The following is a 229,473-nucleotide window of genomic DNA, read 5'->3' on the forward strand; positions in this document are numbered from 1 at the left end:
TGACTGACTGAGCCACCCAGGTGCTCCTAGAGAGAAATTTTAACAAGGCTTCATAGTAAAAATGCCTCGCCCACCAGGTGATAGTGGACTTTTTTTTAATGTCAGTGATTTAGGATGCGTGCTAATACAAGGGACTGTCAGACAATTATCACACCACAGTCACCTGTGTCCCGTAAAGTCCCACTTTTTCACGTGTGGAACTGGCCTGGCATACATGCTTCTTAAATTTCACTCAAACCCAGAACCCACGTTTGCAAACTTAAATCGTGACTGCCAGTTAATGATTTTAAAGCATTCTAGACATTCTAGAGAGACCCCTTTTAGCAGAAGGAAAATAGGCTGTTAAAATGAGAAAGTAGTTGATCTTATCAACGAACCTGATTCCCAAAAAAAAAAAAAAAAAAAAAAAAAAAAGCCATATTAGACATTGATAACATGATACGGCATTCTGATAACAATGTATGGTGTTGTAGTTGGGAAATGTTTCATATCCTTTTAGGAGTTATTCTCACCTACAATAGTCAACCTTGCTTAATTATTAAACTTTAAAGTGCCCAAATTAAAAAAAAAACCCTCTGATCTAAGTATCTTTTGCTGGCTCGAGACTTAAAAAATCCAAGCGCTGCTGTCAATGTTTGAAGGTCAACCAAGAGGTACCGGAGATGAGAGCGCTTGGTCAATGGCTCCTGATAGGTCCAAACATGAGCTTCCTCTCTGTGGCATGCGGTGGTTTTGTGCTGCTTTGAACAGATAAAAGATTCCTGTAGTAAAGTCGTAAACAATTTTTTTTTGGGGGGGGGGTTGTAAACCCCATCCTGGCACTACGTCCTGTGTTTGCTGTTCTCTGACCGCCCGTGGCCAAGTCTCTCTGGTCGCGGCAAGTGGTTTTCCAGTAACAGCTTCACCAGCGCTTTTCATACTCCTGTCTGGATGCGCCCCGGATCCCTTCTGTGTGAGCCCTAGACCCATGTCTGTCAACCAACACTGTGTTATTAACCAGCGGGATGCTGTTAGCAGCATGAAATACAACTCTGTATGATAATTCTAGAGCTGCTGTTACTCTGTGAAGTACACGAGAACCAAATGTAAACTGTGTGCCTATATTTTGCTACTTTGGGCATCACTGTGGAGCCATGTACAATGGGAAGCAATGCAAGACTTGTAAACTCTCACCACTGGATACTGAGGAATATAAAATGTTCCCCCCGCCCCCCCCTCAGGTTATTTTGCTAATGGTACACACGAGTAGCCTCTCGCTGTTCACACATACTTTGTTCCAATATGTTCCTTTGGCCGTTTGGGGCTGCGAATAGTCAAGGGCTGGAGAGTTTAGCTTTCAGCGTAAGCTTCAAGCATAGCAGTTTCCTTTTAACCTGAGACAATATTTGCAAACTTCCTAGTTCTGTTCGGAGGCAAGTTTTCATTGATCGAAATAAAATGCAACCTAATTAAATGCCATGGATTTTCTTTCTGTAATGTCACCTGAATTCAGGTTTGATTGCTTTTATCTACTGTTGTGATAGTCATCACACGTTTCTTTTAATTACTTACCCATCTTTTACAACATTTTCCACAGAGTCTCATGGGAGTTTGGGACGTATCTGGGGCATGTGTCCGTGCATGAAAAACTAACAGTGATTCTTAACCTTTTGGGGTCAGAGGCCCCTTTAATTAGAATCTCATTAAGCCTCTGGCTTAAACAGTCCCTCCCCCCACCCCCACCCCCACCCCCAATACAGTTTTTGGATAGTCACACAGACCTCCTTTGAAATCTTGGCCAGAAACTAGAACCAGAGTTAGAAACCCCTTATTCAACGCTACAAGAAAGGAAATGGACACAAACTAAGGAATCCCAGGTGGTAAAGAGGGTGGAAGTTGAATGCACAGTGTCCTGTAACTTCGTCGACACTACTGTGCATTTTTTTTTTTTTTTCAACGTTTATTTATTTTTGGGACAGAGAGAGACAGCGCATGAACGGGGGAGGGGCAGAGAGAGAGGGAGACACAGAATCGGAAACAGGCTCCAGGCTCTGAGCCATCAGCCCAGAGCCCGACGCGGGGCTCGAACTCCCGGACCGCGAGATCGTGACCTGGCTGAAGTCGGACGCTTAACCGACTGCGCCACCCAGGCGCCCCACGACTGTGCATTTCTAACGTGGTTCTGGAAATGGATCTGTTAGACATCCTGGCACAATTCTCGTGTGAATGCAGGTTTCTCTGCCCCGCCAATTCCTTCCCATCTCCCGCCTGGGTCGCTGGGAATGATCTGGGTCCTAATTTTACATGTGAGAAAGCTGAGATTTAGACTACGAGCTTTTAAGTGACTTAAGGTTTTCTCGTTTCTCACTTTTAAGGTTTTGGCTAAGGGGACCAGAACTTGGGGATGGCACGATGGTGAAGATAGTCGTGACTTTTTAAAAATGCTATATCACAGCTTAGAATCCGTTCTTTTTTGATGTCTAACTGTAAAAGACGTTGTTACTGTGCCCTACCTCCAGTTATGAGTAAGGTAATCTAACTGCATGCTCTTCCATTGTGAAGTATTACATTAGCCTTTTTTTTTTTTTTTAATGTTTATTTTGAAAGAGCACGAGCGGGGGTGGGGGGAGGGCAGAGAGAGGGTGACAGAGGATCTGAAGTGGGCTCCATGCTGACAGCAGAGAGCTCGATATGGGCTTAAACCCATGAACCGAGCTGTGAGATCATGACCTAAGTCAGACGCTCAGAACTGACTGGGCCACCCAGGTGCCCCTAAACCTCTTTTTTTTTTTTTTTTTTTTTGTATGTTTATTCATTTTGAGGGAGAGAGAGAGAGTGTGAGCTGGGGTCGGGGCAGAGAGGGGAGAGACAGATTTCCCAAGGAGGCTCTGTGCTGTTAGTGCCGAGCCTGACATGGGGCTCAGTCTCAGGATCCGTGAGATCATGACCTGAGCTGAAATCAAGAGTCAGACACTTAACCAACCGAGCCACCCAGGCAACCCTACGTTAACGTCTTAAGAGCAACTTTACTGTAACACTCGTATTTTGGAGACCAGAGGCAGAATAACATTTCCTACACGAAGAAATTGGGACCCAATGTGTTGTTTTCCCATGGCAGGATATTGAGTAGTAAAGTCTAGCTCTCAGTTCTCTGTTTTACCTTCTATTTTTTTTTTTAATTTTTAAAAATATTTTTGAGATCGAGGAAGACAGAGTGTGAGCAGGGGAGGGGCAGAGAGAGAGGGAGGCACAGAATCTGAAGCAGGCTCCAGGCTCTGAGCCATCTGCCCAGGGCCCGATGCCGGGCTCGAACTCATGGACCGCGAGATCGTGACCTGAGCCGAAGTCGGACGCTTAACCGACTGAGCCACCCAGGTGCCCCTGCCTTCTATTTGTTCTAATTCGAAATACCTTGGTATAATTAATAAGCACAGAGGCAATACTATAAAGTAAGCCAATTTCAAGACCACACTGCTTGATTCTACTCAAACCTGTTAGCCTCAGGAGCTCACCTGATACCTGGAAAAGCAGGTAAGTTTTCTCTAGAACTTGAAACCTGGACACAGTTTGTGTTCTTTTGAAAGATTTTCCAGAAATGATACTGCAGAGTTGGTCAGTGGGCCATTTTAGGGAGTGAGATTTATCCTAAGAAATCGTTAAACTAATTTAGCAGGGAAGTGAAGTGATCCTTGCGTTAGTGATTCCCAAGGAAGTGTTTGGGCTTGTGCTACTGCCCTATCTATTCCCCCGTAGAGTTTTTGGTTTCAGTGGTACGGGTGTTACTGGAATTCAATGTGTTGGGGTTGTAGAGGCTTATCATCTTGCAAGGTCCAGGACAGCCCTTAATAAGAAAGGAGTTTCCACCTAAAATGCAATGCATCTGGAGAATTGCTTCCAGCTTCTAGAGAATTAAAGACCGGAGGTTGGAAGGAGACTAGCAACCACGTGGGTGTAATTATCCAGGCAAGGGTTGATAATGGCTGATTCCAACATGGCAGTTTGGAGAGCCTCGAATGAGATCAAGAGAGATTAGGAGATAGAATCAGTAGCCGTGACACCTCATTCCCTGTCAGGGGACCTATGTAGGATGAAGAATGAAGTTTCTGGGTTACCGGCCTGGATAGGAAGCCAAGTCCTGAGATGGGTGGGGCCAGGAGATAATAATCAGTTTGGGAAATGTTTCATTAGAGAGGCCCAGGAGCTATCCAAGGGTAAATACAGGATCGCCTGCTGCATGTGTGGGTCTCAAGAAAGAGTTGAGGACAGTGAGCCGTCAATGGCTCCTCTATAGCCTTGGGGACACAGAGGGGGGAAGTAACCTACATAACCCTGCAACATTTCTTCAAATCTCACGCATAAACTTTGGTTGGGAGACTGCGAAAGACGAGGCTTTCCTCACCTTGTCACAGCAGTCTCATTTTAGAACGTAGGACCTCGCACTTCGCGAGAGTTTCCTGCTGTGAATGTGCTGTAGAAACTAGAAAGCAAAATGCACCGCGTTAATATTAGTAATTAGAAGCGAAAGACAGTCTATAAAACTGTCCTCCAGAGGCAACGTTGTGACTTCTGATGACTACTGTCTCCTTGAACATTTTGGTAGATTCAGAATAATGACACTGATCTTCCTAAAATGTTATGAATATACATCGTATTCAGACCTGCTCTTTTTTACTTTTTTTTTTTAGTTTTTTTTTTTTTTTTAAATTTTTTTTTTCCAACGTTTATTTATTTTTGGGACAGAGAGAGACAGAGCATGAACGGGGGAGGGGCAGAGAGAGAGGGAGACACAGAATCGGAAACAGGCTCCAGGCTCTGAGCCATCAGCCCAGAGCCCGACGCGGGGCTCGAACTCACGGACCGCGAGATCGTGACCTGGCTGAAGTCGGACGCCCAACCGACTGCGCCACCCAGGCGCCCCTTATTTTAGTTTTTAAGTTTGTTTATTTTGAGAGAGAGAGAGAGAGTGCAAGCAGGAGAGAGGTAGAGCGCGATGGAGAGAGAGAATCCCAAGCAGACTCCAGAGCTTGAACTCACAAACCATGAGATCGTGACCTGAGCTGAAACCAAGAGTTGGTAGCTTAGCTGACTGAGCCACCAGGCGCCTCCAGACATGCTCTTTTTTGGAGATGAAACATCCACTTGTCTGTCATCGACATTTCTTTTCTTTCCTCCCTGCTGCCTTTTCAGCATTTGTGGCCTGCTGCACACCTCCCCCAGGGAGACTTGATGGCAGGGACGAGACCCCCAGCATCCTCAGACATCCCCAGGTTCTCCAGACCCTTCTATCATGCAGGCTCCCCGTTCTCTTTCCCCCGCCTGTGTCCCCATCTTTGCTTATGGGTGTCGCTAATTAACTGCAAAGATAAGATTCTTTAGTCCCTTTCCTTTTGCTGACAAGAAATTACAGAAATACATTGAAACGACTAAGAACCAGGAAGGGTTTCCCAGGCAGTGTGGGGGTGGTGGAAGGGCCCCGGCTTAGACCTGGGCTGCGTGCTTCCCCCTACATGGTTGTGTGGCCTTAGCCAACGACCTAATGCCATTTTGTTTCCTCATCCGGATCCCTGCCTCTGTTGCTAAGGAGGATGGCTAGGTGGCCTCTTCAAAAACTACTTAAGGTATTTGATGACTTTGGCTTCTTCTCTGTGCTCACAAGTTACAGGGGCATTTAGAATGAGAACAGGAAGGTTTAGAATAAAGCCCAGGGCCTCTCAAGCACACATTTCTTCTAAGCTCCCGTACCAATCTGTGGAGTGTACATGTTTCATTAAGGAGCGCTTTGCTTCAAGGAAAGAAGAATGTTAGAAATGTCCCAGATCCCTGTCTGGCCCTTTCTTAGCTCCCCTGGGTTTTTATAATTCCGAGAACCAAGTAGAACTAAGAAAGGACAGTAATCTAGCAGAAATGACACAAGATGCTGTGGTTCTCAAAGTGGCTTCTGGTACCATCATCATCAACATCATCTCATCTGGGAACCTGCTAGAGATGCAGATTCTTGGGCCTGACTCTAAATGGACTGAAGCAGATACTGTCTGTAAGCAGTCTCTTTTACCAAGCCCTCCAGGAGATTCTGATGTGTGGCTCTGAAGTTCTGGTTTTCGGACCAGGGCAGTGAAATAAGGCTATAGGATGGATTTAAGTGAATTGCCTCAACAGCAGAACAAATAGGTTAACAGGTGAAAAAGCTTTCCCCTCCCTGTTCCTGGCACTTCTCCCCCACCAGTTGCTTCCAGCCCATAGAAATGTTTGCACATTTGGGAAAATATCTCCCCCCCCCTCCCCCGCCCTGGCCTCATAATATAATTTGGACAAACTTAGGTCTGGAACCAAATGCAACAAAGTAGGTCAGGTGAGCAAGAAAAACCATGCTTTGTATTTCTTGCTTTTTGCTGAATCAAAGGCTTGTCAATTACAATACAGGACTTGTCAATTGCTAAAGGCTGGCTGGTCAGAGGTGCATGTTAGGTGTAGAACATCTCTAGGGTAGAAGAAAGAGCATTTTGCTTTTTGAGTGAGCCACATGGGGTTTGGAATCGGAATCCTGGTTGTGTCTATTGGACTGGATAACCTCAGAGAGGTTAATTTCTTTGGAACTCAATTTCCTCATCTATAAAAACAGGACACATGCCTGCCAGGAAGGTTGGGAGTAAATGAGAGCATCTAGTACACACCCAGCTCAGGATCTCACTCTCCGTGGCTCCGCCCTTTCATGGATATTGTGTTCTTCACAAGGAGTGATCTTCATAACCATTAGGGAATTTAGGCAGGACAGGTCATTATGTATTTTCCAGAGAATAGCAAAAGCTTGAGTCAAGAGTAACCGTGTTTTAGGGGCACCTGGGTGGCTCAGTTGGTTAAGCATCTGACTTTGGCTCAGGTCATGATATCACAGTCCGTGGGTTCGAGTCCCACATCGGGTTCTGTGCTGACAGCTCAGAGCCTGGAGCCTGCTTCGGATTCTGTGTCTCCCTCTCTCTCTCTGCCCCTCCCTTGCTCGTGCTTTCTGTCTCAGAAAAAAAAGAATAACCATGTTTTATGTTTGGAAGTATTTCGACCTGAGACTTGAAACACAGAATTATCATTTCACCCTGGTCCATTTTTTTCCCCATTAAATATTCTGAGTCTCCTTTTATTTTGCTTTGAGGGCTATTAACAGTTTAGTTGATATTCTTCCAGCTGTGTTTAAGGAGCTAGTTCTGGAAAACGCAGATTAATTGATGTGCAATAATTTGTTCCAGACCAAAATGAAGACCTAAAGCAAAGCAAAATGCAAAGTATTTTGAGGATTCTGAAAATTGTCCTAAAAATGCTGTCAACCTCAAGAACAATTTCCATTCCAATAAACTACAAGTTTGTCTCGACATTCATCACTAATGAATGAGTGAAGAGGGCTCCCCTGCTCCCACTGTAATTTGCAGCCAAGTCTTAGGAAGTACCCTGCATGCACCATTCTCCCCAACCTTCCTCTTAAATGCCTTGATCTTTTTTTTTTTTTTTTTAATTTTTTTTTCAACGTTTATTCATTTTTGGGACAGAGAGAGACAGAGCATGAACGGGGGAGGGGCAGAGAGAGAGGGAGACACAGAATCGGAAACGGGCTCCAGGCTCTGAGCCATCAGCCCAGAGCCTGACGCGGGGCTCGAACTCACGGACCGCGAGATCGTGACCTGGCTGAAGTCGGACGCCTAACCGACTGCGCCACCCAGGCGCCCCGCCTTGATCTTTTTAATAGCAGTTCAGTGGTTTACCTTTTGAAATGAAGGGCTCGTTTTGCATGCCTCAACTCTTGCCCTTTCTTGTAAGAGATTATAAATGACAATAGTGTCTGGTTCCTATGACTTATTTTTTTTTAATGTTTATTCATTTTTGAGAGAGAGACAGAGTGTAAGTGGGGGAGGAGCAGAGAGAGAGGGAGACACGGACTCTGAGGCAGGTCCCAGGCTCTGAGCTGTCACCACAGAGTCTGATGTGGGGCCCGAACCCATGAACTTTGAGATCATGACCTGAACCGAAGTCAGATGCCCAAATGACTGAGCCACTCAGGAGCCCCTAACATTTTTAAAAAAATATTTTATTTTTAAGTAACCTCTACACCCAACACAGGGCTCGAACTTACAACCCCAAGATGAAGAGTCATATGCTCCTACTAGGAATTTACCCAGGGGATACAGGAATGCTGATGCATAGGGGCACATGTACCCCAATGTTTATAGCAGCACTTTCAACAATAGCCAAATTATGGAAAGAGCCCAAATGTCCATCCACTGATGAATGGATAAAGAAGATGTGGTTTATAAATAGAACAGAATACTATTTGGCAATGAAAAAGAATGAAATCTTGCCATTTGCAACAATGTGGATCGAACTGGAAGCTATTATGCTAAGTGAAATAAGTCAGAGAAAGATACCATATGATTTCACTCGTGTGGAATTTGAGAAACTTAGACTATGGGGAAGGGAAGGGAAAAATAGTTACAAACAGAGAGGGAAGGAAACCATAAGAGACTCTTAAACACAAAGAACAAACTGAGGGTTGATGGGGGGGGGGGTAGGGGGAGGGGAAAATGGGTGATGGGCATTGAGGAGGGCACTTGGGATGAGCACTGGGTGTTGCATGTAAGTGATGAATCATGGGAATCTACTCCCGAAGCCAAGAGCACACTGTATATACTGTATGTTAGCTAACTTGACATTATAAAAAAATTTAAAAAGTCATATGCTCTACTGACTGAGCCAGCCAGGTGTCCCCCTATGACTTTAAAAAGAAGGTTTGGAGTCCACTCCACTCTCCATTCTTAGGTCATTATCCAAAGTCGCTTTAAATATGTATGTATATATTTCCAGTTTTATTGGAGAATATATATTTTTTTTTGAGAGAGAGAGCACACGTGCGCAGGGAAGGGGCAGAGGGAGAGGGCGAGAGGCAATCTTAAGCAGCCTTCACACCCAGCGTGGAACTCCATGTGGGACTCCATCTCATGACCTCAAGATCATGACCTGAGCCAAAATCAAAAGTCGCTTAACCAACTGAGGCACCCAGGTGCCCCAACAAATACCTTTGAATGGCAACGTTTTCTTCCCATTACAGCCGTATTTCTCATGGTAAAGTGAAATCCTACAATAATTTACAAATTTATTATTTAGCTCAATTTGTTGAATGAGTTTTTGTTTGAATGAATTTGAATGAATTTGTTTTCCCCATGAAAAGAAAAGTAATAGAACCAGGAGTGTTAATAGGGGCTAGAACGTGGAGAGTGACAGCTCAAGTTACTTCTGAAGCTTAAGGGGCTCAGACTGATTACATCATCGACTGAAATTTGCAAAGCTTGTTTAAATTAGTACCATCAAAAATTAAGAATAAATTGTTAAATTTATAACCTCTTGGGATTCAACAGCCATGGAACATTCTAGGGTATGGAGGGAACTGACAGGTCTGTCCCAGGGGAGGTGGCCACAGACTAACGCTTAAGAGCCCTGCACCCCACCCATAATGAATAGCTGAACACAGGTCCTGCCCTTCCCCCCTCCACCAACTTGCGGGAAGTGAGCTGGGCTGGCTGGCGCCTTACCCTCTCTCATCACCCACCAGATCCCTCGTGATTCCCATGACTTTCTGCTGTTTAAGAGCCTCCGGCCACATCCCATGTCTCTTTGAGGCTGCCTGGAGTGCTGTGGAGGCGAGGCATGCCTCGATTTCCCCTTCCACAGAATTTCAGAGAAGTTAACTTGGCTCAAGACTTTCATTTAAATTGGGAGATGTGAATATAGTTTCAACAGAGGAAATCAGTGGAAACCTCTCAATATTTAAGAACCGAGGTTTACACAGCATGAACGTGTGTCACTTTTAGGTAAACACCTCTTGGTGTCTCTTTCTTCCTTGGTAAAGTTGGACTTTCAGATCCATTCCTGGCCAAGGTTGGACTGTCCATAGCATTTTCGGATACAGTTGACTTATTTGATTCCCACAATATGACGATCCACAACTGCCACTGTCTTCATTTTACAGATGTCGAAAATGCTGCTCGTTAGGGGACCCGCCCACGGTTCTGCAGATGGACAGAGAGAGGCAGCAAAGGGAGGCCTTGGTCTCTACTTCTCCTGTTTTTTGGGCAGACGAACTGATACACAGATAAAATAAAATACTCACTTAATTAAATGTTTATTCCATGAAAGTATGTATAAAAACTTACAAATCTGCGAACTCAACTATACATGAAACAGGATGACGGGATATTCAGTTTTTAACATATACGTACAGCACAGCTATGAACTGTTTTTCCCTTTCCCCTTCGGTCCTTATTTCTGGCTCCTGTTTAGTTCTGTGAGACCATTCTGTCATTGGCGTAAGGAAAGATTCGTGGACACAGTTTACTGCTTTCAGGCCAATGGAGGAAATTTCAGGTGTTTAAAAAAAAAAAAAAAGTGGAGACTAACATCAAAATCAAGTTGTTGTTTTTTTTTTGTTTTTTTTGTTTTTTCCAATCAGCAATTAGGCGTTTTTGTCCTGATTTTTCTTTGCCATTTTTGATGCTTCAACAAATGTTGCCAGTAAACTATTAGCATTAACTTTTAAAGTCATTAAAGTCACCACATGCTTTGCTCACAACTTCCCCTCTAGGATTCACGTTCCTACGTGCACACACTGATTTGAAGCAGCTGGTTGGTGCTAAAACAGATTTAACACTGGCAACTGCTGGAATAGCGTGTCATTTTCTATTCTGAAAGACAATCTACTGCACAGGACTTTCAAATCTGATTTTTAAAACAACCGACAGATTTGTCAGAAACTGAAACAGAGAGTTTTGATACTGTTCAACTTTGAAAGAAGCCAGCAATTAGCTAAGGCATGTGCATTAATTCACCTGTTTATAGCGAATACCCACACATTTTCTCTTACAAACACACACAACTCACAGCTTTGTCATGTTCTATCCAAAAATTAAGATTGCCATCACATTATTACTTTTTCTCTCTTGTGTTCTGTTCAAGTAGATTTCTTAACTAATGATTTTTCTCGACTGGACATAATCTCAAAGGATGCATTCTGAAATAAGACACCTGGAGAATAAATACTGAGAGTGTTTTCTTGGGTTAAAAGTTTCCCCCACACCTAGATTTTGCATAGTACACAGCCCAGCTGTATCTCTAAGAAGCATGCTGTATTTTCCAACACTTTCTGAGAAGGAAGACTTCTTACCCAGGGAGAGTCATAATTCTAGCTTACCAAATTGCATTCTAGTTGTTGTGTTTTGTTAACAGACCCTTCATTAGTTCCAAGTTTGCTTTTAAATCATCTAAAACGTCTCAAAATCTATTTGAGTTTATAAGTACTACTGACCATTATCTTTCCAATATCCCCTGAATTAAAGTAAACATGTTCCAGGTTTATAATGCACAAAGCCTTTACGGAGGAAGGGCTGGGGTTGGGGAGGAGGGGGTGAGGTGGACAAAGGGACCAGGGACCTGTTTGTATCATGCCATGGAGAACTACAGTTCTGAATTGGGGCAAGGGAAAGGAGACAGTCTCTGTAAAAACGACAGTTTTTAAAAAGATAGGTAACATTCAGTCTAACAACACTGTTTCCTGTTCCTTTTTGATGGAAGCTAACACTGGGTGGTCAGGTTCCGTTACTTCTGCGTCCCCACTGCCCAGCAGAATGGACCGCCCCTCGTCCAGGGCGAAGACGTCCGAGTTCTGGTTTTGGCACGAATGTTTAACAACCTCATTGGGAGTGGAGAACGTTTTGTCACACAAGTTGCATTTGTAGGGTTTGTTGGTCTGTACCAACATGTTGTCCATCTGACTCCCTTCCTCAAACGTGCAGAGTTCCAGAGTCTGTTTGTCCACCATGGTGTACGTGTCGATGCTCTGATTGAGGCATACGTGCCGGGCGGCCTGGTTGGCCCTGCAAAAACTCTTGTCACAAGTGCTGCATTTGAAAGGCTTCCCGGTGTGTATGTACATGTGCTCCCTCCAGTGGCTCTTCTGGATAAACTTTCGGCCGCATATCGTGCACTCATACTTGCGTCTCTTTACCTCCCTCTCTTGGTCCGCCTGCTCCAAGTTGTCAATGTCCGCGATGTCCGAGGGCGGGGGCGTCTCCGAGTGCTGCTGCCCGTCGATGATGGGAGAGTCGGAGATGTGCTGCAGCTCACTGTCACTTATCATCCCAGCCTCAGGCACTTCCATGGTGTCTTTGCCCAGGTCGGCTGTGTTGCTACAAAGAGACAGGGGCACGCGGCTTTCTCCCGGCTGGCTGGACGTGAAAGGTACGCCGGTGTGAATCTGGAGGTGTTCCCGCAAACTGCTGCGGAGGGTGAAGCGCCGGCCGCACAGGTGGCAGGCGTAGTACTTGGGAAAGCTTCCGTTCCTCTTCATGATGCTCGGCTTGACGTGGGCTATGGTGAGGGATGCGGGCTGTTCGTCGGACGAAGAGGCTTCCAGATTGGTCTCCTCCCCAGGGGGAGGGGGGGGCACGGGAGTGGAAACGAGTTCTGGAGACAGCGAGGTCTGCAGGGGGTCCGAGGGAGTCAGATGTGTCCGATTCACCTGGGCCAGATTGGACGTCAGCTGAGACAGCGGTGGGGCCTCGGGCACCTGCTCCTGGCTCATCCTGGAGGTCTGCGGCCGTGGGTCTCGCCCGAGTTTCTCGGGTGCCGAAGCGATCTTGGTGGCTTGTCTCAGCTGATGGTCTGCAATCTGAATGCCGTACAGGGAAGAGGCCAGCGGGAAAACTTGGTCGGGATGAGAAAAGGCTCCTTGGCTGGCCAGGCTAGCTTCTTGGATCAGTGGGTAAGCGTGCAGAAACTTGATCCCCTGTTCTAACCGAACGGGATCAATCAGCTGAGGCGCCATCTTTCCTGTGTACATCAGATGTAAGAGATAGCTGAAAATATCTGGCTGTATGTCAGTTGGTTTCAAACGGACACACTCACTGAAAGAAACAAGTGAACAATTTGTAAGGAAATGTCAACTCGTGTCTCCAATGATAACATGAACTCTGGAGAAAAAAAAAAAGGCAAATGAAACGAGAACATTCCCCATTTCTTACTGTTAGTGTTTCGTGAAATGGAATACTCAAGGGAGATAACTGGCACCTATGTAATTTAATTATATTAAGAACAGAGAGAAATACAATAAATAGATTTTTGAGGACTGGGAACCAAAAAGTTCACGTTCAAGAAATATGACATCTTAGCTCCTAGACTCTTGAAGTTTTTCTCCTCATAATCTATGTACATTTCTATCATATCACACTATATTTTTATGTAGGACTCTAGGAGATCTTTGGCTAAAAGTCTGGGCATCTTCTATTGACCCAGTGCCATCCAGAGCTCAGCAGGTGATCTTTCAAAGTAAATCAAGCAATCTACCCGATAAGAAAGTTTCTTCATTTGTAAAATGACATGGGGGATGGGGGGGTGTGCGGACCTGGGCTAGAATGAACCAGTGCGTGAGAGCAACGCAACAAAAGTGAAAGAAAAAGAAAACCTGACTCTGTGCTCTGCAGCTCCCTGATCTCCCTCCAGCATGGAGGAGGAAGCACCGTTAAGAGATGGAGGTACATTCTAGCTCTACTGGGGCCGGATCACCTTCCCAGTATTGCTAGATTGCATCACAAAACAGTTCCGGGACAACTTACCAAAACATCACCATCACCATCACCAGAATTACAACTGGGCTTCACAGGCATTATCTCATTAAGTTGCCATTAATTCTCATTTTACAGATGAGGAATTGAGGCTCAAAGAGATCCCTACTTTGCTCAAAACCACAGAGTTAGTAAGAGGGTCTAACTAAATCTTGGTCTAATTCCAAACCCGTGACACCAAAATTGTTTAGAGCATGAAAACAATCCTATGTGGCATTTAAGGCAGATCTGATTATTCCCATTTGACAGATCTGGAACCTGAGATCACCAAAAGTTAGGTGATTTATCTGAGACACCTAAAGCAGATGGTGGCATTGCTGATTTTCTAACTTTTAGACGTTCGTGTTTGCCTCATTCCAGAAACATCATTCTGGTCAAGCAGCTATACTCAAGTCCCAAAGAACTCTTCCTAAACCATCAGTAATGACAGAAATTCGAATGCATCATTAGAAAGCAATGATATCTATCTATACATTATGAGGTATGTGGTATCATCCACTCAGTGAATTATATTCTACAGACAATATAGACAATGCATTTTCAACTTCAAAGGCAGCTTCCCTGAATGCCTTTAGAATTTATAATCTGTTTTTTTTTTTTTTTTTTTAAGTAACCTTCAAGTCCAGCACACAGCCCATCACGGGGCTTGAACTCATGACCCTGAGCTCAAGACCTGAGTGAGGTCAAGAGTCAGACGCTTAACCAACTAAGCCACCTGGGCACCCCTAATCATTTTTTTTTTTATTATTATACCACTTACTATTATAACTTTTTGTCTCCTTTAGCTGTTTATCTTAATAATAAATATTTTCCAACATGCTAAAATAGTAACAGTATACCTTGCTCTTCCAAATTTAACATTTTATTCTATTTTTTTTAAAGGTGACTGTAATAGCAATTTATGACACAACAGATTTGAATAATTGCTGTTTTGCTATCAACGTGTGTATATTTCAAGATGAATGCATACGATAGTCATGTGAAAAACCTCTGACTACAAAGTATGAAAAGTCAAAGAATAAAAAGTGGCAGCACTTTAGCAGCAGAAAGAACAGAGCTTATGTGATTCTATTTTTTAAAAAGACACACAGATCACTCTCATCTTCCTTTGGAGTCTTTTATAGTGCTTTATTTATCTTCCTGTAAATAGGAATGCAAACACAGGCGGTCTTCCCTTTAAGCACAGGGCGACTGCCAACAATACTGGGTGTATACTGGGATGCCTTTAGGTGCTCTAGGGAAGTTCAATATTCAAAACAAAGCTTCAGGGATCATGTGTGGGGAATACTTCAGTCATGCAAACAATCCCCTCCGAATTCGAGAACGGGGAAACCATAGGCCTTTAGAGTACAAAGTACTCCCAGGAGACTATAGGGCACCCTTGTTCTGCCAGGATGGAATGTTCCTCCAGGCAGAAGGAAGGGACTCGTGGCTTCCCAAAAAGAAAAGGGAAGGGCAGAAATCCAAACGGGGGCAGCATCTGTGAGCGGGAACTACCAAGCAGGGTCTCTTTCCATCAAAATTTTGTTATAAGTTTTGTCATTTCCCCTCATTTGTTATTGTACAGGTTGTCCTCTGTCTAGTGCCACAAAGGGTGGTGACTCAGCAGAGCTCAGGTTTTAAAGAATTGTGTGCAGTCTCTGAAGGCAAGGAAGAAATGGGGCTGGGAGACCCAGCCAGGTCGGAGGGAGAAGGGCCCCAAAGTGGCCCACTGGGCTGGTGAGGACGCACCAGGGAGAGGGAGGCGGGGAATCTCTGGGAGTTCATGCGGCGCCCAGGGAGGTTCCCAGAAACCAGCTCTCTTCATTTCTTGACTTTTTTTTCTTGAAGCAAAAGTACACATGCACACATATACACATGGAGACCCTTAAAAAAAGTTATTTAAAAAGGCTCCTTAGGTCACACTGCAGCCATCTCTCTGACTGCTTTCCCTTCCAGGCAGCTAGACCTCTCAGCTTGCTATGGGCCAGACTTCAGTCATTTCCAAGTCCTTCTGGAAGGACATAGCTCTCCACAAGATAATTACACCTATGTGGTTTGATTTGCAGATGTCTGCTTGAGACAACACTTTTATGGGAAAAACACAGTTTTAGCACAGCTATGAGCCCTTCATGCAAACTTTCACCGTAATTCAGTTTTAATTTTTCCTTTACTAGAATATCAAAGTAAAAGATGGGCTTAATGAACTTTGGAAATAAGGAATTTTAAATAATGTCCGACCTCATCAGGAGGTTGTGCTTAGCAAAACTTGCCCCTCTGCGGTTTTACTTTTGGGAGCTCTATGTTTGTAGTTCTACAAGATTTAAAATTTCCCAGAGTGCTGCACACGAGACAGAGATATAGCTGGTGGTTCTGCAGGCATTAAAACACGCTTAAACCAAGTGTGCAAAAAACTGTATTCTCAGTCCACCTTTTGGGTAGTCAGGTGGCTGTTCAGAGCAACCTTGCAAAAAATGCCTTGGTTTAAAAGCGTGCCTCTGGCCTTCGACCAGGATTTGCTTGGTGTCCATGAGAAATGTCGCGTGCCTCCTCCAACAACAACACTTGATTGCTTACATTTGGGACTCCTATCCACACAGATCCCACATTTCCTTGTTACAAAGGCATTTAATTGCCCTACATTTAAGTTTCTTGCATCTATTTAAAACTCATTATATTGTATTCTTTTACTACCCCAAATGAAAATCTTCCTCCTTTCAAGACAGTTTCATTCATTGTGTGGAGACTTCTAAGTACCCATTAGTTATGAAGTCTCCATGTCCTTAAAAGGGAACATCCTTAGTGCCTGAGATAAAGCAACCTCTGCTTGCCATTATTCCTATTGTTTCCCCATTCTGCTCCCCCAGACATTTAACAAGTGGCTATTATGTACAAATACTGGACCTATACACTGGGGCTTTCAAAAAGATTTGTAAAACCCAGTCTCTGCCCTCAAGAAACTTACAAAAGAGGAGGGGAGAGAAATACACAAAGAACAACACAGGGAAAATGCGTGGATCTTGTAAGGGGCAAAACTATAGTGCTAGGAGATGTGGGAGAGGAAAGAAGTGGCTTTTGATCACTTTGGAGGGGGGGGGGGCCTGGGCTGATGGAGTGGAGTGGCCTGGTGGGAGGGGCAGTCCCAAGGGGGGCTTGGAGGTCAGGCTGCCAGCCTGAGGGGCCTTGAGAGAGAACAAGGAATGTGTGTGCTGTTTTGATGTGTGGAGGCGATCCTGCAGGTTTGTGATCAAAGGAGTAACACCGCGGAGGGGATTTCTGATCCAAGGCGTCCTACAGTCAAAGCACTGTTCAGAAATATTAATCTCACAGTCGTGGAAAATGATTAGGAAATGGAAGGAAGTGAGAAGGGGAAGGAAAGGACTAATGCAAAAGGGGTGTGAGGGAAACTGGCTCAGGGGACCAGAGGATAGGGTTTTAGAGCGATTTGAAGAACAGGTCACCTGGAGATCAACAGGGAGGTCAGGGAACGACCCAGAAAAGGCCTAACTCCGCCTCAGACCGGCACATAACTCCATTCAAGCCCACGAGCGGCCAGCCTCACGGCCTTGAGAAGCAGAGTTCTGGAGGACACAGAGAAAGGTCAAGGCCAGAGCTGTAAACTGGTGGTTTCCAGCAGAGGCAAAATCCAGGAGCACTAGCAGCTCCCCTTGGGGTAGAGTGCATATGGAAAGAAGCATGGAGGGCCCGAGACCAAAACTCAGCACAGCTCCCAGAGGGCAGGAGAACGGGACATTCTGCATTGTCAAAGCGCAGAGAACAACCCTGAGAGAGGAAGAAAACAGTACGCAGCAAATGCTGCCTAGGACTGAGGCTGAGATGCCAGAGGCTGAGAGAAGAGCCGTGGTTTTGATCAAGAGGTGACGTCTGAGAAATGATTTCGGTAGAGATGGGGCAGACACGGCGGTGGCAGCGGGGACGAGGGGCGGGGGGCGCACAAGCTAGGCTGCGGTTCGCCCTCTGAACACTTCCACAGTGAATTAAAGGAGAAACTGCCCTGTAAGTCAAGTAGACGGCACCACTGGGTGTCGGGGGCGTGGATCCTTCGGGGACTCGAACGTGGGGAGAGAGCGCGCGGTGAAAAGTACAGAACAAAAAAGTAAGAGGCGGGATCTGGCAGCACGACGCTTGGAGGAAGATCCCTTTTCCTTGGACATCCAGGGTCCTCTTCTCCGAGGCAGGAGAGATGGGAAGGAAAAACCAAGCAGAGATACGGAGGGAGATTGAGATGTTTTAAGAAAAAAAAGAAGGAAGCTGGGGAATTCATGCCCTCAAGCTTCCCATTAGACTGGCAGACCAGGATAAAGATTGGGAAAGGCATGGGGTAGGGGGGTACTCAGGGGTGTGTGGGGGGAGACTCGGGGGTGGGGGTGGGGGGCCAGAGGAGTGGGAGAAAGGGATCCAGGAGGCCGCTGTCGATCCTGCTGTGCAGGGGACACCCAGCCAGGGTCCGGGGAGCGGGGGTGGGGGTGGGGGTGGGGTGGGGTGGCAGGGGTGGGGGGCGCGCTGCTGAGGGCTTGCCGGTCAGGGATTCTCAATGGCTACTGAAAGCATGAGTAACCAAGATGAGCAAGGTTGGCAAGTGAGGTCACGAGGGAAAACTGGGAGCCTGGGAGCCTAGGATTCCAGGGAGAGGAGGTGAGACCCATGGTCTGGATGGGCAAAGAGCAGGTTCAGAGGGAAAGAGGGCCATGGAAGTTCAGCGTCTACAGTCATTAGATTATTATCAACCACGTTAGTTACCTGGTCTGATGGACAAACAACATCTTAAAGTAATTGGAGAATGAAGCAAGAACTGATTTGTGTGCCTTGAAGTACACATCGCCGATGGCAACCGTGCAGTCACACAGGAAACCAAACTCTCGCTGAGCGTTTAACTGTTGCAGGAGAATAAGTCCATGGTTGGCCAAATCCATTTTTTTAAAAATCTGCAAAGCAAACAATTTTTTTTTTAAGAAAGGTGATTCACAAGTAAGTATGTGTCCTTTTTTACAGTCACCGACAGTAACGATCACAGCTAACGTGTCATGCTAACAATGTTACGTAAACTCACTCAGTCTTCGCAGCAGCCCACTTAAGTAACTCTGTCTTCACTTCCATTTTACAGATGATGACACTGACTGTGAATCGGGGGATTACGTGATCTGCCCAAGAAATGGACTCAGTTGTCTGCTCTTGGGACAGCCAACACCCCCAGATCCGCTAGTCTTATAGTTTAAGATTCCAAATGCAAATTTTAACGACCTATCAGAAACTGTCAAAACTTCCACAGAGACCAATTAAGGTGCTGGGGTGGGGCCACAGCAGGGTACAGTGAAGATCTCACTAAACTGGGGCAGTTTTCCAGCTCCTACAGTGTGGGCAGGGCCGCCCCTGGCAGTGATACAATTACTCCCCTGGATGCCTGCACTCCCGGAGGCAGGACGGAGGAGGGTGCTCTTCTCCCTTTTTTGTGGAGGAGGAATTGGGCTTTGAGAGGTGTAAATAATTTGCCCAGGCCATCTAGCTCCAACGCAGGGGAGCCAAAATTTAAATCTGTGTGTTCTGAGTCCGGATTCTAAGGTCTTCATTCCTTACACTTTACCGTAGCAAACCACTTGGCCTGAATCTATCTCCAGCAGGGGAAGTGCCTCTAAAGGGGACGGTTCATCAAATCAGGAGACTGCTCCTTTCCCGCAAAGAGTATTTATAACAGCTCACTACACACAGATCAGCTTTATACCTAACAGTAGACTCAATGTTATAAGCAGCGAATGCTTTCTCTCTAAGACTGTGAATGAGCAAAGTTGCCCACTCTCAGTACTGAACATAGTACTGGAAGTTCTAGCCACTGCAATAAAGGAAGAACGGAAATAAAAGACACACACACACACACACACACACACATACACAAGAACTAAAACTGTCCTTATTTCCAGATGACGTTGTTATGCAGAAAAAAATCCCACGGAATCTACAAAAAAACGCCTGGAACTAATAAATGAGTTTGGCAACACCACGGACAGGCCATAAGATTAACATGAAAAAGTCAATTGTAATTCTATACACTAACTTTGAACTTGTGGCCACTGAAATTAGAAATATAATACCATTTACAATCACTCAAAAACTGAAATACATATGTGTCAATCTAACAAAACGTGTATGGGACTAACAAAACATGTATGTTGAAAACTGTAACACTGAAGGGAAAAAAAAATCAAAGAATATCTAACAAAATGGAAAGATGTACCGTATTTACAGTTAGGAAGGCTCAGTAAGAACATAAATTTTTCTCAAGTCTGTACATAGGTTTGACACAATTCTTATTAAAATTCTAGCAAGATTTTTTTGTTGCTATAGATAGGGATATTGTAAAATGTATAATGTTAAGCCAAAGAAACCAGAAGAGCTAAAATAATTTTTTAAAAAGAATAGCGAATTGGGATGAGTCAGCCAGACTTCAGGATGCATCAGATAGCTAGTGTCCAAGACTGTGTAGTATTGTCGAAGGGACAAACATGCAGACCAGTGAGACAGAATGAACACCCAGTGCTGATGAGCATCCACATGAATACACGCAACTGATTGTTGACAAACTCACAAAAGCAACTCAGTGCAGGAACAATCTTTTTGACAAATGGCGTAGATAAACTGGACATAGACCAAAAAAAAAAAAAGAGCCCTGACCTAAGTTTCATACCTTCTATAAAAATTAACTCGAAATGAATTACAGACTCCAAGGTAAAACACCCAACTATAACTTTCGGGGGAAAAAATGGGAGAAAAATCTTAGGGATCTAGCATTAGATACAGAGTTTTTATACCTAACATCAAAAGTATAATCCATAAAACGAGAAAATGGTAAGTCGGATCTCATTAAAATTAAAAATTTTTGTTCTGTGAAAGGTCCTGTTAAAACAGGCTGAAAAGGCAAGCTAAAGACCAGGAGAAAAATATTTGAAAACCTTTGCAAACCTTTTGACCAAGGACAGGTATATAGAGAATATGCAAAGAATTCTCAAAACCCAACAGGAAAAAAAAAATCTATTCAGAAAATAGGCAGTAGGCTTGAAGAGACATTTCACCAAAGAGGATATGCAAATGGTCCATAAACACATGAAAAGATTGCCAACATCATTAGCGATTAAGGAAAAGCAAACGAAAACCACGATGAGATTTCATTATACACCTATCACAATGGCCAAAATAAAGTAATGGCAACACCAAATGCGACAAGGATGTCAAGGAAGCAGACTCTTCAAACACTGCTGGGGAGAAGGTAAAATGGTGTAGCCACTCCGGAAAAGAGCAGTTTCTTAGAAAAACTCAATATGCAACTACCGTCCTACCCAACAATTATGCTCACGGACATCTATCCCAGAGAATGAAAACTTATGTTCACACCAAAACCTACCCGTGGATATCCACAACAGCTTTATTCCTCATAGTCAAAAACTAGCAACAACCCAGGTGTCCCCCAGCGGATGAACAGTTAAGCAGTGTGGTATGCCCACACCACAGGAAACAACACAGCCAGCAAGGAGAAATGAACTACTGATACGTACATATAGCAAGGTGGGTGAATTATGCAGAGGGAAAAGAGCCAATCCCCAAAGGTCACATACTGCATGATTCTATGTATTTAACATTCTTCAAGATCATAGGAACAGAGAACAGATTAGTAACAGAGGGTGAGGGGAGCAGGAGGGAAAATGCGTTTGGCTTCAGAAGGGCGACATGAAGGATCCTTGTGATAGGAATGTTCTGCAGCTCAACTGTGTCAACGTCAGCACCCTGGCCAGGATGTGGGAGCACAGTTTAGCAAGTAGGAAACTCAGTTTACCGAGTTTCCACTAGGGGAAACTCAGTAAAGGGCTTGTGGGATCTCTATTATTTGTTGCAACTGCACGTGTATTTATAGTTGTCTAAAAATAAAAAGTAAAAAAAAAGAAAAACCCACCACACATCAATTAATTAGCCAGATTAATAAAAAAAAAAAAAAAAAAAGGATAACTATGATATTTAACTACAGAATTGGGAAAGCTAGTTTGGAGAATACATGATCATGATCAATAAGCTTTTAAAAAAAACAGACCATGGCAATTCTTACTAAGCTGGTACTGATCTCCCCACTCTCCTTCCTGTTCTAGGGATGATCTGGCAGATTCAGAAATTAATAAGTGTTACCTGAAAGGAACGCACGAGACGGATTAATACCGTAAGAGACCGATCAGGTCACAAAGCAAGACTGGAGGATGTCAAGTCTCGTGTTTTCTTTTTTCTTTTTTTTTTTTTTCAACGTTTATTTATTTTTGGGACAGAGAGAGACAGAGCATGAACGGGGGAGGGGCAGAGAGAGAGGGAGACACAGAATCGGAAACAGGCTCCAGGCTCTGAGCCATCAGCCCAGAGCCTGATGCGGGGCTCGAACTCACGGACCGCGAGATCGTGACCTGGCTGAAGTCGGACGCTTAAGCGACTGCGCCACCCAGGCGCCCCCAAGTCTCGTGTTTTCTACCCAGAGTTACATCCAAACATGAAAGGCAGGAGGGTCACTTAAGGCTGCAGCAATTTGGGTACCCAGACCTACACCGTAGGCTCAGTTATACGTTCAAATCTGTGGAAAGCATCAGGACCTTCGTCCCCCAATATTTCCTGTGCAGGGGAAAGCGCTAAGATTAGGAAGGGGACACAGAAAACGAGGCCTGGGGTTCAGGATGGAAACAAGAGATGGTGCCAGGTTGCAGGGTGGCAGGGACTACAAAGAAACATCACTCGAACCTGACCTCCACCGGGATATAACTTTTAGAAGCTCACCTTCAAGGCTGTTCTCTGAAAAGTGCCAGACGACTTCCTTTTCCATCCTACTAACCTGCCTTTCTCTACAAGAAAGTATAATACGCCTCGAAGAGCAACCTGCGAACACTATTTCACGTGTTCTGTCTCTGATCATGGTTCCCTACATGTTTAGGTGGTTTCAGGTGTCATTCACGGACAGACAGCAGCTTCAAGTGCGAGAACATATTACTATTTATTTCTTGATGATGATGACAAGAGTGGCTGTTATTTACGGGGTGTTTCCTTGACCATTCATTTCCATATGCTCTTCGTTTAATTTCATGCTAAGGTATTTGAGGTATTACTGCTATTCGTATTCTATATATGAGGAAACAGGCTGAGAGGTTAGCTGACTTGCCCTTGATTATAGAATCAGAAAGCACAAGAAGTGAGATTTCAACAGGGTCACTTGATTTGCTGGGACGTGCTATGTGCAAGTATGTTTACAATTAATCGGAAATATTCTTATATTCTCTTATAACATGATTAAACAACATTTTTAAAAAATGTTTATTTATTTTTTGAGTGAGAGAGCAGGCCGGGAAGGGGCAGAGAGAGAGGCAGACAGAGAGAATCCCACGCAGGCTCTGTGATTTCAGCGCAGAGCCCGACATGGGGCTCGAACTGCGAACCGCGAGATCGTGACCTGAGCTAAAATCAAGAGTCGGACGCTTAACCGACCGAACCACCCAGGCTCCCCTCGAAAATATTGTTTTTATCGCTGCTTTTAAGTATATGTACTTGTTACGAGAAATTCAAAGATCACGGACACACAATAGTGAGTTGTCCATCCACCGACCCCCTCCGCCACTTTCTCCACACTCTGGCCACACTGGGTATTATGGCCACATCTTCGAGAATCTTTGCCAAATCCACGCTCGTTTTCCTACCTTCTATGGATTTAATGATGAGAGGAAGTATATTTTTGTGTTTATTGATCATTTACATTTCCTCCTGCATTCCCCTCATGAGCTCTGCCTGGTTTTCAATCATGTTGTTTGTCTTTTTGTTGATCTGTAAAAACCCTTTGTAACGTAATGAAAACGAGCCCTTTACCACATGCCGCTAATATTTTTCTCACTTTCTTTTAATTTTGTTTTACAGAGATTTCTGACATATAATTTTATGTTTTAATGTCATCAAACTGATCAGTGTTTGACAGGACTTTGAAGTTTTTGTTCTTACATTAATGGATATACAGCCTCTCCTTCCATAGAGCAAAAGGTAGGGCTTCTCATTCCACAAACAAACGTATGTTTTTTTTCTTTAAGACCATAAGAATGAAGCTATGAGAAAACTATGAGATGTTTCTTTTTTTAAGGGAGTCTACCAGTTATTTTAGGATCTCAATTTAGAGATCTCCTATTCAATCTAGAATAGGAAACAAACTGAACATGTCTTTTACAGATAGAGGGAAGAACACATGTACAGGGGTCTCAGGGATGGGGAAAAAAACAAACAAGAGGAGGGAAAATGGAAAGAATGTTCCAAATTCACATAGGAAACACAAAACCGTGTACATTTTTAAAAATCGTACTTCAGGGGCGCCTGGGTGGCGCAGTCGGTTAAGCGTCCGACTTCAGCCAGGTCACGATCTCGCGGTCCGTGAGTTCGAGCCCCGCGTCAGGCTCTGGGCTGATGGCTCAGAGCCTGGAGCCTGTTTCCGATTCTGTGTCTCCCTCTCTCTCTGCCCCTCCCCCGTTCATGCTCTGTCTCTCTCTCTGTCCCAAAAATAAATAAACGTTAAAAAAAAAAAGTTTTTAAAAAAAAAATCGTACTTCAGAGACCAAAGAAACCTTTCTCAGGGAGAAAAATAAGACTCCGCCCTAGAGTCTCACACACGTGAATGAGTCCGACAAGACAGAGTGGGGGGGGGGTCCCCAAGCCTGGGGGCATCTCAGGCAGTGCCCCCCAGCCAACAGCACTGCCTTCTGAAGTCTTCTTTCCTCCTCAAGGCCCCTTCAGAGCCATTTCCGTGCAGCCTATGCTGCACTGGCTGAGATGGCAGATCTTTTATGTGGGGGGGGGGGGGGTTCTGGTGGAGGTCACCCCCCCTTTGTGGAAATGGATGTCTGCTCTTCCCTTCCCACCAACTGCTGACCAGCAGCATCACTCCTGTGCCCCCACCCCCCACCATTCCCCACGCTGAAATGGCTCAGCAAGGTCACAGAGGACCTCTGCTCCCCAGCCCCACAGAGTATGCTTACTCCGACCTCTCTGCGGCATTTAATACTCTTCCTCCTGCTCCATAAATACTGTCTTGGGCTCTGAGGCCACTGTGCTTTGGTTTTCTATCACCTCTGCCTGTTCTATTTTCATCGCCACCAAGGATTCCTCTTTTGCTGATGCCCCTCTGCCTTTTGTCCACAGCCTGCTTCTCATTCCGTGGACTCCCTGTGGGGATCCAATCCACTTCTGCTGGGCCATACCGCAGCACCCCCTCAATTCAGGATAGGCAAGACAACTCAAGTCCCCTTTCCCCTCACCCCCCTCTCCCCCCAAAGACAACAAAAGCCATGGACACAAACCTGCTCCTTCTGTATCCCTAGCTTAGTGCACGGCACAGCCATCCACTCTTTGACCAAGGCAGGGATCTCCACTCCACTTAGGGCCTCACTTCCCTCACTCCTCAGTCAGTCACCCGGGGCTCACCGACTTCAACTCCTTACCCCCACCACCTTAGCTCTGCCTCCCTACTCATCTCTTCATTTCTAGCTCTTGCCCTTGAATCCATCCACAGGGAAGAGCCAGGATGATCTTTCCAAAGGTCAAATCTGATGTTACTAACCAGCTTAAAATCCTTCTGCGATTCCCTACTGCCTTTAGGATGAAACCCAAATTCTTCAGCACCGCCTACCCGGCCCTGCATGACCCAACCCCTGCTTAACTCTGCACAACATACTCTCGTGCTGATCCAAACTAATGGTTTCCAGACTTTACGATTTCACAGACCTACTAAAAACCAATCAACCAACCTCAAAACTAGGGGTCCAACAGTATCAGTCCCTCTTTATTCTGCAAGAAAAGTCATAAAATATTCACATACCCTGTAGGATGGGGGACTTCTAAATATAAATGGGTAGAAAAGACATAAGGTCAGAATATTTTTCTGAAGGAAGGGTTGTTGGCACTATATTCATTAGAGGGAATAAATTTTCTCATGCACAAAAAATTACTACATGAAATTTTATGGCATTAAATTGTGCCTGGTTCTTTTCTTGATGTAAGATCATCTACTTGATGATCTTTATGAAGTGATCAAGTATCCAGCTTGTTCGGAAATTCAAGCATCACCAAAAGCCCAGTTTCATCTGAATATGTTAATGATCATGGAGACAAAGTGATGTTATTTCGCTCACTTCGGAAACGCTGGATGAAATGAGATAAAGCTGAAGAGGGGCATTTTTCTTTACAACCAGAAGGTCCAGAAGCCCAGACCAATCTTGGGCTCCCAGCAGTTTGCAACACTCCCTGCTCAGAGGCCTCGCTCTCAAAGCTGAGTTCAGCCCCTGATTTTATTCCCACTGTCGGGAAAGGAGGCCCGTTTGAAGGGGGCCTTAGAACCTCTGTGCCAGACCTTCGAATGTGCCACCTCCAGAGGGACTCACCACTTACCGCCCCTCAGCCCCAGCCCTATTTGTCCTCTGCAGAATTTCCGGGTCCTTAAGATCAGGAAGCTCTCCTTCCCTCTGGAGCACCTGTGAACATGCCAGTCTACTTATGTCTGCCTGGTGCTTCCAGAAAGCCAGCATGGAGTCCTATTTATCATTTATTACTTTATTCCAAGTACCTAGAATATTGTCTGATGTTTAAAAAAACTATATGTTTGTTAATAACTATATTTTCAGAGAGAAGAATGTTGAGTGCCAGACATGGCTTGGCCTCTGTCTAGCTGGGTGCTGTGCGGGAAGTTAAATTTCTGATGATCCTATACTAACCTAAAAAGTCACATCAATGGAAAGGGAGCTATATTTTAGCAAAAGTTTTTGATTTTTTTTTTTTTTTAAGTAGGCTTCACACCCAGCATGGAAGCCAACGTGAGTCTAGAACTCATGACTCTTGAGATCAAGACCTGAACCGACATCAAAAATCCAATGCCTAACTAAGTTACCCAGATGCCCCAAGTTTTTTATTTTTAAAGTTTATTTATTTATTTTGAGAGAGAAAGAGAGAGAATGAGAGCATGCACGCACGAGAAGGGGAGGGTCAGACAGGGAGACAGAGAATCCCAAGCAGCCTCCTCCCTGCCAGTGTCAGCACAGAGCCCAGCGTGGGGCTCGATCCCACAAACCATGAGATCATGACCTGAGCTGAAACCAAGAGTCAGGTGCTCAACAGAATGAGCCACCCAGGCCCCCCAACCAAGTCTTTTATTTGTAAATGTCACTTCATCCTTCTTCATGAACTTCAGAACTTCAATTAAGTTCTGAATAGTGCTTTATACTTTACAGTATACTCTTTACACTCCTCATTTAATCCTCAACAATACCATGGTATATCATTTCCTCGCTATTCAGTATTAATTATAATATTAATAACCACAGCACTAATTATTAATGACCACTTATTATGTACCAAGGACCAATTACCCTCTCTCCAGAAAGAATCTACCAGAGTTAGAAAAGTTAAGTAACCTGCCCACGTGTAGGCCAGCTCCTAAGACGCAGATCTGGGAAGTCGTCATGCTTTTGGTGAAAGCCTTCTGAGGTGCCAGGCACAGTGGATGCAAGGGTATGCAGAATACAGACAGAGTTCAAGGGAGAGAATCAAACAAGTACACAAACGTACAATGTGAAGAAAAATGTAAGGCACTGGGGTCCAATTGGCGGGTTGGAGGTCAGGGAAGTCTTCTGTGAGGAGACCTTGGTTAAGCAGATATTTGAAGAAGAGTTAACCGGGCAAGGATGGAGTATTCTGGGCAGAGGTCAGCATCTGCAAAGGCCCCAGGATACGTGGGAGCAAGATGCAACTGGGGAACTGAACGAAGGTCCGTGTGGCTGAAGGGCAAAGAGCCAGAAAGGAATAGGCTAGGTGAAGTTGGAGACTCAGGTCTTCTTAAAGATTTCGGTTCCTATCTTTTTTTTTTTTTTTTTTTGAACGTTTTATTTATTTTTGAGACAGAGAGAGACAGAGCATGAACGGGGGAGGGGCAGAGAGAGAGGGAGACACAGAATCAGAAACAGGCTCCAGGCTCTGAGCCATCAGCCCAGAGCCCGACGCGGGGCTCGAACTCACGGACCGCAAGATCGTGACCTGAGCCGAAGTCAGACGTTTAACCGACTGAGCCACCCAGGCGCCCCTCGGTTCCTATCTTAAGAGCAACAGGGAGGCACCAGAGGGGATTTTGCAGCGGAAGTGACAGGATGGCCACACTGCGGGCGGGAGTGGTGAAGAGCCAGGTGAGGGGAGACCTTCCCATGGTCTAGAAGAGACAAGACAGACTGGGTGGTGGCCGTCAGGATGGGGTGAGAGGGACAGGATTTGAAACGTAGTTAGAAGATAAAAACTCAACGGAATCGGTTGGTGAGTTAGAGGGAGGAGGGTGGGGGAAATTGAGGTGTCCAAGATCACTCCTAGATTTCTCGCTCGTGTGACTGGAGAGATCGTGGGGATTCCCACCAGGAGAGGGAAGACAGGCAAAAAGGCAGCTTTATGGGGAAGATCGCGAGGGTTATGTTCAGATGTGCTGGGACCAAGATACTTTTGAGATGACCAAGGAGAGGCGTGAAGTATACTTTGGTTATATGGGTCTGGAGCTCTGCTGTGATTTATGTCTTGAGAGTCTTTGGAGAAGCCGGGTGTATCTGACTCCAAAAGTCACAACATTAAATTACTACATGATAGTTCAGAGAGGTTATAACGGCAAACAGAAGTCATCTGAGCCCTGGTCTTCCGGGTGTAAATTTCACACGTTTTCCTCTGTACGACTTGGCTCCACAGATCTGTCACTAATTAATCCTAGTCACCCAGGGCAGACATGAAATCTGACATGAAACTGAAGACCTATATAAAGCCCTCAACCAATTAACACTACAAATGGAACTTAAAAAAAAAAAAAAATCATTTGTCTTTCTTAAATCAGAATAGTGAGCAGAAAGGCACTGAACAAAAGTGGAGACGGAGAGGGGAGACCATTCTTAAAAGTGGGTTTTCGTAGAATGCCTTCTTTATGCATGTACACGTGTACAAAGTTTTCTTTTCCTTAAGCAAACTCAGAGGGTGTAAGACACATGTGGAAATAAGTAAAAAACACTTTCCAGAGCTAAGTATAAATGACCGTTTATATTATTTAATGCCTCACCACTGTTTCCCACACTGATAATGCGACACTCCCTAGATGTGGAAGTTTTCAGCTTCCAGCACACGGCAAAGGTGGAGCTGATCCTTACGGAAGTCACTCATCGTTTGGAGGTGCGGCTGAATGGGACAAATACCATCACATTATGTTTGACAACCCAAGTTCCTCCGACGTTTTCAGTATAAGGAGAGAAGACCAAAACAGCGCTTGGGAACTGATGACTCACTTTTTGAGGATAATAGCTCTCCTAAGATACTAAACACCACTTAGACTACCCATTTCAAGGGCACTAAAAGGGTCCTCTCAAGTCCTTAATTTTATTTAAGTGAAGCATAAATGAATACTGTAATGCACAGGACACATCAGTAACAGAAAAAGCACTACCCACAAGTAAGATTGATTCTTTCAAGTAGTTCAGACCACTTACCATGATGAAAAAACTGCTTTTTCAATTAGTATTATTAATAATTAATATTTAGGGCCTATAAAGTAAACCTGAATGGGACTAGTCATTTGAATTTTAATGTTTTTAAATTGTATCTCAAAGCTAGGAAATGTGTCTTAATTAGTTGTGGTGACAGGTTGATGTATTTTTCTTAACATTTCTTTAGTCAAGCTTCCTTGACGGTAAGTAGAAAAAGGTGGGACATAAACTAATCAATGGCTCTTATTTTGAATTTGAAAAACATTGAATTTGTAAGAGTTTGCCTTTTCAATTACGTGTTGCTGACGTTACCATTGGAATTAGTTTTTAACTTCTAAGTGAAGGTCAGAAGGAGGTACTTCCGGGATAGGCTGTGTCAAGGAGCCACAAATCAGAGGTTTATGGCTAATAAAGACTTGATATTAAAGTGATAATTCTAAAGGCATTATGCTATAATCAACTTTAAGGAAACCTACATATGATCACACGGAATTGAAAACTTAATTTGCTGTTTTTACAAATCTCTGTAATAGAAGACAACCGGATTCTGCATTTACTCTGCCGCTCCACTTACTTTGTTGTGATATCTCTTTTGGCTGAATATCAAAGAAAACCCAACCTCACCCACATATGCAGTTGGAAAAAGAAATATTCTAATAGCTTTTCTAGGTGATTGTGGACATTTTTCTTTGATACTACACCAAAACTTGGTAAGTTGCAGTTTCTTACAGTTTAGCTGTGCGATCTAAAAATACATAATGAATGAAAATTTCCTACTCTAATGGGAGGAAAGTTCATTGCTCTATCTTGCTCTTTTAACAGATCTTTTACCTATGCACAGTTTTTAACATCACCCATCGGTCACTGGAAAATGTCAGCTCATCGAGTTATGCAGATCTTTCCAACGTTGACCCATTTTGTCAACAGCTAAAAAGGCTAATCACATCTTATTATTAAACAAGTTGTTTTGACCTCATGGAACCCTGAGGGGGTCCTGGAGATTCACAACGGACTGTAGAACACACTTAGACAACCCCTTTCAGAAATTACTCTGGGGCTCAGAGAATCTAAGCATCTAGGTAGGCATGGTGTAGAACACAAATATACTTTGAAACTATTCTCAGATGATTCTCATAGTTCATCCTTGCTTGGTGCAGAGCTTAGGCGTGTACAAAATTTAATTGAACTATACCTCTTGTAAAGTAAAACCTCTTACAAAGTAAAAAGAACCATTTTGTGAGTAGTCAGATACATAAAAATGCTTTATAAGTTCCTGTCTTTGCACACTGGGCTTTCTTGAAGTCAGAAAGTTATATGATGTGTACCTCATCCACACGAACTGGGAATTATGTGCTTGAGTGTAAATACTAGCCCCTAACTTGGCCTTCATAACAGAAAAAAAAAGTCCTAAAATATCCTGGACTGCCAACTCCTGGTTCTGCGGCTACTGGCTCCATCTCTCAATGGCATATTGGCATTGTAAACACTAGCTCTTATTTGCTATTGATTCAAAGTAATATTTCAATTATTTAAGTTTCATTTGCTAATAAAAATATAACTTCACTTGAGCATAAAAAAGGCTTAGAAAATGTTCTCGAGCTAATGCTTACAATGTTTATAATTTTTTTTCTTCGGGAAAATAAAAACTCTCAATTCCCTTTTAGGTTTTCAGAGTCATACTTAGCGACCATAAGGAATTAGGAAAAGGGATAAATTCCCTTTCCTGCCGTGTGCACTTTGAAATTTATGGTAAAGTCTCCAGCAGACCAGCAGTCCAGCAGTCCTTCCTTTACAGTGACAGGCTGGAACCACACTACTTCCTCAATGTTCCAAGCTGACTTCAGGGAAAGGCCAGCGGGCCTCGGGATGCAGCACCGAGACAGGTAAGAGATGGCAGGTCTCCAACTGCAAAGCTGATCCCCAGCCAATGCCACATACCTGCCTTAGAGGCCTCCTTCACTTTCTACCTCCAGGTCTGGAATTCTCAAGCTGGGGAAAGCACATCGCCCTATTCCGGGACATGTAGCGTTTACAAGGCACATCTTAAAAGGTCAAGGTGGATAAAACTTTATATTTTACATAATTTTTACATTAAAAAGGTATAGATCTTTGAGGACAGTGCAAAGTTCATATTAACCTTTAAAAACTTGAGAGAGGGAGACAATCTGAAGGAGACTCCAGGCTCTGAGCTGTCAGCACAGAGCCTGACCCTGGGCTCACACTCACCAACAGTGAGATCATGACCTGAGCCGAAATCAGACGCTCAACCAGACGCTCAACCGACTGAGCCACCCAGGCGCCCCCATATTAATCTTTAAGATAAAAAAGAAATTGTCATCGTGGACCTAAAACATGCACAGTGTTTACTCTGCTGCTGGAGTATTTCAGCAGAAGTTTGCAGAGCACCATTTACACCCTCTTTGAGAGAAGCTTTAAAACTGGCAAGTGGTTGGACTATACAGTACAGCAAAGTTTTAGGGGCGGTTTATCTGTCCCCCTTTCATGGTCTTCTCCACTACTATTTGTGGCACTTAATACCACCGGTATAAAGTTGTGCTTTGAGATCCTACCATGGTGTCAATAAACAGGTCAATTCTTTGGCTAGAAAATAACCTAGAAACCACAAGTTTATTGAGAAATGCCCAGTTTGAAGGAATGCAGTATTAGAATTTTTTTCTCAAAAATTACCTTTTAACAGTTTGAAAACACCCTGCATGTACATCCTATTATTTAATAACGGCCTGTTATTTAAAATGCAAAATAATATCTATTTGAACAATGAATGTTGCTTTGTAATAAATCGGAGGACTTAAAATGTCTTAATTCTGATTTCCTATTGAAGCTTCAGGCCTCTCAAACTCAAATGCTAGTGATATGTACATCCTGCTCCCGTGCTCTGTCAGGGTCGACATAGATGATCTGTCCTAAAAAGGATAGTGCAGCCCATTTAGGGAAACCCAGAGCACCCCGGAGCTCCGTGTGAGTCCGTGCACTCGTAATTCTGACCTTTTTTATGCTTTACTGCAACAAAAACTTATAAAAATGAATAGAATGGAAACACACACTAAGTGGGACCATTGTATTTGATAAAGAGCAAATGAACACTGCAGCGGTGGGGCGGGGGTGGGGGGTATTTCCCTAAGGCATAATTAGGAGTTCAGCAGTTCCAAGTTCTCGCAGTCAATTGGCCTAGCAAAAACTGTCTGCATTTTCATCCAGCCCAATCACTTTCTTGCCTGCCCTGCTACCCTTGCTTCCCTATTGCCTCTTTTCACTACCAGCTAAACGCGACAAAAACCTTGCTTCCTAAGCACCGATGCTTTATCAGTTCTCTTTTTAGCCTGTTTAAAAAATCAATGGTTTGGGGGTTCCGCTACACAGGAAAAACGCCTCGGGCCGGGGAAGCAGCCTCCGCGCCCCCAAGCTCCCCTTCTCAGAGCCCTGGGGCGGAGGAGTGGGGGAGTGGGGGAGTGGGAGACGAGGGCCGCGCTGGCCGGGAGCGCGGCTCGGACGCCGGTCCCACACCCCAAGGCAAAGCTGCCAGAAACCACAGCGCAGCTCCGGGCTAACCTCGGCCTCAGCGGAGGCGCAGATTGCCCGTGGAGCGGAAGCCCGAGCCTGCCGGCCTAACGCGCCCACACCCGCAGCCCGGGCCGCAGCAGTCCACCCAGGCGGCGCCCAGGGAGGCCTTCACCTACCCCGCCCGCAGGGGAGCGGCCCAACGGCCGCGGCGTCCTGCCTCGCCCCGCCCCGTCCCGGGGGGGGCGGGGGCCCGGCCGGGGGCGGGGCCGGCTAGACCGGCAGGGGCCTGACGGGCCCGGGCGCCGCGCACCCCGGCCCCGCCCCCATACCCGAGGGGCTGAGGGAAGGGGAGGGGAGGGGCGACGCACTCCGGCCACGCCGCACGCTCTCCGCTTCCCTCGGTCCCGCGTGCGCGCGCGCGCTCTCCCCAAGTCCCGCGGAGTTTAACACAATGCCGACGCCTACGCCGTGCGCAACGCCCCGGCTGGCGCAACAGCTCCGGCGCCGGGGGCGGGGGGTGGTCAGACAGGGCCAGGGGAAGAGCGCGCGCGAGAGCCGAAGACAGCGCGAGACCCGAGGAGGCCGGAAGCGCGCGTGCGCGCCCCCGCCCGCGAGCGGGGAGGCGGAGCCGCAGCAGTAGCGGCAGCAGCTGTAGGAGCCGCTGCAGCTGGGAGAAGCGCCAGAGAGGCCGGGCCTGCTCCGGTCGGACCGGATCCCTCCCCTCCCCCTCCGTCTTCGCTCCCCTCCCCCAAACCCACTTCCGCAGCTCGCGGCCTTGCCGCCGAAGAAGCCGCGGCGGCAGCAGCAGGAGGCGGCGGCGAGGCGTCGGAAGGATTACGCACCTGACGGGCCCGCCTCTCAGGGCTCCAGCGCGGGACGCTCACCGGCCGCCGCCGCTCGGGACGCACTTCGCGGTGGCGGCGAGAAGGGAGGGACCGGCAACGGGGAACGGAACGCGAATCGCCCCCCTCCCCTTCCTCCCTCCCTCCCTCCGATCCGCCGCCCGCCCTCTCGGCTTCCGTCCCCTCCCCCTCCCGCAAAGCCCCGGATGGAGCCGCCGCCGACTCGCCGCCGCCTGGCTCCGGGGGATGGTTTTGTCAGGCGGCCAGAGCCCCGGCGCCAGGCGCAGCCGCCCCCGCCCCCGCGGGGCGCCCCTGCCCTCGCTTCCCAGAACTGGGTCCCCGTGTGGTCCGGGCCCTCCGCCTGCCTTCACCCGGAGCCCCGGGACGGGGGTCATTCTTCTTTGTTGCCACCGTTGGTGCCGGAACCGTTTGCGAGCTCCGGTGGCCCCCGCCCCCCCTCCGCCTTCCCGGAGCCCGGGCCGGGGGCGGCACGTGGGCACCGGCCCCGGGAGGTGGAGGCGTTGCGTGCTTACCTGTCGCCGGTGCTGCTGCGGCGGGGGGTGTGGAGGAGACACCGCTGGGCAGCCTTGGCCGTGCTCTCCCCGCCGCCGCCGCCTCTGCCTCTCGCTGCTGCTGCTGCTGCTGCTGCCGCCGCGGTCGGTGTCTCCGGCGCGGCGGCGGCGGCGGCGGCGGGGCTTTTCCTGTCCGGTTACGTTAAGGTCACATGACCGAGAGAGCGGAGCGACTAGTGCAAAGAGGCTGAGAGCGGCTCCCGCCGGGGGGGAGAGGCGGCGAGAGAGCAGTGGCGGCAAGAGCCCCCTCCGCCCCCCCCCCCAGCCGCCTCCCCTCCCCCCGCCCGCCTCCGCCTCCTGCTGCTCTGCCGCCGCCGCCGCCGCCGCCTGCAGCACTAACTACACTGCCGCTCCCACCCAGGCTCCGCTCTGCTCCAGCCAAACTTCTGCAAACCATGTGCAGCCGAGGCGAGGAAACTTCTCTCCACCTATTGGGGCTGGAGGCTTGAGTCACTAGCCCCGTGTTTACATAAAGTGTTTAGGTAGGATAATCCTGGAGATGCTCTGGGAAGGGATGCAGAACTGCTCCGGATCCTTCTTGCAGGCTTCTGCTTGACATCTCTCGGCCAATACTTTTGTCCCTTTATTTCCCGTGTAGCATAAGTTTTAAGACTTGAAAAGGAGTGGACTTGAGAACCAGGGAGAAACTTGTAAATCACTAATAGCTGTTTTTCACTAGTGGAATTAAAAAGTCATACCAAAGTAGATCTGTTTGTGGTGTGTTATAGAGAAGTATAAGTGCTTCCTTAAACAGACTAGTTGTGTGTAATGTCAGACGTTTCTGTTAGGATGAATTTGATGCTTATTTCAGTAATTGTGTTTTTTGAAGCGTTGGTCCAAAATCAGTTTGCAAAGCACTTTTGTTACTTGAGAACGGTTTACTTTCTTAAGTTTTGATCTCTCGGGTACTGTTAGATTGGATTTAGAGTTAGCCATTCTGTTAATTTGGAGGTCCTGAAACAGGTAACGTGGCAGGCAGGGGACTTAGATTCTCTGGTGGTCATTTTTAACATTTTAAGGTTTGTTTTTGTTGCCATTTTGTTAGAATTATATTTATATCTTTGGAAGTACCGTTTAATTTCTTGAGGACTGGATTTAGTGATTTCTGTATTTTACATATCTAGGCTTTTGAAGACTTAAGAATATGGCTTGATTATTAAGGAACTGAAGGCAGCAGTTTCCAGGACAATCTTTGGTTTTAAGGCATGCAATTTGGTTATAAGCTCCTTAATTTGATGTTGAACCCGTTTTGGTTTACAGAGCCAGCCTTAGCACATTGCCCTGGCACATAGTTTCCAAAATATTTAAGGCAAGCTTAATACCTTAAGACAGTTAACATACAGAAGTGTCCCTCACCCCCCCTAAAAATCTGAGTTTGATTTAGTAATCCAGTTATACCCAGAGCTACTGATGACTAATTTCTTCTTTGAAGACAAAATAAGCAGCTGTGTAACTTTAGTGGTCCAAAAGTGAATAATAGATTTCATACATACCTGCCTTGAACTTTCTTGTTCTTTGATCAGCTAGATAAATGACTTGAGTGGTTAAATGTCTGCCTGCAAAACCAAATTCTGACCCTGATATAAGGATTTCTAGTGCACTAACACATCAAAGTTGGCCTTCAGATTGGCACGCCAGATTCCTTGGATTGGCTGTGCAGTGGAGATTTGTTTCATCTTATTGAGAAACTAAAGTGGTTCTGATTGGTAGACAGAGTTAGAAGTCTTTCGGTTCTTAATTCTTTTAGACCTTGACTGAACTTCCAAGTTTATGGTCTGATGGAATACTTACAGTGGAGAGTGAACTGACTTAAGGGAAACTAAAGGAAAAAGTGGGCTAAACTGATGGCTGAAGTTTTAGATTAGTTTTAACCATTGTGTCTAGAGTAATTGGCCTTGAGTCTCAAAGTAATCGTTTATTCTTAAGACCAGTGAATAGTTTCCCAGTACTGTACTCTTATATAGTTGTATGGAAATGAACCAGGGTTATTCCTGAAACTCTGGGTCTCATTCCTAGAGAAAGTGCTGTCAAGAACATCCTAGTTTTCTCTTCAAGAGCTGCTGTTCTGGATTTTAGAACAGGGCTGATTGGCTGCTGGTTCTCTCAAGGCATAGGCATGTTACTTGAATTTTGCCAACTTAGTTTGATTTTTAGTCACCAGCATAAAGTAATAGTGTTATAAGGAAAGCTGTGCAAATTATATCTGCTTTCTATAACTTGCTGAAGTAGAAACATTTAGGTGAATACATAGGCAGAGGTTGGGGAAAAAATAGTCCTTGCAAAGAAGGACTAATAGTGTATCTCAGGATTGGGTTAAGAGAGCTGTCAGTCTGGTTGTGAGAGAGCCACAAATGCCCTGAGTAGTAAGAAAAATAGAAGTTAAATCATATGTTGAGTGCTTATGTACTGACTTATTTTGGTATTTTCAAAATAAGTTTGGGAAATTAGGAGTTCAAAAATAGTTTCACACATTTTACCTCAAAGAAAATCACAGTGTAAGCAGATAATCTAAGTGGATTCATCAAAAGTGAGTTATGCATAAATATTCTGCAGTCATGTGCTGCTGAAAGTTTTGATGTGTGTTATGCTGAAATACAGTCAGAAGAATATGCACTTGCTTGTGTTCTGAAGAGGATAATTTCAGTGAGACTCTGACAGTGGTCAGAAAGCAATTTAATAGTGCTGTACTTAACTTTTTTTTTTTTTGGCCAAAATTTGTGAGTGCTCAAGTGGAAGATGGAATTTCCTTTAACACTGATAATAAAAGTAATAGAGGAAATAATAGATGTGGGTAGATCCCAAAGCAGCTTTTTCCCTATATAATTTCATGAAGGATGTCCTCCCAGGTAACCTTGAATTAGGAAAATGACATGCTTTTTACATGCTATTAAGCCTACCACGCCTTCTGTGTTTTACATTAAATTTAACATATAAGTCAGATAAGATGTATTTTGAAAGTGTCTTATATTTTGTTGGTTTGGTTATAAAGTTTATAGGAAATGCTTATTTTATAGTTGGTTGTTATTGAGACCATTTTCCCTCAAGGATTCCTGATACTTTAGGGAACTTTTTGTTTTGCTATTAGTGTTGGATTTTGTGTTTTCTTTTTTCTTTTCTTTTCTTTTCTTTTTTTCTTTTCTTTTCTTTCTTTTTTCTTTTCTTTTTTCTTTTCTCTTCTCCTCTTCTCTTCTCTTTTTTATCTTCTCTCCTTTTCTCTTCTCTTCTTTTTTCTCTTCTCTCCTTTTCTTTTCTTTTCTTTTCTTTTCTTTTCTCTTTTCTTTCATTTTATAGAGTGTGCAAGTGGAGGAAGGGCAGAGAGAGGAGGACAGAGGCTCTGAAGGCGGGGGGGGGGGGGGGGGGGGGCTCTGTGCTGACAGCAGTGAGCCAGATGTGGGGCTCAAACTCATGAACTGAACTGAACTGGGAGATCGTGACCTGAACTGAAGTCAGATGCTTAACTGACAGCCACTCAGGTGCCCGGCTTTTGGGTTTCAGACCTTTTTGATTACAATCTGAAGATGGTGCACACATACATGTAAAATTTAAACAGCCATCAGGCAATAGTACTTGGTATTTCGAGCTATGTAATCCATTCTACCTTTTTTTTAAGAAGTGATTGTGGTGGTTTAAATTGATTTCATCAGTCACCAATGAATCTAAGCCCACTTTTTGAAAAAAACTGGTAGAATAGTTTTCTTGCCGTTACAAATTACCCCAAGATTCATGGCTTAAAGCGGTAAATATTTGCTTATCTCTTACGGTTTCTGTGGATCAGGAATCTGAACTAGGTTAGCCTGGTGGTTTTGGGTCAGGGTCTTTCATGAGGTTACAGTCAAGATGTTGACTGGGCTAAAGGATTTGCTTCCAAGGTGGCTCACCCTCTGGCAGGTTAATGCTGGCAGTTGGTGGGTCTCAGTTCTCCGAAAGACTGCTTGAGTGTCCCCACGACATGGTGGTAGTTTGTTTCCCTCAGAGCCAGGGATCCTAGCTAGAGCAAGGAGGAAGCTACACCACTGCCACATGCTGTTGGTTAAAAGAAAGTTAAGTCCAGCCTACAGCCAAGGGCGGAGGAATTAAGCTCTGTGTCTTGAAGGGAGGGGTATCAAAGAATTTATGATATATTTTAATAACTACCACAGTTCTGTATTTTTCCTGTTGATGGGTGAATTAGGACTGAACCAGAAGGCTTGTTGAAGTCAATCTGTAAGTAATTATCGTAGTTAATTAAGTCAGTTTTTTCTCTGAGGGCATCTAGTCTCAAGCCCTCCATCTTAAATTTGAGAAGGGAGGCTCAGAGAAGTTAAGTAATTAACCAGCCCAAGGCAGTTCAGTCTAGGAAAACTAAACTGATTTTTCTCTGATTTTTGTCATGAATAATCTGTGTGCTGATTGAGAAAACTGGCTGGTGATTTTTAAAAATCTAAAGAAGTTACAGTGTAGAACTGTTGTGTTCTAGTCTCCTAGTTTGCGATCTTCTAGATAATAGTGATACTTTCAACCAGTTTGGCCTGCAGATAATGCCCGATGCTTTATGAATTTGTAGACTCCTCATACCAGCACCCCTTCCCCATTGATTTTTAGAGGAGACAAAATGTACTTATCCAATGAATTCAAACTTTTATTTACTGTTAGCTCCAGATGCTGCCTATATACAGATCTTGAGATTGACTATTCCAAATAGCACATTTCTAGGACCTAAAAGAGGTTATAAAAAAAGAAAATCAGGGTTTGAGTGTGAAAGAAAGCTCTACCATTTTCTGCTGTGAAATTGTCATGGACACTTTGGATCTAGAAAGATTTATTCTAAGACTGGTCTTGGCTTTGTGGTACAAGGAGCAGAGACCCTGACATTGGTAGTGTGAGTGAACTGGGGTAAATGTCTAAGGCTTTCCTGGATTTATTTCTTTTAAATCCAGTAGACTCAGGGCACCTGGGTGACTTAGTCGGTTAAGCATCTGACTCGGGGGTCAGGGCATGATCTCCTGGTTCGTGAGTTCAAGACCCGTGTTGGACTCTGTGCTGACCGCTTAGAGCCTGGAACCTGCTTCAGATTCTGTGTCTCCCTCTCTCACTGCCCTCCCCTCCTCATGCTCTGTCTTTCAAAAATAAACAAACATTGAAAAAAAAAAATTTTTTTTTTTTAAATTCAGTAGACTTTCCTGAGTAATAGATTGGGGGATACAGTAAATTATCTTACACCTTTGCTGTTGCCGGATTGATAATGGCTACTTTGTTCTTAAACTGCTTTCCAGTTTCTCTTACCATCAGGACTCCTGACAGTTGCTATTCTGCCCTAAAGCACATACTTACGTGATTGCTTTTCTTGTTGTCTATCTATATCTTGTATCTCCCATCCCTACTGTAAATTCTTTACAGGAACTTCCTTTTCTGTATATTGCTGGTGCTCAGATGCTTGCAGAATCTGTAGTTGAAGGACCCAAGAAGTCAGTTTTTTCCCCTAGAACTGAATGTAAGAAAACGTTTATTGTTGTAGAAAGCCTCTGAGTATAGGTGGGAGGTGCTGGTGGTGTATATGTCAATAACTATCTATGTTCTTAAGATGGTCACAGTCCAGTGGGGGAGGACAATCATATACTTACTATACAGTTTGTTCTACACTATACGTGTTCAAAGTGCAGTGGTGTAGTATAAATGAAGTTGGTATTTAAACTGAATCTTGGGGCACCTGGGTGGCTCAGTTGGTTCAGCGTCCAACTTTGTCTCAGGTCATGAACTCATGGTTTGTGAGTTTGAGCCCCGCATTGGGCTCTGTGCTGACAACTCAGAGCCTGGAGCCTGCGTTGGTTTTGTGTGTGTCTCTCTCTCTGCCCTTCTCCCGCTTGTGCTCAGTCTCTGTCTCTGAAAAATAAACGTTGAAAAAAAAAAAAAAAAAACCCAAAAAACTGAATCTTGAAGGGTAATATTTGAAAAATAGACTTAGTTTCATCACGTTTGGTGGTTGTGCATTTCTTAGCTTTACTTCTTCATTATACGTTTACCCTGAATTGTTTTATTGTTTTGAGTTGCCATCATGTTCTGAAAAGTTGCTTTTTTCTGTGGTGTGCATGTTCTTTTCACATTATTTTTCTAGAAGTGTGCTGTCCCATTAAGTAGCTATAAGCTGCATGTGGCAATGTAAGTTAATGTCACACTAGCCACATGTGGGTAGAGGCTACCATATTGGCCAGCACAGATACAGAACATTTCTGTTGTTGCAGAAAGTTCTGTTGGGCCATGCTGCTCTAGAATCATGTTTTGCTCATCTGCACATTCTCATGTTGTCTGTAATGTGTTGAGTTAGGAATAGAATGAGGAGACTTAATAATAGCGTTCTGGCATTATTGGAAGAGACAGAGTGGTTGGTATTTATGAACAGAGGGGAGAGAATGTAGGCTACTCTGTGGTGAAGTCAAGTCAAGTGTAGGTTGGTATCGTGCTCTGTACGTTAAGCTGTTTGGCTTTGGGCATGTTCCTTTATTTCTGAGCCTCAGTTTTTTGTTTTACTCAAATAGGGAGAATAATCATTATCTCCTAGGTTTGTGTAAGTGTAAGAAGGTGTGTGTAGGGGAGCTCAGCACAATACCTCAGTCTATGATAAGATCATTACCATATTTTTGAAATAATCACTGATTAAAGCAGTTTGCAAAAATGTTTTTCTTTTGGTGCACAGTTCTGTGGACTTAACACAGATGAATATTTGTGTAACCACTACCACAGTCAGGATACAGAGCAGTTCTGCCACTTTCAGACAACTCTGTCGTGCTGTCCTTTTATGTACTTGGTCTTCCTCCCACCCTTATCCTCCTCGGCCGCCACGGGTTGGTTCTTCATCAGTTTTGTCCCTTTTAGCATGCATGTTACATAAATGGAGTCCTATAATATGTAGCCTTTTGAGACTGGCTTCTCAGCCAAGTTGGGTGACGTTGAACAGGTGTCACGTTTAGTGTAATTTAGAAGTATTTCCTAAAAAACAAATGTGAATCTGAATTTTTGCTTATAGAGTTGCATTTGACTTGGGATTTTTACGCTTGAAGGTGAAATCAGTGATGAAATTTATAGGGAAAAACGACTTCCCCTGATAACAACTGTGTGTCTGTGTACGATACTGGCTTGTTTTTCTTTATGAAAATGATTGATCCTTGGTAGGAGAGATTCCTGTTTTCAGTAGTTTATCCATATTAAAGCTCTTCAGAGTGGCAACAGAGTCCTCATTTCAGAAAGTTGTCTGTCTAAACATTAATGTCTAGAATGTGGCCTGAAGATAGGATAACCAGCTGGCTGCTTTGCCCGGGCCTTTCCCAGCCTAGCACTGAAAGTCTGGCTGCTGCAGGAAACCCCTCAGTGCCGGGAAATCCAGGATCTGAAAGGGCCCCATAAAATTTGGGGATTCCAGTTCGTGAACCACAGGACAAAGTATTCAAACTAATCTTCCCTGCCATCAGAGCGCTTAGAGTCAAAATCTCTAAGGTAACCAGAACCCAGACCACATGAGGCTTTTAAGATTAAGATCAGTATTCTGAATTTAAAGATTAGCACCCTGGTGGCTTAGATTTGACTGGACTTACATCATTTTTTGGTAGTTTGTTGCCCTCTGTAAGTCTTCATGTGATGAGTTCAAGAAGCAGAGTCCGTATTTTTATGTTAGCAAGATTCAGTTGTGGTAAGCAAGTTTCCAAGACTCGTGTGGAAGCCAAGTTAAAGTCAAGTTTGTACTTAACATAATCTCTTGTTTTGGGTTTTTCAGTTCAAATAGCGATGTGTAAATCTCACATACATTTTAGCTTCTATGTTTCATGTTGTGCAGAATGAGTGAAAAAATGTGGCCTTTAAAGATTTTAACAAAATCCTGCTTTGTTAAACGTCTGAGGAAAGGGAATTTGGACTAGTGACCTTAAATCTTCCTTACAGAAATGGCAATTCAGGACCAATGGCCAGAATTGAAAGTTAATAGAATAGCATCGGAAGCACTTGGAAAACCTTCCTGTGCTCATCTTCCACCATCTCACAGCAGGGGCCACACGCGGTTTGTAAAGCGGGGCTCAGAGGAGCGCGAGGGGAGGGGATGGGGCTGGGGAAGGTGAGAACTGAATCACCCGAAGAGACACGTTAGTACGTTAAACGCAGCAAGAGGTGCTAGTGAATTACTGACCATCTGTATCTGTAAACTGAGGATGAGCCGATAAGAAGTCTCTTAAGTTAGTGGTTCTCCGAGTTTAGTGAGCATGGGAACCTCTTGGAGAGTTGTGAAAAACATTTTAGTTGCAGCCTCAGAAATTCTGACTGCAAAACACAGGACACCCAGGTGTTCGCTGATGCAGTTGGTCTGAGCATCAGGCTTTGGAAAAAACTGCTGTAAGTGGTAGAAAGACCAGGGAATACTTACATTAGGGGAGTATGGTTAAGTTTTCTCAAAAAACTCTCTCTTCTGCAAGCAACAATAGATTGATTTTACATGTAAGAACATCTCTACTTCTGACTGCTGTGGTTGTCTGAGGAGGCACCCAGAATGCTTATGGGCAGCTGCCTGGTGCGTGGGAATTGTGTAGAGTTTCCAAGCCTTTTGGGGCTCGCGCTGAACAGCCGACTCATTCGGAACAGTGGAAATACTACTTTGTATTTATTGAACTTGAACCACTTCATCCATTTAGGTGCAGGGTTTACTGACCTCTGTCTTTAAGTCTCTCATGATGTTAGCTGGATTCAGAGGGAGTCCTAGTGATTTGCTTCAACCTCCATTTAATCTCAGAATCATACTGGGATTTTTGCTCAGATGGATTGTAGGAACAGTAAACTCTAGGCTTCACATGCGTTAATTCCATTAATACTCCTAGCAACTCTATGAGGTAGTGGTACTATTAAACCCATTTTACAGATGGAAAAAAACAGACCCAGAGAGACTCAGTGATTGGCCCAAGGTGATCCAGCTAGCAGGTGGCGGTGAAGAATTCGAATGCAGGTTGGTCTTAACCACTGTCCTCTCATGAGTGACAGAAAGTTGATCCCATTTTGAAGAGTGCTTCCAGGACTACTGGTGAGTGTAGTTAACTTGAGGCTCTCTTTAGTCTTCTGGTAGGATTTCTTGGTCATTTTGTTTTTACAGAAATTGTGATCGTGAAACACTTCCTTGCTTCTGTTACACCTAAGATAATTTTAAAAACTTCTCTATAACTTTTAAAAGTTGAAGCTTTTAGCATGAATTTAAGTATTTGAAAAATGTAGTTTCTGATGAATCAAATGTTGATGTTTAAAAATCTGTTATATCTGCCTTTAATGTATCTAGTGGAATGTACTACCATAATGAGTTGGTGGCTACCATGACACCTTTAAACAGAAGTAAGCAATTCAGACTTAACACTGTTCCTTTTTCTTATGGAAAATGTTACATTTTTCCCACAAAATGTTTACCTAATAAATTTTTACGCTTGAAGGTCTTATTGATTATCCTTTTGATCTTTGCAGCATACTTGTATATAAGCTGAAATGTTAGAATTTGTCTGGACCACGAGACACCAGATGTTTGTTTTTGTTGTTAAAATTGTTACAGTTAACACAAAGGTGACCGAAACAGTAGAGTACATACTGATAATTGAAGTAAAACTTTATTGGAAATGCCCTTCTTAATAGGTGGGGGATTATATGATCCCTATTAAATTAGGAAGCTTTGTTGGCCAATATTTCAAATTGTCTTGTTGTTGGTTTCCCGGAGGGTTTTAAAATGTATTTATAGGTTTTTAAATACAGTAGATGGAACTGAGATTCAAGATGGGTGAGAAATGTCTTCTGTACAGTGTGAGAAGGGAAGCTGGGAAAGAATGGGCTTGGTACATTGACTGCAGGCGTACACACAGGCACGGCCGTTTTCTGTGAGTGCTGACATGGAACTTAGGTCTAGAAAGCTGTTCTTGAACTATCGATGTCCATGTGTTCCTTGGGAAGCCTTGGGAAACGTACCTACCAGATTGCTGCTCAAGAACTCTTGCAGTGAACTGAAAATAAGGATGTTTACCTTTGCACTGTTAGAGCAAAGAAGTACATAAAAACCTGGAGGAAGGGTATAAATATGTCTTCTCTTGGTGAAACACTGTAGCAGTTAAGTTGCAAAATAAGTGTCTCGATTTAGAACAGTAACACTGTTCAGAGATATAAACTGAACAGCAGGTAAGAACTGTGCAGTTCCACTCCTGTGCCGGTGGATTTTTTCCATAAATACGGTATAGTATGTAAATGCATTTTTTCAGCCTTTCCTCTAGCTTGCTTTATTGTAAGATTACAGTACATAATACATGTAAGAAAAAATGTGTTAACTGACTTACTGGTAAGGCTTTTGGTCAACAGGCCAAAAATAGTTTTTGGGGAGTCAAAAGTTATACACGGATTTTCAGCTATGTGGGGGACTGGTGCCCCTAACCCCCCATTTTTTCAAGGGTCAAGTATATAATGTATGAAGAAAACCCAGAACATTTAAATTCATTGTGGTGGGAAGCATAGTGGGGCAAGTGGGGGTTATGCATAAAAATGAAGATAAAAAGGGCTTATTTAAAAAGTTGTGTTTCAGGGCTCTTGGGTGGCTCAGTCGGTTAAGGGTCCGACTTTGGCTCAGGTCATGACCTCATGGTTCAGTTTGTGAGTTCAAGCCCCACGTCGGGTTCTCTGCTGTCAGCACAGAGCCCACTTCAGACGCTCTGTCCCTCTTCTTCTGCCCCTACCCTGCTTGCACTCTCTCAAAAATAAACATTAAAAAAAATGTTTACCAGTTCAAGATGGTAAGCACATAAATGTCAAGTTCTTTGTGGCATTTTTTCATTTCCCCAAAATATGTGTGAAAGGAAAAGTGTTTGTGGGAAGAATATTCTGACTAGGTAGGTAGTGAAAGGATGGACAGTACTGATTAATGAAAAGGAGAAATGTCAATGAGCAGTTATCCTGAAATTATGTCATCCAAAGTAGGTAAAGAAAATTCCACTTCTGTCATCACAAACCTGTGTTTTATGTATTTACTCCCAACACTCCAGAGTTCCTGTATGGGAACTTAGGGCTAGGATTGGGATTTCCTGGAGAAAGATGATGGGTAGTGTCCAAAATCTAAGCCTTTTGGCTTTAATAATTCTTAGGTACTAAGATTTCTTAGGTACTAAGCTTTCCACAGTTCTTTAAAAATACCTTCCTTTCAGCTTCTCAGTTAAAGACCCCAACGCCAGATTTGTCATTAATTTTTATTCAAGCAGCAATACATTTAGGAGCTAAAAAAGATCACTGCAACTTTTTGATTAAAAAAATTAAATACCTACTAAATAAGAGATTCCCCCAACAGTGAGCATTTATTTTTGATTGCAGAACTTTAATATCCCTTGCACTGATGCTTTTCTTTGGCCATCACTTGATCAGGAAAAATACTCGTCCCAATTCAAACATTACCTTAGGGTGACAAAATGAGATTTATTAATTTCATAGCAAATCATTTGTACAAACTAAATGACTTTCCAAGATTGTGATTAATGAAAAATGCTCCTGTAGTCTTTCCCATGTGGCAAGCTGCAGATCTGAGGCAAAGGGCCTATCAATTTGCAGCTAGAACATTCTCTAAATGCTGTCTTTAAAAATGGAACTTCTCCAAAAATCACACTTGGTGCATTTGCAATATTGCCATAGCCACTTGAAACTTGCCTCACTTCCAAATAAACTCAGTAAGTAGGACAAAGCCATGTTCTTCTCCACTATCATTTTCTATGTCACATTATTACTTTTTTAGATTTTTAATTTTTATTTTTTTAAGTAATCTCTACACCCAAAATTAGGCCCAGACCCACGACCCTGAGATTCAGTTGAACGCTCCAGCAAGAGTCAGCCAGGCACCCTTATTTTCATTTTAAAAAGATCCTTACCTCGATGGTGATCAGAATGACGATCATCCACTCCAGGCGGAGTGCCCTCTTCTCAGTCAGGTGATTCCTCATTAGATCCGTCAGCTCCATGCAGTGTTGAAGTTTTTCATTCATGACCTGCATCAGAAAAATCTTAGGAAGTGTCCTGTATTTATATTTCAACAAGCCTAAGAAAAGTGTCACATCTCAAAATTCTAAAGGCTTGAAATAGGTATACTCTTGTTCCTTAGGCCTCTCCCCTCCCTGCCTCTTGTGACTCTAGAGACATTTTGTAAAGCACAGATTTGACTGCAGAAGTACTCTGCACACTGAAGCTCTTACAGCCCAAGATTTTGGTGGAAGATGTAAAAATAAAGTTGTGGAGTCCTAGCTTTTGGTAGCTGCCCTTGGGTTTTTAGCAGTTAAGAAAGGCAAACCCGAAACATGCTCTGTGGTCAGAACATGCTTTGTGGCCAAAACATGGCCTGAAGATGACAAACAACGATTACCTTCTACTAAAGCTGCCCATACTCCCAAACTTTACCACTTGACCTGCTGCATACTTGCCACTAGATGGCACTGCTTTCAGTGCTCAACTGCAGAGGTTCTGGTTTCCGATGCCCCGCCACAGGCTGGTTGGGGTGGGTTCAGAGTCTTTGAATTTAAGACTTGGATGTGACTCCTGGTAGTTATACCTCCTTAATCTCTGTATTTCACCTTCTTTTGGAAATTGGAAAATCTGGAAACCTTTAAAAACTAGTTTCCCTTTGATAACTTACGGGGTGGTGTGGATCTGGTCTGGAAATTTGAGGCCATCCTCACAGATGCATGTTTGGGGATTAATGGAAATGTGTCAGTGTGCCATACGTATAAGGATCCTGCACAGAGCATTACATCGCCTTAATCATGAGAGCACATGGGGGACCACACTCAAGCATATATTTACCATGTTTCCAGGCTGGACATTAGGTAGTTTCTCATCTGTATAAATGTTTAGGACAGTGCCTCCTTTCCTCTCCTTTCTTTCCTCCCTGTTCCTACTGGCTGTTCAATCTTGGTCTGTAAACTTGCTCATCCCCAGGCTTGCTTCTCTCTTTAAGACACTGGCCCCACCCTCGTCCATTTTCTTTCACCTTTGACTAAACTGGCATTTCCTTCCTCCACCTCCTCATCACTCAGTTTATTCTTCAGCCCTTAGAAGCTGCGTATTATAACCCCCCTGAAACCTCCACATGTCCTAATTGGTAAATGGCAACTTTTCTTGGTTATAAACCTGTTAAACATTTGACAACACCTTGAAATACACACTTCCTTTGACTTTTTCTTCCCTAAGAACTAAGTTTTCTACCTCTGACCATCATTTTTTTCTGGGGTTTCTCTACCTCCTCTTGTTTTTAGATAGCGTTTCCCTAAGTCCTGATCTTGTCCTCCTTGTCTTCTAGCTCTGCACTCTGCTTGCACGATCTCACCCATTTTGGTTTGTGTAGATGCTCCCTAAACTTTGGTCACTTGCATCCCACCATCACCCCCCCCCCTCGCCCCCACGTCCCCAATCACTATATGTGATGTGTGTGTTCCAGCTGCACTATTACGTGATTTCCAAAGGCTCTGCTTAATATGTCTATTTTTAAAAGTAAAGGGTCACTGCCATAAATGGACAACAGTTCGACGTGAAACTATGCTGCCAACAGGAGGCTGAGCCTGACACCTGGGGAAGTGGGAGAGTCGCATCCGTTAGACGGCCTATCAAGAACCGCGACAGCCAAACTAAGTGCTTCTCCCAAGAGAAATGTGACTTGCTTCGATGTTAATTCAGGGTCCTTGTATCACCTAAATTCATCTCTTGAACAAGTGTTATGTATCCCACATTTTGGGAAAGACTTAACTATTTTCTACTCCCAAATATAAATGTTTAATGCTGGTCTCTTGGTCTGAATTTCCTTTTTACGTAGGCTTCGTGCCCAATGAGGAGCCCAACTCAGGGCTTGAACGCGTGATCCTGAGATCAAGACCTGAGCAGAGATCAAGAGTCGGACACTTAACCGACTGAGCCGCCCAAGCACCCTTCTCTGACTGAATTTCTTTCTATAAAACATCTTCCAGGTCTCCTGCCCACACCTCAAATTTAATGTTTCTCAAACGAAAACTGACATCCTGTTCAAGTCTATCCCTTGCCTTGGGTTTCCTTTTTCCAATCAGGTCCTTATCTTCCCAGTCACCTGGGGTGGAGATGTTTGAGCTCTAATCCCCGCTCCCAACAGTTAGCCCCTCCGTGGACAGTCTCGAATCTACTCCCTACTTAGCATTCCTTAGTACTACAGAGGTAGGTCTTCATCAACTATTCATTATTCAAGAAGGGATCCATCGCCGTCGCCCCCACCCCTACACCCCCCCCCCCACCGCCGCCGCCGCATCAGTTTTCATTCTAAACGGCTGTTCAACAGCTTTGTAAGCATTTTACCGTTCATTGCCTTCTTCATAACATTATCCCAGATCATGTAGTCCAATCGCATTTTAGATGGTGGGGTCCTGAGCAATCTTCAGAAAGCCTTCCAGCCCGCTCTTTCCTCGGTGCCCCTACAGCACCCTGTCCCCTGGTGTCAGGCACTTCATTCTGCCTCACAATCCTCTGCTGTCCACGCGGCACCTTCCTCTCCTGCCCCCCACCTTGGGGGGTTCCTCTTGCACGAGTTTCAACCATGTGATACTGCCCATCATGATGTCAGCACCCACCTGGCACCTTCCCCAGGCCTCCTCCCCAAGGCCCCAGGGTGGAAGAGCTGGGGAGAAGACCCGGGCTTAGCCGACCATAATGCCCAGTTCTCTCACCGCACGGCTGGCCAAAGCCTGAACACCTGTCCCAATCCCTTGAAGTTGCCAGGCAGACCGAAATGTCAACTTGGACATTCCCTCTCCCCACACCTGTTTCCCCCCATTCCCCAGAGAAGGCCACGGAGAGGCAAGAAGGAGGCCAACCTGGCACAGAAGGTGCTCAGGAGAGAGAGTCCCGAGTGACCCGTTTGGGTCTGTGCGAGACATGCCTTGCTCCCACACTCCAGCCTGGTTTTTCTCGGCAGTACACGGTGATAAAGCAGCGCTGAAACTTTTCCTGTGGTTTGTGCAAGGGAGTCCCCACTAGCGCACGTTCCTACTTCATTTCGCTACAGCGTCATTCACGCACACACGAGGGAGAACACGGGGATGGTATACAGAGGTGGTAAATGTGAAGTGGGCTCTAAACAGGTAGGTGCTGGGAGGAGAGGGCGGGGAGCTACAGGAAGGGGACCTGGGGAAAGCATCTCACACAGGAAACCGCATGGACACACAGCACGCTGGATACTTGGAAATACTTGGAAGTGAGGTTAAAAAGGTAAGTTAGTGCCCAACTGTGAGAGATACTGTAGACCGTATGCCGTAGGCACAATAACGATCCCCCAAGGGCATTCACACCCTGATCCCTGGGACTTATGCACACGGCCTGGAGAAGGAGAGTTACGATTGCATATAGAATCAACGCTGCTGATCAGCTGACCTTAAGACAGAGAGATAAACCTAGATTATTGGGGGAGGTGGGGTTCAGCGTAGTCACGGTGGAAACGGCAAGAAGAGCTTCAAGTGATGCCACATGAGGCCCCAACTCGCCTCTGCTGTGTGGCAGGGGCTGCAGGCCAAGGGATGTGGGCAGCCTGTAGGAGCCGGAGAAGGCAAGGAAAGCCTTTTCCTGCCCAGCGCCTCCTGAAAGGAATGCAGTCCTGCCACACCTTGATTTTGCCTCAGTGACTCTCTCGTCACACTTCTGACCCACAGAGCTGTAATCCGATGCGTTTGCGGTAAGCCAGTTTGTGGCAACTCGTTACAGCACAAGAGAAACCTCCACCACGCGGTAACGTTGGGATTTTCTTCTGTAGGCGCTGCGGGTCCTTTGTTCCGTCTTCAAATGTCGTATTTACTATACTGTGCCGGGCAGAGGAGACATCTCTGCCTTCCAGCTAAAGGGTCCAGCGAAGAAGGTATCAGAACAGTCCGGGGAGTGTTACAGGTGGGGCCTAGAAGGGAGGCGTCAGCATTGTAACCCCCTCCCCCCCTCCCCCCCCCCCCAGTGTGGTCACCAGCCCAGGGCCTGTCATCTGGACTTTCAAGAAGTATCCGTCAATGAATGGATTCGTAGGAGAAAACGAAAGGACGGTGTGCCTGGACGTGGAGGGCGAATGAAGGAGAAAGAGGAAACCACCATGCATTTCAATTTTCTGCTTGACTGACAGAGAGATGAGGCTGGTGGTCCCGCCACGAGCTGAAACGGAGAACAGGGAGGTTCAGTGTGTTCTGGGAGAATGCCACGGGTTGCATTCTGCGATCTTAACCACTGGTTAGTTCTACAGACATTTACTGCGCATGTGCTCTGGGTGAGGCCTTGCCGAGAACTGGGACTGTAACGGGTAAGAGGATCATGCTGGTCTCTGACCCCAGGGAGCCTACACGCTGGCGTGCAGCGACACACAGAAGTGACTCTCGGAGGGATGCTAGGAGATCCGTGAGTGTGGAGGACGTGTGGGATTTAGCAGGCGATGAAGCAGCAGTGGTAACGGCGGGAAGGCAAACAGGAAACGGAGGTCAGATATACTTATTGGAAATCGTCAGGAAGAAATGGGCGCGGAAGTCACGGAAGGAACTCCACGACAGGACTCGGGGACGCCGACGGACCGGTGTGGTGAGGGGCCCACCGCAACCTGGCTTTCCTGGCGCGACTGCACTTGTGCAACGCCTCTCCGACTTTCCCACTGAACCCCTAATACCGGCTGAAAGGACTTCGCCTCCACCCTCGACTTTTCGGATGGCTTTCCGCACATCTCGTGCCTATCACTCTTATTTTTCTCAGGATTCTTTCCCCTGGGGAAAAACCCAACAACAAACTGGAAGAAGGAACAGCTTTTTCGTGACACCACCACTAACTCTCTTTGTCCTGTACGTCTTCTTGGAACACTGTAAACCTTGTTCAAGGGCAGCACCGGTTCTTTTTTTTTTTTTTTTTTTATATCACACACGGTGCCAGCATTGCGTTGAGCGCGCTAAGGAACGTTAAATTCTTTTATCTCCTTCTAAATAATCTTCACATAACTAGTCTTAACTGCCTTTGGCATGCTAAGAAAGTACCCTGAGAAATGTAGTTTGGGAACTTTCAGGAATGCTTGCTAACTCATGTGGAAGGTTTGACACCAAGAGATGGCTCAGAGTGGGGCTGGGAGATGATGAACAATTAGCTGTAATGACCCAATCAAGCCATGTAGATGACAATGGTAGTAATAGGGCACCTATGCTATTGGGGAGACTAATTTAATGGAATGAGAGGAGAGTTCCATAAAAACAGTCAGTTACCAAAGGAATTCTGATGAGCGTTTTAGTTGCTATGTAAGGAGTTTTCAGAAACAGAACATCCAAATCCATTATATACAATGGAATGTAGTTCAAACCCACGTGGCCACCATGCTTAGCAGGCATTTACCTACTAGAGGTCCCAATCCACCTACCTTGCTTGCCCTCTGGGCCCATGAGCCAAATCATCCCTCTGTCTCCGGTGTGCCTACCATATATTCAGATATTTGGGGAAAGTAGCTTCTATCCCCTTTGCTGCTGTGTTGTAAGGAAGGAGGGGGAATCCCACGGGTGTAGCTCCAATTTCATAGAAGTCCCTTTCCCCCTAATACATTGCTACTTCTACTTTTAGCTATCTTGCCCCAGTTCCTAACATAGAATCCAATAGAGATGTGGTAGCAATATGTAATTTATAAAGATAATTAAAGTCAATCTTGAATTTTAGCTCCTAAAGAAAAATTAAAGTGAATTTTCAGGGACTGTTGGTATTACAGATTGTTTGTATCCCCCTTAAATTCTTACGGTGAAGCCCTAACTCCTAAGGTGACGGTATCTGGAGATGGGGACTTTGGGAGGTGATCAGGGGGAGATGAGGTCATGAGGGTGGGGCCCCTATGATGGAATTAGTGTCCTTACAGGAAGAGGAAGAGACACTGGACAGCACTTTCTCCTTCTGCCATGTGAGGCCACACTGAGAAGGTGGCCACAAACCAGGAAAAGGGACCTCAGCAGGAACCCAGTCCGCGCACGTGATCAGAACATTCAGATGCAGCGTATGAAGTGATGCCCCTGGGACATACGTACAAAGAACTCCAGAAGCACAGAGGCACAGACCCGATGGGAAACCTTTCCTAGGAGGCGACCTTTGGGCTCATCAGGCAAAATGCAGCCAGAGATGGTCCTGGCCCAAAAGCCTCAAACGAATCAAATCACATCAACTTGAAAGAACTTAAGCTAGAGACAGATGATGGTGGCACATTTAAACAGACCCTTATTCTGACGAACTGCAATGTATGCATCCTCCCTGTGTACTCAGTGAAGGACTGAGAAGCCAGGAGTACTGTAGTTAAATACAGTTCGTATGAGATTTAAAAAAAAATAAACAGAACTGCCACAGAACGGACCTGTTCCGGGACTTTTCCAATGTGGGGACTGACTGGACCCTACCCCACCTGCCCTCTGGGCTGCACAGTCAACCTTCCCATGGTGTCTCCACTGGAGGAGCTCTGTGCCCAGGGAAGCCCCGAGATACCCCTCCTGGTTTAACAGAGATGATGCACTGGCACTTTCTCCAGGTTTTCCCTTCCTTCTCAGCATCTTGATTCTTGTCCAGCTAGTTGATTATTTCACTGCACTTCTGTCTTCATTATTGACCCTCCTTTGACATTTCTCATCTTCAACTCTGGCTTTCCTGTTGAATGCCGTGTTCATACTCAGTTCTTGAAAGACACCCTTATCTTGATACTTCGGTGAGCCATATGCTCAAACCACGTTCCTAATTGGTGACCATGATATCGTTTCTCCTTTCCGGTACTCCTGTCCACGAAGGACATGTGAAAGACACCTTTGGCATCAATATCACAGAACTGTGGTTTGAGGGAAGACAGGATGGGGTGGGGGGAGTGTGCCTGAGCTCAAGCTTCCAAGCAGCTGGTTATCTTGGTTACTGCTCACTTTACTGACTCAATTAAGCACAGCAGGCTGGTTATCAGAAGAGGCAGAGAAGGTCTGCATCTGCTTGGTGGCAATGGCTTTGGACCCCATCGCAATGATCATGATTCCACCAGAAGTCTCCATTCCAAGAGAAAAAAGAGACACCCAAGAGCAGTAACTTTGAGTGCTCTCCGATTTGGCCCCCAGTGAAATTTGTCTCATCAACACTGATGTTTTCCGTTAGTGTGTCATTAAACAATTCTCATAAGAGACTTTATTTTCAAGTTAACTTTACTGAGGCATAATTTACATACAATAAAATGCAGCCTTTCTAACTATACAATTGGAAGACTTTTGACAAACGGATATCCTTGCAACTGTCCCTGCAATGTTTCCATCATCCCAAAAAGTTCCTTTGTGCTCCTATGAAAACTAAGGTCCCATCCACCCACCCATCCCGAGCTCCAGGGAATCAATGATCCACTTTCTGTAACTACAGATTTGATTTGCCTTTCTAAATCCCATAAATACAGCACATCTGTTTTTGTGTCTAGATTTTTCCATTTGGCATAATGATTCTGGTATTTATCCATGTTGTGGCATGTATTAGTAACTAACTTATTGCTGAGTGGTATTCCACTGTATGGATATACCACAATTTGTTTATCCATTCACTTACTGATGGGCACCACCTGACTTCTTCTAGTTTGGGGCTATTATGAATAAAGCTGCTGCGAACATTTGTGTATAAAACAGCGAGAGGACACGTTTTCGTTTCTCCTGGGTAAAATACTTAGGAGTGGAATTGTTGAGTCTTCTCGTAAGTCAATGATTGGTTTTATGAGAAACTGCCAAGCCATCGTACCAATTTATATTTCCACGAGTAATGAAAATTCCAATTGCCCCCCATCCTTACTAATACCTGGTATCAGTCTTTTAAATTTTAGCCATTCTAATGGGTGTGTAGTGATATCACATTGGAGTTTTTAAAGTTTTTTTGTTTTTGTTTTTAAGAAAGAGAGATAGTGAGCAAGCGGGGAGGGGCAGAAAGAGAGGGAGAGAGAATCCCAGGCAGGCTCCACCCTGACAACGCAGAGCCCGATGAGGGGCTCGAACTCACACACCATGAGATCATGACCTGAGCTGAAGTCAAGAGTGGGACGTTTAACCGACTGAGCACCCCTCACATTGTAGTTTTAATTTGCACTTTCTTGGTGAACAAGGACACTGAACATCTTATTCATGTTCATACGGCCACTTGCATTAATTTCTTTTGTGAGGTGTCCAAATCTCTCCCCCATTTCAAAAATTGGGCTGCCCTTTAATTACGGAGTAGAGAGAGTTCTTTATATTTTCTGGATAAGTCCTCTGTCAGGAATACATACTGAGAACATTTCCTCCCAGCCTGCGGCTTGTCTTCCATATACTTAGCAATGTCTTTGGAGGAGCAGTAGTTTTTAGTTTTGACAAAGTTGAACTTACCAAGTTTTCCCCCCAAGGTTCATTTTTTTTTTCCCTGAGAAATCTTTGCCTGCCTGAAGGTCAGGAGGCTTTCTCCTATTTTTTATTCCTAAAGTTTTATAATTTTAGTTTTTATAAGTCTCTGATCCATGTGTGTGAAGTAAAGAATAGAGTTCTTTTTTTTTTTCTTTTCTTTGAGAGGGAGAGAGAGCAAGGTCATGCAAGTGCAAGCAGGGGAGAGGCAGAGAGAGGGAGAATCCCAAGCACAGATTCTGTGCTGACAGCACAGAGCCTGGCTCGGGACTCGATGAGGGGCTCCATCGCACAAACAATGAGATCATGACCTGAGCTGAAATCCAGAGTTGAATGCTTAAACAACTGAGCCACCCAGGTACCCCTAGAGTTTTTTTTTTGTTGTTGTTTTTTTTTTAACTTATGGCTATCCAATTATTCCAGCCATTTGTTGAGCTGATTTATACTTGTCAAAAATCAATCACCTAAGAAAAAACATCAATTGCCTATATGTGTACAGGTCTGTTTCTGAAATCTACTCTGTTCCATTAGTCTATATGTCTATTCTTAGGCCAAGAGTCAAATGCCTTGATTACCGTAGCTTGATTTACTGCAAGCCTTAAAATCAGATAATAAAAGTCCTACAACTTTGTCCTTTCTTCGGAGTTGGTTTGGCTAGTCTAGGCCCCTTGCATTTACATTTTATAATCAGCTTGTTACTTCTAAAATGCATTTTTTAAAAGCCTGCTGGCATTTTGCTTGGGACTGAGTTGGAATCTACAGGGTAACTTCCAGAAGTAACTTCTTCATAATACTGAATCTTCTGTTGTACATACATGGGATATGTCTTCATTTAATTTCTCAGCCAACATCTGTAGTTTTCAGGGTACAGATCTTTTTTTTTTTTTAATTTATTCCTATATAATCTGAGGTCTTGACCATATTGTAAATGGTATTTCAAATATTTCATTTTCCAATTGTTCATTGGCAGTATAGTTATTTTTTTATATAGTGACCCTGGATTTTTTAACCTTGAGAAATTCGCTAATTAGTTCTTGTAGCTTTTTTGTAGATTCTTTAGGACATTCTACATACAAGATCCTGTTGTCTGTGAATGAATTGTTTTACTTCTTCTCAAGAGATTTTAAATCTTGGAGCTATAAATACAGCCACCCGCAGGGATTGGTGCCTTGTCTAGCTGGCACGGCACAGGGCTTTCTCCACGTGTCTAGGGTTCTAGAGACTGGGTTAGCAGCGGATCCTCCCAACTGCCGCTGTGTAACAGTGGTTACGTGTCAATCCTTTCATGGAGAGACTCCATCTCAAACCGGCCTCGCTACTGGAAGAAAGAGTACGCTCAGCATCCTCTGAGTAGAGGGGGACGAGCCTACACAGCCCTTCTGTTCTGAAAGTTTTATGCTTGCACTTGACCATTTGGTTGTCCACTTGGTTGTCAAGGTATTCTTCGTTCAAGGTGTCCTCGGTTGCAGACCCGATGCCAAGAATTCCATCTTGAATAGTGAGAAGAGACACAGAAAAATGGCCACGTTCCAGGTTAGAGATCAGATCGTTAGTCTGTTATCAACCTTCTTGCCCAAGCCAAGTGGCAGCGGCAGCTGGCTTACTGAGGATCCTGCACGTGGCAGCAGTAGGTGCTTGCTGGCAGTGCCTTTGGTGGCCTGAAGCAGGGGATCATTGAAGTCGTAGCAGCGAGAGGATGACGTGGGTCACAGCGCTTACCAAGTAGGCTTCTAAAACGTTCTCCACCTCTTTCAAAACCCGAAGTCTATGTTAGGCAGACTTCTAAGACGTCACCCAAAGATCCTTGTCACCTGGAATTCACACCCCTGTGCAGTCCCCTCCCCTGGACCGTGGGCTCCCCTTGTGACTTGTGTCTGACAAAAATACCGCAGAAGCAAGCAGGCTGTAATCGCGGACGAGGCTACGAGAGACTGAGTCTGTCTTGGCGGTGCTCTGCCCCCTTCCTCTCACCCGCTCGCCCGGACGAAACGGGCTGCCTGCTCTACGGAGAAGACAATGGAGCCGGGAACGGAGGGAGGCCTCTGGCCACGAGCTCAGGAGGAGCTGAGGCTTCAGCCCAACGGCCTGGGAGGAACTGAATCTTGTCGACGACACAGGGGTGAACTAGGAAGTTCGCCTTCCCCGCTGGTCCCGGAGATTACTGCAGCCTCGTGAGAGCCGGAGGCCCGGCTGAGCCGGACCCGGATTCTGGACTCCTCAAACTCTGGGACAGTAAGTGCTGTTTGAAGCCACTCAGGTTTGCAACAAGTTTTTTCGCAGTGATAGCCAACGAGTATAACCACAGGAGAGCCCCCAACTCTGTAAAGCTTTTGGCATCCCTTTTATAGCCCCTGGACCTTCAGCCCCTGGACCCTGTAGGCACAGTCCACAGCTATGCAAGTCCAATGTTTTTCATGTCTGACCAGACATCTGGATTGCCAGATCCTGTCTAGGTAGGCTTAGTACCTAAAACTGTATCGGAGGCCACTGAAAATCGAATCTTATGGTATCACTGATCAATCTTTTCGCGGTAGCTAAAAGCAACACGGTTTAGGGTGGGCCTCGTGCCCTGACCACTGGCAGCGACCTCTACTCTCCTGTTCCCGAAGACGCCCATACAGATAGAGGTGGTAGCAAGTTCAGGGACAACTATAGTTGGTACTATACAGGTCAGTGACAACTACACAGACAACTTCGATGTTGTTCTTCAGGGGGAAGTGTCTGGTGTGGGGGAAAATATGTAGATACCAGAGCTGCCATAACATTCAATGAGCCATGGTGGGTTTCTCAAGTTGTAAGTCATTTATTTTTGACTGGGCATCGGATGCACTGGGGAAGTGGTAGGAAAGAAGACTGGAAAAGAGGAGGAAACATGAAGGTCCTTGTATACGAAAGCAAAAACACTTGAACATAACCCATTCGGCAATGAAGGAAATTAAAGGTACTAAACTGGCTGGAGGGAAGGAGAAAAGGCAATCCACAGATAACTAACATCAAGATAAATCAGATACTGAAATTATCTGACAAGGATTTTAAAGCAGTCATCATGAAACTGCTTCAATAAGCAATTATGAACATGCTTGAAACAAATGAAAAAAAAAGAAAAAAAAAAAAAAAAAAAAACCAAAAACCAAAAACCAAAGTCTCGGCAAAGAGAGAACATAAGAGGTATCATACGAAAATTTTAGAACTGAAAGGTACAATAAGCAAAATAAAAAAATTCAGTGATGTGCTTAGCAGCAGAATGAAGGTGATAAAAAAAAAAAGAATCCGTGACCTCAAAGGCAGAGCAATGGACATGACCCCACACAAATGACAGAGACAAACCAGAACAGAAAACAAGTGAACAGAGCCCTGAATGTGTGCGGGAATGGGAAAGGAGCTTATATTCAGGCTTTCTCATCAGAAACTAAGCAGCTCGGAACTAGGTACCATGGCAGTTTTCGGTGCTGACAGAGAACAGTCACCCCAGAACCCTAGAGCTGGGGGCGGCAGGGGGGTGGTGGTACTGAGACAGTCTCACATGAAGGAAAACTAGGAGGGTCTGTTTCTGCAGACTTATCCTAAAGGAATAACTAAAGAATGTTTGTGAAATGGAAAAGACTAAAAGAAATCTTGGAACATCACGAAGGAAAAAAAGAACAACAGAAAGAACAAAAATAGAGGTAAATGCAATAGAATTTCCTTCTCCTCTTGAGTTTTCTAAATTACATTCGGCGGCTGAAGCAAAAATTGTAACACCGATGGAGTTGTCACAATGTCTGCAGAACAGTTAAGACAACGGTACTGTAAGTGGTGAAGGGTAAAGGCATGTAAAGGGTGGTAGATTTCTACACCTCACTTACTCTGGTCAAATGTCAAAACCAGCAGACTGATCAGCTATGTATGTATAATATAGTGTCTAGAACAACCACTAAATATCTGTGCTGAGAGACATAGTAAAAAATACAGAGATAGATAAACCAAAATGGAGTCCCCAAAAATGTTTTAAGGAATGCACAGGAGGAGAGGGACTGATACAGGCAACAACTCGGCTGGATCACAAAGGCATTACGCTCAGTGAAAACAGTTTTAAAAGTCGCACGCCATACGATTCTATTCACGTAACATTTTCCAAATGATGAAATTAGGGAGACTAGATCACTCACGGGCAGGGGTTAGGGATGGCGGGGGAGGGGAGGCAGTGTGACCAGAAGGGGCAGCACCAGATCTCTGGTGACACAACAGCTCTGCATCCCCGCACCACGTGGTCACGTGGACGTCAACGTAATAAAAGGTCACAGAACTACGTGCGTATGTCGCAAAACGTCCATTTTCTTTTGCACCCTCCTTCCCCACGTCGTTTCTCTCTATCATGACCACCTCCACCCATCCCATCATTCTCTTGATGCCTACGTCTTCTCAGTTTTGCTTCATTTTGCTTCTAAATGCTTGCGTGATGGTTCTCACTGGATGGCTTCTTGCCCCGTACTCTCAATGTATCTTTTTTTTTTTTTAAGTGTATTTACTTTGAGAGAGAGAGAGAGAGAGAGACAGCAAGTGCGTGTACATGGGGGAGGGGCAGAGAGAGACGGAGACAGAGCCAAGCAGGCTCCAGGCTGTCAGTGCAGAGCCCAACTCAGGGCTCAATCTCACAAACCATGAGATCATGACCTGAGCCACAATCAAGAGTTGGACGCTTAACCAACTGAGCCACCTAGGCGCCCCTCAACATATCTTAAATTTCACTCCTCCACTCCCCTTGACCCCACCTGTCTACGTACTGCCAGGTTCCTACCGGGCACTCGCAGGCAAACATCAGTCATCCTTGACTCTTCCCTCTCCTTGGCCTCCCATTATCAATTACTTGATTTGTCTTGGAAGGTTCTTTCTTGAATTCATTTCTTTTCTTGCTGCCACCAACACAGTTCTGGGACCCAAGAACTCTTGCTTGAGACTTGATGAAGGCTTGGAAAAGTAGGCCTCCAAACTCTCACTTACCTCATCTAGTCTGCAGAGCAAGTATCAGAATTTCCTTTGATGCAATAAAGAAAATTTCTGGAAACTGTACACAGCAGATGGGGAAGGGGAAATCTGGAGATCTGAATACAAGTCAAACAAGGTATTTCTCCCCAAACAGTGAAACACATTTACTTAAATTTCAAATTTCTCTTCACACAGTCACACAAATTATAAACAGTGTTGTGTCTTTCTCGGTGAAAGCAGAAAATACATACCTTAACTCTACGAGTAATGCTAAGGAACTGACAAGTTTTATCATAAAGTTGTTCCAGGTTTTCTCTGTCCCAGTAGAAATCGGGAGTGATCAAGAAGTCTGAACTCAAGTTTATACGGTGTCTTAAAAAAACAGAAATTATAAAACTTTTTTTTACCTTGAATGAAGAATCACAGTCTCTACTTTATTTCTTTTTACCTAGTACTTTATGAAAACATTTGTTAATGCTGCCCGTGTTTCTGAGAAGCACGTAAATAAAAAAAAATTTACATAAGAATTTCAAAATCTGCAACCAAATTACCTCAATCTTTAATATTATTTATGAAGTAATTAGAAAAAAATCCCCTCATTTTGCTTTCATTCTGAGCTTTTTTCTGTTTTCATTAAACATTTTTCCAATATATACACACTTTTTTTTTTTTTTTTGTGGCTAGGTAATCATGTGGCTTAAAAATGACAGCAAAGGTACACTGACAAATCTCACTCCTATTCTTATCCCTCTTTCCTTTTCTCCCACCCATAACGGGTAACCAATGTTAGCTTTATTCTTCCAGTGTTTGTGCAAACACTGGACAAGTATACACACACACATCCTTCAATATCTACCTTTTTGCATGGGAGCCCTAAGCTTACTTTTAAATGAAAATTTAAGGCATAGAAATAACACATAAATGGTTATTCACAATAAAAAAGAAAAGCCCTAGAGAAGAACTCAGAAAACAGTAGTCAGCCCTCTTACCCTAAAACACAACTCAAATCCTTTAGGCCCTGCGAATGCTTTGCTGTGTCCTTCCAGACCTTTCCTGTGCATACATTTATGTATGCGTGTGCACATATAAACATATATTTGTAGTACGATACATATCAAGATAAAGATGAATATTTATTTTTGTTTGTTTTACAAACTGGATAATACTATACATAATTTGGATGTAAGTTTTCACCCAATGTAACTTGCCATGTATCTATCAGAGATTTACCATGTTCCTTTTACTAATACACAAGCACTTTTATTATAAAGAGAAGAAAACTTAGGATAAGAACAGTAGGACTCTATAGAAACTGTTCACAAACCTAAATATATTTAACTCTAACTTCTGAGTTTTGATACTATTATAATCTGCCGTATCAAATTCTGCTTGTGTTACCAGAGAAGAGGATAGAAGAATCTCTCTACCCCGCTTCTTGGAAAACTCAAGGCTTCATTCACATGTGCTGCCCGGATGCTCCCGATGAGTGGGCTTTTATTTTGCTGGCTTCCTGAATAAGGGCCCCTGAGCTATGAGAAATGCATAGGTGATGAAATCCTGGAGCACTTCTCTCCAAGCCAATCTCTACGGAGAATGTGGAAAACAGCTCTCAAACTACGTACAACGACCTCGAGTAGCTCACGCCATATACTCTGAGGGACAAAACACCACTGCCTGGTGAGAATAAGGCCAGGATTCAGGGTGTTTCGTTCCATGAATCCTGGGAGAATTACAAAGATGAAATAAACGGGAAACCTTTCCAGAAACTTATTTAAAATGATGCATTGATGTATTTTGCCAATTTTAAGATCCAGTTCTTTCCCATCTCTGAAAACGGAAGGCATCTTTAAAAAATGATGTCTTACGGGCGGCAGTTGTGACTTAGTGGCCATTGCTTTAATTTCCCGTATGCGTCCTTTTTATGTACGCCCAAGAGGGAATGTGACGGAATCTACACCCAAATAAGGCCAAAAGTCATTTCGGTGTAAATGTTAATTCTGTGATAAAAAAGCATCGTATCATAGTTTAACTGGCAGCACTGGTCTCTGTTTCCCGCATATATAGGAATTAAAGTAAAATATATTATTTACTTTAAAATAGTATTTATAATATTTATAAAATAAATATATTTTAATTCCAACGTGATTTGTAATGTTATATTAGGTGTACAATACGGTGACTCAACAATTGTATACGTTAGTCTGCGCTCATCGTAAGTGTACTCTCAATCCCCTCACCCAGCTCCTCTCTGGCAACCATCTGTTCTCTACAGTTAAGAGTCTGTGTTTTGGTTTGTGTCTTTCTGTCCTCTGTTCATTTGTTTTGTTTCCTAAATTCCACAAATGAGTGAAATCATACGGTATTTGTCTTTCCCTGACTAGCTTTATTTTGCTTAGCGTTATGCTCTCTAGATGCAATAAGATGGTTTTCCTGAGAATTCCTGTCACCCAAATTCTAGAATATAACTTTCTCCCTACAGAGAACATCTCCTGTGCCCCATACGTAGGTTGACTGTGGATGGATCAGGATCTCTGTGCACATGCAGAACCTCATGCAGTGCGGTCCCTAACGTAGCCCAAGGGTTCCTGACCGGGAAGGTTCTGCCTGCTTATTTATCCAGGAGATAAATAATAGCTGCAATTCCCATAAGGGTACGTGGTTGCTTTTTATTCTACAATTACAGGAGTGTTTCCTTCAGACTGTTAAATACATAAATTACTTTATTTACAGAGAAAATTCTACCTCAGGGCAAAGAGTTCACCCATTTTCTGCATAACTTCTTGATGAGATAGTTTCACTTTCTTCCCAGCTTTTAAAGCCTATTTGGGAGGGAAAAAAATACATACGTACATACATGTATATCTCTCCAACAAGTCACAGGACCAAACAGCACATTCTAAAGCAGTCATTGACTCCACGTAAATGACTGTCTTGGATGCCACTCTCTCAGTCATTTCTCTTTGAAATTTCAAAATCTTATTAAGTAGAAATTTTACATTCCCTTGTCCCACCTCTAGGATCTACATTCCTAACCTCTTACTGAGAAAGCAGGGCCTCTTACCCCAAGAATAATTCAATTATTCATTCAAGTAAAAAACAAAATCACAGTAAACATGAGTGTTAGTGTATTTTGATATAACTTTACACATATTTTTCAAGCCACTATTTGTCTCATAATTCAGCAAAACACTTTTCAATCAAGAAAACTGGTCATAATCCTATTCCTTAGAGGGGACAGAGCTCACTTCTCAAAAAATACAGTTACATTAAAATTACCACACCATCAGAAGAAAGTAATTAGACTTTTAAGTTTTAAAAAGTAAAAACAAAAACAAAAAACAAAAAACAAAAAAACAGCATAAAATTTTTTTATTTTATATGTAACGAGTGTTCTGTTTTTGCTTAAATTCAGTGTAGGTTTTCCAGTGTTTGTTACTACTTTATTGTACTCCTAAATATATTGTTGGGTGGGAAATTTGTATTTTTCCCAAACAGAAATCAATCCTTGAAAACAATCATAACATTGGTATAATTACCTCTGGAATTGACTGAATAGACTCAACAAATTTGTCCAGTGATGCCTCCCAAATAGCCAGTTTCACTGGGGGAAAAAAATAACAATGAAACTTTTTGTTATCATCATACTCCTGTTTCTACAAAACGCATAATGAATTGCACAGGACCTCTAGCGCCATTGCAGCCCAGTTTAAGAAGCACATGTGTTAACGATGTGACACTGAAACTTAAGAATAGTTACCATCATACAGGGGAGCACTGAGCGCTCTGCCATGCTGGCAGACCAGAGTGACACCTGGTAGATTTCCTGACTTTCTAACACTGGGTCTCAGAAACCCAGGACTATGAGGTCCACCCTGAAGGGAAGTGTGGCTGTGCAGAGGGGGCAGGACCCAGGCCTTCCTGGCCATCCTGTGGGCCCCCTACTCTTCTCGGGGCAGTGTGTAAAGCTCACGAGTCCCGCAAGACTCCGGGAGCGGTGGACAGGCCATGCCAGGCATGGCTGCAGATCTCTCAGAGAACTTCTAGTTTTATTCAGGTGCATGGATCTTCCAGAAAAAACTGAGAGCCACTGTGGCTCTCTGCCCCACTCCCGTGAGGAACTGGGTGCACTTTTCTACAGAGGCCTGCACCCAGTCACAGCGGGCTTTCTCTGCCCGGATTACAGACAACCTGAGAGTAACAACCACATAGAAAAAGAGAGGGACACAAAGGGAAAAACAATACTACAAAAAATATTTTTGGAGAGAACAAGCTTTATTGAAAGAATTAATAAAGAACGAGTAGCTTCAGCAGATACTCTGTTCCCCATGTACTATACGTTCTTTTCTCTTGGAAGGAAAAGAAATGCTAAAGCTTTGCCGAGTGTTCTGTGAAACATGCCTAAATCCTTACTAAATGGTTAAGCTTCCTTTGATGAAATGAAAACTATGCAACATATTCTCGGATAAGTAGCAATAACTTACCTGAAAGACAAAGAGCATTTGAGAAAGCAAATTTCTCTAGAATGGCGTCATCTAAATCTAGCTCCGAATTTAACCTGATTTCCCCTCTATGAAGTTTTGACTGTCCCCTGTGAGAAGAAAATTAAAAAAAAAAAAGGTATAAATCTTAAAAAGCACTTTAATTTTTTCTCATTCTTTCTTCTTCAATTTTTTTATTTTGAAAAAGTCACTTTACACTCTTTCTAGAGGTCATTTTGGCAATTTATACCAAGAGTCTTATAAATGTTCTTATACCCTTTGATCCAAGTAATTCCATTTCTAGGAATTTATCCTAAGGAAATAATATAAAATGCAAAGGAAGATCTGTGTACGAAAAACTTCTATGGTTAAATGTTTAACAGTAAAAAACTAGGAAAAAAAATAAACGTTCAATAGGAGAATGGTTCATTTATATGAAGTCCACAGAGCAAAAATCAGCAAGCATGTTCTGATATTTCGTAGAAAGGGAATACAATGATCACAATAAACTGCTAACTGATAAAAGGCTGCTCATACACAGACTGTGATCTAAAATCACACTGACATGGTGGCAAGGGCGAGGGAGATGGGGAAGCGGTGAAAACCTGAGGTTACATGTGAGGACTTTGGGGGGGCTGGGAAGTGACGAAAGGGTGTGAATTTGGGAACATACATGTCACAAGCAAACAGGAAAAGGAGAGGGTAAACCATCACAGAGGATGGGAGGCAAGAGACGGACAAAGCGGTGGACAAGGAGGCCTGACGGGAGGGCAGCAAGGCAGAATCTGCTGACAAGCTCAGGTGGAGAGAGAAAGAAAAGACAAGAAAGCAGAGTCGACAGGATGCTTTAATGAAGGAGCTTGGCCAATGTCACAGCACCGCACAAGGCAGCCAAGAGCTGGAATCACTGGCAGGACTCACGAAACAACTAATTGACAAAACCCAATTACGGAATCTGGGATCCAAAGAGATCCCAGTTGGGGATTTCACTCCTCCACAGACCGTAAGGTAATACCTGTGCACACGTGTGTGTGTGCGCGCACAGGGGCACACATGTCTATCGGTGCCTAGTAAGGAACGGTTTGATAGGGAAGTAGAGCACAGAAGGGAAGTTGGTGGGAACCATAACCACAAGACCAAGTGCTTAATAATAGCAATTAATACAATTCTTTAAAAAAATTTTTTTTTTCTCTTTTTTTTTTTTTTTTTTTTTTAAATTTTTTTTTTCAACGTTTATTTATTTTTTTGGGGACAGAGAGAGACAGAGCATGAATGGGGGAGGGGCAGAGAGAGAGGGAGACACAGAATCGGAAACAGGCTCCAGGCTCCGAGCCATCAGCCCAGAGCCCGACGCGGGGCTCGAACTCACGGACCGCAAGATCGTGACCTGGCTGAAGTCGGACGCTTAACCGACTGCGCCACCCAGGCGCCCCTAAAAAAATTTTTTTAATGTTTATTTCAGAGAGAGAGAGCACATGAGCGCACACACGCGCACGCGCCCAAGTCGGGGAGGGGCAGAGAGAGGGAGACACGGAATCCAAAGCAGGCTCCAGGGTCTGAGCCGTCAGCACAGAGCCTGATGGCCCGAAGTGGGGCCTCAACTCTTGAACCCTGAGATCATGACCTGAGCCGAAGTCGGACACGCAACTGACTGAGTCACCCAGGCGCCCCTCAAATTAATAAAATTCTGGGGCGCCTGGGTGGCTCAGTCGGTTGCGTGTCCGACTTTGGCTCAGGTCATGGTCTCACAGTCGGTGAGTTCAAGCCCCATGTCGGGCTCTGTGCTGACAGCTCAGAGCCTGGAGCCTATTTCAGATTCTGTGTCTCCATCTCTCTCTGCCCCTCCCCTGCTCATGCTCTGTCTCTGTCTCAAAAAAATCAATAAAGGTTAAAAAAATTAAAATAAATAAAAATAAAATTAATAAAATTCTATTAGTTCTTCGTCTGTTGTGTCTCTCAGGTTCACGTCCTCACTTTCAAGTGCATCCACTCTGGGCCCAGGCCCTCACTCGCTGGTCCGGTGCCCCCGGGCAGGACAAAACATCTCTGAACCTCATCCCGAAAACTAGTTAACATCATTTGGAGGGTTTTTGTCAGGACACATGAAAGGATGCGTGGAAAGCACTTAGAACAGTGCTGGGCACAGGGCGAGTAGTTCACCTTTGCCGGCTATTATTACTTAGCTCTGATCCCATCTGGTCTTTCTAAGGCTTGCTGGTGTCTCTTCCAATTTTCCTAAAGCTCTGTTTTCATCGCTTCCTCTGATACACAGGATTCTTTCTCCATATTCCACTAGACAGGTAACTCCAGGCCTTTCAATCTTGTTCACACAGCCTTTTCTCTCTGTTCTGACATCTTTTCATCTTTCCCTGCTTGCTTGAGACAGGAAAATCAGCTGGTATGTTGCCTACCCACTCATCTTCTCTGAGGATGCTGTCAGGCCCCCACTTCTTGCAGACACCCCCATTTCTATAAGTAATTCTCTTAATTCACACCCTCGTCCAAACTCAAAACCAACAGGGAAAAAAATGGACTTACTCATGACGACCTTTACTGTAATAACCTGATAGGTTCATTCTGATGAAGGCATAGTACTTCTGAGGAAGGTTATGCTATCCACTTGTTTTTGTTTTTGTTTTTAATATTTATTTTTGAGAGACAGAGAGAGCACAAGCAGGGGAGGGGCAGAGAGAGAAGGCGGCACAGAATCCGAAGCAGGCTCCAGGCTCCGAGCTGACAGCACAAAGCCGGACACAGGCTCTACTACGTGTAGCCTGACAAGTTAAAAAAATTATGTTTACCTACGAATATTTATTATATCGTTTAGGCTTTGTATCTGTACCAGTAACTTTTTTCTTAAAATGAGTCTCCAAATGTGTCGGTTGTTTATTGTCTCCACTGCTTCCAGTCTAGTAATTCCAAGTGCCCTTTTTGTAAACGTGATAAAATGTTGCTCACTCTGTTTTGATGTAGTTTAGCTCTTCATTCTCCCAGTGCACCAGTGCGATTTCATAGGGCTGGATTTCATGTTTTTCTAAGACTTGCATCACATGCTTCATCTAGAAGAAAATGAAAAGTAAGTAACCTGAAATTATACCTGATTCTCTCCATACAGAACTATGTCATGGTGTTAAGGGTTATAACATTTGTCATTACGTTTGGTGACATTTCTTCTGTTTAGTTTTTACTTAGCAATAATCATGCCTCGGATAAACCTCACTGGCCACTCACTGCCACTGTGCAAAGCTCTTCTGATTAGTTTTTAAGGAAAAGGCAAATTTGTTGTGATATTAAACTCATCGGAATAATATATTAACTTGTTTTCACATTTAGAAAACACATTAGCATAAAGAAAATTAAAATTATCACGTTCCACAACCCAAAGAAAACCACGAGTTTTATGGTTTGTAACTGTGAAATCTTTTTAAAAATGTTAAGTCCCATACTTATAAAAATTTAAACAACATAAAGGTATAAAGTAATAATCTCTCTCCGCTCTCCTGAATTCTTAATCCCCAAAGAAAACCCTAATTTGCTGCATATCCTTCCAGACTTAAAAATATGTGTTTTTTTAATATAAAATTAGATCATACTATGCATGTAAACATTTTCAATGCTACTCTCCTTAATGCAGAAACCGTAATTTATTTAACCTTCCTCAATGTCCGTCCACAGATTATTCCTACTCTTGAGACACTATTACAAGGTTGCAAATGCACCATCCTTATGTATCTTTGTGGTCTGATGGGGGTATGTCCTCAGGAATTGCTAGATCAAAAGACATGCACACTTACTATTTTGATAAATGTTGCTAAACTGCTCTCTAAAACGGTTTTTCCAATTTTAGAATCTAAACATTTAAGAAAACATTTTTTTTTTTTTTTTTGAAGTAAGCTTCACGCCCAGCACAGAGCCCAAAGTGGGACTTAAACTCATGATCCGGAGGTCAAGACTTGAGCTGAGATCAAGAGTCGGATGCTTAACCGACTGAGCCACCCACGTGTCCTCAGCAGAGCATTCTTAAAAAATACTGGGTATTACCAGCCTTTTACATTTCTGCCACTTCAAACAGCCAATTTTTCTTATATTTATTAGTCATTTATATTTCCTTTTCTTCAGGAAACCCCACCTTACCACCGCCGTGTGTGTGTGTGTGTGTGTGTGTGTGTGTGTGTGTGTGTGTAGTGGGGGTGTATTTCCTTTTAGTAAAAGTGGGATTTTATGAGGCATATTTTTTTAACTAGCCCTGATATTATAATGGTTATATTTTATAATCTGCTTCTTAAATTTAATTAGGCAAATTCCTAGGAACAGATATTTTTCTACATAATTTTTAAGAACTGCGGTATCACCTAGGGAGGTATCTGACAAACTTCCTACCATTACGTACTTCGGTTACTTCTCATTTTGCTACTGTAAACGCAACGCCGATGAACATTTCTGTTCATCACTTATCATGCATAACTGCAATTACTTCCTCTGGATAACATTCTAAATGTAAAACTTTGTTGAGTTAAATATGAAGCTTTGATCTGTATCATCAAACTACCTCTAAGAAGGTTATAGTAAACAAACTGTGATCGAGATAATGAAGACATTGTTTCCTGTGAGAAAGTTCTAGAAAACTTGATCTGAAGTAAGACCTTAGTGCAGTCAAATGCCAGTGAACTGTGATTCACTTTGTAGATTATCACGTACAAAGTGTAACTAACTTCTTTCTGTCTGCGTTGTAGCTAGGCTGTTCTAATTCTTCACAAGTTACTATAAGCCCAGAGGATGGAAAATGGAGGAAACTTATAAGCCAAAATATAATCATTTTAGAAGACAAACGTGCTAGGATCAATCACATAATGCAGAGAAAGTAAGCTGTGGCTTTCCTGTTAACTTATCTTCCAGTGGCTCAGATTACTGAGTGCTAATTAACAATTTTTTTCTCAGAAAAACTTTTACACTTTTATACTTTATATATACTTACAGTTTTGTCTTTCACATTCCAGAACACAGCAGCTCCTTCTCTGATTTAAAAGAATAAAAGAATCAATTAAGTTAACAGTGGAATACGTTAAGGCCATACGTAAAGCCATGCTTAGGTAGCTTCTAGAATATATCCCAAAGGCAATTTTTACAAATGTGATTACTTATTTGACATTATGGTTCCAAGATGATTTGCTAAAACAAAAGAGCTATTACTGAGCTTTTGATACAACCTGAGCTCCCCCAAATTCATGATTTCTCACATGGTTTGCAGAATAAATAACTCTTATTGTAATACTATATAATTTCATGGATCTGAACTGTTTCATACCTGGTTCAATTCTGATGTACAGAAATCAGAATAAGGAAATTTTTGAGACCCGTCTTAGCTCTCATTAGGCAGATTCTGCTATAGGAAAAGAATAAAGGATCATGCTTTTAATAGTTGTGGAATGAAGAGACTGATATAAATTAAAGCCAAAGATGGCTAAGAGCGCCCACAGAATAATGCCACCCATCCTTACAGTGCTTGGACAACAGTGAAGCCACAGGAGGCCTCTGGACCTAGTTCTGGCTTTGAAAGAATTTAAGGTCTAACTTGTTTTGATTCCTGAAGTGTGACACACTGAGCTATTTTTGGTAGTAAATAAAAAGAGAGCGAGAGTGAGAGCAAGAGAGAGAGAGAGAAAGGTATGGCTCTTTTCTTCCTGGAGGAAGGAAAGGTGGAATTGAAGGGCAGGTAAAAATATGGTGGCTTCCTACCATTCTTCAAACATTTCTTTTTTTTTTTTTAATTTAAGAAAATATTTTTTTGTTTATTTTGAGAGAGTGTGCATGTGTGTGCATGAGCAGGAGAGGGGCAGAGAGAGAGGAAAGAAAGAATCCCAAGCAGGCTCCATGCCATCAGCCCAGAGCCCGATGTGGGGCTTGATCTCACGAACTGTGAGATCATGCCCTGAGCCGAAATCACCCAGCTGACTGAGCCACCCAGGCACCCCTCATTCTTCAAGTATTTCTTTTAAATTTTTTTTTTTTTTCAACGTTTATTTATTTTTGGGACAGAGAGAGACAGAGCATGACCGGGGGAGGGGCAGAGAGAGAGAGGGAGACACAGAATCGGAAACAGGCTCCAGGCTCTGAGCCATCAGCCCAGAGCCTGACGCGGGGCTCGAACTCCCGGACCGCGAGATCGTGACCTGGCTGAAGTCGGACGCTTAACCGACTGCGCCACCCAGGCGCCCCATCATTCTTCAAGTATTTCTTAAGCGAAGTGCTTAGCCTATGTGTGGGTCTGGGCTTAGCATCTGGGATACAAAGATGAGTATGGTCTGGTTCCAACCCTCACGGAACTCCCAATTTAGAAAAGACTGACCGACAGGCCTCCAGCTGCAGTCCCACGTGGTGAGTGCCCTGAGAGGTATGCAGGGCACGCACTGAGACGTACACAGGAGGACACAGTTCCCACGGACGAGCAGGGCTAGCCGAAGGAGCAAACGAGAGGCGGCGATACGGCCGAGGGAACACCCTGGGCTCAGGGAGAAGGCGTGAGGGAGCAGGGCAACATCTCAGAACAAACAGCTAGTTGTCTGCAATGCGGTTGTGGACGTGGGCAAGTACTGGGCAATCAGGTCGGAGAGGCAGGGAGGAGCCAATCTTGTGCCATGACAGGAGTCTGGTCAAGCTCCGCAGAATTTCTGGCAGGAGAGTGTAGTGATGAGAAAAAACGATCCTGCCCACAGACTGGCGGTGGGGTGAGATGGCAGGCAGGGGGCCGGGCAGCAAGCTGCGGCCACCAGCCGGTGGAGGGGACAGAAGGTGGATGCGATTGCCCCTTAAGCCACAGCCAGAGCATTAGCAGTTCAGAGCAGCCCCTCCAGGCAGATGAGAGGGGCTGGGAAGAGCGCCCCTCTTTTGGAGCTGTGCTGTGCGGTGCGGTCTCAGGACATGCGAGCTACTGAGCACTTGAAATGTGCCCGGTCCACGCTGAGAGATGCTGGAAATGTACAACACACACTGGGTTTCAAAGGCTTAGTATGAAGAGTGTAAAAATCTCATTAATTAGTGACTGATTACATGCTGAAATGACAGCATTGTAGACATTCTGGGTTAAATAAAATACATTATTAAAATTAATTTTGTGCAATATATATTGTTACTGGTGTTCAAAAGTAAATCTTTTTTTTTCAACTTTTAAACATGTGGCTACTAGAAAATGTATCACTACATACGAGGCTTGCATTTGTGACTTGCATTGTGTTTCCACTGGATGGTGCCGATCTAGAGGCCCTCAGACAACCAAATTCCTCACCTGAGTCAAAGGGGATGCTATTCTACTTGGACCAAATGTTGAACTCTTGATTATCTCCTAAGTTACTTAATAAAGGAAGGTAAGGTTCAGCCACCTGGCTGGCTCAGTCAGTAGAATGCACGACTCTTGATCTCGGAGTTAAGTTCAAGCTGAATGATGGGTGTAGAGATTACTTAAACATACATAAAAAAGGAAGGTAAAGGGGCGCCTGGGTGGCTCGGTCGGTTAAACGTCTGACTTCGGGTCAGGTCGTGATCTCACAGTTCATGGGTTTGAGCCCCACATCGGGCTCTGTGCTGACAGCTCGGAGCCTGGAGCCTGCTTCGGATTCTGTGTCTCCCTCTCTCTCTGCTCCTCCCTGCTCACATGCTCTCTCTCTCTCAAAAATAAAGATTAAAAAAAAAAAAAAAAAAAAAAAAAAAAAAAAAAAAAAAAGGAAGGTAAGGCATTGACAGGAACCAAGCTGGAGCTCCAGTTATCAACTACGAAGACTGGTATCACAGACATTTCATCAAAGTTTGGGTTCTTATCGATGTTCCTTGTGTTTCTGTTCTACACAGAACAGTCCCATGACTGTGGGTAATTCCCTTAATCCCTTTCACCCTCAGTTTCCTCAGCTGCAAAATGAGAATAACAGACCTTCTTTAAGAGCTGTGGGGATAATATGAAATTATTTTCAGTGGTTCCTATTATCATAACCATTCTCACTCAGCAACTCTGGACAATTTGGTATTAAAACAACCTTTAAGCGGCGCCTGGGTGGCTCAGTTGGTTGAGTGTCCGACTTCAGCTCAGGTCATAATCTCATGGTCCATGAGTTTGAGCCCCACGTCAGGCTCTGTGCTGACAGCTCTGAGTCTGGAGCCTGCTTCGGATTCTGTGTCTCCCTCTCTCTCTCTCTGCCCCTCCCCCGCTCATGCTCTCCGTCTCAAAAATAAATAAATATTAAAAAAAAGAAAAAAAAAACCTTTAAATAAAATGAATAACTATATGTGAGTCAGGGTCCCAGGTTAAAGTCTCTGGAGAGGTAAGGTGGTCTAAAACTTTAACCAAAGAGCTACAGAAGGAGGAAAAAAGAAGAAAAGACAGCAGAGTAGTAGCATGAGTCTGATAAGGGGCACTGAAGATGAATGGAAGGCAAGGTACTTTTAAGTATTCTTAGTGAACAAAAATCCAGATTTACAGATAAAGGCAAGCCATGAAAAAACTGTTTCATAAGAGACTTCACCAGAAAATTCCTAAAGCTGACAAAGTCTCCTAGATGAAATAACAATTAAAGGAGAAGTTTAAATCACAGGTAAATTTTGAACACATTTACTATTAAGGGAGGAGGTACACCCTCAAGTTTAAAGACCAGTGTCTGACCACAAGCCCATCTCCCAGTAGAGCTGTTCTCTTGTCTTACCTGAAGAAGAATATTGTTCCAGGATCACCTTCTTTCGCAGAATGTTCCACACCCATCACCAAAATATTTGCTGCATCTGTGATATAAAATAAATGAGTGAAAAGCTACCACCCTTATAAAGTGACCCAAGGTTTATGAGTCACCTAGAAACTTTTAATAAAGTACGTACGATCATTCCTTCATAAGCCATTGAGTGTTCTATAACATTCTCCCCGTCTTTTTTAGGTTTCTGAAAATATTTAATATGTGAAAAGGAAAAGACCATAAAAAATTCCTTTTACAAAACACCTGAGGCACTATTATTAGTACTATTTAAAACCACTCACTGACAACCATTTTCACTCAGTAATCATTAGTCCAGTTAATAATTATTGAAGTCTTAGTTTCAATACAACCAAGTTTCAGGAATTACATTGTTTACAAAATTCTCTTCCTTTAAATATGATGTTATTAATATAATTTTAATACTCTCAAAGTACTCATTTTGATGGATTTAAATCATGTGAAATGTGGGACAACAGAAAACGTATAGACACAAAGGTAATGACCATTTCAAAATGTGGGTTCAGAGTTAACCATGAGAACTACCACTGTAGCCACCTATAGCTGAGTATTTTAACCTTGTACGTATTATTAAATATATGTTAATACACATATTATCAATAAGTATATATTAGTACACTTAATATTTCTAAGTATACAAATATTCTATAAATTATAAACATATTTTAATGTATCAATTAATAAGTATACTCCTAATATGTAAAAAGTTATATATAATTTCTTAACTTAAAATTAGGACCCACAAAGCTTCAGAGCTCCTGGTAGAGGTTGGGGAACGGGGTGTTCGGATTAAAGACCAAATCCAAACTACCTTTTTTGGGTCAGCTCTAACATCCCTAAGCACTATATCCTCCCGAGGGCAAAGTTCACCTACGTAGCCAAGAGCAACATAAATGCAATGGAAAAGACCCAGGGCACAGGACTGGGACAAGAAGTCCCCCAGAGTGCAATGCACAGGTCACCCTGCTGACAGCTTTTGGGATCAGCCAAGGATACACCTGGAAAACTTTTTATCTTCGGGGCTCCGGACAGAGCTCTGTTTTGCCCAATTATGTTTGTTTCTGCCATCAAACAGCACAAAGAGTCTGTTCCGATCACCAAAGAAGAGCACGGTGGCATTTCAAGTGTTTCCTATGGGGTCAATGACTCTTTGAAGAATCTTCTATGTAGCAGGGAGGTTTTCAACCTATTATTGCTTCTTTGTGGTAAATTTATGAACTTCCATCAGAGTGTTTTAAGTTACTTATTTTTTACTATAAAACAGGCTATTTTTTTTTTTTTTTCTCAAGAATCTTTCGGGATACTATCCTAAAATCCTGTTAAGTTTATTTTGATTCTCTTTTTTAATATGATTTGTATTCCTCTTTTAGCTAATTTTGTTAGTTTAAAAGTACTGAATTATACTGGTAAATTTTTCTTTAAAGGCTCTCCCTAACATTTCTATCAATTGTATGGCCTTTCTGTAAGAATAAAATAACTTTTTTATGCGACAGAAATGAAGTGCATGGCCTTTGATTATCCCAAGTCACAGTGATCCTATAAGTAAATCTTAAAAACTCACACTGATTTTAATCTGAGAACTAAAAGTTCTCTGTAAATACCTTTTAGTTTCTTATCTTTGTCATTTGTATAAAGAGATTCAACATCATTTTTTGTGATAGATCCTTTAAATAGAAAATGGAGCGTAAACAAATGAATATTTACGATGTATCACAGGAAAACTATTTTCTGATACATTTTAACATATTTGGCCCGGGTTCAAGATGTACCTCTAGGCAAGCTTGTTACTTCAACATATCCGTGGGAGACCAGATCTTGAGAGAGAGTTCCAAGATGATACTCGTCTGCAGTTGCAAACGCTGTGCAGTGCATCAGGTCCTGTTTCGGCAAGATCGGCACGACATGGGTTACCAAGAGGTTGAAGTGTCTGTGATGGCTGTTGCCATCGGGGACTCCAATTTGCAAAAGCAAGCCCTCGAGAGTTTTTGTCAAACGTCTCAAAGGTTCATACAAGGCATACGGTGAGAGTGAAGACAAAGAAGCTAAAGGGAGATGGAGTTCAGCCCCATCCGTGAAAGGACTTTCTTCCGCCAGCCACCAAAAAGGTGGAGTGGGCTCTCCAGAAAACAGAACTGCCCCCTCCCTGGTGGTAGTGTTGCAAACACAGACTAAAATAAAGTTACAGAGAGGATTAAGGCACCATATAGGCCTGGGTGCCGTGATATTTACAGTCTCTCCAAACCTGAGTTGCTGTGACTTTTTCACAAACATTATTATTTTAAGGTCATTTGATAATTTGCTGCTAACCTTTACAGCAGAGATTATTGTTGTTTTTTTTTAAGTTTTTATTTATTTTGAGAGAGAGCAAGTGAGAGCACAAGCAGGGGAGGGGCAGAGAAAGAAGGTGAGAGAGAGAATCCCAAGCAGGCTCTGCGTTGTCAGCTTGGAGCCCCATGCAGGGCTTGAACTTAGGAACCATAAGATCATGGCCTGAGCTGAAACCAAGAGTCAGACACTTAACCCACTGAGCCACCCAGGCTCCCCCAGAGATTACTTTAAATCTATAAATGAAGTACAGCACTTTTTACTCTGGTTAGTATTAAACAAAAAATTCTGTGCACACACAGGGAGCAGTATGGCATAGCACTTTTGTCAAACTGTAAGCCACAACCATCCATGAATCCTGCTACCGATCTGGTTGGCCCAAACCAGCTTAAAAAAGAAGAAATTAAAGGGGCACCTGGGTGGCTCAGTCGGTTAAGTGTCCAACTTCGGCTCAGGTCATGATCTCACAGTCTGTGAGTTCGAGCCCCGCGTCAGGCTCTGTGCTGACAGCTCAGAGCCTAGAGCCCGTCTCAGATTCTGTGTCTCCCTCTCTCTCTGCCCCTCCCCTGTTCATGCTCTGTCTCTCTCTGTCTCAAAAATAAATAAATGCCAAAAAAAAAATTAATTAAAAAAATTAAATTCAATAAAATAGAAAACATTACAGTGCGTCATTCATATTAAGGGTAAATGTTACTTTATCGAGTTTTCTGTCATTTATATGTATGTATGTGTTAGGTAAAATACATTCCTCACTAGGGGATGAAGTCAATAAAGTTCAAAAGCTATTGACACAGGCCTTAAAGAGTTCACAGAATCTGAATAACTTTTTTTCTTTTTTTTTCTTTTAAATCAGAATGACAGGTGTGCCTGAGTGGCTCAGTAGGTTAAGCACCCGACTTCAGCTCAGGTCATGATCTCACAGTCCGTGAGTTCAAGCCCCACATCGGGCTCTGTGCTGACAGCTCAGGGCCTGGAGCCTGCTTCGGATTCTGTGTCTCCCTCTCTGCCCCTCCCCCACACACGCTCTGTCTCATCTGTCTCTCAAAAATGAATAAACATTAAAAAAAAGTTAAAAGAAAATCAGAATGACAAAACGTCTACTTAGAGGACTGCTGTGACGTTAGACAAGCTGATGAATGTCAAGTGCTCAGAACCATGGCTAGCACACACAAACGGTGAATCACAGATTATAGTTATTTTTACCGTGTACGGGTATGTTTAAACCATCAAAATTTACGGGAGGTGAACAAGTGTATCAAGTAATTTACATCCGAATTTTCATATGTTCACAGTTTTATATTTCTGATCAGAACATGAGTGATTCTATAGCCATTTGATACGTATGGTGTCTGACCCACCGCTGGTTAAGAGAGGTTTAGGAGTCACTGAATCAGAATTTACTCTTAGGAGTTACTCATGTCACCATTAAACTCTCTCCCTTCCTGTTATGCTCCTAGTACAAAATTTCAGAAAAGTAGTATATTAATTCCTTTCCTCCTCCCATTTCTGTTACCTAACTCCTGGACCTAAACTCAAGAAACGGCTTAAGCCTGCCCTGCCTTTTCTTCAATCTGTTATGCCATTCTAATGTGTGATTTAATTTTTTTTAACGTTTATTTTTGAGAGGGAGAGACACAGAGTGTGAGCAGGGGAGGGGCAGAGAGAGGGAGACACAGAATCCGAAACAGGCTCCTGGCTCTGAGCGGTCAGCACAGAGCCTGACGCGGGGCTCGAACCCATGCACCGTGAGATCATGACCTGAGCTGAAGTTGGACTCTTAACTGACTGAGCCACCCAGGTGCCACTCTAATGTGTGATTTAAAAAGCAGTAGGGGCACCTGGGTGGCTCACTCAGTTGAGTGTCTGACTTCAGCCCAGGTCACGATCTCACGGTGTGTGGGTTCGAGCCCCACGTCAGGTTCTGCGCTGACCGCTCAGAGCCTGGAGCCTGCTTCGGATTCTGGGTCTCCCTCTCTCTCTGCCTTCCCGGGCTCATGCTCTGTCTCTGTCTGTTTCTCAAAAATGAATAAACATTAAAAAAAATTTTTTTAAAGCAGCAGAGGAATAAACAGAGGCCCCGAAGGAACACACAAGCTGAAAAACCTAAAATCAACCAAATGTCCGCTCATCAGCAAAATGATTTTATCTCAATTAGAAAAAAAAAAAAGGCAAGTCAGACAAGCAGAAATTGTTGAAAGTGAGGATAAATGTCGTACCCCTCCTTTTACAGATGGGTAACTGATCAGCGGGTTCCCAGAGTCACTATGAAGGCAAGCACATGCTGATACACAGATCATAGGGATCCACAGCCAGAGTATAGATAGTTACTGGAGTACAGGAAATCAGTTATGTGCATAACGCGTAGAAATGCTAACACTATCTGTTCTTTTAAGGCTTCATGGAGTTAGAAAGAGCTGACAGGACATGAGACTAAGCTGCATGAAAGAAAGGAATCCTGCCAACAGGAACCAGGTAAGGCCACAGTGGGCAGGCTGTGTTTGGCAGGAGACCCAACAAATTTACCGAAACTCACTAAGCAAAATCACAGGATATTAGGTTGGATGTCAGAATTACTTGTGTGACTACTACAGCTGACACACTTTGTCTGGGCTGTAGCGAGAAGAGCAGGAGGAGGCCCAAAAAAGATAAAAGATGAGGAGATAAGGGGGCCTCAGTCCAAGAACTATTCCAGTAGAGGATCTTCCCATAGCTGTATTGAAGACGGCAGAAGCCACCTGTTCTAGAATCAGAATTGCAAACTGGCGGCTCAGAGAACTGTCCAACTCAAAAGTTGACCCATATTTAGGGCACCTGGGTGGCTCAGTCGGTTAAGCGTCCAACTTTGGCTCAGGTCATGATCTCACGGTCCGTGGGTTCGGGCCCCGCCCGCCTCGGGCTCCGTGCTGACAGCTCGGAGCCTGGAGCCTGCTTCGGATTCCGTGTCTCCCTCTCTGTCTGACCCTCCCCCGCTCACACTCTGTCTCTCTCTCAAAAATGAATAAACATTAAAAAAAATTTTTTTTAAAGTTGACCCATATAGTGTTTTTTTTTTTAATGTTTATTCATTCTTGAGAGAAAGCGTTGTGGGGGGTGGGGGGAACGGGCGGGGGATGGAGGTGGGGACAGAGGATCTGAAGATGGCTCTGTGCTGACAGCAGTGAGCCTGATGCAGGGCTCGAACTCACAAGCCATGAGGTCATGAAAGGAGCCCAAAGTCAGACACTGAACGGAGTCTCCCAGGCACCCTGACCATATAGTGCTTTTTTTTAAAAAAAAAATTTTTTTTTTCAACGTTTATTTATTTTTGGGACAGAGAGAGACAGAGCATGAACGGGGGAGGGGCAGAGAGAGAGGGAGACACAGAATCGGAAACAGGCTCCAGGCTCTGAGCCATCAGCCCAGAACCTGACGCGGGGCTCGAACTCACGGACCGCGAGATCGTGACCTGGCTGAAGTCGGACGCTTAACCGACTGCGCCACCCAGGCGCCCCTAGTGCTTTTAAGATTTGAATTCATCCTCAACAACAAATTGAGGTTTCACACAAAAGCCAGATTTCCACCGAGATCTGACCAAGTGGAAGATCTGGCAATAATCAACTATTGAATATGATAGGAATAGAATATAATTAGGAATAGAAATAATTCAACTAATGAATATATTATTCACTAAAGCTGAGGAGGTGGTCCCAGTTGTCCAGCGCACGCAGCCCCTCCCACCCGCTAGGTCCCTGCCTGCCTCACCATCATTCGTTGCTGATCGGACCCGTCCGTGCTAAAAACACATACTGTCGTGCACTCAAGTGCATTCAGTCACTACTTCCGTGAGAAAATACATTCTGAGTTCCAAAAAATTATAAATAAATTTTTAAACACAATCTGTTTTTACTTAGCCATTCCAAGGATTTTTGCAGACTTTCTGAAGATTGTCACCTTTCCTTCTTTCCCTGTCTCCTGTTTAGTTTGGCTCAAAGTTCTGGCCAGCATCACATACACTTCCACGGCTTGCCACACTACTTTCTGTATCCTTAAGCCTTCTGGGACTCACTCTCTCTGTAAGTTATGGCTTCTTCCATTAATAAATGATTTACAAAGTTTTCCAGATTGGTTTGTTAGATCAATCTTTTTTTAGGTTTATATCCTTTGCTGTAAGTTTCTTTTTTCTTTTTTTTTTTTCTTTGCTTTAAGTTTCAAGATTGCCCTGAAATCCATTTGGTAAAAGGAAAGAGGCCCACGGAGTGTGTTGTAGTCCCATTTTTTCTGTATTAATTATATTGTTGTATTGTGAGAAGCTTCTGTTTTCATACGTCTTTTTCTGGATTTTTATAATGAATCATATATATAGTGAGAGCACAAATTTCAGGCTTTAGGACAGGGATCAACAACTTGTTCTTACGTAGATGTGCCAAACCAACCTCAAACACTTACTCGATTTAACACTTAAACGTAGGCCTTTCTATTTTAAAATGTTAAAAAAAACAAAAACCTAAAACCGAAAGCCAAGAAAGCCACAGTGTTTCAATATGTGTTTTGTTTTGCTGGCCACAGAAAACATGTTCCAGCAGATGGGGCTAGAAATCTATATACGATCCTTGCTTCAGTGCATCACACGCTCTGATGGAACACTTTTCTTAAAAAAGAAAGCTTATTTTTATTCACATTCTAGTACTGAAGAAAAGTAATGCATTACTGTAATGTTGCCTCTAAATACGAAAAGAAAAATGCATGTTTTCCTGTTATGTATAGACCGTAGATAAAAGTTATACAACACAGATATGTTTTACGTCAGCAGGACAATGCTTTAGCTTTTAAGTTTCTTGACTCCACCCCACGGTGAAAAAGCCTTCTGTACACACAGTACACAGATGCACGTGGGCACACATACCAATACGTGACACAAAAATTTCATGAAATAGTATTCATTTCTACCACGATTAATGCATTCTGATGCTTTCTATTATATTTCGCTAAAAAAAACCCCAAAAACAACAAAAAAAACCCATCGATTAATAACAACCCGCTAGTTAACTCTGCAGTACAAGGACATGCCCGTCTCCATGCTGATCAGAGCAGTGGCTGTCATCCTCTAGCATCCTCTTCCTGAGATGAGACGCACCAACAAGGAACACTGTTGCTGCCAAGATAAACTACGAGCCAACGGCAAGTGGGCTGAACATCTTAGTACGTTACGATCTCTGCAAATGACACCAGGTAAAGATCTGATTCTAGTACAGCGGGTAGTGACTAACCTCACTCAGTCAATTCTGGGAGCTTGCTGTGTGGCACAGGAAAGAGGGCGAGTCAGGAGCACGTGGGGGGAATGAGACAAAGCACACCTGCTCTCTGGTGCAAAGCAGAGTCCTTCCTGTCTCTGTCCAGAGGGGGAGAAAGGGCTATCCCACCACTAGGGACTCCCCAGCCCCAGGATGCCCATGTGGAAATGGGGTGGCCCTCCATGTGGGGCAGATAAAAGCCAGTCTTCGGCCCTGGGGATATAGGACCTAGCCACACTTCAAGACCGTGTTCGCCCATGAAGAGTAAGATCATCAGAAATGATGTTCCAAGGGGGGGCCTGGCTGGCTTACTGGGAACAGCACACACTCTTGATCTCAGGGTCATGAGGCTGAGCCCCACATTGGGTGTAGAGGTTACTAAAGAAAAAATAAATGCTTTCAGAAACATAAGATTTTCTATTATTTCCCTGTGCTCTTCAGAGAGACCACATGCTGCTTCTGTTTTTGCAAAACTGCATCTGAGGTCACGCCTATTATGTTACATAATATCTTGTATCTAAGAACCCACCACGTATATGACTCCTTAAATTTGGTGATAGAAAACCATAGTTCCTCATAAAACATTTTTTAAGTTTTTTTTTTTCCCCGTTAAAGAACAAAAAAAGTTGGGGCGCCTAGGTGGCGCAGTCGGTTAAGCGTCCGACTTCAGCCAGGTCACGATCTCGCGGTCCGTGAGTTCGAGCCCCGCGTCAGGTTCTGGGCTGATGGCTCAGAGCCTGGAGCCTGTTTCCGATTCTGTGTCTCCCTCTCTCTCTCTGCCCCTCCCCCATTCATGCTCTGTCTCTCTCTGTCCCAAAAATAAATAAACGTTAAAAAAAGTTTAAAAAAAAAAAGAACAAAAAAAGTATAACCCAGGAGGATTCCCTTCTTTAACCATTGGGCTTCTCAGAACTAAATGTTCACCTAGATTATTCACACCAGGTAACAGTTATTTCTCTGTTTATGTCAATTGTTTGCTCCATTTCAAATGTAATACTTTCATTATCTCATTTATTTTTTTTTTAATTTTTTTTTTCAACGTTTATTTTTTTTGGGACAGAGAGAGACAGAGCATGAACGGGGGAGGGGCAGAGAGAGAGGGAGACACAGAATCGGAAACAGGCTCCAGGCTCTGAGCCATCAGCCCAGAGCCTGACGCGGGGCTCGAACTCACGGACCACGAGATCGTGACCTGGCTGAAGTCGGACGCCCAACCGACTGCGCCACCCAGGCGACCCTTAATTTTTTTTTTAACCTTTATTTATTTTTGAGACAGAGAGAGACAGAGAATGAACGGGGGAGGGTCAGAGAGAGAGGGAGACACAGAATCCGAAACAGGCTCCAGGCTCCGAGCTGTGGGCACAGAGCCCGACGCGGGGCTCGAACTCACAAACTGTGAGATTGTCACCTGAGCCGAAGTCGGACGCTTAACCGACTGAGCCACCCAGACCCCCAGATCTTCCTCTTTCTTGGATCTGCCATGAATTCAGGTTTTTACACTTCATGTCATCTGTCACTTAAATACTGCATTTCCCAAATGATCACAAAGCTAAACAATACAATTAAAAAACCAGGACCTGTGGGGCCTCTGGGTGGCTCATTTGGTTAAGCATCCGATGCTTGGTTTCAGCTCAGGTCATGATCTCACGGTTTGTAGGTTCAAGCCCCGTGTCAGGCTCCATGCCGGCCTGCTTGGGATTCTCTCTCTCTGCCCCTCCTCTGCTCACTTGCACGCTCTTTCTCAAAATAAACAAACAAACCTAAAAGTAAAGTAGAAATAAACAAAGCTAGAATCCAAGGTAAAAAACATGAATCAATCCTAATGTCATAACCTGAGGATCAGTAGTGAAGGTCTATCGACCTTTTTGAAGGAAGTGAACTATGCAGTAAAACGACAAAACCCCCCCCCCACAAATTAAACATGCTCAGGGTCTACTCAGAATCAAGATTTTAAGACTGACATTCTAACCTGTTTTCTGAAAGATTCAGAAGGCCTGATTGTTTTAAATATTCTCAATTCTCATTTTTAATGTTGATGACCATAGACATGAGAGATCCCTTTGCCTCTCTTCTCTCCTTTCTAATTTAGTAAGTATTTGTTACATATAAGACACAGTTCTGGGTACTATACAAGGTATAAAAGTTAGCAAAGGGCTTGATCTTAACCTTAAATAGTATTTATCATGTAGAAGGGAAATGCAGTTGTATCTGAAAAATTCTCACAAACGTCTAACAGTGAGTAAAAACACCCTCTTCAACCCTTAAAGGCCAGAAAAGCAGAAACCTCTTGCTGTTTTCTGACTATACCCATTTTCTGTCATTTTACTACCCCATCCCATACAGTTACCACAGGCTAATGAATGCTTACCTGTCTGCATAGCTACTGAAAATGTTAAAAAATTATTTTTAAATGTTTATGTTTGAGAGAGAGAGAGCGCGTGCCCATGCACATACATAATGGAGGAGGGGCAGAGAGAGGACAGAGGATCTGAAGCCAGCCCCACACTGACAGCACGGGCCTGATGTGGAGCTCGAACTCACGAACTGTGAGATCATGTCCTAAGCTGAAGCTGGGCGCTCAACTGACTGAGCTACTCAGGCGCCCGTTTTTTGTTTTTGTTTTTAAATTTGATGAAGAATTTCTACAGTTTGATTTTGTTTAATGGGTGTTTTTTATAATACCATTCCAACACTGGACTTAACAGCAGTCTTTTTTCTCAAAGTTTCCTTAGGCCAATAACTAATATTTTCATAAATTGTATTTTTATATTTAATTGCCTATTTTTGCCTTTATACGTATTATTACTATTATCATTTAAGTAGCCTTCACACCCAGCATGGAGCCCAACGTGGAGCTTGAACTCATGACCTCAAGATCAAGACCTGAGCTAAAATCAAGAGTCAGATGCTTAACCAACTGAGCCACCCAGGTGCCCCTCTATGTATTATCGATTCCTAAAATTAAGATGCTGATTCCCTTTGGATGTCACAGGTTTTAATATGAGACTTCAAAGCCCTTGCTGCCAGATCTCTTACGTTCACAGCAAGGCTGTGGCGCAGCAGGCACTCGATTACAGTGCAAGTAAGGATTGTACGCACAAGGCACCATCACACATTTACCTCATTCACAGAGAGAACTGGAAGGTTGGTTCTGGATGGCTGCCTGGTCCTCGATGCTTTCAGTGGTCTCTTGATTTGCGGAAAGTCTTGTTTAGGAACAACTGTTTCCGTTGATATAGATGAGTACTGCCGCTCTAATATTTTTATAAACCACTTAGAACCTAATAGATTTGGTTTGTGAGTCACTTTCCTGTGAGTACTAAACGATTTCCTGGTCGGAAGGTACACTTTTTCACCCTGGCAATGTGCAGCATTTAATGGAGACAGTATGTTTGTATTTGGTATTTTCTGACTTGTTTCCAGGACCTGGGACTTACTCAAATCACCCGCTGCTGTCTCAGGAAAGAATAAATCCAAGTTCTGGCTTCTTGTCATGGTGCTGCATATTGTAGTCTCAAATTCCTTAAGCGGTTTTAACGTTCGATGAGCAAGTCTTTGGCACTGATACACTTTTGATAAAATACAGTGAGATCCGGCCAGGGCTCTGAAAAGTCTGGCTGACATTACCACATCCCAAGCTAAAAGAAAAAGAATTAGAGGTTCAAGGCTTTTTTGTTTTTGTTTTAATGTTTTCAAATATATACAGTATCTTCCTAGGCAATAAGCATATTTCTGTAAAAACATTTGCAAAACAAATACACCTTAGCCTAAGTGTAGAAAAAGAACGAGGTTAAAAAAAGTCAATGCAAGTGCTCCCCCCACCTTTCCTTTAATCAACCTCTGGCCTTCTTTCTGGAAGATTACAACACTAGAAAGCTAGTGACATGACAAGGACCTAAAAAAGAAAAATAGAGTGATGGGATCTTTTCGTTTACTTCATTAGCATTTGAACCATTAAAAACAATCTATACTTCTAAATTCCTTTACTCAAAATTTATTCAATGAGATCAACAATGAGTTAGGGCCATGAAAGGACAGAGTTCCTGCCATCAGGTGCTAATGGTCTGGAGGAGACAGGCATTTTCAGCTGCCCATTATAACTCAGTGGAACAGGCCCTAGGTTCTATGAAAGAGCCACAGTACAAGCTGCGGAGGAAACACACTAGGAGCTCCCCTAATTCTACATGAAGAGTCAGCAAAGGTTCTCGGAAAGATTCCAGCTGCTTCTTGAATGGCAAAGAGCTTTTCAGGTTGAGATGGGCCTGGTAGTGGGGGTAAGGGATGTGAGAGACACGTCTTCATGCTCCAAAAGAAAGAGACTGCATATGTAAATAATCCCCTCCCCTTATTTAAAAAAAATTTTTTTTTTAATGTTTTTATTTATTTTTGAAGGAGAGAGAGAGACAGAGCATGAGCGGGGGAGGAGCAGAGAGAGAGGGAGACACAGAATCTGAAGCAGGCTCCAGGCTCTTAGCTGTCAGCACAGAGCCCGACGCGAGGCTCGAACCCACAAACTGTGAGATCGTGACCTGAGCCAAAGCTGGATGCTCAACCGACTGAGCCACCCAGGCGCCCCCTCACCTTATTTACAGCATAAAATATTTGTTCTGTAAAGGCAAGCCTAGTAATAGGCAATCAATACTAATAATTGTTTATAAAATAGCATGTTAGGTGCTAGAGATAGAATAGTGAATCACTGATCTCAGAATTCACAGTCTCGCTGGGGAAACAGAATAATGTGATTAAGTTCAGAACAGAGCTATGTGCCAGTTGCTATGGGGCCAAGAGAAGGGAGCATCTCAGGTGAGGGTGGGTAGGACATATTGACAGAGGTGACATTTGAACTGGGTCTCAAAAGGGCAGAGGGATCATCAAATCAAACACTCTAGGTACAGAGTACTGTTTGACCACCAAGGTGCAACTTGAGGGGAGGCAGGAGTAAGTTGCAGATTAGGACTGAAAAGGAGCCAGTGGCCAGTCAGTGATGCAAAAGTGTCTACAGGTAGGGGGAAGCCACAGCTTCTCAATGTGACACTCACATGGTCAGATGTATGTTTAAGAAACCTACGTTCGGTAACAAGGTAGACCGGGAACAGAGAGAGACCAGGGCCTTACTGGGTACTTTCTACACACTAGGCCCTCCGCTTTACCTCACTGTTACCCCAGGAGGCATTTTACAGACGAAGAAGCTGAGGCCGAGAGGCGGACACCCTTGCTGAGACCTAATTACAACCCAGGCTTTTCCAATTCCAAAGACGACACGGTAACCACTACGATTTACTACCTACCTCCAGGAGGAAGAGGACAAGGGTGAGTCACGGTGAAGCGAGGGGGGCAGAAGCTGCTGTTTTCAAAACACCTCAAAAGCTGGAACTGGGTGTTTAGTTCTAGTCCAACGAGCTACTACACTTGACCTTTAATTAGTACTATTACCTGCCGGCTCAACCAGTGGGTGTTGAAGAACCTAATTACAATACATGTCGGAAATTTGTATACACAGAGCCTTCCATTCTCTTCGAGGAAATTCTTACCTTGAAACTAAAGACTGCCTTCCTATAGAGGCTACCCAAAGCACTAGGACAAAGAATGCAAACGCTACCAGACAAACAAGAAGTGTGTTTTCTCTTAATCTTTGCAGAGGAAGACAGATGTAGCATTTAAGGTGTCTCTCTCTCTCTCTCTCTCTCTCTCTCTCTCTCTCTCACACACACACACACACACACACACACACACACACACACACACAATTTAGGCTTTGTGAAAACCTGGGGCGCATCTCAGTGAAGTTAAATTTTAATTGTACAAACTGAATCTAAAGGTTGAAAGGATGTTAGAGTGTTAATGACTCTAAAAAGCTCTGCGCTACGTTTTGTGCAGATCCGTGGTGGATGCGGCTCTTCCAATTCCCCGGCCCGAGTTCCCCGACCGATCTTGCGTTCCACCCTTCCTGCATCGCTCCCTCCCACGGTCATATGCTCCCGGTGGCATAGTAGCCACGGAGCGCATATGGTTACTGAGCACCTGAAATGTGCTTCAATAACACCGAATGCTTTTCGTACTTTGTATTTTATACTTAATACAAAAAAGTAAAACATCTCCCTAATTTTTACGCTGATAAGTTGTTGAAATACTATTTTTGGATATATTGGGTTACATAAAGTAAATTAAAATTGATGCCACTTGTTTATTTTTACCTTCAAAACCTCTAGAAGCCTTTGAATGCCGTTATGTGGCTTGCACTGTATTTCTATTGGAGAGTCCTGCTCTAGACATGTCATTATCAGTAACTGTAACCGCATATTCTCAATTTCAAGCATTCTGCTCCAAACATCATGTCTGGTCTTTTTTTTTTTTTTTTTTTTTTTTTTTGAGGGGAAGGGCTAAGTGAGCGAGGGCAGAGAGAGAGAGAGAGAGAGAGAGGGAAAGAGAGAGAGAAAGAAAGAAAGCGAGAGGCAGGGCTCACCCGAAGCGGGGCTCAAGCTCACCTGAAGCAAGGCTCGAGCTCACTCAACGTGGGACCCGAACTCATGAACAGAGATCATGACCCGAGACGAAGTCAGATGCTTAACAACTGAGCCACCCAGGCGCCCATGTCTGGTCTTTGAAGCTCACTCCTCCTCTTAATTCCAATTCTTCATCCCCAATAGGACCGAATGGTCCAATGATCCAGACACCCTTTCATTGTCAGCTCACTCCCCACTCACTTCACTTCTGCCATGCTCAGCCTATATTCCGTGGTCTACCATCTCTCTCCCAGATACCTCAAATCCTTTGAATCCCTCGCTCATCCACAGGCCCACATGACATAACATCAACCAGAATCAAATATACTTCCCCTTATTTGTGCCTGTACTGCATCTGAACATGGCTAAAGGCAACCAACCAACCAACCAACCAACCAACCAACCAACCATGCCAGCTGGTCTCACTCTAGAATCATGACCACTTCCTTTAGGAGCACCTTTTCCTGCTGCTCAACAACCTTAACCTCTTTCCCCACCATAGTCTACTCTGTGCCCTCTCCTCACGCCTCCAATGCCTCCTCGCTTTCTCTTTCATTGACAAAACAGAAGCAATCAGAAGAGAGTTTCCACACGCTCTCACCATGATCTGCCTGCCCGCCTACTGATTCCGTGCCCATGGATTCTGGCTTCCCTTCTGCTGGTCCCATCTGGAACCAGGTCCTCCACAGGCACACCAAGTCTCACCCCCTCCTGCCTGCAGCAGGAAAGGTTAAACTCTTTCCTATTTCGTGCTATTTATTTTTCCATCTTTCCGGCACATTCCTATTAGTAGATAACTGTGATTTAATTTCTCTCATCTTATAAAAACAACTCTTCCCTTCCATATACTATTTACTCTTTCTCTGAGTTCCATTCCTTTAAAAGCTTTATTTACTGTCTCTAACTCCAGTTCTCTGAGTTTCTTGAGCCCCTTCCAATCAGGCTTTCATCCCTGCCACTTTACCAAAACCCACTTGTTAAGGCCACAAATGACTTCCCTATTTTTAAGTCCAATGGTCACTTCTCAGTCTTCATTGTACCCGACTTATAAGCAAGACCAGATTAGTTGATCACTCCACCCTCTTGGAAGCACCTTCCTCAAGTGGCTTCTAGAATACCACACTGGCCACTTTCCTCCTACCTCACTGGTGGTACCTTCTTTCTCCTCTGTATTTTCCTATCCCATCAACAATTGAAAGCACCACTGCTCAGCATTTGGGCCATTTTTCTTCTCTATTCTCAGCTCCTTAGATGTTATCTACACATCGATGAATAGCAGGTATCTATCCCTACGTGAAAAATGTAACATGCTCAAAACTGAACTTCCAAAATCTTCCCTCAGATTCTATTCTTGCCACAGTCTTCCCCATTCACAAAACAGCAATCACACCCTTATCTTTCTTTGTTAAAGGCAAATACCTATAATCCGTCTTGCCTCTTCATTCCCCATACCCAATCTATCAGCAAATCCCACTGGCTTTATTTGCACCAGGTCTCAACCCACACTGCTACCACCCTGGTCCAAGTGGCTGTCTTTCCCATGATTACCTAATGGGTCTCCCTGCTTCTGTTCTTTGCCTCCTACAGAAGCAACCAAAGTGATCCTTTGAAGACGCAAGTTGGATCACATCTTTCTTCCTGCACAAAATTTGATGCTGGCCTCTCATCTCATCACCGTAACATCTCTTGTAGCTCTATGTCTTGCTGAGTTTGCTCCAGTCACTCTGTCCTTTGGATCTTTGTACTTTTTGTACTTACAGTTCCTTATGCTCTTTTCCTAGGACTCTGTAAGGCTCATTCCCTCACCTCCTTCAGATCTTTGCTCCAACAGAGTCCTACCCAGTGAAATCTTCCCCAACCACTTCATTTAAGATGCACAACCAACACCCACTCTCTATTTTCCTCCACTTTTTATTTTTCCATTGCATTTAACATCACTTGCGTACCTCGTATTTCTAATTTGTCAATTCATACAACAAAGGTGAACTGAGTTCCTATCACGTGCCTGACATGCCCGACTTGCTGGTAATACACATGAAAATAAAAGACGAAAATCCCTATGTCTTGAATCTTACACTATATCGGACGTGACAGGCCATAAACGGGACAAGTCCTAAGATAGATACTAAATAGCGACAAAGCTAGGGGCGCCTGGCTGGCTCAGTCCGAGGAGCGAACAACTGCTTGATCTCGGGGCTGTGATTTCCAGCCCCACACTGGGTGCAGAGATGATTTAAAAAGGAAAAAAAAAACAAAAAAAACCCAAAAAAACCCAACAATGACAAAGCTGAAGAAGAAACCATAGAAAAGAATAGATTTCTCTTTCTCTTCTCTAGAATGTAAGCTTTTTGAGGATAAGACTGGTCTTCTGTGACCATAGCGCCCAATATACGGTTGGTATTCAACTCACATTTTCCGAATGAAATACAAGGCAGCTACTCAGTTACTTGGCACATTTTATACTTTTTAAGAACAATAATACCAAATAAGAAAACCGTATCATCCAAGCTGCGATTCAACGGATAAGTGGCTCTAACCCTTGGGAGCATGCCTTCCAATTCCTTAAGCTCAATTTTAAAAAAATCTTTGCGGTAACCGCTATGTACTGGCTCAAAAAAGGGCTCGCTCAGTGTTTATGGATTGCGTGCTTTTTTTCATTCCCAGCTAAGTCAACCAAAGATCACCGCAGCGGTACCGGTGAAACCTGTGACCCGAGCGATTCAGAGTTGCCCGGGTGCAAAGGTTGGGGCCCCGATGCAGGACCATACAACCAGCTAGGGAAAAGCAGTGCACTAACCTCTCCGCCGGAAGACACGAGGGATGTGCCAAGCGTGCAAGCTTACGCGACCCTGCTGCAAGTAAGAGTGCGGCCGCAGGTCCCACTTCCCGCAGTCAGCTCTGCCGCTCGGGCGGCCCTCCCAGCGCCCGCACTGCGCAGGCGCACCGAACTCCGGGCCCGCAGAGCGTGAGCCGCCCGCTGCACGTGACAGCCGGACCACGTGACCAGCGTCGCCGCGACCTTTTCCGCTCCCCAGTGCCTGGGACCTCCCGGTCCCTGCTTGCTTCCGCCTCCGCCCGCTTCCTTATTCCGCTGCTCTCGTCACCCTCAGCTGTCCCCGCCCTCGTCCCCGGAAGATCTCCGCGTCCCCGAGCGCGCCGTTGTTTGTCTCTCGTACTGGCACCAAATAAAGTTTTTTCATTCAAAAGCATTTTTTTTTTTTAACCCACGTCCCTCCCTTTCTCAGCTCCTCCTTCGCGCTGGCACCGCCTCTCTTCCTGCGGCGGGTGCGACGCGAGTTTAGGCGCCGGCAGCGTGGAGATGATGGCGGGGTCTCCGGCGTCCCTGTCGGGACAGGACGTAGGGTTCGTGTCGCTTTCCTCGCCCAGTCGCCCCTGCTCCTCTTCCTGCTCTGTTTGCGGAAAGCCGGGCCTTGCCGGGAACCTGTGGGTTACCATCGGGGGAGCCGCGGCGGGCCTCAGGGCCCCGCTCCCCGGCGCGTCTGCTCGCCTTCCTCCGACGGCCGGGGAACGAGGCGGCCCGGGGCGGGGGGCGCGCCTGCTGGCTGCGGCCGCCCGCCGGGCTCCGGGCTCGGCTCGGCTTCCCGCCTTCTTCCTGACTGCTGGGAGCGGGCTGCGCACCCCGCCGAAGTCCTGGGCTCACCCCGCCTCCTGTCCCTTGTTCGGGCCTTTTAGTGGCTTATGTTTTAATTTGTGTTGTCTTTCAAGTGATCCGATGTTGCTGCTTTTTTACTCCTCATGACTATCTTGCGAGTTTATGCCTCCTCTGTCCCCTTTCAGGGTGTTGCAGCGACATAGCTTTAATCATTTTTCACTTATGTAATAAACGCACTTTGGGGGGCTAAAATCTTTTGCAAAAGCTAGGAATCTCAGCTCTATCGAGAAATGTGTCTCTTCCTATTGCCGGTGAGATTAATTTGTGGTCTCCCTATTAATGCCTGCAGCTTTTGGTTTTCCGCGTCCTGTCACAGATTTCTACATCAAGTTGTGGGCGACCGTAAAAAAATACATATTTATGTGTATAAATCGAATGGCCAAATTTATATTTGAGATATAGCGTACTGCAAAATATGGGGGGGGGGGTGCGGGGGAGGAGGAGCTCTTAGACGAAATTGACCTTATTCGGAGTGGATGGAGACCAGAGAGGCACCAGTGCCCCCAAATTTAAGCAGGCAATCATTGAGAGTCACGCAAAATATAAGGAAGGAAGTGTGTGGAACCTTAAATTTTGAGTCCTGGGTTCCTCTGGCTCCACCCTAGTCCTGACCTGGGACTTTACCCTCACAGATGCAGGCCTCTGAGGAAATACTGAGGATATTTAGTACTTTTGACCCTTGGACAAGGTGGGGGTCGGTTGTGGTTAGGGGCCCTGACACCCCTCCTTCTCCCCTCCCTCAGTGGAAAATCTGCAATTTGACTTTTGACTCCTCCAAAACTTAACTACTGTACTTTGTGTCTGGTAATCTGAAGATACAAATGAACTGATCAACTATGTTTTGTGCTCTAAAAATGCACAGAATTTCATCGTGTCCTAAAATCTGTCTTTTCTAATGGAATCCTGTGCGTTTGCTTAAAAAGTTATTTCTGTATAAAATGATAATCTGTAAATCTTGATTTTTGTAGGTCTAAAATAAAAAATATATTCCATTTTTTTTTTTTAAATTCAAGTATGCTCAAGTTTTTCTTCTAGCTTTTTTTGTTCTTTGGCACTTCTCGAAAATTTCTTGATTTTGGGGTTGCGAGAGCGAGATGGTAACATCTTGTTTGAGGGCAGAGTAGGAGTCCTTATGCAGGTAGAGAAGAGAGCAGAGAAAACCTTTGAAAAGAAAAAAATGGCTAAGGATATAGACTAAGAGAAAAGTGAGAAGTAGGTTCCTAAATAGCTTTCATTCTTTATGTTCCTCTAGTACAGTAGATGCTCTCAGGCAATTTTACATCCATTGCCTCGTTCATCTTTCCAAGTAGGTGAAGTAATAACCCTGGAGTAGAGCCTGTTTGATATTTAGGATGATCTTTTTTCTGTTCTGTCATGTTGTTAAACTAGTTTCTGATTCCAGAAAATAAAAGGATTAGAATGGGAAAGATAAGATTGATGGCACAGGCTCCAGGGGAGAATCTGGGATTAGAGGCACAAAGACTTAGCTTTCATGACACGTAACACCAGAGAAGTTTGCCGATTTTCCAATGTCTTAATGTAGTAGTCAAACAATGCTGGCTTACTTTATAATGCTTGTATGCAAAGGGCTTTGAATTCAAATGAGCTGTTCTAGAAACAACGACGGCCAATCTGTTGGTATTAATGCTAAGTAATATACTGTGTATGTGGCTCTCTTTTCTAGATCGTTTGCATATCTTACAATTAAAGACAGAATACCACAGATCTTAACCAAAGCTATTGATACATTGCATCGACATAAAAATGAATTTTTTGAGAAACATGGAGAGGTAATATTGTGTTTTAACTTTAATTTTTTGTTAATCCTTTAACAGAAACACAATAGCTGTTTTTTGTCTGTGGTAACAATCATTCCTCCTGAAGATAAGAACTCTGGTTTTTAAGAAGCTTAAACAAAACAAAACAAAAAAGGCAGAATAGATAAGACAGGATAATGTGTGTGCTCTTTGATTTTTAACTTAAGAATTCTGAATATCAATGTTTATATTAGTTTGTAAAAGACATAAAATGTAGCTTTGAAGTCTTGTATTTTTTTTCCTTCTTTAGGACCTTAAAAATGTTAACCTAGAGGACTTATTTCTGTATAATATTAACTGTTTGCATATATAAATTATTTAAATATAGAGTATTCAGATATATTTTTGAAATATTTAAAATTTTTTTTCGTGTTTCTGCAGAAAGGCATAGAAGCTGAAAAGAAGGCAATTTCTCTTCTTTCTAAATTACGAAACGAATTGCAAACAGATAAACCAATAATCCCCTTTGTTGAGAAGTTTGTTGATACTGACATATGGAATCAGTACCTAGAATATCAACAGAGTCTTATAAATGAAAATGATGGGAAACCCAGGTGGTTTTACTCACCTTGGTTGTTTGTAGAGTGCTACATGTATCGTAGAATTCATGAAGCAATTATCCAAAGGTAAGCATATAACATCAGATAATAAATGTTTAGAGAACTTAATGCTTTTACAAAATTATAGAATGATAAGTTTAAAGATTAACAGTGGAAGCCAGAATTCAGTTCAGCAGATATTAATGACAGTATCGGATATTTCTGTAAATGTTATCGATATAGTAAATTCTTAGCAATTATAACCCAGTTGTTTAGAATAGACATAAGATCTAATATCTGAATAAAATAATATAATATCTGAATAAAAATTCTTATGAAGAGTTTAGAGTAAAACGAATTGTACTGGGACACCCAGGTGGCTCAGTTGGTTAAGTATCCCAACTCTTGATTTCCTGAGTTAAGATCCCAGGGTCATGGGATGGAGCCCTGCATTGGGCTCCTTGCTGAGTGTGGAGCTTGCTTAAGATTCTCTCTCCCCCCTCCCTCATTCCCCTCCCCCTCTTCCTCCCCCTCTCTGTCCCTCTCCCTCCCTCTCCCCTACTTGTGCTCTCTCTCTCTCTCTCTCTCTCAAAAATAAAAATTACTGATCAAAAAATGTTAATATGAAATAATTATTTCTGTAAAAAAACAAGACAGGACAGAGTAACCATGTTTTGTTTATAAAAATAGGTAATAGATCAGAGTTGATTTGGGGTAAGGAGTCAACAGAACAGTGAATCACTACAGGGTTTTATGTACTATCTTAATTTTTAGGCCTTTTTTTTTTTTTTAATGGCTAGATTAGAAACAGACTTTAAAAGTTAAACACATGTCAAAATCACTTTTTGTAGGCTTGTTTGTACTAATTTATTTCTTCCTAGGAAAATTCAGGTATAGAACTGATTTAAAGAGCAGAAGAAAATGTAATGGGGATTATCCTTTTAGCTCGCTAGTTACAAAAATACAGGTTTGCTAACTAAGGAATTCTTTGGTATCTGTTCCTAAACATAGCAAAGGATAATTTAAAGCAATTGATCAAATCAGCACGAATAGTAAAATAAAAAAATTATTTTGGGAAACATGCATAATTTGAGTCTATTCATTAGCTTTTTCTGACTTAAATCTTCAGAAATTATTTTTTCAAGTCACAATTTGTTGTTTTTGCTGATAAGTTTATTTAATTAAATTAATTATTTTTTCTGACCTCACACCCACTGCTGAATAAGTGTATTTTAGGACTTTTGCTCTAAAAGCAAAAAAATGCGCTGTTAAAAATCTAGCACATTGCCTGGCACATGGAAGGCATCGAAACAAGACTATAGCTAATACTAGGAGCTGCCATGTGCTGAACATCGGCTGTGTTCCAGTTACTTCGCAACCCAGTGAAGTATAGGTATTACTATGTTTCCATTATGTCTGAGGAAACTGAGGTTCAGTGGTATTAATAACTTTTCCCAGGGTTACATGACTAGTAAGTGGTACAGTCAGTATTTGACCCTGTTCTGTATAAATCAGCTTAGAGCCCTCATGAAACCATCTTTTTCCAAGTAGTAGATTTGGGTGTCTTGTCAAGGACTAAGGCGAGTCTGAAATTCTAGGTGATGGTTTCATAACTTGGGGAAATATCCATCTTATTACTCAATACCATGCTGCTGAAGTGTCTGGGTGGCTCTCTGTAGGGAGTTGGTGGAGTTTGGAAGTTAGAAACGTAAAAGGAATGTGTTTCTGAGTTTACCTTTGGAGGTAGATCAGGTTCAGAGAATAAAAAAGTCCAGGTTAGAAGTTTACAATAGAAGTTTACAAACCTGGCTACACGTTTATAACTCGGTTGGGCGAGAAGATTTTTTTAACATGTAGGTTTTGAAGTCATTATATTAAAATAAACACTGATGATTTAATTTGCGGTGGGGCCTGGGCATCAGTTTTTCTTTCCATACCTCGGAAGACTGCACGCCCTGGATTGATAGCCACTGGTCCGGAAACAGCTTGCTAAAAGGAGTCAAGGCAAATTTAGCCTGAAGTGGCAGGAACAAAACTACTAATCTGTCATGGATGTAGACCACTCCTAAGGTGATCTAAGGTGGCTGGGGCAGGCAATTTGTATCCAAACTCAGGTTTTAGGTCAGTGTAAGGAAGTACTATTCCACAGAAGTAATAATGAAATCGTTTTTAAACGTCCCAATTCATAGGAGGAATTCCTGCCCTGGGCCAGTGGTAGCTCCAGTGACCAAAGAAGGGTCTTCTTAGCTTTTCTAGGATCCCAAAGCACACCTTCACTTTAAGACCTGTTTGTGCTGATTTTGCCCCTTATATTGAAACATACGTGTAATTTTTTTTTTTTTTTTTGTCAGGATGTTTGGTTTTAGTTTTTCTCAGCGTTAAATAGTTGAATAATCTGCAAGTCTGAAGACAAAATCTCAGCCATATGTGAAATTTAAGTAAATTATTAAGTAAATATACTTCAGATGTTGAAAAGTGAGAGTATGGAGAAAACAAGCATTTTAAAACTTTTATTAAAGTAGAATATGGGGGCGCCTGGGTGGCTCAGTCAGTTAAGCATCTGACTTTGGCTCAGGTCATGATCTCATGGTTCGTGGGTTCAAGCCCTGCATCAGGCTGTGTGCTGACAGCTCAGAGCTGGGAGCCTGCTTTGGATTCTGTGTCTCCCTCTCTCTCTGCCCCTTCCCCACTTGTGTGCTCTCTCTCTCTCTCTCTCTCAAAAAGAAGTAAAACTTAAAGTATAATATGCATTCAGAACATATCTTTTTTTTTTTTTAAGGTTTTTTTTTTTTTTTTTAAGTAATCCCTACACCCAGTGTGGGGCTTGAACTCAACAACCTCAAGATCAAGAGTTGCATGCTATATGGACTGAGCCAGCCAGATGCCCCCATCCAGAACATATCTTAAGTGTTCAACAATCTTTACCAGAACACACTTATGTCCCAAGGGCCCCCATCAAGAGTCAGAACCTTAGTAGGACCCAAGAAACCCACCTTATGGCCCCTTTCAGTCCTGACATCACTGCCCTTCATAACACTATTCTGACCTGTGTTAGTTTTGCATGCTTTTAAACTGCATTTAAATGAAATTATATGGGATATACTTTTCTGTCCGGTTTCTTTCATTTAGCATTAATGTTGGTGAGACTCATCTGTATTGTTGCATATAAATGTAAATAATTTTCATTGGTACATAGTATTGCATTATATGACTATATCACAATCTGTTTATCTATTGTTGATGGATATTTGAGTAGTTTCCAGCCTAGGGTTATGAAGAGTGCTGCTGCAAACATCCAAACACATGTTTTTAGTGAGCATATATGTGTGTTTCTGTTGGGTGTATATCTAGGAGTGAACCCCTGGGTCATAGTGTATGCACATATATGGCCTCAGTAGATTCTAAAATAGTAAACATTTTAAAACCAGGAATCAAATGTAAGTGTGTAAGTTTACTCTTAAATACAGGAATAAGGCTTTTTTTTTTTTTTTTTTTTTAATTTATTTTGAGAGAGAGAAAGTGGGGGAGGGGCAGAGAATCCCAAGCAGGCTCCCTTCGGTACTGAGCCCCACATGTAGCTCGATCTCATGACTGCGAGATCACAACCTGAGTGGATGTCAAGAGTTGGACGTGTAACCCTTTTTTTCCCCCAAATTTAAGGCTCATTTTTAAAATGAGGTGTGACTATAATGATGTGTTAATAAAACACCAGAACAAGGATTGGCAACATTTTTCTGTAAAGGGCAAGGTAGTAAATATTATGGGCTGGGGGGGGAACATGTGGTCTTTATCGCAGCTGCTCAGCTCTATCCGTGCAGTGCAGAAGCAGCCACGGACAGTACGTAAATGACTGAGTGTGGCTGTGTTCCTAAAACTTCATTTATGGACACTGAAATTTGAATTTCACGTGTCAGCAAATATAACCATTCAGAAGTGTAAAAATCATTCATACAAAACAGGTGACCCGCACTGGGTTTGCGAGCTGCAGTTTGCAGACCTCTCTGCTTGAATCTGTGCATCCAAGTAATTTTTATCTTTTTTTTTTTTTTTAAGTCACCTTGAAAGACTGATTTATTTCAGCAATGCTGCCATTGCTAAAAACATCTTTTAATTCTTTGGAACTTCCTTCAGAGCCAGTTTACAAGCCTCAAAAAGAAATTAGTCTCCTCCTTTTTAGTCATTTTTCATTTTTGATAAAAAAAAAGAAAAAGAATCTTTTACTCCATTTGATTTGCACACATCATTCTACTGAAATTGCTCTGAGTGTCTTTGGGTTCCAAATGAACTCCAGAGGAGAAAGGCGCTGTCACTGACAGGGCGTGTAATAGTGTGCTGCAGGTTCTGAAGAGAATTCCAGAAGTGCTTGAGCAATGGCTGCATCCTCAGAATAAGGGTCTCGCTTCTCAGGGTGACTGACTGGAAGGAGACAGCAGTCATGTGGATGTGTAAATTCTGGTATGTTTTTGTCTTTTTTTTTTTTTTTTTTTTTAAATCACTTCCACAGCAGTCACATTGTTTTTATCCTAAGGTAGATGATCCAAGGAAAAAGTTGCTAATTTAGAAGATCAGATGATCTGAATACCTTTTATATTTGGTTCTGTGAAGTCTATGATGTTCTTATTTATACCTTGCTGGTTATGTTTCACTTAGGCTTGTATTATTAGTTGATCTCTCATTGGACAGACAGCTTAAAGATGTAGCCACAGCACATGTATCACCGCTGGTGAAAGTCAACTTGGAAATAAAAGTTGACCTAAAAAACCCCAGGAAACTACATATACGTGACCAAAATTTGTCATTATAATAAAACTTATGTTTGTATTTTCTGATTTCTCTCAAGTAGTTGTTGGGTTCCCACAGTACTCTATGTTTTACTGTCTGGGTGATTAGCACATTGGATTCAAGTATTTATATGCATATGTTTGTAACTCGGAACCCTGCCACATTTAGCACCCAAAAACTGTTTGCTAAATTAAAGCAATTATTTTGAATTTTTGGTTCTCTCTCCTTTTGCTCTGGAAACCATACTGGGTGAATAATTACAGATAGAGTCGCTACAACTATTTAAAATTCCAGTAAAATTTTGATTAGGGAACTTCTGACAGTTAACTAAAATGAGTTTGGGGATTTGTTTTTGTGTAATTGGATTAAACTGATTTAGTGTGTATAATTTGATAATTGTTTGTTTTTCTGTAATTGATCTATGTTATATGTAGTACCTGTTACCACTAACTTTTGAGACTAGATGCTTCTATTCTCTTTCCTTTAAAGAATTGCAGTTACCCAAATGTTAAGTAAAAGAGGGTACAGAGTTCTATAAATGTTTCGCTTACGTTTTTCTCCTCTTGTAGTCCGCCAATCGATGACTTTGATGTATTTAAAGAATCAAAAGAGCAAAATTTCTTTGAGTCACAGGAATCTCTCATTGCTTTGTGTACTCACCTACAAGAGTTGAGAACAACCATCGAAGACCTAGATGAAAATCAGCTGAAAGATGAATTTTTCAAACTTCTTCAGGTAAACGTGATAATCTCCTGTATTTAAACAGTCAAAAAGTAAACTGGGATTGATTTAGCAACAGAGCACGTGTGTGTACATTGTCATTTAAGTTATAATTGATCATTTTTTATCATTTTAGTGATAGTGTTATTCAAGAGATAAAAATCCACTCAATCTCTGAAAATGAGTTTTGAAATTTCTTTGACTGGAGGTGATGTTAGTGGCACAGGAGTCATCTGGCTTCATGGCTTGTGTCATTCTTGAGAGGATACTTTACATTCGTTTGGTCAGCCTACCCTGACTTGGGATTGAATGCTGGTTCTGTCTATTTGTTGTTGGATGTGAGGCAAGTCACTTAACTTCTCTGAGCTACAGTTTTCTCGTCTGTTAAATAAGGACGGCATCGTATACCTCGTCACTTGACATGAGAGTGAAACTACATTCAGTCCTGTCAGCGTGAAGCACAGAGCCTAGAACAGCCTCCTGCCACCATCAGCCGTAAACGCTCAGGTCGTCAGTGGTCTGTTGAATGTGACTTTATTACGTTCCTTCATCTGTCTTGTATTACATTTTGCTTTTAATTCTCATTCAAAACATCTGAAGATTTAAGATATGTTATTAGAATCAGAACTATTTGAAAATGCGTGGTTTTAGACGACAGTATCCCCAGCCCTCAGCTCCCAGAAAAAGTCAGAAGCATCCCCAGAAAAAGATGTTATTAGAAAATGCCACGAAAGGAGATAAAGCAGGGCAGGGGAACCGGGGATGGTGGGGGAGATGCAGGGGTGTAGTGTAAAGTGGGGCTGCCAGGGAAGGGCCTCTGAGAAGGTGATGGGGAAAGACCCGAGGCAGGTGAGGACGTGGGTCCCACGCATGTCTAGGGGAACGTTCCTGCCTAGGGACCTGCGGGGGTGTGAGAGAAGGTGCCAGGTGATCCTGCAGGAAATGAGCGGTGAGGCGAGGGGGCTGGAAGGGCCACAGAGGCCTTGTAAGCAGAGGTGAGGACTTTGGTTTTTACTTGCATTGCAAGCACTGGGGAGCTATTGGAGCGTTTTCGTCTGAGGAGTAACAAGGATGAACTTGTTTCAAGGGTTACTTCTCAGGACACACTGAAGGGGCACAAGGCTAGACACCGGGAAGTCTGTTATTAAAATGAGCCACGTGGGAAGACATGTTCAATGTCACCAGCATTCTGGAGACACTGTGAAAGCAGAGACTGCACAGTCCTGGTAAAACTTTGAGGGCGAGCACAGTGGGCTGCGTGATTAAGAGGGAACGGCTTGCTTTGAGTTTGGAAGAAAGTTGTCAGGGTGTCGTTAAATAATAAGCCTAGTCATCTCCCCCCTTTGGAACTATCCCTTTATGCTGAGCTTTGACTTAAAAAAAAGAAAAGAAAAAGGAAAAGCAGTAGTCACATCAGTCTTTATCCCTAGCTAGCCCATTGTTTCCGGGAATAGTCCTTGAATATGTCTTTGTCCCAAAAGTAATATAATAAGTTGTGAAGAAGAAGGAATACCACTCTCTTTTCTGTCATCTAGTCTGGCCAAGTAAAGGAGGCCAAAAGTTGCCTTCCGTTAGCGCTCATGGTGGATCACCAGCAGTTTAGCTTCCTACCAGAACATGAAGGTGTTTTCGTTTGCAGGGAATGCTGGTCTGTTTTTAGAAGCCATAGAACTCCACCCCTGTCCGCACAAACATTTCATGCCTGCTCTGTCAAAGACTGGATGCTGGGCGTGTGATGGTGAGGAAAACAGATAGAACTTGCTATCACAGAACTTGTAATCTTGAGGGAATATAGACAGTCAGTTAATGGCACAAATTAATGTGGAGTTACAAACTGGAAGATGGGGTGCAGGAAACATGCAGGGGGCCGGCAGAGACCCTCACCTCTGCTGAGGAGTGCCGTCATCGACCCCACTGTTTCTCTGTCAGGTGGACACTTAACTGTTTGAACCTTGCACTTAAAAAATCCATTCATGGGGCGCCTGGGTGGCGCAGTCGGTTAAGCGTCCGACTTCAGCCAGGTCACGATCTCGCGGTCCGTGAGTTCGAGCCCCGCGTCGGGCTCTGGGCTGATGGCTCAGAGCCTGGAGCCTGTTTCCGATTCTGTGTCTCCCTCTCTCTCTGCCCCTCCCCCGTTCATGCTCTGTCTCTCTCTGTCCCAAAAATAAATAAACGTTGAAAAAAAAAAAAAAAATTTTAAAAAAATCCATTCATTTATCTTTGTGGGTTTTTTTTTCTTAAGTTTATTTATTTTGAGGGAGAGAGAGCACGAGTGGGGTAGGGGCAGAGAGAGAGAGAGACAGAGAGAGAATCCCTGATGTGGGGCTTGATCACACGAACCATGAGATCATGACCTGAGCCAAGATCAAGAGTTGAATTGTTTACCCCACTGAGCCACCCAGGTGCCCCCATTCATTTATCTTTTTAAAATAACATTCTTGGTTGGAACATGCATTTTCCTCTTATTTTGAATCACACAAGTAGAGTTTGTTTTGGCTAATATTTATTGAGTATTGGGTATATTATTTAGACATACTATGTCGATTAATTTTCGCAGTAACTCTACAAGGTAAGTGCTGTTGTTACGTCATTTTTCAGTTGTGGGACCTGAGCCTTAGAGATCATATGTAATTTACCAATGGTCGGTAATTGGAAATGCTGGGAATTGAACCCAGGTCTGTCTAATTCCAGAGCCTGTACTCCTAAGCATGTAATTTTAATTAGAGCTTTAAAAAAGAGGGGCTGCATGCCATTTTCTATAAACTAAGCTGGAGTGTTATTTCAGTTTAAAATAGAATAACAGATAATTAGAGTTGGAGAGGTCTTTAGACATCTTGCCCAATTTCTTTATTTTACAAGTAAGAGAACTAAATCCCAGAGAAGTTGCCTGGTCCTAAGTTTTATATAACTAGTAAAAGAAACTGAGCAGTTTGGGTAGGAGTGGGAGGAGGGAAAAAGGAACTTATTTTTCTCATGGCTTTGGATTTTTAAATAAACTTTGTAGCCTCTTTTCACAGTGTATCATATTCTCTTATCTGCAAGATGCAAAATCCTTCTGATTAAGCAACACGGATCGTTAACATCATTCAGATCAGTTTTTTAAAAAGTTTATTACCTAGTGACCAATTAAATGTTTCATTGTCTTAATCTCGATTATACATCATGATATAAACAATCTTTGCATTATTAGAGAAAGTGTAGATCTGATGGATATTTTGTATCAAGACTGCTGTAGAAGTAAATTTTATAAATAGTTTTAGCAACCCCTTGCCCCACATTTTACATAATAGAGGTTTTGTTGGTTATTCAAAAGAAGGGTAAAACTTGTGTACTTTTTCTTTTTCAGATTTCGCTGTGGGGCAATAAATGTGATCTGTCTCTATCGGGCGGGGAAACCAGTTCTCAGAGAACCAACATAATAAATTCTGTGGAGGAACTGAAACCTTTCATTTTAGTGAATGACATGGAACATCTTTGGTCACTGCTTAACAACTGCAAAAAAACAAGAGAAAAAGCGTCTGTTACTAGAGTAGATGTTGTTCTGGATAATTCTGGGTTTGAACTCGTTACGGATTTAGTATTAGCTGACTTTCTGTTGTGCTCTCAACTGGCTACCGAGATCCATTTTTATGGAAAAACTATTCCGTGGTTTGTTTCTGATACTACTGTCCGTGATTTTAACTGGTTAATTGAACAAATGAAAGGTTCTAATCACAAGTGGATGTCCAAGTGTGGGGCCGACTGGGAAAACTCTATTAAAATGGGCAGATGGGTTTACCATGATCATATATTTTGGACTCTTCCTCATGAATTCTGTGTAATGTCTCAGGTTGCTCCTGACTTATATGCCGAACTACAAAAGGCACATTTAATTTTATTCAAGGGTGATTTGAACTATAGGAAGCTGACAGGCGATAGAAAGTGGGCATGTACCATTCCCTTTCGTCAGGCTCTGCGAGGGTTCCATCCTGCCCCTCTCTGCAGTGTAAGGACATTAAAGGCCGAGGTTCAGGTGGGGCTGCAGCCCGGGCAAGCTGAACAGCTCGCAGCCTCCGAGCCCAACTGGATGACCACCGGGAAGTATGGAATATTTCAGTTTGATGGTCCGCTCTGACTTGCTTTAGGATGTCTTAAGTTGTCTGGAAAAATCTGACAGTCGCTTGGCATCCCCAGAAAGGCAGTGTGCGAATTGAGTCACGGGGCTGCTCTGCCTGGCTCTGGGAAGCCTGGCTTCTCGGTGCTCCCGTATGGGCACTCTGGACGCTTCTCTCTTCGAACGTTTTGCCCCACGACATTGTTTGGGAGATAGACGGAGTGAGCTAGTTACAGAGATTTACGTTTCTGTTGGCATTTTAGTAACTTATTTCAAGTTAAATGCATAATTTCAAGTGGTACTAATGAACTTATTTTTAATTGGGCAGAAAGTAAAATAATGCATGAATTCTGCTTTTAAAGTTCGTTAACATTCTTTTAATGCTATGCTGCATGGTATTTACAAGCATGGGATTTTATTTAACTTGTTTTGGCGCTCTAAAAATAAGGGCTCTGGGAAGACATTTTAAATACGCTTTGAAAAGAGGCATTTCTTACAGCTGTGACATTTGAACAATGGACGTAAAGATTACTTACCTCATAAGTTAGTTTTAAATTTTGTTCTCCTTGAATTTTATTTCCTTTTAAATACCCTGTTTTATTTGCACGCATTTGTATTTTGATTGACCTGCGGAATGGACAGTAGGAAACCCAAGATTGAACAGAAACAACTGGTATTTGAAGAACCATGGTACCTTTTTACGTTCTATTTGCAATGTCCATGATCAACTGAAATGTAGTATTTTAACACGTAAGTGTTTTAAATGAACAGATTTTTAGATTGTTCTGCAGTTTAGAAAAAATGCTTTAGATAAAAAAGATTCTTGTGCGTTGAATTTGGAGTACTACCAACAAGTTAATTTTTTACATGCTTACACATTTTTTGGTGACTACTTCATATTAAAGACTAAGTTTCAGGTCAGTTTGCTTTGAAACTGAAATTGGAAATAAACCTGGAAATGTTTTTCCTGAACTGGTATAATAAAATGAATTGTACTGAAAATCTTGTTGGTTTTATTTTTTCCAGTGGGTGAAAGTCAAGGAGGGACGATTAAGTATGAGGTCTAAGAAAGAAACTCATAATGTACATGTTGCCAAAGCAGTTCTTAAATTATGTCGCTTATAAATGAGGTTAGTCTAAATGAGGTTATAGTCTATGACCTTGCTAAGCGTTTTTAAAAAGCTATGTCAAATATTTATATAAAGCTGCACGTTTTGAATTTACTCTTACCTACGTGTGTTCCTGTTTTAAACATTAAGTTACTAAAATACTGAGCACAGTATAATTGTAGACACTTGACATGAGCTAGAAAATGAGTATATTTGTGTTGACTTTACAGCCACAGTGTGGGAAAATGTAATAATCACATTTTCCAAAGCAGTGAATTTTTTTGTTTTTATTATGTTGTATTAAGAACATGAATTTAGGATTCGTGAGGAACTAGTTCACCCCCTCCTATAAGAGCACAGAAGCAAACGAGCAAGCAAGAAGAGTGGCACGACGGAAGAGGAAGTCGATTCTAAAATTTTTTTTTTTTTTTTCAACGTTTATTTATTTTTGGGACAGAGAGAGACAGAGCATGAACGGGGGAGGGGCAGAGAGAGAGGGAGACACAGAATCGGAAACAGGCTCCAGGCTCTGAGCCATCAGCCCAGAGCCCGACGCGGGGCTCGAACCCACGGACCGCGAGATCGTGACCTGGCTGAAGTCGGACGCCTAACCGACTGCGCCACCCAGGCGCCCCAGGAAGTCGATTCTAGATGGAAGTCTAACAAATGCTTAGCAGGGGTGGGGCCCACCTGTAGCTTCACCGGTTGGCTTTTTTAAATTGAAGTTTAGTTGACACACAATGTTACCTTCGTTTCAGGTGTACAACAGATTGGGCCACTCTCTGCTCCCCACGAGCTCAGAGGGGAGCTTCACCCCTTTTGTCCATCCCCCACACCCCTCTCTCTGGCAACCATCAGGTCGTTCTCCCTATTCTATGTTTCTGGGGTTCCTGGGTGGCTCGGTTGAGCGTCTGACTTCAGGTCATGAATTCATGGCTCACGAGTTCAAGCCCCACATTAGGCTTAGTGCTGAGGGCACCGAGCCTGCTTTGGATTCTTTGCCTCCCCCTCTCTCTGCTCCTCTCCCTGCCCTCTTTCAAAAGTAAACATGAAAAAAGATAAAAAATCTCTTTCTGCCTTTCTTGTTTCTAGATTCCACATCCAAGTGAAATGTGATTATCTGTCTTTCGATGGCTTATTTTACTTAGCATAATCTTGGTTAGGTCTATCCATGTTGCAAATGGCAAGACCTCTTTTTTTTTTTTTTTTTTTTTTAATGGATGGGTGATACTGTGTGCGTGAGTGTGTGCATATAACATAATTTATCCCATCTATCAGTAGACCCTGGTTGTTTCCATATCTTGGCTATTATAAATAATGCTATAGTAAACATAGGGGTGCATATATCTTTTTCAATTAGTATTTTCTTATTCTTTGTGTAAATAGGGGAATTACTGGGTATATTCCTATTTTTATATTCCTATTTAAAAAAAAATTTTTTTTATGTTTATTTCTGACAGAGACAGAGCATGAGCTGGGGAGGTGCAGAGAGAGAGGCAGACACAGAATCCAAAAAAGGCTTCAGGCTCTGAACTGTCAGCACAGAGCCTGATGCGGGGCTCAAACTCACAGACCGCAAGATCATGACCTGAGCCAAAGTCGGACTCTCAACTAACTGAGCCACCCAGGCGCCCTATATATTCCTATTTTTTTTTAATGGTTTGAGGAACCTCCATACTGTTTTCCACGGTGGCTGCACCAACTTACATTCCCACCAACGGTGCACAAGGGTCCCTTTTTCGTTTTTGAATCTTTTTTAAAACCAGCTTTCTTGAGATGTAATTCACATACAATTCATCCATTTAATGTGTACGGTATTTTAGTATATTCACAGTTGTGCGGCCATGACCAGAAATTTGATTTCTAATTTCAAAACGTTTTTGTCACTCCTCAAAGAACCCCTGTGCCTGTTAGCGGTCATTCCTCATTCTCTTCTCAGCTCTTGGCAACTAGTCATTGACTTTTGGTCTCTGTGGGCTTCCCTGTTCTGGACATTTCCTATATAAATAAGAATCAGAAAATATGTGGTCTTCGTGACTGGCTTCAAGGTCATCAGTTGTAGCTGTAGGTTTTCAGTCCTCTTGGGTTTCAGCCCTCTTGGGGACACGCCTAGAAGTACATGCTAGAGCCCATGGCAGCTGTGCTCCTGGCTGTGAAGTGGTCTCTCGTGGTTTTGATTTGTATTTCCCTAATGATTAACGGCGAGCATATCTGAGCGTATTTGAGCCGATTGGCCATTTGCATATCTTCTTTGGAGAAACGTCTTTTTAATTCATTGGCCCATTTTAAAATTCGATTATCTTTATTACCGAGCTGTAAGAGTTTTTATATATTCTGCATACAAGGTCTTATTGGATACATAATTTGCAAATATTTTCTCCCATTCTGTGGGTTGTTTTGTCACTTTCTTGATGGCGTTGTTTGCAGCACCAAAGTTTTCTACTTTGATAAAGTCCTTCTATGTATTTTTTCTTTTGTTGCAAAGCCTTGGTTTTTGAACTGCTTCTTAACATCCACTTCAGGGCCGCTGCAGTGAGGGACTGAAACACCCAACGGTCAGGGCTCTGTCTATAATCTTCCGCTCCCTCACGTATTGCAACCCACCAGGCTTGGAGGTCAGTTAGGGGTGGTGCTCCCCCTGAAGAGCTGAGTGATTTGGGGAAACTCCCAAAATAGCATCTGCAATTGTTTCAACTGCTGATGTCATACCCGGTTAAGCATGAAGCAGCTCTTGAATACAGCAGGTTATACATTTCATGCAATACATTTTTTATCAAGACATAGACCCAGTATCTTATGTACACTATGGAAATATGGATGAAGGGCAGGTAAATAATTAGGTGAGGTTGGTGGTTTATACTCCATGGGTTTATGTTACTTTCTGATGAAACAACAGTGGACAAGATTTTTTTTTTTTAATGCTTATTTTTGAGAGACAAAGTTTGAGTGGGGAGGGACAGAGAGAGAAGGAAACAAAGAATCCAAAGCAGGCTCCAGACTCTGAGTTGTCAGCACAGAGCCCCATGCGGGGCTTGAACTCACAGACCATGAAATCATGACCTGAGCCGAAGTCAGACATGTAACCAACTGAACCACTCAGGTGCCCCAGCAAATGGACAAGATTTATTGAAATGATCCAGCTTTTTTTTCTTTCTATAATTTGAGGTGTATTTTGTGTTGGATAAAATGCAGTAATGTTTTTGAATCTTTATCAAGCCAGACCTTGGTTGTTCAACCTCACGGTCATGTTTCTGTAAAAGAAACACCCATCACAAAAGACAATATCAACATAGTTCAAACTCTTTACTTATATTTTAAGAAAATTCCAGAGTGGATCAAAAACATAATTCAGAGTTCTATTTATTAAAATTCCCTCTCCCACCCATTTTTCTGCCCAAACCCCCCAGTGAGTCTTGTTCTGGAATCTCTCCCTCCATAAAACTTTTCTTCTCCTCTCTCTCTCTTTTCTGAACTGGAGGGTAGGGAAGGGAAAGACTGAACACTTCTACACATACATCTCTTATTACTTAAATGAAGCTTTAATGTAATGTCTGACTCTTATGGTAAGCAATCAGTGATGTCTTGAGATTATAGAAAATGAATAAAGCAGTAGGGAAAAATAGGAAAAACAAGAACATAATCCTATCACCTTTAAATACCCCTGTTGATTTTTATGTATGCATTTCTTTTTTTTTTTTTTTTAAGGTTATTTATTTATTTTGAGAGAGAGGCAAAGAGAGATGGAGAGAAGGATTCCCAAGCAGGCTCCACACCATCGGTGCAGAGCCCCATGTGGAGCTCAAACTCATGGAACCGTGAGATCATGACCTGAGCGGAAACCAAGAGTCAAACGCTTAACCAACTGAGCCGTGCAGGTGCCCCTTTATGTATGTATTTCTAAGTTTTCCTCCATAGACAGACATATTTTCTACATTTCTAAGATAAAAAAGCAGGATCATACTGTCTGAAAAGTAATTTTTATTTTATTTTTTTTAATTCCGAAGTATTTTTTCCAACTCCTGGAGTTTTTGTCCGGTTAGTTGGTTTCCTTGTTATTCTTGCTGTCATTTTACTTTTTTCTAATTCACTGATTAGTCCCTCCTGGAGAGACAGAAGTTTGTGGGGGCTTTTGTTTTTGTTTTTTCCCCTTGGGTAGCAGTCTGGCCTGGGACTCAGTAATGGCCTGGGACTCATAAATACTTGATTTCTAATCCCTGGTCTCCTATTAATTAATCATGTAACCTGTCACATTCTGACCATTTTACTGGAAAAGGAAAAGTTATTTCTGGTCAACTTGAACTATGTTCAATCTCAAATCCCGGGTCCCCTAGGAAAAGGAGTCATGCAGAGATATTAGCATTCTGGCACCCCCTAGCGGCCATCTGGGTATTCTGTAAAACCTGATCTTTTCCCTTCCTGCAGGGTAACTTGCAGACAGACAGATGCTGTTGTGAGTGGAACATAAATTTAAGCTGAGCCATCCCTTAGACACCACCGTTCACCTCGTTCTTCCTTCCTGATTTTCCTCGGTGGGTCACATTCCCTCCTTTTAGTTTATAGAATATCCGCTCCATTTTCAGACCTTTTAGAAAATAGGGAGGAAGATCAGTTCGTACAGAAGACATTTCTAAAGTGTTGAATCCCATTAGTTGTGCATTCCTTGGGGCAGCTCCCCACTGTGGCTTCTTTGTATTTGCCCCACACACGGTTGGTGGAATGAATGACTGATTAATAGGTGATACATTTTAGCATTTGAAATGCTTTTTTGAATATTTATTTATTCTGAGAGAGAGAGAGAGAGAGTCGGGGAGGGGCAGACAGAGAGGGAGAGAGAGAATCCCAAGCAGGCTCTGTGCTGATAGCAGGCTTGATCCCAAGAACTGTGAGATCATGACCTGGGCTGAAATCAAGAGTCAGATGCTTAACCAACTGAGCCACCCATGTACCCCTTAAATAATTTTTTAAACCTCTGAGTGATTGAGGTCACCAGATTGAAGTCTGAAGGATGAAATGTTCTGTTAGCCTGATCAATTAGATCATTTAGTACTTGTTGAATGAATAAAGAAGTATCTATTATATAATTGGGAGTTTTCCATAAATATATACCTCTTTGAATACTGTTTTATTCCTTTGATATTATATTGTGATCAATTTGCCGTTGTTGAAAATTCCTCAAAAATGTGATTTGTAATGGTTACAAACATTTCATCATAGAACTAGATCGTATTCTCTTTTGCTATGTAGATTGTTCAAAATTTTTGCTATTATAAAAGAGGCTGAAATGAACATCTTCAGACAACTAACCCTCATTAAGATTTGCAAGTCTTTGGGGCGCCTGGGTGGCTCAGTCAGTTGGGCGTCTGACTTCAGCTCAGGTCATGATCTCAAGGTTTGTGAGTTTGAGCCCTGTGTTGGGCTCTGTGCAGACAGCTCAGAGCCTGGAGCCTGCTTTGGATTCTGTGTCTTCCTCTGTTTCTGCCCCTCCCCTGGTTGCGTTCTGTCTCTCTCAAAAATAAATAAACATTTAAAAAAATATTTGCAAGTCTTCAGTTACTGCAAATTATTTGAAGCCACTCAATTATTCCGGTCTTGCTAGAATGGTATTAGACTTGTAGCCCCAAACCCTCAATATTGAGTAATTGCTTGATATGAGAAGGGAAGTCACTTTTTTCCTTACTTTCTTTTTTTAAAGTCATGCCATATATCATGACTTTCAATCCTGCTTAAGTTCAATACAGAGTTTAGGCACAAGGGGGAGATCCTTTAGCATAATAAAGTGGCTGGATTTTCCTTCTACTATTTAGCAGAGATTTTAGCAAGAACTGGCACAGTATAATTTTCATTGTTGACTGCACACATTCTTGTGGTTTCAACTTCATTCCTTTCTTGGCCAAAATTTTATGTATATATATAATCCTTGCCACAAAATATTATAGTGGTTTATCATAGAAATATAGCAAAGTAGATGAATTTGAAAATAAAATGAATACTCGGGGAAAGTAGAAAAAAAGAAATAGAATTCTGTTAATATAGAAAAGTCACACTAGAAAAAAACTTTGTAAGAAAGTAAAAATAATTGCTTTCTGTTCATTTAACCTTTGCTCGAAGGGAAAAAGCACTACCACATTTGTTTCCTTGTTTTGTAAATTTTAGTACAGCAAATTAATTTTTACTGTGATTGAGAAAATTTAAGGGAACTAAATATTCCAAATGTACCTTACGTTTAAGAAGATAGGAATGTGGGGCGCCTGGGTGGCTCAGTCGATCGAGCATCCGACTTCAGGTCATGATCTCACAGCTTGTGAGTTCAAGCTCCGCGTCAGGCTCTGTGCTGACAGCTTGGAGCCTGGAGCCTGCTTCAGACTCTGTGCCTCCCTCTCTCTCTGCCCCAACCCACTTGCATTCTGTCTCTGTCTCTCTCAAAAATAAATAAACATTAAAAAAAATTAATAAAAACAAAAAGAAGATAGGAATGGGGCATGGTATGCTTTCAGTGTAGAAATTTTTCGAGTGGTGTCCAAGGGGTTCATCAGAAATATCCAGGCGGGGGGCGCCTGGGTGGCTCAGTCAATAAATGTCTGACTCTTGATTTTCGCTCAGGTCATGACCTCACGGTCTGTGAGTTCGAGCCCCTCATCCGGCTCTGCATTGACAGTATGGAGCCTGCTTGGGATTCTCTCTCCCTTGCTCTCTGCCCTGCCCCGACTTGCTCTCTCTCTCTCTCTCTCTCTCTCTCTCCCTCCCTCTCTCTCAAAATAAATAAATAAAGTTAAAAAAAAAAAAAAAAAAGAAAGAAATATCCAGGCAGTCTGCAAACGTGGTTGGGAAAAAATGTCATCTTTATTTTCATTAATCCCGAATTGCAATTTAGTATTTCCTTCAGTTTTTTATGTCAGTTTTAAATTTTTTCATGGTTTAATGATCTTTAATGATTTTTAATTGCAGCAATATTGGCAAAAAAAAAGTTTTAGAATGTCTATAATTCAATCTCAAATTTTCAACTCATTTCCTTTCATATTATTCTATATTTAAACAGTTGCAATTATAATGAGCACATTTTTAGGTTTTTACCTGGCTTCCTCAGGTATTTCCTTCCATTTTGTATATAAGACCTGAACTTTAGCAATATTAAGGGTACCTGTACCTTTGTCACCTGTGGAAATCATACATCTTTCCTATTGCATTACAGTTATCTTAAATTATTGTTTCATTATTATGTCAAAAATCAAGACACTTTATCTGGGAAGTTGATGGCACAAAAACAGTTAAGAACACCTGCTCTGATTTTTCTCCTTTCCTTTTCATAAAGCCGGCGGAAGACATAACAGGATTTATTTTTTTTTTTAATTTTTTTTTTAATTTTTTTTTTTTTTTTAATTTTTTTTTGAGACAGAGAGAGACAGAAGAGCAGGGGAGGGTCAGAGAGAGAGGGAGACACAGAATCCGAAGTAGGCTCCAGGCTCTGAGCTGTCAGCATAGAGCCCGACGTGGGGCTTGAACTCACGAACTGTGAGATCATGACTTGAGCTGAAGTCGGATGCTTAATCGACTGAGCCACCCAGGCGCCCCATAACAGGATTGATTTATTAAATTTTTTAAAAATGTTTATTTTAGAGAGAGAGAGAGACAGAGTGTGAGCAGGGGAGGGACAGAGAGACAGAGAGAGAGAGAGAGAGAGAGAGAGAGAGAATCTGAAGCAGGCTCCGGGCTCTTAGCCTGATGCCAGGCTCGAACTCACGGCCTGCAAGATCAGGACCTGAGCCGAAGTCGGACACTTAACCGACTGAGCCACCCAGGCGCCCTGACAGGATTTATTTTTATAGGGTTTGGTTGGTTAGTTTTGGTTTTGTTTTGTTTTGAGCTGAAGAGGAAACACATTAAACGGCATTTTTTCTTCCCATCTCAAACTTCACTTAATGCTAATCCTCTACTATCCAGCTTGGTACCTACCAGGGGTCCTTAAAAAAAATAAAAGAAATGAAATATATGACATGTGCACATGGGTTGAGTTGTCCTTAACTTTACTATTAGGAGATTTTTTTTAAGAGATGAAAAAGTACTTGGAATGTTTTTTCCTATTTAGAACTCTTAAGAGTATTTTATTTTCTTTATGTATTTTAAAGTTTTTATTTATTAATTAGAGAGAGAGAGAGACAGCTGAAGGGGAACGGAGAGAGGGAGAGAGAGAGAGAGAGAAAGAGAGAGAATCCCAAGCAGGCTCCACACCATCTGCACAAAGCCCAATGCAGGGCTTGAACTCATGAACTGTGAGATCATAACCTGGGCTGAAATTGAGGGTCAGACGCTTAACCGACTGAGCCACCCAGAACTCTTAAAAATATTTTAAAGATCCTGACAATCAGAAGTCAGAAAGCCATTTAAAGTATAAAGCAAGAAGTAAAATTCAACACAATTTCTTTTACATGTGTTTTCAATTTTATGATAATTATTGACAGTCAGTGAATATGAAGTATATATAGATGTGCTATAATCAGAATACATATCATTTGTGGCGTACTATGTTCCAGGCTCAGTATTAAGTGCTTTACTCATAATGTGGAATGACATCCTCATAAAAATCCTGGAGGCAAATATTTGTATTCCATTATATATACGGGAGCATTGAGTCTCAGTGATTTCAAGTAACTGGGCACAAGGCCAGTTAACTAGTTAATGATAGAGCCAAAGTTAAACTCCAATCTGCTAAACTCCAAAACTCAAGTTATGGCTTTAAAAAAATTTTTTTTTTGTTTATGTATTTATTTTGAGAGAGACAGAGACAGTGCTAGTGGGGGAGGGTTAGAGAGAGAGGGAGACAGAGAATCGCAAGCAGGCTCCATGCTGCCAGTGCAGAGCCAGATGCGGGGCTTGAACCCAAGAAACCGTGAGATCACGACCTGAGCCAAAACCAAGAGTCAGACGCTTAACTGACTGAGACACCCAGTCGCCCCAGTTTATGGCTTTTATTGAATTTATTATTCCTTTAGCATAATTAATTAGCACGTAATTAATTTTTTTTTAAATGAGTAAATATACTATCATTGGAAATTTGAGTCACGCGATTATGCCCATCATAAGTCATACTACAAATGATTAGTATGTTGAAGCCTTAGTAGAAGTAGAAAAAAACCTGAGCTCTAAATATCAATGATAACGTTTTAGAATAATGATCAGGAATGGGCGGGGCAGAAATAGGGATTGTTTTTCTGTATCATTACATTTTGTACCATTGGACACATACGAACTCGTGGAATTTTACAACAGGCTGCACATCACACTGGGAGAGTGAGCCGTCGCTAAGAATTTGGTGCAAAGGGCTGAGCATCAGCAGATCCAGCAATGAAATGGAAGCCTCTCATCTTTCAGGCCACCAACCAGCTGAAAACAAGTGGGGAGTTATTTTGAAGGGAAATTATTTTTGTGAACAGATGGAAGTGATTTCACAAGAATGCACTGGCTCATTCTTCCAACCAGAGGGATGATATAAAAATGGTTTTGCTATCTTGGTGGAATCCCAAATCTGTTCAAATCAATGATCTCAATTCTTGCCTTGTCTTCCATAGCAAATGAAATGAGGCTCACTTTTATATTAATCTGTAAAAATAGGCCTTAATTCTATACTTCTGTTTCCTTTCCCATCAGTTCCTAAACAGAAAGGGATTTGAATTTCTGAAACCCCAATAATGGTGATCTTAGAGAAGATCCATCACTACCTTCCATTACTGAGGTGGGTTCTTGTTCAAAGCCTTGGTAACTGGGGCAAGGAAACTGAATGCCTGTCCCAACTCGGTCACTAATTAACCATGTGGTTTCCAGTTAGGTGTTCGATTATTCTGCTACTTAATGTTATAGATAGATTGATAGAGATATAATTGGATATGTTGGTAAGAACAGAAGGATATGATTTATTTTTGGTTACAACAATTGAAAATATTCCATATTGTAGACTGTAGATGCTACAGACAGAAATTCTTCATGGAATGGAGAAATATTTTATTATATTGAGGAGCCTGGCTTCCCAACAGGACTCCAAGGGTAATATCTGGAGGGTGTTATGTTAAGTGGAATAAGTCACGCTGAGAATGGTAAATACCATACAGATCACTCATATGTAGAATCTAAAAAACAAAACAAATGAACAAACAAACAAAGAGCAGAATCAGACCTATGAACACAGAGAACACACTGATGGTTGCCAGAGGGAAGAGTGGTGGGGGGATGGGGAAAAGGGGTGAAGGGGAGTGGGAGGCACAGGCTTCCAGTTATGGAATGAATAAGTCATGGGAATAAAAGGCACAGTATAGAAAAAAAAGAGGCTTATGGAAAGAGATAACCCTCTTCTTCCTCTGGAGGTTTCCATGTCCTAATGTGATACTGTATTTGCTCCATTTTACACATGCATTAAGACTCTGAGAGAATAAGAAACTCCAATGGCAGCAACAGAACCTGTACATGAACAAGGTCTAAAGGGCCCAAACCCATAGTTTTTGCCACCACTTACATTGCCTCCCATAATAATATTCTATCACGCATTTTGCAAAGCACCTTGTACTTTACAGAAGAATTCACATACTGTGTGGTGTCATCACAAGAGCACTCTGAGAGGTTATCATTACCTTAACTTGATCTGTGGGGCAACAGAGGCTCAACCAGGTCCTCAGAGCTGGTCAGTGGTTAGATTGGGGCTTGAATCCCAAATCTTCCAGTGCTCTGACCTTTCTATGGTCCCATAAATTCTTTAGGACCAATAGTAAGAGCTTAGAGATCAGAAACCCAGATCTAAAAAGTTAGGTTTTGTCCTTGTGACTACTGCTCCTTCTCAACTGGTGACTCAACTAGTCCTTCTAGGAGTTCTTAGGGGTTCTGTGGAGATACTTTGGGGGTTTGGGGTGGTGTGTAAGATGGAAATCATGGGGTGTCAACTGGGTGGCCAGGGGAATCTCCAAATTAGTCTCTTCTGCATACTGGGCTCCTGAGAAAGACTGCATCTGACAAGGATTCATTGGCTTTAAAAGGAGAAAGGCTTGGAAACCACTGCTGTAGGTGATAGGGAGCCACTGAAAGTTTCTGAGGAGGGAAGTGGTAAAAGTCATGTTCTAGAAAGATCAATCTGGCCGTTTTGTTGCAAAAGACCTTCGTCGTGGAGAGTCCAGTACAGACAGACTTAGCAAGGAGGGGATAGAAACAGGAGAGGTTATAGGAGAGGTTATAGCAGGGGGCTGGAAAATCATAGCAAGAGATGGGGGAGAGCAAAAACTCAACTTTTCTGGATCTTAGGACACACAGGACTAAAAAGTATTTTTCTTACATATCTATATTTTATTTATTTTTAATTTTTTAATGTTTATTTATTTTAATATTTGTTAATGTTTATTTATCTTTGAAAGAGAGAGAGAATGCCAGCAGGGGAGTGGCAGAGAGAGAGGGAAACAGAATCTGAATCAGGCTCCAGGCTCTGAGCCATCGGCACAGAGCCCGATGCGGGGCTCAAACTCACAAACCGCGAGATCATGACCTGAGACGAAGTCGGACGCTTAACTGACTGAGCCAGCCACTCAGGTGCCCCCATTTTATTTATTTTTGAGAAAGAGAGAGAGAGATGGACAGACTGACAGAAAGCGAGCGTGAGTGGGGGAGGAGCAGAGAGAAAGGAAGACACAGAATCCGAAGCAGGCTCCGAGCTGTCCGCACAGAGCCCGATGTGGGGCTGACTCACGAACCATGAGATCATGACCTAAACTGAAGTCAGACACTTTGAGCCACCCAGGCGCTTCTATATTTTATTTTATTTTTTTCCTGTTTTCTTTTGGAGTTCAATTCTATGAATTTCATCACATGTATAGATTATTGACCAATGTTATAGTCAGGATACAGATCAGTTCTGTTACCCTCTAAAATTCCCCCCACTGCTATTCTTTTATAGAGTCGCCTCTATCCCCACCCATAACTTCTGGCACCACAGATCTTGTTCTTTGCCCTTAAAGTTTTGTCCTTTTGAGAATGTCATATAAATGGAATCATACAATACAGACATTTCGAGATTGGTGTCTTTCCCTTCATGTAATGCCTTTGAGAATCATCTGTGTTGCCGTATCAACATCCAGGAGACTCAGACGGGAAAGAAGGCTGCAAAAGGGCAACAGAGTTTGCTAATGTTGGAGTCTGAATGTTTTTGAGCTGAAAAGAGTAATATTCAGGTGCTATATACTCTCTGGGGTATTTATTTATTCATTTATAGAATTATTTACTGAGCAACAAATACATGATATGTACTGTTTCAGGTGTTGGGGATGTAGTAATGAGCAAAATAAGAATTCCATCCTCAAGTGGCTTATACCCAGTGAGGGCAAACAAACAAGTTTATTTACAATTTAATGTGAGGAAGCGATATACTCTGGGTAGCGGGGTAGAAGGAGAAGAGACTATTTAAGACAGGATTGAATGGTCAGGGGAAGTCCCGGGACCAGGTCAGCTCTGACCACAGAGGTCTCAAGAGAATGTGTGCAGGATGGATTGGGAGACTGGGAGAAACTGAGGCAAAGGAGTCTTGCAATCTGGGCCTGAACTAGGCGGATGGCAGTGAAAAATGGAAGGAGGATGAATGTTAAAAAATAGTTTAAAGGAAAATGGAATGTATTAGGTAAGACGTTACGTAGGTTGAAAATTGAAATAATTTCCAGACATGCAGGTAAACTGGTACAAGGCAAAGCAATTGTTACAAGTTATAAGAGAAACGAAGGATGTTTAGTGTGACCGAACCTAGTAGTTTGTGATTGAATTAATGTAAATTGTGGCTTTTAAACTATGCTCCTAAGTGCCCCTGGGGTTTTGTTGTTTCCAGGGGCACCAGGAGCACTTTGGGGCTGGAGCCACATACTCAATTGTACTTCAACCAGAGCAGTGCCAGGATGATCTGTTTTGTATATTTTCTTCCCCGTGAATTTCCCTGAAGTGTTACACAGAAAAAAGAAGGGGGGGTTACTTTGTGGGAAACCATCCATTCAAAACCTTCTTATTCCGGGGCGCCTGGGTGGCTTGGTCAGTTAAGCGTCCGACTTTGGCTCAGGTCATGATCTCGCGGTCCCTGAGTTCGAGCCCCGCATCGGGCTCTGTGCTGACAGCTCAGAGCCTGGAGCCTGTTTCGGATTCTGTGTCTCCCTCTCTCTCTGCCCCTCCCCTGTTCATGCTCTGTCTCTCTCTGTCTCAAAAATAAATAAACGTTAAAAAAAAAAAAAAACCCCAAAAAAACCTTCTTATTCGATGAATGAAGAGCCTCCACCTGAGAGAAGCTATTCTGGCCCTCGCTACAGCGGGCATGGCGGGCAAGGCAGATGGGGTGAGAACTGAACAGCTATTTCTATTACAGATTGGTTAAAAAAAATATTTCCCTCAAATAATTTTATCTCTCCATGTTTTTTTTCTAACTATATCTATACTTACAGGTTTAATTTTACTCACCATGCAGATGTTTTATCTTTTACTTAAAAAAAAATAAATATGAGAGGTGCCTGGGTGGCTCAGTCAGTTATGCATCTGGGTTTTGACTTAGGTCATGACCTCACGGTTTCGTGAGTTCAAGCCCCATGTCGGGCTCTGTGCTGATGGTGTAGAGCCTGCTTGGGATTATCTCTCTTCTTCCTCTCTCTCTGCCTCTCCCCCGCTCATGCTGTCTCTGTATCTAAATAAGTAAACTTAGGGGCGCCTGGGTGGCTCGGTCGGTTAAGCGTCTGACTTCGGCTCAGGTCATGATCTCGCGGTCCGTGAGTTCGAGCCCTGCGTTGGGCTCCGTGCTGACTGCTCAGAGCCTGGAGCCTGTTTCAGATTCTGTGTCTCCCTCTCTCTCTGCCCCTCCCCTGTTCATGCTCTGTCTCTCTCTACCTCAAAAATAAATAAACGTTAAAAAAAATAATAAATTAAAAAAAGTAAACTTAAAAAATACATAAAAAATAAATATGAATTCATAATACAACTCCTTTCATAAATTTCTAACATTCTCTGACATAGTTCAACAGGATGACACATCTCTTTGTTTTAGTTGTCTGTGTTTTAAAAAGGACACATTGTATAGTTAAGGTGATGCTAGTTGTTGAAGCTCAGTGGTTTAACAGAACAGAATGTACTCTTAGGAAACCCAGTTGCCCAGGATGCCTGTGTGTGGGAAGTAAGGGCGTTATCTGCTCCAGGCAGATATTCAGGGATCCAGGCTGTTGGAGGCTGTACCACCTTCAATATGTGGAGGTCATCCTGGAATCAGGGTCCAGCCAGAAGACAGGAGGGCACGTGGAATCACTCACGAGCCTTTTTAAATTTTTTTTTTTTTTTAACATTTATTTATTTTTGAGACAGAGAGAGAGAGAGAGAGAGCATGAACAGGGGAGGGTCAGAGAAAGAGGGAGATGCAGGATCCGAAACAGGCTCCAGGCTCTGAGCTGTCAGCACAGAGCCCGACATGGGGCTCAAACCCACGGACCGCGAGAAACTGCGAGATGATGACCTGAGCCGAAGTCAGACGCTTAACCGACTGAGCCACCCAGGCGCCCCACTCACGAGCTTTTTAGAGCAAACACGGAAGCCACACGCTTCTCCAGCCACAAACCAAAGGCCGTGCCTACCCAGGCTCGGTGAATAGCTTACCAGTCTCCGACACATGTATGATTGCGATGTCAAAACTGGAAAACACAAGCCTGGGCCTTGGATTTGGTTTTGCTTTGGGGCAAGTCAGGCTACACTGATGTCGGAGTTTCTGTGACTACGTGTGAACACTGCAGTGTCTAACAACGGATTCAGGGAGTTTTGTTCACATAGGTGCGTATACAGTGGCGCAGCCTGAAGCATGATGTGCTGAAATAGAAAAGTCTTACTTTTTCTCATTTTATCTTGTGGAGTTGGATGCAGCTCCCCAGTGAAGTCTTTCTCTGGCTATCACCAGGTCCTTCTACAACTCCAGGTATGACTTGCCACGTTTTCAATATCGCTCAGTGACTGGTTTTGTCTGTGGTTGTGTGTGTGTGTGTGTGTGTGTGTGTGTGTGTGTGTGTGTGTGTTTTGGTTTTCCTCTTTTCCATATCTTACGGTTCCTCATTAATCTGAAAGTCCTTGAGGTTAGACTTAAATACCTTTTCCTCTCTTTTTAACTCACTGTACCTCCTGGTCACTGCTCTGTATGGCGCTGGTAATAAGTAATTGTGGCTGATTGATCCAATGAAATAAAGGCAGTTTATCCTCATAAATCAGTGTTTTGTATCAACGATGAAGTTTTGAGGAACAACCTCAAGAGGCATCTGTCCTTGGGAAGGCTGAGGAATTCATTAAAAAAAAAAAAAAAAAGAAATAGTTAGCTGAGTGCTCAACTTTCTGTATCTTTCTTCCTTCTCTTTCTCTTTTATTAGAGGAAGCTTTATAGACCAAGGACATTTATGACTAGTAATGCAAGCTTATAAAGAGGTTATTTTCAACTGAGGCTAAGTCTCTGAACTCAGCAGAAGATAAAAATCTCTTTTCAAAAATTAGGCTAATTTATTTTTATGATATTGTTGAGACGAGTAGATGAGGATCGCTTTATATATTATGGTTTTAATGTATATCATATGAACATAGTTGGCTAAATCTCAATTGCTAATAAAATGTAGCCTGATCTGAATCAGAAAAATCATCAAAATGGTTTTGATTATTTTTGTGAAAACCTCAGCAAAAGCCAGAACCAATCCAGAGCAGAGCATATGAGAAACTTTTCACCCTCAACTTTTACAAATGTCTTATTAACAAGAATTATTTGTTGTTTTTTGAAAGAAAGTTGGCATTATTTTAAAAGAAATTTAAAGCGTGTCTAAAATAGGGTCAGGAAAATCCCACACTCCCCACCCAAAGCCATAAGAGTTTCCAAAATAACAAAGACATTTTAAAGATCTAGAAGAAGCTGGGGTTTTGCTTAATTTAGAAACCACATTTGCTTTTTAAAGTTGATTTAATGGAATGTTTGGCAAATTATCATATTTTTTGGTGGAATTTTTAACATTCGTCCTTCAAGACCCATTGGCCCAACTTGTGGGAGCAAAAGGATCCTGAAGAACTGCGTTCATTTTTTTTCATTGCTGTTTTAGAGTATACTGTGACATGAGGGTCCTGTTTCTGGAACATTCCTGACATGTCCTGTGAATGGATGGGGAGACTGTAGCCACAGGTTTGCAGGCTTGGGGCATGGAATCTGGATCTTCTAAAACTCAAAATCTCATTTATTAATTTCGGTGAGAAACTAAGTATCAAGTGGACAAGACAGTATTAACATTTGAGGTCCACTGCCTTTCCCCTGAGTTCCCATTGTACAATAACCTCTATGGTGATTACCACATTCCTTCTTTATATATGTTAATGTATTCAGTTAGAGTTCTGTCTTGGCTGGGGAAATAGTGTCCTTATAAAGTGTCTTGCATGTCTCCGTTTTGTTTAATCCAGTGAAGCCAACTGATTTCTAAGTTCTTGGGGAATAAGGCACGTCTCTTGCTTCCAGCTGCTCCCTACAAACTTTCTGAATCCGTTATTCTCTCAAAGGAAAGAAAATGTTTTAAGAATTTGTTTGTATATATGGGGTAGTTAAAAAAAATGATTTTTTAAATATAATTTATTGTCCAATTGGTTTCCATACAACACCCAGTGCTCATTTTTAAGGCTGTGATCTTCCAAAGTTCTAAGCAATTTAGAATGAGAGTAAGCCAAGATTTCATCTCAGGCAGCCTGGCTCCAGTGTCCGTTCACTTGACGTCTGTTTGAGGGCCTCAAAGTCCAGAGATAAACCCAAGGACTTTTACTATTTTTATAAAAGGAAAAGATCTCTCACACAAGTGTATATTTTGCTGGTGTTTCCCCCCCACCCTCCAGCAAAGTTTATACTTTGCTGGTTCTTTCTAGTTCTCGGAGAACTAGATTTCATTTATAATCTGATTTCACTTAAGGGTGAACCCACTGATTGCCAACTTTGTTAAAGCAGGGGAAATGCTTGACCCTACAACGTTTTCACTTGGTAGTCTATTATTTCCAGCTCCCAAGGAGGGGCTGGCTTTTTGTCTGACCCAACTACATGGATCAGTTCTAATTCTTCAGTGATACCTCTGCTAAAGTGATAATACAGCAGTGATATCCTTTCCATACTGTTAACCTCTCTTTTACAGATTATCTTGCTGTGTGTAACAGCCAAAATATTTTTGTAACCATTATCGCTCCATTTTTCTTTGGAGAATTTCATAATTTCTTAATCTGATGCTTTTGACTAACACTGGTTGTTTGCATGTTTCCTTCAGTTGTTTAGGAAAATATTTAAATCAGATAATACTCATTTAAAACAAGCTTTAGACAACTAACATGTTATAGGAGTGGTTTCCGTGACAGGTTTCTAAATACAAGTCGAAAGCCCCCAAATTTATTGTCATATTACGAATTTTGCCATGAGAAACATGTATACCTTGTGAGACAAATGAGCAGACAAAGAAAAGGAGAGACCAGAGCAATAAACGTGTGACATCACAAGGGAATAAGACCTCAAGTGCTGGAGAGAGGGTTTTTTTTTGTGTGTCATGTTTTATTTATTTTTGAGACAGAGAGACAGAGTGTGGCAGGAGGAGGGGCAGAGAGAGGGAGACACAGAATCTGAAGCAGGCTCCAGGCTCTGAGCAGTCAGCCCAGAGCCCGACGCGGGACTTGAACCCACAGACCCTGAGATCGTAACCTGAGCAAAGTTGGAGGCTTAACTGACCGAGCCACCCGGGCGCCTGATAGATAGTTCTGCATTTTCCCGGAGCTCCTTAGGAGGCATTTTTATCTTGTCTCAGAGTTGGTGTTTATTTAACATATACCTTAGCGTGCCAGGTTTATAAACACATTTCAGGATACAATTTAACATTATAGCAGAATGAGCTGGAGATTCTGGTTTATGCTGGATGTGCCCAGGACTGCCTGTTCCCAAACTGCAAAATATTTGCCTTCCCCTATCAGAACCGCAGACTAAACGTGTCCCAAGCCGAACTCTCCTCCTCTCTCCTCTGCTTTATCTCCTTGCAGCCTCTCAGGCCTCACTCCACTTCCAGTCCGGCCGGGTGCTCAGACTCCAGATCGTCCCTCTCCTCCTCACCTCCACCCCCATTCCTACCAGAGCCAAATCTCAGGGGGTCCCCAACAGCCCATCCTGAAGACCTCCTCGCCCTGCCTCCACCTCCTCCAATGCGTCCCGCCTACTGTTGTACCGTTGTCTTCCTCTGGGTGCAACTTCCTAACAGTGCTCTTCCAAAACTTGAGCAGCAGAAGAGTTCCTAGACACCATGGCCCAAATTCAGCCTGGCATTGAATCTGGAAGAAGCATTTCCAGGAGGTGTATTAGGTCACACAGCTGGTAGCTTTCTGCCTCTGTTGTTGTTATAAAGGAAAGCGGAAGTCTGTACCGAGGTATGATGGATCATAATATACTATCCACGCATGCAGTTTCGTGAGAAATCTAGGCTGGAACTTGCTTTGTTCATCCTTATCTCCCTCCCTTGCTTAATTAAACCGTCATCATGCCCAGAGTCCCCCCACCGCCAGCTTGCATGTCCTACAGCATTGTGCCAGCTGGTCCCAAATTGTGGTCCTTTCCACAGTCCAGCTCAGGCCTCCCTCTAGACTCAGTCCTCCCTCTCAACCCTCAAAGGACACATCATCAGATGTTGCCTTGAAGAGTCACTGGACTCATGTCTTGACATGCCAGAAAGTTCAAAGGCATCCAGACAGGGGCCAGCCCAGCACTTTTCCTACTCCCACTTACAGGGAAGTGCATTGCTGTTACTCAGAGAAAAAAAATTTTTAACACTGATTAAAATGTTTTCATTGTGTGTATTTGTTTTTTTTCCCAGCTTTAGTGTAATTGACAAATACAATTGTAGGATACACAAACTGTTTATAGTGGTGATGTATATATGCATCGTGAAAGGATTCCTCCTATCTAGTTAGTTAATGCATCCATCACCAATACTGACTTTTTTTTTTTTTTTCAACGTTTATTTATTTTTGGGACAGAGAGAGACAGAGCATGAACGGGGGAGGGGCAGAGAGAGAGGGAGACACAGAATCGGAAACAGGCTCCAGGCTCTGAGCCATCAGCCCAGAGCCTGACGTGGGGCTCGAACTCACGGACCGCGAGATCGTGACCTGGCTGAAGTCGGACGCTTAACCGACTGCGCCACCCAGGCGCCCCGAAAATTTAAGAACTGTGTAGCGATTCCACTGCAAGGAGAAACTGCACTTTGAAAACACGGTTATTACAAATTATACTATTATATTTTTATTTTTATTCAGAGAGAGAGAGAGCAAGCAGCAGAGAGGGGCAGAAGGAGAGAGAGAATCTTAAGCAGGTGGCAGGCTCAGTGTGGAGCTGGAGGGGTGGGGGGCTCTATGCCACAAACCTGGGATCATGACCTGAGCAGAAATCAAGAGTCGGATGCTCAACTGACTGAGCCACCCAGACTCCCACAAATTATACTATTAATAGATTTCTGAAAGCCTCAGTTTCCCTTAAGGATTTTTTTTTTTTTTTTAAATGGTGCTCAAGTGAAAGCCTTTTAAGTGATTATGGATTGGATAGGTGGCAAGGTTAACTGTAAAATCAAAAGCCATTGTCAAGGCCAAGAAATCCTCAGCCAATAATGGATGCATGAGGGATAACTGGATGGAATCCCAGAAGAGCTCCTATCTCTCTGATTTTATTTCATTTTAGAACAGCACAGAGGTCCGCCGAGGGCTTTCAAGTGAGGTGAGTGGGGCTCCATTTTTAAGCTCTGCTGCAAAGAGTGGAACCTTCCACAGGATGCTCCCTTCTCTGTGCTTTAGGCCTATGGTCTGGGGTCTGATCCTCATTCTGCCCCTGACCAGCTAGATGTATACGCGTGAACAAGTTCTTTCATTTCCTTGTGATTGTTTCCTCATCTTCACAATGGATCATTCTAATGTCCACTTCATAATCTTGTTTTATTCGAGGAGATTTTTACCTCGAAAGCACTTAGAATAGCTCTTGTAAGAACACTTCGGTGTTTCATAACTAGAAGTTATGGCTGTTACTAACACTAATATTACTATTACTTACAGTTTCCTGCGGGGTTGTTGAGAAGGTTAAATGCAAGCACACTCACCAGGACGGGCTACTTACTTTGCAGAAACCAGTACAAAATGAAAATACAGGGGCCTGTGTTCCAAAATCGTTAAGAAGTCCAAGGCTGGAACAGCCAAACATTCAACCAAGCACGGGACCCTGCTGAGCACAGGGCCTGTACAAGCTCACAGGCTGCACGCCCCGGAAGCCGGCCTTGGAAGGAGCACAGCGTCTGCACACAGCAGGTGCTACATAAACGCTCTTCACCTTTGTGTCAGCATCCTCCTACACATCCGGCGTGCCAGCGCCGTAACCTTGACCATACCACTGACCACTCGTTGTCACTTGTGCCTGCCCGGCAGAAGGACAAGACCAAGAATCACGCCCGTGGAGCAGCCCCACGGCGAAGACCCGGGACCCCCAGTCTTTTGGCGAGTGTCTGCCGCTCAACCAAGCCTAGGCCAGACGGGGCCGCGCAGGATCTGGGTCTGTCCCGCGGCCCCGAGCCGCATCTCCGAGGCCGCAGCCCCGCCCGCCGCCAGGGCCCGCGAGCGCCGCGGGCCCTCGTTTGCTAGTTGCCCGAGGAGACGCGCGCGCACGCGCACCCGCACCCGCACCCTGCGCTCCGCGTCGCCTGCGCTCCGAGCACGCCATGAGCCGCGGCCGCTCCTCCGGCTCCAGGCGCCTGGACCCGGCCGGCCACGCCGCCCGCAGCGCCTCGTCGCCCGCGCCCGAGGTACGGTCCCAGCCCGTCGGCCGCGCGCGGGGGTGGCCCCAGGCGGCCTCCCCGAACGCCGCGGAGCACCCGGGGGGTGAGCGGCCGCGGGGCGCCCAGGCGCTCACATTTGCAAACTTCTTCTCAGGGCGTGGGTGCACCGTGGAGGGTCCGGCCCCACCTTGGAAGTGGACTGCAACTGCCCGCGGCTGGCTGGGTAATTTTAGGAAGTTATGGGTGGGTCGTGAGTTTGTGAAGCGCGCCTGAGCTTTAGGTGGTACCAGTTTGCTTCTCTGTGTTTAAACGGGTGAAATTCTAAAGACCGCTCCTGTCGACCCTCCTCGACCCCCGCCCTCTTCGTTCATTTAACTTCCACTGCTTGCCTAGTGAGAAGTGATTCAGAGCAGTTTCTTCAAGCTCTGGTGTGGTAGAATTAATGACGGTCCTGAGCAACGTTGCTGGCCTTTTCGTTGCTAATCACCCTGTAAACAACCATTAAGTCGTCCTTGGATCTATGTATTCAATTACTCTCAGGAGGTACTTAAGCACCGGGGACTTTGGGGCATCAGATATGCAGTAACGCACGCACAAACGCGCACACACACGAAGTTAGGGCTGGCTCAGCCCGGGTTATCTCCTTTCACCTGGCATTAGGGTCATAGTGTGTTAGGCATAGGTGTTAGGCATAGTGTGTTAGGGGTGTTGCCAGGGACGGGGGAGGCATTGTGTTCCGCTGAATTGCTAACCTGAGAGTTGTCCTCAGCCTAACCCTACTGACCACAGAAATTCCTCTGGCGGGGGCACTCTTAGATTCAAAAATGGGGTGGATTCTCAAACATGTTATAGGAATTCTTCTAATACTCAGCACCTTTGAATGCTGCTTTATATCTGACCTATATTTCGATTTCTCTGATTCTTGGCTTCTTGTGGAAAATCAGTAACATATTGTACAAATAAAACTAATTTTTTTCCACTTGACATTTTATCCCAATATGGTGTCCTCTGTGAATTAAGTATGTTAGTCCATGCATAAGTATGTAGCCTTTTTTTTTTTTATTATTTATATTTGTTTGGAAAAACGATTGAAAGTACGTTGTAGACGTTATGGCCCTTCATCCCTGAATATTCTAGTAGGTATCTCCTAAGAGAAACACATTCTCTGACCAAAATACATTGATCATATTCAGGGTGTTTGACATTGCTACAGTAATTTTATCTAATATATGCTATCTACAAAAATTTTGCCAATTGTCCCTATAATGCCTTTTACTGCAGCATACTTTTTCATTATCATGCATTGTATTTAGTTATGTGTCTTTAGTCTCTGTAAACCTTGAATAGTTCCCCAATCTTTTTGGCTTTGATGACACTGATATTTTTACAGAGTCTAGGACACTTGTCTTGTAGAAAAAGTTTGTCTGATTGTTTTTCGTTAGATTTTTGGTAGAAGAACTCTAAAGTGATGCGTTTCAGTGCATCACACCGGGAGGTACACGAGGTCACTTTGTCCCACTTTTGGTGGTCCTGATTGGTGGTGTTTGTCAGAGTTTTCCACTGTAAAAGTGAAAAAACAAAAGCTTTAGCAATAAATAAGTGATCATATTGCATAGTCTTCTTGGTTCATATTGAGATTTTAAGGATAAATTTATAAAGAAGACCTGCCTGCCTTCTTTGTGGACATTTTTGGACCCCTAATGGGGGAGGGAGGTACCGGTTGGTCAAATCGGAAGCACAGTGGGGAAAAGATTTTCTGCTCGAATTTTGTTGTAATTACATATATTTTAAACGAAAATTTTCATGCATCGAGAAAGTATAGGAAGTATAAAAAACAAAATAACATATGTATCCACACCTGCTTCAAAAAAGGCTTTTCATTTTAGTCCTCTTTGCTTCAGATTCATCTTTGTCTTAGTCTCTATCCCTGCTCCTGTCATGCTCTATCACTCGTGTGCTCACTCTATCTTCTCCCATTTTTAAAGAACCAAAATATTTCAGAGATGTATGAGTAAAGCTTCTCTTAACTTTCAAAAAAAAAAAAAAATTTTACCAAGCCTTTTAATTGACCTGAAAGACGTAAATTTTATTGAGACTAAAAGTAGAAGCAGAAAGACCAGGATTTGTTACAGTTAATTTGTCAGTTTGCTAAATACTTCATCTGTGACAGTCGTATAACTCAGGGAGGTGAGGCAAGAATTTCCCATTGTATAGATGTCGAAATGGCTTGCTCAATTGGCAGCTGAGGTAGCCGGGACTTAAATATCCTGCTTTTGAAAGTTTAGTAGTACTTTTCCTACTACACCATCATGCACTGAAAAACAGACTAAATACAATACTTTGCAACTGTATGAGGAAGGACAATACTGCCGAGGCTGAAGGTATTAGTTTTGAGTTCAGGCAGTTCTGAGTATATCACTTATTACCTGTGATGCCATGAGCAAGAGAATTCCTTACGTCTCTAGACTTGAGTTTCTTCATCTGAAGCATGGTACCAGAGTATTTACCACATAGGATAGTTTTGGGATTTCACAGTTAATATATTTGATGCATCCAACAGAGTGACAGAATAAGTGCTTATTAATATGAGCCATTCTTACTCTATATAGCTTTTGGAATTGGCCTTGGCATCTGTATCACTACTGTCATCACTGATACCTCCATTAATGCCTCAGTCACCACCTCAACAATCAGTAACTGAGGATCCGGGTGAGATCCTGAGGGTAAAAAAAATGAATTTGAGGGATGCCTGGGTGGCTCGGTCGGTTAAGTTTCCAACTTCAGCTCAGGTCGTGATCTCGTGGCTTGTGAGTTCCAGCCCTGCGTCGGGCTCTGTGCTGACAGCTCAGAGCCTGGAGCCTGCTTCAGCTTCTGTGTCTCCCTCTTTCTTTCTGCCCTTTCCTCACTGGTGCTTTGTCTCTCTTCCCCCGTCAAACATAAATAAACATTAAAAACAATTTAAAAATGAATTTGACGGCTTTTGCTCTCAATGAAGAATCAAGAGTTCATAATCAAGAGAAACAGACACAAAAACAGTGATTTTTGTTGGTGTCACCCATGAACCAAATTTAATGCTGCATTTTTCTCACGTTGGGTTTACGTCTAATGAAATCATCATCAGAGCTTTACTAGGTTAGAGAAGGCGATGAATACTAAGAGTGATATTGTGTGACTTGAAGTATAACAGCTCAAGCATGGAAGACAGAAACATGCTTTGGGGAAATTTACAAATACAGCTTTAAGCAGAACAGTGTAACTTTGCCATGCATTTGAAATAAGGCATGGGAGCTGAAAAATGTTACCAAATTATTAAAATGATGTCAGTCAGCAAAAAGCTATAGCAATCATTTGGTAAAAAGTGATTGGATGTGGTATGAGAGGCCACAGACATATGGTGGCTTTGCTTGGCCAGTGTTTTCACGTACCTAGAAGACCTGAACCAAAGTTACGGCTCCAGTACACGCCGCTGTTGGGAATTTGAGCAAGTTCCTTTCCTCTCTGTAAAACAGATTAATTAGAATAACTGTCTGATGGGGTTGTTGAAGAAAATGTAAATAGCAGCACAGGTTACCTACAGCATTAGGTCCTCAAAGCAAAGGACTTGGAACTGGTCAAGTATAATTATGAAGGAAGTAAAGTCAGTTTTCCCTTTATTTCTCCAGTATTTCCACTTTTTTTTTAATATTAAAATTTAAAAAAAATGTTTATTTTTTGAAAGAGAGGGAGACAAAGCATGAGCTGGGGTGGGGCAGAGAGAAAGAGAGACACAGAATCGGAAGCAGGCTCCAGGCTCTGAGCTGTCAGCACAGAGCCTGACGCGGGGCTGGAACTCACGAACTGTGAGCTCATGACCTGAGCCAAAGTCGGATGCTTAACTGACTGAGCCACTCAGGTACCCCTCCACTATTTCCACTTTAAAAAAAAAAATTTTTTTTTAATGTCTATTTTTGAGAGAGAGAGAGAGAGAGAGTGTGTGAGCAAGGGAGGGGCAGAGAGAGAGAGGGAGACAGAGGATCTAAAGCAGGGTCTGCACTGTCAGCACAGAGCTTGATGCAGGGCTCAAACTCACAAATTGTGAGATCATGACCTGAACCAAAGTTGGATGCTTAACTGACTGAGCCACCTAGACCCCCCTATGAAAGACATATAAACAAAAGTACATGGCAAAGTTGAAAACAGAGTCTATAAAAAAAGTTATCAGGCAAAAAATAAGCAAGAGAAAGCTGATTAGATATAATGTACAAAATACTTTTAAGGCAAAAATGTACTACTAGAGGTAAAGGGAGTCACTATAATGATACAAATTATATCACTGTCTCACAATAATAAAAGTTTTCATTCAACAGGAAGTTGTAAGAATTGTAAAATGTATATGCAGTAACATGGCATCAAAACTTAGCATTCAAATATGTAAAACAAATATTGACAGAAGCAAAAATCTATAAGGAGATATAGACAAATCCAAACTAGAGTAGAATTTTTCCCACATACCTCTGTTACCAGCTGAAATATCAACCAGGCAGAAATTGGTAAGAGAGCTATTAAAGGGCACCAGGGTGGCTCGGTTGAGTGATGGACTCTTGATTTCGGCTCAGGCAATGATCTCAGCTTAGGTCATGATCTTGCATTTTGTGGGTTCTAGCCCTACGACGGGCTCTGCACTGACAACTTGGAGCCTGCTTGGAATTCTCTCTCTTCTTTCCTTTCTCTCAAAATAAATAAACTTTAAAAAAAAAAAAGGTAAATGATGACAATCTGATCATGAGAAAACATTAGACACACCCACCATCTGTATATCTAATTTTATTTTAACTACAACACTTAGTTTCTTCTGTTATCTAATCATTCTTTGACCACCTGGCTTTAGAATGCTGCATGAGAGAGAGCATTCGAAGGACAGGTAGGAGAGCTTTCTGAACACCAAATAGAGCAAGTTTTTCTTTGCGTATTTTTAAATGTGTGTGTATTTACTTAATGTTACCAAATACAAAGTGATGTGTGTTTGAAACAGTAGTGAGTGCTCCTTGGTTTGCACTTGAATTACGTTGACTAATTATAAAGACTTACTTTTTCTGCGTTCAAGGACAACTTAAAAATTTTTAATTGAGAAAGGGAGTAGCACTTGCTGCCCCGGGAATTCTTTATGCTGTGTACTTTACCCAAGGTTGTTTTTCTTTGTTTTGCTTCCAATTTTTTCCCCCCTTTTAAAAATTGGCACTTTGGTGGCTTTGATCTAAGGTAGAGGACTTCAGAGGCATTGCTGACGAGGACCATACATACTCTTTCTTACCGACACCAGCATAACTACCAATTATGGCTGCTCTATCTACGTTTGGATAGTGCTTGAATAAAATGTCTTAAATATTGCTTATAAAAACAAATATATGAATTTTATTTCTGAGTGACTGAGTAACTTCCTTTTCATTGAATTAACTCTGTGATTTCCCTCTTGAATCTCCCCTGTTCACTTTGTACAGAAATGCGTTTTCAGCATACTCGGGTCATTATAGCCTAACCTCAGTGTCAGTGCAAAGGGGAACAACTTTCAGACTGGACTATAAGTGTCACATTTCCCTAAGTCTCTTCCATTCCGGGTAAAAGAAATGTATACTAGTGGAGAATACCAAAAAGGAAGTCTTGATGTTGACATCTTGTGAATGTTGGAAGTAAGCAAAAATGAGAAGTTGGGAGGAAATCTGAACCAGAAATAATCTGCTTAGTGAATCATGCATTGTGTTAGTCACCTATTTGGCAACTACCCATTGAGTCCCAAGCTCTCTGTTAGGCACAGAAGATACAGAGATTCTTTCCTTTAGCAGCTATAAAGAGAGGGTGTATTCTTTTTTTTTCTTAAAAAAATTTTTTTTAATCTTTATTTTTGAGAGAGAGAGAGAGAGCGAGCATGGGGGAGGAACAGATAGAGAAGGAGATACAGGATCCAAAGCAGTCTCCAAGCTATGAGCTATCAGTACAGAGCCTGATATGGGGCTCGAACTCACAAACTGTGAGATCATGACCTGAGCCGAAGTTGGACGCTTAAAGCAGGCGCTGTTTTAGATATGGCGCCACTTTTATAAAACTTATATTCTTGTGCAGGGAAATAGATAACAAAAAAAGTAAAAAAGTAGATAAGGTAATTTATGGTAAAACAAAAAACAGAATGCTAAATGTTTTAACAAGAAAATAAAGCAGGATAAACAGGATCAAAATTGGCTGGGGTGAAAGGATGGTTAGGGAGGGCTCCCCAAGGAGATGATGTCTGTGCTGAGTTGTGAATGACCCCAGGAAGGAACGTTCTCAGAAATCACAAGGCCCTTAGGCAGGAATGAGAGCAATGCATTTAAAAAGAGCACAGCTTGGGGCGCCTGGGTGGCTCAGTCGGTTAAGTGTCCAACTTCGGCTCAGGGCATGATCTCACACTCTGTGAGTTCGAGCCCCGCGTCGGGCTCTGTGCTGAGAGCTCAGAGCCTAGAGCCTGCTTCACATTCTGTGTCTCCCTCTCTCTCTGCCCCTTCCCTGCTCATGCTCTGTCTCTCTCTGTCTCAAAAATAAATAAACATTAAAAAAAATTAAAAAAAAAATAAATTAAAAAAAAAGAGCACAGCTTGTAGAATGTCCCTGATTTGGGGTATGTCCAGTGTTTCCTCATCATTGATTCAGCTTAATCATATTTGGAATTTATGGTAATTCTCTATGAGGGATGTGTTACTCAGTGTATCATGTTAGGAGCTGTATGTCAGTTTATCTTGTTATTGATGTTATGAAAGTTAAAGGAAGGCTGAGAACCTGTTACAGATCAAACAGACTGAAGGTGGTTGACAACACAGGTAATGTAGTCATAGCTGCTCCAAGGAACAGTATTGAGGCGATTAGTGAATAATTATGGTGTCATTAGTAAATTCCTTAAATTCACTGTTTTTTAAAGTTTATTTTTTGAGAAAGAGAGAGAGAGAGAGCATACAGGGAGAGAGAGAGAGAGACAGAGAATCCCAAGCAGGCTCTGCACCATCAGCCCAGAGCCTGACGTGGGGCTCGAACTCACAAACCATGAGGTCATGACCTGAGCCTAAATGAAAAGTCTGATGCTTTTGGGATGAGCACTGGGTGTTGTATGGAAACCAATTTGACAATAAGTTTCATATATTGGAAAAAAAAAAAAAAGAAAAGTCTGATGCTTAACCGACTGAGCCACTCAGGCACCCCATAAATTTGACTATTTTATGCAAAGGACTATTCTTGCGCTTAGGAGATACATGCTGAAGTATTTGGGGTGAAGGGCCATGATGTTGGCAAATTACCCATGAATTAGCAATCATAAGTGTAATAAACACACAGAGTAAGGAATAAGTCAAATGTGGCAAAATGTTCTCAGTTGGTGAATCCAAGTGAAGCATGTACTTGGATTTATTGGATTATTCTTGCAATAAAACTTAAAAAAGCGTGTGCCTGCAACAAATGGAGTTACAACAGAGAAAACCCTGTTTCCAGCTATTGGTCTCACAGTGTAGTTATGTAAACAATAAATGGTGATACGTAGACGTTCAGAAAAGGGTGGAGGAAAGGGTTCCTGGAGTAAAAGGGTGCCCGGGCTCAGATAAGGATGTAGCAGGAAATATAAACAAATAATCACACAGGGTGCTCTTGGGGACCAGTGGCAAGGATGGAGGTGGGCAAGCTTTGCTGCTGGAGGTGGTGGGGAGATGATGTTGACTTTGAAGTGCCAGCAGGACCTGCAGGTGATGGTCAGTAGACTGTTGGGAATGGGAATCTCTAGCTCCAGGTGCAGATTTGGGAACCCCCAGACACCGGAAGTCGTTGAAATCTCAGAAGGGCAGGAAGTTGGTCAGAGAGGGTATCTCCAGTGACAGAGGGTTGAGGACAGAAGCCCAGGGAATACCCAGGTAAAGAGTGGTGGAGGAGGATGAGCTACAAGAGGGACTGAGAGGGGAGGGCTGGGTAAATCAGAGGAGGGAGTGATGCAGAGGAGAGGTGAGGGAGATAGGAGTAAGGAGAGTTCGAGGAGAGTGTGCTCCGTGTGGCACATTGCCAAAGGGAGGTCAAGTCAGGTGAGGGGCAAAAGTGTTCCTTGGACTTGGTAGTCAGGGAAATCTTCTTGTAGGAAGTGAATTTTTTTTTTTAAGGTTATTTATTGAGAGAGAGGATCTCAAGCAGGCAGCATGCTGTCAGCCCAGAGCCCGACTCAGGGCTCAATCCCACGAACCGTGAGATCATGACTTGAGCTGGAGATGAAATCAAGAGTCAGATGCTTAACCAACTGAGCCTCACAGGTGCTCCCCAGGAAGTGAATTTTAAGCTCAGCTTCGGAAGGTAAGAGTCAGAGGGTGATGGTGGCGGATAAGTCTTCTTCACAGCACAAAGCATAGGTGACAGCAAGGGGAGAGGAGGACGCAAAGTCCACTCAGGCGACTGCAGAAGGCCAGTGTGGCTGGAGTGTGGTTGGAGGAGACAGTGAGGTGAGAACAGTCATGGGCAGTAATGCTGGTGAAGTAGGCAAGGGTCAGATCATACAAAACGTTTTGTAAGAGTTTGGATTTTGTCCTAAAAGTGAGGGACACTACTGGAGAATTTGAAGTCTTGGGATATATTATTGAACATTTCTGCATTTTACAAAGATCCATTTAGGGGGCACCTGGCTGGCTCAGGCAGTAGAGCATGTGACTCTTGATCTTAGGGTCCAGAGTTCAAGCCCCATGTTAGGCCAGAGCTTACTTAAAACAAAAAACAAATAAAAAGATCCCTTTGGCCACAACTGGACTAGCACCTTGGTGTGGGGTGAGGGTGGGGATAAATCTCAAGCTGGGGAGACCCTCTGGAGGCTGTTGTGGTAATCTAGACTTGCACAGTAGGTATGCAGGTTGAAAGTGAATAGTTACTTAGGTTTGAGAATCAAGACAGAGATGTTGGAACTAGTTGGAGAGAGAGATTGTAAAGCATGGGTTTCTGGCTCACAGAACTGGGTGGGTGTTGGCTGCCGCTATTCACTGAGATGCGGAAAGAACAGGTTGGGGGAAAATAGCATGAGTTCAGTGTTAGACACGTTAGGGTGGGAGGTGTCTGTGTGCTATCCAGATTATATCCGTTGGGCAGTTAGATGGAGATCCTGAACCTAATAGAGAGGTGTTGGGTGGGGATTGTCATATATTTGGGGCTCATAAGCTCATGGATGGTTTGTGAAGTCACAAATAAAGGAAGGCCAGAGAAATAAGAGGTTCTCTAGGGAGAAAATGAGGAGGAATTTTTAAATTAACATTGAATTTGGCCATGTGATGATTGAAGGGGAGTAGATAGGAAAACTGAAAGGATCCAAGGGGGTAAATTCTTCCTGTTATAGGCACCTATTAAGAAATTGTTTACTCATCAATTTGTTCATTTATTGAGCAAATATTTGTTAACCTCAGAAGAATATTAACCTTGGAGTAAAGAGACCTGGATATTATTGACTCTGAAATGAGCTGACTTTGTTATCTTGAGCACAGCACTTAATCACTCCAAGTCTGGTTTCTTTATGTCCATTTCCACTACAAGTTTTCTAAGAAATATTAATAAACGAATCATAACTTCCAAAATATTTCATAATAGAAACATATATAAAACAGTAAGTTAGAACTTATGGCATAGGTCAGCCCCAGAATTTGCTAAAGGTGAGACCTTATGAATGTGTCCTCTTTGGTGTATTAATACTTGATCTGGGCTTTTCACTCAAGATAGTAGACTGTGCACATGTGCTTATGTCCGTTGCTTCTCTGAACCTCATTAAAAGAGAAGAAAAATAAAAAATGGCATCACTTGCCAACAGTGCTGGGAATAAGACCAGAATTTTTTTTTTTTTTTTTTTGACTGTTCTGGAAAATTACAAAGGCATTGGCGTCATCAGGTAAATCAGTGACAGAAAAGGCAGCCAATGGAGGTAGAACTGTTCTTTCCAGAGACCTCTGGAAGCTTCCATGCTTGGAATTGCCAGATACGGATATGGATTAGGAAGTAGGAAGAAATCAGGAAGAAATAATTGATGAATGGAAACGTGGACCAACTAGTTCAATCCCCACGGCCCCGCAACTGCTTATACTTTGAATTCACCCGTTCCAGTTTGTGCAATTCAACTTGGAACCTGTTGTGCACTGAATGTTTGTGTCGCTCTCAAATTCACATGTTGAATACACAGTGAATTCACAAACTGAATACCCAGTTTGATGGTGTTTGGAGATGAGGCCATCAGAAGGTTAATTGGGTTTGGATGCGGTCATGAGGCTGGGCCCCCATGATGGGATTAGTGTCCTTATAGGAAGAGGAAGAGACTGGAGCTCTCTCTGCACTGTGAGGGCATTGCGGGAAGATGGCTATCTGCGAGCTAGGAAGGGAGTTCTCACCAGGAGCCAAGTCAGCTGCACCTTGATCTTGGACTTCCCATCCTCCAGAACTGTGAGGTATAAACATCTGTAGTTGAAGCCACAGTCTGTGGTGATTTGTTATGGCAGCCCACGCAACCAGGAGTCAGTCTTTGCTAAAGTTAGCCTCACACCCAGCACTCCCCACTTCAGGCCACAAATATGAAGTGTTATTATGATGGTACACAATGGATGGTGTTTTCAGGGCAGAAACTTTCTTTATAGGCAGGTTTCTCACAACATTTATCCCTAAAGCTTAAGTGTATTAACCTGTGCCTTAAAGAAGTTACTTCTCTGGAGAAATAGTTTCTGCTGCTCAGATTTATACATCCTGTGCAATACCTAGTTACTCTGTTTCTATTGTTTTCTTGTTCACATATCAGGATTTTTTTTTAGTTTTAACTTTTTTTTTTTTTTTGTATTTAGCAGAGGATAGATAGCTCTCTTCGTGAGTTCCTGAAGTACAGATACTACATAGGTAGTGAGTATGAAGTTTGTATCTTTAGGTGGGCAAAGATGTTTTCTAATAACTTGGCTTAATCCAGGAGACACTGTGTCCTCTCTTTAGAAGAAAAATACCAACTTGTCAATTCAAAGGAATTTATTCCAATTGTTCTCCTCACTCCCTCTTTCCCCTACTGTAGGTGAGCTCAGTTTCTGCAGGTGGGGATGGGTGTGGTTTTGAATATCTTGGCACTGGGGGAGGAGCATTTGGGCTGAAGACCATCCTTTGCCTTCTCAGCTCCCGCTTCCCTTGGGGACTTGGACATGAGTCTCTGTTGATTCCCTGGGCTTTGCTCTGGCTTCTGAAGGTCCAGCTGTGCGGCGTGTTTTTGCTTTCCTTGGAAAAATGGGAAATGAAGGTACGGTCTTCCTTCCCTGCTTGAGGAGTGAGTTGAGGAGGCGGGGCTGCCCTGGGACCCCAAGGGCACAGCAATCTATCATTGTTACTCATCCCACTCCCAGGAGCTAAGCAGCCTCACAGGGCTGGCCGTGTAGCTGACATTCATCTCCATGGGCAACACTGTGGGAACCTAGGGAGTTGGCTGGTGTTTTTATTATTCTCCCCACTCATCTCAGGTGTCAGGTCTCGAGAGGGTGGGCAACATCTAAGCGCTGGTCATGTCTCCTTCTTCCACGAACTGGAGCCACACATTCCCTTCCAGGTGGGAAAATGATTCTCCAGCCTGGTCTGTTCTCTCCTCCACAATTTACGGGAATAAATTTTGTGCTGTGAATCCTCAGGGCTTCATTATTTATATGCAAAGCCATGCTTTTGAAATTTTAAATGATTCTCTTTCAGAAAGCCCAGTTCTGAAAATCTGGAGCATTATAGCTCTTGAAAGCCTCTGTGCATCCTCTAGTATCCACAGAGTATACTCTAATGGAATGAGTTGACTTGATGGAATTATCTAGAATTGACTATTAGAATTTTAGGGAATAGCTGCCAAAGCAATGATTATGGTTTTGGCCACATTGGTTGTTAAATTTTTTGTTTTTTGTTTTTTGTTTTTTTTTCCTGATAGTAATTAACCAAGTATTTTAAGTCTTTTGGTTCATGATTTTAAAATCATGCCATCTGGGTAGAGAACAATGCTTATACTCCTGTTCATGAAGGCAGATGGGTAGGCTGGCACTTCCTTGAAAGCAATATTAAAGTTATTTCAGTGTATCCGAGTTTGTGACATCAGGGAGATGAAACTGTAGAAACACTGCCTAGAAGGCATTGATGAGCAATAGAAGAGGTAATACTAAGAGATGGGTAATCTTAATGGGTATCTTAAAATTGCTTGCTCCTTCTGTAGGTTGACACGAACTGCTGAGTACTGAAATGAAGTCCCACAAGAATTAAGGCTCCTCATGACAATTCTTGGTGTCAGGGAATTGCTCTTTTGGAAGATGGTATAAATTATATCTCAAGTCCCTTCTAAAGGAAATATTTGTTTGAATAAACAACTTATTCACGTTTGGAGGACACTACTCAGCATAGGAGCTAAAACAATACACCTTGAAAAATTTTTTCAATTTAAAATAATTTATTAAGTGTTTTATAACAGAGTGAAAAATCCCATTGGGAAGAGTTCTGGAATCTTTAACATGTGAAAAGATGTGTGTAAGATAATGATAAATAAAATATCCCATCAGGTTGTCAACAGAGATTTTTGTCTCCACCATTTCTCTCGCAGAAGCGATTCCATATGTGACTGTGTTTTCAAATCCGCATTCGTTAGCCTTGACAGCCACACCCAGTATGTCACGTGGAGCTCTATCCAATGAATGCTGAAAAACTGCTCGCACTCAGAATACTGCCCGAAGTTAATTAATTTGCCTGTGATTTTCCTTGCATCCAGCCCAGAGAAATTATCTTGCTGACATAAACAGATTTAAAAAAACTTCGTAGGACTTTATGTTGAACTAAACTCCTAGCTTCTAAATGGACTGGACCTGACCTGTACAACATTTATGAACTTGTAGATAGCAGAATGTATCTTCTAAAAAGTAATTAGAAAGTTTATGAATTTATTAAAGTTATATTCTTTGAGCTTAACCTTATTATGAAAAGGCATCTCATTACTACAGCAAAGAGATTTTCAGGCAGCAATATTGGGAGTGCGAAAATAATTCAGTTTAGGGAGAAATGATTGCTTCAACATTTAACCAGATATGGATTGAACCATATATGTTCCATATATGGAACAACGTGGGCTTTGGAGTCAAGACAGTCTTGGTTTTGAACAGTGTACACAGCCATTCATCCCATCCCTTATTCATTCTATAGTATTTAACTGATACCCAGTTACTGGGGACACAGTGGTAAACAAAACAGGTGTTTTACTGCCTCTGTGGACCTCATAGTCTAGTGGGGGAAGTAGATAGGAAATAAATAATCGTATAATTAAATAATAGTTACAACTGGTGATCACATAAAGGCTAAGTGCTGGGTGCCATGAAATCAAATACCACAAGGAGTAATTTAGATTGAGGCTCGGAAGGCCAATTGGAGGACTGGAAGCCGGCCATAATGTGGTTGGGTAGAGCGAACCAGAGTAAGAGAGGTTGAGGGAGAAGGGTAGGGAGGGGGAGGAGAGGAGCCAGAAAAATGAAGCTGTAAGGTTTGATCAAAATTTTTATCCTTTTTGAATCTAAATTTATTTTTTATAGAATGTGGATAGTAGTAACGGCTTCATGTAATTGCTCTCGGAATTCAATAGCATTATGCTTAAGTAATGCTTAATACAGACCTAGCATAATAAGTATTTGCTACCTAGTGGCTGTAAATAATAATAATACCCTCCTGGAGTTTAAATTCAGGTGTGGTGATAATATCCACCTTAAAAATGGAAATAAGAGGGGTTGGTAGTTGCTTAAAGAGCTTCAGGGAAAAGTTCCACATTTATGCTAATTTTAGAAATGAGTTGTTTATTACAGTCACAACTGAGGGAAAAAGGAAAACAAAACATCTTAATGTTTTCTAATTAATGAGTGAATTTAAGTGACATATCAGCGAGGTTACAGAATATAGATACTGAAGTTATAAATAGTTGATTAATGTAATTTCCTGTAATATACATCTAGTATATAAAACCTTGAGATCAAGCTTGGCTGTTTCTCAGGGCCTGACAAGCTTCTGAAGGCAGGATGAGTTAAAGAAATAATTGCAAACTTAGTAGTTAAGATATTTTCATAACAAGATTCAGAAAGATTACAAATTAAGTAGGAATGGACCTTCATCCTAACAAGGATTAACACATAATTTTGGTTCCTTCAAGATAAGCATTTAAAAATATTTTATACTTTTATCCTTATCTAATAATATGTGGATGGATAATTCATGGCCTTTCCTCCCCAGTGTATCTTGGTCAACTATCTCCTCTTGTCTCCAGCTTCTTCTAAAGCTCATGTCTCTGTTCTGGGTTGGTCTCTAGCCAAGGCTAATTAAAAAAAAATAAGAGATTTACTACTTTCTATTTTTACAAGAAGTGAGTGAAATTCCACCTAAACTTCTTCTAAGGGGCCATTGTTTAGCCCTAGTAAAGTGTTATTATAAATCAGTAAATAAGTTCATCTAGGTATTTTTTTTGTGTTTTTATTTATTTTTTAAAAATTTACATCCAAGTTAGTTAGCATATAGTGCAACAATGATTTCAGGAGTAGATTCCTTAATGCCCTTAACCCATTTAGCCCATCCCCACTCCCACAACCCCTCCAGTAACCCTCTGTTCTCCATATGTAAGAGTCTCTTATGTTTCATCCCCCTCCCTGTTTTTATGTTATTTTTGCTTCCCTTCCCTTATGTTCATCTGTTTTGTTTCTTAAAATCCTCATGTGAATGAAGTCATATGATAATTGTCTTTCTCTGACTAATTTCACTTAGCATAATACCCTCTAGTTCCATCCACGCAGTTGCAAATGGCAAGATTTCATTCTTTTTGATTGCTGACTAATACTCCATTGTATATATATACCACATCTTCTTTATCCATTCATCCATCGATGGACATTGGGCTCTTTCCATACTTCGGCTATTGTTGATAGTGCTGCTATAAACATGGGGGTGCATGTGTCCCTTTGAAACAGCACACCTGTATCCCGTGGATAAATATCTAGTAGTACAATTGCTGGGTCATAGGGTAGTTCTATTTTTAATTTTTCAAGGAACCTCCATACTGTTGTTTAGAGTGGCTGCACCAGTTTGCATTCCCACCAGCAATGCAAAAGAGATCCTCTTTCTCCACATCCTCACCAACATCTGTTGTTGCCTGAGTTGTTAATGTTAGCTGTTCTGACAGGTGTGAGATGGTATTCTCATTGTGGTTTTGATTTGTATTTCCCTGATGATGAGTGATGTTGAGCATTTTTTCATGTGTCTGTTGGCCCTCTGAATGTCTTCTTTGGAGAAGTGTCTATTCATGTCTTTTGCCCATTTTTTCACTGGATTATTTGTTTTTTTGGGTGTTGAGTTTGATAAGTTCTCTATAGATTTTGGATACTAACCCTTTATCTGATATGTCATTTGCAAATATCTTCTCCCATCCTGTCAGTTGCCTTTTAGTCTTGCTGATTGTTCCCTTTGCTGTGCAGAAGTTTTTATTTTGATGAGATCCCAATAGTTCATTTTTGCTTTTGTTTCCCTTGCCTCTGGAGATGTGTTGAGTAAGAAGTTGCGGTAGTCAAGGTCAAAGCGGTTTTTGCCTGCTTTCTCATCGAGGATTTTGATGGCTTCCTGTCTTACATTTAGGTCTCTCATCCATTTTGAGTTTATTTTTGTGTCTGGTGTAAGAAAATGGTCCAGGTTCATTTTTCTGCATGTCGCTGTCCAGTTTTCCCAGCACCCCTTGCTGAAGAGACTGTCTTTATTCTATTGGATCTTCTTTCCTGTTTTGTCAAAGATTAGTTGCCCATATGTTTGTGGGTCCATTTCTGGGTTCTCTATTCCATTGATCTGAGTGTCTGTTCTTATGCCAGTACCATACTGTCTTGATGATTACAGCTTTGTAATATGTCTCGAAGTCCGGGATTGTGATGCCTCCTGCTTTGATTTTCCTTTTCCAAGATTGTTTTGACTATTTGGGGTCTTTTCTGGTTCCATACAAATTTTAGGATTGTTTGTTCTAGCTCTGTGAAGAATGCTGGTGTTATTTTGATAGGTATTGCATGGAATATGCAGATTGCTTTGGGTAGTATTGACATTTTAACAATATGGAGCATGGAATATTTTTCCGTTTTTTGGTGTCTTCAATTTCTTTCATAAGCTTCCTATAGTTTTCAGTGTATAGATTTTTCACCTCTTTGGCTAGATTTATTCCTAGGTATTTTATGGTTTCTGGTGTCATCTGGGTATTTTTATGTTTGATAGGCTACCCTTAGAGATGTGAACAAAGAGAAGAAGCCTTGCCTTTCTCTTTGCCCGTTGACTCCTCCATCCATTCATTTATTCAACAGATATTGAGTAGACATCCATTCAGTAGACGTTTATGGAGGTGTTCATCATATCCTAGGAAAGGTACATGGTGCTAGGGATACAAATATAATTGATTTCTAGATTCTGCCTTGAAACCCACAACCTTGTAGCCAAATCATTCATTCATTCATTTATTAATACTGTATATGTATTTCACAAGTGCCTACTCTGTGCCTGGCACTGTTGTAGACACTGGGGACGCAGTGCTGAAAAACAGACATAGGGTCTGCCCTGGTGGAGCTTTCATTCAAGTGGTGTACCTAAAAATGAATGTAGAAGGTAAGGGCTTTGTTCCCCAAACTGGCCTGGTGGCTGTGTGGGGTGCACAAAATTATTTAGGAGAGTTTTAGGAAGAAAATATTTAATTTTTATTTATCTTAATCTCATTTTATTTTATTTATATTTTGTGTATATTTGGTAATGTACTTAATCTGTATAGTACTTTATATCATTTATGTGTAATAAATATTTAAATTTGTTCCATCAGTTCATACTGATAGGTTGCATAAACAAAAACATTTGCAGACCCCCGGAGGAAAGCATGGATTTAGCATTAGATAGCCTTACAAGTTTGAAGTCAGTTTCCATCACTCGCTATTTGTGGGTCCTTGGGCAGGCCAGAGCTCTGCATCCTTTGTCAGAAGTGTTGTCAGGATTGACTGCAATAGTGTTAGTGGAGTGCTCATATTGTGTCTGTTTATATCAAGTCCTCAACAAAGTGATAACTGATGTTACCATTGTTATTATTCATGTGATAAAGAAATGCAGGCATCTTCAAAGTGATACAGAAACATCCGAGAAGGAACTAGTTAAGCTGTCGCCCTAGTGCCATGAAACTATTATAATAGATAATTGCTGGGAATATAAGTTGGTGCTACTTCATATGCAATATGTACCCAAATCCTTAAATTTGTAATTTACATTGACCCAATTATTTTCCTTCCAGGAATTTATCCTAAGGGAACAATTAGAAATTCTAACAGATTTATAATAGTGACAGATAGGAGAGAGAACTAAATGCCCAGATAAAAAATAGTCAGGTTTAATTACAACTTTATGATGGAATATTGTGCAGCTTTTACTATTTTTATTTTTTATTTACCTTTTTAATGTTTTATTTATTTTTGAGAGAGAGAGAGAGAGACAGACAGACAGACAGACAGACAGACAGAGTGTGAGCAGGGGAAGGGAAGAGAGAAAGGGAGACACAGAATCGGAAGCAGGCTCCAGGCTCTGAGCCATTAGCACAGAGCCCGATGCAGGGCTCGAACCCACGGACTGGACCATGAGATCATGACCTGAGCTGAAGTCAGACACTTACCTGACTGAGCCACCCAGGTGCCCTCAGCTTTTAATATTTTTTTTTTTTTTAAATTTTTTAAAAAAAAAATTTTTTTTTTCAACGTTTATTTATTTTTGGGACAGAGAGAGACAGAGCATGAACGGGGGAGGGGCAGAGAGAGAGGGAGACACAGAATCGGAAACAGGCTCCAGGCTCTGAGCCATCAGCCCAGAGCCCGACGCGGGGCTCGAACTCACGGACCGTGAGATCGTGACCTGGCTGAAGTCGGACGCTTAACCGACTGCGCCACCCAGGCGCCCCAGCTTTTAATATTTTTAAAGAATACTTGGGGAAACATTAATATTTAATGATGGATGTAGGATACAAAATTACAGTTTTAGTGTAATCCCAATTACATTTTTTTTTTTAAAGCACACAGTTTAATTAAATGGTGTTGGGAAAACTAGACAGCTACATGCAAAGGAATGAAACCAGACCACTTTCTTACACCATACACAAAAATAAACTCCAAATGGATAAAAGACCTACAGGTAAGACTTGAATCCATAAAACTTCTAGAAGTAAACATAGGTAGTAATCTCTTGGACATTGGCCTTAGCTACATATTTATGGATATGTCTCTGCAGGCACAAGAAACAAAAGCAAAAATAAACTATTGAGACTACACCAGATTAAGCTCTCGTACAGCAAAGGAAACTAACAAAATGAAAAAGCAACCTACTAAAAGGGAGAAGATATTTTTAAATGACATATTGGTTAAAAGGTTAGCATCCAAAATATATAAGGAACTTATACAACTCAACACCAAAAAAACAAATAATCTAATTAAGAAATGGGCAGAAGACATACAGCTATTTCTCCAAAGAAGACACACAGATGGCCAATAGACACATGAAAAGATGCTCAACATCACTCATCATCAGGGAACTGCAAATCTAAACTACAAGAAAATCACCTCACACCTGTCAGAATGGCTAAAATAAAAAATACAAAAAACCCACAAGTGTTAGCAAGGATGTGGAGCAAAGGAAACTCTCTTGTACTGTTGGTGGGAATATAAATTGGTGCATCCACTGTGGAAAATAGTATGAAGGTTACTCAAGAAATTAAAAATAGAACTACCCTATGACCTAGGAATCACACTACTGGGTATTTACCCAAAGAATACAAAAACACGAATTCAAAAGGATATATGCACCCCTGTGTTTGTTGCAGCATTATTTATAATAGCCAAATTATAGAAGCAGCCTGTGTCTATTGATAGAAGAATGGATAAAGAAGGTGTGGTACATATAAAGTGGGATGTTATTCAGCCATCAAAAAGAATGAAATCTTGACACTTGCAACAATATAGACGGAGCTAGAAAATACAGCACTAAGTATGTCAGAGAAAAACAGATACCTTATGATTTCACTCATATGTGGAATTTAAGAAACAAAACAAACAATGGAAACAAAAGACAAACCAAAAAAGAGTCTCTTAATTACAGAGAACAAACAGATGGTCACCAGAGGGTAGGTGGGTGGGGGATGGGGATGGGTGAAATGGGTGAAGGGCATTAACCGAACACTTATTGTGGAGCGCCTGGCTGGCTCAGTTGGTGGAGCATGTGACTCCTGATCTCAGGTTGTGAGGTCAAGCCCCACATTAAGTGTAGAGATCGCTTAAAATTAAAATCTAAAACAAACACAAAAAAGAGTATACCAGGAGCACCTGGGTGGCTCAGTCAGTTAAGTGTCCGACTTTGGCTCAGGTCATGATCTCACGGTTCGTGAGTTCAAACTCTGCATCAGGCTCTCTGCTGTTAGTGCAGAGCTTGCTTCGGATCCTCTGTCCCCCTCTCTCTGCTTCTCCCCACTCTCTTTCTCTCTGTGCCCCTCCCTAGCTCACATGCACTCCCTCTCTCTTTCTCAAAGACAAATAAACATTAAAACATTTTTTTGAACATTTATTCATTTTTGAGAGTGAGAGAGACAGAGCATGAACGGGGGAGGGTCAGAGAGAGAGGGAGACACAGAATCCGAAGCAGGCTCCAGGCTCTGAGCTGTCAGCAAAGAGCCTGATGCGGGGCTTGAACTCATTAACTGAGATCATGACCTGAGCTGAAGTTGGATGCTTAACTGACTGAGCCACCCAGGCACCCCAAATAAACATTTTTCAAAAAATTAAAAAAAGTGTACTTACCATGGTGAGCATTGAGTAATGTATAGAATTGTTGAATCACTATATTGTACACCTGAAACTAATATAATACTGTCTATTAACTATACTGGAATAAAAAATAAAGAAAAAACCCTTCTAACTCAATATCTCTATTGAAAAAAAATACAGTATTCCAAAATACCCTTAATACTTGTGCTCTGTTAAAAGAAATTGAGTCTTCTTTTCATTGGGTAAGGCAGAGCTGCGATTAGAAAAACTGAGATGTTGGGGCTCCTGGGTGGCTCAGTCGGTTAAGTGTCCCAACTTCAGCTCAGGTCATGATCTTGCGGTTCATGGGTTCAAGCCCTACGTAGGGCTCTGTGCTGACAGCTCAGAGCCTGGAGCTCGCTTCAGATTCTGTGTCTCCCTCTCTCTCCCTGCCCCTTCCCTGCTCATGCTCTATGTATCAAAAATAAACAAACATTAAAAATTAAAAAAAAAAAAAACCTGAGAGGTCAAACCTTTGGGAGATTTGCTTTAAGTACTAATCCTGATGTAATTCTAAGATGTATGTATATATATATCATCCTGATGTAATTCTGAAAAAAACCCCATATACAGCATGTGTGTGTGTGTGTGTGTGTGTGTGCGTGTGTGTGTGTGTGTGTGTGTGTGTATGTAAATCCCAACTGACTCACTGAGCCAGGGACTGTTTCCATTCACTCTTTTTTTAAAAAAAATTTTTTTTTTCAACGTTTATTTATTTTTTGGGACAGAGAGAGACAGAGCATGAACGGGGGAGGGGCAGAGAGAGAGGGAGACAGAATCGGAAACAGGCTGCAGGCTCTGAGCTATCAGCCCAGAGCCCGATGCGGGGCTCGAACCCACGGACCGCGAGATCGTGACCTGGCTGAAGTCGGACGCTCAACCGACTGCGCCACCCAGGCGCCCCTCCATTCACTCTTTGTAACAGTTCACAAGTAGGAACCGTTGTTATTTCCTCACCTGAAAATGAGGCAATTAAGGCCTGAAAAGGAAATTCTGCAGCCAAATAAACAACTGGTACTAGATCTAGAGGCAATGATTGCTTTTCTGTGGTGTATGATTTAAAACGGACATCTAGGTAGGTTTATTGAATGGACGTTGTAAGATGATCCTGCCAGTGTGGGAGGCACTTTGGCACACAGTCTACGAGTGCAGTTCTCCTTTGAATTCTATGTGAGTGTTCACAGTTTGTGGTGTCCATCAGTGTAGGACATGGTCAAGTATAGTATATCCATAAGATGGGAATCTAAAAAGCAGTTAAAAGAACGGAACTATCTGTTTTAATATTTAAAAATATTTTTTAATGTTTATTTTTGAGAGAGAGAGAGAGAGAGAGTGTGCATGTGTGCAAGTGGGGGAGGGGCAGAGAGAGGGGGAGATAGGGAATCCGAAGCAGACTCCAGGCTCTGAGCTGTCAGCACAGAGCCTGATGTGGGGCTCCAACTCACGAACCACGAGAAAATGACCTGAGCCAAAGTCAGACACTCAACTGACTGAGCCACCCAGGCACCCCAAAAACATACTGTTTATAAAATAAAGTAAATGAGAGCAAAACTAACAGATGTCATTTATGTTTAAAAATGTATGTTATATAAGGGGCGCCTGGGTGGCTCAGTCGGTTAAGCGTCCGACTTTGGCTCAGGTCATGATCTCGTGGTCCGTGAGTTTGAGCCACGCATCGGGCTCTGGGTTGACGGCTCAGAGCCTGGAGCCTGCTTCCGATTCTGTGTCTTCCTCTCTCTCTGCCCCTCCCCCATTCATGTTCTGTCTCTCTCTGTCTCAAAAATAAATAAACGTTAAAAAAAATTAAAAAAAAATTAAAAAAAATATATATGTTATGTAAGATAATATATCTTTTTAGGTATAAGTAAAAATGCAAAAAGATATTTCTTTAATGGTCTGAAGAATACTTACCAAACTTCTCTAATAATTACCTCTGGAGTGGAGGAAGAGGTCAAAATAAGAGGTCATGGAGAAAGGAAATTGTAGCTACATTTGTCATCTTCTAATTTCTTAAAAGAAAAGTGGCTATTAATTTTAATGTTAAAATTAATTTCTTAATTAAGTCAAAGACAACTGAAAGTAGTATGTTTAAAGAGTGCAGTTGACTAGGTTCTCAACTGTCACATCCTAATCTTCAGACTTAAGAAACTGAGTACTGTGTTTCTGCATTCCTTCCTGGCTGTGGAGTCCACAGGAAACCCCATTTGACCTCTGCATGCACAAAGAAGGCAGAGGCAGAAAGAAGAATCGTTGAGTTCCCAGCAATACTTGGAATGAGTTTGTTAAGCAACTACAACGTTTTGACTACATTTGGGACAGGAAGTTCACATGAAAAGAAATAGAATATAATAGAATATTATAAATAGAATATAATAGAATATAAATAGAATATAATATATTATATAATAGAATATAATAGAATATAAATAATATAATGGCCAGAATAGTGTCTTCAAGGATTAAAAAGAAGAGAATTCAATGATTTCTAATGTTTTCATTAACTGTAAAAAGATCTCCAACTAATAAAGGACAAGCCCAGAGAAGGAAAGTGACCTAAAATAGCTTGTGTATTGCACTAAGTGCTTTCTCTTCCAAGGTGGCTGGCCCTTAACTCGGCCCAGACAAAACCCAATAAAAACGATGCTGCGTCATCACTTCTAGTAATATTGTTCTGTCAAAAGGAAGCCGCAAAGTCCAGCCTACACACTCCTGATGGTAACAAAGCCTCCACAGAAGCCTGCCTTGTAAAAAAAAAAAAAAAAAAAAAAAAAATATATATATATATATATATATATATATATACATACACACACACACACACACACACACATATATATTTAAAAAAAAAAAGAAAATGGCAGGAAAATGTTAGCAATAGACAGTCCCTCCAGCTTTCACTGTCAAAAGAATTCAAATCAGGTTTCACCTTCCTGTAAGAGTCCCTGCAAGGAGACAAAGCAAGATCTACAATTAAGTTTTTAGAATTCATTTTTCTCTGTTTTGTGTCCAGGATGGATTGGATTAATGGCCGATTTCAAACCTTGAACCTCAGTGCTTAGCAACTCTCGTTGCTTAATGAAGAGGCGAAGGATGTCTTTGGCACGCTCAGTAGGACAGACTGAAGTGAGGAGACTCCCATTTCGGGAGCTCTTCCTTCTGAAACAGGGAGCCTGTTTATAATCTGTATAACCTGAGCTGGCTCCGCCTCCCCAGGACCTGCATCCCATCCTCCATGCAGGCCCCCCAGGGGCACAGCAGGAGGCGGCTGGGGAAGATGGAAGGAGGGATCAGAGCCAAGGAAGAAAACCAACTAGTGGACAGCATATTCACCTTAATAGCAGTTTCTTCACTCTTCTCTTATTTGCGATTTAGAAGTCTTCCCTAACCCATTGTTCCTCCAATTTTCTGCAGAACCTGACCAATCAGAGCTCCCACTGACCACTGCTGTCTTTCAACTATCCTCCCTCGCAGCCTAGGCTTTCACTTCACGGCACTTAACACAATGGCAAGCGATAAATTATGTGTGTAATTACGTATTTCATGTCCCCCTCCCTCAGAAGACTGTGATGTTTGCTAAGCTGTCCTTAGCACCTACTCAGGACCTCACAATGAAAACGCTCAATAATTATTTGTGGAATAAGTGAATGAATGGATGGAGGACTGTTCTTACTAATACTTTGGTCCTCCCATTTGATTCACTCCAGATCTTGTCCAGTTTTCATCTGCTATTCCAGATTCCATCAGCTGGTTGACTTCTACTGAGCCCCCTGCTCCAGCAGTGGGCTGGTTTAGGAAGCCCACAGATTCTTCCACCATGCCCCATTTCAGCCTATCCTTCTCCAGTAGCATTAACAAACCAAAAACCATGGATGTATGTGTGTCAGAACCCCAAGAGAAGAGTTGCCTTCCTTTTGACTCTGTGGGTGTTCTGAAACATACTCCCCAGTAACTGAATAGCTTCTATACCATGGCAGGATCATAAACTAAAAGCAAATCCCCATCCTTCTAGTGTTTCCCATAATCTTTGCAGGTTACCAAAGGTCTAGATCTCAGAGAACTTCTAACTTCCATCCAAAGTTTCAGGTTGCTTGCTTGCTTGCTTGCTTGCTTGCTTGCTTGCTTGCTTTCTTTCTTTCTTTCTTTCTTTCTTTCTTTCTTTCTTTCTTTCTAACAGAGCGTGAGCATGCATGAGTGGGGGAGGGAGGCAAAGGGGCAGAGAGAAAGAGACAGAGAGAGAGAGAGAGAGAGAGAGAGTGAGGGAGGGAATTCCAAGCAGGCTCCACACTCAGCATGGAGCCCGATGTTGGCCTCTATCCATGACCCTGGGATCATGACGTGATCTGAAATCAAGAGTCTGATGCTGAACTGACTGAGCCACCCAGGCGCCCCTCAGGTTTATTTCTTATCCAATGTTAAAAAAATGAAAAAGAAAAGAAAGTAAGTAAATGACAGTAAAGAAGTATGGAAAGAGGGAAAAAAATCAGAGGATGTGAAAGCATATCATGTACGTGCTGTTGGTGCTGTGCGCTTGTAGGAGGTGGACCACAGTTTGACTTAGGTCTTCCAAGAGCATCAGCAGGAGTCATACAATTTACTCGGACCACAAGGTAAAGCAAACAAGTTGCCTGGTAACAGCACACCTATTCACTGTGGGAAACCTTTTCAAATTTCAAAACCCATGAAACAATGCAAGCATGATGTGAGCCCTTGTTCAGTAAAAGCACTTGTATAGTAGAGTCAAAACGATGGGGTCCAAGTTAGACACCTCTCTGAGGTTCTGGCTTGTCAAGGATTATTTTCAAGTAGAGCATAGCATGAATGAATGCACATTCTTCAGCTGAGCCTCTGAATACCATTTGACAACATTAATTTAGTTAATATCAGAAACGTATTTCTGAACTTCTTATCTGGGTATTAAGACTACATTCCTCATCATCTGGATCCAGCCTCCTGCTGAGACTAGTAAAGGATGTCCTATTACTTTAGGGTAGAGGGCTCCTCTATCTAACTCCAGCTTACCAAGCCCTCAAATGTCATACATGTAATGTATGTAATAATTGTAAGGCATTTCAACATTAGGCTTCAAAATGGAGTTGCCAAAGCTTCATCTGAAAATAAAGGTAGGCGGATGCAGTCGCCTCCTGGCTGATCTCCCTTTCTCCTATCTCCCTTTGTACTGATCTCAACCTTTTCAGTGCCACAAAGGAGACACAGTGACATGCAGACCTGATCAGGTCCCTCCTGCTGTGCAAAAGCTATTCACTTAGATAAGGTGAGGAATAAACAGACTCCTTAAGTCAGCCAAATCACTTTACCAGTGTCTAATATCTAGACAAAACTTCAGTCACATGGAAAAATTAGATTTGTCTAAACTAGCCATGTATCTTGAAGCATAACTGTTTCATGCCCCTGGTGCCTTCCACCTCCTTCCCAGGCTCCTTCTTCACATGACAAGAGTTGGAATTAGCTTTTCTGTGAAGCTTTCGTGTGACACCAAGGCAGAAATTTTTATTCCAGTTACTACTCCTGCCCTCATTCTCATCTTGTTTTATCTAGTGTGTTTAATAATTGTGCAATCAATTAAAATTTTTTATTACCAAAAAGAAACCTTACTGATCTATTTTGGTACGTTTCTTTATAGTACTGTTCCTATACATATATACCGTGTCCTTAAAAAAATTTATTGTTAAGGTGTAGTTGACACATAATGTTAGAATAGTTGCAGGTGTACAGCATAGTTATTTGACAATTCTCAGTGCTCACCACAGTAAGTGGTGTCACCTTCTATCACATGCAATGTTGTTATAATATTATTGACTATTTTCCTTAGGCTGTACCTTTCATCTCTGTGACTTATTTATTTTATAACTGTAACTTTGTACTTCTTAATTCCTTTTACCTATTTCATCCGTCCCCCTTCCTAGCTCCCCTCTGGCAGCCATCCGTTTGTTCTCTGCATTTAAAAGTCTATTTGGTTTTTTGGTTGTTCAGGTGTTTGTTTTGTTTTTTAAATTCCACTTCGAAGTGAAATCATATGGTATTTGTATGTCTCCGTCTGACTTATTTCACTTAGCGTTATACCCTCTAGGTCCATCTGTGTTGTTGAAAATGGCAAAAATCTCACTACTTTTTATGGCTGAATAACATTCCATCTCTCTCTCTCTCTCTCTCTCTCTCTCTTACACACACACACACACACACACACACACACACACACACACAAATCTTCTTTATCCATTCATCTATTGGTGGACATTAGGCTGCTTCCATATCTTGCCTCTTGTAGATGATGCTGCAATAAACACAGGGATGTGTATATCTTTTCAAATTAGTTTTTTCATTTTCTTTGCAAATACTGAACCACCCTTACATCCTAAGAATAAATCCCACTTGATTGTAGTGAGTGATTTTTTATTTATCTGGTTTTGGTATCTGGGTAATCCTGGCCTCACAGAATGAATGTGGAAGCTTTCTTTTCCTCTTCTGTTTTTTTGGAATATTTTGAGAAGGATAGGTATTAACTTTTCTTTAAATGTTTGGCAGAATACGCCTGTGAAGCCATCTGGTCCTGGACTTTGGTTTGTTGGGAGTTTTTTGATTGCTGATTCAATTTCATTGCTGGTAACTGGTCTGTTCAAATTTTTTATTTCTTCTTGATTCAATTTTGGGAGGTTATATGTTTTTAAGAATTCATCCACTTCTTCTAGGCTGTCCAATTTGTTGGCATATAATTTTCGTAATATTCTCTTGTAATCATTTGTATTTCTGTGGTGTTGGTTGTTATTTCTCCTCTTTCATTCCTGATTTTGTTTGAGTCCTCTCTCTCTCCCTCTCTCTCTCTCTCTCTCTCTCTCTCTTTTTTGGATGAGTCTGGCTAAAGGTTTATCAATTTTGTTGATCTTTTCAAAGAACCAGCACCCAGTTTCATTGAATGTTTTGTTTGTTTTTTTTTAGTTTCTATTTCATTTATTTCTGCTCTGATCTGTTTCCTTCCGTCTAGTCATTTTGTTTGTTCTTTTTCTAGCTCTTTTAAGTGTAAGATTAGATTGTGCATTTGAGATTTTTCTTGTTGAAGAAGAGGAAGGAAAGCTTCCACATTCATTCTGTGAGGCCAGCATTACCTGGATACCAAAACCAGATACATACACTAAAAAAAAAAAAAAAAAAAAAAAAGTGAGAGAACGACCTATATAAACTTCCCTCCTGAAACAGCTTTTACCACAACCCAAAGATTTTCAACTGTTGTTCATCTTCATTTGTCTTGACATATTTTTTTGATTTTCTCTTTGATTTCTTGGTTGACCCACTGATTATTTAGTATGTGATATTTTTTCTTGCATTTTTATTTTATTTTATTATTATTTTTAAAATATAATTTATGGCCAAACTGGCTAACATGCTGTGTGTAAAGTGTGCTGTTAGTTTTTGGGGCAGATTCCCGTGGTTCATCGCTTACATACAACACCCGGTGCTCATCCCAGCAAGTGCCCTCCTCAGTGTCAGTAGCGTGATATTTAACCTCCATGTATTTGTGCTTTTTCCAGATTTTTTCTTTTGGTTGATTTCTAGTTTCCTAGCATTGTGGTTAGAAAAGATGAATGGTGACCTTGATCTTCTTGAATTTGCTGAGACTTGTTTTGTGGCCTACTATGTGATCTATTCTGGAGAATGTTCCATGTGCTCTTGAAAAGAATGTGTATTTACTCTGCCGTTTTAGGGTAGAATGTTATGAATATATTAGATCCATCTGGTCCAGTGTGTCATTCAAAGCCACTGTTTGTTGGTTTTCTGTTTGGATGATCTCTTCATTGATGGGAGTGGGGTGTTAAAGTCTCCTACTGTTATTATATTACTATCTATTAGTTCCTTTATGTTTGTTATTAGCTCCTTTATGTACTTGGGTGCTTCCATGTTGGGCGTATAAATTTTCACAATTGTTATATATTCTTGTTGCATTGTTCTCTTTATGATCATACAGTGTCCTTCTTTTGTCTCTTGTTACAGTCTTTGTTTTAAAGTCTGTTTTGTCTGATGTCATTATTGCTCTCCTGGCTTTCTTTTCACTTCCATTTGCATGGTAAATGTTTTTTGTTGTTTCACTTTCAGTCTCCATTGTCTTTAGGTCTGAACTGAATCTCTTATAGGCAGCATATAGATGGGTCTTGTTTTTCTTTAATCCATTCTGTCACCTTATATTCTTTGACTGGAATGTTTAGTCCATTTACACTCAAAGTAATTATTGATAAGTAGGTACTTATTGCCATTTTGTTACTTGTTTTATGGTGGTTTTGTAGTCCTTCTTTGTTCCTTCTCTTGCTCTCTTCTCTCATGGTTTGCTGGCTTTCTTGGATTCCTTTCTCTTTATTTTTTGCATATCTATTATTGGTTTTTGATCTGTGGTTACCATTAGGTTTATATATAACATGCATATAGCAGTTAAGTTGATGGTCGCTTAAGTTTGAACTCATTCTTCACTCCTATCCCCCCACATTTTAGGTATAGGGTGTCATACTTAACATCTTATTTTTACAGCTTTTGTGTTTCCTACTTTTCTTACTCCCCCTTCTACTCAAAGAGTACCCTTTAACATTTCTTGTAGGGCTGGTTAGTGATCATGAACTCCTTTAACTTTTGTTTGTCTGGGAACTCTTTGTCTCTCCTATTCTGAATGATGGCCTTGCTGGATAGAGTATGCTTGGCTGCAGGTTTTTTTCTTTCAGCACTTTGAATATATCATGCCATTTCCTTCTGGCCTGCAAATTCTCTGCTGAAAAATCAGCTAATAGCCTTATGGTGTTTCCCTTGTATGTAACTGTTTTCTTTTCTCTTGCTGCTTTTAAAAATCTCTCTTATCACTACTTTTTTGCCATTTTAATTACTATGTGTCTTGGTGAGGACTTCTTTTGGTTGATATTGTTGGGGGTTCTTTGTGCCTCCTAGATCTGGATTTCTGTTTCCTTTCCCAGATTTGGGAAATTTTTAACTATTATTTCTTCAAATAAATTTTCTGCCCCCTTTTCTCGCTCTTCTCCTTGTGGGATCCCTGTAATGTGAACGTTATTATGCTTGATGGTGTCACTGAGTTCCCTAAGACTATTTTCATGTTTTTAAGAATATATATATGTACATACACATGTATATATTTTTGAGAGAGTGAGAATGTGAATGTGAACAGGGAAGGGCAGAGGGCGAGTGGTGGTGGGGGGTGGGGGGGAGTGGGGAGAATCCCAAGCTGGCTTCATGCTCAGTGTGGAGCTCGATGAGGGGCTCAGTTCCACAACCATGGGATTATGACCTGAGCCGAAATTGAGTCAGACACTCAACTAACTAAGCCACCCAGGTGCCTCTATTTTCATTTATTATTATTATTTTTTTCTCTCTTCTGTTCAGCTTGTTTACTTTCCATTACTCTGTCTTCCAGGTCACTGATAGTTCTCCCTCCTCTAGTCTACTATTTATTCCATGCAGTGTACTTTTAATTTCTGTTATTGAGTTCTTCATCTCTGGTTCTTTTTTATGTTTTCAGTCTCTTTGTTAAGGGTCTCATTGAGATCCTTCACTCTTCTTTCAACGTTTTTATTTATTTTTGGGACAGAGAGAGACAGAGCATGAACGGGGGAGGGGCAGAGAGAGAGGGAGACACAGAATCGGAAACAGGCTCCAGGCTCTGAGCTATCAACCCAGAGCCCGATGCGGGGCTCGAACCCACGGACCGCGAGATCGTGACCTGGCTGAAGTCGGACGCTTAACCGACTGCGCCACCCAGGCGCCCCTTCACTCTTCTTTCAAGTCCAGTGCTAGTATCTTTATGACCATTACTTTAAATTCTTTATCAGGCATATATCTTAACTCTGTTTTGTTTAGGTCTCTGTGATCTTATCCTGTTCTGTCATTTGGAACATACTCCTCTGCCTCCTCATCTTGTCTAACTCTCTGTGTCTGTTTCTGTGTGTTAGGAAAGTCAACTACATCTCCTGCTCTTAAAAGTGGTGGCCTTATGAAGAAGCAGTCCTGTAGTGCCCTGTGGTGCAGTTTCCCCTGTTTACCAGAACCTGGCACTAATAGGGGTGTCTCCTGTGTGTGCTGTGTATGCCCTTCTGTTGTCGCTGAGCCCCTTTTGCTTTTAGACCAGTCATCTGTAATGGCTGTCTTTGCCTATTGTGGTGGGCAGTGTGTGGTTTTTGTGGTGTTAGTTGGCCAGTCTGAAGTCACATTGAGCTTAAGTTGTCATACCAGGCATTTATCAGAGGTGCAGTAGCACTGAACTTCAGGAGAGTGTGGAGGCAGGATGCACAGTACTGGCAAGGTCTGTACCAGCTGCTGGGACCGAGGCAGACCGGGTTGGAGGAGGTGGGTTCGCAGAAGCCTGCAGTGGCTGGATGTGTGGTGTTAGCAAGGTTTACACTGGGCATCTGTGGGAGAGGACCTGCAGGCCCCAGGACTGAGGCAGGCCTGAATCTGCAGGAAAACTGTGGGCAGGGCACACCTTTAGCAAATTAGGTAGCTAGAGTGTTGGCCCAGGGATGGTTTCCGCAGGTGTTCCTGTGCTTATGGTGAGGCGTGGGGAAGGAAAATGGTAACACCACTTCCTTTGTTCCTAGAGAAGTCTCCCAGTGATTCCTGCCCCACTAGCACATACTCTGAAATTAGTAAACAAATCTCCCTTCCGTATACCCCAGGCGTTTTTTAAATCCCTGCTTCCATGCTATATCTCCACAGGGGTTATTTGTTGTGCTGTCTCTTTAAGGGCAGGGACTCAGTTTCCTTTTGTGCTCCTGGCTCTCCTACAGCCTGCTGATTTTTAAAGTTCCAGGTTTTAAACCCCATCGATTGTAAGAAATTGTGAAATTTGGCCTCTCTGGTTTTCAAAGCCAAATGTTACGGGGATTCGTCTTCCCCATGTAGGCTCCCTCATGTGAGAGTCTGTTTCTCCCCCCTCTCTGCACCTGTGGTATCCCTTCCTTCTGGGGACAGTCCTGCAGGTCTCTTTACTCCTGATTTCTGTGCTTCCTGTCCGCTTCCATGTGACCTCTTCCCTACAGTTAACTGTGGAGAATCTGCTCAGTTAGTCTTTGGATGATTTTCTGGGTTATTTGCACTGATGTGACTGTATCTACTTGTGTTCATGGGATGAGGTGAGTGTAGGGTCCTCCTACTCTGCCATGCTCCCCAGAAGTTGAATTAATGAATAAGAGTGACATCCGAGAGCCAAAAGATTGGAAAATAATGTAAAAATAGTCAGCTTTTCCACAAAACTTGATTTTGTGTAGAAATGTCTTCGCTAAAACTTTTCCCACAACTGCTAAGATGCAGATACTCAGATTTGTTTCCTGCATTCCACACCCCTCACACTATGCCCTGCAGGCACCAGTGAGACCCAGAGACCAAATCCACATATGCAAAGAAAGAAAAGCAGGAGGACCAGGAAAGTCCCTCAAATTAGGGAGAAGAACTGATGAGTGGTCAAAAATTGGAGCATTGATTATGCTGGAGGAATGCAATTCGCAAAACTTAATTTATGCACTGTAAATTAGGGAAGAAACCACTTGGTGAAAAGAAGTTGGAGAGTAGGGGAAAGGGTCTTAGAAGGGATTGCTTACTGGGACAGCACTGGAAGCTTGAAGAGTGGGGAGAGAGAGAGACACAGAGAGAGAGAGAGACAGAGAGAGTCTACCGGAAGCATCCCATACTGGGAGAGCCTCAGTCACACACTTGTGCGCTAGAGCATGGAATAATGCTGGGAAAAAAAAAGGAAAGATTGGTTATGGGAGAGGGAGTTAGGAATGGATTAGGAGCTTTTGTGTGTCAGAGGTAGGCAGTGATCTTCTCATTTTTTTGTCCGTGGGATAATAACACAACTAAATATCATAGTAGCAAGACTGGCCCAAGACACTGTCCCCAGGTCAGATAATTGGGCACATTGGGTACTAAATTATGAATAAGCTTATCTCTTCTCTATGCCATTGAGCTTTGAAACCACCCTTTTTTCTGAAAAGACTGTGAGCCACCCTGTGAGGCAATTTCGATCATTATCATAATAATATCGGTAGTAGCATCAAATAATGTGTAGTCGGCTTTCTAAAATTAATATAAAATTGCTTCCTGGGTTAGCTGAGAGATACCTAATAACTTAGATTGTCCTCATGTGAGGACAAATGGGTGAATTTTTAATCTTGCCATTTTGAATAGGGTAAAATTAGTTTTTTGAAAGTGAAGATTATTTAATACTTATAGAAGAAGTTGAAGAATTTTCACAAAATTTTGCTCATTACACAAAGGCTTAATTAAGAGAGCAAACCCCCTGAAGTGTCTGCTGTCACATGGGTTGAGTCGTCTGTGCTGTGTAGAGTGGCTTCTCTGTGCTCACGTTCCTCATAAAGACACTTGATAGTAGGGTTGGTGATTTTTGTCTGTCCTTGTCCTTGCTCCTTTTTTTTTTTTCTTAATTTAAGGGGGAGACATTTATTCTGATTATGAAAGTAATATGTGGTCATCGTCAAGGATTTGGATAATATGGAAATACAGAATAAGGAAAATAACAGCTGGTTCTATAACTAAAAGATAACTACAGTTAACATTTTCTTTCCAATATTTTTCTTTTCTTTAAATTACATTTAATTGTGCAAAGAGTGCATAAATACACCCCTCTTGAAAAAAACAAACCAAACAAACCATTGCGTTCTCTTCACCCCCAGCTCTAATTCTTGTGTTACCTCCAGAGGTAAGTACTGTATTGTTATTGAGGTGATGTGTATGCTCTCAGACCACTTTCTTTTTTTTCCCCTCTAAATATAATTATAGAAAATACATAGTATATTCCCCCCTTTATATGTTTTATGAAAAAGAGTATCAAGCCATGGATCTACACTCTCTTATTTTTTATTCAACAATATATCTTAGAGATAATATTACGTTCAAACATACATAGCTCACACTGTGTGTTGCACCATATGTAAATGTCTTGTTTTTTTTTTTTTAATAAATGTTGTAAATCTTTATTTATTTTTGAGAGAGAGAGAGAGAGAGAGAGAGAGCGAGCAGGGGAGGGGCAGAGAGAGAGAGGGAGACACAGAATCTGAAGCAGGCTCCAGGCTCTGAGCTGTCAACACAGAGCCCGACACGGGGCTTGAACTCATGGACCGTGAGATCATGACCTGGGCTGAAGTTGGACACTCAATTGACTGAGCCACCCAGGTGCCCCTGGAAATGCCTTGTTTTAGTAATTGCCCTGTCAATGGGAATTTATATGGTTTCAGGCCTCCTCCCTTCCCTTTTTTCTATTACAAATAATGGTATAATGAATATCCTTATACATATTTTTATGTACATGTATGAGCATTTTTCCTGTGGAGAGAATAGAGCTGCTGGGCCTTTTGGTATTTGCCTTTAATAGATGTAATACATTGATTTTAATACAGTGAAACTAGTGAGACTATCAAAAGGGTTTAACCATTTCGTATTCCTGGCAGCTACATATGAAGATGACCCTTTCCTCACATTTTGCTAACACTTGACATTATCAAACCTTTTATTTTTTCCAAACCGATATACCAAAAATGGTGTGTCTTTAAGTCTTATTTCCCTGATTGTTATGGATGTTGGAGCATCTTTTCATGTATTTTTTGGCCATTTGTATTTCTCTTAATGAGAATTCTCGATTTATATACATACTCATTTTTATTGTCGTGATTTTCTTATTAATTTGTAGGTGTTCAAAATATTCTAAGTTTTAATCCTTTGATATACATGAAACAATTTCTTTCAGTCTGATGTTTAGTGATCTATACCTCTAGGTTTTTGTGCATGACTGGGATGAAACTGTATGTGTAACTTTATATTTTGTCTTTTTCACTAAAAATTATATTGCATTTTACCCTATCATTAGAGATTCTCCAGCGACATGATTTTTAATGACTGAATATAACTTTATTGTGTGAATATAACATTTTATTTTTCTTCTTTTCTTCATGTTAACACACTTCTGTTCTAGAGCTCTAATTGTTTCTGTGATTTTGTTGTTGAGTATTTTTGGAAAATTTTGCTAATGACTGTTTCTCTGAATATATTTGTATTTAATATTTGGGTGTATTTCCATTTATTTAGATGAGATTGTAAGAAGGCAACTCACTGGGGCAAATAGTATTAATTTAAATTTCATTGATACATACTCCCAGTTTTTTTCCGGAAAATTTGTGCCTGCTTATCTTTCCATGAGCAATGTATAACATGTATTTCTCATAGAACTCTTTCACTCCTTTTTTTTTTTTTTTTAATTTTTTTTTTTTTTTTAACGTTTATTTATTTTTGGGACAGAGAGAGACAGAGCATGAACGGGGGAGGGGCAGAGAGAGAGGGAGACACAGAATCGGAAACAGGCTCCAGGCTCTGAGCCATCAGCCCAGAGCCCGACGCGGGGCTCGAACTCACGGACCGCGAGATCGTGACCTGGCTGAAGTCGGACGCTTAACCGACTGCGCCACCCAGGCGCCCCACTCCTTTTTTTTTTTTTTTAGAACTATCTCATAGTACACTTGATTAAGTATTTTTAACATGTCAATATTAAAGATCAGAAATAATAGCTAACTGATAGTATAATTTGTATTTAATTGATGACCAGTGAAGTAGTATACTTCTCATTTATAAGTCATTTCTAGTTCTTCTGTTAATTGTTAGTTCTTTTATATGGTTTTTCTCTAGGGTATTTTTTGTAATTTTTGTTGTTGTTGTTGTTTTTTTTTTTTTAGAGTGAGAGTACATGAGCAGGGGAAGGGCAAAGGGAGAGGGAGGGAAAATCTTAAGTAGGCTCCTTGCCCAGCTCAGAGCCTGATGTGGGGCTTGAAACCGTGAGATCATGACTGAGTCATCCAGGCACCCCTAATGTATAGAAGTTTTAAGATTTTGTTGTCATATGTGAGTTTTTTTCTTTGATATTCTTTCATTGCTTCTATGCTTTGAAAATCCTTCTCCAGATAGATATGTATAAATTTATATAACACTTTTTATGGTTGCATTTTTAATATTCAGTGCTTCAAGCCTATCTTTTATTTTAAAAAATTTTTTTAAATGTTTATTTTTGAGAGAGAGAGAGAGCCCAAGTGGGTGAGGGACAGAGAGAGAGACACACACGCATAGAATCTGAAGCAGGCTGCAGGCTCCGAGCTGTCAGCACAGAGCCTGATGTGGGGCTTGAACTCACGAACTGTGAGATCATGACCTGGGCCGAAGTCAGACGCTTAACCCCCACCTAGGTGCCTTCTTTCTTTCTTTCTTTCTTTCTTTCTTTCTTTCTTTCTTTCTTTCTTTCTTTCTTTCTTTCTTTCTCTTTCTTTTTCTTTCTTCCTTTCCTTTCCTTTCCTTTCCTTTCCTTTCCTTTCCTTTCCTTTCCCTTCCCTTCCCTTCCCTTCCCTTCCTTTCCTTTTCTTTTCTTTCTTTTCTCTTTCTCTCTTTTCCTTCCTTCCTTCCTTCCTTCCTTCCTTCCTTCCTTCCTTCCTTCCTTCCTTCCGGCTTCACACTGGATGCAGAGCCCAACATAGGGTTTGAACTCACGACCCTGAGGTCAAGAACTGAGCTGAGATTAAGAGTTGGACACTTAACCTACTGAGCCACCCAGGCGCCCCTAGCTTCACTATTTATTAACCAATATTTCCACCCTCCCCGCCCCCCACTATTTATAATGTCTCTTTCTTTCATACCCTAAATTCTTCTGAGCACAGAGACTAAAGACTGTTCCTGGCGTTTCTATGGATCTTTCTGTTGATTTCCTGTTGGATATCACATTGTTTTAATTAGATTTTTTTTTTCAAAATGAGAATTTTTAACAGGGCATTTTTTTCCTAATGCCTCTAAGACCATTTAGTTAAAAAAAACGAAAACAAACAAACAAACAAAAACAACCCGTCTAGGTAGGTACTTCTAGTTTAAAAGTGGTGGCATGCAGATAGCATTTCTCCCTTCTATTCCTGGAAATTAGCCACAAGTGACAAAGAAAGTGAGAAACAAGTTCCACTTTTGGTACATCCGGGAGATGGCTGGAATCTTGTAACATGAAGTAGGCGGCAGGCCTTTCCAAAGCAGCAGGGGTTGAGGGGAGGGGCCGGGGGAAGCACTGGGAGCATCGCTGCAGAGGGTAGGAAGAGCTGGGAAAGCCTATTTTGCCACGGTGAGTGGCTGACTCAGAGGAGTCAAGTGGAAATCTCTTGTTTGCAAGAGAGGATGGAGGTGTGTGGACCGGCCGCTGGAGCTTCTCTGCACCTGCTCGGTTTCCAAAAAGTAGGAGCGGGAGGGCCAAATACAAATCACGCCAGGAGCCAGATTTGTAGGCAGCTGCAGAGCAGGGGCGCATGGAGAGTCTGCATAGTGATAAGCCCTCTGGTTGCCTCTGTGCACGGGCTGGAATGAAAGATGGGTCTAATGCAGTTATACACAAATCCTGTGTCGTAGGGAAACTTGTCTAGAACGTGACACTACATTCCCATCCCTGTATGCACACAGACCTCTTCCACAGGCTGCCCAGCAAGCACTCACCTTCTAATGAGCAATCGAAAAGGAAACAACACAGGAGTTATTTAAAGATACAGCAACATCCCTGGGCGCCTGAGTGGCTCAGTCGGTGAAGCCTCCGCTCTCTTGGTTTGGCTCAGGTTATGATCTCAAGGTTTGAGAGACAGAGCCCCACATCAGGCTCCATGCTGAGGGTGGAGACTGCTTGGGATTCTCTCTCCCTCCATCTCTGCCCCTTTTCTGCTCCCTCACACGCGCTCTCTCTCTCTCAAAATAAATAAGCAAACACTAAAAAATATGTTAAGAAACATATGACAAGTTTCCTGCTCCCCAGATATGATAGATGAAGAATACCTACCAGAAGACTGTTGCTGTGATGGGAAGAGACGTGACGAAACATTCATCATGCATAGAACAATCGAGTAAAGCCAACACGTACCGGAAACATGTTCAGAAAGCAGAGATTCAGGACTTCAAGAAAGATGCAGCAAACAAGGAGAGGAGATCTGACTCTTGATGTCAGCTCAGGTCATGATCCCGGGGTCATGGATGGAGCCCCGCCATGGGCCCTGTGTTGGGCTCCCTGCTCGCTGTGGAACCTGCTTGGGATTCTCTCTCTCCCTTTTCCTTTCCTCCTCTCCTAGCTTGTGTGCTCTCTCTCTCTCTCAAAAAAATAAAAATAAAAAATTAGAAGTTGTGAGGGAGGGACGAGAGGGGCAAGGAAGAGAAGATATGCTGTTATCATGAATTAGCTGATGTTAAAGGTATTATTTAAAGTTATAGTTATAAATTCAAAACTAGAACAAAGATACAAACCTTCCCGGTTATCAGACAAAACAAAGCAAAGCAAACAGATTTGTAGTGAAGGATTTTGAAAGAGTGATAAAAACAAGAAGCATAACATAAAAGAATGCAGCAGAACTAAGACCAAACTTATCTGTCACGTTAACACATGTAAAGTAGAGTCATCCAGGCTGGGGAAAAAGAATGTTAGGATCGATCACAAAGCCAAAACTAACCTTATTACATATGAGACATCTCAAACGAAGTGATCCAGAAAGGTTGAAAATAAAAATGGGGAACAAAGGTGTATGTAGGCAAATGCAAACAAAAAGAAATCAGGGATCACGATCTCATTATCAGAAAAGGCTGGATTCAGAGCAAGAAAGGAGTAAGTGAAATGAGTAATGGTATGTTACGATGCTGTATGGTACAATTTGCAATGAAGATCAAGTTCTGAATCTTTGCACCAACTCAGCACCAGTGTTCCTGAGGCAAGAGAACAAGAGCTACAAGGTAATAGAGAATTACGGTAGTAATGGGAGGTTGGACTCAGCTCATGACAGAGTAAAGGACAGAAATGAGGCTAGGCTCAAAAACCTAAAAACAGAACTACCCTACGACCCAGCAGTTGCATTGCTAGGCATTTATCCACGGGATACAGGTGTGCTGTTTCGAAGGGACACATGCACCCGCATGTTTATAGCAGCACTATCAGCAACAGCCAAAGTATGGGAAGAGCCCAAATGTCCATTGATGGATGAATGGATAAAGAGGATGTGGTATAGATATACAATGGAGTATTACTCGGCAATCAAAAAGAATGAAGTCTTGCCATTTGCAACTACGTGGATGGAACTGGAGGGTATTCTGCTAAGTGAAATTAGAGAAAGACAAAAATCATATGACTTCACTCATATGAGGACTTTAAGAGACAAAACAGATGAACATAAGGGAAGGGAAATAAAAATAATATAAACACAGGGAGGGGGACAAAGCAGAAGAGACTCATAAATATGGAGAACAAACTGAGGGCTATTGGAGGGGTTGTGGGAGGGGGGATGGGCTAAATGGGTAAGGGGCACTAAGGAATCTCCTGAAATCGTTGCACTAGATGCTAACTAATTTGATGTAAATTTTAATTTTTTTTTCAACGTTTATTTATTTTTGGGACAGAGAGAGACAGAGTATGAACGGGGGAGGGGCAGAGAGAGAGGGAGACACAGAATCGGAAACAGGCTCCAGGCTCTGAGCCATCAGCCCAGAGCCTGACGCGGGGCTCGAACTCACGGACCGCGAGATCGTGACCTGGCTGAAGTCGGACGCTTAACCGACTGCGCCACCCAGGCGCCCCATGATGTAAATTTTAAAAAATAAAAAAATAAGAAATGAGGCTGGGCTAGGAGTGCCCAATGAAAATAATGAGTAAGGTAGGTCTATCTAATTGATACATGTTGAGCTCCAAGCCCCAGCGATAGAAAAGGCACCCTCTTTTCAAGTGCCCATAAGACATTCATAAAATTGAGCATTCACAAAACCTCAATAAATTCCCTGAAGTAGAAATAACATAGACAAGGATGATGGGGGAAAATAGTTAATGGCTCATATACCAAAGCACTTTCCAGTCCGAATAGACCCAATCCAGAGTGGACGCTGGTCCACCACACTGGGGTACGCCAGTGAGCATCAGCCCAGAATGCAATCGATGTGCTCTGAGCGCAGTGTAATAAAGTAGAAAACCATCACAAACCCAGAAAATAAAGAGCCATGACAACAACCAAGCTCTTGACTCAGATGAGAGAAGTATTCCAAACCAAACAGGAGGTATCTAGGAGACGGCTATGAACACTGCATAAGGATCTATATAGGGTGACTTCAGGGCTAAGAGGGAAGAGCTTAGTCATAAAGAAATACACTCACGTATTCTTCTTTCAGCTTTTGCATGGTCTCTCCATGTCCCTGTCGTCCTCTCATGCCACTGCCATTCATTTCTTCTCAGTCAAGCTCTCTCAGCGTCTTGAAGGAATGGCTTTCTGTGGCACGCTTCAGAGCCTTCTTAGCACAGAGGTGTTTCTAGGACTCAGGTGGGTTCTCCAGGGGGAGAGAGAGAGAGAGAGAGAATATATACATGAAGATTTATGATAAGGGATTGGTTTGTGCATAATGGAGGCTGAGATATCTCAAGATCTGCAGTCAGCATGCCGGAGATCCAGGAGAGCTGGAGTAAGCCCCTATCTGAGTCTCAGTCCAAAGGTAGGGGAAGACCGATGTCCCAGCTTGAAGACAGTCTGACAGAGAATCCTTACTCAGCCTCTTTGTTCTATTCAGGCCTTCAGAGGATTGGATGAGACCCACCCGCGCTGGGGAGGGCAATCCGCTTTAGTCTTCTACCGATTCAAATGCTAACCTCACCAGGAACACTCTCACAGACATAACCAGAATATATTGAACCAAGTATCTGGAAGCCCTGTGGCCCAGTCAAGCTGACATATAAAATTAATCATCACAGCTACCAAGACATAAAAGAATTCCCGAACAAATGGGAAAAAAAAAAACTTCTGTTCGAAGACTCCATATTTAAAAGTTGTCAGTACTCCTTATTTGTAAAATTAACTCGATCCCAATAAAAATGCCAACAGGATTTTTGGGAATTTGATAAGCTGATTCTAAATTTCACACGGCAGAAGGCATAAGTTAGAGTAGCCAGGAATATTCTGAAAAAGAATAGTGCCGATGTGGCACTAACATATGTGAATGAGCTCAGAGCTGCCTGTCAAGGCACTGTTCTTAAGTTGCTCTTGTCCTGCAGCCTCACTGCCTTTGCTCAGATCGTGGACCACACAGAGCACGATCCTGCCACAGGACCTTTGCTGAGACTTCTGGCTATTTGAATGATGTGTGTTGCACCTGCTTCCGTACCTCCTGCTATTTCTTTCTTTCTTTAATGTATTGAGAGCACACATTGTGTGAGGGAGAAGGACAGAGGGAGAAGGAGAGAGAGAATCTTAAGCAGGCTCCGTGCCCAGTGTGGAGCCCCACTCAGGGCTTGATCTCATGACCCTGAGATCATGACCTGAGCTGATATCAATTGGCGCTTAACCGAGTCACCCAGGCGCCCCCTCTTGCCTATTTAATGCCTACTCAATCACCACTTCTTTAGGGAAATCTTTCCTTCCCTCTTCTCTGATCATATGTCAGTTTCCTTTGTTTTCTGCTTCTTTCTTTCCTTGCTTGTATTTCAGTTTGTAATTATATAATCATTATTAAGGATGTCTGGTAAATGCTCTTTTTTCTTAGTAGGCTGTAAGCTCAGTGCCTCATCTTGAGTAAGTTTTCAGTAAATATGTGTTGGTGAATAATCTCCAGTCTGCTTGATTTAAAGGGTGATTTAAACCCAACAATTGTCTTCTAACCTCAATAATCAGGAGTCTGATGTGGGTCCCGTTCCAGTATCAGAGGTAATGAGATCTTAATGGGTTGTTTCTTTCACCCGTGCACATTTGAAGATGTAAATGCTTTTTTTTTTTTTTTTTTAAATTTTTTTTTTTCAACGTTTATTTATTTTTGGGACAGAGAGAGACAGAGCATGAACGGGGGAGGGGCAGAGAGAGAGAGGGAGACACAGAATCGGAAACAGGCTCCAGGCTCTGAGCCATCAGCCCAGAGCCCGACGCGGGGCTCGAACTCACGGACCGCGAGATCGTGACCTGGCTGAAGTCGGACGCTTAACCGACTGCGCCACCCAGGCGCCCCTGTAAATGCTTTTTAATAGTGTTCTGCGTTAGAGGGTAACCTCCTAAAATGAAGGGCCATACCTAAAATGGTCTTGCGTGCCTTTTAATATTATGTCCAGTGGACACTGTGTGTTCATAAGAAGGAGGTATGACATAAGAAGGAGGTAAGAAGGAGGTATGTCCTTCATAAGAAGGACATTATGGAATGATTACATCATTTACTGAAAAAGGATGTTAGTCATTGAAAGAAAGAATCATAGCTATCGAAGAACTTATTTTCCTAATGAATTTTATAAAACCGTGTGCTGTACGTATCCTGGTTCAAACCACTCATAAGGGACCAAAGGTCCTTATGTGGCCTATTTTAGAAAAAACTGCTGTGGTGGTTATTGCTGTGGGTAAGTTATTTCTGAATATTAAGTGAGGCTGAACAGGATGTGGTTCTCTTATTAGATCTAGTTAAACATTTTATGCTTTCTCCCCAGAAGTACATACCTACCATCTTCTTGGATATGTTGTGATTGGCAAACACTGGCTGTTACTAAGTGCACTGGAGGTTTTGTTTGGCATTTTGTGGATCGAAACACACCAGTCATGACAACGCTTGTTACACAGTGAAGGGCTTTGAGATGACTTTTGCATTCATGAATATTTCCAAACAGTAGTCTCTGGCAGTTCAGTAGCTGGGCAGCCATAAGCCAGTTTTACTAGTGTGTCCCCTGAGGCCTCTTAGATAATTCCAGGAAACCCTCCTTTATGTGACCCCTTTCGTATTTCTTCAAAAATGAATGGCTCTCCTGTATGTCCTTCACAAAGACCACAGGCCCTGGAAACTTCACAGAGGTGGGCAGAGGTATCCATCCAAGCTCAGGAATAATTCTGAGTAAGACAGAAACAGAAGCAGAGGTTACAGACTATGACCCACAGGCCAAACCCATCAAATCTGCTCTGCAGATGTGTTTATTTGGATCACACGGTGTTTCTTTTTTAAACATTTAAATTAGTTGCCAAGTTGCAAAAACTGGGAATTTTTACTTCAAAAAGTCTGGATATATGACTTGCTTGAAAAATTGGAAAAAAATTTGGCCACTTTGGGATCCACATTTCTGCACTGGCAGCCATCAGCGGAGCTGAGTCTCCACAGAGACTCCCCAGGCACTGCCGTGCGATCACCGATGTTCTGCATTCATCTGAGTCACCATCGTGACCTTGAGATAGGCTGTGAGGTTGAGAATAAGTGGTATCGTGAATAATTACGAAGGGGACTGTCTTTTACTTTTAACTCACATGATCTCTTTGATAAACACATGGCACACTTTATTCAAAAGATGAGATGAATTGATGATTTTTGTTACCTGGAAACATAAGGACAATGAAAACTCCCTCTTTGCTGTGGACCTTGTCACACTGCGTCTCTTCTGACAGTTCTTTGTGGACTCTATCAGTTCTGGAAAGAGGTCAAATAGCATTTGACTTGGGTGGAAGGAAGCCTTCTAAAGTGACAAAGGCCAGTTCTTAAATGCCATCCTGGGGGAGCACATCATTCGTTCCTGGGCTGCCTCCCGCCTCCTTCGGAATTTTGGGAATGAAATGATCTGGATGAGGCACTTCCCTGGGCAGCATTTTCGAGATGTTTGGACCACAAAGAATGCTCTGTGTTTAATCTTGTTTTTTTACAGCTGCACAGAAAAGACCGTTTAAAACTCTTCTTTATATTTTGTCTTTTGGGGGAACCCTGTCAGGAAATTTACGACCGTCTCTTGGAAGTCCCGGTCACTAGGGAGCAGTTACACCACTATCGGAATGTGGCCGAAAGTGCTCGAAGTGACCTTGCTGCAACTTTGGTCAAATTTGAATGTGCTCAGTCTGAGGTAAGATTATGCATCTTCATGACTCAGAAGTGGGCCATTTTAGTTTCTTATTGAGTGAAGCAGAGTGTAGAGGTGATTAGAAATAGGCTAGGATGGGCTGCTTGGGTGGCTCAGTCAAGAGCGTCTGACTCTTGACTGTGGCTCAGGTCATGATCTCATGGTTTGTGGGATCGAGTCCCATGTTAGGCTCTGTGCTGACCGCGTGGAGCCTGTTAAGGATTCTCTCTCTCCTTCCCTCTCCGCCTCCATGCCCCTGCTTGTGCATGCTCTCTCTCTCTCTCTCTCAAAATAAATAAAGAAACTTTAAGAAACAGGAAGGGGGGGATACAGCTTAACAACTTTTGGCGAAGGTTATACTTATTCCTTTATGGTGCACCTACTGCCCTTGTAGAGAATTCCTGAAAGGTTACGCATTTGCCGTGGTGCAAATCGAGGTGACATGGGCTGCGTTCTGGATGTCAGAGGGGCTTCACGGCCTTGAGAGACTTGGGGACACCTGATGGCTTTGGTTGAAGCTGCCTTGGCTTTGGGGCATTTTTGGCATCTTACTGAATATGTTCCTTTAATGTGGACTGTTTGCAATCTGGAGCTCTTAGGATGGAATTCTGGATTCCTGGGATAGTGGTAGTTCTGACTGGCTGGGGAGATTCTAGGATGATGATTGGGATCCGTCTACCCTCCTGGCTGAATCTGGTCGATTATGGAGTTTCTTGAGAGAGTCTCTCTAGGTCCATTCTGTTCATAGCCTGGTGGCCCTGAGGGAGTCTTGGGCTTGCCTGGGAGATAACTAGGGTTTTCACTAGGCTGCTGGGACCCCACCAAGAGATGATTTGATACCTTGTATGTGTGTGAAAAATTGTATGCATGTATACTCCCGGTTCCAAATCAGTACATGCATTCATAAAGTTTTCTTATGGGGGGGCCTGACATCCTATTAGGGCACAGACATCGTTCAGTATTTTGATGGCACAGAATTCATAAGTTAAAATGTTTCTTTTGTATACATCTTGTAAGGATTTTTCTTTTCTTCCATATTTTTCTTGGAAATGTTATTATTATTATTTTATTGCCCACAATAAGGATCTAGAAGGCAAGTGGAAGAAATACAGTGATATGTCAAATAGTCTGTATCTACTTAGGAACCACTCGTGGCCATGAAATTACAAGTATTTTAAGTTTCTTGTTTCATTGTCTGTCAGCAGCAATAGCAGCAACACAGATTTAGAAAATGAATTACCATTGCAAAATATTTTATTGCTTTTTGCAAAAAAACACCACAAATGTCTCTTGAGTGGCACTGAATCACCCCCAAGACATTGCTGCAATGGTTTTGAAAGAGACATAGTATGAAGTCCGTTCTTCAGGCATAATTTCTCATCTGGTGATACAGACGCAAATAGGAAAAAAGAAAATAAAAGTTGGATTAGGTCATGTACAAACGTGTGAGATTTGAAACTATGGTTTTGGGTTTCTTTATTTTTTTTAATTAAAAAAAATTTGTTTAATGTTTACTTATATTTGAGAGAGAGAGAGACAGAGCATGAGCAGGGGAGGGGCAGAGAGAGAGGGACACACAGAATTCGAAGCAGGCTCCAGGCTCCTAGCTGTCAGCACAGAGCCCAACATGGGGCTCGAACTCAGGAACCGTGAAATCATGACCTCAGCCAAAGTCAGACGCTTAACTGAGCCACCCTGGCGCCCCATGGTTTTGGGTTTCTTAGAGGTACTTTGAACTTATGCCATTGAAATCCTTTTCCTCCTTTTATGGGCTTTCTATGTTAGCTTCGAGATCTCCGATCCAAGATGCTTTCGAAAGAAGCCTCCTGTCAAGAGTTGAAAGCTGAAATGGAGAATTACAAAGAAAATCATGCTAGAAAATCATCTCTCCTCACCTCTCTGAGACACAGAGTTCAGGAGCTGGAAGAAGAATCAGCAGCACTTGCCACTTCTAAAATTAGAACCGAAATCACAGCTCACACCGCAATCAAGGAGAACCAGGAGTTGAAGAAGAAAGTTGCGGAACTAGATGAGAACTTACAGTAAGGGTATTTCAATATATTTGTTAGTTGAGTTAGCATTAAAATACTAGCTTCTGATAGCAGGACACACGCTTGAAGGTACTGGTGTTTTGCCTTTTTTGGCCCTGAAACTCAATTTGAAGGAGAAGAACGTTACTGACCTCAAATGTCTTTGGAGTCTTGAAAATTTTTCTCAAGCTCATTTCTCAATGTTACCAGGAACCTTGACAAACAAGGCCTTGTCCTAAGCATGTTTATGTCCAATTGATTAGGGCTGCAAATGCCTATATACATAATTTGGAAGATTTTCTGTAAGTAGAGGTTTAACCAGAGGTGGTGGAATACACAGAGAGGGAGGTGTTTATTCAGAAGCTGGCTGTAAAAATACCCCAGAAGCCCAGACCACTCCAGACCACCCCGAACACTCCTCATTAGATTTTATTGCCAGTTTATGCAGAGAACTCATGAAATCTGGGTTTTCCACACTTAGTTCTGGCAAAAGGTAATTATTGAGACAAAACTGGGAACTAGTTGTTCCTAAAATATACTTTTAAAATTCTATGTGTCATAACTTAAATAACTTTAATAATAGGATACTTGGTATTTATTTTACTTATTCCACCTTTGAAAAAGAACCCCAACACTGGGGCACCTGGGTGGCTTAGTCTGGTTGAGCGTCCGACTTCGGCTCAGGTCATGATCTCACAGTCCGTGGGTTTGAGCCCCGCGTCGGGCTCTGTGCTGACAGCTCAGAGCCTGGAGCCTGCCTCAGATTCTGTGTCTCAGTCTCTCTCTCTGTCCCTCCCCTGCTCGCACTCTGTCTCTGTCTCTCAAAAATAAACATTAAAAAAAAAAAACCCAACACTTCCAACTCTTGTCCTCTTTTTGTCCTTCTGCTTCCAGGAAAACTCCTTCAAATGTGTGTATAGACTCACTCTCTCCAGTTCTTCTCCTCTCCTCTCTTGGGTCTACTCCACTGACACCTCTCACTAAGGTGACCAGTGACTGTATGTTACAGATTAAATGATCAGTCTTTATCTTACTTGACCCACCAGTACATCGGTCACAGTTGGTCTTTCTCCTTGAACCACTTTCTTCTTCTGACTGCCGGGACACTACACATGCCTGCTTTGTACCTGTCCTCTCTAGCTGCCCTGCTGTAGTCTCTTTTATTTTTCCCATCTCCTCTCATCGACTTCCAAAGACTGGAGTGCCCCAGGACTCAGTCCTTGAATCTCTTCTGGTTTCTATCTAAATTCGCTCTCTTGGTGATCTTGTCTCATGACGTTAAGATGATCTAAATGCTAGTGACTCCCACATGTCTCTGTCTAGCCTAGATCTCTTCTCAGAGTCAAGACCCACATATGTTACTACCTACTGAGCATCCCCATGTGGATGTCCAACAGGCATCTCAAACCTAACATGGCTGAAACGAAACTCTTGCTATTTCCACAGAATCCTCCTGCTCTTTTCCTTGTCTCCTTTAGTGATAATTCCATTCTTCTAGTCCGTCAGGCCAACAGTCTTGGTAATCATCCTCAGTCCTCTTGCTTTTTCACACTCCATGTCTGATCCTTCAACAGGTCCCATCATCCCTGCCTTCAAAATCTAAATTTTGAGTACTTCCCATTGCTGCCCTAATTGCCAGTAACCTGATTCAAGCGACTACCGTCTCTCTCCTGGATTTTTGTAGTAGCCTCCTAAGTGGTTTTCCTGCTTCTACCTGTGCCCTTCATAGCCAGAGTGATCCTATAAAAACATTCAAATTAGATCTTTTCGGTCCTATGCTCAGAATCCTCAATGACTTCTCACTCAGGGTAAAGACAAAGGATATTCTATGACCTAGAAGGCTCATCCTGACCTGGTTTTGCTTCCATTCTCTCTCTTATTCTTTCCATCTTCGCTGTCCTTTGAACATAACAGGTGTGATCCTACCTCAGGAATTTTGCACTTGCTAATCCCTTTGCCTGGAAAGTTCTTCCCCCAAGTATTGCATGGCTACCCCTCTGCTCCTTTTAGATCTTTACTCAGAAGTCACCTTCTTATGAGGTCTTCCGTGAGTGACCACATCTAAAATTTTACCCTGCTCCCCCCAAATATTTCTCACCCCCTTTCCTGCTTAATTTCTTCCCTCCAGCTTTTTAAATAACGTAGTATATATTTTACATACATTAATTTTGGTGATTGTCCATCTTCCCAACTAGAACATAAGCTCCATGAGGGCAAGGATGTTCATCTGTTTTATTTACTACTATGTCTTGAGTATCTTTAATAGGGCTTGGTCCATAGTAAGTACCCAATCAATATTTACTAAATAAATGAGTAATAAAATGATATGTAATAAAAATATTTTTTCACTATAGAAGATTGCCAAAAATATTAAAATTACTCAAGACCTTATGATTCTCCAAGAGTTTATACTGAACATTTTGGTGGACAGGTTTTCATATAGTTGTACATAAATTGTATCACGTAATGAACTATTTTTTACTGAATAATATATTGTAGATATTTTATTTTATTTTAATTAAAAAAAAATTTTTTTTCAACGTTTATTCATTTTTGGGACAGAGAGAGACAGAGCATGACCGGGGGAGGGGCAGAGAGAGAGGGAGACACAGAATCGGAAACAGGCTCCAGGCTCTGAGCCATCAGCCCAGAGCCCGACGTGGGGCTCGAAATCACGGACCGCGAGATCGTGACCTGGCTGAAGTCGGACGCTTAACCGACTGCGCCACCCAGGCGCCCCGTATATTGTAGATATTTTAAAAAGGCGTTCATTATATCATTTTTAATAGCCCATGATACCCATTGCCTGAGATATTGTAACTTACTTAACCAGTTCTCTTTGCTATTTCCTGTAGGCACTTAGGTTAGTTCTACTCAAAAAATTATTATAAACCAAGATGCAATGAATATTCATGTGCATTCATATTTTCACATTTATGTGATTATGTCCTTAGGGTAGATTCCTGGAACTTTGTTGGGTCAAAGTGAAATGCGAATAGAAGTGGAAATAGTTCAGCAACCCTTAGGATTGAGAAACAAGATTGAAATCTTGGAGAGAATGTGTGGAATCATACATGTAAATCAATCAGAATCATAGCATTAACTGTGCCTTTCATGAGCCAGAGAGATGACTAAATATTACCTTTTAAATGCTGAAAATAAGAACTTAGAGATATACTGATGTTGGTCTTTTATTGTTATACATTTTTCTAAATAGAAATATGATATGATTTTGAGTATATGCAATTACATGCTTTGTTAATCTTTGAATAGAGTGAAAGAATTTGCAGTAAACACTCAACATGGTAAAAAGGGAAAGCAATAATCATGTTTATTATCTAGGGTACTGAAAAAATGATACCAAATTACTGAAATGATTCTAATTTGTCTTTAAAGTGTGTCTATTTTTTTTTATGATCTCTTAGTCTCTAACATTTAAAGCATTAGAAATAGACCATACTATTTCAGCAAACCTATCTGAGATTTGAAATGAAATATTCATAGCAGAGCATAATCAACTGATTTTCCTTGACTGGCCCATATCAGTACTCTTTAAAAACTCTGGATGTGTGAAAACTAATAATAGTCTTTGCTGGTGATTTAACATCTCTTTTTTCTAGAGGGGGAACATCCCCTGCTCCTGATATATTTTTTATTATAGTTATGCTTGGCCATGGACCAGGGAATGCCCTAACTAACCCTTATAGATCACTGTGTAATGTCTGAAAATAAAACAAAGGATGATGCACTAGAAGAAAAATAGCAGCGGGGCGTTTGGGTGGCTCAGTCGGTTAAGCATCCGACTTTGGCTCAGGTCATGATCTCAAGGTTTGTGAGTTCGAGCCCCACGTCTGGCTCTGTGCTGACAGCTCAGAGCCTGGAGCCTGCTTTGGGTTCTCTCTCTCTCTCTCTCTCTCTCCCTCTCCCTCTCCCTCTCCCTCTCCCCCTCCCTCTCCCTCCCCCACTCACGCTCTCTCTCTGTCTCTCAAAAATAAATAAACATAAAAAATTAAAAAAAAAGAAATATAGCAGCACTGTCCTTTTTACTCATGAAAACCCAAAGGAGACCCATGACTATATATATCCATGTGTGATCTAGAGATTTATTGCTGCTTCTGCAAATCCTAAATGGTGGAGGACAAGAGGCAGAGAGTCTGTTTCCTTTGCTGTTACTAGATCTAAGATGCCATGAAGATTTTTCTACATTTCTGCAAAGCGTAGATACCCAGGATGTTTTTCACTTTTCTCCTTCCCTTATGGGGCTTGCATGACAACGATGTGCTCTGTGTCTGGGAAACTGTATTGTGTTGAAAATGGTGATAGGATTATATAGAACTTAAGTTTCGAACTTTGTTTGATGAATGATCTCTTGTATGGCGTCAAAACTTGACTTATTTGTTAATTTGCCCTATAGAAAGTGTTTAAAGGAAAATGAGGAGAATAAGAAGCAAGTCTCAAAGAATTGCAGGAGACATGAAGAATTTCTAGCTCAACTCTGTGACTGCTTAGATCCGGACAAGAAGAATGAAAAGGCATCAGATGAAGATTTAATTCTAAAGGTGTTTGTATGCACATGAAAAAGAAGATAAATGTAGCGGTCATTCTGACGCGTGCCATGAAAGGAAACGTTGTGGTAGAGTGTGGGGGTGATAGGAGAATGGAACAGTAGCCCAAGTATAGCATTACTTGACTGTGTGACCTGAGATAAACCTTAATCACCTCTCTGACTCAATTCCACAATCCTTTCTAACATTATTTGGGATTACTTGCCCTCCACAAAGGATTAATTGTTTTGTCTAAAATATGTTCAGGTTGCCAAATACGATTAATTATTCATTTTAACCACGTATTTTGGGGAACAGTATTTTTAGTTACAGACAGAAACACACACACACACACACACACACACACACACACACACACACACACAACCAAAACCAACTGTGTCATTTTGGGATACTTCTTGAGTAGAAGGTTAAGATTAGTTCTAAAGTACTTTTTAAATTTTTGTTGAAATCAAATAATAAAAATCCTACTTTAATAGTAGGTTATGAGTAAGATTAAATTAGTTCTATCAGGTGAATAATTCACTTGGCACATAGTGATTCATTAGGGCACCTGAAAGTGTTGGGGCTCTCGCCATATCTTTGCTCATTTCACACCTTACATATCCTTGCTTCCTCACAGATTTCCTTGCAGCCAATCTTTTTTTCATTAAAATTGAGGTGTAATTGACATGCAATATTATAATAGTTCCAGATGTACAGCCTAATGATTCGATACTTATATACATTGTGAAATGATCACCATAGTAAATCTAGTCCCCATCTGTCACCAGAAAAAGTTACAGAAATTTTATTATTTTTTTCTTGTGATGAGAACTTTCAAGATCTGCTTGCCTGCAGTTTTCAAATATGTACTAAATACCATTGACTGTAGTCACCTTACTTCACCCCACATCTCTATGACCTATTCATTTCACAGCTGGAAGTCTGTACCTCTCACCCCCTTTTACCCATTTCACCGTCCCCCCAATCCTCCCCGTTGGTAACAACCGTTCTGTTCTCCATATACATGAGCCTTTTTGTTTTGTTTGTTCATGTGTTCTGTTTTTTAGATTCCACATGTAAGTGAAATCAGAGTATTTGTCTTTCTCTGACTTATTTCACTTAGTATAATACGTTCTAAGTCCATCCATGCTGTCACAAATGGCAAAATTTCATTCTCTTTTATGGCTGAGTAGTAGTCTATTATATATATACTAGAATTATTATTATATTATATGGTATATAATATTATACATTTATATAGTCTCACATCTTTATTCATCTGTTGATGGACACTTAGGTTGTTTCCCTCTCTTGGTTATTGTAAATTATGCTTCAGTGTACGTATGGGTACATATATGTTTTTAAATAGTGTTTTTATTTTGGGGGGATAAATACTGAGAAGTGGAATCCTAGGTCATATGGTAAATCTATTTTTAATTTTTTGAGGAACCTCCAGACTGTTTTTCCACAGTGACTGCACCAATTTACATGCCCACCCATAGTGCACAAGTGTTCCTTTTTCTCCACATCCTCACCAATTGTTATTTTTTTATCGTTTTGATATTAGCCATTCTGATGGATGTAAAGTGAAATCTCATTGTGCCTTTGATTTGTATTCCCTGGATAATTCATGATGATGAACATCTTTTCATGTGTCTGATGGTTATCTTCGGAAAAATGGCTATTCTGGCCCTCTGCCCATTTAAAAATATTTCTTTTTACATTTTTAAATTTATTTTTGAGAGAGAGAGGCAGAACACAAGTGGGGGAGGGGCAGAGAGAGAGGGAGACACAGAATCCGAAGCAGGCTCCAGGCTCTGAGCTGTCGGCACAGAGCCGCATGTGGGGCTCGAACCCAGGAACCATGAATTCATGACCTGAGCTGAAGTCAGTTGCTTAACCGACTGAGCCACCCAGGCACCCCATCTGCCCACTTTTTAAAATTAAGTTTATTTATTTTTTACAGAGAGCACACGTGGGCATAAGCGGGGGAGGGGCTGAGAGAGAGGGAGACAGAGAATCTCAAGCAGGCTCCTCGCTGTCAGTGCAGAGCCTGACTTAGGGCTCTGACCCACAGACCATGAGATCATGACCTGAGCCAAAACCAAGAGTCGGACACTTAACCAACTGACACCCCCAGGTGCCCCCATGCTGCCAGTCTTAAAGACCATGCCTCAAAGTTGTAGGAATAAGCTTCCCAACTGCACTGGCTGACAGCTGCAGAATAATCTTATTTTCCTTCGGGAAGTGTTCCTCTTCACCGATGGGTTTCGATAGTCCGGGCCTAGAGTCCACCCGATGAGCTCCAGGATGCTGGGCACATCTCTTCCCCCTCCCGGTTGCTCACCTGTGACCGGGAGCCTGGATGTCAAAGTCCCCTGTGCAGGGTCATTTGGGGGATTATTTTTAAAGCCAAGTGATAGGGAGAAGCAAAGAGCATGAAAAAACTCCTTCTTTCATGACCCCCTTTCCTCACATCAGAGACGGTCTCCAGGTGCTAATCCGGGTGTCGGTGCTGCATTCATTATGCCTTATGATTTTCTGTTTTCCAGATGCTTTGACATGTGGGGCCTTGCTGACCCAGGAGAGACTGTCTCCCGGGGTTAACCAGTTCCTTGTAAAAGAGGCTCCTGGGAGCATGGTTTTCCTGTGCAAACCAACCACTCCCACATCCCAGCCCTTAGCTCTCTCAGGCTCTACCCTCTGGGCCACTGCCCCCCTTCCCTAATCACCGCGGGGCTGGGCACCAGACAAGTGGGGACAGCCCCTGTGCTACTGCTGTTATTCAAACTAGCCAATCCCAAGCCTGCGTACCCCACCTTGCTCATTCCTTCCTGTGGAAACTGCCACAAAGACTTGCCCCTGTTATCTGTTGCTTCTCTGTGTCTCCTGACTGACCTGGCTGTTCCCTGTGTGGCCTCGTGTGGTGTGGCCTGCCCCCTCTTCTTGAGCACTGAGTAACAGACTCTTTTTCAGCGGCAGCTCTCTCCAGATCTGTTGGCCTCAGCATACCCAAAGAGTGATAGAAACTGTATTTTAAAACACATATTGGGATCCTAGGGCTTTAGCATCCCCAATTCGTGAGCAGGTATTTAAAAAAAAAATCACTGGTCAAGGTGCGCAAAGGTTGCTGTTTTGATCAACACTCACGAGGTGTTCCCCTGAGAAGTGGGACAAAAGCACTCCTTCAGTTTCAAAGCTGTGTCCTCACTTTTATTTTTCTTTTAAGTTTATTTATTTATTTTGGCTTTTAAAGTTTATGTATTTATTTGCACGCACACATGTGGGGGAGGGGCAGAGAGAAGGAGAGCCAGAATTCCAAGTAGTCTCTGCACCATCAGCACAGAGCCTGATGTGAGACTTGAACTCATGAACTGTGACATCACGACCTGAGCTGAGATCGAGTCAGATGCTTAACCGAGTGCACCACCCAGGTGCCTCCCCTTTCTCATTTTTAAAGCTCTCCTAATGTGCATGTGCACTCCCAGGAAACCAAGGAGGCGTTCCAAGGAGACTTATTTGGCATTTGTCCATTTCACAGATATTTAGTGAGTGACTACTATATGCTAGGCACGGTTCTGGGCGCTGGTGGGGCGGCAGTGAACGAGATAAGACTGAATCTGTGCTCTCCTAGAGCTTTCGTTATTGTGAGATAAAGATGAGGGGGAAATAAATATCTAGTATTCTGCCATGTAGGAAAAGGTGACAAAAAACCAGTCGGGATGTGGAGAGACAGAGGGAAGCAGGTTAGAGGTGTGGGAGGCTAGTGTAGTAGACTGACCAAGGAGCGCCCCTCTGAGGTGGGGACTTTTGGAAGCTGTTGGGGACTGAGCGTACACACAGGCGGAACAGTATTTCCTCAGGGAAGAGGAAATAGCCCTGAGGTGGGAGCAGGGCACCACGTTGACAAAGCTCTGAGGCTTAAGGATGGGTCACTTCCCCCCCCCCCCCCCCCCCCTCCGCCCAGAGCCCTAACACAAATACTGACTCGGGAGTGTGAAGTCTCAGCCCTTCCTATGGGCGTCCTCAGGGCCTTACCCACTGAGCTGTGCAGAGGGGGGTGGGGGGGGGGGGCTTGTTCCTCAGGGCCAAGGATCCTGTCTGATTTCATTTTCCCTCCTCATACATCTTACAGATCTTATTAATGCTTCCAGCCAACAACCCAAACGCACAACAACACAGAGTGAAAAGTTCTCCTAATCCCAATGATAGCCACTGTTTGAGCGTGTTATTCCAGATTTTTCTATGCTGATATTAATTAGAAGGATTTTCTTTTTCAAAAGAGAATCCTGCTTTCATCTCCGTAGGGCCCCCCCACACCCCCCCCCCCCCCCCCGCCCCATGCCAGGTAGTGCCTTGGAGGCAGTTGGTGCCATGAGACGGGGGCAGAATAGAACTCCCTTGCTTCCTCACCTACTGTAATCTCTGTAGAATATCAGCTCCCCCAGATTACTGAAGCCAGGGGCTTGCTGATGCTTGCTCTGTCACTCGCTCTCTCGGGAACCATTTGGCAGGACTGTCCTCCGTGTTGCCCTGTAGCTATCTCTTGATTAATTTTAATTTGATCTGTGGGTCTGCTCATAACAACAGTGTAGAGGCTGCTTTTGAAAATGTGCTCCTTTGAGTGGATGGAGGGACCCTGCTTGCACTCGTCTGGATAACGCAGTCAGTGGGGTTTGTAGATCAGAGGTGCTTAGAGGAAGTGGTTTCAAATTGTTCATTTTTACAGGACAACTGTAATTGCTTCCTCTTCAGCTTAGAGAACTGTGCAAGGAAAATGCATTCGTAAAAGGACAAATTGTTACTCTTGAAGAGACTGTAAATGTCCATGAGATGGAAGCAAAAGCTAGCAGAGAAACCATCATGAGGCTGGTTTCAGAAGTAAACAGAGCGCAGGAAAAAGCTGCCTCCTGCACTGAAGAGAAAGACAAGCTGGGCCAGGTACAGTATGTGAAGTGTGCGTGTGCATCTGTGATGGTGTTTACGAAGCAGAAATTGAAAACCAGATGTGGGCGAGCACACTAGCATTACTGGCCACGGTTTCGAAGGGCTGCTCTCAGCAGGCGGGCTGGGGGTGGGGGGGCAGCACGGGACTCAGTGACCTCAACGGGCCATTTGATGCGCATTTTTGTCTAATTAGGAAAAAAAAAAAAAAGAAATACGACACATTTAAACGTAGAGTTTGTAGAGGATGTGCCCTACTTTAGTTAGACTCTAAGGATTTTAAAAATTCAAACATTAATTTTTTTTTGAACAAATAGGTAATGCATCAACATTCTGAAGTTCAAAATTCTAAATGGACATAAGGGTGTATGGGGAAAGTCTTCCCTGCACCCACTGCCTCTGGCCACCCAGTTGTTCGCAGAGGCAACCCCTGTTAACAATTTTTTATATGCTTTTCTAGAAATATTCTGTATACACGTATATACGTGTTCTTTTTATTTAGTTTTTAAAATTTATTTAATTTGAGAGAGACAGAGTGAGTGAGTAGGGGAGGGGAAGAGAGAGAGAATATCTGAAACAGGGAGCTGTTAGCGTAGAGCCGGTCATGGGCTCGATCGCATGAACCTCCAGATCAGGACCTGAGCCAAAATCAAGAGTTGGACGCTCAACTGACTGGGCCACACAGGCACTCTCTTTTTATTTAATTTTAATACAAATGGAAGCGTGCTCTACATTATATTTTTCTCTTTTTATTTTTAACACAAAATGGTAATATACCACGCACTATTATAAACAAGGTTGCTATGAATAATCTTATATTGTCATGCATGAGAATGTATCAGTAAGACAAAACCTTAGAGGTATACTTGCGGGGTCAAGGGTTGTAGGTATTATTTAGAGAGAGACCGTCAAAAGGAAGCATCTCTTAATTCTGACCCTTTATTTACACAATGAATTGCTTGATCTCTTCAAATTACCTAAAACCTGTTTGAGCGTGCAAATAAATACTATATGCTTTTTAACATTATAGAACCCTTCAATTATATTTTTATATTTTTGTGACAAAGAAACTGATCATGGGATTAATAATAACGATGAGTTTTCACAAGTGAAAGTGAACCAGTGCAATCAGTTAACAAAATGCATAGAAGACAAGTGATAAAGGAGATGTGGTTTAAAATTAGGTAATGACTGGATTGGATTCAGGTTAAATATTTTCGGCAAGGGTAGTTCAAAGGTGAAGGTGTATACCTCGTATCACAGGCAAGTAATGAATGCTAGATGGTTCCTTGTTGCTGACACTGTTTGCTCTTTGTAGCATAAAGGTACGTGTTTTTCTTTTGCAGTTAAGTAAGCTGTCTCTGGGTAGATTATTTCTGATAATTGGCAGGTTATTTCTGTTCCCCATTGACTTTACCAAGTGGTGTTATCATCGTTGATTCTTGCCTGGATTAATTACCTCAGGGGTGGCAAAAAGGTAATATTCAAATCTTACCACTCCTTTTGCTTATTAGCTGGCATTCTTCTGTAAAGAAAAGCTTTTTATTCCTTTTCTTTTCAGTTCTGTGGACACATGGATTTTTATTTACTTATTGTTATAGTCAGTGACTATTTATTTTTATTTTTTTTGGTGCTCCAAATTCACTGAATTGGCCCAGCAGCAGCAGCCCCTTCAGGATGGTCTCTGTGACCTTGAACCTCATCCCTTTGGTCTTTTAACATTTCCTTGCTTTTTCTGACAGAACACATGACATCTTAGGGTCTTTCAGACCACAGAACTACAATCAACCTATTCTTTAGGGAGCTTTAGTGCCTTTTACTGGAGGATGGTGCTGAAAGCCAAGAGTTAGGCTTTCGATGTGCTCATTGCTGTTGGGATGTCATTTCTTTCAGTGGACAGAGCTAGAAGTACGTTTTAGTAATAAAGTAATACTGGTATTTAAAAAATTTTTTTTTTCAACGTTTATTTATTTTTGGGACAGAGAGAGACAGAGCATGAACGGGGGAGGGGCAGAGAGAGAGGGAGACACAGAATCGGAAACAGGCTCCAGGCTCTGAGCCATCAGCCCAGAGCCTGACGCGGGGCTCGAACTCCCGGACCGCGAGATCGTGACCTGGCTGAAGTCGGACGCTTAACCGACTGCGCCACCCAGGCGCCCCTAGAAGTACGTTTTAGTAATAAAGTAATACTGGTATTTTAAATAAAAAGTGATATTTAGAGTTTTTAAAATATCTTTTGTTTTATAGTAGTATGTTTTGAATCTTAATCATAATATTTACTTATTTGCTTTGTCTTTCAATATATAAAAAGTTATTTCAAAATTATGCTTTTAATCTCTTACCTACCAGTAAGACTTCTTCTGAGTGAAGTTTAAGTCTCTCAGGTTTCTTACTTACTTACTTACTTACTTACTTTATTTATTTATTTATTTATTTATTTATTTATTTATTTAACTTTAGAGAGAGGGAGAGGAGGGAGAGCATTTGAGTGGGAGTGGGGGAGGAGCGGAGGGGGGACAGAGAGAAAGAGACGTTTTTTTTAATGTTTATTTTATTTTTGAGAGAGAGAGAGAGAGAGAGACAGACAAACAGAACGTGAGCAGGGGAGGGGGCAGAGAGAGAGGGAGACACAGGATCCAAAGCAGGCTCCAGACTCTGAGCTGTCAGCACTGTCTGATGTGGGGCTCGAACCCATGAACTGTGAGATCATGACCTGAGCCAAAGTTGGATCTTAACCAACTGAACTACCCAGGCGCCCCTAGAGAGTGAGAGAGAGAGGGAGGAAGGGGGAGAGAGAGAGAGAGAGAGAGAGAGAGAGAGAATATGAATCTTAAGCAGGCTGCATGCTCAGTACAGAGCCTGACACAAGGCTCGATCCCACAACCTTGGGATGATGATCTGAGCCAAAATCAAGAGTTGGGCGCTCAACTGACTGAGCCACCCAGGCACCCCCCCCACCCCCCCTTTTTTTTTTTTTTTACAGATTTTTTACTGTAATACTATCAGCAATATAGTATAATAGTCACTGTTTATACATCACTTACCATTAGCATAGTCGTGCTAACTGCTCAAAGAAGTTATGTACTTTGCTCAAGTTCACATAGCTATTAAGTAGCAAAGCTGGGATTTGGGTCATTAAATTATCATGCTGTTAACAATAATCCCTTGACATGTATATTCACAGCTATATCCTGCATACCAGTCTGATGCTAAAACTTATTTGTCAGTGGAACTACAGCAATTTGTAGTTATGCAGATTTTCTCAGTGAATGAATAACTTCAATCACAAATAGCAATTGTTAAGTTATCAAGCCTTGAAAATTAGGAAGAATTTATTATTTATTTATGAAAATGCACACCTGAAGATTAGCAGTAGGAAATGAAAATGTGTTATAAGAGCACATCAGAAAAACAGAACTTATTCCTTTTCTTATATGTATCTTAACTTGTAAATGATGCAATGTTGTTCAGGCTTGGAAACACATTCATTTTGGGATGAAGTTCCTGCCAAAATAATAAAAATTGTAAAAAAAATACGGGCAGTAAAAAAACTTGAGGTCTTTAATAAAGTGCTCATTCATAGGATTATGACTCCAAAGATTTACTGCTGAAAAATACTGACTAGTGGTTTTGCTGACACATTAATGGCCTCAGGAAGAATCTTCATAATGCTTTCTAAAGCTCTGTTTTTGAGGTAGGAAACTTACTTTATTAGCGAAGCCCAGAATGACTGCAGAAGGAGTGGTTTCCACCGTCTGTGGTGCTGTTTTTACCAAACTCAATTTTTCTGACGTTCTTAATTACTCTATTTAGGTTACTTTATAAAAAAATTTCCCAAATAAAAGTCCAGGTGATTTATTACATATGTGGAAATTATATTCTTTAAAAATCTTTAGTAGTTAGTATTGAAGTATGTTTTAACAACTGTCAAAGATTGGCACCTTTTCTTTTGGTTATTTTGAAGTAATTCAGTGTTGAAAGACATAGGCACTTTACCTACACAAGCTACACGTACGTTTCCCATAGACTGTACAAATTCAGCTCAGTGGATCGGAAATTAAATTTACATATGGGATTTCAGACAGCACCTTTTTCTTCACACTGTTCACATTTTCTTTTAATTCTGGTAGCTAGAAGTGAAGCTAAGAAAGAATATTGGTTTTGGAATTAGGCAGGTCTGGTTTGGAAGGATGTCCCCTCTGCTTCCCTGGTGTGTTCCCCTAAAGCAGTAAATGTAAGAGAGAACAGCATGAGACAGTAAACAGGGAGTGGAGTGGTTATGAAGCTAGGCTCTCAGGTTTTTATCCAGGCTCCAGAATCATTTGACTATGTGATCTGAGGCATACAACCTTACCTCCTTGAACCTCAATTTTTTTGTCTGTAAAATAGAAAAATAATTTAAGGATCTGTCTCTTACAATTAGTTTTAGCATTGAATGATATACATGAAATACTCAGGACATGCCCATCACCTGAAGATGCTCAGTGTTTTTATTTCCTTTTCCAGTTATTTACTTTTACCCAGGGATCCAAAGAAACGTAACATTATTTTAAGAGTATAGGCATATGGAAATAAGTTTCTGGAAGTAAGGACTTACTAGGTAGGATAAATTACTAAAGAAATTGAAGATCTCTTCACAATCCTAGAATTATGATGTTGGAAGTGACCCGGAGGTCTTTTAGAGTCTAGATCATGTAACTCTCTGTGTGAAATCAGAATCATCTTTAAAATGTCAGTGTCTGGGGGCGCCTGGGTGGCTCAGTTGGTTGAGCATCCGACTTCGGCTCAGGTCATGATCTCACAGTTTGTGAGTTGGAGCCCTGCATCGGGTTCTGTGCTGACAGCTCAGAGCCTGGAGCCTGCTTCAGATTCTGTGTCTCCCTCTCTCTCTGCCCCATCCCCACTCATGCTCTGTCTCCCTCTGTCTTAAAAATAAATAAAACATTAAAAAAAAAATTAAAATGTCAGTGTCTAGCTAGTTTCCAGGCTCCCCTTGAACTCCTCCAGAGACAAGGAACTCACTACTGAACAAGGAGGTCCATATTCTCTGTATAGTTCAGTTGTTTCACAGTTCTCCATTGTAGCAAGTCAGGGTCAGAATCCCCATAATTCACATCCTATTCTGGTTCTCTCTTAATGAAACTTCATAGAATAAACTGAAATCTCTTTCTTATGGCTAACTTTCAAGCTTTTAAAGACAATTGTTATGGATTTCTAAGTCTTTTCTTTTGGCTAAACAGCCTGTATCTTTCAAACTTTGAATCTTATTTCTTATCATCTGTTAGTTTGGGAGAGTTCTAGCCTCTGAGTGAGGAATTAAAAAGAAAATAAGCACTAAAATAATATCTGCTCAGATTATAGAAAATAAACCATTCCTAAGACTCTGAAGTAAAATTTAAAACCCTCTCTCCTTCCACTTCTAGCCTCAATGGGGCATTCCTGCTTTATTTATTTTTTAAAATTTTTATTTATTTTTAATTTTTATTTATTATATATTTTTTAATTTACATCCAAGTTAGTTAGCATATAGTGCAACAATGATTTCAGGAGTAGATTCCTTGAGGGCCATTCCTATTTTAGCTTCTGATAGTTACTATTGAGACTTAAAACGGATACATTTCTGTTTCTGATTCACCAACGCGAGATAGTATTTTTAGACTTTCTGCTAGAGTGTGGAAGGAATGTAATGTCTCCTGCTTTTTCACTCCCCTCTCTTCCCAGTTTTATTTTATTATTGTATTTACGTTGTCAAGGTTTGTAATACTTATGTTGTGTTCTGTAACTATAATTAAGTCTTCCAAAGTCTTCTAAAACTTTGGCTTTAGATTCAGTCTATGCATTTAAAATAAATTAAAACAGCACTTAAAATAACATGAGCACATAAATATTTTTATTATGGGTCTAATCCCACCATGGGATGCTGAATCCATTCCATTTTGACAATGTCCCTCTTAAAATTTCCAGCTGGGAACTGTCCATGGTCCTCCAGGTACAATCTGACCATTACAGGGCACAGTGTTTGCAGTACTGTGGTGAAGCCCAGGAACACGCCGGCCTCACGAGCAGCTAAATTCATTGTCAACTTGTACTGAGTTTGTCAATAATGAGAATTTCAAACTTAAGTTGAATTCTTATTATTTTCCAGGTTTGAAGATGCCACTGGGAGAGCTTAGGGTGTGTGTGTGTGTGTGTGTGTGTGTGTTTCTATCACTATTGACTCGGCACTTTACATGGACCAGCATTTCCCGGGTGTTTTCATAGTTGTCAGTGTTCTGTCATATCTTCCTTACGTTTATGCCCCCCAGCTACAGGTCCCTTCTCCAGAGATGAGCAAAATGGGCACTTGCTTGTGCTTGTTTCTAGAGAGGTGTCCTGTTTATGTAGGTACAAATGGCACTAGACACTTGATTAGGCGCCTTACTTTTTTCACTAACTGTACCTTGGAGAGTCTTCCGTATCAGTACATAAAAAGTTTACTCAATTCTTTTTAAGACTACATAGTGTTCTATGGTACAGGTGTCTCATATTGGTTTAACCCATCACATATCAGTGAGTATTTGTGTAGTACCTGATCTTTTGCTGTATCGTAATGGAATAACTTTGCACGTACATCATTTTCCATATTTAGTAGTCTATCCTACAGATCTAATCTTGACACTAGACTTGTAGGGCCACAGGGCCTACATATATTCTATTTTGTTAGATTAAAAAAAAATTTTTTTTTAAATTTTTTTTTTTTAACGTTTATTTATTTTTGAGACAGAGAGAGCATGAACGGGGGAGGGTCAGAGAGAGGGAGACACAGAATCCGAAACAGGCTCCAGGCTCTGAGCTGTCAGCACAGAGCCCGATGCGGGGCTCGAACTCACGGACCGCGAGATCATGACCTGAGCCGAAGTCGGCCGCCTAACCGACTAAGCCACCCAGGCGCCCCTAAAAAAAATTTTTTTAATGTTTATTTTTGAGAGAGAGAGAGAGAGAGAGAGAGACAGAGTGCGAGTGGGGGAGGAGCAGAGAGAGAGGGAGACACAGAATCCAAAGCAGGGTCAGGCTCTGAGCTGTCAGCACAGAGCCTGATGCAGGGCTCGAACCCACGAACCATGAGATCATGACCTGAGCCAAAGTCGGATGCTCAACTGACTGAGCCATCCAGGCAACCCTATTTTGTTAGATATTTATATCAGAATTACACCTATACACACGTCTACCAATAATGAATAAGAACACCTTTTTGGGAGAATTTCTGAGCTTTTTTGTTAAATTTAACTACAGTAGGTAGATGTAATCCACTGGTTTTTAATTTTGCAAAATTTGTCTGGGGTTGGATGAATTAAACTCAAGCCAGAGGTTGATAATTAGTCATATATTTTTGAGAAGAAGTTTGATCTTGTGCATATGCAAATCCATATAGTAGGCAGCAAGATTAAAACAGGAGACAATTGTGTTTTAAAAACAAACCTTTGGGGGCACCTGGGTGGCTCAGTCAGTTGAGCATCTGATTCTTGGTTTCTGCTCAGGTCGTGATCCCAGGATTGTGGGATTGAGCCCTGCATCGGGCTCTGCACTGAGCATGGAGTCTGCTTGAGATTCTCTCTCTTTCCCTCTGCCCCTTTCCCTTCTCTCTCTCTCTGCAATAAAAATAAATAAATAAGTACAAACCTTTGAACGATTTTATTATTTAATGCATTTAATTGGGAATTGATACAGACATGCATTTAATTGGGAAGCTAACTCAAACACCTTCATCATATTATTTACAATTGTTTTTGCTAAAAGTAATTGTGGAGGGGTCATTATTCATTTCTTGCATTAATAGGACTAAAGCTCAATTAAAAATTAAAAAAAAAAAAGAGAGATCCCCTCACTGTCTCTGTAAGGCCTGTCCTCGTCTGCAAATGTGATTTTCTCTGTGGAGGTCAGCCCTGATTTTGCTTAGAGAGAGCACTTGTTTCTTGCTCTGCGTGTCAGTGTAGTCTGACAGCAGTCCCCGGGTCCTGCCGGTGATACCGATGTCACACTACACAAGCGTATCCTTGAGGTAGCCATGCAACCACACTCCAGTGCCGTCTCTGCTACCTCTACAGGTAATTGCATTTGCAGCCTGAGGACATCTGTTCCCAGTAGATCAGCCCAGTGCTCCGAAATCCTCAAGCGCTTAATCAGAGCGCCGAGGGAGCGGCCATCCCCAAGGCCCTGTCACTGGCTCCCAAGGCCTGCGCTTCATGTGAGAAACAGCATATAGTTCGCTGGGCTGAAACGTGTCCAGAAGAGAAATCCAGCCTGCTGACATGTGCTCCTGTATTTTATGATCACAAATGAATTTTCTGACTTTTACCAGACGTGCAGTTTCATGTGTTGGGTTTGTTAGGGACTGGCTCTTGTCTTGAGGGCAGGGAGACAATAATCTGATATCCGGGGTGGAAAAAAGGTCCTCATAGGTGGAATATTTTAACTGTGCTTATTGGTTTCTTGGTGAAAGCTGCCGGTTGGTTAGTCTACTCCACACCGACGGTATGTCTATAGTACTCAAACGTCTGATGTATTTTTTTGTGTATTTTGAGAACTTTTTGTACTTAGTTAAAAATATCACTCACTCTCTCGGTCATGGAAATTCCCCTTTTGCGTTAGGGGTTTTCTTTTAATATAAAAGTCAGCATATAACATTCTAGAGGTTTGTGTTTTTTTTTTTAGAGCTCTGTATCACTGAATTTGGGACTTCAGTTTTCTAACCACATGCTAGATTGTAGTTTTTAAGTAAAACGTGTAGTTTCTAATTTATTATCACCAGCGCTGATACTGGTTATCCAAATGGAGCAGCTATTGTGTTACTATCTGAGAAAGAAATCTGTAAAGTCTTTTTTTTTAAATTTTTTTTTCAACGTTTATTTGTTTTTGGGACAGAGAGAGACAGAGCATGAATGGGGGAGGGGCAGAGAGAGAGGGAGACACAGAATCGGAAACAGGCTCCAGGCTCTGAGCCATCAGCCCAGAGCCTGACGCGGGGCTCGAACTCACGGACCGCGAGATCGTGACCTGGCTGAAGTCGGATGCTTACCTGACTGCGCCACCCAGGCGCCCCTAAAGTCTTAAAATATTGTATTTGTGATAAAGTGCCCTTGACTCTATTTTAAGGGCTGTAATTTAATTAGCAGTAGTGAAGCTTCTCCTTACGGAAGACTAGAATCGAAAGGGAGCCGGGAAACGAAGCTGTTGCCAGGACCTTGAGAAGCAAAGTGTCTCACAAAATAGGTTCCATAATCCATAATTAGTTTAGCCATTACATCTCTGAAAAGGGCAGCCTTCTCTAACTACCTATCCACTCAATGACTTTTATTTCAAATTGTTGCTGGAGACTTCCTTGATTAAAAAATCAGAAGGAGAAAAAAGTAAGATAGTCTCTTTTTTACAAGACTGGTGCTCTAAGCCCTGAGCTGTGGAGCCAACCACAATATATTCTCTTTTTTATAAAAAGTAAAGAAGTAACATCTTTCCTGTCTTCAAGCTGCTGGTGGAGATTTTAAAAGTCCAGTTCTGATGCAAGACGGATGAGTGCATTTTAACTAGTAGCCTGAAATGTTGTTGGCCTGTTTAGATGTGGAATCTGTTATTCAAAGATACTGTTCGCTTTTCGTTGTTTTTGACTCTAACATAGTATTAAAAACTTGTTTTTTTTTAATGTTTATTTTTGAAAGAGAGAGAGAGTGGGGGAGGGGCAGAGAGAGAGAGAGGGAGACACAGAATCCAAAGCAGGCTCCAGGCTCTGAGCTGTCAGCACAGAGCCCGACGTGGGGCTTGAACTCACGGACCGCGAGATCATGACCTGAGCCGAAGTCGGACACTCAACTGACTGAGGCACCCAGGCACCCCAGAAAGAGAGAATCTTAACCAGGCTCCATGCTCAGCATGGGGCCCAATGCAGGGCTCGATCCGCCTACCCTGGGACCATGACCTGAGCCAAAATCAAGAGTTGGATGCTCAACTGACTGAACCACTCAGGCGCCCCATTTTTTAAAAATGACTTTAAACTTGTCCTTTTTTTATGCCTCTTTGCACCATTCTGGATTATAGTACATAGAAGTAGGTACACAGGTAGCCTCCCTTATGCCCTTCCTTTATTTTTGTGAACCTAACAATACACATTATATTCTTTAAAATTACTGTTCTCGGGGTACCTGGGTGGCTCAGTCGGTTAAGCATCTGTCTTCAGCTCAGGTCATGATCTCACGGCTTGTGGGTTCTAGCCCTGCATTGGGCTGTGTGCTGACAGCTCAGAGCCTGGAGCCTGCTTTGGATTCTGTGTCTCCCTCTCTCTCTGCCCCTCCCCTGCTCACACTCTGTCTCCATCTCTAAAATAAATAAACATTAAAAAAAATTTTTTTTAAATTATTGTTCTCAGTATGGTACTTTATTTCCCTCTACTTTTATTTCTCCCACCCGCCAAATAGATATTTCTGTCTCTTTTCTTCAGGTTCTATCAGTTTTATGAGACAAGAAGATACACAGTAAATGAATATTGAAAGCAAGATCTGATTCTCCTTTATGCAGTGATGTTTTTATGAAAATGCTACTGTATTATTTAAAAGAGTATTAAGGAATCATCTTTATTCAAACAATTTTAGTGTGTAGGTAGGACTCTGAGGGTTTACTGTTTATTCAAAGTCAATTTCCATGTATATCAAACTTTACAGCAGATAATTCTGTAAACATTTTCTGAATATGGATTGCCTCTACCAGATGTTAGCCAACAACTTGTTTTTGTTAAGTCTTTCCAGAGGTCCACACAGAAAAGGCTTATATGCCAGTTTCCTTCTTTTCCTGGCCCTGGTTTTTTATCCCTTCTCTTTTTTTAGACACCTAAATTTACCTGACAGAGCCCTTAAAATTTAATTTTTTTAATTAAACAATTTTTAATGTTGGGGTACCTGGGTGGCTCAGTTGGTTAAGTGTCTGACTTCGGTTCATGTCATGATCTTGCAGTTCACAAGTTCAAGCCCTGCGTCGGGCTCTGTGCTGACAGCTCAGAGCCTGGAGCCTGCTTTGGATTCTGTATCTCCCTCTCTCTCTCTCTCTCTCCCCTTCCTCCACTTGCTCTCTGTCCCTGTCTATCTCTCTCTCTCTCTCTCTCTCTCTCAAAAAAAAAAAAAAAAACATTAAAAAATAATTGAAAAAATTTTTTAATGTTAAGCCTTTAAAATTTACAATTTTTGTGATGAGATGGTGGGGAATTTACAGTTAAACAGGGAATGTCGTGATTTAATCCTAACTCCGTGAAGTCAGTAAGCAAGGTAAACGGAAAGCAAATGCTCGTGTCCCTCAGTGGCCGCTAAGGTACCTGTCTTCACTTTCTGTACTTGTTTCAGGACCTGCTCAGTGCTGTAGAGACAAAGGAGGCTCTTGAAAGGGAAGTCAAGCTCTTCCAAGAAAGGCTGCTTGCTGGCCAGCGGGTCTGGGATGCCTCGAAGCAGGAAGTGAGCCTCTTGAAGAAAAGCTCTTGCGAGTTGGAGAAGAGCTTGGAGGCCAGCCGGGATGCGACGGCAGCCTCGAGAAACCAGCACTCCTCGTTTAGGGAGAAAGTCGCAGCGCTGCTCGGGGGCAGCTGGGGCACGATTGTGCCCACGGAGGATGCTATTTTGGAAAGGATCCGAGAAATGACCAGCCAGGGAGAGAGCAGGAAAAGTGTGAGTGGTGACTTCTGAGATTCTTAAGGACAGTCGTTTGCTGAGTTAGTGAAAGTATCATTTAAGTGTGGTTTTTATTACTTTCAGCTGTATGTCATGCTTAGGGAGCCTGGGGAGTCACTCAAATGACAGCTAATGACAATGGGGGTTCTGGAGTCAGACCTGACTGTGCTGAATCCTGTCTCTACTGCAATACTCGCTCACTCCAGGTGTGCCATGGGCAGGCTCCTGAGAACCTGTCTTTGAGATTCTGTGTTCTCACCTGCTGGACGGGGAGGGCTGAGGGGCCACACCCCTTATCTGAACCCCTTGGGGCCCAATGTGTTTTTGAATTGAGAATTTTTCAGGGTTTAGAAAGGTGAAATAGTACAGGGAACGGTAATGGAGGGAGCTCTCTTTTACACATCCCTCCTCAGTGGGGTCTGAGGCGGCACCCCAGAGTGAACCACATTCATCATTCTGCAGCAGAAGCTGTGACAAATCCATCACACAGAACACACCAGGACTGTGAAGAGCTTTGTGTCACTTCGGGTCAGGGTTTCCTGCCAGCTCCGGTCAGGTCAAGCTTTATCAGCAAGCGAGTTATGAAAAAAGCTGTCTGTTTCCAGATACTTTCAGATTTTGGAATTGCACGTAAGGGTTACCGGGCCTGTAAGAGTATCTGCCCCATAAGGTTATTGCTTGTTGCAAGCAATAAATGAAAAAGAAGATTGTTCTGAAGTCCTTAATGCAGTGCCGGGCACACAATGATGATAAATATTAACTATCGCTGCCCTTGATTCTCCTCATCTCCCTCCTTCTCTTCATAACGCATTGGTGCCTGGAACAGTCTTTTAGGGAACCCGTTGAACAAACGGAGATAGATGTTTGGATTCATATATATGACTGAAGCTTGTTTAATATTGCTATCTTGTTTATACTATTAATAATTCTCCTTGGGGCACCCGGGTGGCTTGGCCGGTTAGGCGACTTGACTCTTGATTTCATCTCAGGTCACAATCTCATGGTTCATGAAATGGAGCCCTGCGTCCTGCTCTGTGCAGCACGGAGCCTGCTTGGGATTCTCTCTCCCTCCCCACCCGCTCGCGCTCTCTCTCAAAATAAATAAAAAAACTTAAAAAAAAAATTCTCCTTTACTGTCTAGCTTTGCTTGGCAGAGTCAACTTCAGCCTGACTAAATTACTATCAAATGCAAATTATTGAAGCCCTACTTTAAGTAATGAGGTTTTAAAGTAAATAATATCCAAATTCTAGGTGTAACTCCACTGTGATCTACCTCTGTGAGTTCATGTTGGTTCAAAGGAGAAATTGCTTTTTTCCCTTTTTTGATGTTTCTAAAATACTCAGAGCCATCACTAACTCAGAGTTCAGGGTGGCATTTGAAAATTTCCTTTAATGATAAAACATTTTCAATCCCCTTTAAAAAATTCTCCAAAATTCATGTGTGCTCTTAGGAGCAAGTCAGGTGACCCCTTTGTCCAGGTGTAGGGTTCTCTTTGTGGATATAAAATGTGCAGGTCTCTGAGGGTAACTCAGTTTTTCTTGTGATTGGTCCTGGATTGCAGAAGAACATTACTTCCAGGACTGAGAACAATTTCATTAAGTTATTTACCTTGTCTAGTAAGAGATGCACTTCAGTAGCTAATGGTCCTTAACCATTTCATTTTATTGCTTCCCTCTTCTGGTTTTCCAAATGTTTTCCTGAAACTATTTTAATTCAGCATGTGAAGCACGGCATAAAATTGTCAGCGTGATGTATATGTTTATTTTCTGAAGCAAAATGATGTAAATTGGTTAAGCTGGCTATGCCTTCCCCTACTCCCCATAAAAATCAGAATGATTCAGAGTCTTTTTAGTGCCTTTGTCTGCCTTTTCTACCCTGTAATTTTTTTCAATAGCTGTTCTCACTATTTAAAAGCCCGAAATCAAGCGTATAGCTGGCATCTTGTGTGACTCATCTTCAAGTAAAATCAGGAGAAAATGGATTTCATATATTGTCTTAGAAATGTTTCTAAAGAATGGGAGCTTTACAGATTGATGAATCTGTTTGTTGAGGGGGCCATACACCCCTGCCAGCTGCCGTGGTGAAACACACACTCAACAGTTGCGTAACACCCATGTGAAGGCCCAGTGGTGGGTTCAGGCCGGGCCTGGCAAATTTTGCCGCTTCATGTAGACTCCCACTTTGTGAACCTTGCCTTTCTTATTTTCCCTGTTGCTGTTCATTTTTACTCTCCTATATTTGCAGTTCTCAGTAGAATTCAGGACACCACCCACACGCTTTCAGTAAGTCACTTCCACTTGTTCCTGGCTTTTCTGCTTGTAGCCAAGTCAAATTCTCTTTTTAAAAGCTTTACTGTGGGGCGCCTGGGTGGCGCAGTCGGTTAAGCGTCCGACTTCAGCCAGGTCACGATCTCGCGGTCCGTGAGTTCGAGCCCCGCGTCGGGCTCTGGGCTGATGGCTCAGAGCCTGGAGCCTGCTTCCGATTCTGTGTCTCCCTCTCTCTCTGCCCCTCCCCCGTTCATGCTGTGTCTCTCTCTGTCCCAAAAACGAATAAACGTTGGAAAAAAAAAAAAATTAAAAAAAAAAAAAAAAGCTTTACTGTTTCTTGGGGTAGTGTTTCTCAGTTTGGCACTATTGACGTTTCAGGCTGGGTAATCCTTTGTCATGGGGCTGCTTTGTATGTACATTGTAGGGTATTTAACAGCATCTCTGGCTTCTACCCAGTAGGTACCAATGCCACTATTTTCCCTCTCAATTTGTGACAACCAGTGATGTCTCCAGGCAAATGTCCCTGGAGGATGAAATCACCCCCGGTTGGAAACCAGTCTCTTAAAGGAATGTCCTGCTGTTGGGTTCTTAGGAATTCTAAATGAGTGTTTCGATGATGTTTAGCCTTGAAATTTCAGTACACTTGTAACAGGTGTTTTTGAAATAATGATGTCTTGCACAATGACAGAAAGTTGCGACATTTTCAGATTTTAGTGTAGGTTTTTTTTTTTTTTTTTCAACGTTTATTTATTTTTGGGACAGAGAGAGACAGAGCATGAATGGGGGAGGGGCAGAGAGAGAGGGAGACACAGAATCGGAAACAGGCTCCAGGCTCTGAGCCATCAGCCCAGAGCCCGATGCGGGGCTCGAACTCACGGACCGCGAGATCGTGACCTGGCTGAAGTCGGACACTTAACCGACTGCGCCACCCAGGCGCCCCTTTAGTGTAGGTTTTTGAGGCAAACATTTTTTTTTCCTTACTTAAAATTTTTTTTTAACATTTATTCATTTTTGAGAGTGAGAAAGATAGACCATGAGTGGGGCAGGGGCAGAGAGAGAGGGAGACACAGAATCCGAAGCGGGCTCCAGGCTTTGAGCTGTCAGCACAGGGCCCATCGTGGGGCTCGAACTCATGGACTGCGAGATCATGACCTGAGCTGAAGTCGGATGCTTAACCGACTGAGCCACCCAGGCACCCCTTCCTTACTTTTAGATATTTCCTAACCAACTCATCATCTGGATGAGAAGTGATTATGTACAGAGAGGACAGGACCATGATTGCTCTCTATGTCATTTCCTAAATTGAAGGCAATTCATACAAGCTTACACACGATTATCTAGACAGCTCTTTTGTTCTTCTTTAGGCACACATAAGGGTTTATTTTGTTCACTGGAGTGTTTCTTGGTCCAGTGGCTCCAGGTGAGCTGTGGGGACCCAGCCTGAGGCCCTAAAGGACCTGAGACGTGCTTTACAGCCCCCTGCTCCCTCATCTGAACTGATCACTCTGCTTTGTTCCTAATTCTCCTGATGCACAAAACCAAACATTTACCCAGAATCTTCGGCAGACTTCCACTGTCATTTCATTGCCCCAAATTATGTTACATGGTCACACCTAGCTATGGGGGCACCTGGGAGAGTGAAAAGATAGAGATTTTGGCTCTCCTGGCATCTACAGTGTCGTAATTTCCTAGGATGGCCATAACAAAGTGCCTCTAACCTGGTGGCTTAAACAATAGAAGTGTGTTTGTATTGTCTCCCAGTTCTGGAGGCTGTAAATCTAAAATCATGATGTCGGCTAGGTTGGCTTCTTCTGAGGCTATAAGGGAGAATCTGTTCCAGGACTCTTGCCTGGCTTCTGGTAGTCTCAGGTGGTCCTTGGCTTATGAATGGCCCTCTCTCTACATCTTCACGTTATTTTCCTTCTATTTGTATGCGTCTCTGTGTCCACATTTTCCCTTTTTTATAAGCACACTAGTCATATTGCATTAGGGCCCAGCTCTGTAAAGACTGTATTTCCAAATAAGGTCACATTCTGAGGTACTGGGGGACTTGAACATACCTCTTTTATGGAGAACCCAATTTAACCTGTAACAAAAGTCGACATGGGGCACCTGGGTGGCTCAGTCAGTTGAGAGAGCCCGACCCTTGGTTTCAGCTCAAGTCATGATCCCAGGGTTGTGGGAATGACCCTTGTGTCATTCGGGCTCTGTGCTGAGTGTGGAGCCTGCTTGGGGTTCTCTCTCCCTCCCCTTCTCTCTCTCTCTCTCTCTCTCTCTCTGTCCCTCAGTCCCTCTCCACCCCCTTAAAAAAAAGCATACACACCGATAATAAGGAAAGAGAATTTGATTGATGTTTTATTCCTGGTCCCTGACAACATATTTTATATACTTCCTAAGTGAAAATTACAGCTTGACTAATGAGAAAAGAGCTGTATGTCCAAAAGACACTCACTGGTCCTTAAGTGACCCAAGTGGTTCTTTCTTCAGTTTAGAACTCTTGTGCTTTCTTTAGTTTAATCTTAGGGCAAAAGTGTCTCTCTGGTGAAATCAACAACTACTTGTCCTTGGGAAGTGACTGAAATTTTTTAGGGCATTATGACTTCGCTTCCCAACACCAGGCTCCTTGTTTTTGAAGGATAATTTACTTCAGTGCCTTTTTGTTTTTGTTTTTTTTAAAAAAAATGAGGTATGTTTTCTTTATTATAATCCCTCTCCCTTTCCCTCGATTCCCTACATCTCTCGTGTTGAAATCCCTGGCACATTTTGTCCCACGGAATATTAGGGATATGTTAACAGATGATACTAAGAAAAAGAGGAAAAAGAAAAAAGAAAAGCTTATTGACTCGTCAGAGTTCTCGGTGTGAAAACACAACACAACTTCACAGTTTTGGTGAGACACATATGTTCACCCAGGCGCTGGCATTTGATGTTCCCGAGAACCAAGTCAGATTAGAATGTTAATTTATTTGACTACATTTATGTAAATATCGCTCTGAAAACTATTGGTCGTACATGTACTGAGACCCAAAATAAGCTTATGAAGCTAAGTTCTGGGACATGTAGACTATGGAGGGGTTCCCAGCTGCTTGCTCCTTCCTGGACACCGGAATCTTGAGTTTGCAGCTTCTTTACAGTTCAGCTGTCTACGTACCAGTGGTTTTAAAAGCCATACTCTGCTGACCCTTCAAGCTTCGTGGAGCACTCTTGGGTCCACACCGGGTGAGGATGTGAGAGGAACCTTGTCACCTTCGATATATCACATTGCGCCTTATTTGTCCTTCCCAGAAAGGTTTTTAGTTAAAAAACAGGCTCTGTGGGCTGCAGATGGTTTGAGAAACACGATCTAGGACAATTTCTGAAGGGCCCCTTTAACGCTTTATGACAGAAGCATGGGAGTGACTGAACCAACATACTGGAGTAGGAATACTGATGGTAAAAATGGATGCAGTGCATTGAACTTCAGTCGGGTGTGAAATACTGTGCTGCTCAAATTATCTAAATTATCATCTCATCGTCAGAGCAAAGACACGAAGTTTCAGACAGGTTGATTACCTGCTTCAGTTAACATGCTGCTAAGTAGTAGAGTGGGAACTTGAGACAGGGACTGTGTGACTCCAGAGACCCCGTGCCACAGTCTGGTCTCCATCAGGACCATTGCCTGAGGTGTCATCCTCAACATGGGAGGCTTTTTTTTTTTTTTTAATGTAACCGGGCTATTTGCACCTTAGTGCATTTCAGATTTTATTTTTTTTTAAGTAATCTCTACACCCGGGGTGCCTGGGTGGCTCAGTCGGTTAAGTGTCCGACTTTAGCTCAGGTCTTGATCTCATGGTTCGTGAGTCCGAGCCCTGCGTCGGGCTCTGCTGACAGCTCAGAGCCTGGAGCCTGCATCGGATTCTGTGTCTCCCTCTCTCTCTGCCCCTCCCCCGTTACACTCAGTGTCTCTCTTTCTCTCCCAAAAATAAACATTAAAAAAAAAGGTCATCTCTACACCCAATGTGGGGCTGGAACGCACAACCCTGAGATCAAGAGTTGCATGCTCCCCCGACTGAGCCAGCCATGCACCCCCAAAATGGGAGTCTTTCCTGATCAATTTCTCTGGCAGGCTTTGCTTTCCTCTGGGACCTTCTTCAGTGTACTGACTGGGGCTAAGTGATTACCCAGTTCTCCATCTCTCCAGCTGAGGATTTCTGTGTCTCTTTTTCCTTCGGTTTCATTCTCTTTGTTAGGTTAACTATGGGGTAGGAGAAGTGTTGAAGGACTTCCAAGTAGAAAGACTCACCTCCTACTTGGAATCGAATGTGAAACACATTTCCTACTGCGCAGAATCATGTGCTCTGCCTCGTATAATATAATATCATTAAACAGCCCTCCTCTCCCCGGGCAGTATCTTGGGGGTGTTGTTTGATGGCTGTTGTTTTGTAGGTGACTTTGTATATTATACCAAGACAGGCGTACCTTTCTCTTGCATTGAGATCACATCTCTTATTAGTAAGTGCCAATGGTAGGAAGTACAAAATGAGGAGTTCTCAGAGGCTCATATTCTGTAATTAAAATTGAAATTTCCTTGGAGAGCACAATTCCTTGGATGTGGTGCTAAGCAGCTTGCCATCAAATATTTGATTTCAAGCACCCACAGAAGTATAGAATTAATTGAATTACAGGCCTGGGACCTGGAGAGCCACAGAAGCACATGATTTGAGCATTTGGAGATGAAGTAGTCTAACCTTCCTGACTGTAGCTACAGTAAGATGCTTAAAATACGAGATAAACACAAAGACATAAAATTGCAAATATAGTATCTCACCTGTATTTTAACAGGGCATAAAAATAAATTATTTGAAAATATTAATAGTTGTTAACCTCTGAGTGGTTTTTTTTTCCTTAAACTTTTTCTTTTGTCCTTAATGAATCTTTATTTATTTAAAAAATTTTTTTTAATGTTTATTTTTGACAGAGAGAGAGAGAGACAGACAGAGCATGAACAGGGGAGGGGCAGAGAGAGAGGGAGACACAGAATCTGAAGCAGGCTCCAGGCTCTGAGCTGTCAGCACAGAGCCCGACGTGGGGCTGGAACTCACAGACTGCAAGCGAGATCATGACCCGAGCTGACGTCAGACGCTCAATTGACTGAGCCACCCAGGCGCCCCTTTAACGAATCTTTTATAATGAGTATATATTACTTTGTAATTTTGGGGACCAGGAAAAATTCTTCCTTTCACTGAAGTGGAATTATTTCTCTGATTTGGACCTGTTGGTCCTTAACTTAAGCTCTGAGGGCAACTCAGAGCAAACCCTAGTGTTCTTCCAGATAATAGCTTTACAAAATATTTGAAGATGGCTGGAGTGTTTTCTTGCTTTTTAAAATGGTTATTGATAGGTAAGCAGAATTTTTTTTTTAAACAGAAACTATAAACCTGAAACCATCAAGATATTCCAGTTTCTGTAAGAATGGTACTGAGTAATATGTAAATGTCTTTTTCTTTTTTCTCTTCTGAAACTAACCATCAAAACAAAACATATTTTTCACCCCAAACTTGGTGTCTTTATTAAATTCAATGTTTCCTGAAGACTGGATCAGGTAGATTCAGTTTGAGTCTTCTCGACACGTACCCGAGGTCTTTGGTACACTTACGTTCTTATTTATAGGAACGTCAGGACAAAGAGAGAAACGCCAGGGAAGGATGGAAGCACTGGAAAAGTTAGGAGTGTGTGAAGAGAACGGGGGCCTTTCATGGAGAAACTGTGACTTCATTTTGTGGGAGAGGAGGTAGCAATCAGATTGTCCCGCCTTCTTGCATGCAGAGTTGCTGTGTTAAGTTTGACCTTCCAAATGCTATCATGATAATATCACTGTATGAGTACACAGCACAGAAGCAGCACCACTGAACTTCGGTGCCTGAGTAACCGATACTCAATGGAAAATCGAAAAAAAAGCTTGAAAAAATATCTTTATGCACTTGAATTCTGGATAAATTTACTCTAAAGTTAACTCACTGTGTAATCTTTAACCCGCCACATATGGTGGAGGAGTTTCTCTGTCTGAACTTTTTTTCCGGTTAAGCTTTGAGGCTCCTAAATTAATGGCAGTTTTAGGGGTATGTAAATATCACCCATAAATATTTATCGAGTAACCTGTTTAAGGAATTATATAAAAATGAAAACAAATACCAATAGAAATATTTTATTAGGTAATGAATACAGATTTATTTCAAGCAGAGGCGGATACAGCTATCAAATTACCTGTTTTTTATTTAATTTTTACAAGGAATCTGGAAGTTGGTGTTATAAATAGTTATGTTGCTTGGGTTGAGCACTAGATTTGAACACTTTGGTGCATCCGAAACAAGGCTTATCCTTGTCTGTTTCTTTGTTTCCAGATGGTCTCCCAGCTTGAAGCCCGAATATCTGAGCTTGTTGAACAGTTGGGAAATGAGTCTGGGTTTCACCAGAAAGCTCTTCAGAGGGCCCAGAAAGCAGAAAGCAAGTTGGAGACTCTTCAGGGTCAGCTGACATACCTGGAGGGAGAGCTGGCTTCTGGAGATGTTTTGCGAGATAACTTGAATTTTGAGAAACAAAAAGTAATAACCTGAGGGTATCTGTGGGGAGAAACATCTGTTGCAGTTTAAAATTTTACCTGAAAATGTTCTGAATTTTACAGTACTTCAGTAGAATGGTTAAGTCTGTATAATGAGTAAATGTCAGGGAACAACGTCCTGTTTTGGGGTGTCTTCCTAGTACTTAGGGCTTTCTTGATTCGGATTAATCCAGTGAAACTCAACAGGTATTTGTTGAATGCCGGTTATGTATGAGACCCTGAAGGTTTGAGGGCTAAGGTCTGAGTAACACACAGTTCTTGATCATAAAAGGCCCATGATTCACTTGAGGAGACAGACATTCTAGTCATTTGCTGTGACTATAAAGCTGTACGTGTTGTAACAGATGTATTGATTGACAAAATGCTGTAGGAACTCAGTGAAGGGAATGATAACTTCTGGATAAGAGGAGGATTTTTACAGGGCAGAGGGCAATGGAGTTCGCCCTTGAAGGATAAGTAGGATTTTAGAGGAGCGAGGGTGCGGATGCTGTAGGGGAAACAGTGCGAGCAAAGGTGTGAAAGCTTCTAAGTGCATAGTGTAGTCATAGTGCGGAGCGATCGTTCCAGTGTGGCCGGAACACAGCATTCCGCATGGGGTTGTGGCAGGAGAGAAGACTAGCGTGGTTTGGATGACGAAGATTCTTTATTCTAGCTTCTGTAGAATATTAAGTGTAGTAAGTGATTTTGGGCATTGCGGTGTTTTAGAAAGATGACGCGACGTCACGGTGAAGCTGAAGTCACAGCAGGGACAGACTCGGGAATGCTAATGGCAATAACGTGTGAGAGAAGGAGAGTACAGTGAGAAGGGGCCCCCACTTATGACCTGACCGTGGGGAGACCATCTGTGACCGTCCAGAGGCAGTTAGACTGGCGGAGAGCAGAAGCTAGTTTGCTCCGGGCTGAGGGGTGAGTGCGGAGGAAAGGTTTGAGAGTAGAAGTAGATTCTTAGGAAGTCTGGCGACCAGAGAGAAAAGAGGCATGAAGCCAGACGACTGAAGGAAGATTTTATTGGCTGGAAGGGGAAGGTACATGGTTGTGAGTCACAGGAGGAAAAAAAAAGAGAGAGAGAAAAGAAGAAATGGGATTGGGATTGGATTTGGCATGAAAAATAAATACGCTGAGGTTAAAAAAAATATTCTGGAAACACATTCATCCTCGTTTTTCAGCACTTCGGAAAGCCAAGGAAGCATCACGCCTTCATGGAGGGTTGGATAGGCAAAGACACGGAAGAGGTCTGTGGGAAATCCTAGTCTAAGTGGATGACACAGGTAAAGGAGAACACAAGAGTTAATTAATGGAGGGAGGTATAAAATTCAACAGGAAGTTGGATGAAGTTTCCTGTTTCTGTGAGTGAGGACATGAGCCATCTTCACACAGGAGGTAGCATCACGAGAGGCTTGAAAGAATGAGTAGGAATTTGTCAGGCCGGAGAGGTGGGGGAAGGGATTCACAGTATCGAGAACAGTAGGAGGAAGGAAGGAGTGGAGGTGTGACCTGTTGTGACGTGCTGTGACCTGCTCAGGAGACCAGTGAGGCACAGGGAGACCGAACATGGTGCCTGGTGAGTCCAGAGGCGTGAGGTGGCCCTGGAGACGTGTAGGAATAATTGAGATAGGGAAGGCTAGTTGCCCAAGGCTTTATCCTGTAGACAATGGGAAGCCATAGAAGGCTTTTGAATCAAAGAAAAGATTTCTCCGAAGGCAGACTGGCTTTGAGGGCCTAGAGATGAAAGGTAGGGAGCCAGCTAGGGGATTGTTAGAATAGATAATTAGAATAGAATAGAACAGGAGGCAATAAAGATTTGGACCAGGTAGTGGGGTTATGAATGAAGGGGTAGATTTGACAAATTTGGGAGGGTGAAGAGTATCTGAAAAAGATGTGTTGATTGAAAATTTGAGTTTGAAAGGAAATGTTGCGCCTGAGTATAATGTGTTATATTGGAAGAAATCTGACTGCTGGGCTATCTACCTAGATGTCCCATGAACACATTGCACTAATCATTTTCAAAATGGAAATGATCACCTCTCCACAAATTTGCCCCCTCCTGCCTCAGGGATGATGACGTAATCTGCCTCCAGCCACCTGAGACAAAAGCCCCAGGGTCATTCTTAATGCTTCCCTCTTCTTAACCAATTCCTAAACACTGTAAATTCCATCTCCTTAACATATCTCAAATGTCACCCCCCCCATCTCTATATTTAGCGGCAGTGCTCTGACTCCAAACATTATAATCATTTGTATGGACTGTCCAAACAACCTTCCAACAGCTCCCCACTTCTGCCAGGGAGGTCTTAATAAAATGTGTGTCCAATTTTTCTTAAAACTGGCCAGGGGCTCTCTATGGCCTTCAGGCTCAGCTACAGATTTCTTCTTTCCATGGCTAAGCGTTCTGTGACCTGGCCAGATCCCCTCTCCAGGCTTTCCATCACCCGTAATCCCTCCAGCCTACGGTGGCAAACTCCAGGCTTCAGGGGACTAACAGGGCCCTGCAAGGGTGTGTGGTGATTGATCTCTGAGCCTGAAGACATCCACATTCAAATTTATAAAAAACAATTGGATGACCAAAAAAAAAAAAAAAAAAATTGGGGGCCTCCTTGGCATCCTATATTACATGTTGCTGTTCTCTCTGAGAAAAAGTTCTCCTTACCTTCTTCACCTGGTAATAGCTGTCCCTTGAAGACTCAGTTCCAATGTCACTTCCTCCTTCCCCTTCCTTAGAGACTTAGTTTTCCTTCATGCAACATGTGCGTGTGTCTGTCACAGCACTTACTGACCTAATGTCTTCCGTCTTCTCCAGTCAACTCCAAGCTTCTTGAGATCAGAGGAAATCTTTTTTTTTTTTTTTCTTTTTTCTTGGTTTCTCCAGCAATTAGGGAAGAGTCAATAAATAGTATTTAAATTGTGAAGAAAGATCTAAAAAGCAAGAATTTTAGGTAGACTGGTGTCTCTTCCCTTTTTATTTTTCATCGTAATGACTCATTAATTTTCGCTGAGCTTGTGCCAAAAGAACTCTCAGTTACGAAAGCAAATTATGTAAATGGATTCCACTGTGGCGAATATTCCGTAGATCACCACCTCTGAACTGCACGTCCTAGTAAGGATGACAGGCATGTAAAAGTGAAAAGCAAAGTTGTACAGAGTTTAAGTTTAAATATAGGTAATTGAGGTGCACACAGAATAGAATAGATTTATGCTAAACTGTGATTCAAAGAAATAAGTTGTACAGGAAATCCCTCCAGTGACCCTACCCTTTTGAGGCATAGCCGAGATCTTTGAAACGGGCCCTTGCTATGTGGGGTGTGGCTTGGTCCTGTCCTTATCCCATTTTGCCGGTTGTAGATCCTGGCACGCTAAGTGGATGGGTCACATGTAGACGTAGCAAGAGAGACTTTATGCTTACACAGGGAGGGTCCTGATTCTATTTTATTTACAAAACAATAGCAGTTATTTTTACTTTCATCCATACCTTCAAAATGAATCATTCCAAGGGGAGTGCTGACACAGCATGAAGAAGTGAGAAACTGGTGATGTGGAAACAAAAGTAGCTTCTGGTCTTGGTCTTGTAGCCCAAGACAGCAACCTAGCACCGTGTAGCACAGCAGATAAGCAGTACTTCCCGTGACCGTGCCTTACAAAGAAGAGATTACAGTGTAGGTATGCCACTCAACAAAATTTGAAAGTACTCACAATTAATTTCACCTCGATGACTAAAAGTATCGATAGTTCTGGGCTTTATGCTGGCATGCTTCAGTCACCCAGGAATCATACTTATTTAAACATATAGTCACCTCAGAATGCCAGATAGATGAAGACTTATTGCAGTGGGAAGAAAGTTTCAAAGACAGAACCCAAATCATGAAGTGATGATACAGAAAGTTCATTGATTGGTTCACTCATCCAACAAGTGCTTAGTAAGCATTCCTCTGTCAGGCATGGCCCAATAAACCACAGAAATTAAGTGGAGGATATAAAAAAAATACTGAATTCAAGGGCCACATGCACCCTGATGTTTTAGCGACATTATCAACAATGGCCGAATCATGGAAAGAGCCCAAATGTCCATTGACTGATGAATGGATAAAGAAATTGTGGTGTGTGTGTGTGTGTGTGTGTGTGTGTGTGTGTGTAAAATAAATAAGTAAATAAATAAATAAATAAATAAATACTATTCAGCCATAAAAAAGAATGAAATCTTGCCATTTGTAACGACATGGATGGAGTTCAAGAGTATTACGCTATGAGAAGTAAGTCAGAGAAAGACAAATACCATACGGTTTCACTCCGTATGTGGAATTTAAGAAACAAAACAAATGAACATAGCGGGCAAGACAAGAAGGAAAACCAAGAAACAGACTCTTAACTTAGAGAACAAATTGATGGTTACCAGAGGGGAGGTGTGTGGGGGGATGAGTTAAATAGGTGATGGGGATTAAGGAGTGCACTTGTCGTATTGAGCACCGGGCATCGTATGTAACTGTTGAGGCACTAAATTGTACATATGAAACTAGTATTACACTGTATGTTAACTAACTGGAATTTAAATAAAAACTTGGAAGAAAAATAAAGAAATCAAGTGGAGGAAGATCCTGGAACGATTTTGTAACATTCACCTGTTAAAAAATGAACCTTGACTTCATTGATACGGCTGTGTTTTACAATATTGTTCCTTAAACTATGTTACATTAAAAACTCTTTAAGACATTTGTTTGGTGTAGGAATTTAAGTTTAAAAAAAAAAAGCAAAAACATTGTCCAAGTGTGTTTGTGTGGAGAGCTTTGATTTTGGAGTGATCTGTAGAATCCAAGGGGAGTAAAGTGGCAACTGTTGTCATGTTTTTTTCCACATTTGAGACCAGGGCCCACTTAGGATGGAAAAGTTGCCATGGAAGGTTTGTGGATGAGTAGATCCCAGAAGCTGGATTAGCCTGGAAGGGACAGCAGCCTGTCGCCAAAGCAGAGAGATGCAGATGTTGTCCGGAGGATGCCAGATTTGTCACATGGCAGGGTTGAGAAGAGTGTCTCGTGTTACGTTGAACATCAAGATCACTGACCACGAGAGTCAAGTGAATTTGGACAGGAAGCAGGGCAGGGAGCTGGCAAGGTGGTTCTGGAATTCATTACCAAACACTGGGGTCAGGGGTCGGGCTCCATACTGGGTTTAATGAGACCTATCTGTAAGTTTGGGAGAAAGAGAAGGAGTCTGTGAGATCACCTGTTAACTTCGTTTTTGTGCCTCATTTTCATTTTTGTTCTTGGGTTTAGTATCTTAAATTTCTAGATCAGCTCTCAGAGAAAATGAAACTGGACCAGATGGCTGCTGAACTTGGCTTTGACATGCGCCTGGATGTAGTCTTAGCTCGCACAGAGCAGCTGGTCCGCCTCGAGAGCAACGCAGTCATTGAAAACAAGACTATCGCTCACAATTTACAGAGAAAGGTAGGGGATACTGAAACTTGCTAGTGTTGAGAGAAAGAATTGCTGAGACACTTAAATATTGAAAAATAGGGGCGCCTGGGTGGCGCAGTCGGTTAAGCGTCCGACTTCAGCCAGGTCACGATCTCGCGGTCCGTGAGTTCGAGCCCCGCGTCGGGCTCTGGGCTGATGGCTCAGAGCCTGGAGCCTGTTTCCGATTCTGTGTCTCCCTCTCTCTCTGCCCCTCCCCCGTTCATGCTGTGTCTCTCTCTGTCCCAAAAATAAATAAACGTTGAAAAAAAAAATAAAAAAAAATATTGAAAAATAGTTTACTTCCCCTTGTGTTCATGACTGTGGTTAGGAAACACAAATATGTATTTATAATTTGAGTCTCTGTTTCAAGTCTGAGGGATGGTAAGTTTATCACCTAAGGTTATGTTTGACTGTGAGTCATAGAGACCCAAAATAATGGTGGCTTATATGACTGGATGTGCTTCCTCCCCACCCCCACCCCCACCCCCATAAGTTTCTAGAAGTAGACTGCTCAGGGTGAGTGTGGCCAGTCTGCTCTGTGAAGTTTTCCAGGAGCCAGGCTCCTTTCAGGTATTAATCTCCCATCCCTAGGGTGGTTCATATCTTTATGGTTCAAAATGGTACCTATGGGTTCCAGACAGAAGTTTGGAGAAGGAAGGGACAAAGAAGAGGGATGCAAAAGAGCATGTGTGAGCTGTCTTTTGATGGAGGCTTCCAGAATTTGCCACGTGAACTTGTGTTTATGTCCCATGATTCTGATGACCGAAATTAATTCAAGGGAAGCTGGGCACTGTAGTCCTTTCCCTAGGTAACCACTTTCCTACCTACGAAACTCACTGATTCTATTATTAAGGGAGATGAGGAGAACTTGGGAATATCTAGCAGTCTCCGAGTTGATAAACTCTCTGGCACTGGAGAGAAAAGCGAGGAGAAGCATTTACTTTTCATTGACTCAAAAGAAGAATTAAAAACAGTTTAGACTAAATAAATGAATGAGTAGATGAAAAGGATAAAAATATAATTATTAGTTATATAATTATTGGCATTGGTGAAAGAAAGAGCAAAACACAGATGTGTTCTTATAATAGTTCTTAGGAGAAAATTCTGTGGTGGAATTATAGTGTACAGGCTGTGTCATGGGTCACATCTGGGATTCCAGTTTGGTTCCACCAAGCTGTGTGACCTTGGACAAATTACATGCCTCTCTGTCTCTATTTCCTCATATTTAAGATGGGAATGATATCTACCTCATGAGGTTGTTCATTTTTAATAAGACCCATTTTTTAAACTCTTGGCTCATAGACTGAGCTATATTCACATTTGATCTCTTCTCCATATACTAGATTTTGAGGAATACTTTATAAAAGACAGCAGATAACCCCTGTGAATGTCAGAGACATTAAACTGAGCTACAGTTCTTTCTGAAGGTCTCCTCAGATAATTGATTTCCCCCCCGATCTCCAACATCGTTCCTTCTGACATATTGTATAATAATTGAAATTACCAGCTGTACAGGACTCACCAGGGTAATTGTGCAGTCGAGGGGAATTTGACATGAAGAAGCTTGAGGAAGGGAGTTTGGCTACAGAGGCATGAAACGGGCTTTGTTAAGAATGGATCTGGCTATGGACGCTGCCACCATCGTTAGACAAGATACACAAGGCTGCATTTCAGTCTGTCCTTCACACCTCTGAGAAGTGCAGAGTATATAATTAAGGAAAATGTGATGGTCCTCAGCTCTAACATTCTAGAATTCTGCACGATTCCAATCCCCAATGTTTGCAACAGATGTAAGAGGTTTCTGTACTTAATATTCTCCTCACTAATTGTGACATCACAATCCAGGAGGATTTCTTTTCCCCCTTTAGAGGCCATAATCTTTTTCTAAAATCCATTATAAATTCCTTCATCAAGTTTGATTGTCAGTAATTAGTGCCGTTTGAAGAATTTGTTCTCTGCTTGGTTTGTGGCCGGTATAGGCCAGGCAGATGATAAAGACACCAGTGAACTGGAACCTTCTTGAAGTCCTTTCCATTTCAAAGATTTTAAACATATAAGCACAGCTTTCTTTAAATGCTCCCTGATTTAACTTACTTTAAAAAGATAACAACTCTCATGTTTGGCATCACTCGGTCTGGTTCCAACGGATTGAAATTACTCAGTCTCGGTTTTTGGTGCTAACATGCACTCTCTTTTCTTTTAGCAAAGACCAGTGCCAGGGGGTGGTAGAGAGGATGTTGTCTCTCTACCCCATTCAGATCTTGATAAGCCCATGTTCGTAGCTTTGAAAGTAATTGTACATGTCTGTTATGGTGTACATAATGTTGGAGGGAATCAGAGGTGGAAAGCCTACTTCTCTGTGCATTTTCTGTGGCTCTTTTGTCTCATGCTTTGCAGCTACAGAATTCGTTCTTGGAAAACCAGGAATGAAAAAATGCAATCAAGAAGAGGAATCCAATAACCTTTTCTGAGGGTTTATAGATGAGTCTAATTGAAGTGCAGATAAAGATCAACGTTATCTGAGTAATTCGTTTATATTTACTGACTGCTCAAAAGATCCCCGTTTGTGTCACATCAGCTCAAGACTCAGAAAGAAAGCCTGGAGAGCAAAGAACTGCATGTGAACCTTCTCCGGCAGAAAATCGCCCAGTTGGAGCAGGAGAAGCAGGTGCGTTCGGCCTTGGCGGTAGAGAGGGACGAGGCCAATCTCACCCTAAGGAAGTTGCAAAAGAAGGTGGAGAGGCTGCAGAAGGAGCTGAGTGTGTGTCGAGAATCGAACACGGAGCTCAAAGCCCAGCTGGCTGACACCCACGAGCTTAAGGCAAGTGCCCATCTTCATTCCCTTGTTGATTTTTGCACGTTGCCATTGAGGCTTATGTGAAAGGGTGGCAGTCTTATAACAGACACGCCGGAAAAGGAAAGGAGATAAGGGCTTTCTGTGATCTTCTGGAGTTGTGGGAAAAATGCAAATACTACACAAAATCAGCATAGTAGGCCAATTTAGCGTCTCTTCAATGCTTGGAATGGAGCCATAGTTGCTGTGTGAAAAGCCCATCAAAAAAGGGTGATGGAGGTGACGGAGATTAAGAGGACACTTATCTTGATGAGCCCTGAGTGATGTAGGGATGTATGGAATCACTGTACTGAAATTAATATAATACCGGATGTTAATTACGCTGGAATTAAAAGAAAAAAAAGGTGATGTTAAGTACAGAAAATATAAACATTTCTTCCAAGTGTGGGTGACTATGATATTTGGGATCAGGGGTTTATCACGCGGGAATCTGCTTAGCAAGAAATGAGAAAACTAGCACAGCTCTTCACTGAGAAGTCAGCCAGCATTGTGTCCCGTGGCCTGGAGATGCCGTCCGTGTACCCAGAAGTGAGGAAGGGTCCCTGACTGGGGCAGTGTGCTTCCTGGATTTGGAGGGTTCAACTTCTAATGGCTACAGAGAAGAAAGGAATTAAAACATAAAAGAATTTAATCAAAATCTTTAAATGTCATGTACGTGTGCCACTGGAAAGAATATGTAACTTCATATGCACATATCCTTTCTGGCAGAAATGCGTGTCATGAATACAGATGAGAATAATGTCCTTGCTCTTTACAGATGAGCGCTCTGTAATGGACTTCTGGAATGTTTCTGAATCTGGAAACAGACCAGCAGGGAAAAGGAATCTGGAATTCAGCTAACACTTCAATATGTGTAGTGGGGACAATATTTTAGGAAATATTTCCTACTGTATGTTTTTTTTTCTTCTGAGTCATTAGCTCTTTTCTCCTGAAACCTTTCTTTTTTAATTTTTTTAACATTATTTATTTTCAAGACACAGAGACAGCGTGCGAGTGGGGAGGGGCAAAGCGAGAGGGAAACACAGAATCTGAAGCAGGCTCCAGGCTCTGAGCTGTCAGCACAGAGCCCAATGCAGGGCTCAAACCCACTAACTATGAGATCATGACCTGAGCTGAAGTCAGACGCTTAACAGACAGCCACCCAGGCGCCCCTCTCCGGAAACCTTTCTAAGTTGAGGCTTTTTTCCCCAGAGGAAAAAACAGGGCAGACGCAGCCCAGGGGAGGGAACATATTTAAAAATAAGGGAAGCAGGAAGCAAGGGACGGCATCTGATGGGGTACAAAGGCTGGGGAGCAAGTTTCAAGGTAAGCATCTCCCACACCCCCTCACACCGTGAGACTTATCTTTGGGGGTGTGTGTGTGCTGGGGTGGGGGTAGAACCCCTGAAGTCAGCATGCCATTGCTTCCGCCCTGGCTGGAAGCGGCAGGAGTGCTGAGGCAGCATCAGTGTCATAAAACCAGGTTTTACAAATGTCCTGTGGTGGATACAGAGTGTTTCTAGGTGGTGTCTCACGGGGCATTATACAATGTTGAGCCCTGAAGTGGAAAATGGATTCCCTTTAATTTTTCTTTCAATTCTTCCATTGTCAAGGAGAAAATCTTAATTAGAAGTTATTGGGGCGCCTGGGTGGCGCAGTCGGTTAGGCGTCCGACTTCAGCCAGGTCACGATCTCGCGGTCCGTGAGTTCGAGCCCCGCGTCGGGCTCTGGGCTGATGGCTCAGAGCCTGGAGCCTGTTTCCGATTCTGTGTCTCCCTCTCTCTCTGCCCCTCCCCCGTTCATGCTCTGTCTCTCTCTGTCCCAAAAATAAATAAATGTTGAAAAAAAAATTAAAAAAAAATAATAAAATAAAAAAAAAATTAGAAGTTATTAAGGCAAAAACCGTAAGAGACTCTTAAATACAGAGAACAAACTGAGAATTGCTGGGGGTGGGGGTTGGGTTAAATGGGTGATGGGCATTAAGGAGGGCACTTTTGGGGTGAGCACTGGGTGTTGTATGTAAGAGATGAATCACTGGGTTCTACTCCTGAAGCCAAGACTACACTGTGTGGTAACTAACTTGAAAAAAAAAAAAAAAAGTTACTCTGTCTTTACTATTATTATTGCTATACCTCTGACTTTGGGCCTAAGAAGATTCTTTTCTACTCATTGGCTTCCTCGTGTTGAAGGACAGATGAGGATGGTTCCTATAATTGGTGTTAAACATTCAGGTACCAAAACATAGGCTAGGAATGATAAATAAAGTGAACCTGGATTTCAAAACAGGGAGATGAATTCCGTCATCTGGAAAGGGACATGTTTCATTATAAGCGTGTTTCGGTGGAATAGTTCAAATTCTTCAGAGAAATCTGTGATATAAGGAAAGGGTAAACAGCACTCTTTTGTTGTTTTTTGTTTTGTTTTGTTTTGAGAGGGGGCAAGTGAGCAAGGGGCAGAGAGAGAGGGAGAGAGAGATGAGGAGAGAGGGAGAGAAGGGGGTCTCACCCGAAGCAGGGTTCGGACTCACAAACCGTGGGATCGTGGCCCGAGCCCAAGTCCAATGCTTAACTGATTGAGCCACCCAGGCGCCCCGCACTGGGGATTTTCACACACTGAGCTTGCTGAACTCCACAAAGCCAGAGGAGAAGAGAATGTGGGGCAGTCTGGGTGATTCCTAAGGACAACTAAGTGGGAGTGACACCGAGGAAGCTGAGGCATGCTGGCTGCCTAGAGGAAGGACTCAAGTGAGGATGTCCTAATAAGACCACCACTGTGTTTCTGAAACCGTGTGTGGTGATGCTGGTAGCTGCAGGGTGGGCCGCCTGGCCTCCTGTCCCCAGTCCCCTCCGCCCTACAGCTGAGGACATCTGGTTCCTACCAACAAATTTTCCCCGTCTCATAGAGTGCGGTCTTCTGTCCTCAGGAGAAATTACGAAACTTAATTTAACAAGTCAGGATTGATTCAACCTCGCGGTTTATTTTCCTGCTAACCTAGTTCTGAAATGTGCATTGCTTCTGCGGCTAACATCAGAGCAACTGTTCCGCATAATTGGGTTGCCGCTCTGTTCTTTCTACTCCGCCCATCTCCTTATAACCTCAGAGACCCTTGCTTCCCTTGATACTAGGGGCCTGCCCTGCTTTTTCCAGTTTCCGAGAACTGAGACTCCATCTCTGAACGCAGCCGGCTGGGCCCTAATGTCAGGACTCTGACATTAACCTGCGGGTTCCAGCTACCTTGATGCGTGTTTCCAGATACTGTAAAGCTAAAATATAATAATGTGGCGAATGAATATTCTATAAAACATGGTACAACAATTAGTTGCCATTTTAGCTAATTTTGTCACTGCTGAGGGTGGCAGTTATACTCTCTGCCTTCAGAATTACCATAACTCAGGAGGCTGAATAAGGTTGGCTTACACGGAGCACGGCGGCGCTCAGTCTAGCAACAGAGGACGTGATGATGGGACAAGGGATTCCCCATCGGTGACACCCAGGAATGGGGCCCAGCACCCACTGGGTGAGAGTGAGTGATGAGTGGTTTTAGAGGTGGGCACTTCCTGGCTAATGGCAGTGTGGGGGCCCACTGGGGCCGTGGATCCGAGGAGGGCATCTTCCAGGCTAAGGGTATTGGCAGTAGGGCTGGGACCCCTAGCTGAGACAACCCTGTGTATCGGAAATAGTGTTGGGGAGAGAGTGGCCCACACTTGCCGTAGCAGAAGCTGGAAAACAGCCAGTGGAGGTTGAGTCCTGTGTCTATAGAGGACGTTCCCGTCTGGTCTCAACGACCTCTGCCTCAGCTCTGCACCATATGTCACCTGGATTATTATAATTATCTGCAAGTGGTCTTTCCACTTAGCCTTTCACAAGCAAGCCTGATTTCTGTAATTAAGTTTTGCTCTTTGGCTGGTAGGATTATGCCACAGGTGGTTCTGGGGTAGTGTCTGATCGAACGATTTTCTATTCCCGTGTCTGTGGTATAAAGCAACGTTTTCAAGCGTGGGGCATGTACCCTCTGTGGCGTGTGAAATGCTTCTAGGTGGCACTATGTAATGTTCACTTTGAAGTGAAAGATGGATTCCCTTTAATTTTTCTTTCAGTTCTTTCCCCATCAAGGAGAAAATCTTAATTCGAGGTTATTATGTTTTTATGCCTCTAGAACATTTGCCGGTCTGCTTTTCAAGCAAAGAATAAGCCTTGAGCTCAGTGCTGAGCACAAGAAATAGTACCTAGCAATGCTGTTTTGTGTTTATCGTATAGTGGCTTTTTCTTCTTTAAACATTTTTTTAAATTCCACTATAATTAACATACAGTGTTACATTAGTTTCGGGTGTACAATACAGTGATCAACAATCCTATACACTAGTCAGCGCTCCTCACAATAAGTTGTACAATATTTGTTTTGTTTTTTTAATTAAAAAAAATTTTAATTAATTTTTTTTAATTAAAAAAATTTTTAATTAATTTTTTTAACGTGTATTCATTTTTTTTTTAATTTTTTTTTCAACGTTTATTTATTTTTGGGACAGAGAGAGACAGAGCATGAACGGGGGAGGGTCAGAGAGAGAGAGAAAGACACAGAATCGGAAACAGGCTCCAGGCTCTGAGCCATCATGAGCCATCAGCCCAGAGCCTGACGCGGGGCTCGAACTCACGGACCGTGAGATCGTGACCTGGCTGAAGTCGGACGCTTAACCGACTGCGCCACCCAGGCGCCCCACGTGTATTCATTTTTAAGAGATGGAGGTAGAGCACAAGCGGGGGACGGTCAGAGAGAAGGAGACACAGAATCCAAAGCAGGTTCCAGGTTCTGACCTGTCGGCACTGAGCCTGACACGGGGCTTGAACCTGTGGATCGTGAGATCATGACCTGAGCTGAAGTCAGACGTTCAACTGACTGAGCCACCCAGGGGCCCCTGTGTTGGTTTTATTGATGTCTTCCTGTTGTGGCAAATTCTTTTTTTTTTTGTCATTTTATATGTTTTATTCACAATTATTTTTGTTCTCTAATTATTAATGCAAAAGAGAAGGTAGGGTTAGTCTCTGGTCTTGGTAAAGTCCAAAATCAAATGGCACGGTTTCCTACATTTTTGGACTCTGTAGTGCATTTGTCCCACACGATCCAGATGACTAGTAAGTATGGCAGTAATAGTCATACTCTCCTTCCTACAACAGAAGACCCCGTGAAAGTGGTATTCATAGTTGTCCCCAACTCTTCGACATTATTAATCCATATTTTTCTTTGCAAAAAAATTTTTTTTTTTTTAATTTTTTTTTTTTTTTCAACGTTTATTTATTTTTGGGACAGAGAGAGACAGAGCATGACCGGGGGAGGGGCAGAGAGAGAGGGAGACACAGAATCGGAAACAGGCTCCAGGCTCTGAGCCATCAGCCCAGAGCCCGACGCGGGGCTCGAACTCACGGACCGCGAGATCGTGACCTGGCTGAAGTCGGACGCTTAACCGACTGCGCCACCCAGGCGCCCCTCAAAAAATTTTTAAAAATTTACATCCAAGTTAGCATACAGTGCAACAATGATTTCAGGAGTAGATTCCTTAATGCCCCTTACCCATTTGGCCCATCCCCCCTCCCACAACCCCTCCAGTAACCCTCTGTTTGTTCTCCATATTGAAGAGTCTCTCTTGTGTTTTGTCCCCCTCCCTGCTTTTATATTATTTTTGCTTTCCTTCCCAACGTTCATCTGTTTTGTCTCTTAAAGTCCTTGTATGAGTGAAGTCATATGATTTTTGTCTTTCTCTGACTAATTTCACTTAGCATAATACCCTCCAGTTCCATCCACGTAGTTGCAAATGGCAAGCTTTCATTCTTTTTGATTGCCGAGTAATACTCCATTGTATATATATACCACATCTTCTTTTTTCTTTTTTTTTTTAATTTTAACTTGTTTTATTTTTTATTTTTTTAAATTTACATCCAAATTAGTTAGCATATAGTGCAACAACGATTTCAGGAGTAGATTCCTTAGTGCCCCTTTCCCATTTAGCCCCTCCCCCTTCCCACAACCCCTCCCATAACCCTCAGTTTGTTCTCCATATTTATGAGTCTCTTCTGTTTTGTCCCCCTCCCTGTTTTTATATTATTTTTGTTTCCCTTCCCTTATGTTCATCTGTTTGGTGTCTTAAAGTCTTCATATGAGTGAGGTCACATGGTATTTGTCTTTCTCTAATTTCGCTTAGCATAATACCCTCTAGTTCCATCCACATAGTTACAAATGGCAAGATTTCATTCTTTTTGGTTGCTGAGTAATACTCCATTGTATATATATACCACATCTTCTTTATCCATTCATCCTTCGATGGACATTTGGGCTCTTTCCATACTTTGGCTGTTGTTGATAGCGCTGCTATAAACATGGGGGTGCATGTGTCCCTTCGAAACAGCACACCTGTATCCCTTGGATAAATACCTAGTAGTGCAATTGCTGGGTCGTAGGGTAGTTCTATTTTTAGTTTTTTGAGGAACCTCCATCCTGTTTTCCAGAGTGGCTGCACCAGTTTGCATTCCTACCAGCAGTGCAAAAGAGATCCTTTTTCTCTGCATCCTTGCCAACATCTGTTGTTGCCTGAGTTGTTAATGTTAGCCGTTCTGACAGGTGTGAGGTTATATCTCACTGTGGTGTTGATTTGTATTTCCCTGATGATGAGTGATGTGGAGCATTTTTTCATGTGTCGGTTGGCCATCTGGATGTCTTCTTTGGAGAAGTGTCTATTCATGTCTTTTGCCCATTTCTCCACTGGATTATTTGTTATTTGGGTGTTGAGTTTGAGAAGTTCTTTGTAGATTTTGGATACTAACCCTTTATCTGATATGTTGTTTGCAAATATCTTCTCCCATTCCGTTGGTTGCCTTTCAGTTTTGCTGATTGTTTCCTTCGCTGTGCAGAAGCTTTTTATTTTGATGAGGTCCCAATAGTTCATTTTTGCTTTTAATTCCCTTGCCTCTGGAGACGTGTTGAGTAAGAAGTTGCTGCGGTCAAGGTCAAAGAGGTTTTTGCCAGCTTTCTCCTCAAGGATTTTGATGGCTTCCTGTCTTACACTTAGGTGTTTCATCCATTTTGTGTTTCTTTTTGTGTCTGGTGTAAGAAAGTGGTCCAGGTTCATTTTTCTGCATGTCGCTGTCCAGTTTTCCCAGCACCACTTGCTGAAGAGACTGTCTTTATTCCATTGGATATTCTCTCCTGCTTTGTTAAAGATTAGTTGGCCGTATGTTTGTGGGTCCATTTCTGAGTTCTCTATTCTGTTCCATTGATCTGAGTGTCTGTTTTTGTACCATGTTGTGGCAGATTCTAGTGAAATCGTATAATATTCCTTTTAATAGAAGTGAATTCAGAGACGCCTGGGTGGCTCAGCCAGTTAAGTGTCTGATTTAGGCTCAGGTCATGGTCTCACGGTTGGTGAGTTTGAGCCCTGTGTCAGGCTCCATGCTGACAGTGTGGAGCCTGCTTGGATTCTCTCTCTCTTCCTCTTTCTTTGTCCTTCTCTCACTTGCACTTTCTCTCTCTCTAAATAAATAAATAAACTTAAAAAAAAAAGAAATTCAAGTAAGTTAAAAAGGTGGTTGAGTTAAAAAAAATGATTACCATAGGCGATACACGGATATGGCAAAGACTGTGGAGGTGGAATGGGAATAAATGAGCTATAGACAAAGAGATTGGAGGAGGGGATAACACTAGTGGTAATTAGATGCAGTAAGCAGGTGAATAGAAGCTCTAATTGGCTGCTGCTGACACCATAATGATTTCCAGAGTCAAGGAGTGGTGGAAGAAAAAGCTGGGCAGTGGACAGGGGCCCGATCATCCAGGGCCTTGTGTAATCTCCTAAGATGCTTAGACTTGTCCTCTGTGTCCTGGGGAGCCACTGGAGAATTTCAAACAGGAGTGTGAAGTCACCAGGGAAGACACTAAAAGGAATCCGAGGGATTTGAGAGAGCAGGGGGGTCTCCAGAATGAGACTATGACCAATAGCATCAAGAGTAGCAGTAAGGTAGAGACCAAAGGACTATTCACTGCACTTGACATTGGGACATCTATGGCTCAGGCACGTGTAGTGTAGATTGTAGTGGTAGTGGGTGAGGGCTTGGAGAATAAGCCAAATTCCAGTATGCTGAGGGATGAAGGAGAAGACACAAAGTCAGTGGCCTGCTCTTCCGGAATTCTTGGATGAAAAAGGGAAGAGTTGGGAAAGGAAATAAAGTTGGCTTGTGTGTTCATTTGTTTTATTTTGCATAAAGAGATCCACACCTTTTTATAGCTAAGATTATAGGGAAGGTATAGGAGAGGTGGGTTTTGACTAGCTCAACAATTGCTCAGGCCCCTAAACATTTAAATAGGATGCTAAGCTAAGTCTGCCTTCCAGTGGAGAACAGAGATCTAACTAACACAGTGAATGCCAACTTCATGAATTTATCAGAGATTTTAGTTACAAATGACTTTTTTTTTGTTTGAGACATATAATATTAGTGCCCAAGACAGACTAATGATATCAATTATTCATCTTTGTACATTGCCTGTGCTTGTCCCTGTATTTATTATTCATAAGGTAACATTACTGAACATTAACAAAGATGGCCTTTCTATATTCATTTTCTGTGGCTGCCGTAACCAACGACCACAAACTGGGTAGCTTAATACAATAGAAATGGTTTCTTCTCATAATTTTGGAGGCCAGGAGCCTGAAACCAAGATGTTGACAAGGTTGATTCCCTCTGGGGAACCTGAGGGCGACTCCTCTCCATGCCTTTCTTTTGGCTCCTGGTTGCTGCTGACAGCCCTTGGCTTTTGCACCTGCAGAATCCCTCTCTGCTGCCATCCTTACATGACCTTCCCCTCTTGTGTCCTTCCTTTTCTGTCTCTTATAAGGGCACCCACCATTGGCTTTAGGGCCCACCCTAATCCAGGATGCTATCATCATGATATCCTTACCTTAATTATACCTGCAAAGGCCCTTATTCTAAATAAGGCACATTCTGAGGTTCTGGGTGGACATATATATTTTTGGTGGGGAGGGGCACTGTTCAGCCCAGTACACTTAGTAAATTAAGAATTAATTTCACCATTTATGGAGGATCAGTATAAAAAATAATAATTTGGGCGTGTCCGGGTGGCTCAATTGGTTAAGCATCCAACTTCAGCTCAGGTCATGATCTCACCATTAGGGGGTTTGAGCCCTGCATCGGGCTCTGTGCTGACATCTCAGATCCTGGAGACTGCTTCGGATTCTCTTTCTCTCTGCTCCTCCCCTGCTTGTGCTCTGTCTCTGTCTCTCTCAAAAAATAAAATAAACATTAAAAACAATCATTTGAATTTCATTTCTATGTCTTAAAAAGTCAAGATATAATTCACATGCTGTGAAATTCACTTTTTTTTAAAATCCAAATGTCAGCTTTATTAGGTAAAAGTTTGGTTGGAGAACATGGTGTAAAACCATGGACTGACTTTCTCTTTCTTTCTTTCTTTCTTTCTTTCTTTCTTTCTTTCTTTCTTTCTTTCTTCTTTATTTTATCTTATTTTTAAAGATTTTTAAATTTACATCTAAGTTAGCATATAGTGCAATAATGATTTCAGGAGTCGAATGCAATGCTTCATCCCCTGTGTATAATAACACCCAGTGCTCATCCCAACAAGTATCTTCCTTAATGCCCCTTACTCATTTAGCCCATCCCCTCACCCATACCCCCACTAGTAATCCTCTGTTTGTTCTCCATATTTATGAGTCTCTTCTGTTTTCTCCCTCTCCCTGTTTTTGTATTATTTTTGTTTCCCTTCCCTTATGTTCATCTGTTTTGTCTCTTAAAGTCCTCGTATGAGTGAAGTCATATGATTTTTTTCTTTCTCTGACTAATTTCACTTAGCATAATACCCTCCAGTTCCATCCACGTAGTTACAAATGGCAAGATTTCATTCTTTTTGATTGCCGAGTAATACTCCATTGTATATATATGCCACATCTTCTTTATCCATTCATCCTTCGATGGACATTTGGGCTCTTTCCGTACTTTGGCTATTGTTGATAGCACTGCTATAAACATGGGGGTGCATGTGTCCCTTCGAAACAGCACACCTGTATCCCTTGGATAAATACCTAGTAGTGCAATTGCTGGGTTGTAGGGTAGCTCTGTTTTTTAATTTTTTGAGGAACGTCCATACTGTTCTTCAGAGTGGCTGCACAAGTTTGCATTCCCACCAGCAGTGCAAAAGAGTTCCTGTTTCTCCGCATCCTCACCAAGATCTGTTGTTGCCTGAGTTGTTAATGTTAGCCATTTTGACAGGTGTGAGGTGCTTAATTTTATTATATCATAGAAGAAGGGAGGGAGAGAAGGAGAGTGAGGGCTACAGGGAGATTGACTGACTGATTTCAAGGAATTGGCTTACACGATTATGGATTTGACAAGTTTAAAATCTGGGGATAGGGTGGCAGGAAGAGCTGATATTGCAGTTCAAGTCCAAAGGTTGTCTTCTGGTAGAATTCCCTCTTGCTCGGGGAGAGTCACTTTTGTTCTATTCAGGCCTTTGAATGATTGGATGAAGCCCATCCACACTATGGAAGGGAGATCTACTTTACTGAAAGTCCACTGACTTGAATGTTAATCTCACCCTGAGACACCCTCACAGAAATATCCATGCTTCACCAAATATCTGGGCTCTGTGGCCCAGCGCAGTTGACACATAATGTTAACCATCACAGTACCTTTTTATGCTGAATACTTTTCCGTCATTTGGATATACCACACTTCATTTATGCATTCAGCATTTGAAGGACATTTTGATTGTTTCCACTTTTTAGCTTTTATGAACAAGGCTGTTGGCAACATTTGTGTGGAGTTTTTCTGTGCATTTCTCTGTCTGTTGCAAAACTGCGCTCAAAGACCTTGACTCCTAGGTTATCCCAATCTCCCTTTTAAAGACTCATGCAGTAAATTTCCCCCTGAATTCTTGACCAGGAAAAAACGGACTTCTCCAGATGAGCTATTAAATTTGAAGTCAGCAGGCAAACCTGATTATTATAGAAATCTCTTTTTGAAAGAAAAATATTCTTTTATAGATTCCCCTCCCTGTGTTGAGTCAAAATAACTTTATTACAATATCGCTTTCATATATACAAACTTAACGCTGTATAGAAATTTCTTAATCTTGGTACATTTTTACCACTGTAAATTTCAAACAGATTTAGAAAAACAGTGAAGTATAAAAATAAACACATTAATGACATAAATTCAATATGCCAGGTTATGTTATTCCCCTACAATCATTGTGAATAAGAATGTGTGGTGTCATCTGCTTGCGGTACAGTTTCTTTTGAGTTTATGTTTTCTAAGGACAGAACATTTATGCTACCATGTGATTTAATTCAGTGCTTCAGATATTTTGTTTGCACATGCACCATGGCATAGTTTAGACTTCATTTGGCATGAACACATTATTTATGTATTAACTCCACCTTTGCTCTTCTCTCATTAACCGAGAATAATTAAAGTAGTACTACTAATTGGTACAAACGTAGGTTTTTTGCACAAATGCAAACACAGGCACTGACATCATGTGGCAGCACTCCAGAGGATCCAGAAAACGCTTTGTGTAACTCATAAAGCACCATTTGCTTCTTAGCCTGTGTTGGTTATGATCAGTTTCAGCTAAATATATTGAACGATCCCCTCATAACCGTGGCTTAGGTAGGAGAGATGTTTATTCCTTTCTCATGGAAACGAAGACATGCCATGCTTAGTGGGATGGCTCTGGGGTCATCAGCAACCCTGGCTTGTTCTTTCTGCTCCACTGTCCTAGCAACAGCTTTTATCCTCAAGATGCCACCTGACACAAGCTGGCTGCTGGGGCTCTGGCCTCATTCCAGCCATCTGTGAGGAGGAAAGGGAGGAGGACACCCTGAAGGCCACTTTTCAGGAACAATACAATGCTTTGCATTTCTCCATTGGCCAGAAGTTAGTCCCTGGACCTCACTTAGATGAAGTCAGCCTGAGAAATGGGTCTATTCTGGGCAGGAAGGACAAAAGAAAGAATAGATATTTGGTGGAAAGGTATCAGCTTTCCATATGTACCATGTGGCCCAATTTTGGTAGGGAGCTGTGCCCTTAAATCAGTAGTCAGACAACAAAAGGGACAAAAACTCAATGAAAAGCCATTGTTATCTTCATTGCAGTGTCTTAAGAAAACACCAAAAGGGAATAACACTCCTTAGCCAGCAGCAAAGGCCTCTCCCTCTTGCTACCTCTCTTGATAATCTCCCACACAAGATAGCTTCTCCTCATGCTCCTTCTCCACTCCAGAACTATATCCAACCCAGTCAGGGCAGCCTTTCTTCGTATGTATAGTTTTGTAACCTACCATCTTGGATTCAATGGAGGTAGGTCCACTGGCTTGGAATTGCTTTGAGCTCTCCTCACTTTGAAAGCGTGCACCAAGGAGAACCTACAAAGAAGAACTTCTTGGGTTGTAGAATGGGTTAAAGAATGGGTTGTAGAAAACTGGAAGTGTGCTCAGATTGCAACGTCAAATGAACCCCTTGCTTTAATTTCAGCTTCAGCTTCCTTCTAGAGAGATACCTGTGGTTGGTTCTCTTTAGTAGAGACATAACATGTTTTTGGGCCGTGGGGATACTCTCCTGCTGTGCTACCCCACTGTCTTCAAGGAGTCTGTGTGAGGTGCCTAGCTCCTTCCTGCAGGTTTGCATTTTCTATGCAGTTTCTTGAAAACCCTCCAGCTAGAGAATTTAGATCCTCGAGGCCGGGGGTTGGGGAGTGGGGTGGGGAGGGAATTCAACACATCAGATTTTAAATTTAATTACCATCTCTTTGAGGGCCTTCAGACCTTCTGACATGACAGAGAATCATTCACCAGATTTTGAAATTTTTTCTCTCAAGAAGACACTCAGAACCTTCTCCATCCTTGCTGGGCTCTGGGTGGCATGTCAGTCTTGTTTATGACCAGTTCTGCCCCACCGGAAGACCATTAGCAGCACAGGCTCTTGCTGAACTCTGGGCCGGATCTGGGAGGCTCCTTTAGGGGGAACTAAGAGACCAGCTTAGCCACGCCCCCACTCCCAGGAATCTCGTTTGTTTGTTGGGTTTGATTTAGGAGTCTGAGGTCTCTGTTGTCCACTGGCTTTCAGTTCTGTTTCTGGTGGCTTGGCTCAGAGCTCCTTGACTCGCCTTTGCTCCCCGATGACAAGAACTGAGGCAGCCCTTAGGATTGTGATAATGTCTCATATTTTTCAGAAATTCTTGGCTATGAATTCTTCTCATTAGGACCTGATTTATGTACTTCCAGCTCTCCAAGCTGTGTTCCATCACTTTTGGTAGATAGCCCACTGTAAATGTTTTTCCAGTCTGAGCAGAAAGGCTGCATGTATCTGTTAATACAAGGTTTTGAATTCAATATCCCAATCCCAGCAACTTCCCACTTTGCTGTCCATTTTCTCTGCAGCAGGGAGATAGTTTGCATATGAGGGGAATCTCTGTCTTAAAGGGAGATAGCTTTGTTTTAAAATTGATAGATTTCATTCATGTAATGTGTCCAACTTGTAAAATGTTTGATAATCCATGGAATATATTATTTAGAGCAGCTGCTTGTATAATTTATAAATATATATATATTAAAAAACGTTTACGAGTAGGATGTGTGTTGTATTGATCATGCATGGGAAAGTTCCCTTTTCTTTTTTTTTCTTTTTTTTAATAAGAAATTTATTGTCAAATTGGTTTCCATACAACACCTAGTGCTCATCCCAACAGGTGCCCTCCTCAGTACCCATCACCCACTTTCCCCTCCCTCCCACCCCACATCAACCCTCAGTTTATTCTCAGTTTTTAAGAGTCTCTTATGGTTTGGCTCCCTCCCTCTCTAACTTTTTTTTTTCCTCCCCCTCCCCCATGGTCTTCTGTTAAGTTTCTCAGGATCCACATAAGAGTCAAAACAGATGGTATCTGTCTTTCTCTGTATAGCTTATTTCACTTAACATAACCCTCTCTAGTTCCATCCACATTGCTACAAAAGGCCATATTTCATTCTTTCTCATTGCCAAGAAGTATTTCATTGTGTATATAAACCACATCTTCTTTATCCATTCATCAGTTGATGGACATATAGGCTCTTTCCATAATTTGGCTATTGTTGAGAGTGCTGCTATAAACATTGGGGTACAAGTGCCCCTGTGCATCAGCACTCCTGTATCCCTTGGGTAAATTCCTAGCAGTGCTATTGCTGGGTCATAGGGTAGATCTATTTTTAATTTTTTGAGGAACCTCCACACTGTTTTCCAGAGTGGCTGCACCAGTTTGCGTTCCCACCAACAGTGCAAGAGGGTTCCCGTTTCTCCATATCCTCTCCAGCATCTATAGTCTCCTGATTTGTTCATTTTAGCCACTCTGACTGGCTTGAAGTGGTATCTCATTGTGGTTTTGATTTGTATTTCCCTGATGAGGAGTGACGTTGAGCATCTTTTCATGTGCCTGTTGGCCATCTGGATGTCTTCTTTAGAGAAGTGTCTATTCATGTTTTCTGCCCATTTCTTCACTGGATTATTTGTTTTTCGGGTGTGGAGTTTGGTGAGGTCTTTATAGATTTTGGATACAAGCCCTTGGTCTGCTATGTCATTTGCAAATATCTTTTCCCATTCCGTTGGTTGCCTTTTAGTTTTGTTGATTGTTTCCTTTGCTGTGCAGAAGCTTTTTATTTTCATGAGGTCCCAGTGGTTCATCTTTGCTTTTAATTCCCTTGCCTTTGGAGATGTATCAAGTAGGAAATTGCTATGGCTGAGGAATGTTCCCTTTTCTGACTTCTTGTCAGAAGAAGAATTTCAAATCTATAGAACAGTTGCAAGAGTAGTATAATGGACAGTATTTTATTCTTCACATAATGACTTATGTAATAATTGTTAAATTTTACAGATTGCTGTGTTTTGCCTAATGAGGGTGGGAGGTTTTCATTTTTGCTGAACCATCCGAGAGTAAGTTACATGCATCATGACACTTTACCCCTAAATACTTACCTGGTATCTCTTAAGACCAAGAATACTCCTCCTCCTCCTCTTCTTCTTTTTCTTCTCCTCCTCCTCCTTCTTTTTAAATTCTTAAGGTGATGATCACATTGCTGAATTACGGATATTTTATATAGTTCCTGGGCCATGTCACAAATTATTTTAAAGCTTTTATTTATTTATTTTTAAATGTTTATTTATTTTGAGAGAGAGAGCACACATGTCTGTGAGTGAGCAAGCAGGAGAGGAGCAGGGAGGGAGAGAGAGAGAGAGAGAGAGAGAGAGAGAGAGAGAGAGAGAATCCCAAGCAGGCTCCATGCTATCAGCACAGAGACCGACTTGGGGCTTGATCTCACGAACTGTGAGATCATGACCTGAGCTGAAATCAAGAGTCAGATGCTGAACCTACTGAGCCACCCAGGCACCCCAAGACCAAGAGTATTCTTCTATGTGAGCACTGTACATCATCACACTCGGGAAGCACCGTCAGGGCGATACTCTATTATGCTGTATCTAATATGCTAGCCATATTCAGATGTGGGTTTTGATAACTTGAAATCCATGAATGATCTGCCAGGTCCACCTCTGTAGACCTGCACTTAGTGGGTGCCATTAACTTGACTCAAGTGGTAGGTCTTCTAGTGCCATGTCATTGGCTCAAAAATGGACTCAGGTTTCCTTTCTCCACCAACTATTGACATCTTATGGCCTACGGATTTCCCAAGCTGCAGTGGTAGTTTTTATGCCTTCTTGATTGCAAGTCCTACAGCAGCTGTCAGTTTCCCAAGGATTACCTGTCTCTCGCATGGAACCAGTTCGGAGCTTTGAGTTTGTCCAAGCATGTCTGCCATCAGCCTCCTCTCTGCCGGAAAAGGAGCTAAATTCTTAAGAAGTTGTGTGTGTTATAGTGGGTGGAACCAAATTTCCGTTATCTAATTTCAGAACATTTGCATCATCCTTAAAACCCATTAGCAGTTACTCCCCAATCTCCCCTCCCACCAGTCCCTGGCCTTTCCCAGATCTTTCATATAAATGGACTAATACAGTCAGCGGTCTTTTGTGACTGACTTTTCCCCCTTAGCATAATGTTTTTGGGGTTCATCCAAGGTGTCAGGATTTTCGTTTCTTCTTGTCGCCAAATGACATTCCAGTGCATGGGGAGACCACATTTTATGTATCTGCTCATCAGTTGATGGGTATTTGGGTTGTTTTGACTTTTTGGTGATCATGAATAGTGCTGCTGTATACAGCTTTTTTTTGTATACAGGTTCTGTATGACACAAGTTTTCAAATCTCTTAAATATATAAACCTGGATGTGGAATTGCTGGGCCCTGTGTTAACTCTGTGTTTAACATTTTGAAAACTGGTTAACTGTTTTTCATAGCAGCTACACCAGCTGCTTCCCATCATCAGTATGTAAGGGCTCCGACTTCTCCACATCCTTGCCAACACTTGTTATTGTGTCTCGTTTTGGTTATGGTCATCCCAGTGGGGGTTAAGTGCTAGCTCATTCATATTTATTTTTAATGGTCAGTTTTAAAAATTTTGTGTCAAATATGAAAACTGCCTCCAGTTCTTTTTTTTTTTTTAATTGTGGTGAAATATACATAACATAAAAGCTACCATTTTAACCATTAAAAAATTTTTTTTTAATGTTTATTTATTTTTGAGAGAGAGAGAGAGCGCACAAGCAGGGGAGGAGCAGAGAGAGGGAGAGACACAGAATCTGAAACAGGCTCCAGGCTCTGAGGTGTCAGCACAGAGCCCGATGCGGGACTCGAACTCACAAACCGTGAGATCATGACCTGAGCCGAAGCCGGACGCTCAACCGACTGAGCCACCCAGGCACCCTCATTTTAACCATTTTTAAGCGTACAACTCAGTAGCATTAAGTACATTCACAGTGTTGTGCGACCATCACCACTATCCATTTCCAGAACTTTTTGTCATCCTAAACTGAAACTCAGTGCCCATTAAATAACTCCACATTCCTCCACTGGGGATGTAATTCTATTCTACTTTCTGTGTGAATTAGCCTATCCTAGGTACCTCATATAAAGAGAGTTATGCAATAATTGTCCTTTTGTGTCTGGCTTATTTTACTTATTGTAATGTCTTTAAGGTTCATCCATGTTGTAGTATTTGCCAGAATTTCAGCCTTTTTATTCATACTCTTTTGTAAGCAAATCTGGAAAAATTTTACATATTAAGCTAATAAAGACAAAGTGCCTCACATTCTACATCCTCCAATAATGGTACTCTGACATGTTTATAAACTATAACTGCCTTAAGACATGTTTGCCCAGCATGTATGCTTAGCAAAGTCTATATAACTGGGATGAATTCCATTCTTTTAAATTTTTTTTTTTCAACGTTTATTTATTTTTGGGACAGAGAGAGACAGAGCATGAACGGGGGAGGGGCAGAGAGAGAGGGAGACACAGAATCGGAAACAGGCTCCAGGCTCCGAGCCACCAGCCCAGAGCCCGACGCGGGGCTCGAACTCCCGGACCACGAGATCGTGACCTGGCTGAAGTCGGACGCTTAACCGACTGCGCCACCCAGGCGCCCCCATTCCTTATTCATAAAAAGTTATTAAGTGAATTTCATTGACTTCTAGTTTATCTTGTTGATACAATTTTCCTAAATAAATACAAAAGAAATTATTGGCATTCTCTTAACTTCTTAGATTAAAACTTTGGAACAGACCAAAGCCATTGACGACCTAAATAAATCCAGAGACAAACTTGAGAAGATGAAGGAGAAAGCTGAGAAAAAACTAATGTCTGTCAAGTCAGAACTGGATTCTATGGAGCACGAGGCCAAGGAGGATAAAGAGAGAGCCAGGAACATGATAGAAGTGGTAACCAGTGCAATGAAGACACTAAAAAAGTCTCTGGAAGAAGCAGAAAAGAGAGAAAAGCAGGTGGGTAGAAATCTGCTGGTGACATCTTGTTTAGGAAAGATAGGACAATTCAAAAGCTTGACAATTATTCATATGTTTCTTCAAAAGCAATTTACAAAGCTTTCTATATCATTTCAACGTATCTGTCTACCCTCTAGCATCTTTTTGGCGCTAAAATAGCCATAATGATTTACTCTGCTAAGAATAATAATTCACATTTTCATGGCATGAATTGTAGAAAAGAAAAAAGACGTTCTTGTCAAAGCAGCGAAAAGCCTGTGAAATGCCAGTTTCTGGTTGTGGAGAGGTTTTTATTATGTGCACTGATTGCCTCTGAAGTTTGCATCATCCCAGGCTTCAGCCTCAGGAGGGAAGGCTTATCTCCAGCAGAGATCAGTGGCAGGAAACAGTCCCAACTCTCAAACAGTGGCACCCAGACTCGATGGCCAATCTAGCCCAGATGGAAGCCATAAAACAGTCCTCACTCGCTGGCTGGTTGCAAGGAGGAGAGTTTTATCTGGTGAGCACATCAGGAGGTCACGCACAAAGAACTGTACCGGGCAGCCTGACCCCCATTGCTTTTGGGTTTCATCTCCCTCTCTTTCTGAAGCTCAAAAGGGCAGAGAGTGGACTCTCATCCTAGGATATTATTTCTCTTTGGCTGCCTCTGCTCTGGCTCATGTGTCAGGCCGAGCCGAGGAAGGCCAAACTATAAACTGCGTGTTCTCAGAGGGAACCCTCTCAGGAATTAAGAGCTTTGACCATATTTGAAAGGGGAGAAAAGTTTGAGGGAAACTTTCTCACCAGGGACACTAGGGGGGAGAGGGTATTATGTTCCCCAAATTGGACTCAGCATAGGAAGGAGGTTGGGATGTGAATGAACACATGGTGAGAATGTTTGGAAGGCAGTTTTCCTGGAGGTAACATCTGTCTTCAGGTTGGATTGCATCTTTCCCAAAATGGAAGGTACCTCTAGCAAGGGGTTGGCCCGATCTCCCTGATGTATCTGCTCCTGCTTTAGCGCAGAATCACAGTTGATGAGAATGTGAAGGACTATGAGGCATCTTTTCATCCATTTTCTCCAAGCTCGTCACCTCTCCATGTTTCTTTTTGTGATCGACAGAGAGTAGTCCCGGAGGGTCCGATGTTATGGTTTGTGAGGAGGCTGTTTATGTGATGTCATCTGGTCATTATTTAGAGCTCCTTCTCTTTTCATCAGCTCATACTTTCTTGCCCTTTGTTCTTCCTTTAGTTTAAGTGGTTCCATGCCCACTTAAAATTCCACGTACTTATCAATGGTGTGCACAACCACAGTATACCACAAGTATACTTTACCACAAGTAAAGCACTTCCTAGTATACAGAACACGTACACATTCATTGTTTCATTTGATCCGAATTTCAGAACAGCTCTGGGAAGTAGGCATGTGGTTATTTCCCTCAGGAAGCGAGAACATGGGTCTCATTCATGGTTGCTTTTCACTGAGATTCTTGACTTGGTAGCCAATGCCACACTAACTGGCATGAAATGCCACACTAAGTGGCTGTGAAATCACTGACAGTTGGTGCCCGGAAGGACCGTAGGGGGAATTTAGTGGATTCGCCTTCTTATTTTATAAACGAGAGGACTAAGGTAAAAGACAGTAAGTAATTTGCCTACCTCATGTACCTCTGGGTTTTCCACAGGGTTTTGTTTGGTTGGTTGGTTGCATTCAGACCAACAGTAGTCAGCATGTTTTGTTCTCACCCTTAATGTGTGTGTTTGCTATTGCAGCTGGTGGACTTCAGGGAAGTGGTTTCCCAGAAGCTGGGCTTGAACATGACCAGTCTTGCACTTCCCGACTATGAAATCATCAAATGTCTTGAAAGACTGATCCATTTACATCAGCATCACTTTGTCACCTGTGCCTGCCTCAAAGATGTGACGCTTGGGTGAGACAGGCACCCACAAAGCCACTTAAAACTCCTTCATTGAATACCATGTCTCTTGAAGGAGGTAGAGCTAAGTGACGGCACACAATTCTCGATTTCACGAATTCCCGAAACCTTTGAAATTTGATCAGTATGTGAATACCATATACTTTGATGATAGAGCGAGGATCCGTCATTTGCAAAAAAAGGATCTCAGAGGTGCCAGCTGTAGGGAAATGTCTGACGCTAAAAACACCTATTTTTTTTTTTTATTTGCTAGCACTTTGGGACCCAGAAGAGTTCCAGTAGATTGTAAACCTAGAATGGGCAATGGTGGTAGGGAATTTACATTTATGGGATTCCTTTTGTGACTTGGGGGCTTTCCTACCCAATTTAATTCTCATAATAGCCATGTGGAGAAGGTTTAGTGTTTGATTTTACAACCTCTCTGGGGCTCGGAGAGGGTGTTACCTACCCAAGATTGCAATTGGTTAGCAATTGAACCAGAAGTCTTACCATGCTGGCTCTGGGTCAAAGGCTGTACCTTCTCTGTTACATCACACTCCTCCAGTTTCTCCTGAATTCCTGTGATCCTGGTGAAAATTGCCCCCATAAAGAAAGGCAGACATTCATAGAATCAAGAATTGAAGCCCCCAAAGTAACAGATTTATGAATGTTACCCATATGATTTCTTTAAAAGGCAATATACCAAATTATTTGGTAAAACATACATAGGGTCTGAGGTCCTGTAAGAAATTTACCTGTTTTAAATGTGGCTGCCAGATCACATTTGGTGGCAATTTTTCCTGTTGGAGCAGGGTTGATCTCAGTCCTTGGAAAGTCAAACCTTTAATGTGAAACCTGTCACATGAAATCCTGTACAGTTTTATTCACCAGTTTATCAGATGCACTGACAGCAGGGGTACTTTTTTCAGATTGGGGTTTTGTTATGACTTTCTGTCATTTTCTGCCTTCTTTTTAAATTTGTATTTCACAGATATTTTTCAGGAAGCCATATTCTTAACTTTATTGAGAGAAACTTTTACTTTTTTGGTCGATTACCTTATTTTTGCCGTATGTAATTTTCGAAACAGTTTCTGGAAAAAGTGTCGGTGTCTAATTAAAGGAGAGGGGAAAAACAGATTACATCCGAACACTAAGAGAAAAAGCATATTCTGCGGGGCACATGGGTAGCTTAGTTGGTTAAGCCTCTGACTCTTGAGTTTGGCTCAGGCCATGATCTCACAGTTCCTGACATCGAGCCCCAAGTCAGGCTCTGCGCTGACAGCAAGGAGCCTGCTTGGGATTCTTGCTCTCCCTCCCTCTCTCTCCCTCTCCCTGGCTCATGCGTATGCATGCTCTCTTACTCTCAAAATAAATGAATTTTAGAAAAAGAGAGAAAAAGCAAATTCTAGAGGAAAGGAAATGAGTTGGACACTTACTGATGACAGATCACACAGAGGAAGAGGAAGCAAGGATGTCCTCTGGGAGATGGGTCATGGTCGCCTGGCTTTCTCCCTTGTGTGCAAGGATAGTATAAAGTACCTTTTGCAACTGAATAAACACACCTTCGCAGCCCTGACTGAGGACACGAGCTAGGTCTGCAACAGGCTGGAGAGGCAGAATTGTATTTTCCCCGCAGAAGTCATCTCTGAAGATCCCCTCACATGCTCCGTAGGGACAGTGGCTGCTGTTCTGGGCCCGTACGCACTCAGACTGAAGGAGGCAACCTTACTGTCTGGGTCTCTGGAGGACTGAATTGCTGAGTGGCTTTGCTTCAGCCATGCCATAGAAAGGTGGGGGGTGTTCAGAGATGGAGGGGTTGTTTTTATACCCCTGTTTTATATCTCTGTTCTCATTTTCCAAATACAGTCTTTAACGAACTTCGTTTATTTTCTCTGTGAAGTTATTTTCAACACTATTCGACGTCACTTTAAAAGCATAAACTCATAAAAATATTTCTCCATTTCGTGACATAAGAAAAATAAGTTCTATCTATGTAGATGGTCCATATGCACATTAACTATTTGTCATTTAGACAAATTGAAATCCCTTAATAAAGCCATTTTCCTCCTTGTTGAAATGCCAGTTGGTTGTTGGCTTTCCCTCCATGGCATTCATTCTAGAGCTGGCAGACCAACCTCACATTTTTGTGTTAGATTTTGTTCTTCTATAATATCCATGTATATTTTATGTTGGCCAATAAAACGTGTTATGTTGATGAGATTTTCTAAAT

At 42.4% G+C, this 229,473-nt stretch overlaps 4 protein-coding genes and 2 long non-coding RNA genes across 18 annotated transcripts; 3 read left to right on the plus strand and 3 right to left on the minus strand.

Moving 5' to 3' along the window:
* Positions 1-10,119: 10,119 nt before the first annotated feature.
* ZBTB2 (zinc finger and BTB domain containing 2) lies at positions 10,120-34,216 on the minus strand. Of its 3 annotated transcripts, none has more exons than XM_045500028.1 (3): positions 34,068-34,216; positions 18,372-18,556; positions 10,120-12,914 (listed from the first exon to the last, which is right to left on the minus strand). In XM_045500028.1, the coding sequence occupies exons 2-3, from the start codon at positions 18,542-18,544 to the stop codon at positions 11,543-11,545; spliced, it is 1,545 nt and encodes a 514-aa protein (XP_045355984.1). In that variant the 5' UTR covers positions 18,545-18,556; positions 34,068-34,216; the 3' UTR covers positions 10,120-11,542. The 3 variants fall into 3 exon arrangements, with proteins under 3 accessions (XP_045355984.1, XP_045355985.1, XP_045355987.1); XM_045500029.1 differs by lacking the exon at positions 34,068-34,216 and adding an exon at positions 33,535-33,655; XM_045500031.1 differs by lacking the exon at positions 34,068-34,216 and adding an exon at positions 21,798-21,814.
* An 11,089-nt stretch (positions 34,217-45,305) lies between these two features.
* RMND1 (required for meiotic nuclear division 1 homolog) lies at positions 45,306-89,847 on the minus strand. 3 transcript variants are annotated; one of them, XM_045500032.1, is made up of 12 exons: positions 89,573-89,847; positions 83,393-83,910; positions 74,447-74,555; positions 72,615-72,690; positions 68,903-68,942; positions 66,886-66,986; positions 63,931-64,037; positions 62,986-63,050; positions 62,192-62,268; positions 59,701-59,821; positions 45,989-46,105; positions 45,306-45,521 (listed from the first exon to the last, which is right to left on the minus strand). In XM_045500032.1, the coding sequence occupies exons 2-12, from the start codon at positions 83,894-83,896 to the stop codon at positions 45,480-45,482; spliced, it is 1,359 nt and encodes a 452-aa protein (XP_045355988.1). In that variant the 5' UTR covers positions 83,897-83,910; positions 89,573-89,847; the 3' UTR covers positions 45,306-45,479. The 3 variants fall into 3 exon arrangements, with proteins under 3 accessions (XP_045355988.1, XP_045355990.1, XP_045355989.1); XM_045500034.1 differs by lacking the exon at positions 83,393-83,910 and having other exon boundaries at positions 89,573-89,728; XM_045500033.1 differs by lacking the exons at positions 45,306-45,521; positions 45,989-46,105 and adding an exon at positions 47,904-50,258 and having other exon boundaries at positions 89,573-89,742.
* On the plus strand, positions 46,101-75,453 carry LOC123609177. Its single transcript, XR_006717651.1, has 3 exons — positions 46,101-47,607; positions 57,980-57,983; positions 75,412-75,453. It is a non-coding gene; the product is annotated as an uncharacterized LOC123609177 (long non-coding RNA).
* A 160-nt stretch (positions 89,848-90,007) lies between the features above and the next one.
* ARMT1 (acidic residue methyltransferase 1) lies at positions 90,008-122,366 on the plus strand. Of its 4 annotated transcripts, none has more exons than XR_006717649.1 (6): positions 90,008-90,138; positions 92,133-92,238; positions 92,647-92,891; positions 98,156-98,321; positions 101,653-103,149; positions 107,214-107,260. XR_006717649.1 is itself a non-coding variant. In XM_045500035.1 (5 exons), exons 1-5 carry the CDS (start codon positions 90,095-90,097, stop codon positions 102,418-102,420), a joined length of 1,329 nt encoding a protein of 442 aa, XP_045355991.1. In that variant the 5' UTR covers positions 90,008-90,094; the 3' UTR covers positions 102,421-103,395. The 4 variants fall into 4 exon arrangements, 2 of the variants coding, with proteins under 2 accessions (XP_045355991.1, XP_045355992.1); XR_006717650.1 differs by lacking the exon at positions 92,133-92,238 and adding an exon at positions 121,560-122,366 and having other exon boundaries at positions 90,018-90,138; positions 107,214-107,395; XM_045500035.1 differs by lacking the exon at positions 107,214-107,260 and having other exon boundaries at positions 101,653-103,395.
* Positions 122,367-123,012: 646 nt separating this feature from the next.
* Positions 123,013-229,124, plus strand: CCDC170 (coiled-coil domain containing 170). Of its 6 annotated transcripts, none has more exons than XM_045500042.1 (11): positions 123,014-124,351; positions 135,473-135,593; positions 166,943-167,071; positions 173,513-173,657; positions 178,404-178,589; positions 189,953-190,270; positions 198,922-199,122; positions 204,401-204,574; positions 207,162-207,404; positions 225,112-225,348; positions 227,101-229,124. In XM_045500042.1, exons 3-11 carry the CDS (start codon positions 167,004-167,006, stop codon positions 227,260-227,262), a joined length of 1,734 nt encoding a protein of 577 aa, XP_045355998.1. In that variant the 5' UTR covers positions 123,014-124,351; positions 135,473-135,593; positions 166,943-167,003; the 3' UTR covers positions 227,263-229,124. The 6 variants fall into 6 exon arrangements, with proteins under 6 accessions (XP_045355999.1, XP_045355998.1, XP_045355997.1 ...); XM_045500037.1 differs by lacking the exon at positions 135,473-135,593 and adding an exon at positions 168,854-169,110 and having other exon boundaries at positions 123,017-124,351; XM_045500041.1 differs by lacking the exon at positions 135,473-135,593.
* LOC123609179 lies at positions 202,114-206,662 on the minus strand. The gene is made up of 3 exons (XR_006717652.1): positions 206,106-206,662; positions 202,606-202,767; positions 202,114-202,230 (listed from the first exon to the last, which is right to left on the minus strand). It is a non-coding gene; the product is annotated as an uncharacterized LOC123609179 (long non-coding RNA).
* Positions 229,125-229,473: the final 349 nt, after the last annotated feature.

This window comes from Leopardus geoffroyi, chromosome B2 (genome assembly GCF_018350155.1).
Source record: "Leopardus geoffroyi isolate Oge1 chromosome B2, O.geoffroyi_Oge1_pat1.0, whole genome shotgun sequence".
NCBI classification, from domain to species: domain Eukaryota; kingdom Metazoa; phylum Chordata; class Mammalia; order Carnivora; family Felidae; genus Leopardus; species Leopardus geoffroyi.

Coding starts and splice junctions, on each gene's coding strand:
- ZBTB2 (XM_045500028.1), bottom strand. CDS start 18,544: ATGGATTTGGCCAACCATGGACTTATTCTCCTGCAACAGTTAAACGCT. Junction 12,915..18,371: donor TTGTTTGTCCATCAGACCAG/GTAACTAACGTG, acceptor TGTTTCTTTCAG/TGAGTGTGTCCGTTTGAAAC.
- RMND1 (XM_045500032.1), bottom strand. CDS start 83,896: ATGTCAGCCAGACTTTTCAGAGCCCTGGCCGGATCTCACTGTATTTTA. Junction 74,556..83,392: donor CAGTTCTCTCTGTGAATGAG/GTAAATGTGTGA, acceptor TTGCCGAAACAG/GACCTGATGCACTGCACAGC. Junction 45,522..45,988: donor TCATTCTGATCACCATCGAG/GTAAGGATCTTT, acceptor TGTCACCCTAAG/GTAATGTTTGAATTGGGACG.
- ARMT1 (XM_045500035.1), top strand. CDS start 90,095: ATGATGGCGGGGTCTCCGGCGTCCCTGTCGGGACAGGACGTAGG. Junction 90,139..92,132: donor CTGTCGGGACAGGACGTAGG/GTTCGTGTCGCT, acceptor TCTCTTTTCTAG/ATCGTTTGCATATCTTACAA. Junction 92,239..92,646: donor TTTTTGAGAAACATGGAGAG/GTAATATTGTGT, acceptor GTGTTTCTGCAG/AAAGGCATAGAAGCTGAAAA.
- CCDC170 (XM_045500037.1), top strand. CDS start 124,268: ATGAGCCGCGGCCGCTCCTCCGGCTCCAGGCGCCTGGACCCGGCCGGC. Junction 173,658..178,403: donor ATGAAGATTTAATTCTAAAG/GTGTTTGTATGC, acceptor CTTCCTCTTCAG/CTTAGAGAACTGTGCAAGGA. Junction 225,349..227,100: donor CAGAAAAGAGAGAAAAGCAG/GTGGGTAGAAAT, acceptor TTGCTATTGCAG/CTGGTGGACTTCAGGGAAGT.